At 44.4% G+C, this 288,358-nt stretch overlaps 2 protein-coding genes and 1 pseudogene across 2 annotated transcripts; 1 reads left to right on the top strand and 2 right to left on the bottom strand.

Moving 5' to 3' along the window:
• Window positions 1-5,842: 5,842 nt before the first annotated feature.
• Window positions 5,843-22,359, bottom strand: EIF3D (eukaryotic translation initiation factor 3 subunit D). Its single transcript, XM_044301881.1, has 16 exons — window positions 22,204-22,359; window positions 20,736-20,868; window positions 19,822-19,867; window positions 18,945-19,081; window positions 18,761-18,846; window positions 18,570-18,642; window positions 15,828-15,943; window positions 13,740-13,872; window positions 13,440-13,587; window positions 13,130-13,260; window positions 8,499-8,584; window positions 8,291-8,420; window positions 8,049-8,191; window positions 7,728-7,920; window positions 6,387-6,477; window positions 5,843-5,960 (listed from the first exon to the last, which is right to left on the bottom strand). Exons 2-16 carry the CDS (start codon window positions 20,856-20,858, stop codon window positions 5,947-5,949), a joined length of 1,650 nt encoding a protein of 549 aa, XP_044157816.1. The 5' UTR covers window positions 20,859-20,868; window positions 22,204-22,359; the 3' UTR covers window positions 5,843-5,946.
• A 57,902-nt stretch (window positions 22,360-80,261) lies between these two features.
• On the bottom strand, window positions 80,262-196,599 carry CACNG2 (calcium voltage-gated channel auxiliary subunit gamma 2). Its single transcript, XM_044301928.1, has 4 exons — window positions 196,389-196,599; window positions 100,406-100,489; window positions 86,291-86,431; window positions 80,262-80,791 (listed from the first exon to the last, which is right to left on the bottom strand). The coding sequence occupies exons 1-4, from the start codon at window positions 196,597-196,599 to the stop codon at window positions 80,262-80,264; spliced, it is 966 nt and encodes a 321-aa protein (XP_044157863.1).
• Window positions 124,821-125,286, top strand: LOC122943084 (annotated as a pseudogene).
• Window positions 196,600-288,358: the final 91,759 nt, after the last annotated feature.

Raw genomic sequence — 288,358 nt, 5'->3', positions numbered from 1 at the left:
CTGCTAGAATTATTCAAGTCCTTGATTTTTAAGGACTTTGGAAAATAACATTTCTCACCTTTGTTCCTAATAGAGAGGGCCCATCGAATTCCAAATCCCGGAATGCCACCTCGGGTTCGTCTGGCTAAGGTTCTTGTTTCCCGGGACAGAGACATGATCCTTAAGGCTGGGTTCAGACCTGAACGTTTTACAGTGCGTTCCTACGCGCTGTAAAACGTTCAACAGGCAAGAACCAATGATTCCCTATGGGAATGGTTCTCACCTGAGCGTTTTACAGCGCGTACGATCGCGCTGTAAAACGCCCGACGCCCCAAGAAGTACAGGAGTTTCTTTGGGGGGTCTTGGCGCGCGTTCCCGTACATAGACTTCTGGGAACGTGCGACAATGGGCGTTCGCTTGTTCCGGAGCCGCGATTGTAAACGCGCATACAATCGCGCATAAAGAGCGCTCCATCCCGAACGCTCACGTATGAACGCAGCCTAAGAGGGCCAGACAGTGCCCCCCCCCCCTATTGTTCATAATGGCAGCAAACTGTCCTTTTTTCCAGATTTCTCGAAAGAGATCCAAGAAAGGAGACAGTTTTTTTGCAGTAAAAAAGCATCTACGGGTCAAAGACATTAAGTTCCATACTCTTTTCTTTATCCAGCTAATTTATTTATTTTTTTATACTCCGGCCCTTGCCATGGACTGGCTGGATCAGAATAATGTCTAACTTGCATTTTTTTTTTTTCGGGATAGGGGGAGTAATGGTCTATGGAGAGAGATCTGGGGACGGGGTTTAGGGGGGGGGGGGGGGGGGGGTCCATTGCTTTTTTTGTCTTTGAATTCCAGTAGCTGATTATATGTCCGTTAGAATTATCACATGGAATGTACGGGGACTTGGCTAAAACAGACAGGCTGTGTTTGATCTAGTTCAGAGACATCTACCAGCGGTTGTTTGCTTATTGGAAACCCATTTCACTGAAGATGCTGCAGTGAGGATTAATAGAGGATGGGTCTCGCAGGTATTTCATTCAACTTTCACCAGTCACTCCAGAGGAGTGACGGTGTTTATACATAAAAAGATTTTTCCTGTGAGGTCTCCTCTATTGATAAGCAAGGGGACATTTGTTTTTGTTTTTTATATGGAAAACTTTCTGGAGTACCCTGTATTTTAGCCTTTATTTATATTCCTCCCTCTTTTTCTTTTTATGTACTTAACAGCCTATTATCATTTATGGAACAACGTCCAGATTGTCTTACATTAGTAAATGGGGACTTCAAATGTGTGATCAACCCTAAGATAGACCGGACTTCTATGGATGGAGATACTAGTCGTTTTGCAGCTAATCAGGGGTCATCCCTGGCACGATTCTGCCAAGAGTCTGGCTTTCTAGATGTCTGGAGTTTTTTAGGACGGGGGAGAAGAATGTACTCCTGTGTGTCTAAATCTGGGAATTGCATGTCCAGGATCGATCTGGCTTTAATAAATGAAAAATATCTTAAACGTATGAAATATGAAGCCAGGTTGCTCTCGGATCATGTTACAGTATCCCTTCAGCTCTGTCTGAATGATGATCTTGGTAATTGACAACCATGATCTGTTGAAACAAGAGATGGTATATTTTTGGGATGTTAATTATAAATCAGCTAAAAATGTATTGGTTTGGGATGCGTTTAAGGCATTTATTAGGGGGCTATTTGTAAGTAACATCGTAAATTTAAGAAGGGGCTATGGGATGAAAGAGAGGGTCTTAAAAGCTGTTGCGATATCTGTGATGATTACGTTTTCCGGGAATAGAACGGAGGAGAATAGAAGGGTGATGCAAAATACAACTCAGGAGTACAACCAAGGCCCAGCAGAGACTCTTCTTCAAGGGACAAAAACTGTTTTGTGAATCTGATCGTCCAGGGAAGCTTTTAGCCAAGGTGATATCTAATCAGAAAAAGTAATACTTAATATCCGCTTAACTGAGGGTATAGTTACTAATAATCAAGAGAAAATAAAGGGAGCCTTTTTAAAATATTTTAAGGAAATATATAAAACCAGGAATAATATTCTGGATGAAAGGATGGATGAATATTTGGACTCCATCACTTTCCTTGTTCTTACTGATGTACAGAGAGAATCCCTTGAAGTAGATTTCTCACTTCAGGAGCTTGAGGCCACCATAAAAGCCTGTTTGGGAGATTCTTCCCCTGGATCAGATGGTTTTCCATACGAGCTTTATTGTAAGTATGGTGATGTTATCTTAAAAAAAACGAGGTAAGGTAATTGAAGAGTCACTGGAGGAGGGTATTCTTCCCGAGTCCATGACAGAAGCAGTGATCGTATTAATATTAAAAAAAAGGGGACAAATTCTTTAGACATTGGGTCCTACAGACCGATATCGCTCCTGAATAAGCGCCGTTTGAACCTGAATGTTGGATATCGAGTGACTTAACCAGGGTAAATTGCCGTAAGGATAAAAAGATTGTTTTGATTAGAATTATGTTTTTAGCCAGACTCTTGATCATTCGAGTATGGATCTCACAAAATATTCCTAAGTTTAATAAATAGTTGCATCTGGTCAATTAAGCTAAGAGATATGAGAAGGTCTTATATAAACAAAGAAATTGGTATTATTATTTTTTTTTTTCCCATATCGCAAGAGAGGGAGGGCAAAGAAAAATGAGGAATAAGAATTATGGTGTTATTGATTAAATATGTATTTGTCTTGGTGTTCCCGAAATAAGAAAAAAAAATAATCCACCCCAATAAGCTGCAGTACCAGACAACCCATTACGATTTTTATTTTTTAACAGGGTTAAACTTGTCCCTGTAACACAGCAAAGAGGTTAAGCAGTCCAGTCCTACTTGACAGAACAGAGTGACATGTTGAGCATGGACGCTGCCATTCCATTCATTCTCTATGGAATTGCCGGAGAGACAGCCAGGTCCTTTCCCAGTTGTCTCCTGCTAAACCCCCATGCATCTATTTTTATCATATGAACATCTTTGTGATTGTAACATTGATGTTTATCACACTGGTTATGCCTGTTCCTTTCTGTAATCAGACATTCCCAGTTTATATTGATTCCTTAGGGATCGCACAAGCTAGACACAAATAATTATCACAAACGTAAAAAATAGAAGGCTGGGAAAAGTTTCATCTTTAGAATTGCCCCATTTGGACAGCTTCCTCTTAGAAGGTTGCCACAGCAATAGGCACAATTCTCCTTCAGTACCATCTGCGTAATGCCCAAATGTGGTGTAAATATATTCCAAGTCTTTTTTTTTTTTTTTTTTAAAGAGCCACACTTTTTCCAGACATGCACCTTTAAAGGGGGTTATCTAACCCCTATTATGCCCTGAGCTCTCATACTGGTCATACTTACCTCGCCACGTGTGTCGCTCCTGATTTCCGCATGGCTGCCAATGCATGTCCCAGTCGTGCGGCTCAAAACATCCTGCAACAGGCAGCCAATGATGAGAACAAGCCTCCCTAGCATCATGGGTAACGTTCCCGTCGCAGTCTGTCCCTTATACAATTCCTTTAGAACCCAGGTCCAGGTGAGCAATGGACTGAAACCGTAAGGCCCCTTGCAGACGAGCATGTGTCACGCTGCGAGTCTGCAGTGCAGCTCCCGGTCTGACGGGGTCACATAGCATTACACTCACCTAAAGAATTATTAGGGACACCATACTAATACAGTGTTGGGCCCCCTTTTGCCTTCAGAACTGCCTTAATTCTACGTGGCATTGATTCAACAAGGTGCTGATAGCATTCTTTCGAAATGTTGGCCCATATTGATAGGATAGCATCTTGCAGTTGATGGAGATTTGAGGGATGCACATCCAGGGCACGAAGCTCCCGTTCCACCACATCCCAAAGATGCTCTATTGGGTTGAGATCTGGTGACTGTGGGGACCATTTTAGTACAGTGAACTCATTGTCATGTTCAAGAAACCAATTTGAAATGATTCAAGCTTTGTGACATGGTGCATTATCCTGCTGGAAGTAGCCATCAGAGGATGGGTACATGGTGGTCATGAAGGGGTGGACATGGTCACAAACAATGCTCAGGTAGCCCGTGGCATTTAAACGATGGCCAATTGGCACTAGGGGGCCTAAAGTGTGCCCAGAAAACATCCCCCACACCATTACACCACCACCACCAGCCTGCACAGTGGTAACAAGGCATGATGGATACATGTTCTCATTCTGTTTACGCCAAATTCAGATTCTACCATTTGAACGTCTCAACAGAAATCGAGACTCATCAGACGAGGGAACATTTTTCCAGTCTTCAACAGTCCAATTTTGGTGAGCTCGTGCAAATTGTAGCATCTTTTTCCTATTTGTAGTGGAGATGAGTGGTACCCAGTGGGGTCTTCTGCTGTTGTAGCCCATCCGCCTCAAGGTGGTGCGTGTTGTGGCTTCACAAATGCTTTGCTGCATACCTTGGTTGTAACGAGTGGTTATTTCAGTCAACGTTGCTCTTCTATCAGCTTGAATCAGTCGGCCCATTCTCCTCTGACCTCTAGCATCAACAAGGCATTTTCGCCCACAGGACTGCCGCATACTGGATGTTTTTCACTTTTCACACCATTCTTTGTAAACCCTAGAAATGGTTGTGCGTGAAAATCCCAGTAACCGAGCAGATTGTGAAATACTTAGACCGGCCCGTCTGGCACCAACAACCACGCCACGCTCAAAATTGCCTAAATCACCTTTCTTTCCCATTCTGACATTCAGTTTGGAGTTCAGGAGATTGTCTTGACCAGGACCACAACCCTACATGCATTGATGCAACTGCCATGTGATTGGTTGACTAGATAATCGCATTAATGAGAAATAGAACAGGTGTTCCTAATAATTCTTTAGGCGAGTGTATATTGATTTATGATGCTATGTAAACCTTATAGCTCTGGAATGTATTAGATGACACTGACATAAGGCTGCCAGTGTTATCCAATACATTCCAAAACTGTAAGGGTTACATAGCATCATAATTCAATATAATGCTATCAGTGCTGGGCGGTCAGGCCGGGAGCTGCGCTACGGACTCACAGCGTGACACATGCTCGTCTGCAAGGGGCCTAATAGGTCATTCACCTTAATTTGCACTCATTCATTATTTCATGGTTACAGCAATGACTGTCTGCGACTCTATGGCCATCATGACTAAGTGGGGGTTCTCTTTAGCTAGGTTTGGTTCTTCTGATCTTGTGGACATTCCTATGGCTTGTCCCAAATTTGTATCTTCTCTTCTGGATTTTATGCTTCTGGGTTTGATTATACATAAGTTTATACATAATGAGTTCATCAACCAGTTTTCTATCAAGTCTCTACCTAGAGTTGCTTACCCCTTTCCCTGGCATCTTGTATCTATTCCTTATAAATTGTAAGCCAGTATAGTCACGGCTCTTACAAAGTGTAAGTAATTATATATATATATATATATATATATATATATATATATATATATATATATATATCTTATAATAAAAAAAAAAAGAAAAGTATGGAGTAAATTAAGGCAACAAATAAGTGTAAAATTAGACTATACAAACTCTAAAGTTGTGCAAGATTCCTCATCCAGCACCAGCCTTTGTGATAAATCCGATGCAGTTTACCTGTATTTAGTCAAAGTATACACGGTCTTACAATTAGACAGTGGCAAATCTAAAATGTGGTGATCTTGTCACTGCCTGGTCTGAGCTTTACATTGTCCATTGGACAGCATTAGTAAATGTGGGCCATTTTTTTTTTTAAAGAAAATGTTCAATGCTCTATTCGTTTGGTAAACGTAGTCTAAGCTGGACCATTAAAGGAAAAAACTGTCAGGTCTTCAGTTTAGAAATCATAAAACTCATGAGTGTTGGTCTGTGCATAATCTTTATTTTGTTTCTGATAATGGGTCTTATCAAGCATCTGTGATGAATGACGTATTCTGAAGAGGAACTCTGACACATCCGGACATTTAGCTTTCTTCTTCTGTGAAGAGAAAAGGATGAGTTACAGCCATTTCCTACATGCAAAAATATAAAATTGAAAAAAAAAAAAAAATACAGAAGGCAAAATATTTTTTTTGTACAGTAAACAAAAAAAAAAAAACATTGCACACTTTTTAACCCACCACAAGCCCTTCGTGCAGCAAGAATAATTGTGCATTTTCATCCTCTGTTACAGAGGTTTTTACCCCCCCCTCAAAAAAAAAAAAAAAACTTGGCCGTGGCCTTGTCATGCTACTGCTAGACCCCTCACCATCTCATACAACCTGTGTAGTGCTGAACAAGGTTGTAGTATGCTGCACCCACAAATAACTGTTCTGTTTCACTGGCTATCTTGCAAATACAGGTGATCCTCCAATATTAGAATGTATGTACACCACTCTTTAATAGTTTTATCCTGGGACTGTACCTTCAGCTTCCTCCTCCTCTTCCTCGTCATCATCTTCATCCTCATCAGAGCTGAACGTGCCATCAGGCAGGCTGTATATCCGAATTACTTGCTGTAAAAGAAAAATAAATTGTACATTAACACACACAACTATCTTTTATAGACAGTCTAAACAAATTCCTGCACTAGGGCCACGCAGCAATTTTTGCAGCGCACGGAATCTCTACAGAAGCACATGGGAGCCCCGGCAGCTCAGCACTATGGAGCTGTAGGCACGGTGTGCTACTGTATGGTGCCTCTGTACACCACCATATTATGGGTCTATATATTCATAACTGTATGCTCCACATAAAATTGGAGACAAAGAAGGCCCCAGAGATTACAGGTACCAGGTTACAGACACGGAGGATGTGTGTACAGGAGGCTTAACTGCGACAGCAACTGTTGATTTTTGAGGCAAACAAAAAGGATGTAGCGTGGAGTTTCAAGGCTCCTGATACCCTAATCTCAGGATAGGTCATTAATATCCAACTGGGGTCCGACATCCCGTATCACCCACTGATCAGCTGTACCCTGCAACCTCCTTTGCCAGAAATAACTCTGGGATGGAGCCGGAAGCACAGCTCTGTTCAAAGTGTTAGTGGCCATGCTGGGTTATGGCAGCCCACAGAAGTAAGTGGAAATTGAGCTGCAGTATCCCAATATGGCCATTACACTTTTTGAATGGGCTTGTGCTTCCTGTTCTATTCACAATGCAAGTTACAGCATTGGAGACTGCAGGGAACAGCTGATTGGTGGGGGTGCAGGGTGTCTGGCCCTCACCGATAGCATATTGATGACACAAATATCAGAGCCTGGAAAACTCCTTTAACATGTACTTAGTGTTTTCCCCAGTAATCCGCTGGCCATGCTCAATAAGTCCTTTAGAAGATACAGTGCAAAAGGCAGCAGGTTACTGAGCAGCATTCGCTGAGCAGATTGATGTACAGTTCTGTGTAAAAAAAGATTCAGCAAAACTTGTATTTCAGTCACTTAAATGCCTGTTCTTTCTTGTTTTTGGAGTCAAGGAGGTGGTGCCATCAGTGACCAACAACTATTTCTGTATGCAGTCAATCACTTATAGGACCGTCTCCTTGATTCCAAAGTCCAGAAAGAGCAGGAATGTAAAATGTGAACTACAAGTTACAGTGAATCTTTTCTCACAAAACTATTACTACTGCTATTACTTATACGCTACTACTATTACTACAACTATTTTGCTCAGCTCCTCCTGCTCTACAAATACTGCCTGTAGTTGAGACACAATATTCAACCTTACAGGTTTCTTTTAAATACCCACCGGCGTATCTAGCCTGTTCATACCTTGTTGGGGTCCTTCAGAATCAAGTATTTGCCTTCATCCAGCTTCATACAAATGTCTATCACACAGCGCAAGATGCCCCAGGCATTCTCCATGCTCAAGTTAATTTGGTTGGCAAATTCGCAGGGTTTGAACTGTTGAGTGCCAAGGACAACATGACGGGCCGAATCCTTTGCATGGTACCGGGACACATACCTTCAAGGGAGAAGAAAATGTGCATCAGACTATTAAAAAGCCAATGTTCCTGACTTAAAGTGCCAGCAAACGTGTCACACAATAATGTTACTAGAGATCTTGTTTTAATTCCAAAACCCCGAACTTACCCCAGTTTAAGGTACTCTGAACCGGCCAGCAAAGCGCAACAAGTCCATCTAGCCAGCTTATAGCTGTTATTCTTCAGCTCAGTGGCAATCACAGCTCCTCTCTGAGAATCCAACTTTTGTCTCCAGTCGACACCATTACAGTGCTGAATAATGATCGAAAATGCAAAATGTCAGGAAAAACAGAATATCACAGTAGCTTACATAGTACAATCCAGCTATTTATAAGAGTTGGCTTCACTCACCCTGGAATCCCACTCGTTCAGGGTTTTGACATTTATAAATGACACCTCAGCATTTGCACCAGTCATCACTCCATCATGTTCACATCGCACCACCAGGTCAATGTCATCTCCCAACTTCCACCGTCGGTATCTGCCAGCAGTAAAGAGAGAATAAAGTTTCTCGCCGAACAAACCACTCACCTGGAATATAAAAGAACAGACCACTCACCTGTACGCTACAGAGGCCACTTCATTTTTGTCCACATCATCTTCTATGAATGGGTTTGGATTTGGAAATTTGTATTTTTCTTTGCCCTGTGGGATACACAGTAATGAGTAGCATATTTCATAACAGTGCCTTTTGATAAGAAACAAAATTAGGGCACAACATATTTTGATAAGATACTTAGATCCTAAGAATTTAGTTAACACATTTGCATTCAGCAAAACCAGAACAGTGGATGAGATTAAGAAATCTCCACCATGTTTCCGAAAGAAAACCACAAAAACTGCAGTGCACGATAACCTACCGGTGCGGCTTTTACATCTGCAACATGTCAATTTAGGGTACATTCACACGACCGTGTGTAATCCTTTTCCGTTTTGCGGTCAACAAATAACGGAACCACGTATCCATAATTTGTTTCCATTGTGGTTATGCATCCGTTCAGCGCGTCCGCATTTTGCAATAGTAATATCAGAATATTTTGCACCAAGGTCAGGGACTTCAATTACACGGAAACTGATCCGCAAAAAAACAAAACCATTCTGTATGTCTTCCGCAATTTGCGGATCCATTGACGTGACTGGGGCTGCAGACCGATCTGTGCGCATAATAGTAGTAAAAGCTTCATATTTCTGCGGAAGAGAAATGCAGAAACACGGATGCGGACAACATACTGAATATTTTCCGCACATTTTATTCACCCATAGGAATGAATGGTTCCGCATCTATTATGCAGAACGGATGTGGATCGGACTCGGAAAAAAATGATACGGTCGTGTGAATGTACCTTTATGCTTAGGACATCGACTGCGGACTTCACCCCTTGCAATGCACAGGGTGGATTACATGGAAAATCGGCTATGTGCGATTGTACCCTCATAATAATATAGAACTGCAGCCTGTAGTACAACTGCATTAATGCTGTGCTGGCTGGCATTAGAAAATGTGTGTCGACAGACACATCCCAAGCAGAAGAGGTCATAAAAAGTCACATGATAATTTCACATGCATGATATTTAATGTACAATGCCTGGTATAAAAGGTGTATATACGCAAACACCGAGCAAGCAAAGAATCCTGGGAGATTTTAGCTCTAAAAGGTTGCAGGCTTGTGAATGTATCCCAGGACAATAATACAGGATATAAAATGGTGTTTCAAGAGGAAACCTGACAACCCAGGGGATCAACATGTACTAAAGAATAGATGATTGTTTATTTTATGGATCCAACGCCGTTGCTCCGACTGTTTTTGCAGGTGGCGTCACATCGATAAGAGGTGACCGCTGCAGTCAATCACTGGCCTCTTCGGTGCACTGCCGAGATCAGCAATTGTCTGCAGCGGCCATGTGTGGTCTGAACAGCAAGCCATGTTGCTTCAGATCCGTAACTTTAGTATTCAAACATCACGTTGCTTATTATAGACAGTCAACACAAATGTTTTACGGCTCACTGCTCTTCATTGTATTAACACAGACAGCTGCAAAACAACCCATAGTAATAGAAAATATACTTTAATGAACACAAACTATATGGTAACATATTTTTTCTTTGCCAAATTATCAGTGCAGTAGAAGCCTAAAACCTGTAAGGCCTCGTTCACATCAGCGTTCAGCCTTTCCGTTCTCCTGCTCCGTTATAGGAGCAGGAGAACGGAAAGGACGGATTGGGCACATAACGGAGGCGAGCGGAGCCTACGGACTCCATAGATTATAATGGGGTCCGTTAGGTTTACGCTCAGAAAATGATTTTGGAGCGGAGACAAAAGTCCTGCATGACTCTTGTGTTGAAATCGCCAATAAAAGGACAGCCAAAGGCCTCCAACTTCAAATATAGGGTACTGTACAAGAAAGCTTATGCTTGCATGTAAACTACATTAACATTTATTGGCTTTCTAAAAGTTTTATATACGGCTGGCCATCCCCTTTAAATGGTACACTCGTGAAGCATTGTGCTTAATAATTAAGCTAAATTGTCCAAACAGAAAGGCTTACACGGTATTAACCACCTCCCGACCGCTGTACGCACATATGCGTCCGGGAGGTGGTTGCTTTACTCCTCCTGGACGCATATACGCGTCCTCTCGCGAGACGCGAGATTTCCTGTGAACGCGCGCGCTCACAGGAACGGAAGGTAAGCGAGTGGATCTCCAGCCTGCCAGCGGCGATCCCTTGCTGGCAGGCTGGAGATGTGATTTTTTTTAACCCCTAACAGGTATATTAGACGCTGTTTTGATAACAGCGTCTAATATACCTGCTACCTGGTCCTTGGTGGTCCCTTTTGTTTGGATCGACCACCAGAGGACACAGGTAGCTGTGCAAAGTACCAGAAAACACTACACTACACCCCCCCCCCCCCGTCACTTATTAACCCCTTATGAACCACTGATCACCCCATAGAGACTCCCTGATCACCCCCCTGTAAGGCTCCATTCAGAGGTCTGTATGATTTTTACGGATCCACTGATACATGGATCGGATCCGCAAAACACATGCGGACCTCTCAATGGAGCCTTACAGGGAGGTGATCAATGACAAGGGGGTGATCACGCATATAGTCTTCCTGATCACCCCCGTCAGGCTCCATTCAGACGTCCGCATGCGTTTTGCGGATCCGATTCATGTATCAGTGGATCCGTAAAAATCATACGGACGTCTGAATGGAACCTTACAGGGGGGTGATCAGGGAGTCTATATGGGTGATCACCCCTCTGTCATTGATCACCCCCCTGTAAGGCTCCATTCAGAGGTCCGCATGTGTTTTGCGGATCCGATCCATGTATCAGTGGATCCGTAAAAAATCATACGGACGTCTGAATGGAGCCTTACAGGGGGGTGATCAATGACAGGGGTTTTATCACCCCATATAGACCCCCTGATCACCCCCCTGTCATTGATCACCCCCTGTAAGGCTCCATTCAGACATTTTTTTGGCCCAAGTTAGCGGAAATTTTTTGTTTGTTTTTGTTTTTTCTTACAAAGTCTCATATTCCACTAACTTGTGTCAAAAAATAAAATCTCACATGAACTCACCATACCCCTCACGGAATCCAAATGCGTAAATTTTTTTAGACATTTATATTCCAGACTTCTTCTCACGCTTTAGGGCCCTAAAATGCCAGGGCAGTATAAATACCCCACATGTGACCCCATTTCGGAAAGAAGACACCCCAAGGTATTCCGTAGGGGGCATATTGAGTCCATGAATGATTGAAATTTTTGTCCCAAGTTAGCGGAAAGGGAGACTTTGTGAGAAAATACAAAAAAAAAACAATTTCCGTTAACTTGTGCCAAAAAAATAAAAAATTCTAGGAACTCGCCATGCCCCTCACGGAATACCTTGGGGTGTCTTCTTTCCAAAATGGGGTCACATGTGGGGTATTTATACTGCCCTGGCATGTTAGGGGCCCGAAAGTGTGAGAAGAAGTCTGGGATCCAAATGTCTAAAAATGCCCTCCTAAAAGGAATTTGGCCCGCTTTGCGCATCTAGGCTGCAAAAAAGTGTCACACATGTGGTATCGCCGTACTCAGGAGAAGTTGGGGAATGTGTTTTGGGGTGTCATTTTACATATACCCATGCTGGGTGAGAGAAATATCTTGGTCAAATGCCAACTTTGTATAAAAAAAAAAAAAAGGGAAAAGTTGTCTTTTGCCAAGATATTTTTCTCACCCAGCATGGGTATATGTAAAATGACACCCCAAAACACATTCCCCAACTTCTCCTGAGTACGGCGATACCAGATGTGTGACACTTTTTTGCAGCCTAAGGTGGGCAAAGGGACCCACATTCCAAAGTGCACCTTTCGGATTTCACAGGCTATTTTTTACAGATTTTGATTGCAAACTACTTCTCACATATTTGGGCCCCTAAATTGCCAGGGCAGTATAACTACCCCACAAGTGACCCCATTTTGGAAAGAAGACACCCCAAGGTATTCCGTGAGGGGCATGGCGAATGCCTAGAATTTTTTATCGTAAGTTAGTGGAATATGAGACTTTGTAAGGAAAAAAATTAAAATTAAAATCATCATTTTCCGCTAACTTGTGACAAAAAACAAAAAGTTCTATGAACTCACTATGCCCATCAGCGAATACCTTAGGGTGTCTACTTTCCGAAATGGGGTCATTTGTGGGGTTTTTCTACTGTTTGGGCATTGTAGAACCTCAGGAAACATCATGACAGGCGCTCAGAAAGTCAGAGCTGCTTCAAAAAGCGGAAATTCACATTTTTGTACCATAGTTTGTAAACGCTATAACTTTTACCCAAACCATTTTTTTTTTTGCCCAAACATTTTTTTTTTTATCAAAGACATGTAGAACAATAAATTTGGCGAAAAATTTATATATGGATGTCGTTTTTTTTTGCAAAATTTTACAGCTGAAAGTGAAAAATGTCATTTTTTTTGCATTTTGATTAATAACAAAAAAAGTAAAAATGTCAGCAGCAATAAAATACCACCAAATGAAAGCTCTATTAGTGAGAAGAAAAGGAGGTAAAATTCATTTGGGTGGTAAGTTGCATGACCGAGCGATAAACGGTGAAAGTAGTGTAGTGCAGAAGTGTAAAAAGTGGTCTGGTCATGAAGGGGGTTTCAGCTAGCGGGGTTGAAGTGGTTAAATAAAGCAGAAGGCACTCACCATTTGCAGACACTGTTGGGAGAAGTTGTGGTTGATGTATGTTGCCTCCATGGCCAGGTTTCTAGGAGAGTTGAAGGAGTTCACTTCATCCTGAGGCGGCTCATTGGCCGTTTCACTGACAGTCAGCAGGTCTAGAATTATGGAGACCAGGGAAACAGGAATAGGTTAACATGGTAAAAATTCATAGCATCGGGTCCCCTTTATTCTAACAATCCTGGCATATGGTCTCCACCGGTCACAAAATAACGGCATTTCCTAGAAATATGCTGTCATTTATGTTGAAAACATAACTGAAACTTAGGAACCTTACCGAAGTCAGAGTTGTCTCTCTTGTCAAAGAAGATTTTGGATCCCACTCTTTGAACCACAATGTCCCAAGAGTTGACAGAACGGGTGCAGCACATAAGGGTGGCAAGGATGGCATCTGTGGCAAAAACATTTCCTTGCGTCTTTGCCAGCTGTGGACAGAGAAGTATCACAGGTGTAAAATTACAAAGGCATTTGTGTACTTTCTGACATCAAAATATTCACAATTACATGAGGTACAACACTACAAGCCAACATGACCTTTGTAGGTGGGGGGAAAAAATAGGAAAAGACAAAGTATTACCTTTCTGATCACAGGATCATCTGTAGTCGTCACGGTATGGAAGATCCTCTTGATGCTCTTCAAAGGTCGCTCGTTTCTTGTGGTGATTCGATCAAAGGCTTTGTCATAAAACTCTAGGGCACCGCAGCACTCTCTAGTGTGTAAAGAAAAGTAGAACATGTCAGTAATAGCAAACTCATTATGTGCCTTCATACAGCATAGCACAGGTGAGCAACAGAAAGCCGACCCTACATATAGGAGAGCTGTCCATCTACCCTTACAATACCAGAAAAAAAAGGAACATTGTTTCCATAGATGAACTGGGATAAATGGCTGCTGGACAGGGGACAAAGGACTGGATGGGTTAAAAGCCTGTGGGAAGAGTCACGGGACATTGGGGCTTGTCCCTATGCATGAAAGATTGAGAGCAGATCTTGGATTAGATGACACATATTTATGCCCAGTTTGATGTTTTTAACTAAAACTTTAGGGGATCTCCACCTTAGGGCTCTTTCACACTTGCGTTGTCCGGATCCAGCGTGTACTCCATTTGCCGGAATTACACGCCGGATCTGGAAAAACGCAAGTGAACTAAAAGCATTTGAAGCCTGATCCGTCTTCATAATGCGTTCAGTGTTACTGTGGCAGCCAGGACGCTATTAAAGTCCTGGTTGCCATAGTAGTAGTGGGGAGCGGGGGAGCAGTATACTAAAAGTCCGTGCGGCTCCCGAGGGGCTCCAGAATGACGTCAGAGCGCCCCATGCGCATGGATGACGTGCCATGCGATCACGTCATCCATGCGCGTGGGGCGCCCTGACATCACTCTGGAGCGCCCCGGGAGCTGCACGGATGGTAAGTATGCTGCTCCCCCGCTCCGCACTACACTTTACCATGGCTGCCAGGACTTTAGCATCTCGGCAGCCATGGTAACCATTCAGAAAAAGCTAAACGTCGGATCCGGCAATGCGCCGAAACGACGTTTAGCTTAAGGCCGGATCCTTTCAATGGGCATTAATTCCAGATCCGGCCTTGCGGCAAGTGTTCAGGATTTTTGTCCGGAGCAAAAAGCGCAGAATGCTGCGGTATTTTCTCCGGCCAAAAAACGTTCCGGTCCGGAATTGAACATCCTGATGCATCCTGAACGGATTTCTCTCCATTCAGAATGCATTAGGATAAAACTGATCAGGATTCTTCCGGCATAGAGCCCCGACGATGGAACTCTATGCCGGAAGAAAAGAACGCAAGTGTGAAAGAGCCATTAAATGGAAATTCCAAGATTTTTTTGCATTTTTTTTTTAATGTTCTCCCGCTTGTTGAGACTAACATCTTTTGCACTGATACTTAAAAGTTGCCTACCGGGCCAGCGCTATTCTCCCAGTCAAATGATGCTCCTGCTGATCACGTGCCCTACACTGCGCATGTGATTCTAGCCTGGTTACAACACACAATGCATGTGCGAGTCACCACTGATAAGGTGTTTATGGTCTGCCCCCTGCACTTCATCACCACAGCGTATGCGTGAGAATTAAACTTCTGATTGCGCTGTAGAGCATACAATAATATCCCGCTTTCTGCAGTCACCCACCCCTAGGTGCTGACCTACACGACTTGATCCCAGAAGCATATTATTTGAACAGGAGAGCAGCGCTGGCCCGGTATCAATGCAGAAGATGTTAGTCTCAACAAGAGGTGAACATGAAATAAAGAAAATCTCAGAATGCCCCATTACATATTACTCACAGATGTTGCATAAACGGCAAATACCGAATATACAGTTATAAGAATCAGTCACAATGTGAGTAACTGGTAGATGACAATAATCCGCAGGACTGCAATTAAGAGGAGATTTTTTTTAAATTTCCACAGAGCCTGAATAAAGCATAGAATAAAGAAATAAAAGATAAAAAAACAAAACAAAAAAAAAACACCCTATAAAATGTCCCACTGCGCTAATGCCACATCCAAGGTCCCTGCTGGTTCTGCAGCAATCATGTACCAGTCGCCGGACGCAGCAGCAGCGTATGCATGAACAGCACATGACCACTGGAACAGCAGGACGTGTACAATTCAAAATGGTTTCTAAGAAAGCCAAGAACCATAATTACTCACATGTCTACTGGGTCACACACTTCCAGGTATCGCATTTTCATCAGCCGGGGGAAATCCATTTCTTCCTTGACTTCCCAGTCACTGCGGACTTCAACAGAGGAATCCCTTGGTTTGAGCTAGGGATCGACCGATATTGATTTTTTAGGGCCGATACCGATAATTTGTGAACTTTCAGGCCGATAGCCGATAATTTATACCGATATTATGGGAATTTTTATTTTTGAAAAAAAAAAAAAATTCCCACAAATCTGCTGAAAATTTATGTTTATTGTTAATGTGTATTTTTTTTTGTAAATCTTTCCTTTTTCATTTATACTTAATATTTTGGTGTTTTATTTTTGTACTTTTTTTTTTTTTTAACTAACTTTTAGCCCCCTTAGGGACTAGAACCCTTGTCCTATTCACCCTGATAGAGATCTATCAGGGTGAATAGGAGCTCACACTGTCCCTGCTGCTGTGTGCTTTGTGCACACAGCAGCATGGAGCTTATCATGGCAGCCAGGGCTTCAATAGCGTCCTGGCTGCCATGGTAACCGATCGGAGCCCCAGCATTACACTGCTGGAGCTCCGATCGGAGGAGGAGGGGAGAGGGGATCCTGTGGAGGGGCGCACTGCGCCACCAATGTTTTTAATACTGGGGTGGGGGGGGGGGGGGGCGCACTGCACCACTAATGCTTAATACTGGGGGGCTTGGGGGGGAGGCGCACTGCGCCGCCAATGCTTAATACTGGGGTGGGGGAGGGGGGGTGGGGGGGCGCACTGCGCCACCAATGTCTAATACTGGGGTTGGGGGGGGGCGCACTGCGCCACCAATGAAGATTAAAGGGGTTGTCCAAGTTATATTTATTGATGACCTATCCCCAGGATAGGTCATCAATATCAGATCACCCGGCACCCCCTCCGATCAGCTGTTTGAAGAGGAGACTCGCACGGTGTCAGCACTCCTCTTCACTGTTTACCTTCTAGCCGTTGCATCTGCAGTGGTGAGCAGGTGTAATTACACCCAAGCTGTCCCATTCATTTCAATAGGAAAGCTTGGGTGTAATTACACCTGCTCACCACTGCAGATGCAACGGCTAGAAGGTAAACAGTGAAGAGGAGGCAGCGCTGACACTGTGCGAGTCTCCTCTTCAAACAGCTGATCGGAGGGGGTGCCGGGTGTCGGACCCCAGCCGATCTGATATTGATGACCTATCCTGAGGATAGGTCATCAATAAATATAACTTGGACAACCCCTCTCTCATTTATTCATATACAGGAGGCGGGAGCTGCAGAATCACATAGCCGGCTCCCGACCTCTATGAGCAGTAGCTGCGATCCGCGGCACCTGAGGGGTTAACGTAGATCGCAGCTACAGCTCATAGAGGTCGGGAGCCGGCTATGTGATACTGCACCTCCCGCCTCCTGTATATGAATAAATGAGAGATTAAGCTTCATTGGTGGCGCAGTGGCCATAGCTCCTCCCCTCCTCTTGTCCCCTGTCCTTACACTGGCGGCAGCAGCAGCACAGGGGGAGGAGACACTGCTTCCTTCTCCCCTGTGCTGCTGCTGAGGGAACACGGAGATCGCTGACAGCAGCGCGATCTGTGTTCCCCATACGCTATCGGAATATCGGCAAAATAAATGCTGATACCGATAGCGTTCAAAATCCTCAATATTGGCCGATATCGGTAAATCCGATAATCGGTCGATCCCTAGTTTGAGCTGAGCCTAAAAGGTCACAGTAGAGTCACTATTTACTGCCTGAGAAGAATGCTTAAAATATTAATTTATTCTGATAAAGGTTAAAATGTTGTGGCTACCCGCCAACAATACAATTCAGGCTAGGTGCAATGAAGCGGTGGACTGTTTGTATAATATACAGCCACTAGTACCAATAATACTTCTGTGTGCAGTACTGGAATGGATCTCCACCAGGATCACTGCTCTCAGAATAGATACACTTGATGTTTGAAGTGTGTATCAAGGGTTAAATAGGTCAGTCAGAGCTAATGACACCACTCACAAAAGGAGGGGGTGATTGCTTAAATGTGCCACAACATTTTAACCTTTATCAGAATAAGGGTCCATTCAACAGTCCGTGGTGTGTTGCGGATCCGCAACACACCCGGCCGGCCCCCTCTATAGAAATGCCTATTCTTGTCCGCAGCTGCGGACAAGAATAGGACATGTTCTATCTTTTGCGGAGAAGCGGACCGGAAGTTCGGGGAGGCTCTCCGCTTCACGTCCGGGCGCATAGAGAATAAATGGGTTCCGCACCCGTTCCGCAAAATTGCTCAACGGGTGCGGACGTGTGAATGGACCCTGCATTAATATTTTAAGCGTTCTTCTCAGGCAGTAAATAGTAATTGTAATCAAGTTTGCAAAACATAGTTACTTCACAGTAGAGTCACACCGTAAAACTTGCACTTCAACTGCAACCACAAAGGCACTAAGGGCGGCTCTGCTGCTACAGAAAATTACATTACAGAACCACCACGACTTTGCATACTGTATTGAACAGGTAAACGCCACAGAAAATCTGAAACAGACGCAACGATTTAAAAACACAGCACCACCTGTAAGAAAACGGGTCAACTCTCTTATTAATCTGTGGACATAATGTAAGAACGCCTCAAACATGCTCCGAGGACCGAGCTTTACATACGTATTACAGTACATGGTTATAGCCTGCTAGTGTATATAGGTACCCCACTACCGTGCTCAGTCCTTAAAAACCCACAAAAAAACCCACATAGGTACCTGAGATTTTTGGTCCCACTTCTGGCGAACACCAAACTGCTTTTGGAATTTCTTCTGGAGTCTCAAACGATCCCTGGAAAGACATCAGATAGATGTTGACTATAGAAGTAGCGCCATTAGCCTGTACTGCCCATTCACTGGCACCACAGAGCATTAACCAAACAGCTCAGTGCCGCAGTATTCCCACTTACCTCTCCTTCTGCTTAGCGCTCTTAGGTAACGTCTGCATGTTGAACTGGAGCATATTCCTCCTGTCTTTATCACGGCGCAGATTCCTCTGTAAGCGCAACACAGCGAAAAACCATTAGAACTGCAGGTACCGCCAACAGCAGGAGTGTCTATATGTCCCAATCTATGACGGAAAGCTGCCTTTACCTGAGCAAAGCGCAGCCGATTCCTCTGGTAGGCAGTTTTCTGCATCTTAGTGGTGTCCACAAGCTGGAAGCTGGTCTCATCCTCCTCATGGAAATAGGCATACTGACTGCCACCGCCAAACTGTGAAGAATATTTATCTAGAAGGCAAAAAAAACATTAAAAACATGAGCAATTCTTGTCCCGCACATGACCGCATTTGTTTTGCAGTTCGCAAACCACGGACCTGCAAAATACAGAAAATTGCTCAGTTCCATTTAAAGAAACAGCTATTCTTTGCTGTAAAACAGACATGAATAGTGCATGTTCTGTAATTTGCGGGACGGACATACGGATGAAGACAGCTAATTGATGACACACTTTTTTTGTGATCCCATAAAAATGAATAGATCCGTGTCTGATCTGCAAAAAAAATGTGGACATGGACCAAAAATATGGTAGTGTGCATGAGGCCTTAAACTGATAAAACCTTTCTTACACAAGGCCAACTCAAATTTTAGGACACGTCCCAGACAAACATGATGGGATGGGGATTGGGGGAATCGTATTGGTCAGACTATTTCCAACCTCCAGAATAAGAGGCTCTATGGACACCTCTCGCACTGTGTAAATACCAAATAAATACAATTACCCATCACTTTTCCAATCTGGACTCTGACACATTGCATTTTTTTTTTTAAAAGGGGTATTCTCATCTTGTAAAGTGATGTCATATCGGTAGGACAAGTCATCACTTTATGATCTGTGGGAATCTGACTATTTGGGAGCACTACCGATCTGGAGAATGAAAAGGTCACAGTGCAGATTCATCTCCCCCTCACAATTTCGCCTAGTTCCATGCACAGCACCGCTACAGATAGGAACGAGCTCTAATACTTACTGGTGTACCTCTTGTCTTGATAGGTGGCCCCTGTCCAGTCTGCAACCTTATCAGTGGAAACAGAAAGAACACACCCTGTTAGTATATGGCGATATGTCAGTGGGATCCCTTACTATAGATACAATGTAAACCTACAAGTACTCAGTACACTGGGTTATTAAAATAAATAAAAAAACTAAAACTAATTCCAATTTTTTTTTTATTATTATTTTGTTTTAAAGGGGTTTTCCATCTTTAACTGACACCCAGGACCCCACCCATCGGCTGTTTAAGGAAACTGCGGCACTGCGGCAACGCTGCTTGCAGCATTTTGTTGTTCGTCTTATGAAACTTAGCCAAACGGATCCATCCTGACACACAATGTAAGTCAATGGGGACGGATCCGTTTTCTATGACACAATAGAAAACTGATCCGTCCTCTATTGACTTTCAATGGTGTTCAGGACGGATCCGTCTTGGCTATGTTAAAGATGATACAAATGGATCCGTTCTGAACAGATGCAGACGGTTGTATTATCTGAACGGATCCGTCTGTGCAGATCCATGACTGATCCAACCAAACGCAAGTGTGAAAGTAGCCTTAAATAGAGGATAGGTCATCAGTGTAAATATATATATATATATATATATAAACAAAACAGAAAAACCCTTTAAAAGGGTTGTTCAGAATTTTGCTATTCATGGCGTATCCTCAGGATAGGCCATTAATATCTGATCGTGACAATCCACACACCCAGCTGTTCTGCAGCAGCTCCAGAGCTATTCTGAAACAACTAATCAGTAGGATTTGGGGTGTCGGACCCCTCCGATCACATATTAATGACCTACCCTAAGGATCAGCCATCAATAGAAAAAATCCTGAAATAGCCCTTTTATTCTATGAAGACATAAAACAAACACATCACATATAGCACCTTTCCCAGGCGGTCTCCTTTGCTGAAGGGTTGGTAGGGCATGTCTTTGAACTGATCAGGTATGGCACAGGGTCCCCAGCCCAGAGGATTGTCATTTATCACTGGCGCCTGAAATTTCGCCATTTTGAGAGACCTGGAACAAAAAAAAAAAAACACCCCACATATTAGCTACTATAAATCTCTTCGTGACATTTGCAAGTTTTGGTGCAAGATTCAGCGTCACATTAAAAATGATGCGACTAAAGGGCGGCTCTGCTGTTTCTATGAATCCCTCAGGCGTCGTTTACATCTCCGTCAAATGCCGGCTGGCCCCAAAAAATAAAAAATAAACTGTTGCATGCAATGTTTTTTGTCCAGCCAAAACCAGCCATTTATACTGAAAAGTGGCCGGATCTCAATACAGTCAACGGGGATCCGGCAATGAAGTAGAGAACCCGGCAACACCAGATCTGGTGAAATCCAGCAGGGTGTTCTCTACCGGATCTGCTTGATGCAGATGTGAACGATGCTTTTCACGCACGAGCATGGCAGTGGTTAGACGCTGGCGCGGATTTCAGGGATAATTAAAGGGCTCATTTAGTTGACCCTCTCTCCGTTTTTGCAGTCCGCGGACAGTACACAGTGTTCCGTCTGCATCTTTTGTGGCCCCATTGAAATGAAACGAGACAAACATACGGTTGTCTGAATGAGCCCCTACTCGGATGCTGGCAGAAATTACAATCATTGTGCCAGGCAAACTCATAGAACCCATCCACTTTATAAAGAAGCGGTTAGCAGGGTGCACAACTTCCAATAAAGTCACCATTTTTGGGGCACTTTTTACGATTTTCTGGTGTACAAAGGTACCAAAAAAAAGAGTCTACCAATCTATCCTCCATAAGTACCTAAACTTTGTGGTCACGTCTACAAAATCTGCACCCAGTTTATTACCATTTCCCTACAGCATCTGGGGTAAAACAAGTGTGATTCATTTGTTATACAGTCGCCCCCCCCCCCCCCAATGATACACATAACGGGGTCTATTCTACCACCCCCTGCTCACAATGCTATATCATTCCACTGCAGTATACCGTATATGTGACATCATGTGACACCAGCGGGCACATTCCCCTCCACACTGGATGCCATCACGTACCCATGGGCACACAGAGCTCCACTCTAAAGGGTGTATTCTATTAGAGCATAGGGGGAAAAGTGACCCCTCCCCAAGTTACAGAGTGCCAACCTGCCTGTACCAGCTGTGCCAGTCATAGGCAATAGCTACTAATCTCCACTGGTGTGGCTGTGCTAGGCACTAGTTCACACTGAGGCTCCAGCGCAAAGCTAAGCAATAACTACTACTATTACATAGGGATAAATACCGCATCTCCTAGGCCTCCGTCCTAACGTCATCGCTCTAAAATTCTAAGATACAATCAAGTCAAAATCTCCCCAATTAAGCCCCCATCCTCCCGACCCTCCACCGTACCTGTTTACGCGGTTCTCTCCCCCGGATGGCAGCGGATTTCTTCTAGGCCGCACACCAACCCGCTCTCAGCAACCGGCTCTTGTCAATGGAGAGCCGAAAGAGAACGGTTTACGTCATTCAGCCAGCACTGTCGCAAAACTTCCTGAACGAGCGTAAACACGACGTGCCAGGAGTGTCGTGAAACGTACGTGACGACCTTACGTAACCACCAGCGAGAAGGTAAACCTCTACCAGAGTGCCACTAGTGACCATAGAGCCGGAAATACGAGTCTGTGTGTGTATAGGAGGACTGCAAGGCTGTGCTGCTGTGGAGACGTGCTGTGCGCGGCTCCATGTCCTCAGCTTGCCGCAGAGATGTTATTACTCGGGTTATGTAGTCTGTACAGCACCTTTATATGATATATTGGTTTCTTACGAGAAAATTGTATTTTCTTTTCTATACGAATTAAAATTTTTAAAGCATGGTCACTGCTAGAGATTATTATGGTGGGTGAGGTGAAGGGAGGACCCAGCAGTGTAATACAGATTATACAGTACATGTCAGCACTAGTGATGAGCGAACTTCTGTTTTAAGTTCGGCGTCTAAAGTTCGGCTTCCGGTTAGCGGAGAATCCCGATATGGATCACTAGTGCTGACATGACTTCCGTTGTGGTCCGTGGTAGCGGAATCAATAATCGGCCATTATTGATTCCGCTACCACGGACCACAACGGAAGTCGGAAGCCATATCGGGAACCATATCGGGATTCTCCGCTAACCGGAAGCCGAACTTTAGACGCCGAACTTAAAACAGAAGTTCGCTCATCACTAGTCAGCACGTAGTGACACTAAGGGTCCATTCACATAATACGACCGTGGTGTAGCTGTGCCCGTGTTGCGGACTGCAAGATGCAGGTCTGGAAAACATGGGCACCGGCTGCGTGAAATCCGTACTGTGGTTTGTACTTATTGACGTGAATGGGTTAGCGATCCGCGACATACAAGACATGTCCTATCTTTTGTGGTGAGAAGGTACGGATTGGAAAATAAATGTAAAAAAGTAAAAAAAAAAAACCATCAAAATATTAAGTATGTATCACCCCCTTTCCCAATTTCACATATAAAATGTATAAACAATAAATAAACATATTACATATCGCCACGTCAGAAAAGTCCAAACTATTAAAATCTAAAAAAAATCTATGCGGTGAACGCCGGAACAGAAAAAATAAATAAAAACTGTGATTCACCATATTTAAAAATGCGGAATGCATGTGGCTTTTTTGGTTTATTTTTTCGCGTGGTATCGAGTATCGCAATACTTTTTTATGGTATCGAAACCGAATCAAAAATTTGGTATCGCAACAACTCAAGTAATGACAACGCCCCCGTTGCTCCTAGAGGCTCATTTGCATATATTAAAAGAACATTCAACTTCAGAAAGACAGATGCATCCTTTTTATTTTTTTATTTTTATTTTTTACAAACACTGACCAAAAGTCTCTGCTATTTACTAAATGTGTATGAATTGACAGACGGTTGGCAGATCCGGCGCTACCGTTTGGGTATCGTGTTATGCATTTAATCCGCTTAATAAAAAAAATGTAAATTCATCAGAAATCGGGTGCCTTGCGCTTTGCATTCTGTATTGTCTGTGAGCGATTGTCGCATGCATACTGGGGAACTGGGTGGGCCAAAGGGGGCTCACACTAAGTTTTGCTATGGGGCCCGATGAGCTCTGTGTATGCCCCTGACTGGAACCCGCCGATCACCTGTAGGCCATCACTTTAAACAGGCTGGACCACCCCTTTAATACATCAGTCTTACAGATTGTGACTGTAGTCCTGGTAAAGGGGTTGTCCACTTTATTTATATTGATGACCTATCGTCAGGATAGGTCATCAATATCAGATCCGTGGGGGTCCGACACCCGGCAGCCCCGCCGGTCAGCTGTTTGAAGAGAAGGGCATGCTCTGTGTGATCGCTGCCTTCTCTTCATTGTTTTCCTGCTCGACGTCGCATCCGCAGCAGTGAGACGTCCCATTCACTTCTATGGGACGGCTCCTTCCATTCAAGTGAATACTACAGAGCCGTCCCATAGAAGTGAATGGGGACACCATACTTGTAATTACACTGCTCATCACTGCAATTGCTGCGGAGCGCAGGTAAACACACCAGAGAAAGCAGCTCTCGTATCAAACAGCTGACCGGCGGGGGCGGATAGGTCAGCAATATAAATAAAGCATACAACCCCTTTAATAACTATCGTATCTTTAAATGGGGGGAAGGGGTTCTGTATAATGCACACAGTTTGTACCAGAAGCCCGTTTCTCAGTGGTGTTATGATGTAAAATCGTGCTGATGTATTGGTGCTCGTAACGTGCACTGTTAACGGCTCATTCAGACGGCAATTTTGCGGATAAGATGTGGACCTATTCACTTCTATGGGGTCTTTTCTTCTGTTCAACGGTCCCGCAAAACAAATAAAACATGTCCTATACTTGTCAGTGAAAATGAGGACTTGGCCCCATTGAAGTCTACGGGTCTGCAAAAATGCGGAATGCAATTGTTTTCTTTTTGCGTACAAGCTGAACTGTCCGCAAAAAAAAACGAATACGCATTTTTGCTGACAACAAAAAACATACGGCCGTCTGAATGAGCCCTTATGCAATGAGCGGGCTCTTAGGAAGGCTCAGGTAGATACTAATACGGTGCAGATCTAACCTCCCCATCTCTTTACCGTGCGGAAAGTAGTGTTTTTATTTTTTCAATCAACTTGGAATCCACGTCGCCTGTTCCCCACTCCATCAGGAATATTGCACAATGGCATTGATCAGGCTGCTGATTTTACTGTTGATATGTTAATGTTCTGCTGCTTTCTGCCTTCACTGCCTTGCTAGGCAACAGTCCCACTGCTCTGTAAATGAACACATCCTTCCCACCGTATAGATCAGATAAATATGCAGTTAGTGTCAGGACTCATTTTATGCCCATGTGATGTCATCATATTGCATGTTCATGGGCAGCACGGTGGCTCAGTGGTTAGCATTGGTGCCTTGCAGCGCTGGGGTCCTGGGTTCAACTCCGACCATGGACAGTATCTGCATGGAGTTTGTATGCTCTCCCTGGGTTTGACTGGGTTTCCTCCCACACTCCAAAGTATACTGATAGGGAACCTAGATTGTGATCTCCATTGGATGTTAATATCTGAAAAGTGCTGCAGAATATGGGCTGTTTCACACGAGCGGATGCCGTGCGTGACATCCGCTGCGTGAATGACAGCCAAGACCCGCTGCGGACAGCAGAAGCACGGAGCGTAACATGATTGATAATGCTCCGTGCCTCAATGTGACCTCTTTACTACAAAATCACGGTGACAACTTTATCTCCCTGTGATTTTGTAGTAAAAATCTGCTCGTGTGAAACAGCCCTATGTGAGCGCTATATAAGTGCGTTAAAAAAAAATCCAGAAGTCTACATTTATCAGATCTTGTACTAGGGAGTGTAAGGACTTGTTCATACAGTGTTTTTTCCCCTTCCTGGGGTCTGACCCCAGGCGTTTCTGATTTGCAGCTTGTCAGAATTATCCTCATTCAATGTGGCTAATCCACCTCTACCTACCCATAGTTTCCTCAATGAACTTTTGCCAAGGAGTGACGTCCCTTTTTTTTTTTAACAACATGGACTACAGATCCACACCCAATCAACTACGATGCTAATTTCCATTGAAAACAGTCACAGGAAGGTACAATACGGGCATATTGTTCTCTGTGGGCACCATATTACTGATCTAGTATATGGCCATGTGTATGAACTAGAATGCTACATATAGATGGTAGGAACAAGAGCTCTGTATCTAGTACCTGCTGTGGTATTGGAGCCTAAGAATGGAGCCTAAGGCTGGGTTCACACTTGAGCGTTGCGCAAACGCGCGTTTTACGTTTTTGTAATAGTAAAACGCGCGTTTGACGCGCGTTTGTGTGATTCACTACAGTGTCCTATGGCCACAAACGCCCCAAAAGTCGCTCATGTACTTTTTGGAGCGTCGGGCGTTTTACAGCGCGATCGTACGCGCTGTAAAACGCCCAAGTGTGAACCATTCCCATAGGGAATCATTGGTTTCTCCTTGTTGAGCGTTTTACAGCGCGTAGGAACGCGCTGTAAAACGCTGAGGTGTGAACCCAGCCTTAGAGTAGGTTCAAACCTCCGTTTAGCTGATCCGGCAGGCTGTTTTTAGCTGGACCCTGCTGTTTACCACTGGACCCTATTGACTCTAATGGATCTGGTGGGGATCCGGATGGTTTTCCGGCACAACTACCGGATTTCAGACAAAAACAAAACCCCGCCAGATCCCATTATAGTCAATAGGGTGTGGTGGTGAATGGCAGTATCAGGCTAGGCTGGATTCGGTGAACTCCATTAAACTCAAGTGTGAAACTACCTTAATATTCGTAGTGTGGATACAAGAAAACAGGATTAGTTACTCATGGCTTTGGAGAGTCTGTATACCCCCTCTTGACTTTATACAATAGGCAGATCAGCCTTGGCAGAATGCCCATGATGTCTGTTTCCTGGTACATATGTTACATATGTTCTTGGAGATTACGGTCCCTCAGAACCACTGACATAATGTTCTTGAATTTATAGAGTCTCACCTGGGTACCACGAGAATTAGGCATCCTATGGTTTGCATTTTTGGACCTCTGAACAAATTCTTTGTTGGCATACATAGGAGAATATTTATCACCACCTTTGCACAACAAAACTGGCACCAAAAAGTCTTGGTTTGGTGCCGGCTGTACTTACACAAAAGTTTGCCACTTTTTTTTGTCAATTTTAAGCTCTTCTTACCACTTCTAGGCCAGTAACGTGTGTCCATTGGTCACACGTTACTGGCAGGATGCCTATATGCAGCACATTCAAGTGAATGGGTCTGGGCTGCAATACCAAACATGACCACCGGATGGCATCCTGCGCACAATGCATATTTGTATGCAGAAAGTCTGCACCAAATCTGCACCATTTTTGCAGTTTTGATGCTTTTTTTGTGCAATTTCTTTGCATTTGCAGGTTTTGGTGCGGCTTTTCTGCTTATGTTAACCCCACTGAAGTGTATGGGGAAAGCCACTATATACAGAAGGTGCGGAATTGCTCAAGCAATTGACATGCTGCAAATTTTGAAATCTGCATGGCAGGTATATTTCCACATGGAAGAAAGAAGCCAAGTGTACATGAGATTTGTCAAATCTCATTCCCTATGTTGGTACTGTATACTTTACGGTTTTTCTGCAATAAAAATAAGACAGAAGAATTGCTTGTAATCCTCAACGTGTGCAGGTAGCCCATAATGTACCGCACTGTGCTTTGTGGGCAGTGATAAGGCCACAGCCTCTTCAAACAGCCCTGGCAGGGGTGCCAGGCGTCAAAGCCCCACCAATCAGATGTTAATGACCTCTCCTGAGAAGAAAGTCTCCAATATCAACCTCCTGGGAACCCCATTAAATCTCCGATAGATAGTCCTACTACCTCGGACTATTTTATCAAGAGGGTTTACCTACTACACCTTCTTAACCCTTTGTCAGTTGCGTTATATAGCTTTTTCCCCCCTAGTTTTATACACACGTTGTGGAGCCTCAAAAAGGCAACGATATTACAGTTAGGCCTCGTTCACATTTCCACGTCTATGAAAAAATCTGTACGTTTCATCCATGAAGATGTCCATGTGCGGCCCGTGTGTCTGTTTTTTGTCCTCCGTATTCCGCAGACGTTGCTCAGCTGAAAATTAATTTCCAGAGTATCTCCTACCAATGGGCAGTGAAAAACGGACCAAACATGGGCACAACATGGATGTCATAGGCTTTAATGGATGTGGTTGGTCCATGTCACAGACAAGGTCTGTCACCTGGTCTGTGTAAACCAGGCGTTATGCTTCATTCAGGCCTCATGCACACGACCGTTTTTTTTTAAGGTCCGCAAAAACGGGGTCCGTAGGTCCGTGATCTGTGACCGTTTTTTCGTCCGTGGGTCTTCCTTGATTTTTGGAGGATCCACGGACATGAAAAATGAGAAAAGAATCTAAGTCAAGTTTGCCATTGAAATGATAGGAAAAAACGGACACGGATCACGGACACGGATCACGGACACGGATGACAATCTTGTGTGCATCCGTGATTTTTCACGGACCCATTGACTTGAATGGGTCCGTGAACCGTTGGCCGTGAAAAAAATAGGACAGGTCATATTTTTTTCACGGCCAGGAAACGCGGATCACGGATGCGGCTGCCAAACGGTGCATTTTCCGATTTTTCCACGGACCCATTGAAAGTCAATGGATCCGCGAAAAAAAAAGGAAAACGGCACAACGGCCACGGATGCACACAACGGTCGTGTGCATGAGGCCTCAAACGTCAGTGTTTGATCAGTGATTTCCATCAGTGATTGTGAGCCAAAACCAGGAGTGGAGTCTCCACAGACATAAGGTATAAGGCCTCTTTCACACGGGCGTCATATTTTTGGCCCGGATAAGAGGCGGGTGCGTTGTGGGAAAATGCACGATTTTTCTGCGCGAGTGCAAAACATTGTAATGCGTTTTGCACTCGCGTGAGAAAAATCGCGCATGTTTGGTACCCAAACCTGAACTTCACAGAAGTTCGGGCTTGGGATTGATGTTCTGAAGATTGTATTATTTTCCCTTATAACATGGTGGACGTGCTTGGTCGCATCACAGACACATTAAAGGGAGTCTGTCACCTACCTGACCGGTTTCAAACAGGTGACATTGTTTAGTGGGGCACAAAGACATGACACAGATGTTACCCGTGTTTAGTTCTTCAGATGCTTCAAATTGCCCAAAAAGTTGTTTTTATCATATGCTAATGAGCCGTGGCAGGTGCCCAGGGGCGGAGAGTTTTCTGAAAGTGCCCAAGTTCCCCCCCCCCCTCACTCGCGCCTAACTCCGCCCCTCAGTAAGCTCAGGCCAGCCCTGTGGCTCTGTGACATCATATTTCCCTATAGGCTGTTCGCGCATCACTGCCGGGCCCGGGCATGCGCCAATTTCGCTCCAGTAACTGGTGCATGCGCACTCCATATCCCTGTCCCTCTGCCCACAATGGGCATGCCCAGGCCCGGCAGTGATGCGCGAACAGCCTATAGATAAATATGATGTCACAGAGCCACAGGGCTGGCCTGAGCTTACTGAGGGGCGGAGTTAGGCGCAAATGAGGGGGGGGGGGAACTTGGGCACTTTCAGAAAACTCTCCGCCCCTAGGCACCTGCCACGGCTCATTAGCATATGATAAAAACGACTTTTTGGGCGATTTGAAGCCTCTGAAGAACTAAACACGTGTAACATCTGTGTCATGTCTTTGTGCCCCACTGAACCATGTCACCTGTTTGAAACCGGTCAGGTAGGTGACAGACTCCCTTTAATGTGTCTGTGATGCGACCAAGCACGTCCACTATAATCTATGAGTCTGTGAAGACCACTGATACAACGCGGATGGCATCCGTATTTGGTCTGTTTCTCACTGACCACTGATAGGAGATGATTTGGAAATAAATTTTCAGCTGAGCATTGTCCATTGATTGATGACCCAAGGATAGGTCCTCAATATGAAGAGCCCGGACAACCCCTTTAATAGATGAGATGTTGCTGGACTGACGCACACCATGAAAGTGCCCACTCCGCTACATCTTCTCTTCAGCCCCAGCCATCAGCAGACATGTTTGCTGTTAGTCATTAATCTAACATTTAGTTGTTTTGCCATCAATTTTCCCGAGCTGTCTTATTTAAAGTGAGTATCAGCTGTTCTCGCTGCAGCCCACCCCCTGCCATCCTGTCTCATTCCTCCTCTGTGAAATATGTCTTTCTGGAGAAATGACTTTTCAGGTCTTTTCAACTTCCAGTTCATTCATCACTGTTGTGCGGCCACGTCACATTATTTCTTGTTGGAAATGTCAGCATTCTTCCACAAGTTCTATTTCCGGAAACTTCATGGGTTAATAGGATTAACTTTGATTGTACAAGTCTGTTGTGATCCTAACAGCATCCATACGCACTCCTTGTTATCGTGACCCGATGCTGGATGATACATTTAGTGCATTTTTAGATTATCTAGTGTGCGTTTATACCACCAATTAGTTGCTTTAATTTGCGCCAGAATTCTTTTGCATTGTTAGTTTACAGTGTTGCAACTTAAAGGGGTTTTCCAAGTTCTATAATGCCCCCACATATGCCCGGGCGCCTCACAGAGATTGTACCCTCCTCGCTCCCCTGCACCCGCGTCGCTGCTCATGCCGGCACCGCATCTCCATGTTGTGCGGATAAAAACATCCGGCGTCAAGAAGGGGGGGGGGGGGGGTGGATACAGTCAATAGCAGGCGGTGATGCTATGGAGGCTCATCCCCGTCACCGCCTGCTATTGGCTACCCCCCCCCCCCCCCGACAACGGATGTTTTCATCCGCGCAATGGGGAGAAGCGACGCGGGTGCCGGGGAGCGAGGTAAGTACAGTCTCTGTGGGGGGGCTTATATAACTTGGATAACCCCTTTAAGCCATACCCCTTTCCCTATTAGCCACAGCCACTTGCAGCAAGAGGCGGAAGAGTGTCCAAAGGCTCTTTCAGACAAGCGATGTGAAAGTTGTACTTTAGAGAAAGTCCTCTCTGCTGGAGACGGACTTACACAGCCCATCTCATGGCAAGCAGAGAGTGCTCTTTGTGAGCGCTTCTTTCTCCTCATTCTAGTGATCGATAGAGGTCTCGGCGCTTGGACCCCCCTACCGATCAAAACCTTTGGTTAGTCTCTATTACATATCAACATTTTTTCCCCATATGATGTTCTTGATACTATAGAAATCCTGGAACTTCCTCCATGGTTTCCAGATAGGAACAAATATGTGGTGTGTACGAGATTCCCAGTGGTCTATCTGTCGCAGACGGTATAACTGAGCACCCCTTTAATACAATGGGAGAGGGAGGAAAGCTCCTTTTGTTTCCAGTTCGTTGCAATTAGAAGTCTGGCTGCAGCTAACAGTCACCGCCGGCCATTGGCTGCTCCCCTCGTGCATGGGGAGAAGCAGCGGCGGTGCGGGGACCAGGAGTGGTGCAGGGAGCCAGGTAAGTAGAATCAGTGTGAGGTGCCCAAGCGTATGGGGGGCATTTAATAGCTTTGGATAACCCCCTTAAATGGAGTTCACAGAATTCATCTTTGGACTCTGTTTGACCTGTTCTCTGTTCCCCTGCAGCATTTTGGGGGTGTAGCAGGCGCAGCACTATGAAGTGCCTTTTGCGCTGTGGCATTAGAAGAATTTTTATATTTGACTTTTAGTCTAACCAGACTGTCTATTAGGCCTCATGCACATGACTGTTTTTCCGGTCCGCATCCGAGCCGCAGTTTTTGCGGCTCAGGTGCGGACCCATTCACTTCAATGGGCCCGCAAAAGATGCGGACAGCACTCCATGTGCTGTCCGCATCCGTTGCTCCGTTCCGAGGCCCCGCAAAAAAAATATAGCATGTCCTATTCTTGTCCGTTTTGCGGACCGCAAAAAACGGCACTGTTGTGTGCATGTAGCCTTACTCTGTAATTCCTCTAGCGCCGTTCTATGGAAACAGTAGGTTTAAAGAGAACACCAAATGCTTGAAATAACTTCTTTATTAACTTAAACTTTTCTTCATATATAACACTGCCGCCTCCGCAGCAGATAGTCCATGTACAAAACACGTGTTGAAAAGATATCACAAAATGGCGGTATGATTAAGATGGTGGTTCAACTGTTCAATCTTGTCATTCAACATAAAATGGTGGATATATTTCTCTCTTGAGTATCTGTACTTTCACTTTAAGTTATTTAAAGGGGTTGTCCAAGTTATATTTATTGATGACCCCAGATCGGTGGGGGTCCAACACCAGCTGTTTGAAGAGAAGGCGTGCGCGGTGCCAGCCCTGCCTCCTCTTCACTGTTTACCTTCTAGCCGTTGTATCTGCAGTGGTGAGCAGGTGTAATTACACCCAAGCCGTCCCATTCATTTCAATGGTATGGATCGCTCCTATACAGCTGTCCGCATCCGTTGCTCCGTTCTGTGGTCCGCAAAAAAAATATATACCTGTCCTATTCTTGTCCGTTTTGCGGATAAGAATAGGCAGTTATATCAATGGCTGTCTGTGCCGTTCCGCAAATTGTGGAACGCACATGAACACCATCCGTGTTTTGCGGATCCGCAATTTGCGGACCGCAAAACACACAACGGTCGTGTGCACTATAGAGGCCTAAAATACTACAGTATGTGAATGCAGCCTTAGGCTTTATGTACAAGACTGCCTGTATTTTGGTCTGTAATCCATATTCCACATTTTTATCACTGTCATCAATTGAAAGGACTTTTCTCTTCCACAGTACTAACCAGGAAAGGACATGTTCCATAGTATGCAGTCCACGTCCACGCGGATCCGAAAAATATACAGATATGTGCACGGTCCTATAGAAATGAATGTGTCAGTGTGCTATCTGCAAAAAATGTAGATAACACATGGATGAAAAATACAGTCAGTTGCATGAGGCCTAAGGCTGGGTTCAGACGGGTGTTGAGGGAAAAGAAGCGGGTGCGTTGTGGGAAAATGCACAATTTTTCCGCGCGAGTGCAATGTGTTTTAATGCGTTTTGCACGTGCTTGAGAAACATCGGCATGTTTGGTACCCAGACCTGAACCCGGACTTCTTCACAGAAGTTTGGGTTTGGGATCGGTGTTTTGTAGATTTTATTATTTTCCCTTATAACATGGTTATAAGGGAAAATAATAGCATTCTTAATACAGAATGCTAGGTAAATTAGGGATGGAGGGGTTAAAAATAACAATTCAACTCACCTCATCCACTTGTTCGCGCTGCCCGGCTCATCTTCTTTCTTCTTCTTTGAGCACCTGGGAGGAAAAGGACCTTTGGTGAAGTCACTGCACTCATCACATGGTCCATCACCATTTTTTAACCCCTCCAGCCCTATTGTACTATTCATTCTGTATTAAGAATGCTATTATTTTCCCTTATAACCATGTTGTAAGGGAAAATAATAAAGATCGGGTGCCCATCCCGATCGTCACCTAGCAACCGTGCGTGAAAATCGCACCGCATCTGCATTTGTCTGCGGATGCTTGCGATTTTCACACACCCCTATTGACTTCTATGGGGCCTGCGTTGTGTGAAAAACGCACAATATAGAGCGTGCTGCGGTTTTTTATTTTATTTTTATTTTTTTTACGCAACAAACACGTGTGATGCGTATAAATCACCGCTCATGTGCAAAGCCCCATTGAAGTGAATGGGTCCGGATTTAGTGCGGGTGCAATGTGTTCACCTCACGCATTGCACCCTTGCGGAATTCTCGCCCGTGGGAAGGGGGCCTTAGGGACACATGATTAGAATTCAGGGCATGTCTTAAAGAAGTATATTAAGAGTCATTTCAGAAGAGCAGAGTTACATAGGGACATGTTAGTTATTAGTTTTCACCTTCGGTGAAAGGGATTTTCCTATGACACCTGGATCTGAATACTTTTGTAATTGCATGTAATTAAACATGTATTCTAGCTACTGAGTTATTCACTGAAATCTATCCACCTGCTGTTTGCTCTTTTTCTAATTTCTCTGTCCTGCTCACTGACATGGATGCACGTGCTCAGTTCCATCCTTCAACTGCCACTAGCTGCAGCAGAAAGGACACGCCACTGAGAAAAGACCCCCCCCTCTAAACTGACAGTTTGAACAAATCTGGCAGAACAATTGGGGTGATCTCTGGGTTCATATGAGGTACAGAGCTGGTTCTAGCTGTGTTAGAATGAGGTTGTCACGTACTGCATTATTTATGATTTTCATTTTTTACATTATTCATGGTATAACCCCTTTAAGTACGACTGTTGTAAAGTATTAAAGAGGTCGTCTCACTTCATCAAGTGGCATTTATCATGTAAAGGTAGTTAATAAAAGGCACTTACTAATGTATTTTTATTATCCATATTGCTTCCTTTGCTGGCTTGATTATTTTTCCATCACATTATACACTACACGTTTCCATGGTTATGACTAGGGATGAGCAAATCGACTTCTGATGAAATATACCAAGTCGATTTGCGTAAAACTTTATTCTAATATTGTACGGAGCAGTAGCTCTGTACAGTATTAGAATGTATTGGCTCCGATGAGCCAAAGTTATTGGTTCCCGAAGTCTCGCGAGACTTCACGCGATAACTTAATAAATTTATTTGTACTGTAAAAAAACATTTCTCGAACTCTGGTTCGGTTCCAAGTGGTACCTTGGAACCGAACCTGAGTTCAGGAAATGTTTTTTTTACAGTACAAATTAATTTGTGAAGTTGTTGCGTGATTTCTCGTGAGACTTCGCGAACCAATAACTTCGGCTCATCAGAGCCAATACATTCTAATACTGTACAGAGCTCCTGCAGGGAGATAAGTATGAGATAAGTAAGCTCTTTCTCAAGCACTTGCACCCTAACCCTAAGTTCACACCTGAGCGTTTTACGCGCTGTAAAACGCTCAACACATGAAAACCAATGCTTCCCTATGAGAATGGTTCTCACCTGGGCGTTTTACAGCGCGTACGATCGCGCTGTAAAACGCCCGACGCATAATCAAGTTCTCGAGCTTCTTTGGGGCGTTTTGACGCGCGTTTGTGGCCATAGGACACTGCAGTCAATCACACAAACGCGCGTCAAACGCGCGTTTACTATTACAAAAAACGCACATAAAAACGCGCGACAAAAACGCGTGTAAAACGCGCGTTGGAGAAACGCTCAGGTGTGAAAGCAGGGTCACAGTGTGTCATCTCAGTAAACATTTACTCCGTGTAAGGCTACATGCACACGACCGTATTTTGTTTCAGTGTCTGATCCGTTTTTTTCGCGGATAGGATGCGGACCCATTCATTTCAATGGGTCCGCAAAAAACAAGGACAGGACACAGTGTGCTGTCCACATAAGTATGTCCGTTCCGTTGCTCTGCTAAAAAAAATAGTGCATGTCCTATTTTTTTCTAGTTTGCGGACAAGGATAGGCATTATTACAATGGATCCGCAAAAAAAACGGATCCGCAAAAAAAGGATGCCATACGGAATGTCATCAGTTTTTTTTGCGGAACCGCAATTTGCGGACCGCAAAACACACACGGTCGTGTGCATGTAGCCTTAGGCTACATGCACACAACCGTATTTTGTTTCAGTGTCCGATCCGTTTTTTTTGCGGATAGGATGCGGACCCATTCATTTCAATGGGTCCGCAAAAAACGGATCCGCAAAACGGATCCGCAAAAAAAAACGGATGCCATACGTAACATCATCTGTTTTTTTTGCGGATCCGCAATTTGCGGACCGCAAAACACATACGATCTTGTGCATGTAGCCTTAACCTCAGTGTTATCCCTTTAACAGTAAATAACAATATTAACCCTTTAGCGGTGATCCTCCGGGTCACTGCAGTAAGCACTTTGCAAACTTTTTGGTGCTTTTTAAAAATAGCTTTTAATAAATGTGGCACGCACCCACTGTCCAACAAAACCATGCCCGCTTTTACAGACATAATCCCAAACTGACAAGCACAGCGCAAATGAGGGTAAATTAAAACTGACTTGAAAACTTCACAAATATGGCAAAACTAAATTCAGTTTAAAAAGTGGCAAATGTTGCCAAAAAGCAGCAGAAATTCAAGGATAATTTCTCCTCATTATGCATCGAAGTCATGTACAGTACATAGTCATGTGTGTAGTGATCTTGTAGATCACTGAGCAGCATTTAGGTTAGTACTTTGCTATATATTTATACAGTTTGCGTAGCTTTTGTGTGTATCTAATTTCCTTTGTGATGTATGAATTAAAATGACACAAGAGTTGCCGAAGTATATGAATATGGTCTCTGGTTCAGTTTCCAATGTGCTTTAAGCCACATCCTAATCAAAGGGCTTTAGAGTCAGTGCACTGTGGTGTTGTGCGTCTTATTGGCAGTAAGGGATTGAAGCTAATTGTAACAGGCTAATAGGATAAGGGATCTGGCTGCTAGGCAGAATTGTGGCTGCCTAGCTCGCAGTTCTCTTCTTCCTCCACCAGAAGGCAGCCTTATTGTTAAATCTTCAGATCAAATGTATCAGCCTTGTAAACTGATGTGTGTGCATTGCCGGTACTTTTTGGCTTTTAGAGCTGTGTACAGACACACATACAGATGTATTACATATTCTAATTATGGATACATAGAATATCTATGTATTAGATCTATCTATCTATCTATCTATCTAATCTGTACCTCTAATTAAATGCAGATATGCACCAGCAGGTCAGTGCACCAGTCCTTTTCTCTTCTGCATTAGTAAAGTAATTTGCTGGTGGTACGTAATAAGTATCTGCATCATAGGAAAAGAAAATTAAGTCATCTGTCTAAGTGGTTGTGGCCAACAAATGACTCTCATCTGACTTGGCAACCATATTGTCACGGCCTTTGGTTTGCGCTGTGACACTGTTGCCACATTTGCGGTTGCCCGTGGCAACGTGTTGCTGTGAGAGCATGCGGTGGCAGTGTCTCGGCCTTCTGGGTGATTGCCGTGACTTGGTTGCCACGCATGCTGTTGCCGGTGGTACATGTGGTTTGGCATGCTTGTGTGTGCACTTCCCCTTTAACCACTTCAACCCCCCTAGCTTAAACACCCTTAATGACCAGGCCACTTTTTACACTTCTGCACTACACTACTTTCACCGTTTATTGCTCGGTCATGCAGCTTACCACCCAAATGAATTTTACCTCCTTTTCTTCTCACTAATAGAGCTTTCATTTGGTGGTATTTCATTGCTGCTGACATTTTTACTTTTTTTGTTATTAATCGAAATTTAACGTAATTCTTGCAATTTTACACTTTCAGTTGTAAAATAAAAAAAAAAAACGACATCGATATATACATTTTTCGCTAAATTTATTGTTCTACATGTCTTTGATTAAAAAAATAATGTTTGGGTAAAAAAAAATAATTGGTTTGGGTAAAAGTTATAGCGTTTACAAACTATGGTGCAAAAATGTGAATTTCCACTTTTTGAAGCAGCTCTGACTTTCTGAGCGCCTGTCATGTTTCCTGAGGTTCTACAATGCCCAGACAGTAGAAAACCCCACAAATGACCCCATTTCGGAAAGTAGACACCCTAAGGTATTCGCTGATGGGCATAGTGAGTTCATAGAAGTTTTTATTTTTTGTCACAAGTTAGCGGAAAATTATGATTTTTTTATTTTTTATTTTCCTTACAAAGTCTCATATTCCACTAACTTGTGACAGCAAATAAAAACTTCCATGAACTCACTATGCCCATCACGAAATACCTTGGGGTGTCTTCTTTCCAAAATGGGGTCACTTGTGGGGTTGTTATACTGCCCTGCCATTTTAGGGGCCCTAATGCGTGAGAAGTAGTTTGAAATCAAAATCTGTAAAAAATGGCCTGTGAAATCCTAAAGGTGCTCTTTGGAATGTGGGCCCATTTGCCCACCTTGGCTGCAAAAAAGTGTCACACATGTGGTATCGCCGTACTCAGAAGAAGTTGGGCAATGTGTTTTGGGGTGTCATTTTACATATACCGATGCTGGGTGAGATAAATATCTCGGTCAAATGCCAACTTTGTATAAAAAAATGGGAAAAGTTGTTTTTTGCCGAGATATTTCTCTCACCCAGCATGGGGATATGTAAAATGACACCCCAAAACACATTGCCCAACTTCTCCTGAGTACGGCATTACCACATGTGTGCCACTTTTTTGCAGCCTACATGCGCAAAGGGGCCCAAATTCCTTTTAGGAGGGCATTTTTAGACATTTGGATTCCAGACTTCTTCTCACGCTTTAGGGCCCCTCTAAAATGCCAGGGGACTATAAATACCCCCCATGTGACCCCATTTTGGAAAGAAGACGCCCCAAGGTATTTAATGAGGGGCGTGGCGAGTTCATAGAAGATTTTTTTTTGGGCACAAGTTAGCGGAAATTGATTTTTTTTAGTTTTTTCTCACAAAGTCTCCCTTTCCGCTAACTTGGGACAAAAAGTTAAATCTTTCATGGACTCAATATGCCCCTCAGCGAATACCTTGGGGTGTCTTCTTTCCGAAATGGGGTCACATGTGGGGTATTTATACTGCCCTGGCATTTTAGGGGCCCTAAAGCGTGAGAAGAAGTCAGGAATATAAATGTCTAAAAAAATTTACGCATTTAGATTCCGTGAGGGGTATGGTGAGTTCATGTGAGATTTTATTTTTTGACACAAGTTAGTGGAATATGAGACTTTGTAAGAAAAAAAAACAAAAAACAATTTCCGCTAACTTGTGCCAAAAATATGTCTAAATGGAGCCTGACGGGGGTGATCAATGACAGGGGGGTGATCAGTGACAGGGGGGTGATCAGGGAGTGTATATGGGGTGATCACCCCCCTGTCATTGATCACCCCCCTGTAAGGCTCCATTCAGACGTCCGTATGTGTTTTGTGGATCCAATCCATGGATGCGTGGATCCGTAAAACACATACGGACGTCTGAATGGAGCCTTACAGGGGGGTGATCAATGACAGGGGGGTGATCAATGACAGGTGGGTGATCAGGGAGTGTATATGGGGTGATCACCCCCCTGTCATTGATCACCCCCCTGTAAGGCTCCATTCAGACGTCCGTATGTGTTTTGCGGATCCGATCCATGGATGCGTGGATCCGTAAAACACATACGGACGTCTGAATGGAGCCTTACAGGGGGGAGATCAATGACAGGGGGGTGATCACCCCATATAGACTCCCTGATCACCCCCTGTCATTGATCACCCCCCTGTCATTGATCACCCCCCTGTAAGGCTCCATTCAGACGTCCGTATGTGTTTTGCGGATCCGATCCATGGATCCGTGGATCTGTAAAACACATATGGACATCTGAATGGAGCCTAACAGGGGGGTGATCAATGACAGGGGGGTGATCATGGAGTCTATATGGGATGATCAGGGGTTAATAAGTGACAGGGGAGGGGGGTGTAGTGTAATGTGGTGCTTGGTGCTACTTTACTGAGCTGCCTGTGTCCTCTGGTGGTCGATCCAAGCAAAAGGGACCACCAGAGGACCAGGTAGCAGGTATATTAGACGCTGTTATCAAAACAGCGTCTAATATACAGTACAGACCAAAGGTTTGGACACACCTTCTCATTCAAATAGTTTTCTTTATTTTCATGACTATGGAAATTGTAGATTCACACTGAAGACATCAAAACTATGAATTAACACATGTGGAATTATATACATAACAAAAAAGTGTGAAACAACTGAAAATATGTCATATTCTAGGTTCTTCAAAGTAGCCACCTTTTGCTTTGATTACTGCTTTGCACACTCTTGGCATTCTCTTGATGAGCTTCAAGAGGTAGTCACCTGAAATGGTTTTCACTTCACAGGTGTGCCCTGTCAGGTTTAATAAGTGGGATTTCTTGCCTTATAAATGGGGTTGGGACCATCAGTTGCTGTGTGGAGAAGTCAGGTGGATACACAGCTGATAGTCCTACTGAAAAGCAGCTAAGTAAAGAAAAACGAGTGGCCATCATTACTTTAAGAAATGAAGGTCAGTCAGTCCGAAGAATTGGGAAAACTTTGAAAGTGTCCCCAAGTGCAGTCACAAAAACTATCAAGCGCTACAAAGAAACTGGCTCACATGCGGACCGCCCCAGGAAAGGAAGACCAAGAGTCACCTCTGCTGCGGAGGATAAGTTCATCCGAGTCACCAGCCTCAGAAATCGCAGGTTAACAGCAGCTCAGATTAGAGACCAGGTCAATGCCACACAGAGTTCTAGCAGCAGACACATCTCTAGAACAACTTTTAAGAGGAGACTGTGTGAATCAGGTCTTCATGGTAGAATATCTGCTAGGAAACCACTGCTAAGGACAGGCAACAAGCAGAAGAGACTTGTTTGGGCTAAAGAACACAAGGAATGGACATTAGACCAGTGGAAATCTGTGCTTTGGTCTGATGAGTCCAAATTTGAGATCTTTGGTTCCAACCACCGTGTCTTTTTGCGACGCAGAAAAGGTGAATGGATGGACTCTACATGCCTGGTTCCCACCGTGAAACATGGAGGAGGAGGTGTGATGGTGTTGGGGATTTATTCAAAATTGAAGGCATACTGAACCAGCATGGCTACCACAGCATCTTGCAGCGGCATGCTATTCCATCCGGTTTGCGTTTAGTTGGACCATCATTTATTTTTCAACAGGACAATGACCCCAAACACACCTCCAGGCTGTGTAAGGGCTATTTGACCATGAAGGAGAGTGATGGGGTGCTGCGCCAGATGATCTGGCCTCCACAGTCACCGGACCTGAACCCAATCGAGATGGTTTGGGGTGAGCTGGACCGCAGAGTGAAGGCAAAAGGGCCAACAGGTGCTAAGCATCTCTGGGAACTCCTTCAAGACTGTTGGAAGACCATTTCAGGTGACTACCTCTTGAAGCTCATCAAGAGAATGCCAAGAGTGTGCAAAGCAGTAATCAAAGCAAAAGGGGGCTACTTTGAAGAACCTAGAATATGACATATTTTCAGTTGTTTCACACTTTTTTGTTATGTATATAATTCCACATGTGTTAATTCAGCCTTCAGTGTGAATCTACAATTTTCATAGTCATGAAAGTAAAGAAAACTCTTTGAATGAGAAGGTGTGTCCAAACTTTTGGTCTGTACTGTACCTGTTAGGGGTTAAAAAAATCGCATTTACAGCCTGCCAGCGAACGATCGCTGCTGGCAGGCTGTAGATCCACTCTCTTACCTTCCGATCCTGTGAACACGCGCGCCTGTGTGCGCGCGTTCACAGGAAGTATTGCGTCTCGCGAGATGACGCATAGATGCGTCACTGTGCCTGAGTGAGCCGCCTCCGGACCGCGATCCTGCGTTAGGCGGTCCGGAGGCGGTTAAGTTGTAGCTTCCCTCTGTCTGGTGCTGTAAGGGTTAACTTCCTGACTGGGTGTGGTCATTTGGCTTTTATCTTCTGTGGTTTCCTGGCTGGAGTCATTGGTACTTCAGCTGTCGTTGGTGCTGGAGCTCTGCTCCAGTCCAGGGTGTTCCATCTGTCCAGTGAGGGCCACCCTTGTGGTCATACTGTTACGATGGGGAGTGGGGGAAACCCCTCACCGTGTGGTGTCAAAGGGTACAAAGGGGATCAGCCTGGCCAAAAGGAGAAATACAGGAGCAGGTCACCTCCTACAGCGTCCCTAATCCTCTCCCTGACTCCTCACCGTATGAGCCGTCCTACCATCGGGGTCCGCTTATACGGTGAGGAGTCAGGGAGAGGATTAGGGACGCTGTAGGAGGTGACCTGGTCCCTTATTACTCCTTTTGGCCAGACTGATCCCCTTTTTACCCTTTGACACCGCACGGTGGGGGTTTTTCCCCACTTCCCATCGTGACACATATCCAGACAGACCCACTGAGTTACATTGGAAATATAAGGGTTTCCAGTTGCATTTGTTTCCTACAGGCTTTAAAAATACAATGGAAACCAGAACCAAATAGACCTCAGAGGAGTGGGAATGTACCCCTCTAATTGACTGTAACTTGGTACTAATCACTCTTCCCCACAGCAAACTCTTCCATCTCCAGTCTTTTCTGAATGCAGCAGCCAGCCTTTTCTTTCTGTCCAGCCACTACACCAGTGCCTCTACCTTGTGCCAGTCACTGCACTGGTTGTCCATCCACCTTAAAATGGAATTTAAACATATCTCTGTCACCCAGAAAACTCTGCACAGCGTTGCACCCCCTACATCTCCTCATCTTTGTCTACCTTCCATCTGCTCCCTGCCAGTGGTCAGACACTAACACCCTCCCTAATGTAAACCTCTCACTCCCATCACTAAAACTTTTCTTCAGCTGCACCAATTCACTGGAATGTACTACCCTAGACAATCACTAACTCCTAATATCCACAGCACGGTGGCTCAGTGGTTAGCACTGGTGCCTTGCTGCACTGGGTTCCTACGTTCGAATCTCACCAAGAACAACATCTACATGGAGTTTGTATGTTCTCCCCGTGTTTGTGTCAGTTTCTTCCAGGATTTCTGGTTTCTTCTCACACTCCAAAGACATACTGATAGGGAACTTAGACTGTGAGCCCCACTGGGGACAACGCAATGCTAATGTCTGTAAAGCTCTGCGGAATATAGCAGCGCTATACACTCACCTAAAGAATTATTAGGAACACCTGTTCTATTTCTCATTAATGCGATTATCTAGTCAACCAATCACATGGCAGTTGCTTCAATGCATGTAGGGTTGTGGTCCTGGTCAAGACAATCTCCTGAACTCCAAACTGAATGTCAGAATGGGAAAGAAAGGAGGGCTACAACAGCAGAAGACCCCACCGGGTACCACTCATCTCCACTACAAATAGGAAAAAGAGGCTACAATTTGCACGAGCTCACCAAAATTGGACTGTTGAAGACTAGAAAAATGTTGCCTTGCTCTGATGAGTCTCGATTTCTGTTGAGGCATTCAAATGGTAGAGTCCGAATTTGGCATAAACAGAATGAGAACATGTATCTATCGTGCCTTGTTACCACTGTGCAGGCTGGTGGTGGTGGTGTAATGGTGTTGGGGATGTTTTCTGGTTACACCTTAGGCCCCTTAGTGCCAATTGGCCATCGTTTAAATGCCACAGGCTACCTGAGCATTGTTTCTGACCATGTCTATCCCTTCATGACCACCATGTACCCATCCTCTGATGTCACAAAGCTCGAATCATTTCAAATTGGTTTCTTGAACATGACAATGATTTCACTGTACTAAAATGGCCCCCACAGTCACCAGATCTCAACCCAATAGAGCATCTTTGGGATGTGGTGGAATGGGAGCTTCGTGCCCTGGATGTGCATCCCTCAAATCTCCATCAACTCCAAGATGCTATCCTATCAATATGGGCCAAAATTTCTAAAGAATGCTATCAGCACCTTGTTGAATCAATGCCACGTAGAATTAAGGCAGTTCTGAAGGCAAAAGGGGGTCCAACACCGTATTAGTATGGTGTTCCTAATAATTCTTTAGGTGAGTGTATAAGTGAGTGAAATAAATAATTTGTTTGAAAGTGTTCTAAAAACATATCTTTTTAGGGCTTTTCACATTTCCTAATCTGACTGTCCTCCATTCACCCCCTATTTGGCCTCTTTCACACAAGCGTATTTGTAATCCATACATGACGTGTAGTTTGTATAGTGGAATCCGCTGCTAATGTAAATGAATAGGGCTATTCACATGGGCGTATATTTTCCGCCAGTACTTGAAAAATCCCAGTTATGTGCGTATTTGCTTCCATTTACACCTATTGTATGTCTATGGGAGTGCAGAAAATATTCAGGTAGGAAGGAATACACATGTAAATCCGGATGAATTACTGAAGCAATACTGATGACAATCTTGGTGGCATATCATCCAGAATCTGTGCGTGTACTGGAGTCAGAATATGGACGGATTTTAATATGCTCCTGTAAAAGAGGCCTCTCAATATTCCACAGAATCCGATCCCTTCATCCGACAGTAACTCCCATTCTCCATGTACTATAATGCAGACATATTGGTTGGCGACTGTCTTATGCAGCTCCAGGTGTACAACCTGTTTTATACATGATGGCTGGACCATTATACATAACAAGCACTTTTATCTTTTGTGCCTCACCCCTATTATTTGAATTATTAATTAGGTTTGTTACTCTGTAATGTCTGATTTTGTTTGCACATGTGATTGTAAAGCAGTGCGGCATATATTTGCACTATATAAGTAATTATTATTAGTGATGCCGAATATGGAGCAGATTTACAAAAGAAAATGCGCCAGTTTTGGCTAGTCCTCCATGAGTGAAGAAAATTGAATGGGAAGAAGTTAAAGGGGAGATTTAAAACTTTTTGAAGTGTGGAGGAAGAGGCATCTTTAAATCCATTCTCCCTTTTTAAAAATTAAAGGGGTGGTTTGGCCTTGTTATGTATTTCTTTTTGTGTTCAAGTCCCTGTAGGTAAACTTCCTGCATGGACAATGTTACGTGCACTGTCCTCAAGCGGCACACCACTGCTGGGTCATATGCTGCTTGGGAACACATTACTGATGTGGCCAGTCATTGGCAGCAGCGACGCATGTGACCCCGTCCGTACAGGAAGTTTTCCTCCGGGGACTAGAAGTCTAGAGCAGACAGCCTGGGACCCACGGAGCCAGAAGGTAGTGCTTCCCTTGAAAGGTCCAGCTGGGTGGGTAATTTAAAAAGCACATTAAGTTGAAAAACCCCTTCAAGGTATTGCAAGTTATGGATAGTATATTAAGTAAATCACTTGAGCTCTTCAGATATTAATATTGTATTTAATTGTTTCTAGGATATGTGTTCAAATCTGGGTGATAACCCTGACACCAATTGCAGTATTTGCACCCACTGTTACCCAGCTTTGCAGTGAACATCAGCAGTGGATTTATCGCTTTATCACTAGTTTTTCTGGAGTCTGGGAAAGCTCACTAACTGTCCCTGTGGATGCTGTACCGTCGGCCATATTGTTGTTCACAAGTGTGAACATTTATGAATGCAACAGGTTTCTGGAATATTTAGTAGGACCATCAGTTTCTGTCTGTCTGTTCTTTATGTGCGACCAAACGACTGGACCGATCTTCACCAAATTTGGCACACAGGTACACCAGGTGTCCGGGAAGGTTTTAGACTGGTCTCGGCTCTCTAGGACGTACCGTTTCTGAGATATTCCCAAAAAATGACCTGCATTAGCCAATACAAACCTGCAGCCAATAGAAGCTTGCAGGTCCTACTCCAGGTTTCCATAACAACTGATCACAGGTTTTAGCAGTTCACAGGTCCTTAAATATTCAGTCATATGACGTGTATCAGCCAATATAAATTCACACTTAATTTACCAGGTTTTCATAACAACACAGCCATAAATAGACTGTACCTATACAGGATTGCCATACTGGATGTCAGCATTCTTATAAATTGAAACATTTTTAAACTACTCATGCCTCCAAAAAGGAGAACTGCAGTTGGACGCAAGACTCCTGCAGCAAAACGCATGGCTGCTGCTCGAACTAATGAAAACTCTCAGCAGACCCAAGCTTGTCTCCAATCTGACAAGGCATGTCACAGACAACAGCGAGCTGCTGAAACTCCTGAACAGACCCAAGCATTAAAGGGGCAGGGCACTGTGGAGGTCACTGTTAAATGGGCAGGCACTGTGGAGTTCACTCTTAAAGAGGCGGGCGTCACTGTTAAAGGGGCGGATGCTGTGGAGGTCACTGTTAAAGGGGCAGATACTGTGGAAGTTACTGTTAAAGGGTCGGGCACTGTGGAGGTCACTGTTAAAGGGGCTGGCGCTGTGGATGTCACTGTAAAGAGGCGGGCACTGTGGTGGTCACTGTTAAAGGGGCGGGCACTGTGGAGGTCACTGTTAAAAGGGCAGGCACTGTAGAGGACACTGTTAAAGAGGTGGGCACTGTGGATGTTACTGTTAAAGGGGCAGGGCACTGTGAATGTCACTGTCAAAGGGGCGGACACTGTGGAGGTCACTGTTAAGGGGGCAGGGGCCACTATTAAAGGGGCAACTGCTGTGGAATAGTGGCCCCTGCTGTGGAGGTCACTGTTAAGGCAGCAGGATACTGTGAGGTCACTGTTAAGGCAGCGGGATACTGTGGAGGTCACTGTTAAGGGGACGGACCCCTGAGGAGGTCACTGTCAAGGGAGTAGGGTGCTGTGAAACTCACTGTTAAAGGGGCAGGCTGCTGTGAAGCTCAAAGTTAGGGGGATGGGCTGCTGTGGAGGTCCCATTTTAAAGTGGTGGGGCGGGTCAGTGTTAAGGGGTAGGGTGTTGTAGAGGTCACTGTTATGGGGAATACTGTCAATATCTTTTAACGACACACAAATATTAAATGAAATAGATGAAATATACCCGTGCAAAGCCGGGTCCTTCTGCTAGTAGTTTATAAAAATTCTTCTAGTCTGAGAACGTTTATAAGGTTCCTCAGTGTAAGGGTGCATTCACACGACCGTAAGTGTTTTGCGAATCCACATACATAGATACCGGCCGTGTGCGTTCCACATTTTGTGGACTGCACATGGCCAGCGCTATATAGAGAATGCCTCTATTTGTCTGCAAGAATAGGTCATGCTCTATTTGCTGCAGGGCCACGGAACGAACTATGGATGTTAAGAGCACACGGTGTCCTGTCCGCATCTTTTGCAGCCCCATTGAAATGAATAGGTCTGCACCCGTTCCGCAAAATTCTACCCATTTTTACGGTCGTGTAAATGCACCGTAAGGAAAAACAGTATAACACCATAAAGAAAATAACACCAGAATAACACCACAAAGAAAAACAGTAAGTAAAGTGAGCATATGTAATACCCATGGAGTTGCTGCACTATATTCTGCAGCATCCTTTCCTCATTTCTTTATTCTAGTCCCAGAAAAAATAAAACTGCAACATAATAATCCTGATAGTAGAAATAATAATAATATATAGTATACAGATGGCCATTTCCCGTGCCTCAGGCTTGTATACACTAATTCACTAATTCTATGGTCAAATAGTAGTCCCTATAGTTACAATGTGCATGTTCTGTTTTCTCAGAGTATTGCAAGTTGCCAAAGGCATAGACTCCATCACCGAAATCCGAGTAGACATGCAGCTAGCAAGCTTATTCAATAAAGTCGTCTTAGTGCAAATGTGGTGCAAAACTATACATGGAGGCTTCATCCTGTCAGCACTTTGCATCCTTTATTAAATAAGGCGAACTGATCCAATGATGTATTCGCCCTTAAGACAGACAAAGGAAAATCCTTTGATGTTTCTACTGGGGCTCCTTTATGCTTCACGCTGTATATTACGATAAATTAATAGTCACTTTGTACCTACTGCTGCGATATAAAACCATTATTAAGCATGTCATCAATGGTACAGAAACAGGATGGGATTTTTTAACTATCTATATGTTGTAGCATGATGTATGCACAGTATATCTGTGATACAGTATGTGCCTTGTGTATTTAAATGCAGCTGTGATAGAAGTGACTGTTTGCATGTAGGATACTAAACGCATAGAACTGATGGCAGTGAATGCTGCAGGTGGGTGGACGCCGAGTTGCCCCCACACAGCTCCTACTGCAGCCTGACACGAGATGCTAGGTGCAGAACATTTCTCACTGTGATAGTGGACTGCAGGGGATAAACAGGCCTGCAGTGCGGGAGTGCGAGGCAGAGCACAAGGAGAGAGGGCGGAGGGAGATACAGGGAGAAGGGGGGGGGGGAGACGGAAAGGCAGAGAGAAAGCCAGAAAGGAAGGACAGAAACAGTGAAGGAAGAGAAAGGAGAAAGGACAGACAGAGGGGATCTAAGGAAGTGGAGGAGGGGAGAACAGGCAGTTATTGAGTTTCACATAGATTTAGAGTGGTTAACCTCTTGTCAGCAGCCCATGGGTTGCATAATTTAACCATAAGGCTTATAGGCTTATATTGTAATTGAATGGCTTCATATAATATTCGAGGCTGGCCATACACCGTAGGAGATAGCCCATTAATTGTTATGACTTTGTGCAGCCATATTCAGCACCTACTGCCCACAATGGTAATGAATCCCGTTAAAGGGGGTTGTCCGGGTTGTTTACTACTGATGACCTATTCTCAGCATAGGTCATCAGTATGTGATCAGTCTGGGGTCTGACGCCCAGCACCCCCGCCGATCTGGTGTTTCAAGAGTCTTCAACGATTCGGTGAGCGCCGCAGCCTCCTCTGGGCTTACCAGGCACGGCTCTGTCCATTGGATGGAAACTGTGCTTGGTATTGCAGCTCAGCCCTATTCACTGAAACTGAGCGAAGCCTAAGCCATGTGACCAATAAAAGTGACATTACAGGCCTAGGAAGGAGTCCGTGAGCGCTGCGTTCTCTTCAAACAGCTGGTCAGCAGGGGTGCCTGGAGTCAGACCCCCAACATTTAGATACTGATGACCTATGTAGAGTATAGTATAGGTCATTAATATTAAACACTCGGACAACCCCTTTAACTGATCTTATCAATCTTATCAATGTTTATTATAGTCATTCTGCATCGGATTTCCATAGATGTCTGGTATCTTTGTACCCTAAGAATAGGTCTTTTTTTGGGGGGGCGGAACGCAATATATATATATATATATGCACCCTTAGAGTGCATTCATACAACTGTATGTATTTCGCAGCCTTCAAAATGCGGATCCGCCCCAAAATACGAATGACGTCCGTGTGCATCCATTTTTATTGTGGATCCATTTTAGAAATGCCTATTCTTGTCCGCAAAACGAACAAGAATAGGCATATTTTATCCTTTTTGTGGGGCTGCGGAACAGACATACAGAATGAATGGACCTGATATTCAGGCACCCTAAGGCCTTTTTCAGACAAGCGTGTCCGGATGCGTCCCGGTGCATTGCGGCAAACCCGCGTGAGTAGGTACGCAATTGCAGTCAGTTCTGATTGCGATTGCGTTCTGATGTTCAGTTTTCATCGTGCGGGTGCAATGTGTTTTGCACACGCATTATAAAAAACCGACTGTGCTACCCGGGGGGGCGCACTGGTCACCAATGAATTTAAAACTGGGGAGGGAGGGGGTCTGCCCCCTGCTGCCTGGCAGCACCTGATCTCTTACAGGGGGCTATGATATGCACAAAGGGGTTAATTGTGAGGATCACAGCCCCCTGTAAGAGATCAGATGCTGCCAGGCAGCAGGGGGCAGTCATGTAGACAGTTCTTAGTATATTCTAACTTGAAGCGTCCCCATCACCATGGGAACGCCTCTGTGTTAGAATATACTGTCGGATCTGAGTTTTCACGATGTAACTCAAATCCGATGGTATATTCTAACATAGAGGCGTTCCGATGATGATGGGGACGCTTCAAGTTAAAATATACCATCGGATTCGAGAAAACTCTGATAGGGACTCCTGACTTTACATTGAAAGTCAATGGGGACGGATCCATTTGCAATTGCACCATATTGTGTCAACGTCAAACGGATCCGTCCCCATTGACTTACATTGTAAGTCAGGATGGATCCGTTTGGCTCTGCACGGCCAGTTTTTTTTTTTTACTTTCCTTTATGTCTGGTGATCCTCCAAAAATCACGGAAGACACACGGAAGAAAAAACGGACACGGAACAACGGAACCCCGTTTTGCGGACCGTGAAAAAATACTGTCGTGTGCATGAGGCCTTACTGTGATGATTAGCAATACTGCATTTTTGGTCCGCATCCGATCCGCATTCTTTTCATTTCAATGGGTCTGCAAAAAATGAGGACAGTACAAGGTTTGTCCATTCTGTGGCCCCGCAAAAAAAAAAAAAAAAGAAAAAGAAAATGTCCTATTCTTGTCCATTTTGCAGACAAAGATAGACATTGTTACAATAGATCTGCAGAAGAAACGGATGCAACACGGACATCATATGGACGCCATTGTTTTTTTTTGCGGATCTGCATTTTGTAGACCGCAAAATACATATGGTCGTTTGAATGCACCCTTATCCTGAATATAGGTCCTCAATATAAAAAAGCAGAGAATCCCTTTAAGGCTCTGTTGTTGTTCTTAACTTTAGAGCACTAATCCGCTGTCACCCCAAGTATCTCTGCGACCTTCTCCATCATGATTTTTAGCCTTATTTATGGAGGTGCCTTTTAAATTGCAGACTATACACATTCAGTGGTCTCTCAGGTTAAAATAATTGGTTCTGGGGTGACCATTGTAAGTTAAAACCATTGTAAGTCTATAACTCTGCGGAAAACTAGTAATTGGTTCGAAAGCCCCAAAATGTCATCCCAACATAAGAGAAAATTAAGATTTAAAGGGGTTGTCTCACTTCAGCAAATGGCATTTATCATGTAGAGAAAGTTAATATAAGGCACTTACTACTGTATTGTGATTGTCCATATTGCCTCCTTTGCTGGCTGGATTCATTTTTCCATCACATTATACACGGCTCTATTCCATGGTTATGACCACCCTGCAATCCATCAACGGTGGCCATACTTGCACACTATGTGAAAAAGTGCTGGTCTCTTTGGTGGTCGGGACAGTGAGAGTGCACATAGGCATGCTTGAGCAGCAGCTCCCATCCCTGACACCTTGTATCTGCTCTGCAGCAATAACCGCAACCCCTGAAAACTAGCAGTGTATAACGTGATGGAAAAATGAATCAAGCTAGCAAAGGAGGCAATATGGACAATCACAATACATTAGTAATTGCCATGTATTAACTTTGTCTAAATGATAAATGTCATTTGCTAAAGTGAGACAACCCCTTTAAGAAAAATAAGCAGATCATGAAGGCAGATAAATCAAGTCCTTACCTATAACAGTCTATGATGAGGACAGGAGCTTCTTCAGGGTCCTGTATAGTATGCAATGTATCAGAAAACTGAAATGGAGCCGCCCTCACCTGACCTCCAAATGCGCAGCTCCTCCTGGTACAGACAGGGGGCAGTACAGGACTTGTAGTACTGCACTGTACCATAAAGTGGAGCTACTGAACAACCGATACAGGTGTTTTACCAGAGAAATGGCCATGTTGAATCTGAGTCCAAGGCATTGTATGCGGAATCTAGTTTCAGCTTATGATGGACCTTGAAAGACCACTGTGAGCTGAAAATATTGTATTCTGAGAAGCCACTGTACATGGATTGGATACTAATGGAGGAAGCAGCAGCAGCAAAGACTTTGATAAGTGGAAAGAGTAATGGATGATTTTTTAAAGCACTAAATTCTTATGCAATAACTGAAAAAAAAAAAGCTTTTAGTCGCATAAGCAGCTGCTTTATTTCAACATCATTATAATGGAAAGGATTCCGTGTTCTTTGACATAGGAAATCCTATTGTAAAATGTGACCTTATATCAGTGAATACAGCGTAGTAGATAAGGTACGGTAATTACGTTTAAGACATTGCCACTTTCCTGTTCAGTTGCGGCATCCATCTGTGACAAGGGGAAGTACAGCAACATTGGTCGTCTCATTGAAGCCACAGATGGTACTGTAAAATTGTTACTTTGTTACTGAGAATATTCGGACCAAATATTCTATTCTCTTAAAAGTCAAAACTAATATGGCTGCAGTTCCTGCTGTCATTAAAAAAGTAGAAACAAAACAGAAAATGTGGCAATATCTCTATAAAACGATCATAATTACTGAACTTTGACTGATGTCTGATTTACTGGTATATGGCCATTTTTTCAGTTTTAGATGGAAATTGTCTTTAAAGCAACGACAAAAAGCAGCATCCATAACTCACTGACTGTAACCCGTAGTGATGCTGAAATTCCACCTCTTTTACCACAGGTACATGCATGTCCATGTCCGTTTGTGGTCCACAAACCGCAGATCTGCAAAATACGGGTGCTGCTTGTCAGCATTTTATTTTGCAGACCCGTTGACTTCTACAAGTGATACTCGAAAAATTAGAATATCGTGCAAACGTTCATTTATTTCAGTAATGCAACTTAAAAGGAGTTGCATTAATACAACTTAAAATTAGAATATTGTGAAAAGGTTCAATATTCTAGGCTCAGTGTCAGACTCTAGTCAGCTAATTATTCCATATCCCCTGAGCAAAGGGGACCTGAGATTGTGACTTTGGGGTCTCATAAGCTGTAAGCCATAATCATCCAAATTATAACAAATAAAGGCTTGAAATATCTCGCTTTGCATGTAATGAGTCTATCTCATATACAGTTGCAAGAAAAAGTATGTGAACCCTCTAGAATGATATGGATTTCTGCACAAATTGGTCATAAAATGCGATCTGATCTTCATCTAAGTCACAACAATAGACAATCACAGTCTGCTTAAACTAATAACATACAAAGAATTAAATGTGTCCATGTGTTTATTGAACACACCATGTAAATATTCAGAGTGTAGGTGGAAAAAGTATGTGAACCCTTGGATTTATTAATTGGTTGAACCTCCTTTGGCAGTAATAACGTCAACTAAATGTTTCCTGTAGTTGCAGATCAGACGTGCACAACGGTCAGGAGTAGTTCTTGACCATTCCTCTTTACAGAACTGTTTGAGTTCAGCAATATTTTTAGGATGTCTGGTGTGAATCGCTTTCTTGAGGTCATGCCACAGCATCTCAATCGGGTTGAGGTCAGGACTCTGACTGGGCCACTCCAGAAGGCGTATTTTCTTCTGTGCTTTAGGTTGTTGTCCTGTTGCAACACCCATCTTCTGTTGAGCTTCAGCTAGTGGACAGATGGCCTTAAGTTCTCCTGCAAAATGTCTTGATAAACTTGGGAATTTATTTTTTATCCGATGATAGCCCCAAACCATGATGCCCACACTACCATACTTCACAGTTGGGATGAGGTTTTGATGTTGGTGTGCTGTGCCTCTTTTTCTCCACACATAGTGTTGTGGGTTTCTTACAAACAACTCAACTTTGGTTATATCTGTCCACAGAATATTTTGCCAGTACTTCTGTGGAACATCCAGGTGCTCTTGTGCAAACTGTAAATGTGCAGCAATGTTTTTTTTGGACAGCAGTGACATCCTCTGTGGTATCCTCCCATGAAATCCATTCTTGTTTAGTGTTTTACGTATCGTAGATTCACCAACAGGGATATTAGTATATGCCAGAGACTTTTGTAAGTCTTTAGCTGACACTCTAGGATTCTTCTTCACCTCATTGAGCAGTCTGCGCTGTGCTCTTGCAGTCATCTTTACAGGACGGCCACTCCTAGGGAGAGTAGCAGCAGTGCTGAACTTTCTCCATTTATAGACAATTTGTCTTACCGTGGACTGATGAACAGCAAGGCTTTTGGAGATACTTTTATAACCCTTTCCAGCTTTATGCAAGTCAACAATTCTTAATCGTAGGTCTTCTGAGAACTCGTTTGTGCGAGGCATCATTCACATCAGGCAATGCTTCTTGTGAAAAGAAAACCCAGAACTGATGTGTGTTTTTTATAGGGCAGGGCAGCTGTAACAAACACCTCCAATCTCATCTCATTGACTGGACTCCAGTTGGCTCACCTCACTCGAATTAGCGCTTGGAGATGTCATTAGTCTAGGGGTTCACATACTTTTTCCACCTGCACTGTGAATGTTTACATGGTGTGTTCAATAAAAACATGGTAACATTTAATTCTTTGTGTGTTATTAGTTTAAGTAGACTGTGATTGTCTATTATTGTGACTTAGATGAAGATCAGATCACATTTTATGACCAATTTGTGCAGAAATCCATATAATTCCAAAGGGTTCACATACTTTTTCTTGCAACTGTATTAGTTTCACTTTTTAAGTTGCATTACTGAAATAAATGAACTTTGCACGATATTCAAATTTTTCGAGTTTCACCTGTATGCTACGTGTGCTGCGGGCATATTCTGTGTTTTTGCAGAACAGACATATGGATGCAGAAAGCACATGGATGATTCGTGTGCTTTCCTCAACCGTATGCCTATTCCAAAAGCAGATAGAACATGTCCTATTCTTGGCCGCAAAATGCTGACCACAGATCATTTGAAGTCAATTGGTCCACAAGCAATATGGATGCAACACAGACGGTATCTATATTTTGCGGATCCGCAATTTGCGGACTGCAAAATACATATGGTCACGTTCATGAAGCCTAATTCTTTGACCACCTAGACCTTCTTCCTAGACCGATACAGAGCTGTACACTAGCAATCGTGGCAAACAGACACACAACATGGCAGGAATAATAGTGTAGAGCTTGTGTACCACCACAGAGTGGTGTTACCACTCCGGCACCCTGCTACTGTCTTTAAAAGGGTTGTCGGGGTTCAGAGCTGAACCCGGACATACCAATAATTTAACCTAGACAGCCCCCCTGATGTTAGCGTTGGAGATGACGCAGGGCAAAGGGCTCTTTTGTTTACAATAACACACTGCTGGGCAGAGGCTTCTATCCAGCAGTGTGTTCGGTGACGTCACTGGGCTCACTGCTGGGCGGAAGCCTCCGCCTGGCAGCCCCATGGAGAGCCCGGTACATCACCGGAACTCCAGAAAATGCCTTTGCCCTGCGTGATTTAGCGCAGGGCAAAGGAGAGCATCGGAGCATGAACTGCTCCAATGCTCAAGTCCGGGGGGCTGCCTGGGTGAAAATGGGGATATGTCTGGGTTCAGCTCTGAACCCGGACAACCGCTTTAATGGTCTAATATCATGTCATCTTGCTTATTTATTTCCAGGTCTCTAATAATGTTGTGTAACTGTTCAAGTAATTTGCCTTGTTCACCAGCAGGTGGCAGCAAACACGGCAGAGCTATAGTTAGATAGAATGGAACTCACCATTCCATTTTCCCCCCTTGGTCAGAAGTGGGCCAGTCCTGCTTGCTACCAGAAGGACTTGTGGCAGTTCTGGTTGAGACTCCACGTTGGAGCTGCCAGGATTCTAACCTACTTTTTGGCTGAACATAAGTCTAACTACAAGAGTGAAGTGCAGCATAAAGAGGAAACAAAGACACCAAGTTAGCTTGTCAGTACAGCAGAGTGAGAGAAGGATAGAGCAGAGTTGAGTATGCCTGCCAGTTTAATGCTAAAGTTGCTGAAACCAAGACAAAGCCTGAAACTGTTTGGAGAAATGTTTATTCAAGTAAAGCTGCCATTGAACTTCATCTCAAGGTCTGGACTCAAGTTATTTCTTCAAATCCCTCAATTATTCCCCCTATTTATTGCTTCAGAGCCAAAGCCTGGGGCCCAGCCGTATCCAGATAGGAGCACCGTGACACACATAAAGAGACATTATAGGCCCCACTATACCACTCAGCATTTCCTACACCTGGGAAGCAATAGAGTGCCCTGGGGGGAAGGCCGCCTGTTGCAATTTTGGTGTCACGAAACAGGATCTACTTTTGCTCCTGGAAGGCCCCCCTCTATCTGTAAATCCCCTAAAAGAGACTTTATAACATCTACTTTCTGCTGGAGAGTGTGAATCTGCATCAGTTGCAGCACTGTGGCAAAACAGGGGTAATCGGCCATCTTGGATTTGGGTATCCTGTGTTGAGAGGAAGACATCCAACCAGCAGAGGGGAGGGAACCAAACAGCCTGCCTCCAAAGAGCAGCAGAAGGAACAAAAGTGCTCAGTACAAGTTCCCAGGAGGACAGAGAAACCAATTGTACCCCCTACAGGAAGTGGAAGCGGTGGCCATCTTGGAAAAGGGAAAATACAGTCCCAGCTTCCCTGGATCCTGAGAAGCAATGTCCAGAGGTCTGAGTGAGTACTGCTGGGGAAAATAACCTTGCTAAGGAGTGTTTAGGGCCATTATCTGCCTGCCAGAGCATCATATTCCCCAAAATTGAGCAGTTGCAGCGATTCTTAAAGGAGCCACGCACCAATTCTGCTGCCGTTGCCCATAGCAACGTGTACTTAAATTGCATTGTACAGGGTATCAAAAGCCATGTCTGACAGGGAGGATGACACTCACTGGAACCGCAGCGATCCACCAGCACCATCAGCAGCTGCAGCCATATGCATCATGCCTCTAATGGGGGTCAGAGAAGGACTGTCCTCCGGTAGGGAGCAGCAGGCCATTTGCCGGGCAAATTTTACCACAGTTGCCCCTGACTACTGGAGTAGCAGGACCAGAAAATAGCCAGTCTGTGGCCATTATCACTGCCATTACAGAAATCTCAGGGCCTATTACTACTGCTGCTGTACAGCCTGAGCCCACCAAACAGGAGCACTGTCCTAAGGTGTGCCAGGATAAGGAGGCATCCACTGATCCAGCTCCATGCACTCTGGAGCCACCAAAAAATCCGGAGCTCCTTGCTATGAAAGACCAAGGGTCTATCCTTTCTTGCTGTCCGCAAAATCTGTCACCTACCAGGAAAAGGCCAAGGCTTACAGAGGATCCTCCAGAGGAAGGTGACCCTGCAGTTCTAAGTTCTGCCACAGAAAGCCACCATGAGATTGCAGATGAAATTTCTGCTGGAGTTGCAGCTGTAGAGAGCACCAGAGCTAGCAGTGACAGCGATGAGGGTGTCACACAGCTGAAAGAAGGACTTTTGCAGCCTCAAATATGGGACCCAGGAGAAAGACTTCAACTCCTCCCGGAGGAGACGTCATACTGTGAGGAAAACTACCCACTGTGGGAATCAGTGATGGCCAGTTCGCAGTGTTCGCCAGCGAACACATGCGGGCTGCCATCTTTTGTAAGGTAGACTTACCCGTCCGGCGATGCACAGGTAAGCCCTTACCTGTTCCGGGAGCCGGTCTGAAATCAAACGCAGTCACAGGGAGCAGGCAGTTCCGAGAACAGCCGCCGGGGGCCTTCATCGGGCTGTTCTCGAACTGCCTGCTTCCGGTGACTGCGTTTGATTTCAGACCGGCTCCCTGCACAGGCACAGGTAAGGGCTTACCTGTGCATCGCCGGACGGGTGAGTCTACCTTCCTAAAGATGGCAGCCCGCATGTGTTCGCTGGCAAACACTGCGAACTGGCCATCACTGGTGGGAATTACCTACTACCTTATGTGGATTATAAATTACTTTTTTCACTATACTGTTCCGGTTTTGCAACGTTACAAGCCAGCATCTAAATAATGGACTCAAACGTGCACCTGAGCTCTTTGTGATTTCTATTGTGACATTTTTTGCACTCTATTTTTGCACTAAAGTTCTAAGGTTCTGCGACGTTCAAGCACTTTAGCCCATTGTATGGACTCTGTTACGGGTACAACAATGTGACCTCTTATGCACTTTTTTTTTAAGGACTTTGGACTTTATATTGTTAGCCAGATAGTTAGCGACCCTTGCGTCTTTGCTTATACAGACTGCCTCTGAGGACACTGAATACTAATGGTCGTATTTCACTTTGTGTTAGTTTAGAAAGCCTAGGCGTTATATTGTATGATTTGCATATGCCCTTAACCTTGTTCTCTCCACAGACTTGGGAGGGAAAGGAGCCAGTATGTCATGTGTCTTTGGGATCATGTGCTATTGCTACACAGGGAGGACCAAGTGGTAAATTCACAAGCAGGTCTAACATCGTAAAGGGTAACCCCGCTGCTAAAAAAAATATGTTCCTATGTGCCCTAAGGCACTGTGCACCATCTTAGAAAAAAATGTGTAAAAGCTACCAGTTCAGACATCAAGGTGACGAAGCGTAAAACATGATTAGACCTTGGTGCCGGAAGGGATTACAGGATGAATCCACCCTTCTATTTGCAGGCTTTCATTGCATAGTGGTGGGATTACAGAGTGAAGACACTCCATGCTTTCTTTGGTATTACTCAAAAGAAAGCCAGGAATGATCGCTTTTTGCAGACCTTATGGTTCTCTGGTTATTACCGAGAGGGAAAACAGTGAATAGACACCCTACTCATATGGGCAGAGACCTAGTGGTAGCTGTTGCTATATCAGTCAGTAATAGTAAATAGTCTTATGCAGCACTCTAACTTTCCTTGGGTACCCTTAGAGCACATCCTAAGCACAAGCCGAGGGTGGCTTGGTTTTAAGTAAGGGGGTATGTAACACCCCAGAGTGGTATTACCACTCTGGCACCCTGCTACTGTCTTTAATGGTCTAATATATGATCTTGCATATTTATTTCCAAGTCTCTCAAAACTATGCATTCCTAGTAATGTTGTGTAACTGTTCATGTAATTTGCCTGGTTTACTACCAGGTGGCAACAGACACGGCAGAGCTATAGTTAGATAGAATGGAACTCACCATTCCATTCTACCCCCTCCCCTTTGGTCAGAAGTGGGCCAGTCCTGCTTGCTACCAGAAGGACATGTGACAGTTCTGGTTTGTTCTGGTTGAGACTCTATGTTGGAGCTAACAGGATTCTAACCTACTTTTTGGCTGAACATAAGTCTAACTACAAGAGTGAAGTGCAGCATAAAGAGGAAACAAAGACACCAAGTTAGCTTGTCAGTACAGCAGAGTGAGAGAAGGATAGAGCAGAGTTTAGTTTGCCTGACAGTTTAATGCTAAAGCCTGCTGGAACCAAGACAAAGCCTGAAAATGTTTGGAGAAATGTTTATTCAAGTAAAGCTGCCATTGAACTTCATCTCAAGGTCTGAACTCAAGTTATTTCTTCAAATCCCTCAATTATTCCCCCTATTTATTGCATCGGAGCCAAAGCCTGGGGTCCAGCCATATCCAGGTAGGAGCACCGTGACACACCTAAAGAGACATTATAGGTCGCACTATACCACTCTGCATTTCCTACACCTGGGACGCGATAGAGAGGGCCATGGGGGGAGGCCGCCTGGTGCACTTGCAGCAGCCAATTTCAAATTTCACTGATTTAGCACAGTCTACTGGACCATTTGTGTTCCAATCAGGACGCATAGGGGCAAAAGATATCTTGCACTGTATGCTAATGTGAGTATGTGACCTTCTATCTGGTTGCACCTGCTCCTCATACAGGAAGAAGCTTTCTCCTGAGGGCTCAAATTCCAACCTTATCATACAGAGCTGGTAACTTCTTAGTTGTTACAGATGCACCCACTATTTTTCCTTTAGCAGGGCTTCATCCATGTGCCCTGAAATATTCATCTGGCTGATAATGCTCTTGGAAACCTGATGTTTATTCAGTTGCACCAGTGTCTATCTCTATCACACCCACAGGGGTTTAGCAAACTGAGATATGAGGTTTTACCTGACAGGTTCCTCTGGATATGTATGACATATCGACAGGATATGTCATAAATGTCCAATAGGTGTGGTCCCACAGAAAATAGCCTAATAAGCTTACTCAACTATTTTCGAAAGTCCCATTTAAGTAAATGGTGAGGGCAGCGCATGTGTGGCTACCTCTCCCTTCATGACAACGTGAAACAGGGCCATGTTCTCGAGATAGAAGTGGGTTCTAGATGTGGAAATGCCATAAATATTCAGATGGGAATACCCTTTTAACTTCAAATGGGAAAATAGTCGCTTTACTAAAACAATGGTTCTTGGGAAAGAAAAAATAGAAATAAAAGTAGAGCCACTGTTCTGTCTGAAAAAGAAGCTAACCAGTGATCTGATGAATAGAACTCCTCATATTTCTGCTTCCTAGAACCATGTCAATGATAAGGGACAAGGAGTTTGATATTGGTCCTAAAGGGAGTTTTAGGCCATGCTAAACTGCTGACAACACTAGGTAAAGGCCTGGAAAAACAGTACAAACACTACTTTAATGGAGCTTTTATTATTAGGAGTATATGAAAAACATGGAGTTTTATTCTGACAGGTTCTGCTCCTGCATGTGCACTGGATGCGGGGCTTCACTGTGAGGTGCACTCTGCTCTCTGCATGGAGCAGCTTCACAGCCCCTCCCCTCTGCGTGTTAGCATCCAACCAGGAAACCACAACAATTGTCACTCAGCAGAGAGGAGGGGCTGAAAAGCAGCTCAGTGCAGGGTACTTCAGTGATGTTTTGCCTCCAGGGCACTTGCAGGAGCAGAATATGGCAGAATGAAACTTCTTAGGCCCCTTTCACACGGGCGAGTTTTCCGTGCGGGTGCGATGCGTGCGGTGAACGCATTGCACCCGCACTGAATCCTGACCCATTCATTTCTATGGGGCTGTGCACACGAGCGGTGATTTTCACGCATCACTTATGCGTTGCGTGAAAATCGCAGCATGCTCCTCTTTGTGCGTTTTTCACGTAACGCAGGCCCTATAGAAATGAATGGGGTTGCGTGAAAATCGCATGCATCCGCAAGCAAGTGCGGATGCGGTGCGATTTTCACGCATGGGTTCTAGGTGACAGTCTATTCACTGTATTATTTTCCCTTATAACATGGTTATAAGGGAAAATAATAGCATTCTGAATACAGAATGCTTAGTATAATAGTGCTGGAAGGGTTAAAAATAATAAAAAAGTTAACTCACCTTCTCCTCTTGTTCGCGTAGAGGCCGGTCTGTTCTTTAGCTGTGGCTGAAGGACCTTTGATGACGTCAGATCACATGCTCTATCACCATGGTGATGGACCATGTGATTGGAGCATGTGATCTGACATCACCTCAGGTCATTCAGTCCACAGCTAAAGAACAGACCGGTATCTACGCTAACAAGAGGAGAAGGTGAGTTAACTTTTTTATTATTTTTAACCCTTCCAGCACTATTATACTAAGCATTCTGTATTCTATACCATGTTATAAGGGAAAATAATACAATCTTCAGAACATCAATCCCAGACCCGAACTTCTGTGAAGAAGTTCGGGTCTGGGTACCAAACATGCGTGATTTTTCTCACGCGAGTGCAAAACGCATGACAATGTTTTGCACTCGCGCGGAAAAATCGCGCATTTTCCCGCAACGCACCCGCCTCTTATCCGGGCAAAAAACATGACGCCCGTGTGAAAGAGGCCTTATTCACGCTACTCCTGATAAAATCTCTACATATTTAGCAGTGCTCTCCACAGCCCCTACTTTGTTCTGCCAGCAGTTTAGCATGGTCAAACCTGTTGACAGACTCAATTTTTACAATGTTAATTTTATAGCCGTGAAATCTCCTATGAAATCCCCTATGAACTGCATAACCGTCCCTTTAGTGAAATATGTCATCATACACATACCTTTTAGTTTAAATTACTCCTACTTTATGGAGATTACAGTCTTGATGTATGACTTTATTAGGTGCAATATATTGTACATATACAGTCCTGATCAAAAGTTTAAGACCACTTGAAAACTGGCCAAAAATCATATTTAGCATGGCTGGATCTTAACAAGGTTCCAAGAAGAGCTTCAACATGCAACAAGAAGAGATGGGAGAGAGACAAAACATTTTTTGAGCATTCAATTTAATGAAAACAACGAATAAACTGAAACAGGCTGTTTTTCAGCTGATCAAAAGTTTAGGACCACATGCCTTTAAAAGGCCAAATCTGTGCAAAGATGTGGATTCATTGTCATTTTCTGTCAGGTAGTCACACGTTGTGATGGCAAGGGCAAAAAAACTCTCCCTTTTTGAACGTGGTCGGGTTATTGAACTGCATAAGCAGGGTCTCTCACAGCGCGCCATCGCTGCTGAGGTGGGACGCAGTAAGACAGTCATTTGGAATTTCTTAAATGATCCTGAGGGTTATGGAACAAAAAAGTCATGTGGAAGACCCCAAAAAATTTCATCAGCACTGAGCCAGAGGATCCAATTGGCTGTCTGTCAAGACACTGGACAATCCTCGACCCAAATTAAGGCCCTTACTGGTGCTGACTGCAGCCCCATAACCAGCAGACGGCATCTGAGACTGAAGGGCTTCAAAAACAAAAAACGTCTTCAAAGACCTCGTCTCCTTGAACGCCACAGAACTGCTTGTTTGGACTTTGCAAGAGAGCACCAAACATGGAACATTCAAAGGTGGAAGAAAGTTTTATTCTCTGATGAGAAAAAATATAACCTTGATGGTCCTGTTGGTTTCCAACGTTACTGGCATGACAAGCAGATCCCACCTAAGATGTTTTCTATGCGCCACAGTGGAGGGGGTGCCATAATGGTCTGGGGTGCTTTTTCCTTCAGTGGAACAATGGAGCTTCAGGAAGTGCAGGGGCGTCAAATGGCTGCTGGCTATGTCCAGATGTTGCAGAGAGCATTCCTCATGACTGAGGGTCCTCGTCTGTGTGGTAACGACTGGGTTTTTCAACAGGACAACGCTACAGTACACAATGCCCGCAGGACAAGAAACTTCTTCCAGGAGAATAACATCACTCTTTTGGCCCATCCTGCGTGTTCTCCTGATCTAAATCAATTGAGAACCTTTGGGGATGGATGGCAAGGGAAGTTTACAAAAATGGACAACAGTTCCAGACAGTAGATGGCCTTCGTGCGGCTGTCTTCACCACTTGGAGAAATGTTCCCACTCACCTCATGGAAATGCTTGCATCAAGCATGCCGAAATGAATTTTTGAAGTGATAAACAATAACGGCGGAGCTACTCATTACTGAGTTCATGTTTAGAAGTTGGATTTCTGTTTTGGAGGGGGGGGGGTTCGTTTTTTTTGGAGATGTGGTCCTAAACTTTTGATCAGCTGAAAAACAGCCTGTTTCAGTTTGTTCGTTGTTTTTATTAAATTGAATGCTCAAAAAATGTTTTGTCTCACTCCCATTTCTTCTTGTTGCATGTTGAAGCTCTACTTGGAACCCTGTTAAGATCCAGCAATGCTAAATAAGATTTTTTGCCTTTTTTTAAGTGGTCTTAAACTTTTGATCAGGACTGTATTTATTAGTGATGAGCGCGAATATTCAAATAGCGAATTTTAATCGCGAATATCGGCAATTTGCGAATATTTAGAATATAGTGCTATATATTTGTAAAACCGAATATTCATTGTTTTTTTTTTTTTTAACACAGTACACATCAGGTGATCATCCCTCCCTTCTTCTATCTTATGGGCCAATGAGAAGGCTTTGTCACAGCTTGGCAACATCCCTAGCAACCAATAGAAAAGTTGTCTACCCCTTACTATATAAGAACCTCCCCAGCAGCTATTTTCTAAAGTTTATTGCAGTTATGAAAGAGGCAGCAGTGTCATTATTGCTGTGTTCTGTGCTTTGTTGTATTACATTAGACAGTAAACTTATATATATATAATTCAGATAGTTAGGGGGGATAGTCAGTGTAGGTTAGGTTGATCTATAGTGTAGCTGATAGGTTCCAGTGCAGGGTGTTAGGCAGTGTGATAGGTTCTGCTGTCCATACATACATGCTACAGACATAGTGCTGCGATTTCACAAGTTGCACATATTGCAAAAAAATATGCGCATCATTAATTGCCAAAAATTCTCAATTTATTTATTCGCATTATTACATTGCCGATTTTTGCAATTCGCAAATATATGACGAATATTCTACAAAATATTAGCGAAATATCGCGAATTTGAATATTGCTCCTGCTGCTCATCACTAATATTTATGTTACTTGTGTACTGATAGCATCAGTCAGCTACAGTGAATCAGCTGCTTGGCTACTTACTTGTGTGGCTATGTTGGACATTGGTCTTCATGTATGCAGGAGACTTGGTACATATGTAGCGGGTAACATTAGGTATGGTATATGTTGACTACTTCTAGGCATATTGTACAAATTCTGGTGTTGTCAGTGTCACTTACAAAGTTTTGTAGACAGTGAACACAGCATCCACATAACTTTATTTTTGGCTGCAACCTTTAGGCCCCTTTCACACGGGCGAGTATTCGATGCGTGAGTTGAACGCATTGCACCCGCACTGAATCTGGACCCATTCATTTCTATGGGGCTGTTCACATGAGCGGTGATTTTCACGCATCACTTATGCGTTGCGTGAAAATCGCAGCATGCTCCTCTTTGTGCGTTGCGGTGTGATAATCCACGCAACGCAGGCCCCATAGAAGTGAATGGGGTTGCGTGAAAATCGCAAGCATCCGCAAGCAAGTGCGGATGCGGTGCGATTTTCACGCACGGTTGCTAGGAGACGATCGGGATGGAGACCCGATCATTATTATTTTCCCTTATAACATGGTTGTAAGGGGAAATAATAGCATTCTGAATACAGAATGCATAGTAAAATTGCGCTGGAAGGGTTAAAAAAATAATAATAATAATTTAACTGACCTTAATCCACTTGCTCGCGTAGCCGGCATCTCCTTCTGTCATTATCTGAGCTTTGTGCAGTAACAAGGACCTTTGGTGACGTCACAGTCATCACATGATCCATCACCATGGTAAAAGATCATGTGATGACCGGAGTGACGTCATCACAGGTCCTGTTCATGTATTTAATGCTCACCCCAGGTCCTGTTCAGCAAAGGAGCCAGAAGGAGATGCCGGCTACGCGAGCAAGTGGATTAAGGTGAGTTAAATTATTTTAAAAATTTTAACCCCTCCAGCGCAATTTTACTATGCATTCTGTATTCAGAATGCTATTATTTTCCCTTATAACCATGTTATAAGGGAAAATAATACAATCTACAGAACATCGATCCAAGAAGTTCAGGTTTGGGTACCAAACACGCGCAATTTTTCTCACGCGAGTGCAAAACGCATGACAATGTTTTGCACTAGGATAGGTCATCAATATTTGATTGGCGGGGACCTGGCACCCTCGTCATCTCCTGTGGATCTGCGGCATTGTGTAATTACAAGTACTCGCTCCATTCAAGTGAATAGAGTGAGTAGTCATCATTACACCGCACTTCGGAGACGAAGTGCAGCAAAATTAACATGGAGGGCCGCCTCCTCTTCAAACAGATGATTGCCCGAGGTGCTGGGCAGTGATGGCCAATTCGCAGTGTTCGCCGTCACTGGTGCTGGGTGTCGGACCCCCGCGGATCAGATATTGATAACCTATCCTGACGGTAGGTCATCAATATATATGGCTGGACAATCCCTTTAAGATGAATCACTCTGTGAAGCATTTTGCATATTAACCAGAGATCTTTATGAAGATGACGCCAGTTAAACAGCACAAATAGGGTCCATTCAGACGTCCATAGAATGGGTCCGCATCCGTTCCGCAATTCTGCATACGCATCCGCATTTCCGGAGCGCACCCCCGATCTTCTGTCCGCGGCTCCAGAAAAAAATAGAACATTTCCTATTCTTGTCCGCAATTGCAGACAAGAATAGGCAGTTCTATTGGGGTGTCGGCCGGGTGTATTGCAGATCCGCAATACACTACGGACGTGTGAATAGACCCTTAGTGGTGTATCTCATAGTAACAAGATTCTGGCTTAGTAATTTAACCTGTTCTAGACTGCGTCATTTACTGTGCTTCCTGATCTGGTGTATTTTCAGTTTTTTAGTACTTGCGGATGCGTCTTTGAAAGCCAGAGCTTTTCTTCTCTTCAGCTATAGAAATCATTTTTGTGCCTTTTTTATTTATTTATGGGGCTTTATTTTTTATTTCATTTGTATTTTAGGGTACTTTCACACTTGCGTTTTTCTTTTCTAGTACTGAGTTCCGTTATAGGGGCTCAATACCGGAAAAGAACTGATCAGTTTTATCCCCATCCATTCTGAATGGAGAGAAATCCATTCAGAATGCATCAGGATGTCTTCAGTTCAGTCACTGAACAGCGTTTTAGACGGAGGAAATACCGCAGCACGGATCAGTTGCCGGAATGCCGGATTCGGCATTAATTTACAAATTTACATTGTATTAAAAATACCGCAATGCCAGATCCGTCCTTCCGGTCTGCGCATGCACAGACCTGTAAAAAAATGTGAAAAAAATATATAATAGATCCGTTTCTCTGGTTGACATCCGGAAAGACAGATCCGCATCCAAATCCGTGTACAAATGCTGTCCGTTTGCATGCAGATTCCGGCGATGGAACTGCTTTGGGGGACATTTAACATTACATTTCTCCTGGGACTAGGACTGACATAATGGCTCCAGTTATAGGGGGAATACAGCCCCCAGAGAGGTTGTACATGGCTGTATACCCTCACTGCACAGCTGATCTGGGTCTGCTAAGACCCAGCAGCTTGCACAGACTCCAAGATCCCAGCATCACATAAACGCTGGGACCAGAGCTGAAAGTGGCATTGCTTTTTTCTGATCCCTATACACAGTGTTCGTTGAGCGCTGTGTATAGAGCAATGGCGAATGGAGAGAATCCCTGTCTTTACTATGGGGAGGCCTGCTGTCACCAACTGATCTCTGCAAGGACGTTTAGAAATATCTGTGCAAAGATATGTCCCAACCGCCCGAAAGTATATAGTCAACGGGCAGCCGGCAAGCGGTTAAGGCCTCTTGCACACATAAATATGGAAGACGTCCGTGTGCATTCCGTTTTTTTGCGGAACGGAACAGCTGGCCCCTGATAGAACAGTACTATCCTTGTCTGTTATGCGGACAATAATAGGACATATTCTATCTTTGAACGGAACGGAAAAATGGAAATATGTAAACGGAAGGCAGAGTACCTTCCGTTTTTTTGTGGAGCCGTTGAAATGAATGGTTCCATATACGGTCCGTATATGGAAAGCAAAAAACGGAATGTAAACGGAAAAAAAAAAACACGAATGTTTTTTGCGTTCCGAATACGGGCCGTTTTTTGAGTTCCATATACGGAACCATTCATTTCAATGGATCCGCAAAAAAAAAGGAATGTACTCCGTATGCATTCCATTTCCGTAATTATTTTTTTTTCCGTTCAAAGATAAAACATGTCCTATTATTGCCCGCAAATCACGTTCCTTGGCTCCATTCAAGTCAAAGGGTCCGCAAAAAAAACTACGGAACACATAAGGAATGTACTCCATATGTCTTCCGTATCCGTTCCGTTTTTGCGGAACCGTATATTGAAAATTTTATGCCCAGCCCAATTTTTTCTATGTAATTACTTTATACTGTATATGCCATACGGAAAAACGGAACCAGAAACACTACTGAAACAAAAACTGCCTGCAAAACACTGAAAAAGCCATACGGTCGTGTGAACAAGCCCTCAGGTTACTTTTAATTTGACTATATACGTGAAAAATATCTGGAGTCTGGAGGTCTGGAGTAAGAATAATTGTTTGGGGAGAGAGAAGGAAGAGCTGTCTGTGTATGCTTATAAATTCTGCTCCTAAGGTCCATTTATGTAAGGCCTCTTTCACACTTGCGTTGTCCGGATCCGGCGTGTACTCCACTTGCCGGAATTACACGCCGGATCCGGAAAAACGCAAGTGAAATGAAAGCATTTGAAGACGGATCCGTCTTCAAAATGCGTTCAGTGTTACTATGGCAGCCAGGACGCTATTAAAGTCCTGGTTGCCATAGTAGGAGCGGGGAGCGGGAGAGCGGTATACTTACAGTCCGTGCGGCTCCCGGGGCGCTCCAGAATGACGTCAGAGCGCCCCATGCGCATGGATGACGTGCCATGCAATCACGTGATCCATGCGCGTGGGGCGCCCTGGCGTCACTCTGGAGCGCCCCGGGAGCCGCACAGACTTTAGCGTCCCAGCAGCCATGGTAACCATTCAGAAAAAGCTAAACGTCGGATCCGGCAATGCGCCAAAACGACGTTTAGCTTAAGGCCGGATCCGGATTAATGCCTTTCAATGGGCATTAATTCCGGATCCGGCCTTGCGGCAAGTCTTCAGGATTTTTGGCCGGAGCAAAAAGCGCAGCATGCTGCGGTATTTTCTCCGGCCAAAAAACGTTCCGGTCCTGAACTGAAGACATCCTGATGCATCCTGAACGGATTTCACTCCATTCAGAATGCATGGGGATAAAACTGATCAGGATTCTTCTGGCATAGAGCCCCGACGACGGAACTCTATGCCAGAAGAAAACAACGCAAGTGTGAAAGAGCCTTAGATCAGTAAAGTGCCTGTTGGGGGGGGGGGGGGGGTTAGGGTGCATTCACATCACTGTATAGCTTTCCGTTCTTCTGATCCGTCAGAAGAAGAGAGAAAAAAATACCAGGATCCTGTAAAAAAACGGATCCTGTGGCATCAGTTGTCATCCGTTTGAGCCATTTCTGTCTGAGATCTGTTTTTTAAGACTGGAAAAAAGTCCTGCATGCAGTACTTTTGTTTCCATCTAAGAAAACGGATCTCAGACGGAAATGGCTCAAACGGATGACAACTGATGCCACAGGATCGTTTTTTTTTTTACAGGATCCTGGTTTTTTCCCTCTCTCTCTCTTCTTCCAACTGATCAGAAGAACGGAAAGCTAAATGGTGATGTGAACTCAGCCTTAGGCCTAATGCACACGGCCGTGTTCCGCGGCCGAACACGAGTGTATTACTGTACAGCAGCGGCGGCATGAAGCGCACGGCGTCATAGCAACCAATGACGCCGTGCGCTCCTGCTCTGAACAGGAATCCAGCCCGGTATACCACGGACCACTCTCGGCCGCGGAACACGGCCATGTGCATTCGGCCTTAGGCCTCTTGCATACAACCGTATGGCTTTTTCCATTTTAAATGGATCAGTTTTTCCGTTTTTTGTTTCAGTAGTGTTTCTGTTCCATTTTTCCGTTCTGTTTTTCCGTTTGGTTTCCGTCTTTTGCAGATCGCAAACGGAAACGAAAGCATGGCATATACAGTAATTACATAGAAAAATTGGGCTGGGTATAAAATTTTCAACGGACGGTTCCGCAAAAACGAAACAGATATGGAAGACATACGGATGCATTCCGTATCCATTCCATTTTTTTTACAGCCCCATTGACTTGAATGGCGCTACGGAATGTGATTTGCGGGCAATAATAGGACATGTTCTATCTTTGAACGGAACAAAATAAAAGGGAAATATGGAAAATGAATGCATACAGAGTACATTCAGTTTTTTTTGCGGACCCTTTGAAATGAATGGTTCCATATACGGACCGTAAAAAACGGAACGTAAAAAAAACCGTTTGTGTGCAAGAGGCCTTAGGCTACTTTCACACTATCGTTTTCAATTCCGCTATTGAGATTCGTCATAGGATCTCAATAGCGGATGAAAACGCTTCAGTTTTGTCCCCATTCATTGTCAATGGGGACAAAACTGAACTGAACGAAACAGAATGCACCAAAATGCATTCCGTTCTGTTTGGTTGCGCTCCCATCGTGGACAGAATAACACGGCAAGCAGCGTTTTTCTGTCCACGATGTAGTGCGGAGAAAGTCGGATCCGTCCTGACACACAATGTAAGGGTCCATTCACATGTCCGCAAGTATTTTACGGTCCCCAAATTGCAGATCCACAAAACACGGACACCGGCCATGTGCGTTGCGCATTTTGCGGGCCGCCGTGGCCGGCACTATAATAGAAATGCCTTTTCTTGTCCGTGGCTGCGGACAAGAACAGGACATGTTCTATTTTTTTGCAAGTTGCGCAAACTTCGGAACGGATGCGGACCAATTTTGCGGACATGTGAAAGGACCTTAAGTCAATGGGGACGGATCCGTTTTCTGTGACACAATAGAAAACAGATCTGTCCCCCATTGAATTTCAATGGTGTTTATGACGGATCCGTCATGGCTATAGAAGACATAATACTAGATCCGTTCATGTCAGATGCATGCGGTTGTATTATTGTAACGGAAGCGTTTTTGCAGATCCATGACAGATCCGCAAAAACACTAGTGTGAAAGTAGCCTTAGGGCTCTTTCACACGAGCGGACGCCATGCGTGGAATCTGCTGCGTGAAAGACAGCCAAGCCCCGTTCTGGACAGCAGAGACACGGAGCAGTAACATGACTGATAATGCTCCGTGCCTCTCTGTGATCTCTTTACTACGAAATCACAGAGAGATACAGCTGTCACTGTGATTTTGTAGTCAAAAGATCACAGAGAGACACGGAGCATTATCAGTCATGTTAATGCTCCATTTCTCTGCTGTCCGGAACGAGCTTGGCACTCTTTCACGCAGCAGATTCCACACATGGCGTCCGCTCGTGTGAAAGAGCCCTTAGGTGGATCAATTACTGGATTACCTTCATTAGTAAATGTCAGTAATCCTATAAGAACTGCCATTCTCTGCTTACTAATGAGCCTTTAAAGAGTTATTACAGTTTCAGCAAATACTTACTCATTGTATATTGAAAAGTTGTAGAAATTTCTAAAAGATTTTCTATATCAAAATCTTGTGGTTTTCAAAATCTCTGCTTGCAGTCATTCTATAGAGTCATTCAATGTTACTTCCAGTGGCTTTAAATCTGTTCTGGGCATGTGATCAACACACAGGTTCAGCCTGTTAGGCCTCTTGCACACGAGCGCGTGTGCCTCGTGGTCGTGCTGCGGCCCGCAAAATGCGGGCCGCAATGCACAAGCACAGTCCGTGGCGCAGCCGCAGTGGATCGCGGACCCATTCACTTTAATGGGTCCACGATCTGGCCGTTCCACAAAAATATAAGACATGTTCTATCTTTTTGCGGAACGGAAGTACGGGACGAGACCCCACGAAAACACTCCGCAGTGCTTCCGTAGGGTTCCGTTCCGTGCTTCCGTTCCGCACCATTCCGCATCTCCGGATTTGCGGACCCATTGAAGTGAATGGGTCCGCATCCGTGATGCGGAATGCCCACGGAACAGCACCCGTGTATTGCGGATCCGGCACAGAGGCCTTACCAGACAGAGCTCTAATATCTGTTTTGTAACAAGCCTTGAAACTATGGGTCCGTCCTGTGTCCATCTGTTGATTGACTGCTAGCAGAGATCAAGCCATAAGGAGCTAATACACAAAATATGTTGTAACGTTATACGACATTTTATGGTGCAAATAATAACATTTTTATAAATGTATAAAACCCCTTGCCGAGGAGCGTTCCTAAGAGTTCAGACATAGTTTTTTTGCTCCATGTTTGAGGTGCGGATTCCCACAGCAAATCTGCAGCGAAATACAGTAGTGGGGCATGTGATCCTGTCCGTACCCCAGCTGATACAAGCCAGGACTCAAAAGATGGCTGAAATGAGCCATGGCGCTGGAGTGGCAGTGAGCCTGATTTAAAGTCTATTGGACTATTATCTGCTGTGAGACATTAGTAGTGCTACAGGTAATGAGTCCACATTGATATTTTTTAGTTTGCTACTGTCCCTTGTTCCCCTGCTGTCAGTGTTCAGAGCTGTGCTGAAATACAATGTCAGGACTGCTGTGCATGTGCACCGGAGTCCCCTCCATTATGTAAGCACTGCAGTTCAGCGCAACTTTGAGTGATAACAGTGGAGAAATGAAGGGCAGCAGATAATAGCCCAGAATCAAGGTGACAAATTCCCTTTAAAGAGAACCAGATCCTGGAAAAACCCTTTAAAGGGGTTTTCCCATCACAGAAAATGGGGGCATATCGCTAGGACCCGCACCCACGCAAGCTCAGTGCGCTCCTCGTTCACTTGTATGGGGAGAGCGCTTTGCGGTGGCCGGACCCTGGTAAACCCAAGGTCCTCCAGCAACCACTATCCTCGCTCAGCTCTTGGCGTAGGTTTGGGTTCCAGAGATGAGACCCACAAATGTCAGAAAATGGGAGCATTTCCTAGCAATAGGCCCCCATTGTCTGTGATGGGAATAACCCTTTAAGTATTTGGCTAGCTAAAAGGGGAGAATTTTTTTTTTTTCAAGAATATGCGTCAGGAGGAGATTAAACATAAAAAAAAGAGTCATTACTCACCTGCACGGTCCTGACACTGCTGTGATCTTATGTTTGGCATTGCAGTTGTGCTTTATTGAAATGAATGGGGCTGAGCTGCTATCTGACACATAACCTGTGGATAGGTGTAGCGCTGTTCTTAGAATAAAGCAGCCATGTTTTTGTAATCCTAGATACCCGCTTTAACCATTTTAAACCAATGCATTAAAGGAATCTGTCACCCCGGTTTTGGACCATTATCTACAGTAATACATGAGTAGTGCTACACATATTGAGTCAAGATCACCATTATTTATTTTCCTACTGCCTCCCGTTTCTCCATTGTCGGCACTCAGAGCTGCACTGAAATACATTGTCAGGACTGCCGCGCATGCGCACATGAGTCCTCTCCATTATTTAATCACAGCAGTCTGACAGCAGAGGAATGGAGGGCTGTAGGAAAATACAAAATAGTGATCTGGACTCCTTATCTGCTATACTACTCATCTATTACTGTAGATAGTAGTGCAAAATCATTGTGATAGATTCCTTTTAAAGGGGTTGTCTCACTTCAGCAAATGGCATTTATCATGTAGACAAAGTTAATACAAGGCACTTACTAATGTATTGTGATTATCCATATTGCTTCTTTTGCTGACTTGATTCATTTTTCCATCACATTATACACTGCTCATTTCCATGGTTACGACCACCCTGTAATCCAGCAGCGGTGGTCGTGCTTGAATACTATAGGAAAAAGCTTCGGCCTCTCTTGTGGCCGGGACCATGTGAGTGCACATAGGCTAGTAGTATATAATGCGATTGAAAAATTATTCAAGCCAATACAATACATTAGTAAGTGCCTTGTAATAACTTTCTCTACATGATAAGTGCCATTTACTGAAGGGAGACAACCCCTTTAAATAGTGACTCTTCTCTGTTTTATCCTACACTTACCCATCAACACTTAGGATACACAATAACATAGTGAAGACATAGACCTTATAGACACACCAAAAAAAAAGTCCAAGGTACAAAATCAATTCTCATTTCACATTGTTACAAGGGATTTACACTTTTCGGATATCACTCGCTCCCATTTCAGATATCAGTCTCTCCCTTAGCACCAGTCTCTCGCTCACTCTCCATCTTTCTTGCAGTCTCTCTCGCAAGTTTTCTCTCTAGGACATTGCTACGCCATGACAGATATACACATCACAGGCAACTTTTAAACTCATCTCTTGTTTGGATGTCACAGTGTTTAGCGGAGACAAAAAATAAATCAATAACAATCATGTTATATCCCAAGTTCCCGTAATGAAATAATTCACCATATCCGTCTTCTCCTCAGGACGTCAGTTACATATTTACATTTATTTATATCTGAGTTTTTTGTTGTTGTTTTTTTTTTTTTTTTATTAAAAAAAAGAACAAAAAGAAAATAAAAAATGACCTTTTTCTTTAATTAGATGTCGTTGAAAAATCCCTATTTTCTTCCCCAGGTTTTTTTGAGGTGGAACTGTTGCCTTTTGTTTCAACACTCCTTCATCTGAGGTTTGCAGCCACATCTTTAGATTTAGAACGCTACCTATGAACAGACGCTGCCAGGCCAGGCTTTTAGGACCACGTCATTTTTAGCATAGTTAATAAATAATAAAAGCAAATAAATACACAAATCTTTTGTCATCTCAGAAAATAAGACATATTTTGACCCATTTTCATTGAGTCTAAAAATGTTGAAACGGCTCCCTGAGGCCCCATTAGATAAAATAAATATTTGAGGCACAAGTATTAGTGAGGGAGGTTCTAGTAGAAACAAAAGTACAAAATATAAATACATTAACAAAATTGCACGAAAACACAAAAATTGGTTTCTACCATTTCTAATCCATGCATGATGTTATATAATTCATCCTATTGTTTCATATTCTGCTCCTTATAATTTATTACTCAATTTAAACGTCTCTCTATAATCCTCTTATTATGCTACATAATCCTCCTATATAATTCCTCTTATTACTGCGCATAAATGCTCCTTATAACTTCTCCGTAAACGTAATAATCCTACATCTATTTGCAAACAATATTTGTATCTCTATATTTAACCCCTCGTATTGGTCGTCATAAGACCTGTGGAAAGACACTGCCCAACAAAGCTCAGACTAAGGCCTCATGCACACGACCGTTGTGTGCATCTGTGGCCGTTGTGCCGTTTTCCGTTTTTTTTCACGGACCCATTGACTTTCAATGGGTCCGTGGAAAAATCGGAAAATGCACCGTTTGGCAGCCGCATCCGTGATCCGTGTTTCCTGGCCGTGAAAAAAATATGACCTGTCCTATTTTTTTCACGGCCAACGGTTCACGGACCCATTCAAGTCAATGGGTCCGTGAAAAATCACGGATGCACACAAGATTGTCATCCGTGTCCGTGATCCGTGTCCGTGATCCGTGTCTGTTTTTTCCTATCATTTCAATGGCAAACTTGACTTAGATTTTTTTTTCATTTTTCATGTCCGTGGATCCTCCAAAAAACAAGGAAGACCCACGGACGAAAAAACGGTCACGGATCACCGACCTACGGACCCTGTTTTTGCGGACCTTAAAAAAAAACGGTCGTGTGCATGAGGCCTAAGGCCTCTTTCACACTACCGTTTATTGTTTCCGTTTTGCGGGCCGTTTTTTGCGTTCCGTATACAGTCCGTATACAGAACCATTCATTTCAATGGTTCCGCAAAAAAAACAGAATGTACTCCGTATGCATTCCGTTTCCGTATTTCCGTTCCGTTGAAAGATAGAACATGTCCTATTATTGCCCGCAAATCACGTTCCGTGGCTCCATTCAAGTCAATGGGTCCGCAAAAAAAACGGAACACACACGGAAATGCATCTGTTTGTCTTCTGTATCCGTTCCGTTTTTTCTGAACCATCTATTGAAAATGTTATGCCCAGCCCAATTTTTTCTATGTAATTACTGTATACTGTATATGCCATACGGAAAAACACAACGGAACAACGGAACGGAAACGGAAACACAACGGAAACAAAAAAAACGGAACAACGGATCCGTGAAAAACGGACTGCAAAACACTGAAATAGCCATACGGTAGTGTGAAAGAGTCCTAAGGTTTGGACTCCTGATCCTCCATTCGGTCCATGCTCTGACACCACAATGAACCCATAGATGCAGGAGAAAAAAAACTGTTGGGTGCCAGCCAGTCACTTGCCGCTAGGGTCTATTTCTGTGATTCAAAACCTGTTAAACTTTATTGATGATCTAGAGGCCTTGAAAATAGTTTTCTCTGGTGGGCCCCGGGAACTCCATTTCAACACTGCACACAGTTTATCAGTTTTTCTTGGAATTTTTTCTTTAAAGGCACCGCACGCTACTGCCCATGCTACATATTACAGCAAAGGCTTGAATGCTACATTGATGTTATCTGGGCTGTAACTAAAATGATAGACTAATGTCATAAGATACAGTAAGGCCCAATGCAGACCACATATCACACTTCTACTGTAGCATTTCCCCCTTAATCTGTACCCCGCCGGCATTAGATGCATCACAGTTATTAACAGGTGCGCATCTCTGCAGGTCGGTGCGCCAAAATGGAAACCTAGACCGTTTTTGCGCACGGCTATGATCTACACCAGTTTCCTGGTTTAAAATATAATAAATGTGCTGATTCGACCCCTGCACCATCCTTTCCTTGCCCCTCTTTGCTAACCTTTTGGAGAAGTGGCGAGCGGAGCTCTAAACTACCAACATGTTGCTAAATATTGCGCACCCATGGCATGTGCCAAAGTTTGCAACTTTTGACTCAAGTTTTCTGATGTACTAGGGGTGACAAATATTACCCTATTTTACAATCATAACCGTTGCTTCGCCTCATCAAAAATGACATGTCTCCTCCTGCAGCGTAGGCCCTATCAAGAGTCTCCTCCTGCAGCGTAGGCCCTATCAAGAGTCTCCTCCTGCAGAGTAGGCCCTATCAAGAGTCTCCTCCTGCAGAGTAGGCCCTATCAAGAGTCTCCTCCTGCAGAGTAGGCCTATCAAGATTGGCATAGCACACACTGGTCTTGATAAATAAGGGCCAAAGTTTTTACTAAGATGGCTTTTCCTTCTGCATTTAGCGAGCATTTATTCCATATGATCATATGGGTGAAAATACATTAATTCTTTTTATTTGTGAAATTTTTTATAAAGCAGTTCACACCACGTGGAACGCTGCAACATTTTGGCCTCCTTGCCCACCACACAACGTTTCGAGAGACTGTTCCCTCTTAGGGCTGATTCAAATGACCGTGATCAGTCTGGAACACACGGCCATCAGTCGATCGCGGCTCCTTTGACCCAAACTGATCATGGGTCTAATGGATTGCAGTCACATCTACATGTCGGTATAGTATAATTTGTAGAAATAATCAGTCGGCAGTCTGGAAGAAGGTGGTGGTTCTCGTATCCTGGGTTGCAGGCCCATACATCCAAGTAGAAGAAGTGGATCAGCACTCGCCCTTTGATGCTAATACATTTTCACTTTATTGCCATAAACAGAATACAGGCAAACTTGAAAAAGGCTGTTTAGCCGAAACACGTCACATTTGACTGTATTCCGTTTATGGCAATAAAGTGAAGATTTATTAGCATCAAAGGGCGAGTGCTGAAGGAACCGATTGTATCAGAAATGACTGTGATGCATTCAGTTTGGGTCAGGCGAGTCACGGACGGTCTGGGAGATGCAGCTGTCCCATGGCCTGTGTTGTGTTTCCCGGGCCGAGCGTGGTCATGTCTATCGGCCATGTGTAGAATCAAGGCTTGTTTAAATGCAAAAGGAACTTTATGTTACAAATCGGCGTTCTTTAAATGACAGTCACTGTATGGAGTGGTGAAGCTCCTGGTAGACATGATGGATGGAATTATATTGCTGTGTGGTTAGATGTTGTTTTCAAGAGGACCTGTCACCGGTTTTTGTTTTTCTAAAATCTGTAGTCCACCCTGGAGCAGATGCCATCGTGCTATTTATTATTTTTCAATTGGTCCCTCTGTTGTGCCTTGAGGCCCCTGCTCTGTTATCATGCCTAATATGCTAAGGCTACTAAATGTAGCCATGCACATCCCAATGTTCATTCATTACATCGTGCAGGATGCTTTTTTAAGCTTTTTCAGTTATTTTTAATATGCTAAGTACTAGCATCGGTACAGAGAGAAGGAGACCTCTTCTCAGTGGGTGCTTCCTTCCCCCTGGCTGTGACACTGGCCAATTGCTGTGGACTGATTCACAGCCAGGGAGAAGATGAGCTGTTCAAAATCTTACGAGATTTACCAGGCTGTGTAAAGAAGTACAGCAAATAATATGCTCACTTACACAGCCTGTTCTCATGAGATTTAACAAATCTCACGAGAACAGCTCGTCTCCTCACTGGCTGTCAAGCTGTCCGCAGCGATTGGACAGGGAGAAAGAGATGTCCTCTGAGAAGAGCAGAGGTTTACTCCTCCCTGTACCGATGCTAGTGATTAGCATTTAAGGCGCAAGAACAGAGCAGGAGGCAAGACGGCACAATGAAGGGACCAATTATTTTTTTTTTAATTGCACAATGCCATCTGCTCAAGATATTGATTTTAGGAAAAATCCAGTGACAGGTCCTCTTTAAAGGGGTTCTCCTAGAATTAAGAAAATTAAAATACTTAAAGAGGACCTTTCATGGTTTTGTATTAATTGCGATAAATACCTTTACTTGGGAGGTACCCTCCGCTGATGTTGCCACCCTGCCCGATTTTTTTAAAAATATCTCTCCTGCGCCCCGCTGTGCCCCACGTAGTTTTCGCGCTCAGTATGCTAATACTGAGCATTAGTACAGGGAGGAGGAAACGCCAGGGTTTCTCAATGGGCGTCTTCTTCTCCCTGGCTGTGCTGTGATCCAAGGGAGAAAAAAAAACTCACCTTCTCCTGGCTGTGATGCTCTCCGCTGTGATTGGACAGTGGGCGCAGGAGCGATCTTTTAAAAAAATCAGGCAGGGTGGCAGGATCAGCGGGGGGTACCCCCCAAGTAAAGGTATTTATCGTAATTAATGGAAAACGATCAAAGGTCCTCTTTGAATATAACTTTATTATAAATATATTCCCAAATACCTTTCATTAGTTATCATGACTTGTTTTGTCTAGGGAGTAATCAGGGGAAATAAAATGGCCGCTGTCGTATTAGTACACTCAAAACCTGTCGTTGTCACACAGGAAAACAAGTTGCTTCACAACACTGAGCTAAAGAGCTGCCTCATCCTCCTCTCTACTTGTCAGGGATTATGATCCTGAATACAGCTGATAAGATCTTCAGCTGAATCTCTGTAGAATTGGAGTTCATGAGGAGACATGAAGTACAAAGAGGAGGGTGAGGAGTGGCTAAAAAGCAGCAGCACTTGTATGCAGTCTCCATTGCCACAGCCCCACATTACCACAGCCTGTCCTGTCCGACCTTAATTCCCGGAGAACCCCTTTAAGACCATACTCGATGCAAACCATACTGGAGATCTGGCTCCATCTGGTCACTTACAACAATTACTGAATCATGAAATCTGTCTACAGATAATCTCTGCAGACTTTCCACAGCCTTATTTCACCTGTTCTCATCTGCTGTTCCTTATTACATCTAATGTAGTCATCTGCTGTCAACAACTGAACTGCCAAGTATTTTTATACCATCTTTAATATTGTAGATTTTTTCCATCTGCAGAGCACTGCTACTGAAGAACATCATCAGGTCCAAGAGAAATTATAACTACGTAGTGCACTGGGAGAAAAAATAAATCCGGTTCTAGCACACCCCTGTTTCACCATTATTTGGCTTCTTCTATGGGCTGATGACAGGTGCTCCTTACACTCCTCCCCTTTATGGACAGCCAAAAAAGAATATATATATATATCTATGTGTGTTTAAAAAAATGCTCCTTAAATTCAAAACGAGCAAAAGTCTAAAAAGATACAGTCCCTTTAAATGAAATATATTAACACTATATGACTGACATAGAAAAATAAATATATATATATTTAACTCTGTATACACATACATATATTTATATAGAGCGCTCTAAATATATACATTGATATATAGATATAGTCATACCTATATATTTCTATGTATAAACATCTATATGTATGTGTTCAAATCTACGGTACTTGTCCGGCAGATTGTTGGAGTCACTGACACAACATTTCGGAACAAAAAAAATATTTTCTGCGTTTTTTTTTTTTTATATATTTTTCTTCAAGTCTGTAATGTGGCACTGTTTTTATTTTTTATTTATCTTACCACAGTGCCAATATTAAGAGACGTGGACTAAAAACCTGGCTTGGCACTTTCTGCACTTTTTCAATCCTGTTTTGGCCCTACTGCGTATAAGAAAAAAAATAATGTAAAATAAAAAAAAAAAGAAACATAGTAAGCAAATCATAGTCCCCACCCATTTCTTCCCACCCCGCAGTCCCAACATTTGTGTTCTTGAAAATCTCTTCCCGTTTTTGTTTTGTTCCTCAAGCCCACCCACATTTTTTTTTTTTATCCCCAATATTCTCGTCCTTTTTGCTTCTTTTTAGTTATTTAAATGAATCAGTAAAATGAACGGGTACATAGAGGGATTCATGCATTTTTTTTCTTTTTTCGTTTGGTTCATTCTATCCTTTTCGGGAATTTTTTTTTTTAAATGTGTTTAGATTTTTTTTGTCTTTTTTTTTAAGAAATCAGTTTGTTTTTCTTCACTTATTTCAGTACTTTGTTCTTGGTAGCTTGCTTGCTCTTCTGTTTGGGTCTCTAGCCCTTTCAGTCTTTGCATACCACCATCACTTATTTAACCCCTTCACTGTTACAGGGCGAGCTCAATGTAGGAGTTAAATGCAATAGGTTGCTTGTACAGGGAAAAACAAATGTCACATCAGTTATACAGAAGTGAATCTCCTAGTCATGTATAAAAAAAAAGTTATTTTATAATTTTAGTAATAATGAGTATCCCATGAAATACATATATATATATATATATATATATATATATATATAATTATTATTTTTGGATATTATGATGATGTACATATTGTATGGTACAATGAGATTGCTATACACTGGGAAATACACTGTACATTTATGCAAAGTAGTTATATGTACAATTAATACAGTATGTTATTTAATGTGCCATGTATTACTACACTTTATCATTTCCCCAATAATTCATATGCCCTATTACCTAATGTATTTTCACTGGTAATTGTTGGACAAGGATACTCACCATTATTCATGGGTGTACTAAATTCTTATTTTTTTTATCATTTAGAGTAATTTAATCCTAGTTTTATTCTTCTCCTATACAAGCAACACTATCTTCAACACAGTCTGCATCCTCAATAAAATATCACCTCAAAAGGATATCTACTTCCTGGAGGAGCCCCGAAACCATGATGCCATTTCACAGTGTTTATAGGGTAAGGTAATTGCAATGTGGTTCTAGACCATGAATGTCAGATTTAGCAGCCAGTTTAAGATATCAGACACACCATGTAGGCCAGATAGAACAGATCTGCATACTACTCCAGAAACAAGGAAACGCCAGTAACCAATCTGAGGATATTTTCTCAAGGATGAAGACTTTCTGTTACACATACAGATCTGTGTATCAGGCGTCTGGTGATGTACAATTCATATTATTTTGTCTTTTTTTGTCTTTTTTTTTTTTTGGAGAATTAAAAAAAAAGTATTTTTGTCTTGTAGTTCTCATCCTATATAGAGTTCATCCTATATCTATGGATGGACAATATCAATGCAGCATTTGGGGTCTGTACACGTGGACAAGGCTGTCCTGAGCTCATGTTTTATGATTACTTGGATAACTAGAAATTTCTGCATTTGAGATTTGTTGCCTTGATCATGACGAGAAACTTTTGAAAGATATTTTAGAACCAAAATGGTCCATGTTAATTTACAGCCCAAAGCTTGATACACAGATCTCTTTCGCTAGACCATATTACTTTAGCTTTCTGACCCTCCTTGATCTATATGTCTGTGTCTTTCTTCTCTTCCTCCATCTTGTTTCATACTGGGGTGGTCCTGCGATTGGCTGTGTTGGTGTGCGCAGAGTCCTTATTATCTTTGGGTATACAGTTATGAACTTGGAGGAAGCTGTTATCCGAGTTATAAGTGGCTGTGGGGGTCCCGGCCGATTTGAGTGGGTCGCGGCTCAGCGTGTACATAGAGATCTCAGTGGAGGGAAGCGTGTTGAAGCCCTTGAGACCTACAGGAGAGGCATCGCGGGAGTGGGATGGCTCCGTGGACCGGGAACTGGAGCGGCTGCGCCTCTGATAACGGTAGCGATAACTTGGAATGCGAGTGATTGCAGAGGACTGGAGGTAGTCCGTTGCTCGTGCAGTGGCCCTCAGCTGTTTGTGGCGGTCAATGAACATGTGAACAGCAAGCACCCCCACCATTTCAGCAATAATAAAGGAAAGGGCACCAAAGTAAAAGGACCAGCCATATGAGTAGCTGTTTTTCTTTGAGTCGCTTTTTGAAGGGTCTCCAGCATTGGCAGATATGTACACAATAATTCCAATGATGTTGCTCAGGCCTGTGGAACATAGAAAGAAATGAAAAAGTAAAAACAGGAAAATGGCAGTAAACATTGTGGATCATATCTGCATAGAAAACTGATAACATTAAAGGAGTTGTACAGAATTATTAAAACATGGTTGCTTTATTTTTCGAAAACTGCAACCTATGGTACCTGTTCATGGGTTGTGTCTGGTAATGCAGCTTAGCTCCATTGAAGTGAATGGGGCTGAACTGCAATACTGGTAGGACTGGCAGAGTAGTGGTCATACATTATATGTACATTTTAGAAATGAAGAGTGGTGACGACTGGTAAAGTGTCTTCCATTACTTTTCTGACATCAACAATGTCCATTCTAGACAAGGCAATTTGGCATCCAGAGTAGATACTTTAAGAGGTTGCCCTAGAACATTATATGGTTGTCCTTTGATAGAGATCTCTAGAGTTTAACCTGATCACCAGGGAGGCTTTCATTTGAGGAGGGGCTGTCCAGACCCTTTAAGTGCATCCTTGTGTAAGCCCAATATATATGCCACAAAGCGTTAATTTATTTCAGAATTCAATTCAAAAAGTGAAGCTCATATATTATATAGATTCATTACATACAGAGTGCTCTATTTCAAGCGTTTATTTCTTTTAATTTTGATGATTATGACTAGCTAATGAAAACCCAAAAGTTAGTATCTCAAAAAATTTGAATATTATATAAGACCAATTAAAAATGATTTTAATACAGAAATGTTGGCCTGATGGTAACCAGTATATGCACTTAAAACTTTGTTAGGGCTCCTTTTGCATGAATTCGGCGTGGCACTGCTGAGGTGTTATGGAAGCCAAGGTTGCTTTGATAGCGGCCTTCAGCTTGTCTGCATTGTTGGGTCTCGTGCCTTTCATCTTCTTGACAACACCCCATAGATTCTCTATGGTGTTTAGGTCAGGCCTAAACCCCATTCATTACATATAGTGTAATAAATCTATATAATATGAGTTCCACTTTTTGAATGGAATTACTGAAATAAATAAACTTTTCCATGATATTCTAATTTGTTGAGATGCCCCTGTATACTGTACCCAAACCGGATAGTTTGCATCTGTGATGGAATCTATGCAGTAACTTACATTGTGATAGGTAGATTGCTTCTGCATAATAAAGCTTAACCCAAAATAATAAATACAGCTGCTGAATGAGAAGAATTTTCCAATCAGAAGAGAAAGCATAATGTGGGTTAAGCTATAGAGATGGGCCACACGGGGATGCCAACCTACTATTTGCTTTTTCTAGACAATTGGGCCAACAATCATAGATAGACAACCATTTTTTTGTACTATAAGTAATACAATCATTGCTGTAAGTCATATTTTCAGAAAATGAAGTATTTCTCCCAGTCAATTATTGCATTTACACATGTTTAGTTATACACATGTTTATTTCCTTTGCGTGTATTGGAACAACACAAAAAAACTGAGGAAAAAAAGGCAAATTGCACATAATTTCACACAAAACTCCAAATGTCGGCCGGCAAAATTGTTGGCACCTTTTCAAAATCGTGGGTAGACAACTTTGTTTCAAGCATGTAATGCTCGTTCAAACTCGCTTGTGGCAAGTAACAGGTGTGGCCAACATAAAAATCACACCTGAAACCACATAAAAAGGAGAGCCACACTAAGCATGGAGAACAGAAAGAGGAGAAGAGAAGTCTGATGACTTGAGAACCAAAATTATGAAAAATATCAACAATCTCAGGGTTACAAGTCCATCTCCAGAGATCTTGATGTTCTTTTGTCCATGGTGTGCAACATAATCGAGAAGTTTACAACCTATGGCACTGTAGCTAATCTCCCTGGATGTGGACAGAAGAAACAAATTGATATAAGCAGCCCCAATCAAGTTCCAAAGAAATTAAAGCTGTCCTGCCAGCTCAGGATGCCTCAGTGTCATTGCGAACTGTCCATCGACATAGGAATGAAATGAAACTCTACGGAGGAGACCCAGGAGGACCCCACTGCTGACACAGACACAGGACCCCACTGCTGACACAGAGAAAACGCTAGACTGCAGCTTGCCAAAATGTAAGTGAGTAAGCCAAAATCCTTTTTGGAAAACGTCTTGTGGACAGATGAGACCAAGATAGAGCTTTTTGGTAAAGCTCATCATTCTACCGTTTAACAAAAAAAAGAATGAGGCCTACAAAGAAAAGAACATAGTACCTACAGTCAAATATGGTGGAGGTTAAAATATGTTTTGGGGTTGTTTTGCTGCCTCTGGCAGTGGGTGCCTTGATTGTCTGCAGGGCATCATGAAACCTGAAGATTACCAAAGGATTTTGGGTCGAAAGGTAGGGCTCAGTGTTAGAAAGCTATGTTTGCATCCTAGGTCATGGGTCTTCCAGCAGGACAATGACCCCAAACATACTTCAAGAAGCACCCAGAAATGGATGGGAACAAAGCGCTGGAGAATCTGGAAGTGGCCAGCAATAAGTCCGGATCAAAATTTTATTGAACACCTGTGAAGAGATCTTAAAATTGCTGTTGGGACAAGGCACCCTTCAAGTATGAGAGATCTGGAGCAGTTTGCAAAAGAAGAGTGGTCCAAAATTCCAGTTGAGAGGTGTAAGAAGCTTATTGATGGTTATAGGAAGCAATTGATTTCAGTTATTTCTTCCAAAGGGTGTGCAAACAAATATTTGTCTAGCCCAGTTTTGGAGTTTGGCGTGAAATTATATAATTTTGGGCTTTTTTTTTGTGTTGTTCCAATACGCACAAAGGAAATAAACATGTGTATAACAAAACATGTGTAATTGCAATACATTTCTGGAATATATACTTCATTTTCTGGAAAAACTTCAGGAGTGTTAACACTTACGGCCATGACGGTATATGGCTATTGCTCAAAATAATTATTATTATATCATATTATTATCATTTAGACAGCTTTCAGGGTAAGTACAGTCACAATGACCCGCACAAGCTCTTCAAACTTCAAAAAGATCACACAGATGCATCAATTTCTTTATTACGGACACTGACCAAAAGTCTCTGATATTTACTGAATGTCTATGAATTGACAGACCTGGTGCTAACGTTTGGGTATCGTGTTATACATCCTTATACCTCCATTGCTATAATTATAATAATTCTCAAATTTAGAGCCTCTTTGAGCATTGGCATGGGGTGACCGCATCCTGGAAGCATCTGAATAATGGTATGCATATGGTTTGTATTAATCCAGCCTCCTTAACTTTGCATAGGACCCTAGGTGTCCCGTTTGCTTACCCTATGCCCTTGGCTCTGGTTCATGGTTTCAAAGTTCTGTCCCTGGATTTTTTGCCCCAGGAAATATTACGGTTTGTCAGGATTAAACCGCTTTCTGCTTCACAGTAATGTTCCTCATTTCCTGTATGTTAGATGATCATGACTCATCCACTCCTGCGGTCAGAGCATTGGATCAATGGTCATTGCCTGAATGGAGTTGTGGCAGAAGAGGAAAATGTATTCACACTTTCCTTCTACAACCTCACTAATATTGCCGATCATAACGGTCTGAATACATTTACTGCAGTACGAGAAGAAAATATGAAATAGAGATTGCGGAACTCCATTTCAGAACATAGATGGTTCTCCTCGTATTTTGCATCTTTCAATATCAATGATGCCTTAGGTGATACGAAGTAGCAGAAAATTCTCTTTACTACAATAGTTTCAGTGAAGAGTTACTGACAAAAATATGGGTCTGCTTCGACTGGGGAAGTGGGGTTATCCGTTCTGAAGATTGCTGGGGGCCCTAGTTATCAGACCTCTACTAAGCTAGCATTCATAGGTGATAAATGCTTCAGACCGGAATATTCCTTTATCTATAATCCAATATTGAATGCATAACATAGTTTCAAATAATGCTAGAAATGAAATCATTTGTAAAAGTGCATACTATCCAAGATCAATATGTTCAAAGTTTTTTTAATTCAAAAGGGTTGTCAGGATTTCAACTTTTGGGAGGAGGCAAACTGCAGAGGGGTAGTTAAATAAAAAAAAAAACCTTAAAGGGGCTATCCCATGAAAATCAGACATCATATAGTACATGACAACTTCTTGCTAACAAAGCTAGAAGCAGCCCTGCACCTCACATGGATTCCCATTAATTGCTCTAATTTTTCTGCTACATTTATTTCAAGCTGGCAGCTTAGGGGGTGTGCACTTTCTCAGGGGGCGTGACCTTTCTACTGCAGCTGGTGACAGCTGAAGGATAAACTGAGCATGTGCTTTCATCTCAATGAGCAGGACAGAGAAATTAGAAAAATACTAAACAGCAGGTGGCGCTATGCAGATAGCATTGGATAACTGGGTGGCTATGCAAATTTTTTTTATTACATGCAATTACAAAAGTATTTAGGTGCTGATTTGAAAACTGTCGAATATTATTTGTGGGACGGCCCCTTTTACTTCCAGAGCCGATACTCCATCCTCTCCGCAAGGCTGCATACAGTATATGGCGTAATGTTTGACCTGCAGCAATGGCGTCCTGTGATTGCTGCAGCAAATCACTGGCCTCAGTGGTTTCATGCTATTACACCACTGAGGCCAACGATTGGCTGCAGTGGTATACAAGATGTCACCATTGCAGCCACAATATTATATCACATCTGTATCCTAATTGAGAGCAGTGCAGTAGTGCTGGATCGGAGGGAGCTCAGGAAGGTGAGTTTAAGTTTTGTTTTATTACTTTTTGACTGCCTCTTTGCAATTTGTCCCCCAAAAACATGGAACTCAGACAACGTCTTTAAGTGTCAGTTCTCCAGCTCAATCTGACATCAGGCGTGGAAAGACGTAGTTAAACTGGTCAGCCGTAGAGATAACAGGTCTCCATCAGGGTACGTACACACTTTTTGCAAATCTTGCACATCGACCCCATTCATTCCTATGGTAGCCCTGCTACACTGCGATCTTTGGTCACGCGACAGCTGTTGCGGCCAAAATTGCAGTGTAGACGTACCCTCATAGTCCTATTCTTTTAGCAACTGTACCACCCAGCATGCTACCTGCATCTCAACAAGTTTGATGTCAGATCTGGCAGTGGCAGGAGAACTATAGTGATACTCTAAATTATTATTCACATGTGAGATTGCTAAATACATATCAGGATTTCATGTATTTTATATGTTTCTGCGGATTGGAAGGATATGTTATGATAGTATCTGACCATTTTTATTACAATTTATGCAACAATTATGGTTATGAAATCTAATTTGATTTATATATAGAAAAACATGTTGATATTATGCCCAACTGAAATTGAAACTGAATGTCCACCTTTCTTTACAAGGTCATCTTTAGACATCATTTTATCATTTATCTCTATGCAGAGGATTTGGAACCCTGTATTAGGAAAAAGAGATTTGATCCTTACATTAAATTATGGTATCAGCTTATCAGCGTATTAGATATATATATTTTTTTATCATTGTAGGATCAATAGTAGTCTTTTATAAGGCATTTTTCACCTTGAGGACTAACTTAAGTTACCTGCAGACACAAAGAAGATGCCAGCACTTAATATGATATTGTGTCGAGTTTTGTAGAACTCGCTGGCAGCAATGCACAGTCCTCCCATGAAGAGTAGGATCACACTGAGGATAGGGAATATACTGGAAGCCCTCACAGCTCCTGTAGAAAGAAAGTGATAGGATCACATAGAGAATAAATCTGCTTAAAGGGGTTGTCCAGGATTTTTTTAAGTCATTGCCTATCTTCAGGACACTCCGAACCCCAACCGGTCAGCTTGTCTATGTAGCTCTGTTGATGAAAGTGGGCGCTGAAGCCACTCATTGAAGTCAGTGGGAGCAGTGCTGTAGTAGCGAACTCCTACAATGTTGAGTTGATGGTGCTGTGTAGTTCCAACACTGACTTCTGTCGACAGCGATACACAGAGCACCTGATTGGCGGAGGTGCGGGGTGTTGGGCCCCTCCGCTGATCAGCATGTAATGGCCTATGCTAAGGATAGGCCATCATTAGGGATGAGCGAACTTCTGTTTTAGAAGTTCGGGTTGGGGTTACCGCAGAATTGTGTTATGGATCCCGTGACCACGGACCATAAGTTATGGTCCGTGGTCACAGGATCCATAACGCTATTCTACAGTAACCCTAACCTGAACGCGAACTTCTAAAACAGAAGTTTGATCTTCATTAGCCATCACTTAAAAAGCCTGGAAACCCCTTTAAGCATTGAACATCAGCAACACATTGTGGCAAACTATTATCATTTACATGTCTGATAGAAAACTAAAGTGTATGGTCTGTATACTTGAGCAAACTGCTTTATAAAGAGAATTTCTCATTATTTAAAGATTTACCAAGAGTTGGGCTGGCCTACCAGAGTACCAGAGCATCCTCCAGTGGGCCCAGTCATAGTGGTCTTCACAGATCCAGGAGAAAAATCCCATTTGAAGCTAATCACTTACCACTAGGGTCTATTTCTTTGATTCAAAACATATAAGACTTTATGGATGATATGGATATGGAAGTTGGGCACCGAGAATAACTTCCTCTGGCGGGCTCAAGGAACCCTAGTCCAACACTAGAGTCACTCCTTGCATAAATATTTCCTAGGTTCTCCTTCCCTGGACACGCTCCATCCTTGGATCTTGAAATGGATCCTGGTAACATTCAAAGCCCGAGGGATCCAGTGCATTTATCTGACTCCAAGAACTTGAATGGAACTATGTAGTAGCACTATAGGGATTACCAGGATATGCATCTATCTTGACAGTAGTCCTCTCCAATCTACAATTTATTTTTAGTACATATAAAAATGCATTAATAATGGTAATGTAGACTTATGTGGGGCACTAAGGCCAGTGATTGACTGCAATAGTTATGTGAACAATGAACGCCACTTGACTCCTACAGGCCCACAGGTATCAGAGTGCCAGGAGCCAGATCGGTGGTGCAGGACATTTAAAAGTTGAGTAATGTTTACTTTTTATTTTATGTCTCACAGCCCCCTGCTATTTCACGGTGCTTACCAAACCAAATACCAGTCCAACAACGGGAGTACATAATAGTACTTTTCTCAAATGCCACACTCAGTAATAAAGTACAAACCTACAAAAACTGTCAAAACTGCCACCTGTAAAATATCAATTTTATTCACTACACTTAAAAGTAAGTAATGGGTCAGCTAAATCAACACGCCTACATGTATCCCAGCTACAATGAACCAAGTATGTCAGATATTATAGGAAAGATGTATCACATACACAGTGATACATCTGCTGCACAGAGGTACATATATTATACAGAGCTCACTAAAATACAAATTAAAGGGAATGTGTCACCTGTCATTTTTTTTCTGACAATTAAAAACATATAGTGACACATTCATTTTTGTATCTGCTATCTATCTATTTAGTACTGTCTTTCATTGTAATTCTGCCTTTGATGATAATGAGATGACTGCTGAAAATGTTTAACACAAAAACGTCATTTTGTGATGGCACTTTTTCTTTAAAGGGGTTTTCCAGGCTTTAAATATTGACGGATAGGTCATCAATATCAGATCAGTGGGGGTCCGACACCCGGGCCAATCAGCTGTAAAAAGAGAAGGCACTGTCCTGTCTCTCACCCTGCTTCCCATAGACATAGCAGCAGCAAGCAGGAAGAGAGACATGAGACGGCACACGAGCAGCGGCACGTGTCTTTTCTTCATACAGCGGGGGTACAGGGTGCCGGATCTCCTCCATTCTTGAGGATAGGTCATCAATATTAAAAGCCTGGAAAACCCCTTTAAATCACAAAAAACGCTATCTATTTTGCTGCCTCCTGACAAAGCCACAGCGAGATGCTTGTTGGAAGCAGCAAATGTAAGGCTACTTTCACACCTGCGTTAGGTGCGGATCCGTCTGGTATCTGCACAGACGGATCCGCACCTATAATGCAAATGCTTGTATCCGTTCAGAACGGATCCGTTTGCATTACCATGAACAAAAAAATATAAATGCAAACTGATCAATTTTGACTTACATTGAAAGTCAATGGGAGGCGGATCCGTTTTCAATTGCACCATATTGTGTCAGTGAAAACGGATCCGTCCCCATTGACTTACATTGTAAGTCAGGATGGATCTGTTTGGCTCAGTTTCGTCAGACGGACATCAAAACGCTGCAAGCAGTGTTTTGGTGTCTGCCTCCAGAGCGGAATGGAGGCTGAACGGAGGCAAACTAATGCATTCTGAGCGGATCCTTATCCATTCAGAATGCATTGGGGCTAAACTGATCTGTTTTGGGCCGCTTGTGAGAGCCGTTAAACGGATTTCACAAGCGGACCCAGAAACGCCAGTGTGAAAGTAGCCTTAGCAGTATTTAGGTAAGCTGTTACTTTACATCAGTTTTGATGTATCTGTTTTAGGCCTGTTTCACACTGCCTGCTGCAGATCTCTGGAGCCGACATTACCGGATGTTACCAAAATGACTATAATAGGGTCCGGAAGAGATCCAGCTGCAAAGATGGCGGGATTCGGCTGGACAAAAAAACTGCACGCAGCATTTTTGTCCGGCCAAATCTCTAATTCAGCTGAGTTCTCTTTTTGTTTTAAGCTGTATTCCAAGTCTATTACTTTCTATCAGTGGAGTCTGTTATGATGGAAGAAGGATCCATCTCAATTAGAGGTATTGAGACCAGTGGTGGGGTCCTTGTACTAATAGTCCTATGTTGGTCTGACTAAGTGCTGGTTATGGACAGAATATTCAACATGCTGGATTTTAAAAAATACATTGAAGATTAATTGCTTTTTGCCATACATGTGTAGTGTGATCCATATATCCACTTTTAGTTATATTTTCATCTTAAATGATCAGCAGGTGAAAAAGTCAAATGTTTGATATTAAAATGTATCTCTGTTTTACTGGAGGAAAAAAAAATGCTAGTAATGATCAGATCACAGTTTGCATCCATCTGATTCTTGAAATTCAATATCAATTTGATATCCGTGTTTCAACTTAATTCTGTCTATTTAAAAATAATTGTGAAGTAACGAAATGGATTGCATTGTGTATGAAATCAATTCTTGGTGGCTTTACCTAAAACACAGAATAATTGGTTTTGACTAAAATCAATTGTTTTTCCTCCAGTCGTAGTGTTGAAGTGGTAACACAAAAAATCTCAGCACCTTTATATCTTGTAGATTCTGTAAAAACCTATTTACCAGCATAGAGGCGACTGTTGGTCATGCTAAAGGTGGTGAAGAGATATGAGTCTCAACAATGCCTCTACTCCTGAAGGCTCTCTCTCTCAAAAAACAAAAACAAAAAAAAAGCAGTTGTACTATATGCAGACGATGGGGCAACATAACACGTAGTCGAGAGGTGCTCTTGACGATGAGGGGAAGATTTGCTACTAGGAATGTTCGGGACAGGTTCCTCAGCCTTCCTGGGCTTCACTGAGACTTTTTTTTTTACTGATGACCTATCGTGTGATACAGATGTAGCCAAGCTAAAATTGACTCTGATAACACATGTCACAGTGTTATCTTGATTATCTCATGACAAAAGCCATTGAAATCTATTAAAAATCAGTTAATATTTTCTTGGCATTCTTTACTTAATGCGTTAACCACCAAGTTTAGCTCGGCTGCACCTGTAGGTCATCAATATCTGATCGGTGGGTGTCCGATACCCAGGACCCCCGCTGATCAGCTGTTTGCGAAGGCAATAACGCTCACAGTAGCTCCACGGGCTTCTCGCAGCTTAGCCTAGGCCATGTGATGTCATGTTCATCAGTCACATGACCTAGGTGCAGCTCAGTCCCATTGAAGTGAATGGGGATGAGCTGCAATACCAAGCATAGCCACTCTACAATGTACGAAAGAAGGTCGCAGCACTACTGCGAGTGTCAGTGCCTTCTCAAACGGCTAATTGGCAGGGGTCCCGACTGTTGGATCCCCCCCAATCAGATACTCATCAGTAAAAAAGTTTTGGAAAACTCTTTTAATGCCTAATTGGTTCTCTCTGGACAGCTGGTGTAAATAAAAGGAGGAGCTTCTGTTTTCCCATCTTTCTCCACCACCTGTTCAGATGCAATGTGCCCACCCTCCTTCTCATTTTTATTAGACTTAGAAGAATATTATCTTTTAGATGTTATAGGTGGCAAGAGACTTGTTCAGTGAGTAAAACCATCTGATTGAACGTTGAATAAATGCCCAGTGTAGCTGCAGTAGTCTGGCATAAGACGGGGCCTTATTTGTTCTTGATGTCATAGCAAGGCTTTCTTTACCCATTAAAGAGGGAGACCAGAACTTCAATATTGATGATTTACTCTTAGAATATGTCATCAATATCAGATTGGTGGAGGTCCAACTTCCATCACCCACACTGATCAGCTGTTCAGAGGACAATCTACACAGTGTTCAGAGCTGTGCTAGTTCTGGTGCACAGAGGCTCATGCACACAACTGATCTGTGGAGGAGCTGGGACTCAGAACTCTGGCAATGGGATTTGGAGGATCTATCCTAAGGATAGGTAATCAATATTAAAGTCCTGAAATACCTATTTAATTTTATTAAAGCTGTGACCAAGCACCACTTCCAAAAACACACCGTGTCTTCCTCCTAAAAGGTTTTTGACCCTACCAGGGTCCACTTTGTTTTTCTCCTCACAGCCTTGATCATGCTAATTCCATATAGTGATATTATACTACAGTATTTCACTATAATAGTGAGTATTTGATCTTAAGCTGTTGATTGGGCATTGGACCTAGGCCAAGGTCAGGGTGTTGAGCCTTACAAGGCTTATCGGCAGAGTAGATTTATTAGATAACTTCTTTAGGGCCCCACAGAAAGGATAAAATTAAACAACACACGGGCCCAGAAATGCCAAAGTGTCTGTGCCAAAAATCTGTCTAAAAAGTGGCACAATTTGGTGCTTCTAGGATTTCTACACTTTTTTCCGACATGCATGGCAAGGTGGTGGGGCTTATGATGAAAATCTGTCTGAAGTAAGCCAACCAATAGCTGGTATAGTGTCAGAGAAAAGTGTCCATCGCTGCACCACATTCATCATCCAGCCTGCGACCCTGTGATAAATCTGGTTCAGACCTAGGCAGCCGGTCTAAGCTTAGACCATCTACAGGATTATTTAATCTGGGCCACAGTGCCTATAGCTACAGTATAGGAACCATAGGCACACTTCCAGTAGACCTGAGAGGGCTCAGTTGGCATCATTTAACGACCAGTCTAATACTATAAAGTTCTCATTTATTTTTTTCACATTTATTATAATATCCACATTACATTTTAGGGTATTTTTTATAAAACCTATAAGTTAACTATTGCTCTTTTGTAAATTGTTTCGAAAATGTTTAAAATCTCTACTGTCCGTGGGCCAGGATCAGTCTATGAACTGCAAATGGTGCTGGAAATGGCCCTGGAAAAAAACTAAAAGTGGCCCCATTTTGTAGGCAGATCCAACTTAACAGAGGGTGCGGCTGCATAAGTAGGCAGAGTCAAGAATACCATAGTGCAAAATACCATCCCAGCAGAACCAAATACCAAAGTGAAGCACAATATACTGCCACAAAAGCTGTCCCTCTGTGGTGGCCATGAATAGATGCCATTTTCTTTCCTTCTTCAGTTGTCTTTGATTAAGATATGGAGCAGGGGGCTTAGGAGGTGAGGTACGGGCCACAGCAGTTGAATTCAGGAGGACATGTGCGGTCACTGGCCAGATCCATGAGTATCTGATTCTCATAGTGTTAATTACTGTTAAAAGCTCATTATGTACCCAGCAAGTGGCACGGAGGAGGGCTGGGTGGCCCCCGGGGTCATCGGCCCACTGGGGAATTTCCCTGTAGGGTCTATGGCCAATCCACCCCTGGTCATAAATCCCATACAGTTGGAGAAAACTGAATGGCATAATATACCAGACTATATGATATGCAGTATATACATATAGTCATCGAGATGCATTTGTTAACTTTTAACAAATAGATTTACACAGGTTACATCACCTTGGAAAAACTTGCAATATTTCAATGTGTTGGTGAGATTATAACTCGTCGTAGCTTGTCTCAAGTAAACATCTCTCCTGAAAAAAACCTACAGGTGTGACTTTAACGTGACACCATTAAACTCAGTTGTCAGATTGATGCCCTGTTTAAAAATGCAGAAATCAAACTATATCCAATGGCCCATGTGAAAATATCTTACTGTAAAACCTTCTAAGACAGGACCTTACCAACATCATCAATAGGGCTTATTTCACATTTGTGTTTACTATCTCCAGCAGGCTGTTCTGGCAGGGGAGTAGACGGCTGAAGATGTCCGGATCCGGCATTGCCAGAAACTACCAGACACCCGCCGGCTCTATTCACTATAATAGGGAACAGCAGAGATCCATCCGCAACCCAGCAAATATGCTGAGAAGTGGCAAGACTAAAACCTAACATGTCCATCACTACAGAAAGAACTTTTTTTTAAGCTTCCCTTCACATATCATTCTTTTGAGAACTATTTAAGGTCTCTGGATTACCGTTCTTGATGTATGATGACGACACGGATCTGAACATAAGGTACCCCGGTACTGCTACACTTTGGTTCTATGGACGCGACCCACATGAAAGGACTACCTGTAACTTTGTATTTTTTGGGAGTTTGAATTTTACAGTGGAGGAGGGTATTCTCCTCCAATAAGCTATTGTGGTCACAAGGGAAGGAGTGGATGATTCACTAAATGTGGACCACCCACACCTCCCAACTAGTGATATTTGGGCCAATAGATTGGAGCGTTATGGACTCCTTGGCTGCACTCGGGCATGTGTAAGTCATTTGAGTCAACCACATGGTGGTTCTTCCCCCCAAAAAAGGGGGGGTGTACCACCCTGGATAAAATGTTGACTTGTGAGTGTGCGGTGACTTAGCCCCCATGCCCAGGATTTAATTCACTGGACATTTGGAGCACTCCAGACCAATCACATTGTATGACTGTCTTTCCTTTCATTCCCCCTGGGCTGATTCACTTCCTAGGCTATACCTTTGTAAATTAGCATAAGTTGCTTTCATATGGGCCGGCCCATAGACAAATGCTATACAAGTTATAACCCCTTTATAGTACTATTAACAGATACCGTACTCCATAGATCAGTGTGTATGTCATACATCACCCCCAGAGACCTCGCTTTAATCCCTTTGAGCATTGCTGGCATTAGAATAATTTGACCTCCCGTTTGCCAATATACTCTATGACCTACAAGGAGGGGAGCGTCTTTTTGTGCTCAGTGACGCTCTGCTCCACGCATTCACGGTACACTCAACAAGCATTCTTCACCTCCCGTCGAATAGTATATTTTACCGAAAGTATGGGATGGCATTAGAAAGGAGCGCCAATACAATTTTATACATATTGGTGCCCCCCTAAAAAAAATACTATTATCAGCATAATCTGAGACTTTAGTTGTAATCAGCACTAGGTATCCAAGCGGAAAATTACCCGCTCCTCCTCCCTGACATGAGTACGCATGCTCTGTGGACATCTGTAGACGCCAAGCTACGTTCCTCCTGCTTCCCCCCAAAAAACATGAGTGTGGTATGTAATATTTTTTGCTCTATTTCACATGGGTATTTTAGTGATCTACTTATGCACGAATTGTTCTGTATAAGGATTTATGTTTTGTTGATAGATATGTGTACACAGATGATATCACGAATAGGGGGGGCTGACCCACTTAGGGCGGTCCTTTACCTTAATTAGCTATCGGGTTTAGGGTATATATATATATATATATATATGCCTTGCACTGTTATTGTATTATATTGTAATACACTTGCTTGAGAAAGACTCTGTGAAGTCGAAACGTCGCATAGTTGGTGAATAAATCATCACACTATTTAAGACAGTGAGTGCTGCGGTCCTCAATTTACTCTACAAATCATCAGGGGCACGCTGGGCTTGGGCTCAACACCACTGGCACCGCCACCATTGGAACTTATTTTAGTGAAAATCAGTAAGTAGTGCTGTCTCTTATTTGCATTAAAGGACTAAAACCGCTGCGCGCAGTGGTATTTGTCTGGCCGCTTCATGGCATATTTTCCAGGTTGCTGCTGCATCGCAGCTGGTCCCCATTATAGATGATGGGGCCGGATGGCAATGCATTTGCTTCTGGCAATCCCAGAATGCAGAGAGATCAGGCAGGCTGTTCCCTACAAGGCTGAAAAATCAACTCATCACAGTCCATTTCATACATTGCTTCAAACTACAAATATTTTAGTTCTAATATGGTTTGTTAAAGAAGATCTGTCAAAGTGATCATTAAGTCAGGCATGCCACCTGGTAGGGTTGATCATGCTGACTAAAACAATACCTTTGTTATGTCTGTAGGTAGAACTGTTATCATGATATCAGCTGGTTTGTGCACTAAGGGGCCAGCCAGAGCCCTTGGAGCACTGCTCTGATCTGGGCACTCCTGTCTTCCCAAGGGGAGGGAGGAGTACCCAGGTAAGAGGTATGTTACAAAAGCAGTGCTCCAAGGGCTCTGGCTGGCCCAGCTAATTTGCATATTACAAAAAACGCATCTCGACAATGGTTCAACCCACAGACATAACAAAGGTATCATTTTAATCAGCATGATCAACCCTACCAGGCAGCATGCCTGGTTTAACAGCTTTGATCATGCTGATAGATGCTCTTTAAAGGGGTTTTGAGAGGAAGAACATTTGTTTTATAAAGGGCCAGAAGGGGATAGAATGAGAAGCATTACTCACCCCTCCCACTGCCATTCTGAGGCTGCTTCATTCCCTTCTGCTCTCCACTTTCTGGCTTGACACACAATGAAAATGCCTGCTGAGCCGATCTCTGGCTAGGGATGGGTCAGCACTGCGGGTAATGACCAGCATTGAGTGGCCATTTACAACCATCTCCTGTATGTTGAGCTGGAGCAGCATCGGAATGGCAATGGCGGGGATTCAGTAAGGGTGAGCAATACTTCTTTTTTATTTTTAATCCCCTCTGGCCCTTTTTTAAAACATATTTTCTCCCCCAGAAACCCCCTTTAAATGGCATTAAAGGGATCTGATTCCTTGTATTATTCCTATTGCAGGACCTGAGGGGCCTAATACTGATCATGGTCTTTTTGTCGGCTGAATCCACCAAGAACCACAGGTTTGGCCGACACACTAATTTGTGTGGGGAGCTCCCAACCCTTCACCGACAGATGATGAGATGGGAGACAAGGAATGGGCAAAATGAATATTTTTGCCCAATCCCTTTGTTCTCCTGGGAGATAACCCGCTGCCATAGAATGCACATACATGTTTGGCCGTGTATGTATATGAGGAAGATGGGAGGGATTCGGGAAAGATAGCTGTTGGCCAAAAGATGGTTTGGTTGACAGCTATCAAATGTGTATGGGCAGCTTTAGGGATTCATCACTGCTCCTCAGGCTTGCACAAGGATGAGTACCAACTGAGGGGGTTCTTCTGGAGGGGGGGGGGGCAGTCCAGCAAATGAGACTGGAACAACCAGTGCTTCTACTCTCTCCATGGTCTCCATAGCAACCACATGGTCTGCCTCTGTTTATGCTCTTGCATAATACAGGGTATCCATGAGCCAAAGTGAAGCACTGCCTTTGATTAACATTGGCTCTATAATACATCTTCATTAACGTTTGTGCTGTTTTGTCTTATTTTCCAGTTTGTTTTTTCTCTATGCAGGGAAAAAACTGCTTCTATGTGGAAAACATCAACAAGCAAGCTTGCAGCTGCTGATGGATCTCATCGTGGTTGTAATATTCTAATTGTGACTTATGTGAATACTTAGGACAGCTCAGCTCATTAAATACAAGCTGCTCATACAGGCCCTGTTCAGATAACATAACATTAGACGTGGGTGCTAAAAATGTAAAGAAAAGTGTGCCATGTGGGCTTTTGTTTATTTTTTATTTTTAGTAAGTTAACCCTTGCTTAAAGGGGTTGGCCCATATCGCACTTTTTGGTGGAATGTCGCCAGAGATAGGACCCGCACCTATCTCTAGAACATGGCCCCCAAAGTGAATGAGGGTGCACCACACAAGCTCTACTCTCCATACACTTCTATGGGATTTCTGGCGGCTATTTCAGGAGCTCCCATAGAGGTGAATGGAAAGGTGGCCTCACTTGCGCAGTGCACCCTCGTTCACTTTAGGGGCCCTGTTCTAGAGATAGATGTGAGTCCCAGAGGTGGGACCCGCACCTTTCAGACATTGGTGGCATATACTAGCAATATGTCACCAAAGTGCAAGATGCGCCAACCCTTTTAGTAGAGTTCATTGAAAAAAAGGAAGCAGTGGGAAGGTTAAGGCCTCTTGCACACGACCGTATGGCTTTTTCAGTGTTTTGCGGTCCGTTTTTTACGGATCGGTTGTCCCGTTTTTTGTTTCCGTTTCTGTTCCGTTTTTCCGTATGGCATATACAGTATACAGTAATTACATAGATAAAATTGCCCTGGGCATAACATTTTCAATAGATGGTTCCGCAAAAAACGGAACGGAAACGGAAGACATACGAATGCATTTCCGTATGTGTTCTGTTTTTTTTTGCGGACCCATTGACTTGAATAGAGCCACGGAACGTGATTTGCGGGCAATAATAGGACATGTTCTATCTTTAAACGGAACAGAAAAACAGAAATACGGAAACGGAATGCATATGGAGTACATTCCATTTTTTGTGTGAAACCATTGAAATTAATACGGACCGTATACGGAACGCAAAAAACGGCCAGTGAATGGGAAAAAAAACGGTTGTGTGCAGGAGGCCTAAAGCATATTTTTTAAAAAATATTCCTGTCCAAAAAAATAATTGTGTATATTTTTCAAAATAATAAATTAAGGCAAAATGTTTGCTAATTTCACACTTCAAAACTCTTTAACACATAAATTCCTATTAGTACTTGGTTTGAGTATTAATGTGTTTAGGGATATTCCAGCCACAATTATTAATTATTCACTAAATAGGTCCAATCGCCTGTGCCTACCAACTGCAGAACCACAGCAAGGAGGAGTTTGAATGGAGTGGTAGGTGAATATGTGCGCTGCTGCTCTATTACAAGTAGGTTTTCCAGGCTCCTAACTGATGTCTTAAGGCCCTATTACACAGTCTGATTATTGTTAAGATGATCGCTAACAAGTGTTCATATGAACTCTCATTAGCGATCATTTGGCAGTGTAAGGCCTCATGCACTTCACGTTGCACCGTTCTGTGGCCCCGCAAAAAAAATAAATAGCATGTCCTATTCTTGTCCGTTTTGCAGACAAGAATAGGCATTTCTACAATGGGCCGCCCATTCCGTTCCGCAAATTGCGGAAGGCACACGGGCGGCTTCCGTTTTCTGCAGATCCACGGTTTGCAGACCGCAAAAAATGGCACGGTCATGTGCATGTAGCCTAATACTGCTGCCGATTACCCGAAAACATCACAAAAGAAGCAGGAAAAAATGCTGGTAAAATATCCAAAAAGTGAAACTGGGTCATCACATCAAAACGGTAGGGGGGATGCCCATAAACAATGAATGAACCAATAGGTTACATCGAGTAGCACAGATTACAGTTCCCCACTATCTGCCGGCTGTCTATGCAACCTAACTTTTAGTGGAATTGTGAAATTTACAATAATAGCAATATTATATTGCAAACAATTAGTGTGCAAACCATTGTGAATTAAAACAAACGCAGTGTGACTTTTACTTTTTCTTCAGTCAAAGCCCAAAAATGGATTTAAAAGGAATCAGAAAGATAAAGGAAGGACTTGTACATCTCCCTGCTGGATCCACTTCTGGCTTTGGTTGAAAAACCTAAACCTACCCTTATGCTAATTTCAGTTAAACGCTGCTACCATGGAAATAGCTTTTTGCATAAAATAAAGCGCTGCCAAGTATATTGGCTAGTGCTTATGATTAAATTGGCTGTTGTAGCTGACATAAGAAATCTATAGCCCACAGCTCTGGCTCCCCACTCTAGGGTAAAAACACACTTTTTATTCTTTAGTCATTACAATTAGTGATGAGTTACAGTGATGATATTTTGCGAATATTCGTCATATATTCGTGAATTTGAAAATTTGTGTTTATTTTCTTGATTGCGGAAATCAGCAATGTAATATGCGCGTATTGCTCGCGCAATACAGGTGGGGGTCACTGTTGCTACATTTTTCAAGCTGCTAGAAGTTACCTGAGACTGGAGAAAATGGTTGGCACGGCAGAACATTACAATAGCTTTATATGCAGATAGAGTGCTCCGATATATTTGCGATTGCGCAAATCGGCAATTAATGATGCGCATATTTTTGCGCAATAAGTGCAACTTCACATTTTAGCAGGTCTGACTACATATTACTGATTGGTGCACTAAGTATTGTTGTGAACTTGTGACATCACAGCACTATCTCTGTAGCATGTATGTATGGACAGCTACACTATATCAGGATATAACCTACACTAACTATCTCTATTATATATATATATATATATATATATATATATATATAAGCTATCTAACTAACTATCTAATGTAATTAACCAGTAAAGCACAGAGCACAGCAATGACACTGATGTCTCTCTCAGAACTCGATAAAACTACAGAAAATGGCTGCTGGGGAGGTTCTTATATAGTAAGGGGTAGGCAGCTTTCCTATTGGTTGCTAGGGACGTTGCTAAGCTCAGACAAAGACATTGCAGCCTTCTTATTGGCCCACAAGAAAGATGGGAGGTTACTGATGAAAAAAAAATCTAGAATATTGGAGAATACGAAACTGTATATTATTCTGAGGGGGCTTCTACACTTGATTTTAGCCAAAAGGACAAGACACACTACCCACTATTATAACTCTACTGACCTGTCAAATACCTTTTCAACTGCATGTTTTATGGCTCCACTATATCTATACTAAAAAAAAAAAAAAAAAAAAAAAAAGAAGCAACTTTGCACATGGTCTTCATTAAACATTTCTTACCATTTTGTGGCTTCAGCTGCCCTGCAGACCTATGCATCTCCATGGTAACAGACAACAAAAAAAATCCTGTGTAGTCTGATTCTTCAGTCATAATTCCATCCATCTGTCCTCTACGTCCTGCTAATATACTATAAATGTATGTTTGAAACTAATAGGAGACAAAAGGAAAGGAATGTGACTGCAGGATCAGTATACACAGGGTTTGTCTGCATCGTAGCTATAGACAGAAAACAGAAGGAAATCTTTAATGAAGACTTCTTTTTTCGTTGTGTATGTATTAGAGCAGTAAAAAGAGTGCAAAGGCAAACACAAGGTTTCATTTCTTAGTTAGAGAAGAAGACATACTGTAGCTGTATTTGGCCGCATTGACAGTGCCTTATTTGTGGTCAGCGGAGATCCTTCTTTTCCGCACCATTATACTATTAGAGGGATGGAAATACTCTCTTGCTCCCCTCTAATGTGATCCGATGCCTTTTTGGTGCAGAATACATGTAAGCAGTCATGCCAATGTTGTCGTAGCGTGAAAAAAAAAAAATATGCCTAAAATTGGGGAACAGTATGAAACTGGGACGTGAAGACTAAAACTTTACTTTTCACACTACAGTTATACAAATAGCATTTCTAATTAACAAGATAAGGCAGCCAGACAAACACTGATGTAAAGACTTACGTAGGAAATATTCGGCAGTGTCTGCTTCATAGTCTGCATCTTCTGGAAAGTGGTCAATCTGTTTGCAGACACCCTTATAATTACCTGAGGAAAAACAAAAGACTGTCTCAGAATTTTCTTGGCAAATCAATTACTCAACAAATATACCTGCAACTTCTTGAACAGTGATGTTCACATGCACAAGTAACTCAGCTGTATGAAATATATTTACTACATGGAGATACTGCAGCTTATTTTCTACTTCTATATATCCGGGATTTTACTCGTCCACCACAGTACTGGATGGGTCCAGGCTATATCCAGCATTAGGCAACTACTTGCTACTAACTTCCAGTCCTTATAAGTTAGATATTATTGATTATTACAACAAAAATTATAATTCAGTTGGAGGGTGGACCTAAGGAACCCTTGTCCACCTCTATATACTGTATGCACTTTTGGGTAATTGACTACTCAGTACATTGTCTACTACTAAAGTTTCTACAGTAGAGGTAGCAATATAACAACGTAGTCAAAACCTACAACGTTCATTTGATAAACATACTTCCTAGAAGTATACTGTATGTAATATGTCAATTAAGGAAAAAGATAATTAAGGCTCTTTTCTGAATGTCTATCGCCAATTCCATTACATTTGATTGCAATGACAGTGGACACGTTGTAATTAGGTTGGGTCTGTTAGGTACAGTTGGAAGCCGTGGTATAATGGATCCGGCGCAGGATCTGGCATTAACAGAAGCCATGACACAAATGTTCTTCCTGCTCTCGCACCTTCCACTGACTGCACTCCTTCCCCTACACAGAACACAGCCGTTAGGAATTCATGGAGTTCCCTGACTTCAAACCTGTCACCTTGATATTCACCCCAATATATTCTTGGCAGTGAAAGAGAATATGTCATATATATAATTTTTTTGAAAGAACCTGTCATTTAGTGTAGCAGTGTAAAGCAGTGACAGTCAGGCTGATTTCAGCAGACTGTCAGTTGCAAAGTTGTGTCTGAGAACTTAAGCCTGTATTACACTGGAATAGTAACGCTTGGTAGAGATCATCATCTAATACTGCCTTCGATTACCTGATGAATGAGCTCGTTCATGGGGCAGTTGTGATCTTTCAGCATGCTGAAAGATCACGATTTGCTGGCAGCAGATCGCGCAGTGTAATCACAATCTGCTGCCGGCAAATAACTAGACAGTATGGGGACGAGCGATGGTATAACAATCACTCCTCCCTATGCTGTGGAGGAGATCGCTGCATGTAATAGCAGCGGTCTTCTCCACTAGCGAGCAGGCGATTGCCAGGAAGGAACACTTCCCTCTCGACAATCGCCTGCAGAATCGGGCAGTGTACTACAGCCTTTACTGTATAAGGCCTCATGCACACGGCCGTTGTTTGGGTCCGCATCCGAGCCGCTGTTTTGGCGGCTCGGATGCGGACCCATTAATTTTAATGGAGCCGCAAAAGATGCGATTTGCGGACAAGAATAGGCATTTATATTGCCAGCGCCTGTTCCGCAAATTGCGGAAGGCAACACTGGTGCCTTCCGTTTTTTGCGGATCCGCCGTTTGCGGACCACAAAAAACGGCACAGTCGTGTGCATGAGGCCTAATGCTGGCACCGCTTAGGAGAAGAGTCTGGTTCCACTCCCTGCTGATTGACTATTTTCTTGTATGGAAAAGCTGGGGTGAGTGGCAGCTCATGTATAAGTCAGACTCTTCTCTGGAAGCACCTGACTCTTCTCCAGAACATGCGGCCAGAAGTGTGCAGTAGGTTTCCGGAAACCACCTTATAATAATATATATAAAAACGTTATTCTGTCCTAAGTGAGGGCAGCATAAAGTGGATAACAGGTTCCCTTTAAAAGTATCAAATTTCCTGGGGCAGCCCTATTGAAGTCACACATTTCCTTCCATCACTGGCTGCATAGAAAGCACAGCAGAGTGTTCATGTTTTATGGCAGCTGCAATAAATAGAGTTAATACTCAGACACGTTTCAATACTCTTTAGGAAGAAATATACAGCCCTTCTCCTAGAGACAAATAAGTAGCTGAGGAGATGCACACAGAACCTTTTCTGTGTGTATACTGTTGCAAAGCAGCTGTCATCAAATCTCACTGCCTCTTAGAATAATAATGAGATGACTTTGCAGGTGTGTCCTGATCTGTTCAGCAAAACAGAAAAGAGACCTGCTTAGGGCTCTTTCACACCTGCGTTATGGTCTTCCGGCATAGAGTTCCGTCGTCGGGGCTCTATGCCGGAAGAATCCTGATCAGTTTTATCCTAATGCATTCTGAATGGAGAGAAATCCGTTCAGGATGCATCAGGATGTCTTCAGTTCCAGACCGGAACGTTTTTTAGGCTGGAGAAAATACCACAGCATGCTGCGCTTTTTGCTCCGGCCAAAAATTCTGAACACTTGCCGCAAGGCCGGATCCGGAATTAATGCCCATTGAAAGGCATTAATCCGGATCCGGCCTTAAGCTAAACGTCGTTTCGGCGCATTGTCGGATCCGACGTTTAGCTTTTTCTGAATGGTTACCATGGCTGCCGGGACGCTAAAGTCCTGGCAGCCATGGTAAAGTGTAGTGGGGAGCGGGGGAGCAGTATACTTACCATCCGTGCGGCTCCCGGGGCGCTCCAGAGTGACGTCAGGGCGCCCCACACGCATGGATGACGTGATCGCATATCATGGGGCGCTCTGACGTCATTCTGGAGCGCCCCGGGGGCCGCACGGACTGTAAGTATGCCGCTCCCCACTACTACTATGGCAACCAGGACTTTAATAGCGTCCTGGCTGCCATAGTAACACTGAAAGCATTTTGAAGACGGATCCGTCTTCAAATGCTTTCAGTTCACTTGTGTTTTTCCGGATCCGGCGTGTAATTCCGGCACATGAAGTACGCGACGGATCCGGACAACGCAAGTGTGAAAGAGCCCTAAAACAGAAAGTGTCAGCCGAAAGCGTATGCTCCAGTGTCGATTGTGTGCACACTGGAATATTTCAGCATTTCTTATATGGATGTAAAATTAAACAGGATCAAAATAAAGAAATATGTTTAGAAAAACTTGATTTAGGGTACTTTCACACTAGCGTTAAAGTTTTCCGGTATTGAGTTCTCCACAGGGGCTCAATACCAGAAAAAACGCTTCAGTTTTATCCTAATGCATTCTGAATGGAAAACATTTCATTTAGGCCTCATGCACACAACAGTTTTTTTTCACGGCCCACAAAAACGGGGTCCGTGGGTCCGTGATACGTGACCGTTTTTTCGTCCGTGGGTCTTCCTTGATTTTTGGAGGATCCACGGACATGAAAAAAAAGTCGTTTTGGCGTCCGCCTGGCCGTGCGGAGCCAAACGGATCCGTCCTGAATTACAATGCAAGTCAATGGGGACGGATCCGTTTGACGTTGACACAATATGGTGCAATTGCAAACGGATCCGTCCTCATTGACTTTCAATGTAAAGTCAGGAGTCCCTTTACTTTCACACTTGTGTTCATAATGCAGACGGTGGCTCCGTTCAGAGCGGATCCGTCTGCATTATATTGTTAAAACATTTCTAAAGTGTGAAAATAGCCTCAGACGGATCCGTCCAGACTTTACATTGAAAGTCAATGGGGGACGGATCCGTTTGAAAATTGAGCCACAGTGTGTCATCTTCAAACGGATCCGTCCCCATTGACTTACATTATAAGTCTGGACGGATCCGCTTGCCTCCGCACGGCCAGGCGGACACCCGAACATAACTTGAAGCGTCCCCATCACCATGGGAACTCCTCTATGTTAGAATATACTGTCGGATATGAGCTACATCGTGAAACTCATTTCCGACAGTATATTCTAACACAGAGGCGTTCCCATGGTGATGGGGACGCTTCAGGTTAGAATACACTGAAAAACTGTGTACATGACTGCCCCCTGCTGCCTGGCAGCACCCGATCTCTTAGGGCCGCTTCACACGAGCGGATGCCTTGCGTGGCATCCGCTCCGTGACAGAGTGCCAAGACCCGCTGCAGACTGCAGAGGCACGGGGCAGTAACATGACTGTTAATGCTCCGTGCCTCTCTGTGATCTCTTTACTACGAAATCACAGTGACAACTGTGATTTCGTAGTAAAGAGATCACAGAGAGGCACGGAGCATTAACAGTCATGTTACTGCCCCGTGCCTCTGCAGTCTGCAGCGGGTCTTGGCACTCTGTCACGGAGCGGATGCCACGCAAGGCATCCGCTCGTGTGAAGCGGCCCTTACAGGGGGCCGTGATCAGCACAATTAACTCCTCAGGTGCCGCACTGTAAGAGATCAGGGCTGCCAGGCAGCAGGGGGCAGCCCCCCCCCCTCCCCAGTTTGAATATCGTTGGTGGCACAGTGTGCGCCCACCATCGGGCCCCCCCCTTCCTCCCTCTATAGTTAAAAATCGTTGGTGGCACAGTGTGCGCCCACCATCGCCCCCCCCTTCCTCCCTGTATAGTTAAAAATCGTTGGTGGCACAGCACAATCGGCCCCCCCTCTCCCTATAGTAGTAACAACCATTGGTGGCAGTGTGCGGCCTCCCATCCCCCCCCCCATCATTGGTGGCAGCGGAGTTCCGATCGGAGTCCCAGTTTAATCGCTGGGGCTCCGATCGGTAACCATGGCAACCAGGAAGCTACTGCATCCCTGGTTGCCATGGTTACTTAGCAATAGTACAATTGTAGAAGATTCATACTTACCTGCTTGCTGCTGCGATGTCTGTGACCGGCCGGGAGCTCCACCTACTGGTAAGTGAAAGGTCTGTGCGGCGCATTGCTAAAGAACTGTCACTTACCAGTAGGAGGAGCTCCCGGCCGGTCACAGACATCGCAGCAGCAAGCAGGTAAGTATGAATCTTCTACTGTGGTGGGGCGGGGGGGGGGGGAATGGGAGGCCGCACACTGCCACCAATGGTTGTTACTACTATAGGGAGAGGGGGGGCCGATGGTGGGCGCACACTGTGCCACCAACGATTTTTAACTATAGAGGGAGGAAGGGGGGGGGGGGCGATGGTGGGCGCACACTGTGCCACCAACGATTTTTAACTATAGAGGGAGGAAGGGGGGGGGGATGGTGGGCGCACACTGTGCCACCAACGATTTTTAACTATAGAGGGAGGAAGGGGGGGGGGGATGGTGGGCGCACACTGTGCCACCAACGATATTCAAACTGGGGAGGGGGGGGGAGTGGGGGGTCTGCCCCCTGCTGCCGGGCAGCCCTGATCTCCTACAGGGGAATATGATAGTACAATTAACCCCTTTAGGTGCCGCACCTGAAGGGGTTAATTGTGCTATCATATCCCTCTGTAAGAGATCGGGTGCTGCCAGGCAGCAGGGGGCAGTCTTGTACAAAGTTTGCAGTGTATTCTAACTAGAAGCGTCCCCATCACCATGGGAACGCTTCTGTGTTAGAATATACTGTCGGAAATGAGTTTTCACGAAGTGAAAACTTAGATCAGAAAAAGCTTTTATGCAGACGGATCTTCGGATCCGTCTGTATGAAAGCAACCTACGGCCACGGATCACGGACACGGATGCCAATCTTGTGTGCATCCGTGTTCTTTCACGGACCCATTGACTTGAATGGGTCCGTGAACCGTTGTCCGTCAAAATAATAGGACAGGTCATATTTTTTTGACGGACAGGATACACGGATCACGGCCTCGGCTGCAAAACGGTGCATTTTCCGATTTTTCCACGGACCCATTGAAAGTCAATGGGTCCGCGAAAAAAAACGGAAAACGGCACAACGGCCACGGATGCACACAACGGTCGTGTGCATGAGGCCTTAGGCTCATGCACACGACCGTTGTTGTGTCCGTTGTTCCATTTTCGGTGATTTTCTGCGGACCCATTGACTTTTAATAGGTCCGTGAAAAACTCGGCTAATGCACCGTTTGTCATCCGCGTCTGTGATCTGTGTTCCGTGAAAAAAATAAGACCTGTCCTATTTTTTTCACGGACAACGGTTCCCACCATTCAAGTCAATGGGTCCGTGAAAAAACACGGATGCACACAAGATTGTCGTCTGCGTCCGTTTTTTTTCCTATCATTTGCATGGCAAACTAAACTTAGATTTTTTTTTACTTTCCTTCATGTTTGGAGATCCTCCAAAAAAAAAGGAAGACACACAGAAACAAAAACGGACACGGATCATGGAACAACGGAACCCCTTTTTGCGGACCGCAAAAAAATACCGTCGTGTGCATGAGGCCGAAAGGGGTTGGCCACTTTCTGGCAAATGCTAACCAAAGTGTTTGTAAGATGACAATATAGCACTAACTAATATACAGGGTGGGCCATTTATATGGATGCACCTTAATAAAATGGAAATGGTTGGTGATATTAACTTCCTGTTTGTGGCACATTAGTATATGTGAGGGGGGAAACTTTTCAAGATGGGTGGTGACCATGGCGGCCATTTTGAAGTCGGACATTTTGAATCCAACTTTTGTTTTGAAATTTCCAATAAGTTTGATGTGTCACATGACCCTCTTCCTATTGAAAAAACTAAAGTTGGATTCCAAATGTCTGACTTCAAAATGGCCGCCATGGTCACTACCCATCTTGAAAAGTTTCCCCCCTCACATATACTAATGTGCCACAAACAGGAAGTTAATATCACCAACCATTTCCATTTTATTAAGGTGTATCCATATAAATGGCCCACCTTGTAGTTTCTGTTGCTATTCTGCACCATTTTCTATATTTCATAAAGTATTTTCTCTGGTTGGACAAGTCTTTTGTGCTGTCCACATAGAGGTCCTGTCCATAAAATGGCTGCTTCAGTCTCCTCCACTCAAATACACTATACCTGTACTAAACTCCCAACAGGGCAAGCGCAGATGGCAGATGTGGTGTATTTGAGTTGAGAAGGCTGACTGATGTGTCTCAAGTTATTTTTGCCTGGTCACATGACCCTCCATCAGCCGCCATCTTATGGACAGATCTCCTGTGTGGACTTCACAGAAGATTTGCCTAACGAGGGGACATGGCTTATGAAATATACGAAACAGCACAGAAAATCAGTATTGGCTATATTAGTAAGTCACATATGGTCATCTTATATACACATTAGTCAAAAGTAGCCTCAAATTGGCCAGCCCCTTCAAGTATGCATCAGGATGTCTTCAGTTCAGTCCCTCTTACGGTATTTGGCCGGAGAAAATTCCACAGCATGCTGCAGTATTTTCTCCGGCCAAAATTCCGGAACACTTGCCGGAATGACAGATCTGGCATTAGTTTCCATTGAATGGTATTAATGCCGGATCCGGTGCCAAGTGTTCTGGAAAATCAGATCCGGTTTCCGGCGCTGCGCATGCGCAGACCTTTAAAAATGTGAAAAAAATAAATACCGGATCCTTTTTTCGGATGACACCGGAGAGACGGATCCGGTATTTTAATGCATTTCTCAGACGGATCCGGAAAGAAATGCTAACCGTTTGCATACGGATTCCGAATCCTCTAACGCAAGTGTGAAAGTACCCTTACAGATGTTTTCTTAGATTCAAAACTTGTCCAGAAAATGCAGTTAGAAGATAACTTGGTAGTGGACATGGCTTCTCTACAGTCAGTAAATCGCAGTGACTCTTGCTACAGACACCAGCTCAAAGAATATGACCAAAAATTACTTTGCAAACTGCGCACTGACACACTACGCACTGACACACTACACACTGACACACTACACACTGACACACTACACACTACGCACTGACACACTACGCACTGACACACTACGCACTGACACACTACACACTGACACACTACGCACTGACACACTACACACTGACACACTACGCACTGACACACTACACACTGACACACTACACACTACGCACTGACACACTACGCACTGACACACTACGCACTGACACACTACACACTGACACACTACGCACTGACACACTACACACTGACACACTACGCACTGACACACTACACACTGACACACGACGCACTGACACACTACACACTGACACACTACACACTGACACACTACACACTGACACACTACACACTACGCACTGACACACTACGCACTGACACACTACACACTGACACACTACGCACTGACACACTACGCACTGACACACTACGCACTGACACACTACACACTGACACACTACACACTACGCACTGACACACTACGCACTGACACACTACGCACTGACACACTACACACTGACACACTACGCACTGACACACTACGCACTGACACACTACACACTGACACACTACGCACTGACACACTACGCACTGACACACTACGCACTGACACACTACACACTGACACACTACACACTGACACACTACGCACTGACACACTACACACTGACACACTACGCACTGACACACTACACACTGACACACTACACACTACGCACTGACACACTACGCACTGACACACTACGCACTGACACACTACACACTGACACACTACGCACTGACACACTACGCACTGACACACGACGCACTGACACACTACGCACTGACACACTACACACTGACACACTACACACTGACACACTACGCACTGACACACTACGCACTGACACACTACGCACTGACACACTACACACTGACACACTACACACTACGCACTGACACACTACGCACTGACACACTACACACTGACACACTACGCACTGACACACTACGCACTGACACACTACGCACTGACACACGACGCACTGACACACTACGCACTGACACACTACGCACTGACACACGACGCACTGACACACGACGCACTGACACACTACGCACTGACACACGACGCACTGACACACTACGCACTGACACACTACGCACTGACACACTACGCACTGACACACTACGCACTGACACACTACACACTGACACACTACACACTACGCACTGACACACTACGCACTGACACACTACGCACTGACACACTACACACTGACACACTACGCACTGACACACTACGCACTGACACACTACACACTGACACACTACACACTACACACTGACACACTACACACTGACACACTACGCACTGACACACTACGCACTGACACACTACACACTGACACACTACACACTACACACTGACACACTACGCACTGACACACTACGCACTGACACACTACGCACTGACACACTACACACTACGCACTGACACACTACGCACTGCCACACTACACACTGACACACTACACACTGACACACTACGCACTGACACACTACGCACCGACACGCTACGCACCGACACGCTACGCACCGACACACTACGCACTGACACACTACGCACTGACACACTAACACACAACACACTACACACTGACACACTACGCACTGACACACTACGCACTGACACACTACGCACTGACACACTAACACACAACACACTACACACTGACACACTACGCACTGACACACTAACACACTGACACACTACGCACTGACACACTACGCACTGACACACTACACACTGACACACTACGCACTGACACACTAACACACATCACACTACACACTGACACACTACGCACTGACACACTGACACACTACGCACTGACACACTAACACACTGACACACTGACACACTGACACACGACGCACTGACACACTACACACTACACACTGACACACTACACACTGACACACTAACACACTGACACACTAACACACTGACACACTACGCACTGACACACTACACACTGACACACTACACACTGACACACTAACACACAACACACTACACACTGACACACTACGCACTGACACACTGACACACTACGCACTGACACACTACGCACTGACACACTACGCACTGACACACTACACACTGACACACTACGCACTGACACACTACGCACTGACACACTAACACACAACACACTACACACTGACACACTAACACACAACACACTACACACTGACACACTACGCACTGACACACTGACACACTACGCACTGACACACTACGCACTGACACACTACGCACTGACACACTACACACTGACACACTACGCACTGACACACTACACACTGACACACTACGCACTGACACACTACACACTACACACTGACACACTACGCACTGACACACTATGCACTGACACACTACGCACTGACACACTACGCACTACACACTGACACACTGACACACGACGCACTGACACACGACGCACTGACACACGACGCACTGACACACGACGCACTGACACACTACGCACTGACGCACTGACACACGACGCACTGACACACGACGCACTGACACACTACGCATTGACACACGACACACTGACACACAACGCACTGACACACGACGCACTGACACACGACGCACTGACACACTACGCACTGACGCACTGACACACGACGCACTGACACACTACACACTACACACTACGCACTGACACACGACACACTGACACACGACGCACTGACACACTACGCACTGACACACTACGCACTGACACACTAAGCACTGACACACGACGCACTGACACACGACGCACTGACACACTACACACTACGCACTGACACACTACACACTACGCACTGACACACTAAGCACTGACACACTACGCACTGACACACTACGCACTGACACACTACGCACTGACACACTACACACTGACACACGACGCACTGACACACTACGCACTGACGCACTGACACACGATGCACTGACACACTACACACTACGCAATGACACACGACACACTGACACACGACGCACTGACACACTACGCACTGACGCACTGACACACGACACACGACGCACTGACACACGACGCACGACGCACTGACACACGACGCACTGACACACTACGCACTGACGCACTGACACACGACGCACTGACACACTACACACTACACACTACGCACTGACACACGACACACTGACACACGACGCACTGACACACTACGCACTGACACACTAAGCACTGACACACTACGCACTGACACACTACGCACTGACACACTACGCACTGACACACAACGCACTGACACACTACGCACTGACACACGACGCACTGACACACGACGCACTGACACACGACGCACTGACACACTACGCACTGACACACGACGCACTGACACACTACACACTGACACACGACGCACTGACACACTACGCACTGACACACTACGCACTGACACACTACACACTGACACTACGCACTGACACACTACGCACTACACACTACGCACTGACACACGACACACTGACACACGACGCACTGACACACTACGCACTGACACACAAAGCACTGACACACTACGCACTGACACACTACGCACTGACACACTACGCACTGACACACAACGCACTGACACACTACGCACTGACACACGACGCACTGACACACGACGCACTGACACACGACGCACTGACACACGACGCACTGACACACTACGCACTGACACACGACGCACTGACACACTACACACTGACACACGACGCACTGACACACTACGCACTGACACACTACGCACTGACACACTACACACTGACACTACGCACTGACACACTACACACTGTGACTGATAAAATGTTTCATTATGCACAAATATATTTAACTGGCTGCTTTGTGCTGAAATATGTCATCGAGTGTGCACGTGTAACACTTTATCAAAGTGCTAAATGCATGCGTTAATGGCAGCGTCATGGTATCAGGTACAGTGGGAAGGAAGCAGCTGAAGACTGGGGGGTGGGGATTTTTAAATCCCTTTGTTCTGCAGACTTCAGCACATGCCATTGATACTCAAAATTTTTGAGACCTTTGCGCTAAAGCCTCCTGGCAGCATACCAAGCACAGCGCTGTATATTTTATAGTGGCCGTGCAGCTCATGCCCATTCACTAGAATTGAACTGAGCTGCACATAGGCCTCTTGACCAATGAACATGATGTCACTGGCCTAGGGAGAGGCCATGGCCTCTTTAAACAGCTGATCAGTAGTGGTAGAAGTTAGACCCCGATGGATCTAATATCAATGACTAATTTGAGGATAGGTCATCAATATTTTATTTTATGTTTAAAACGTGCATTTCATGAAAAATCTCCCCCTAAGGCCCCTTTCACACGGGCGTTGCGGATTGGGGCCGGATGCGTTCAAGATGCGTCCAGGGAAAATGGTGCGATTTTGACACTAAAACAAGTCAGTTTTCACTGCGATTGCGTTCCATGTTCGCGTTTTTTCCGCGAGGGGGCAAAACATTGTAAGGCCTAAGGCCTCTTTCACACGAGCGAGTTTTCCGCGCGGGGACAATGTGTGACGTGAACACATAGCACCCGCACTGAATCCTGACCCATTCATTTCAATGATTCTATGTACATGAGTGTGTTTTTTCACGCATCAGTTCTGCGTTGCATGAAAAACGCAGCATGTTCGATATTCTGCGTTTTTCACGCAGCCTTGGCCCCATATAAGTGAATGGGGCTTCAGTGGAAAAAAAAAATTGCTTGCAAAATGGTGCGGGTTTCCCTGAACGCACTCTGATACAATCCTTATCGTTCGTGTGAAAAAGGCCTAAGACTAAGTTTAAGGCCTCTTTCACACGAGCGTGACGGATTAAGTCCGGATTCGTTCAGGGTACGTTCAGTGAAACTTGCACCATTTTGCCAGCAAGTTCAGTCAGTTTTGTCTGCGATAACGTTCAGTTGTTCAGTTTTTTTTCCACGCAAGTGAAATGCGTTTTTGATGGGGGTTTTTTACACGCGTGGTAAAAAAAATGAAGGTTTACAACATCTCCTAGAAACCATCAGTGAAAAACGCATTGCATCCACACTTGCTTCTGGATGCAATGCGTTTTTCACTGAAGCCTATTCACTACTATGGGGCCAGGGCTGCATGAAAAACGCTGAATATAGAAAATGCAGCGTTTTTCACGCAAAGCAGAACTGATGCGTGAAAAAAACCCACTCAAGTACACAGACCCATTAAAAAGAATGGGTCAGGATACAGTGTGGCTGCTATGGGTTCACGTCACACATTGCACCCGCACGGAAAACTCGCTCATGTGAAAGGGGCCTAAAGTTCATTTTTAATCTAGTATGTAAAAAATTCACAAGTGTTTTCCTAGTTTTTTTTACCCGCCAGAAAATATAATGCATTTTATATTATTGACTTTCATACATTATTCAAATATATGCAGACTGCAACATTTCAATGTGTTTAATATACTCCTCAACATTGAAATTGCAACACCAAGAAGCATAAGGCCTCTTTCACACGGGCGTTGCGGGAAAATGTGCTGGTGCGTTGCGGGAACACGCACGATTTTTCCGTGCAAATGCAAAACATTGTAATGCGTTTTGCACTCGCGTGAGAAAAATCGCGCATGTTTGGTACCCAAACCCGAACTTCTTCACAGAAGTTCAGGCTTGGGATCGGTGTTCTGTAGATTGTATTATTTTCCCTTATAACATGGTTATAAGGGAAAATAATAGCATTCTGAATACAGAATGCATAGTAAAATAGCGCTAGAGTGGTTAAAAAAAAAAAAAAAAAATTAACTCACCTTAATCCACTTGATCACGCAGCCGGCATCTCCTTCTGTCTTCATCTTAGCTCTGTGTAGCAACAGGACCTGTGGTGACGTCACTCCGGTCATCACATGGTCCGTCACATGATCTTTTACCATGGTGATGGATCATGTGATGACCGGAGTGACGTCACCATAGGTCCTGTTGCTGCACAGAGCTAAGATGAAGACAGAAGGAGATGTCGGGCTTCGCGATCAAGTGGATTAAGGTGAGTTAGATATATATATATATATTTTTAACCCCTCCAGCGCTATTTTACTATGCATTCTGTATTCAGAATGCTATTATTTTCCCTTATAACCATGTTATAAGGGAAAATAATAATGATTGGGTCTCCATCCCGATCATCTCCTAGCAACCGTGTGTGAAAATCGCACCGCATCCGCACTTGCTTGCGGATGCTTGCGATTTTCACGCAACCCTATTCTTTCTATGGGGCCTGCGTTACGTGAAAAACGCAGAATATAGAGCATGCTGCGATTTTCACGCAACGCACAAGTGATGCGTGAAAATCACCGCTCATGTGAACAGCCCCATAGAAATGAATGGGTCGGTATTCAGGTGCGGGTGCAACTCACGCATCGCATCCGCGCGGAATACTCGCCCGTGTGAAAGGGGCCTAAGCCTTAAGGTTATGCAAATTGAGGCAGTAGCAGGTATCACTAAGATCTGCAAATGATCACATTTTCAAGCACCTAGCTCCAATCTGTGGTATGTGAGAGGGGCATAAAAACTGATTGAAGGCAGAGTTTTTTTAGCCACATGAAACCTCAAAAATAAATGTGGGATGATTGTGTGATGTCTCCTGTTTGTCGCCACTTTTCGCAAAACTAAGAGGGACAGAATTCTTGAACTGAGGGACTTTGGTTTTTAACTATGGTAGAACGCTATGTGTCTACGCTGAGATGTCAGCCCTGTTCACTGTTGTGTGTCCCGATGGTTGGGAGAACAAAGATGAACTAGAATGACAGCAAGAGGTGCACAGAAGTGAACCTCTGCAGGCTTATTGTCTGATTAGAAGAATGGTGTGTAGAAATTGGACTTCACATGCCAAGCTTCGGGTGGCAAACGGGGTCTTTACAAACCATCAGATGATATTTGTACAAGCTACAAGTGTTACATAGACCTCTTCCCATCGCTCTCAAAGACTATCATGGGGCACAGCAAGAGGGCAATGGAGGATGGAATGGAGGTCCATCATCTTCAACGATGAGTCCTGCTTTTGTCTCTGACTTGAAGGGGCTGTCCAGGATCAGAAAAGCCAGGTGGACATGTGTGGTGCTGTTTCCCAAAGAAAGCAGCCATGCTTTTCTGATCCTGGATAACTCCTTGAATGATAGCCGGAGGTTGGTGTGAAGACCATGTGGGCAAATCCATGAAGAGGTCTTCACAAGGGAATATCACACTGGTTCTACTCCTGTGACACTGATTACAGTGTGAGATGGCATAATGTATGGTAGCCAGAACCCTCTAGTCTTCATTTCAGGTTTACAAACTGCTCAGCATTAATTGGGTCATGGAACCAGTTGTACAACCATTTCTCCAGAGTGTCCCAGGATCTGTTTTTCAAAAGGACAATTCTAGAAAGCACGTTTATCGTGCTACTGTGAGCAGCCTGAGAGGCCTAATCGTGCTTCCATGGCCTGCAGCATCTCCCGACTTGTCTCCCATCGAGCACATCTGGGATGTCATTAGTCAGCAATTGCAAAGGGAGCTGCCAGCAGCTGATCTTGATGATTTGCATGCCGAAGTGCATTCAGCGTGGCAGAACATTCCTCAGAAAACCATTAATAACCTGACAGATAGCTTGCTAAGGCATGTAAGAGCATACATTTTTGCTCATGGTGCTTATATTCAATACTGAATAAATCAAGAAGATTTGATTTTTTTTTTTTTTTTTTATTGGTATATCATTAACATGTCTACCGATCCTGTGATTTCCATATTCCCATTACTTTTCCTTATGGTTGCAGTTTCACTGTTGACAAGTGTATTAGAGCCAAGCAATTTCTTACCACAAACAAAACATAATACTGTGTCTTAGGCCAGGTACTAGTGTGGGCCCTAAATTAGCATCCATGCAATTGATAACTGGTCCTAACCATTTTTGTCAACTACCGACTGTTGGTGCAGTAGTGCAAACCAAATAGATCAGCATAGTCATATCAGTGACGCAGTAATAACAGTAATTTAATTGTGCCATACACATAACATCATTTATCCAGTAGTTCTGACCAATTTAATGAATGTATTCTTTACCAGCAGCCATCCCAATCCTTTTACCTGGACAATACCACAGTGCCAGTCATTTTGGCAGACCATGTCCTACTGAGCAAAACATGTATCAGTGATGAACCAACTGCACATAACTGCTAATGTATAATTGGCAGTCCTAGTTTTGCCAATTCATTTGAGCCAACTTACTACTAATCGTACAGTATCCATATAATATCGGCCTAAATAATGTTCATTTAATAGTACCACTTATATCAATGACCACATAATCAGAAAATACTTCCTGCCATGGTAGCAGCTATTGTACCCCCATAACACTTGAAATTATACCACCGACATAATGTTACCATTGATAGTTCCTCTACATTAGTAGTACTTTCATCGAAAAAAGTGTCCAGCATAAGAAAAATAAAACCTTGATTCTTTATTGTAGAAATAATAAAAATTTCATCTCCACAGTTCCAGGAAAAGTTACAGCTAACGTGTTTTGATCAGAACGATCTTACTCATGGCATGATTAAGATACACGCAGGGGCGTAGCTACCATGGAAACAGGGGAAGTGGCTGCTACAGCGCCCAAAATCAGTAAGGGGCCCAAGAGGAGGACAAATTGATTTATTTTCAGGGCCCAGGGAGAGTGGAGTATGGTGCCCCTAGTCCTAGCACTGGTATTACTCGCCACTCCCTAGTCTTCTTCTCCAAGCGCCTGCACTGCATTACGTCCTGGCAGCGCACAGCTTCAGGATGGGATGTAGTGTACATAGGAGAGCACTATGACCTGATGCTGTGCGTCATCAGGGCACAGTGTAGTTCGTGTCTAGATGCAGTGCTGCACGAAGAGCGGAGGTGCCCGCAGGAGGAGAAGAGAGGTGAGTATTTTTTTTGTCCGGTCTGGATTAATGGGACCAGGGGATTAGCCCATTCAAAAATTTGCTGTGGGGCCTAGTAAGTACGAGCTACGCCACTAAATACACAATACATATTTCCCATCTAATAATGCAGAATAGATCATCTATTATTGTCATCTTCGTGTAACTATATGATAGTGCCGATTATATAATCTCTGAATCAGATGCAGGCAAGGACTATACAAAACTGAGCATTTTATTAAATGCCATCTGTGAGTCTGACAAAATAGCCTTAGATGTGTTCTGATATTTCACTGTTGCCAATGTTCAATGTCTGAATTCTTTTTTGGAACAGACATTGACTACCGGTATAACAACCATATTCTGCTGGAGAAGCAGTATGCTGGTTACTGTTTAGTGATCTGTGTCTGCATATTGTATCTGATGTTCATTCAGCTGCTGAGTTTTAAATTAATTCAGAATATAGAAAGAAAATAAGATGGAGCTCCTATGTCTTCCAAGTATAACGTTGCCTTTCATGCTTTTATTTAAATAAAAGACATATTATCCTGAAAATAGTAGCATGATTTAGTTCCCCTTGAGCGCTAGGTGCAATTTTGGAACTGGCTCTTTGTGTAACTTATTTGCACTGTAAGAGTAAGCAAAAAAAAAAAAAAAAGTGCAAATATCCTCATTTGTACGTACTTCCAATGCATTTTATATTAAAGAAATATTAAGATTATTTTGTATAATATATTGCGTTAAGGGTACGTAACGTAATGTGAATTCAACAGATTTGAGAATGAATGAGCTTACGCAGGCTTAGTGAATAAATATAAAAAGTAAATAATCATCACTAGCCTAAATATGGGGTGGGAATCCGGATGGCCATGCTATAACACATGGCTGTCTACCACTTTATAACACATGACCGAAACGCCAGGGTGTACAAGAGATAGGTCAAACAATGCCTACATCCTACCTAGGATGAAGTGCATGGTCGAATCCCAATTAACTTGTTAGTGCAGACCACACTTACTTTCATCAGCCCCTCCTCCAGTGTGCATCACGCATGTCTCTGAGATCACTCAGGAATGTGTTCTTATCAGCACAATGGAGGATGGGTACTATCTCTAACCCACTTCATTGCAAGTATAAAGGGGACAGAACCAATCAGCACTTAAAAAGCCAAATCAGCCAATCAGCACTATATTTGATACTTCCTGGCGCAACGACACAACCTCAATTGGAGAAAACGAACCATCTGAAACAGGATGCACACATATCGTCATACAGACTTGAGAAAGGAGCTCCGAAATGCGTTGTCACTTTTATGTAAACAAAAAAGAATCATCTTCAACCAATTGAAGTCATATCATAGCAGCAGGAAGTATCAAATACAGACCGCTACCACTCCACACCCCTCTATTGTCTCTCATCACTCCTCGGGGTATTGGCAACTCCACAAGTGAGGAGCGAACGATACCGGCAGCACCGACCACTATCCAAATACACGCCTACACTAGTGTTGTGCCTATGCTTGCACAACACGAAAAGGTGAGCACAACTACTACTCTCTTTTAACCAACTGACTAAGTAACTATTACCCTATGAGCGCCTCTCCCTTTCTTGCCACATATGCTCCTTACAATACAGGGTATTTTCATATATGTGTGTGCTGATGCAGAGTCACCCTAGATGGGAATGCTGGTTGATACATAGCAACTGGCGTCCCCTCTGGCACTTCATAGGCTCAAAGGGGCTACGGCATCGGTCCTATTGGCATGGAAGACATGTCAACTAGCTGGACTGAAAAGCATAAAAGTCAACACTTTTTGATCTGGCGCAACCACACTGGAGGGGAATGATGCTGCATCACTGGACAAATGTAAATGAACCATAAGTTATCCAAGTTAGTTACTACTATACTATTTTCAAATTAATTAGGGAAGACATGAACTTATAAGAGTAGCTTAACTTAATAAAAAAAAGTGTGATGTCTTATAAATCCATCACACAGTGATTGGTAGAGTCATATTAAGGGTACCTATGGTTCAGTTCTGTTTTGTGATCTTTTCCCTTTAACCTCCCCTGTCCGCCGCCCAACCCAAACCCCAGCAGGCCATGTGAGGCTATTGCAAATTATAGTCATAATTGTAAATCTTTTCACAGATAAAGGGGGGCGTTATAGTCAACGCTTGGGTGGGTTTAGATGAGTATTGTTTCACCCTCCGTCCACTTTAGAACACTAAAGTTGATATAGTGAGAAGTAATACTCGGGTGCATCTTGGGTTAAAGGAATAGTTACATGTGCCTCCTGGGATCTTTATGATTGCTATTGGCGGTTATACAAACCTTTTTTCAATCTAAATGCAATATGGTTATTTATTCATGAACATGCAATTCATTTTGGCCATGATTGATGTAACCATTCAAAATAAAAGCTGTGGCCACCTTTCACAAAACATCGATGCATCTTGTCTTTATTTTCTAATGGGTCAGAGGAGATTACTTAAAACTCTTGGGCTGTAATGTTAAAGAACCAGGAGCAATGGGCACATGATATGGGAATATATGATGGTATTCTCTCAGAGCTTCAGAATCCCAATAAAAATCATGATGTGGTATGGTGGTATTCTAAGGTCCTGTACTGAAGGTGACATCCACACTGGGTAAGCTTACAGAGCAGAAATATCAGCCGCAGACATTTCTGAAACAAATCGGCTGCATGTGAACATACCCTTAAAGGGAACCTGTCACATTGTGCATGCTGTCCCAGGCAGCATGGTATTGAGCAGAAGGAGCTTAACACACTGATATATAATGTTCAAGAAAAAGATTCAATAGCACTTATAATTTCTATGCTCTTTCTATGCTTAGGACTGGCAGTCCTACCTGACCTACCTAATTGACAACTATTTCTGTATGCACAGTCATAGTGGCAATCACTGAATAAAACCGCCCTGTAGACTCCTAGGCACATAAAGGGCAGGAAAGTAACACAATCTTTCCCCTGCCCAGCTCCTCCTGTTTTTCCTGCTCAGCTCCTCCTGTTTTTCCTGCTCAGCTCCTCCTGTTTTTCCTGCTCAGCTCCTCCTGTTTTCCCTGCTCAGCTCCTCCTGTTCCATGACATGATGCCCACAGATCAGACACTTGTTAAAGGGAACCTGTCATGTGGATATTTGATTATAATCGAACTAATTATATACAATCATTAACTACTAAAAAGTACCTTAGATGTATTCACTTACTGGTGTGACAGATGGTTACCTCATAATATACACACAAAGATGGCGCATGCTAATGAGCTGATTTGAGTCCAGCGTGATGTCATTGAGTCCAGCGTATATTTAATTCAGAGCTATAGCCACTCCCCTGCCCACCTGCTGCTGATTCATATGGAAAATAACTGTCAATCAGCAGCACGTGGGCGGGGAGAGTCAGGAGCTCATGAATATTCATGACTCATCATTATCAGCTGGAGCTTTTCAATACAAGATGTGGGCAGATTGACTGGGTCAATTAAAGAAAGTGACCCAGCATTTTGCTAAGACAATCAGTCACTTATTTATGTTGCCCTTAGTTAGGACACCAAAAAACTGGTGACAGGTTCCCTTTAAGTGTGACATTCTCCCTTTTATAAGGTAACTATCATTTAAAAAATCTTTCAGCATGCCATAGTGACGGGGGACTGGATGCTTTGACCCCTACTGATGTCTGAAATGATTTCTGATTTGGCTCTGCTCGGTTCTCCTCATACAAACTCACTCTCTATGAGCCCATTCGCCAAAAAAAGCCAAGCAGAGCCAGTCAGAAAAAAGGGCTTAGCAGTTTTATTTTAAATGATAGGTACTCTTTAAAGCGACCTCCATTTCAAGAAAGGAAAGTCACATTAACTAGGGAGCAAGCAGAGCACTTACCTGTTGACCTCTTTTTCCTATTTTTTGCTGCATATCCGCCAGTTCCCGGGCTCCTCTTCTGTCATCAAAGCTGACCACACTGCTTCTCAGGCTGCCTGAGGCACATGGTGGCAGTCTAAGACACTTCCTGCTTGTCCAACCCTGCTCTTGGATTGGTCAACACTGTTTACGAGATCATTGCCGGCCAATCCAAGGGCAGCAAAAAGTGAATGAGCTAATCTGAGAAGAGGTGCAGCTATCTTAGGTGACAGAAGAGGAGCCCGAGAACTGATGGATGTGCAGATGAAAAGTAGGCCATCAGGTAAGTGTCCAGTGTTCCCCAGTTGTGAATTCTCTTTTTGTTTGAACTCGCCGGTCGCTTTAAGAGGGAAACTGAGATCTTACTGAAGGAGCTATTCAGACTAGGAACTGTTTACATTCAATTCGATCCATATCAGCATTCAGCCTGTTATGTATGTGTTTTTTTTTTTTTTTTGTACACATGAAAGCTGCTTGCAATTTGTGGGTGCTTGTTTTGACTATTTCTTACACCCTGTCTTTAAATGGGTGCTTTAATTACGTTATACCGATTTAATTTGTTAATTAATTTAGCTCATCACAACATATCATAAATGCCACAAATGAAATAATTTAATCATAGGTTAAATATTCTAATGCACTAATAAGGTTGTGATTGGTTAACTCATCCTCAGCACGAGTTGTGGTTCACCAACCACCTTTAACATTGATGCCCTGATCATGATGCATCTGAAGGCGTTCAAGCCTGCTGGGAAAAGCTTCTTATTCTGGTGACATCAGGGAATGTCTAGTACATTGTACTAAGAGATGAGAGATAGTGGCACATGAAAACTGGTCACATATTCAGCACAGAAATGCCATGTATTCTAATTTAGTATGCAGCCTTTAGAAACTGATGACCTCTCAAGTGAACTCTCCTTGAGATCTTCATATTTTAAAGTGTTTTAAGGCATTGTGCACTCATCTGCATTACAGCTCTATGCTGGACTGATCTATTATACAATAATTATAGTAGAAAAATACTTATAGCCTGCTACAGACCTATATCTATAGGCTCACTTTCTCGATGTGTCTTTAATTTATACTTAGAGCTTTAGAAAAAATAATTTCATGCATTCTCCCTTAGACAAATTAGTCACCTCATGAAGTGCTACTGTGTTTTGTCATTTAGACAGGGCCAGAAAACAGTAGCACTTCAGCTGGGCTGGTTTTGGGTGAGACCCCTACTTGTAGACTCAAGGCTGTCACCACCAATGAATGGCTTCCCCGATCTCAGTGCGGGGAAGCCGTTCAGGCCCTGTGAGTCCAGTACTCTAGGGGAAAGCCACCTCAGCTCATGTGGTTACGATTGATAAGGGCATCTGAAGGGTTACATGTCTGCGATTGAAGTTATCACCATTCGCAGGCATCAGCCCTGGGTGTTTGCTGTTTAAAACAAAATAAATCTGGCAGCTATGGTGCCTGCTGCACTACATGTACAGCGGCAGTCAGTAGGGTGTTAAAAAAACTCTGAAAAGTTGTAAGTGTATATGTAGTCACCCCCTTTGCTATGCTCCTAAATAAGGTCTCGTCCAAAATAATTAGTTCATTACAGTTCCTCTGTGTACAAAGTGTCACATGATAACACTGACAAATGTAAAGTTATGCACATGGGAAGGAAAAATGCAAGTCACCCGTACATACTAAATGGTAAAACACTCGGTAACACTGACATGAAAAAGGATCTAGGAATTTTAATAAACAGCAAACTAAGCTGCAAAAACCAGTGTCAGGCAGCTGCTGCCAAGGCCAATAAGATAATAGATTGCATCAAAAGGGGCATAGAGTCCCGTGATAAGAACATAGTCCTACCACTTTACAAATCGCTAGTCAGACCACGCATGGAGTACTGTGTACAGTTCTGGGCTCCTGTAAACAAGGCAGACATAGCAGAGCTGGAGAGGGTCCAGAGGAGGGCAACTAAAGTAATAACTGGAATGGGGCAACTACAGTACCCTGAAAGATTATCAAAATTAGGGTTATTCACTTTAGAAGAAAGACGACTGAGGGGAGATCTAATAACTATGTATAAATATATCAGGGGTCAGTACAGAGATCTCTCCCATCATCTGTTTATCCCCAGGACGGTGACTGTGACGAGGGGACATCCTCTGCGTCTGGAGGAAAGAGGTTTGTACACAAACATAGAAGAGGATTCTTTACGGTAAAAGCAGTGAGACTATGGAACTCTCTGCCTGAGGAGGTGGTGATGGTGAGTACAATAAGGGAATTCAAGAGGGGCCTGGATGTATTTCTGGAGCGTAATAATATTACAGGCTATAGCTACTAGAGAGGGGTCGTTGATCCAGGGAGTTATTCTGATTGCCTGATTGGAGTCGGGAAGGAATTTTAATTCCCCTAAAGTGGGAAAAATTGGCTTCTACCTTAGTTTTTTTTTTGCCTTCCTCTGGATCAACTTGCAGGATGACAGGCCGAACTGGATGGACAGATGTCTTTTTTCGGCCTTATGTACTGTTACTTTGATATGTCACATGATGTGTAAATACACTTGTTCTGAAAGGCCCCTGAGTCTGCAACACTGCTAAGCCGCCCAAGGAGGTCTCTGAACTAGGTAGGGAAGCTGTCTTACATTTAAAACTGGTGCTGGATGCACCGAAGTTATGGAGAGGTGGGCGCCTCTTTATAACTTCAGCGGAACCACCGCCGGCTTAGGGCTTTATTAAGACCGGCATCTAAAACGCCATTCTTAATAAATGTGCCCCAAAGGTCTAAATGGGGTGGAATTGAAAAAAACCCCGCATTTCTGCCATTGTTTTAAGGGTTTCAGGTTTTTTATGTTATCTATGTGGTAAAAATGTTGCGGTATTTTGATTCTGGGGGGGTCAGTATGATTACAGCGATACCACATTTGTATAGTTTATATAAGATCCTCACCTGTCTCGCACTCCGGTGTGACCAAAAAGGGTCCTTGTGGAGCTGCGGAACAAGTTACGCATGTCTCAATTGATACACCAGCTCCGACCCCTTTGTGAACCGACGCGGGGATGCGTTTGCATGTGCGCCGGAGGGGAAGACCGCATGGCTTTCGGGGACAGCTTGGCCAGGCTAGTGGCGGTACGCTGCGGCCGAGCTTGTCTCCGGGGCCTATTGCGGATTTCATTCCAGTGTCCATTTCGATGCACTCACGCACTCTTGCAGAGCCTGCCGTGCATCCGCATTTACGTTCGAAAATGGGTTTGTGACTCCCAACGCGTTTCAAAATTACCGAATTTCTTCATCATCCCTGATGAAGAAATTCGGTAATTTCGAAACGAGTTGGAAGTGTTTTGGTCCGAGAAAGCATCCATCCTCGGTGTGACGTCACACGGAAGCAGCGTCCTCATGGATTACCAGCCTGGGTTTCCCTCGTGTGCACGAGTCACCGGCCGGGACCGCGCGCGCTTGTAAGAGGAAACCTGAAGATACAACCGTCACAACTACCCTCCAGTACAAGCACCAGGAAGATTAGGAAGGATTCCGAAAGCCAGCGCAATACAGGCAAGTGACTACATATACATATACTTTTTTTCATCTATACAAGTTGATCATATATTGGGATAACCAACTGGGACCAACTCCGGACACTACTTTAATAAGTTAAGGTGGACACAGTAGCGGATATCATCTAATGGGCTATTAACCATTTTTACAGCATAGTAAAGAGCGTAAAAATGAAACCCAAACAACAATGGCAGAACTGCGTTTTATTTCCCTTCACTCCACAAATAATTTTATTCACAGTTTTTCAATACATTATATGGAACATTAAATTGTGCCATCAGAAAAACAACTCTGCTTTTTCGCTCACTGCCACCATCATGTTGACCAAGCTATCGAAGACCATGAAGCTTTGCGGACACGTCAGCCATGGCCACGGCTGTACTGGTGAACACAAGAAGCATCCAGGAGGTCATGGTAATGTAGGCAGTTTGCATTATCACAGAATCAATTTTGATAAATACCACCCTGATGGCTTCAGTAAGGAACGTATGAGACATTGACACCTGCAGAGGAACCGACACTTCGGCCTCATCATCAAACTGGACAAACTGTGGGCCTTGGGTCAGTGAGCAGACAAGGCCGAACCACACCAAGAAACTTGATGGCCCAGCACATATCATCAATGGCGTGCATGGAAGTTACTACAAGGTTACTGGAAAATACTTATTCCCCAAACAGTCTGTCATCGTAAAGACACCGTTCTTCAGCCACCAAGCAGAAGAGCAAATAAAAGGAGTCCGTGTGTTGGTTAACAATGTGCAGAAAATGATTAAACTACTTTAAAAACAACTGGTTCTTCAAAAACACGCCTTCATATGACTATATCCAAAGAAAAGTAAAGAAAGTTTCACTGTTGGAAAGTGAGAAGGACAGTAAAAAAATATGAACATGGTCCCATGTCCATATGTACCCGCATTGCCAAAAGATGTTTCAATATATTTAAATGAGCCTCTAGGAGCAACAGGGATGTTGCCGTTACACCAAGAGGCTCTGCTCTCTCTCTCTCTGCAGCTGCTGTGCCCTCTGCACTTTGTCAGGGAGTGAACACTTGATCATGCCTGCCTGGCCCTGTCAATCACAGTTCAGAGGTCACAGCAGTTGCAGAGAGAACAGAGCCTCTAGGGGTAATGGCAACGCCCCCGTTGCTCCTAGAGGCTCATTTGCATATATTAAAACTTCCTTTTTCTCAGCAATGCGGGCACATATGAACATGGGACCAACACAGATGCCTTCAGCTGCCAAGTGCACATGTAACAGGTCAGCAGTGTCATAGGTACAAATCTGATGACAGATGCCCTTTAAAATCAATGAATTGTGCCTTTCCCTACAGCTACCAACATACTCTGCATACCTCTTCTTCAAACATTTGGTGAGGCTTCCCTTAGACCTTTATAGGCATGTGTGTATTATACACCCCACATACCCTTATCAGTATTTTGATATATGACAGTACAATGGCTCATGCACACGACCATAGCCTGTTTTGCGGTCCACAATTTGTGGATCCGAAAACCACGGATACCGACCGTGGGCTTTTCGCATTTTGCGGAACTGAACTTCCGGGCCATAATAGAACAGTCCTAACCCTTTCCATAATGAGGACAAGAATAGGGCATGTTATATATTCTTGCAGATGGCACGGAACGGACATACGGGTGCGGACAGCACGCCATGCTCTGTCTGCATCTTTTGCAAGCCCATTGAAGTGAATGGGTCTGGACTGGTTGTGGACAAAAATACGTTTGTGTGCATGAGCCCTAAGGGTTGATTTTATAGTGTAATCGCGGATTTACACCACACAATTGTGGGGCAGGTTATCGGGAAGGAGTGTTATTACAAATGCTTGTTTCCGATAATCTGTCTGTGTGCTGCTGATGACTAAAAATGCTTGTTCATTGGGTGAAATGATCTTTCATGAAGCACATTAAATCATTGTTTCTGGGCACCTGATAGTGCTGTGTGAGCAGCAATCTTCTGCCCAGAAACCATGAATCTGTATGGGGACGATCCATGGCAGTAGCCATTGCTCGTCCACATACAGTGGAGGTAATCGTTCCACAAAATTATGAACAAATCTGCGTTGGTATTACTCTGCTGGCATTGCTCTTTGGCCTACACTTCTGCAGCGGTGGGCATAATCTATAGGGTGGCATCACTGTTTATGTACTGTGTGGCCCTGTCTATGTACTATGTGGCCATAATGTGTGGACAGTCTCCTGTGCGCACTAATCTTAGGAATAATTTAGGAATGCTGAGAACATATTACTTTAAGTTTGTCAGCAAGTAATAGGTGGGACATAACCAATACTACAATAATTCTGTAAATTTAAAGCATTTAAGGCCCTCTCTGGGCATCTCAACCCACCTGGTAAGGCCCATTTCTGTGCAGGACTTACATAAGCCCCACCCATTTTTGCTTCAGGACAATCCTGGCAAATCCTTGATTACTATGCATAACTGGGGTAATATCTGCCAAGGTACATGCTTCTGTGCTTCCATAACTGGGGCTCCTGAGTTGCAACTAGCAATTATCAACTTGATTACTAAATCAAGCCTTTTGTAAATTTGAGATAAATAGGCCCCGCCTCTAGGAACATCTACAAACTGTGCAAGGCTGCTAATTTATGGGCGGGGCTTACATACATCTCAGACTGTCTCTAAAAATTAGGGATGGTCCTGGCAAACTAGGAACTGTTGGCAACTATATTATTGTGGCTCCTTAAAGGTTGTGTGCTATTGATTTTTGAATATCGATATTTAAAGCATTTAGAATACACTGACACGTCATATGTATATAGTAAAGTCTTCTGTCCTTGGAATCTCCTGCTCTATGCTTAAATGCTATGTACACCTTTGGGGGCATTTTCTTTTATTATTGCATTGTACTCATTTTGAGATAAAAATATGTTTTTAAATAGTTTTTTTAAATAAAGATTTTGAACCACTGTCTTTGTGCAGCCTTGTGTTTATCTAGTAGCAGGATCTGAATTTCCACGCTGTTCTGTCAGGCAGCTCAACTGAGGACTTCTTATCTCTGCTCTCTGACATTCTAAACACACATTATAGCTCAGTTCTTATCTTACTGGTAAGAAGGTGGCTTAAATAGGTGTTTATGACCCTTTAGTAATTTAGAGATAAGATTTATTAGGTGACCAGCACAAAGTGAAAGTACCATTCACAAAACTAGACAAAAAGTTAACACTTTGTGACAAAATGGCTCTAAATTTTTAATAAAGTCCAAAAAAAAGATTTTTAGCCCAAAATGAGTAAAATGCAATCATAAAAATCAATTGCCCCTGAAGGCGTACATAGCATTTAAATCAGGGTATACTGGGCCCTGTAGTTCCACAGGAAAAGTGAGGCCTGTTATAGAAAGCAACATCTAATACAGTGAAGTTGTGTGCACGTCTCTGCTCCTTTCACCACATATAGATATGTATTTCTCACCTTTGAAAATACACTGGTATCAGGAGAGAAACATTTCTCACACTTCTCTATAAACCGTCATAAGTGAAACAAACAGATTACCGCCTAGTACACAAACCAAGCTAAGTGTCACCGTGAGCGGAGCTGTGAGGAGAGTTTACAGGTTATAGTCAGTAATCAGGGAAGTAGTGTCTGAAAAGTCAAGGGGGTAGATTTATCAAAACTGACAAAAACTGGAGTGTTGTCTATAGCAACTAGGAATGAGCGAATCGACTTCGGGTGAAACATCCGAAGTCGATTCGCATAACACTTTGTTCCAATACTGTACAGAGCAGGAGCTCCGTACAGTATTAGAATGTATTGGCTCTGATGAGCCGAAGTTATTGCTTCGTGAACTTCATAAATTAATTTGTACTGTAAAAAAACATCTCCTGAACTCGGGTTCGGTTCCAAAATCGAATCTGAGTTCAGGAAATGTTTTCTTACAGTACAAATGTTTCATCCAAAGTCGATTTTCTCATCCCAAATAGCAACCAATCACAGTGTAGCTTTCGTTTTACCAGAACAGTTTAAGGAATGAGCTCTGATTGGTTGCTATCAGCTTTATGAAACTGTCTGAAAGAGAAGAGAGAAACTGTCTTTGTTGCCAGTAGCAACCAATCAAAGCACAGCTTTCATTTCATATTCTGCTTCTTTTAGACAGTTTTAAATGTGTCCCCTTTTCTGGTGATTTTTTTTTGTATCTACTTCAGTGTACAGGGGTTGACTGAAATCAGGAAACTCAGCCTAAAAGGCTTCTATTGCATCTCACAATGATGTCAGGGCCCAGAAGAAGACCTCTCCTTGAAGCTGTCAATTGAATGGGCAACTTGATGCTCCACTGACAGTATTTAAAGGGTTATTCCTATCTTATAAATGATGGCCTAGAATATGCTAACTCTTTATGAACGGTGGAGGTTCAACCGATAGGATACCCACCAATCCTGAGATCTAAAGGGGCTGTCTCACTTCAGCAAATGGCATTTATCATGTAGAGAAAGTTAATACAAGGCACTTACTAATGTATTGTGATTGTGCATATTGCCTCTTTTGCTGGCTTCATTCATTTTTCCATCTCATTATACGCTGCTCGTTTCCATGGGTACGACCACCCTGCAATCCAGCAGCGGTGGTCGTGCTTGCACACTATAGGAAAAAGCTCAGCCTCTCTGGTGGCTGGGACATGGTAGTGTGCATAGGCTGGCATTTTTTCCTATATTGTGCAAGCATAATCACTGTTACTGGATTGCAGGGTGGTCGTAACCCTTAGAAACGAGCAGTGTATAATGTGATGGAAAAATTAATCCAGCCAGCAAAGGAGGCAATATGGACAGTCACAATACATTAGTAAGTGCCTTGTAGTAACTTTCTCTACATGATAAATGCCATTCGCTGGTGAGACAACCCCTTTGAGGAACCGCAGCGCTGGTTAACAGATGGCATGGGTGCTAATGTGGACAACGAAGGGGACGCAGCTCCAAATCAATACTGTGGCCCCTTTATTCTCAGAATCCGTGGAGGTTTCAGAGGTCGGATCCTCACTGATCAAAAATTTATGGCATATCCTAGCAATATGCCATCATTATATAAGATGGGAATAACCCTTTAGAAATCATCCAATAAATTTACAAACGGCATTCTTAGCTGACCCTTATCTTATGGTTTAAATGCCTTCAGGTGGCACTATCACTGGCACAGTATTTGAGAACAGAAAATGGAAAATTATTGTCGCCTTCATTTTAATAATAACATTAAATTATTGAAAAAAACAGGCCACCCGCCAAATCAGTTTAGCATGTCTATGGGCATGATTGTTAATACCTTAGCACTATCTAGACCTGGTATTAAGTCTCAGTAGACGCTAAGAACCTTTGATAAGGGAAGAGACCACGAAAATGCCCATAGGCCATATGTTATTAAGACATATACTAGTCGAAGATGGTATGGTCCAACGCTTTATTTACTAAGGAGGCAGTAAAAGTAAGATCTTATCTACATTTGATTGTTCTCTATAAAAAGCCATTTCAGGATGGGAAGAGACTATATTGTCAATGTGCCACAAAAATCAACTTATCCCCTATCCACGGGATAGAGTATAAGCATCTGATCAGTGGAGGCCTGACTGCTGACTGCTGGGATAAGTGGATTTCGTGGCACAACCTACATTTTTTAAAGGGGTTGCCCATGCCAGGAAAAGTTCTTAAAGGGAGTCACCTGTAAAATCTGTATCAAACAAGGCGCATCTATCTCTCTCCATGATCTGTTGCCACGATTCAGAAAAAAACTCAATTTAGTCAATATGTAAATGATGTCTTAAGTGCACAAAGGGTGGGCCTGAGCCACTCGGTGCACCCTAAATTCTCTGCTCTCCCTTGCTAGCCACTCCCCTTCTACTTGATTGACAGGGCCAGGCGAGATGATGATTCAAATGCCTGGCCTATCATTCAAGAGTTTGCTAGGGAGAGCGGAGGAGCTATGGTTCATCAAGTGCCTAGGCCCACCCTCTGTGCACTAAAGACATAATTTGCATACTGATCAGAATCATAGAGTCAGATCAAGGGGAGAGAGGTATGTATGTAATTAGCTGAGGCAGCCCTACCAGGATATTTGCCTTGTTTGATACGGATTTTACGGGTGACAAATTCCCTTTAATTGTTTTTTAAATGTAAATTAATGAAACTGACTAATATACTTTAATTGTCATAACCGCACTGATGGCTCAATTTCACTGCCTGTCGTGGTCTTGAAAGTGGAACGTCTGCTGTGTAATCAATGATGTTCCGATACAGGCTGTGTGTTCTCCCCCTTCTCTGAGTTAGTGACATGATGAAGGGGCTCGTTGTCTGAGTCACTAGCTAAGCTAACCTGCTTCTCCGAGTGATGCGGAAACAGAAAAGGCGACTGGCTTAGTTAATAAGCCCCTTTATTACATCACTGAAACAGAGTTAGAAGGAAAAGCTCTCAGCCTGTGTTGGAGTATCATCACTTATAGTGTTGAGCGAATCGAATCCGACAAAGTGGAACTCTATCTGATTTTCAGGATAAATTTGATTTGCCTCAAAGCTGAATTCCCTTGTGCTTCGTGGTAGAAAATAGATTTAACCTGAAATAGTGTAAAAAACAAAAAAATAAATCATACTTACTTTCTCAATTTTCTCGCAATGGGCCGGCCGCCGCTGCCATCTTGATTGAAGATCTTGACTGAAATCCCGTGAGTGGGGATGTGTGATGTCACCACGATGGCCGGCGTGATGACATCATCTCGAGCCATGAGAGATCTCACGTCAGATCTTCAAGCTTGATGGCGCCGGCCAGCCCATCGCAAGCAAATGCAGGTGGTAAGTATGATTCAATTTTAAATTTTCTGTAAATTGTACACTGCATTTTTACTATCAGATGCAAGTACTATGAGGGGTACAATGACGGGGAGCGGCACAATCGCAGCTCCCTGTGTTTTGCACCCACTACTTACAAATTAGTAAGTTTCATCATTTTACATTTGAAAAGCTTTGAGTAGTTCTAGAGGTTTTAAAAAAAAAAAATTGTCACTCCTATCACTTTTCGAAATATGCATGCTAAGATGGTGTTGTGCATCCACTAATGGTGCATCGACTAAATTCATTTTGAAACACAAACCTACAAAGAACTCAACCATCACGCTAGGTAGATTATTGAATATAAGCAGCGTTTATTACTAACATAAAATGGCATGGACAAGGATTAAAGGGGTTTTCCAGGACTTAGATACTAATGACCTATGTTCAGGACAGGTCATCAATATCATATCGATGGGGATCTGACATCCTATCAGTTGTTTTCGGCAGCCACTCCCACTGGAAACTGTACAGTGAATGGAAGGCTCAGTCCTTTGTGTAGTTTCCGAGGTTGGCGTACTGTAGTTCAGCAGCCATTCACCCGAATAGGAGCTAAGCTGCAGTACCCTGGTGAAGCCACTACATGGTGGACGAAACCTTCTGCTTCTGGCTCAGTCCACTATATAGTTTCCAGTGCCAGGGACTGCCCGTAACAGCTGATTGGTGGGATATCTGATCCTCACTGATCTGATATTGATGGCCTATTCTGATAGGCCATCAATATGTAAGTACCAGGTGTGGTACCACACTCCAGCTATGGTGAAACTATTACTCCCAACATGCACACTTGCTTGGCTGGTCTCAGAACTCCCATACAAGTGAATGGAGTTTCACAACAGTTGGAGTGCCGGAGGTTGATGACCCCTGTCCTATATATAGATATAAAGTGGTAAGTATAAACAGTAATACATGTATTTTGTAGAGAAAGTAGCAGGCACACTTTTATTTGGAATTGGATAAAAATGTTTATTCTAAATATTTGTATATAAACTTGTATATAGAGTTACAAGAATGTAGATAGAGTTGTGGGGTAGAGTGATGATAAAATTAGAATTAGGATAAAATTAGAAGTATGTTTCGGAGACCACCGGACACTAGATGTGTGTTCCAGATTGGGTAAATAAAGAATGTGGTGTGTAATATGTAATACATTACACATCACATTCTATATTTACCCAATCTGGAACACACATCTAGTGTCTGGTGGTCTCCGAAACATACTTCTAATTTTATCCTAATTCTAATTTTATCATCACTCTACCCCACAACTCTATCTACATTCTTGTAACTCTATATACAAGTTTACAGTATATACAAATATTTAGAATAAAGTTTAGAATAAACATTTTTATCCAATCCCAAATACAAGTGTGCCTGCTACTTTCTCTATAAAATACTACATTTTCTTTGACTGGGTGAGTAAAACCAGCAGATAAGCACCTCTGCCATTCAATTGAACAGTTGAGCTGCCTTTTATACTCACTATCTCTATAAACAGTAATACATATCCATCTTGAATACGTTCAAATGGGATGATACCAACCACAACGCATGTTTTGATGATGCCTTCATCTGCGTTTGCCCTCAGACTTAATATTGCTACACAAACCTACAAAGAAGTCAACATGCATGCATGTCGTTGTCTGGGGGTGCTCGGTAGAGTTGGCCCGAACTATTCGCCGGCGAACAGTTCCCGGCGAATATCGCATGTTCGCGTTCGCTGCGGCGGGCGAACATATGCGATGTTCGGTTTGCCTCCTATACATCATTATTGAGAAAACTTTGACCCTGTAGCAAGGACAGCATCCATCTTAGATTAATTCTGAAGCTGCAGTGTTATATTAATCGCATTGCAATTACAACTTAGAGCTGCTGGGTTCCTAATGGTTGTATTGCTAGAATATAACGAAGATTGAGAATATAGTGCTATATTCGTTGTCAATTCTAGCAATACAACCATTAGGAACTCAGATCTAAGTTGTAACCGCGAGTTGTAATGCGAATAATGCAGGTTATATTAATCGCATTGCGAATTCAAGCTAGCGGATGCAAGCTAAGTTCCTAATGGTTGTATTGCTAGAATTGACGAATATAACGAATATAGCACTATATTCTCAATCTTCGTTATATTCTAGCAATACAACCATTAGGAACCCAGCAGCTCTAAGTTGAAATCGCAATGCGATTTATAGAACTTGAATTGATCGCATTGCAATTTCAACTTTCTTAAATCCGACAGTACATTCTAGCATGGAGCCGTTCCCATGGTGATGGGGACGCTCCATGAGCACGGAAGTCAGCAGAAGCTCTAAGTTGAAATCGCAATGCGATTAATTCAAGTTCTATAAATCGCATTGCGATTTCAACTTAGAGCTTCTGCCAACTTCCGTGCTCATGGAGCGTCCCCATCACCATGGGAACGGCTCTATGCTAGAATGTACTGTCGGATTTGAGAAAGTTGAAATCGCAATGCAATTAATGCAGGTTATATTAATCACATTGCGATTTCAACTTGCCACACTCTGCGTCAACTATGTAATTTTCCATGGGAGTTTTGCCATGGGTCCCCCTCCGGCATGCCACAGTCCAGGTGTTAGTCCACTTGAAACAACTTTTCCATCACTATTGTGGCCAGAAAGAGTCCCTGTGGGTTCTAAAATTTGCCTTCCTATTGAAGTCTATTGTGGTTCGCCCGGTTCGCAAGTTCGCGAACATTTGAGGAAATTCACGTTCGCTATTCGCGAACGGAAAATTTTATGTTCGCGACATCACTAGTGCTTGGTGAAGAAGTCATCACTGAAATGCAGTTTGGAGTTCATATCCTCCAGTTTGAAGGTGTACAACATTATAGATAGCTGAAATTTGTATAGAATTTACCCCAAACTTTGGACTCAAGGGAATCCAAAGTTTATGTCCTGCCACACACAAATCGCTCAAAATGATGCCTGCAATTTTACAAATCTAAATGCAAGGACTTGCCCATAATGCCTTGCAGTCAGGCTCAGCCAATCAGGAGGGCAAGAGCTGTGATGTCAGTGAATGTGTCATAGGCACTATATAAGAATCCAGGAAGGATCTGCCAGAGAGCAAATGGTAATAACAAAAGGATGCTGGAAATAATTAAAATCTACGGAGTGCTAATCTCAGTTAGAATGAGGTGTTATTACCGCAGAATTATTGTAGGTGCACACCAGAAATTAAGTAATAGATGCATGAATGAATTGTATATTACTAACACACTATTGTGCTCCAATTAAAATCCACATGAGTTTTTACTCGCTTTACATGGGGGGGGGGGCGCAAGATAAAACTCAAGACACTTGACGCCATGAAACCCCTCCCCCCCCCCCCCCCCGCCAAGATCGCCTGTAGAGTGTTAGCTCTCCTTGTGGTCCCGTATATAAATGACCCGGTGGACTTTAATTGTTGAACAAGGTATCCTTTAATGGATGAACTAGCTCGATGCGTTTCGGGGGTACAAAGACCCCTTCCTCAGGAGCATATAAAATCAAATAGACAGTGACCTTTTTTTTATAGGGAAATAAAACAGTTGAGGGCATTCTACTGGTTCAGAACGCTTCCTCCCAACCACATAACCCGGAACCGGAAGTCCGTTCCACTCTTGGAACACATAACTTACCGGTTTGGATTGGCTTAAATAAAAAAAATAAAATGGCTACAATGAAGAACAAATAAAAGAAAAAGAAAAAATAAATACATGGACTGATGTGGATATAAATAGGTGGTACATATCGGGTATAAAAGGAACCAGTAGGTACACAACTCACAAGCTCGGTGCCGGGAATGTACTTCTGGTCATGTGATTATGCGAATTCCAGCGGTGGAACGCAAGCTACTAGCGGCGCTGCTCGGGTGAACTGGAGGTGTTGCCCATTCATTTATCATGTGACACTAAGTGTCGGAATTTAGTAATGTGGCATTGAGTATCGGAGGTGCATTCCAATAGTGGAACGCATCCCCTCCACATTATTGATCCCATCACCCTCCCATATTAGATAAAACTACAGGGCAGAGGGGGAGTGGAAACAAGAGGGAAGGGTTAAAAGTAATGGTAATGGTGACAACATTAGTTATATGGAAATAAAATTGACAATAATAAGACAAGATCATTATGCAAGAATATATCATAGCTCCCTGTATAACTACAAGGTGTAGACACCATATAACGTGTTAAATAAAATAGTATAAGAAATTCATCATTATAAAATAGTACAAGGAATTCATCATTTTAAAATAGTATAAGAAATGTATCATTATAATTATAGTACATACTGGTTCTGGTTCTGTTTTGTTTTCCTATTTTTTACACATAAAAAAGGAGGGTAAAAAGATCCTCATTCTTAAAAAAAAAAATATTGACACATGGGGTTTTAAATAAGCCGGAGGCTGGTTCCCAAGAAAAATGTGTGTATATATATGTCTGTTTATACACACATATACACTCACCTAAAGAATTATTAGGAACACCTGTTCTTTTTCTCATTAATGCGATTATCTAGTCAACCAATCACATGGCAGTTGCTTCAATGCATGTAGGGTTGTGGTCCTGGTCAAGACAATCTCCTGAACTCCAAACTGAATGTCAGAATGGGAAAGAAAGGTGGGCTACAACAGTAGAAGACCCCACCGGGTACCACTCATCTCCACTACAAATAGGAAAAAGAGGCTACAATTTGCACGGGCTCACCAAAATTGGACTGTTGAAGACTGGAAAAATGTTGCCTGGTCTGATGAGTCTCGATTTCTGTTGAGACATTCAAATGGTAGAGTCCGAATTTGGCGTACACAGAATGAGAACATGTATCCATCATTCCTTGTTACCACTGTGCAGGCTGGTGGTGTAATGGTGTGGGGGATGTTTTCTGGGCACACTTTAGGCCCCTTAGTGCCAATTGGCCATCGTTTAAATGCCACAGGCTACCTGAGCATTGTTTCTGACCATGTCCATCCCTTCATGACCACCATGTACCCATCCTCTGATGGATACTTCCAGCAGGATAATGCACCATGTCACAAAGCTTGAATCATTTCAAATTGGTTTCTTGAACATGACAATGAGTTCACTGTACTAAAATGTCCCCCACAGTCACCAGATCTCAACCCAATAGAGCATCTTTGGGATGTGGTGGAACGGGAGCTTCGTACCCTGGATGTGCATCCCTCAAATCTCCATCAACTGCAAGATGCTATTCTATCAATATGGGCCAACATTTCTAAAGAATGCTATCAGCACCTTGTTGAATCAATGCCATGTAGAATTAAGGCAGTTCTGAAGGCAAAAGGGGGTCCAACACCGTATTAGTATGGTGTTCCTAATAATTCTTTAGGTGAGTGTATATATACACATATATACACAGTCCCCTGGTTTCCACCCTTTAACTCCTATACATAGATATGGTCTGCTCTGCAGGGAAGCCACCAGGCTGCTACCTCTTGAGATAATCCCGGTGTAGTTGGTGCTCACCCACAGGCAGGGGCGGACTGGCCATAGACCCTACAGAGAAATTACCCAGTGGGCTGATGCTCAGAGGGCGGCCTGAGCCGTCTTCACAGACACCGGCTGGGTATATATTCGTCTGATGCTCTCAGTATTAATGTAGTGGCATCGGGTGCTTATACACCTGGCCAACGCCCATGAATTCTACTGTATCTTTATCCTCATAAAGTTGAATACTGTGGCATGGGCAACGGTATTTTGTGGTGCACTGTGGTGTTTGTATCTGCCTAGGCATTAGTCTGTGGCGCACTATGATATTTGGTTTTGCTGGGGTGGTATACTTGACTGCCCTATATACTCATGTTGACCCACCTTCTGTCACTTTAGACCTGTCTACAACATGGGGCCACTTTAGTTTTCAGTCCATCCCTGCCCATGGGGGTCAGAGAGAACGGTGCACCAAGGGGTCAGACAATATTCATAGTCCAGTAACAAGCCAAGGTCAGGGCAGGCAGGGTACAAACAAATCCTAGAAACAATTCTGTGGTCAGGGTAGGTTGCATTGAGGCAATACAAGAAACAGTCGGCTGTTATGCTGGAGTCCAGTATGTGATGTTAACTACAGACTTGGAAACCTATAGCTCAGACACCCTCCCTTAAATACAGGGATGACCAGTCATTAACTGGAGAAGGATTTGGACATGCATGCTGGCCCTTTAAAAGGTGAGAGTGAGTGCCAGGGTTGCCGACCAGAATTTTTCATTTTTCTGTACAAATCCCAAAATCACTGACAGACAATATTTTTTCAGATAAATTGGAAAACTATAATGAATAATAAAGATTATGGGGGTTATTTATGCCACTTTTAGGCATACTTTTGTCGCTGATTCGGTCGCAAAGGGGATTTGCGGCTTAATCTGCGACTTTTCCTCGCTCACGTCACATTTCCAAGGTGGCGGAAAAAGCGGGCGTGTGTAGGGGGAGGCCCGGCTGGCCCGTCTTATTTATCATTTTCTACACCTGTTTTTGTCATACAGAATGACTTAAACCTATGTCAGCAAGGAAGCTGGCATAGAGTTAACAGGGCAGCGCCTAAGTTATGTAGAGGCCGGCGCCTCTACATAACTTAGGCGCATCAAGCGCCAGCGCAGGGTTATTAAGACCAGCGTCTAAAACGCCGGTCTTACTAAATGACCCCATATAAGTATTACATGTCTATAGCTCAATATACTGATAGAAACTCATGGGCACCATATACTGTGAGTTGTAAAATGATGATAATTACCACCAGAATACCAGCACCAGAACACCATAATTACCACCACTCAAGAACCATTAGCCTAAAAAAAAACACAGACACATCTATTTATATTTTTTTTTTCATGGACACAGGAAATAAGTCACCTATTTTTACGCACTGTCCAGAAAATTCTGGATGGTTGGCAACCATGTGGCGAGTGCACATGATAATGCACCACGATTAATAAGAGGTGTACACTGATTAATAATTGTGGCGCATCTATGCAGGTCCGTGTTCCATATCAGAAATCTGTGCCTGCAAGGGATATGGGGTACACTTCAGGTATAATTTATGGCAGTTTCCCTGCATAGATTATTAATTAATGTGCTTGGCTGGCTGTGCTAGGCCTTGCGCCACCCACACCCATATGCCTTGCACTCCCAGGGAGGTGAGAAAAATCTAAAAAATTTGTGCCCCAAACTTTGTGACTTTCTGATGCCAGTTTTTTGGCATACAGGGGTTGATAAATGTCCACCTTTATTCCTGTCTCTGGAGCCCATGCCTCTTTAATACCCAGCAGTACTGTGCTGGCCTTAGATGCAGCTGATCGGCATTGCACTGTGCTATTTAGTCTATAATCTACAAGTAAACCCAGATCCTTCTGCTCTAGTGACTTTCCCAATTTGACACTGCAGTAGGACATAGTGGTTACAGATTTTTATTAATTATCCAGAGGGATAACTTTACATTTACCTGTATTAAATCTCTTTTACCAATGCCCAAACACTTAGGCCCTGATTTATATACGCTGGTTTTGATAGGTCCTGTGCTGTGCTAATTTATGATGAGAAATAATGAGAAATGTACTGGAGCCGATGGCCCTGTCACACCCTAATGTCTTCACACCCTCTTTTTGGAAACCTGGTGAGGCGTAAAAATCCCAGTTGTGACTAAAAAAGTCACAATGGCATTTTGCAAAGTTGAAAAAATGGTTTTGTGACTTTCTAATGCCAGAAAACTGGTGTCCCCTACGATGGAGTCCCTCTTTAGTTTTCCTAGGTCAGTCTGCAGGTTATGAACATGTTGCATAGACTGTGCCATTTTGGCACAGGATACTAATGAACCAATAGGCTGTACTCGAGCCACAGTACCCTACACTACACAATGCGTTCAAACATTTCTGATCATGTCAGGGTACAGACAATGCAGACACTGAACAAAATTAGGATTCAAATGCCATATAAAATCATCCCCTTCTGATGCACAGAAGAACATGACCCTCTCTAATTTGAAATAAACCATCATGCCTTTCACCGCGTCCTCATGCACAGTCATCCAAATATAGGTCACTAGGATGGCTTGTACACTGTCTATCATATTTGTAATCACAAAGAACACGAATACTTGTCTGCGTCATTTCCCATAATCATACGGACGGTTGTGTGCAGAACCGGCAGGTATGTGGAATAATGCATATACTCCAGAATTAAACTTTTCTGCCGAAATTATATGGCCTTTTATCCCGTATGGGTCTATGGACTGACTATGAGAATGATATTTGTCTTGAATGTTTATTAACGGAAAACAGAACTGCAGGCACTGAATAACCTTAATTCTTACCGATCTCCTGGCATCCTAGAAGGCCGGTTAGTATGTTTGATCTCGAGACCCACATATGAATAGATAGCAGCCTGAGCTTTCAAATCAATAATTACAATAAATGTAGCTGCTATTATAATAATTCCAGAGGGTGGTGATTAATTGCTCAACGGTTCAGAGTCTCAGTCACAGTTCCCTTGTATCCCACTGGGGTCATCAGCAGGAAAAGCTGGTAATACATAGAATTTAGCAGCAGGCTGATTGGTGGTTCTTCCAATGTCAAGGCGGAGGGAGAAAGAGTATGATGAAAGAACAATGAGAAGATAGAAATATATTTATATACATTTCTATGAGTATTTAACAATGGAGAAAAAGAACAGATAGAAGGGTACATTTATAAGTAGGTTAATCCTTTTCATGACCGGGCTTAAAAAAGGCCTGAATGTCCAGACAATTTTTGGTGATTTTGTGCACATGGTGGTTTAGTGACCCTAACTTTTTTACTACCAAAGTGTTTGACTACCAAAATAATTGTTGCGATATTTTTTACTTGACACTTAGGACTTTTTATTAGCATGTTGTTGTTTTTTTTTTAGATTTTGTTTTCTTTTTTTAGGTTTAATTGGAAGAAAACCAGTAATTTAATTATTTTTTTAATTATAGATTTTTATTTGTTAAATATTAAAACTGACACAAAAATTAATTATTGCAATGGGTTCTCTATTTTGTGACTATGGTTTTGATATATAGCATATATAGGTTTGAGTGAAGTGGGCGACTATGGTGACAGTTTCCGTTACTGGTGGCCTTTTTAATATTCTTTTTTTTTTTACATTATTTTATTTGTATTTTTTATTATTACTTATCTAATAGTTAAATTTATTTTTGGCATATAATATGTCCCCCAAGAGGTCATTAAAAGACACTGACTCCTGTCCTGTTTTCTCCTCAGGGTCCCCGCTGTGTCTGACAGCCAGGACCCGACCCGCTCCTGCTAGATTGCAGGAACAGGAGCTTTAGGCTGAGTTCACACGGGCGAGATTTCCGCGCGGGTGCAATGCGGTAGGTGAACGTATTGCACCCGCACTGAATCCTGACCCATTCATTTCTATGGGGCTGTGCACATGAGCGATTTTTTTCACGCATCACTTCTGCAATGCTTTAAAATCGCAGCATGCTCTATATTCTGCGTTTGTAACGCAGGACAGGCCCCATAGAAATGAATGGGGCTGAGTGAAAATCGCAAGCATCCACAAGCAAGTGCGGATGCGGTGCGATTTTCACTCATGGTTGCTAGGTGACAGTCTATTCACTGTATTATTTTCCCTTATAACATGGTTATAAGGGAAAATAATAGCATTCTGAATACAGAATGCTTAGTACAAGGTCAATTGAGGGTTAAAAAAAAATAAAAGAAATTAACTCACCTTGTCCTCTTCATCGCGCAGTTCCCGGTCTCTTCTGATGAGCTGTCGGCTAAAGGACCTTTGGTGACGTCAGATCACATGCTCCAATCACATGGTACATCACCACGGTGATGTACCATGTGATTGGAGCATGTGATCTGACGTCACCAAAGGTCCTTTAGCCGACAGCTCATCAGAAGAGACCGGGAACTGCGCGATGAAGAGGACAAGGTGAGTTAATTTCTTTTATTTTTTTTTTAACCCTCAATTGACCTTGTACTAAGCATTCTGTATTCAGAATGCTATTATTTTCCCTTATAACCATGTTATAAGGGAAAATAATACAATCTACACTACAACTAACCCAAACCTGAACTTCTGTGAAGAAGTTCGGGTCTGGGTACCACAGTCGGTTTTTATCACGCGAGTGCAAAACACATTGCACCCGCGTGATAAAAACTGAACATCGGAACGCAATCGCAGTCAAAACTGACTGCAATTGCGTACCTAATCGCGCGGGTTTGCCGCAATACACCGGGACGCATCCGGACCTAATCCGGACACGCCCGTGTGAACCCAGCCTTAGGCCCCTTTCACACGAGCGTGACGGATTAGGTCCGGATGCGTTCAGGGTGCGTTCAGTGAAACTCGCACTATTTTGCAAGTAAGTTAAGTCAGTTTTGTCTGCAATTGCGTTCAGTTGTTCAGTTTTTTACGCGCGGGTGCAATGCGTTTTGATGCGTTTTTCACGTGCTTGATAAAAAACTGAAGGTTTACAAACAACATCTCTTAGCAACCATCAGTGAAAAACGCATCGCACCCTCACTTGCTTGCGGATGTAATGCGTTTTTCATGCAGCCCCATTCACTTCTATGGGACGAGGGCTGTGTGAAAAACGCAAAATATAGAACGTGCTGCAATTTTCACGCAACGCAGAACTGATGCGTGAAAAACAACGCTCATGTACACAGACCCATTGAAATGAATGGGTCAGGATTTAGTGCGGGTGCTATGCGTTCACATCACGCATTGCACCCGCGCGGAAAACTCGCTCGTGTGAAAGGGGCCTTAATCCCAGGGCTGCCTGATCATTTATATACATGCTGTGCAGATAGAACACATATAGTTAGTGGGCAGGCAGTTGGAAAGGGGTTAAAATGCAATGTTGTAAACCCTTTTTCTATATAACACAGCAATGATGAGCTACAAGGATTGGCTTCTGTAAAAATCCCTACTTCTCTCTTTATTCTAATCAACACAACCCCCTTTTACAAATGGAAGCCGGCTACTCTAACCATAGCAGTGTGCCTAGAAACGTACATTTACATGGCAGTAATTCAAATGAATGGCATAGACAGACTCCACCAGAGCGGGAGCTGCTTTTATCCAGCTGCTGTTTATTCGGGCTCATGAAGAGGGGATCCCGAGAGGGGGACACTGGGACAACCTCTGTGTGATGTCCATATGTCCTAATAGGGCTTTTAAAAAGGAGTGGCCTCCATAAGACAACCCATGTAATAATTACATGCAATGAGTTTTAGTAGGCTTGGATTTTTAAACTTGAGGTCAGATACCCATACTTTTGAAATAAAAATGACCCCATAGACCAGTGGTGGCAAACCTATGACACAGGTGCCAGATGTTGCACTCAGAGCCCTCTCCGTGGGCACACGCTCCCTGGAATGAGTTTAAGGCGTACCAATATGCCTCAGACTTTTCCTGCCATTGATCAGCGCAGGGCGCGCTATGAACGGCACAGGCAGGGCACTGAATGTAGGCAGGCTATTATAGCTGAATGATAAAGTATATAGAAGATATACTATAATGGACTGTAGTATTCAGGTTACATTGCCGTTGGCACTTTGTGATAAATTAGTGGGTTTTGGGTTGGGCACTTGGTCTCTTAAAGGTTCGCCACCACTGCCAAAGACTATTACTAAGATTAATTTCAAGCACCAGGTCATCCTGTTCAAGCTAGACCTAGTGAAATTATACTAAACTTAAACTTTGATTTCCCAACTATAGTACTAATTATACTTTGATTGTTACTGTAGTTCATTAAAACGCATCAACAAATATTAGCTGTGATATTCTTCTAATTGCTTATTTGAAGTTTATTTTCCTTCACCTCTCCAAGTTTCTTGGCATGAGGCCTCACAAGATATCTTCTTCAATGGCTGTTTTCATTTTATCGTTAACAGAACATTACATGGAGAAAAAAAATAAAAAATTCAATACCCCCTTTACCTGGGGTATGCCAAGCATATCATGTTCTAGTGTATCACTACAATAAGCCCTAACATTATGATCCAGAGAATGAAGGAACAGAGGTTCTTTTGGCATTTCTCCTGCACAGCGGCACTCAGTCCCATGAAAGTATGCAATGAATACTGCTTTTCAAACAAAGTAGTATTTCAATATACATGCAATAAACATGTTGTTAGGTTTCTGGTGGTGCCCCCTGCTGGGTGGGGGTTTGTGGTGGCTAAAACTCTGGTTTATCTTCTCTTGCATTTAGTGGTAGATTACCGTACTCAGTTGCTACCCTCATAAAAGGTTAGCATATAAAATGAGAATGCTTGGACTGGGAGAAAATGTCTGTATGTGGGTAAGGGCTCATTCAGATGCGGACCCATTTAATTCAACAGGGCAGCAAAAGGTGCGGACAGCATGTGCTGTCTGCATCCGTGATTCCGTTACGCGGCTCCGTGGGAAAGATAGAACATGTCCTATTCTTGTTCGCGTTCTCCGACAAGAATAGGCATTTACTATTATGGTTGTGCCCACGTGTGGTCCGCAAATTGTGGATCACACATGGCTGGTATCCGTGTTTTGAGGATCCGCAAAGTACTACGGACATCTGAATAGACCCTAAGTAACTGGCTCAGTGATAGAAAACAGAAGGTGGTTTTTAAAGGGTTTCTACGACCAGAAATACTGTTATGTAGCTGACTGATATAGCGATGCGCCCATGTCAGCACTACATAACAGTATGTTTTTAACATTTCTCCCTGCAGCCGTTCTGATAAAATAAGCACCTTTATAATATGCTAATGAGCCTCTAGGTGCTATGTGGGCGTAGAATCAGCACCTAGAGGCTCCGTCTACTTACCCTTTATCTGCCCGCCCCGCTCCTCCATTAGCATATTATAAAAGTGCTTATTTTATCAGAACGGCTGCAGGGAGAAATTTAAAAAACATACTGTTATGTAGTGCTGACATTAGCGCATCGCTAATGTCAGTCAGCTACATAACAGTATTTCTGGTGGTAGAAACCCTTTAACAGTACACATTCAGATTGGGTCACTGTCACTAGTGGGGTACCACAGGGGTCAGTATTGGGCCCTATTCTCTTCAATATATTTATTAATGATCTTGTAGAAGGCTTGCACGGTAAAATATAAATTTTTGTAGATGACACTAAACTGTGTAAAGTAATTAACACGGGAGAGGACAGTATACTGCTACAGATGGATCTGGATAGATTGGAGGCTTGGGCAGAGAAGTGGCAGATGAGGTTTAACACTGACAAATGTAAGGTTATGCACATGGGAAGGAATAATGCAAGTCACCCATACATACTAAATGGTAAAACACTGGGTAAACACAGCAAACTAAGCTGTAGAAACCAGTGTCAGGCAGCTGCTGCCAAGGCCGATAAGATAATGTGTTTCATCAAAAGGGGCATAGATGCCTGTGATGAGAATATAGTCCTGCCACTTTACAAATCACTAGTCAGACCACACATAGAGTACTGTGTCCAGTTCTGGGCTCCTGTGAACAAGGCAGATATAGCAGAGCTGAGGAGGGTTCAGAGGAGGCCAACTAAAGTAATAACTGGAATGGGTGGACTACAGTACCCAGAAAGATTGTTAAAATTAAGGTTATTGAATTTAGAAAAAAGACAACTGAGGGGAGATCTCATAACCATGTGTAAATATATCAGGGGGCAGTACAGAGATCTCTCCCATCATCTATTTATCCCCAGGACTGTGACGAGGGGACATCCTCTGCTTCTGGAGGAAAGAAGGTTTGTACACAAACATAGACAAGGATTCTTTACGGTAAGAGCAGTGAGACTATGGAACCCTCTTCCTTGAGGAGGTGGTGATGGTGAACTCATTACAAGAGTTCAAGAGCAGACTGGATTTATTTCTGGAGTGTAATAATATTACAGGTTATAGTTAATAAGATTTCTGGAGATGTCGTTGATCCAGGGAATTATTCTGATTGGCTAATTGCCTTCCTCTGGATCAACTTGCAGGATAATAGGCTGAAATGGATAGACAAATGTCTTTTTTCAGCCTTATAAACTATTTTACTATGTCACCCTATCCCAACCTCTCATTGCTGGTGTAGTAATCTAATGGAGAAACAGATAAAGCAGCCCAGACAGCCTTTATTTATTCATCTCTACTTCTAAATTCATAGGCATATATAACTACTGTAAAAATCTCTCTAGACAGTGGAGGAGGAAATTTGGGGGCATTGCATTTCATAGTGCTATTTATTAATGGAATTGCTGGGGCTGTGTAGGGCTAGGGTTAGCAAAAGCTGACTGGAGTGCACTCCTGGGAGATGTGTAGTGACCCAGAGGTACACAGCTTAAATAGTTAATTTAATGCTAAAGCGTTAACTGTGTACTAAGAGTCAAATATTGTATTTTGTTGTTAAAGCACTTATTTCTTTATACACTGTGTATATTTAGTGGCAATTTATGGGCAACAAATAGTTAAGTGGTAGACTTTGTTAGGTTACCAGGATGATGGACAAAACCTGCCCCCTGTTTAGAGAGTCTTAGCTAAGTAGAACAAGAGACAAGACCTACATGTTTGAGCTCCTGCAAAGTAGACCCAGAGAGAAGCCTCATCCAGGAGACACCACTCCTGAGACTGAAAATCTGCCAGAGAGCTACTTAACTGAGAGACTACCCCTGATGGAAAGAGAACAGACAACCACAGAATGTCTAGAATCACAAAGCCTTGCCATTCAGACAGTAAGGTACCGCGCATTTATAGCATTGAGACTTTACTGTTTGTGGAAAGGGTTAATTGCCACCCACCACATTTTGAGATGGCCACCTGGATCTACGATCTGCATCTTGCAGCCTGGGTATTACAAGAGTTAAGAGAATGGAATGCTAGAAAGGGTCCAAAGTCACTGGAGAGCAGCATTTTTTGCATTGCTATACTTAAAATAATAATTAAGTTGTGGGATAAACCCTTTAAGTTTACTATAGAGACAGCTAAGTATAATTCGCTATGCGATTATATTTATTCTATTTATTTAAAAAAAGCAGTAATATAATCGCATAGCGAATTATACTTAGCTGTCTCTATAGTAAACTTTCCTATATGATTGCTAGAATTAGCGAAGTTGATGAATAGGTAGCTAAAACGAAGATGGAGAATACATTCGTTCTCTTCGTTTTGTGGAATATGACGAATACATTCGTCATATTCGCTAATTCTACCAAGCCAACCATAGTAAACCAGGTCCAAGTTGAAATCGCAATTCGATTATTATAACTTGAATTAATCGAATTTCGATTTCAGCTTAGCGCTGCTATATTCCATATTTGGCTAGAATTAACGAATATGGAATATAGCAGTACTAAGTTGAAATCGAAATTCGATTATTATAACTTGAATTAATCGCATTGCTATTTCAATAGGAGAGTAGCCTTTAAGTTAAAATCGCAATACGCGATTATTTAAATCGCATATTAATCGCGATAACGAGAATAATGACGAATATTCGATTTCGACGAATATAAAATGAATATTCTATCGAATATTCGCGAATTTCGTCGAAATCTAATATGGCACCTGCCGCTCATCACTACTTAGGGTGTGGGCTGGCTCCTTCCCCCAGTTCCAGAAGATTCTAGTTGTTCTAGTACAGGGATCAGCAACCTTCAGCACTCCAGCTGCTGTGAAACTACAACTCCCAGCATGCAAACATGCTCGGCTGTACTCACGACTCCCCATAGAAGTGAATGGAGCATTCTGGGAGTTGTAGTATCAGAACATCTGGTGTGCCGGAGGTTGCTGATCCCTGTTCTAGTAGTAGGCAGTTTGAGAACAGGCCTAAAGGAGGCAGCGAGCAGACAGTATGTGCTCCTCTTCCCAGGCATATGTTGGGAGTTATAGTTTGACCACAGCTGAGGAGACAGAGGTTGGAGACCATTACTATAAGGCATGTTGTTTTCTGCTCCTATTTTACCAGTCTAGCATACTATAGCTTGGCATAACGTACTAAAAATTCAAGACAAACTAGAACGGAATGAATTCAATAAAGCTGTATAACAGATTAATTGCTGCTTTCTCCATGATTTTATATTTCACGTATTTGCTTCACTGTCATAAAGGAATTTTACTGGCCAAATAATCATTATGCAGTCAATAAATATGGACGGACAATAAAATCAGGTCTTTGAAGTAATGAGAGAATAGGCTGCTTAGTCTAGTCTGCAATGCAACAACACCCATGTTTCTTACATAATGCAGTTTTTTTTTTTCCTCACACCCTCATTATTTTGCATTTCAGTGCAAGATACACAGTCAAGTCACATTATTATGACCACCAGCTAATATCCAGAGTAACCACCATATGCAGCACGGATAACATCTAGACTGGTTGGAGGTGACCTAATAAGGTCCTGGTATGTTGGTACAGGTATCTGGAGCCATGCCAACTGCAGTGCACTCCACAGCTGCTGGAGGGTGTATTGGGGAGGATCCATAGAATGAACACAACTATTGAGGTGGTCCCACAGATGCTCAATTGTGTTCTAGTCGGAGGAATCAGGGGGCCAGAGTAGTACATTAGGACATTTTTAACCATGTGAAATGTTGCATTGTCTTGCTGAACGATCCCATCCACCCCAGGGAAGACAATCAACATGTATGGGTGTACAATACATGATCTGCAAGGATGGAGTCATACGTAAATCAGCTGAGAGTGCCTTCCACATGGATGAGTGGGCCCAGAGAATGCCATGGAAAACATTCTCCAGACCACAACGCTGCCACCTCCAGCTTGTGTTCTTTCAACAAGGGTTACAGGGTGTTTCTTCTCTGATGTTTCTCGCCCCACATGCCAACATCCCTAAGTTCGATAAAGCAGAAAACACGACACAACCCATAACCAATCAGGAGAGGTCCAATTCCGATACTGCTGCGAAAATGTAAACCTTTTCTGCCTATGCAACTTTGGTAACAGAGGTAAAGTGACCATCCGTCTGCTTCGGGGCTCCATACGCAGTAGGGTTTGCTGAACTGTTGTCGTAGACACGTCTGGTTGCCCTTGGTTCATTTTGGTGGTGAGCTGCTCCATTGTAGCGTGTCGGTCCGCCCTCACGCATCTTTGTGACAATCAACTCTCTCATCAATGGCACTTGGTGCTCTGCAGTTACCACGTCGCTTAGTCGCAGTGGTGCCATTTGTCCACTCACAATACACTTTCACCACAGCAGCACGTGAGCATTTCACTGCGCAGTTTCAGAAATACCTCCCCCCATGGCCTGAAAGCCAATAATGATCCCTTTTTGCAACTCTACTAAATCGTCCCTGTTCTCGTGACAGCAACGAGGAATATGTGTGCAGACAGCCTATAGCACACCTTATATACCCACCAAGCCAGCTCACGATACGTGATGTCCTTCTTGAGCTACGTGCTGCCAGCATCAAAAGTAGGAAGTGGTCATAATAATGGGACTCAACCGTGTATGTCTGGAAATATATTTTTAAAGGGAATCTGTTATAGAGCAAGAGGAGCTGAGCAGATTGATATGTAGCTTTATGGGAAAAGATTCAGTATAACTTGTGTTTTATTCATTTAAGTTCACATTTATTCTGAGCTTTGAAGTCCAGGAGGTGGTTCTATGAGTGATTGACGGCCTTTCCTCTATGACTGTGTATACAGAGATACCTGTCAATCACTGATAGGACCGCCTCCTGGACTTCAAAGCCCAGAATGAGCTGGGGTTTAAATGAATAAATTACAAGTTTTACTGAATCTTTTCCCACAAAACTATACATCAATCTGCTAAACTACTCCTGCTCTATAACATGCTGTCTGCAGCTCAGATACCATGTTCAATATGACAGGTTCCCTTTAAAGAATCATACTTTACGTGCAGGCATTGTGATGAATGAAGTGTGAACAGGGAGTTTTGTTTTTTGTTGTGGTCCTTTTACAGAGGACGATATAGAAGGCAATTATCAGGAAGGAACCAAGTGTTACCTTACTGCGATCACTCATCCCTATACAGATTCATTGTTTCTGGGAAGCAGATCCCATGTAAAAGGATGGTTATTCACTGGCCCATATTAAGTATGTGATTGAGCGTAGACCTTGTCATGCCGGCGGCCGATGGATAGAGGGAGTTTCACACCGCTACAAGTTTTGTGAGTTATAACCCCCAGAATTGTTGCCAAAATTAACAGTTCTCACAAAAATAGTTACCTTACGAGGCACAGTATACTTGATATTGGGACAATTTATGAATATCCTGCATCAAAGCGAGATTTCAATAACACTATAAGTCCCAATATAAGCGCAGGAGCGCTAGCAAACTGAATGCTATCAAGACTCTATAAAGACCTGATAAAGGAGTCATTGTATCGTATATAGTGCATCAAATAACGGGATAATTCAATAACACCCTACAACAAAATAGGACTTTAATCACACTACAAGTCCCAGCATAAACGTAGGAGTGCTGATAAACGCTATGAACAGCATGTATACTTAATTAATGAATTATAATCTCAACAAAGCCGTACCTTTGTATTATTATTATATATAAATTTTGTATGTGTGAGCTCTGCCTTTAAAAAATATATACAGTGGCCGAGAGTATGTTTTAATATTTATATTGTTGTATTGCTTTTGCTATAAATCACCAATTGGTAGTTGTTGGGCTGAGCTCCAGCATATACTGGTTGAGCTTCTCTGATATATATATATTTTCAAGTAGATGATAAATTTGGTGCAGGGTTTTTACCAAAAATGTGGTGGCTTACTGACAGGATTTTGGAGCAAAATGTTGCATCTTAGGTCATGCCCTCCTGGCCTGCTAAGCCACATATACATTTCCCTCTGCTTGACAAGCTAGGTGCTCTTGAATTTCTAAAGCTAGAAGCACCAAATTGCACATAATTGTGCAAAACTTTGGTGCATCTTATGACAGTCTAAGTGCAATAACATTATGTGGGCCACAGTCACCAAGTGATGCATTTTGTGTATCCATATACTGCTTAAAGTGTACATTTTTATTGCTGCTGCAGCATTAGGCATTAGACAATCCTTAGTTTCTTCACATACCACTGTTTTCCTTGAGCTTTTCCCTTAGTTACGGCTGTTTTGAACCCTACAACATGAAGATCTTCTCAAGATGGCTCCTCTGCCAGTTCTCTGAAGCCAAAACTGCCTTCCCTCACTTCACGTACACACTTGCATTAGACAGCATCTTCCTGTCAGATTGGAGTACTGAGAGACACGCCTCCTCACTCTGAAGCCTAAGGCAGGCATGCAATGCCCCTCTGTCTTCGTTTTAGGCTACTTTCACACTCGCGTTTTGGCTTTACGTTTGTGAGATCCGTTCAGGGAACTCACAAGCGGTCCAAAACGGATAAGTTTTGCCCTAATGCATTCTGAATGGAAAAGGATCCGCTCAGAATGCATCAGTTTGCCTCCGTTCTGTCTCCATTCCGCTTTGGAGGCGGACACCAAAACGCTGCTTGCAGCATTTTGGTGTCCGTCTGACGAAACTGAGCCAAACGGAACCGTTCTGACACGCATTGTAAGTCAATGGGGATGTATCCGTTTTCTATGACACAATCTGGCACAATAGAAAACGGATCTGTCCTCCCTTGATTTTCAATGGTGCTCAAGACGGATCCGTCTTGGCTATGTTAAAGATAATACAAACGGATGCATGCAGGACTTTCGTCTCCGCTTATAGTCTATGGGGTCTTTAGGCTCCGTTACGCTCAGTTAGGTCTCTATTATCTGCAGAATCCGTCCTTTCTGTTCTCCTGCTCCTCAACGGAAAGGAGAAACGGTGATGTGAAAGGAGCCTAAGCATATTTTCTTGGAATGTGGGAGTAAACCAAAGCACAGAGAAAAAACCCATAGAAACACGGTATAACAGTAGACAACCCTGACCCCTATGACAACAGTACTAACCTGTAGGCCACTATGTGGTACTTTCTAATGATTGTAGTATATCATCAAATTTACTAGTCAGATACCCCTATATAGACTGTCTGGGGGTAGCTTGGGAAAGTCATGGCCTACTGTATTTCAGTCTATTGAGAACAACTTTGCATAGTGACTGGCACCCCATGTATTATACCGTAACCTAGCATGACTATCTTTAGCCAGCTGTCTTCCCTTCAGCGGAGGCACCCTGGTATGGCTGGTGGGTTTCATCTGAATACCACATTGGTAGATGAGTGCCTCCCTTTACAGCTGTGACTTACACATTGGGAGAAAATCCGAACTGTCAGCATGAATCACCATTTGTAGAGGCACTTTGGATTCTACAAATGACGAGGCAGAGAGGGTCGGCTTAAGAACTCAGCAGGAACAGGACTCACGCTGGCAGCACGAATCCCTTGATGTTAGGGATGATGTGTCGGGGAGGCTGTGCCACTGGGTACCTATCTCCGCATGTAATTTAATAAGACAAAAAGGTAGGAGGTGGGAATCTATTAAAAGAAGAAGCTCAGGAAGTATCAGGATATTACGAATATTGTAAATTATTCAAGGAATTGTTTTATCATTTATTAATCTGGTTCTTTTTTTTATATACATTCTTATTTTCAAGTTTTTTTTCCACATGCATGTGAACGTATTTTAATAGATATTATGGAGAATACAATGAGGCAGTCAGAGATAAAGGAGAACAGGGGTCCAAAAATGATGAATGTTTTACAGGACAATCACTAACTTGCTCCTGTATGGAATTTGCTGACTATGGGAATCCTACACCCTGGAGAGCTGAGAGAGCCAATAGCCTACACATAGCTAAATATGTTATTGGAGGACAGGTGCTATACAGAAAGCTATACCGAGCTCTGGGGAAAGCCTTGGTCTCACTTATTAACCATTTTCTGAGAAGAATACAACCTAAGGCACAAAAACAACATAAAACCAGTATTTTTACCCTAATCTAATACTGTGTGGTATATGAATACAATGGATTTTTAAAGCAAACCTGTCAGCAGGATCAGCCCCATTAAACCAGACCTGGTGATTAAATTGATACCTGTCTCGTGAAAGTCGGTGGCTGCATTCCTGATGCAAAATTACGACTTCAGTACACTGATGGGCAAAACATTTTTTTTCTTGGGAATGGTGCAACCAATTTTTACAAGACAGGTATCAATTTACGCAGCAGGATAAAGCCTAGCAGTTTAGTCATGCATTAATCCTGCTATCAGGTGCATTTAATGAACATTGCGGCAATTTATTTTGACATATGATGCTAACTCACCAGCGCTATTCTAGCAGTGTAATTTATTTTATTCCAGCTCAGTTTCATCTATATATGTTGAATCCTTTCATTATGGACACCTGGATCATGTAATCTCAGTCTGGTCACCATTCTAGTGCTTGCTTTCTTCTGTAGACTGGAGGTTAGTCTTTCTTCTGTAGCTAACTTCCTGGAAACTACAAATTCATATCATCACCTATTAAATCCCTCCTCTCAAACACCACCCTACCCACCGAGCTCCGCTCTTTGTTCCTCTGCAGTGGTTGATTGGCCATAGACCCTACAGTGAAATTTCCTGGTGGGCTGATGCCTAGGAGGGCCTCCCAAGCCCTCCTCATGGCCGCCAGCCTGGTTCATAATAAACTGGTTCTCTCTTATGCATATGGCCAGCAGCTGCAGGTGCCCTCCTGAATTCAACTGAATTGACGTCCTCAGGACAGTGATACAGTTGATTACTGTGAAGCAGATGGCAGTATATAATACTTCACTGTGGTATTTGGTTCAGCTGGGGTGGTATATTACCCTTTGCTATGGTATTGCTGGCCTTGCCTAATTATGTTGGTCCTGCCTAATTATGTTGCCCCTCCTTCTGTCAATTTATACCCACCAGCAACATGGGGCCACTTAAATCTTTTTTTCAAGGGACGCTTTTAGTTCCAGTCTGCTCCTGTTCCTCTGTATGCCCCCCAAACATAAGGTGCTGGTGAAGATATTTCTACTTTCTCTAAGCGATCAGGAGTGCTTGCCCTTACAATGATTATCTGCAGAAATATAAAACTCCCATGGCACAGACTAATTGTGTATACGATTTGTGTGTGCTGTGTGCAGAGTCTCCAGTGTATTTCTATGAGATGGAGCCACACACTGCCCCTCACCCCTCCTGCTTATAAGAACTGGCATAATGAAGCTGCATTACATGGATATATTGAGGCAATGCAGTGTGAGTTATGAGACTACTGATATATTACTCGCTGCCCACATGCATTAAATAGCTGTTAGCCGAATAATTATTTGGCCTACATCTATATCCCCTGACTCCCTCTCGGCTTTGCTGAACATGTATTCTATGGTAAGAGCGGAGAAAGCCGCTGCCATTCTATGGGAAGATTGGAGAAAGCCGCTGCCAGACACTTCTCGGATCGGTTGAAAATATTCATTTCGCCCGACCCTTGTCTCCCCCAACTCTATCTGTCAAGGGAGAGTCGGAAGAGGAAGGAGGGATCAAGATGGCAGACAGCTATAAATGGCACGTCAACTAAAACAGGTATACACAATGTATACACAAGGGGGTCTGCATCATTCAATAATCCTTGGAGTGCTCCTTTAACACCTCCAACTTTATTATTAGTTGTGGCCCGGCAGATGATGAGTTTTCCAGACAATGGTATTCCTGACAACCAAATGTGCCAAAGTCTACACGATACAGAAGAGAGGAGGACAGCAAATGTGAAATCGAATGCACCCTAAACTAGTCACATAGTCCCCTATGCAATGGTGGATCTGAGCATAAATATGCAGTAGAAATATTGTATATTATATACAGACCAAAATGATTCCTTTATGTTTTATCCATGTCAAGCTGCAGACAAAAGAGTATTGGGGGTGGAATAATAATATGAAAAGCCAGTCCTCCCCCTCTGCGCTGCTCGAGGCAATGCTGCCCCAGCACTTTAGTCACAGACTCTTTTTGGCATGAAAAATTAATGTGATTGGAAATATTGGTGAAGGTCTCCTCTCCTCATCCTGCTGTTACTCCCCTCATATAATCACTATATTGATTATAGGAAAACGACCGCCGAATTCCTTCCACCAGGGTAAGAACATTGTTATATGCTTATATTTAGGGTAATATATACAGTGTATATAAAAAGTCTACACATCTCTGTTAAAATGTCAGGTTTCTGTGATGTAAACAAATGAGACAAAGATAAATCATTTCAGAACTTTTTCCACCTTTAATGTGACCCATAAACTGTACCACTCAATTGAAAAACAAACTGAAATCTTTTAGGTGGAGGGAAGAAAACAAAAAACACTAAAATAATGTGGTTGCATAAGTGTGCACACCCTCTTATAACTGGGGGTGTAGCTGTGTTCAGAATTAAGCAATTAGATTTAAAATCATGTTAAATAGGAGTCAGCATAAACCTGCCATCATTTAAAGTGCCTCTGATTAACCCCAAATAAAGTTCAGCTGCTCTAGTTGGTCTTTCCTGAAATTTTCTTAGTCACATCCCACAACAAAAGCCATGGTCCACATGAGCTTCCAAAGCATCAGAGGGATCTCATTGTTTGAAAGTATCAGTCAGGAGAAGGGGGAGAACAAAAGAATTTCCAAGGCATTAGCTATACCATGGAACACAGTGAAGACAGTCATCATCAAGTGAAGAAAATCTGGCACAACAGTGACATTACCAAGAACTGGACGTCCCTCCAAAATTGATGAAAAGACGAGAAGAAAACTGGCCTGGGAGGCTACCAAGAGGCCTACAGCAACAGTAAAGGAGCTGCAGGAATATCTGGCAAGTACTGGCTGTGTGGTACATGTGACAACAATCTCCTGTATTCTTCATATGTCTAGGCTATGGGGTAGAGTGGCAAGACGAAAGCCTTTTCTTACGAAGAAAAACATCTAAGCCAGGCTACATTTTGCAAAAACACATCTGAAGTCTCCCAAAAGCATGTAGGAAAAGGGGTTATGGTCTGATGAAACCAAGGTTGAACTTTTTGGCCATAATTCCAAAAGATATGTTTGGCGCAAAAACAACACTCCACATCACCAAAAGAACACCATACCCACAGTGAAGCATGGTGGTGGCAGCATCCTGCCAAGGGGCTGTTTTTCTTCAGCTGGAACTGGTTCCTTAGTTAAGCTAGAGGGAATTATGAACAGTTCCAAATACCAGTCAATATTGGCACAAAACCTTCAGGCTTCTGCTAGAAAGCTGAACATGAAGAGGAACTTCATCTATCAGCATGACAACCACCCAAAGCATACATCCAAATCAACAAAGAAATGGCTTCACCAGAAAAAGATTAAAGTTTTGGAATGGCCCAGCCAGAGCCCAGACCTGAATCCGATTAAAAATCTGTGGAGTGATCTAAAGAGGGCTGTGCACAGGAGATGCCCTTGCAATCTGACAGATTTGGAGTGGGCAAATCTTGCCAAGTCAAAATGTGCCATGCTGATAGACTCATATAGAAACCTGACATTTTAACAGGGGTGTGTAGACTTTTTATATCCAATATATATATATATATATATATATATATATATATATACCTCCCAACTTTCTGGACGGTCAAAAAGGGACACATGGTTTATTATGTGAAAAGTGTGCTTTTCATGCATATTTATATACTTTAACAGCTTTTTTTTTTTTACACAATAGCGCAAAAATCTGAATATAAAGATTTCTAAAATCAAAATGACATCAAATAAGAAAATAATATGCAAGGGGGCTTTAATATATAGATAGGAACCAGGGAAACACATTCTGGATCAATATTGTAAATGTAATAATGCTACACTATACCTCAGATCAAAAAGAGGGACATTTATGGTGCAAAGAGGGACAGAGGGACTTGGGTCGAAAAGAGGGACTGTCCCTCCAAAAGAGGGGACACTTGGGAGGTATGTGTGTATATATATATATATATATATATATAATAAGAAAAATGAGCGGCACTCCAAGTAATAAAGTAGTGAATCCTTTATTCACACCAGTGGTACAACGTTTCGGCTCTGATCGCGAGCCTTCCTCAAGCTTGAGGAAGGCTCGCGATCAGAGCCGAAACGTTGTACCACTGGTGTGAATAAAGGATTCACTACTTTATTACTTGGAGTGCCGCTCATTTTTCTTATTATTTTCAATAGGGAAATCATTCCATTCCCTCTGAGGCGTGCACCCGCTTTTTCTTCGTTGAGCCAGTGCCGCCTTTTTTCTTCATATATATATATATATATATATACAGGGAGTGCAGAATTATTAGGCAAATGAGTATTTTGACCACATCATCCTCTTTATGCATGTTGTCTTACTCCAAGCTGTATAGGCTCGAAAGCCTACTACCAATTAAGCATATTAGGTGATGTGCATCTCTGTAATGAGAAGGGGTGTGGTCTAATGACATCAACACCCTATATCAGGTGTGCATAATTATTAGGCAACTTCCTTTCCTTTGGCAAAATGGGTCAAAAGAAGGACTTGACAGGCTCAGAAAAGTCGAAAATAGTGAGATATCTTGCAGAGGGATGCAGCACTCTTAAATTGCAAAGCTTCTGAAGCGTGATCATCGAACAATCAAGCGTTTCATTCAAAATAGTCAACAGGGTCGCAAGAAGCGTGTGGAAAAACCAAGGCGCAAAATAACTGCCCATGAACTGAGAAAAGTCAAGCGTGCAGCTGCCAAGATGCCACTTGCCACCAGTTTGGCCATATTTCAGAGCTGCAACATCACTGGAGTGCCTAAAAGCACAAGGTGTGCAATACTCAGAGACATGGCCAAGGTAAGAAAGGCTGAAAGACGACCACCACTGAACAAGACACACAAGCTGAAACGTCAAGACTGGGCCAAGAAATATCTCAAGACTGATTTTTCTAAGGTTTTATGGACTGATGAAATGAGAGTGAGTCTTGATGGGCCAGATGGATGGGCCCGTGGCTGGATTGGTAAAGGGCAGAGAGCTCCAGTCCGACTCAGACGCCAGCAAGGTGGAGGTGGAGTACTGGTTTGGGCTGGTATCATCAAAGATGAGCTTGTGGGGCCTTTTCGGGTTGAGGATGGAGTCAAGCTCAACTCCCAGTCCTACTGCCAGTTTCTGAAAGACACCTTCTTCAAGCAGTGGTACAGGAAGAAGTCTGCATCCTTCAAGAAAAACATGATTTTCATGCAGGACAATGCTCCATCACACGCGTCCAAGTACTCCACAGCGTGGCTGGCAAGAAAGGGTATAAAAGAAGAAAATCTAATGACATGGCCTCCTTGTTCACCTGATCTGAACCCCATTGAGAACCTGTGGTCCATCATCAAATGTGAGATTTACAAGGAGGGAAAACAGTATACCTCTCTGAACAGTGTCTGGGAGGCTGTGGTTGCTGCTGCACACAATGTTGATGGTGAACAGATCAAAACACTGACAGAATCCATGGATGGCAGGCTTTTGAGTGTCCTTGCAAAGAAAGGTGGCTATATTGGTCACTGATTTGTTTTTGTTTTGTTTTTGAATGTCAGAAATGTATATTTGTGAATGTTGAGATGTTATATTGGTTTCACTGGTAAAAATAAATAATTGAAATGGGTATATATTTGTTTTTTGTTAAGTTGCCTAATAATTATGCACAGTAATAGTCACCTGCACACACAGATATCCCCCTAAAATAGCTAAAACTAAAAACAAACTAAAAACTACTTCCAAAAATATTCAGCTTTGATATTAATGAGTTTTTTGGGTTCATTGAGAACATGGTTGTTGTTCAATAATAAAATTAATCCTCAAAAATACAACTTACCTAATAATTCTGCACTCCCTGTATATATATATATATATATATATATATAATCCAGAAGAATGGGCGGCACTCCAAGGAAAAGGATAAGTGAACTTTATTCACCCAGGTGGTGCAACGTTTCGGTTCTGCACTAGAACCTTTTTCTAGTGCAGAACCGAAATGTTGCACCACCTGGGTGAATAAAGTTCACTTATCCTTTTCCTTGGAGTGCCGCCCATTCTTCTGGATTATACATTGGGGTAAGAAGCCTGTTCCCCTGGAGACGTGCACCCTACCTTTATTTGATTGTGTTCCAGTGCCGCCATTTTTCCTTTGTATATATATATATATGTATATATATATATATATATATATATATATATACACATATCTAATATATTTGCCTTGTAAATCTAGCACCATACCTGTGGGGTGTGTCACTGGGGTTCCTGCCACCTCCTGCCAGTTCCCACTGGACATTAATGCTGTGTTGGCAGATGCAGTCACCTGGGACCTGACAACTTGTCATCATTGTGCAGTAAAAAAACGTAAGTGGTGCGTCCCCCAGTAACAGCACCATATCTAAAGGGTAAGTACTGTATAATGGAATTAGTGGAACACCATATTTTTTTAGGGGCTTGATTCTTAATGTGTGTTATCAAAAATTACATAATATCCTAAAATTGGAAATGATGGACTTGGAAAGCGATTTAACAAGATGTGACTGTAGAATAGATAAGCATTTAAACAGGTTGTCCAAGATTTTGATACTGATGGCCTATCCTTAGGAGAGGTCATCAATATCAGATTGGTGGGGGTCCAACTCCTGGTACCTCTGCCGATCAGCTGTTCGAAGAGACCACAGAACTCTGGTGAGAGCTGTGGGCTCTTCCTAGGACCGTTACGTCATGTTCACTGGTCAAGTGGTCTAGGCACAGCTCTGTCCCATTCAAGTGAATGGGGCTGAGCTGTAATACCAAGCACAGTCACTGTCCAATGGCTGGCACTGTGCCTGGTAAGCAGCGAGGAGGCCTTGTTCCGGTGAGCCTCTGCAAACAGCTGATTGCCAGGGGTGCTGGATGTCGGATCCCCACCGATCTGAAATTGATGACCTATCCTGAGGATTGATCATCATTATTAAGCACCTGGAAAAGCCCTAGTCAGCCATAGTTTGGGTATGGAAAAACCGCTGTAGATTTAAAGGGATGTTCTTCTTTATTAATATCTTTGTAAGGACAGTATTACACCAACAGATTATCTGTCTAATTTCTGTCCAATCAGACCAATAGTTGGTGTTTATAACAAAAGATCTGGTGTGTAAACGGCCATCTGACCAATGACTCGTCAGAAAATCTGTCAGATAATCTGTTGGTGTAATACAGCCCTAAGGCTGATCACAGTGAGACAATGCCCCCCTTAATTAACTATGACAGGGGACAACCCTTCACCTCTGGTACATATGAACATTTTTTACTATAAGGAACAACCTGCCATTGTCAGCACCAGAGCAGATGATCCTCCTCCCTTCTCAGGGATTAAATCTCAAGGGACGGAGCAGTGAATAACCTTTCCAGGTTGCAGCGAGGTCACAGAGCTGGTCTGAGCCAGCGTCACAGCTGCTGTATAGTCACTGTGAGAAAGCAATTGTCATTCAGCTTCATACCCTTGCACTAAACTAGAGGTCAGTGACAGAGAAAGAGGCCACGATGGAGGTGCAGCAGGTAGGTGTCTCCTGCACCGCTGCTTCATACTAGGAGCTCATGCACACAACTGTATTTTTGGTCAGCATCCAATCCACATTTTTTGTGGATTGGATGCTGACCCATTCATTTCAATGGGGCTGCAAAAAATGCGGACAGCACACCATGTTCTGTCCGCATCTGTATATCCATTCTGTAGTCCCGCAAAAAATAGAACATGTCCTATTGCTGTCCATTTAGCGGAAGATAAAAAGAAAATGGGAGCATGCACGTGGCTGGAATCCGTGTTTTGTGGATCTGCGGTTTGCAGATGGCAAAGGACATACGGTCGTGAGCATGAGGCCTTAGAGTGCATTTACACGAATGTATGTATTTTGCAGTCTGCAAAACACGAATCCGCAAAATACGGATAATGTCCCTGTGACATCCATGTTTTTTTTGGGTAGAACCACTGACTTCAATGGGTCTGTGGTCCATCTTTGCAGACATCTGTGTGCTTTTCGCTTCTGCATGTCTATTCCACAAAAGATAGAACATGTCCTATTCTTGGCCGCAAATGTAGACCATGGACCCACTAAAGTCAATGGGTCCCAAAAAACAAAACAAAACAAAACGATGCCACCCAGACATCATCCGTATTTTGTGGATTTGTGTTTTGCACACCGCAAAATACATATGGTCTTGATCACTGGCCACATGTAGCTGCCATTTCTTGGGTTTGAGGAACAAGTCTGAGATCAAATACCCTGTGATTCTAGTTTTAGGGAAGGGAGAAGAATGAAAATTAATTTTACCCACGGTTGCAATCCTTAAAATTATCATCAGAAATTGGATATTTACTATAAAGAGTCATATGCATTACTGGCAACATAAAAATACTGAGCAAAATACTGCTGTGTGTGGCCTTAAGGTGCCCGTACACCCTCAATAGCTGTCAGCTGAATTTGCCCGCAAGCTATCTCTCCTGACTCCCTCAATCACATACGTGAGAAGGCTACTGCCAGACATATCTGCTGGTGGCTTATCTCCTGGCAGATGAAAAGCATTAAAGGGGTTGTCTCATCTCAGACAATATTAGAACCGGCTCTTATCTCCAGAATGGGCCCTAAAATTGAAGGAGAGTGCAACAAAAAAGTGCTGCCACCCTCTATTCGCCGCTATGGGAGTGCTGAGAAAAAAAGAGAGCTGGCTAAGCTATTTGATTGAAGAGATGGCTGTGAACGGGTGGTGCGATCTCCATTCACTTGAACAAGACTTTCGAAAATAACTTTCGGGGGCCCATTTTTTGAGATAGGGTCGCACCTCCGGAACCATATCCTATTGGACATTGGTGAAGTTAAAGTAATAGAGCTCCTGGCCGTCCGTCGGTTCATAACCGGACTTAGCATCACTTACCCTATGTACTCCTTACCCTTTCCATTTAAAGGGACCATCTGTTTTGTTTTCCCCAGAAACTGCATCACTCTTTGTTTATGGGTTGTGTCCGCAGTTGCAGTTTTAGGCCCATTCCCTTGCAATACCAAGTACGGCCTAAGGAGAAGAGTGGTGCTTTTTCTGGAAATAAGCAAAACCTTTTTTTTTTTTTTTACTATCTGAGACAACCCCCTTTATTAAGTATTCCTTACCGTCTAATGAGGCTCATTAGGAAATTTTCATTATTTACATACAGAAACTTCCAGTATGTCGCAACTGTGGTAATATTTAAACACGGTCTAATGATCCTAATTTCAGCTGCTCGTTACCAAGTTTCATATTTACTTTTATAATAGTTATCATTTTAATTAAACTAAAATGTTTTGTTCTCATTGACAATATTTTTTCTTGTCTTGTTAACAAGTATTTGTCCTGTCAGTATCATCAATGTAAGGGTTAATGCACACGAATGTATTTTCCATGTCCGTTCCATTTTTTTTTTTGCGGACCGTATGCGGAACCATTCACTTCAATGGGTCCGCCAAAAAATGGAAGTGACTCCGTTTCCGTATGTCCGCATTTCTGTTCTGCAAAAAAATAGAATATGTCCTATTATTGTCCGCATTACGGACAAGGATAGTACAGTTCTATGAAGGGCCAGCTGTTCCGTTCCGCAAAATATGGAATGCACACGGATTTCATCCGTATTTTTTGCTGATCAGTTTTTTGCGGACCGCAAAATACATATGGTCTTGTGCATGAGCCCTCAAACTTATAACAAGAATGGACTCTCAACCCAATCTGTTATATACTCAACAACATTCAGGCTGATCTGTTAAACCCTCCTGGCACGGTACAGGAGGTATGGATCAGACAAAGGAAAGATGACCCTTATGTATTATCAGTGTCGGATTGGGGTTCCTTGAGCTCACAAGAGGAATCTGTTGTTGAGGCCAAAACCCCATATCATCAATAAAGTCTAATAGGTTTTGAATCAAAGAAATAGACCCTAGTGGCAAGCGATTGGCTCCAAAGTCAGCTCCAAATTGTATTTTTCTTCTGGACCTTTGGGGCTTACTATAGTATGAAAGCCTGGGCCCACTGGAGGAGCCTCTGGTACTCCACTGGGCTAGTACAACACTGCGTATTGTTGAAGAACCTGCTAAACGTGAACAAGAAATAGAAGTATCCCCAGTATCCCCTTTCTGCATGATTCTGACACAAAAGGTCATGTAGAAAGCCTACAGAGAACCCAGGGGTAAATCTCCAGGGGTTGGGACTTATCAATATTTCTTATGTATTTCTCAATTTTAACTGTAATATGAGCCAAAACAGGACCAAGGGAAATATGGAGATGAAGGGAGGAAGGGCTTGGACATCTTGTTCCTTTAACAGGCAGCTGTTCTAGACATTACTTAGACAAAAGACAAATGCAATCACTGCTGACAGAAATCTATTACAAGAAATCCATTGTCGATTTCCATCTGCCGATTAAAACAAGGGGCTGGACATTCCTAGAAGATACTGGATTCTAAAGTTATTATATTACTTGTCTTTTTCCACCTGCAAAGCTGTTTGATGTGGTATCATGGTGGAATATCACATCACTGTACATTTCATTCACCCATGACACAATTATGGAGTTGTCTCATTAGTACAAACCATTTCCATTGAACATATTAGGTCATATAGAGAAGGGCGAAGGTCAGGAATATCATGTAGTCTTATCTGCAGGGTTACCAGCAGAGGAGCCCCTGGCAGTCTGCTCATGACCAGGGAACTTCAGGGGTTTTACCACCATAAAAAGGTGACTGTACATCACTAGGATATGGCATCACTTGGGTAAAGGGTCTGACTGCCAGAACCTACAGGGAACTGCAGCACACCCCATGGCTGTTGAAAAGCCAAAGGAATCCTGCTCCATTTGTTCAAGAGGAAACTTGGTGTTTGAATCCTCATCTATCAATGTCATACCATTAGAAGATATGAGTACTCCTTTAAGAAAAGAAGACACATGAGCTGTCCTGATAGGCTTCCTTAAAAGAATATTATTCAATCAGATATCCAGAAACAAAGGAACTAATCCCCTTCTAAGGGTACGGCCATGTGGTCAGGTTTGTCCATGCAGTTTTTGGAAGCCAAAACCAGGAGTGGATAAAAAAAAACCCAGAGAAGTGATATCTATCCTTTATACCTTCTCTCCTTTTATGACCCACTCCTGATTTTGGCTTTGAAAACTGCATCAGGAAACCTGACCGTGTGGCCATAACCTAAAGCTGACCACACAAATTAGATATCAGCAGTCTGTGCCAATTTCATGCACATGGTCATGTAATGGCTTTATATTTAGTACCTGAGAATGGGACTTTTTGGGACAAGCTGACCTGAGCTCCCAGATTCGTAAGATATGAATATTCTCATTTATTAGTAAAACAAATATATTACTATGGATAAAAGAAAATACAATTTCCACGAATGTCGCATGGTAAAGTAATACTAAAACACACATTACTTTATGTAAAATTATAGTGTTGCAAATCCAAGTGGGTTGTAGAGCAAATGCAGAGAAAGAGCAGGATTTGGGTGGAGGATGATGGCATGTTGACTAATTTATTTTGACTCCTATTGGAAAATTCATTATTTTTGGGGGATATTCTCCTCCATGTTCACCTTAAGTTTAGCTTCAGAAAAGTGTGACATCTTTATGATGGGGGATGCCAAGCTGCATTTCTTCTTTGTTGAAGTCAGTAGTCCTGTCTGACACTCTGGTTGCAAGAGATGGCTTTTAAGGGCACCTTCACACTGTGTTTTTTCCCCCCAGCATTTTAAAAGCTTGTAAAAAAAAACACATGAATTTCATGTTTCAGTGAATTTTGTAATTTCGTTACTTTCTGCCATTTTCCAGTAATGTAGATCAGAAAATACCAGAAAAATGCTGTACCCACAGCATTCTCCGGTTTGACAAAAATACAGCTGACCCCAAAAAGGCAAAATCGACAATACAGTATTTTGACATAGACTTTTAAGTAACACCTGGTTGCAGACACGGTAAAAAAACGCCAAAATGCTGTGTGTAAATCCATCCTAACAAACACAGAGTTTTATATGGACTCATAAGCACATCCTGAGCATTCAGTCAGTTTTTAGATTACATAGGTTTCAAGCTCAAAGTAGATTTGCCACAGAACTGAAGTCAGAGAAGGGTTAGCAAGACTCAGAAGAGCTTTTTCCTTGCCTCTCCACAAATCTGCAGCAATAGTACTTAGGGTTAGTGGAAGAAAGGACTTTCAAATAAATGTATGATATTGTTTATACATAGGGTGCCACACTGAGAGGGGGGCTGAAATAGGCACAACTCAGAAAATGTCCGGAAGATAAATATGGTCCCACTGCAACCACGTCCCCAGACCCCACTACTAGGAGCCCACCTAGTTCGGCAAGAAATTCAAGAATGCAGGGGTTGGTATTATCAAAACCCCATCAAGAAGAACTTCATCAGGCTCATGGACCATCTGATGCTTTGGAATCTCAGTAAGTAGTGTTGAGCACGAATATTCTAATAGCGAATTTTTATCATGAATATCGGCACGAAGATCTGGAATATAGTGCTACATCTTTGCAATCGCAAATATTCTAGATTTTTTTTTTTATTACTAGATAAACCTATCATCTTTTTTCACTTATTGAATATAGCGTCTCTTATTATGCTATCTATCATCCATACCTTTTTTTTATCATAGTTATTTTAGGTATCATTAATAAACTTTTATTAAAAGTATTTTCCTACCTATCAATAATAATTTCTTTTTACAGATGCTATATTATTTTATTTTCAAAATAAATCATTACCTACCATATAACAGATATTAGACAACATATAACAGACAATCACACAAAAGCTGTATGCCAAAGCTAGGTATGTGCAAGCCAACAACCTATCCAGGTACAGGTACAGTCAGCATGCCTTACAAGTGCACAAGGCTGCCATATGAGACAACTAGCAATAATCACACCTCGGATAAACCTCATGGGCTATGATACTGCGAATGGGGCAACTACAGTACCCTGAAAGATTATTAAAATTAGGGCTATTCACTTTAGAAAAAAGACAACTGAGGGGAGATCTAATTAATATGTATAAATATATCAGGGGTCAGTACAGAGATCTATCCCATCAGCTGTTTATCCCCAGGACTGTGACTGTGACGAGGGGACATCCTCTGCGTCTGGAGGAAAGAAGGTTTGTACACAAACATAGAAAAGGATTCTTTACGGTAAGAGCAGTGAGACTATGGAGCTCTCTGCCCGAGGAGGTGGTGATGGTGAGTACAATAAAGGAATTCAAGAGGGGCCTGGATGTATTTCTGGAGCGTAATAATATTACAGGCTATAGCTACTAGAGAGGGGTCGTTGATCCAGGGAGTTATTCTGATTGCCTGATTGGAGTCGGGAAGGAATTTTTTATTCCCCTAAAGTGGGGAAAATTGGCTTCTACCTCACAGGGTTTTTTTTTTTTGCCTTCTTCTGGATCAACTTGCAGGATAACAGGCCGAACTGGATGGACAAATGTCTTTTTTCGGCCTTATGTACTATGTTACTATGTTACTATGTTACCAGCTCTCTATCCAGAAGAAGAGAGGCAGTGTGGCAAAAACAACCTCACCACTGGGTTTTGGAGGGGCCTGTTTGCCAGCCTCTTGCCTCAGGATTATGGCCCATATACTAACTTTGAAGGAGAAGATAGACTGGCCGCACAGCATAAATCTGTGAAACTGTTTTGAGCAGGAAAGCCATGCTTGCGGTCAGTCAAATATGACTTCCATGGAATTCGGGAACCACTGCTTGGATCTGGGTGATTTTTGGATATGTTGTTTGCTCAGATCAGAGCTATCAATGGATGTATAATAATGGGGATATGTGGAGTTTTGAGGTGTTTTCTGTGTTTTGGGAAAAATTTGTGTTTTCTGCCTGTGAGTGATTAAGTTAATTGTGTTTGGTAATTGTGTCACAGGCAATGCCCATTGTATTTGTTGATTGCATCACAGACAATGCCCATTGTATTTTGTTGATTGCGTCACAGACAATGCCCATTATATTTTGTTAATTGTATCACAGGCAGAGGGGGGTTTGTGTACATTAGCTGGAACTGTCTAACTGTACAGTACTGTGTTGATTGGCTGCTGTGACTTTTTGTCCTGTGCTCCACAAGGTCCACGTGGATGGTAACCTTGTGGGGAAAACTGTATATAAGAAATGCCTTTGTGCTCATTAAAGAGACCTGCTTTACCCCTTCATGAAGTCTTGGCTCATGGTTGGGTGATGGGATAATTACACTCTTGGGGATTGCTTTATCACAATACTCCCCTGAGTATAAGCCCTTGTAAGAGCTTGTTCCTGGTCCTGGTCTTGAGTCCAGCGTGGGTGGAGGATGGCTGAATCCCAACCAAGCTGCAGCTGTTAGAGGAGTCTGTGGTGGTTACGGTGTTGAGCGGAGGGCTCCGGAGTGCTTGGAGCCCTCGGAAAGCACTAGGATCATCCATCAACCCAGTCAGGGTGTTAGGAGATCCGTTACAGACAGTAAGCCTCAAAGTTGCTTGATTTGAGTTGGATGGCTTGGGGGACCTGTGCACCTAGATCATTATCATTAGGGTGATAAAAATAGTAAATAAAATTTTTGGATGCCAGCTAAATGTTCTCCCACTGCTTAGGAGGGCTGCATAAATTTTTTTAGTTTTCTAATAGTCCTAACATTATATTCAATAACCTTTCTATACTGGTTTGTCATGTAAACTAATTTGCATGAGCTTGGGCATATGGGAAAGACATGCAAATAGTGTTTCAGCTGAAAAACAAGGCAGATTCTGATTCTCCACATATTCTCCACAATTTGATTTCATTCATGACATGCTATAGACACAAGGTGTTTTTTTTTTAGACAACTCTTGTGCCAACGTTTTGTCTTGCACCTTGTTTTGTCATAGTTTTAGATAGATTAGGGGGGAATCTTGTGGATAAAAGCTATACAAGCCCCTAGGTGGTTTAAAAAGTAAAACTAATATTTCTTGGCACAAGTGTTTACTAAAAGAGACATGATAGTTCCTCTTCAAACCTCACCATTTAACCATATTTTGTAAAATAAAGTTGGGTGCAAATCTCCATAAAGGCTATGAACATCTTGAATGCTTGCATTTTACTCATTTTGAGATAAAAATTACTTCTTCAATAGGTCTTTTTTTTATTTACTTTCAGCAGTTTTTATCCTACAGGGTTAACTTTCAGTCTATCTGCAGACACTTTCTGTTTTACACTGAGTGCTTCTGAAGGCTCAAGTGTAGCTTTTATCTCTGAATTCCTGACAACTCCTAAACACTCATTTAAGCCATATTCTTCTTTGATAAGAATTTAGCATAGATTACATCCTGCTTTCAGCAACATGACACGTGATTCAGTGTAAAACAGAAAGTGGCAATCTGGAGATAGACTAAAACTTGACCCTGTAGGACAAAAACTTCTTAAAATTTGTAATAAAGACCAATTGAGAAAAAAATAAAAAAAATTAGCTCAAAATGAGTAGAATGCATTAATTCAAAAAATGCCCGAAGGTGTTCATAGCCTTTAAAGTCAACACTGGTCTTGCGGAATAAAACGTGATGAGATAGTTGCAGCATGCTTCGTCCTCCTACACAGTGTAAATGGGAGAGAAATGTAGATAGACTGTAACAAGCTGAGGGTAGCTGTGCAGAGATAGTGACTTGGCACTATGAAAGTGGCAATGAGGAAAAAAATGAAAAGTGAGAGGCGGAATACTAACAGCCTTATGCATTTATAATAAGCCTTGACATAATCAGTGTAAAATCTCTCTATGCTGAAATGCCACATATACAAGAATAAAGCCACCACTGCTAACAAATAGCCCTGTTTCATCTTATACGGCTGCTGCAGATGGAGCTCATTATTTATGACGATCTTCTAGCCAGTGAGAATTTTGCTCATTTGCAATGATTTACAAACTACATAATTTAGAAGAAAATAATCTAATTTCTTTTTTTTTTTTTAAGACAATTTTATATGTGAAATATAGAGGTTTGTTGACATAGCACAATATGGAAAAAAACATAAAGGGGTATTGTATTCAATGTTGGATTGGTGTAGGAACCCCCACCAGTTGCTTGGTAGGTACAGCTGTATGTCAGGTACAGACACAGCTGAGGGTGCTCACTTGGCTGTTTCCTTGTGTGTATACATGTTAAAGGGGTTGTCCTATGAGAAAAATTCTACAGTTTTCAAACCAGCACCTGGATCTGAATACTTTTGTAATTGCATGTAATTACAATTTAGTATAGCCACTGAGTTATTCAATAATATGTATCTGTATAGCGCCACATGCTGGTTTTTTTTTCTTTTCAGGCTCACTGAGATGGCCACACATGCTCAGTTTCCTCCTTCAACTGCCTCCTGAGCTTTGATAGGGAGAGGGCTGCAGAAGAGAGGATACCCCCCCCCCCCCCCCCCAGCTGCAACAGAAATTACAATCTCCTTAAGCTGCCAGCTTGATTCAAATCTCGCAGAACAATTAGAGAAATGAATGGTGAGATCTCTGGATTCACATAAGATACAGTGGTTGTAGGTTTAACATAGAAACATAGTAACATGGTACATAAGGCCAAAAAAAGACATTTGTCCATCCAGTTTGGCCTGTTATCCTGCAAGTTAATCCAGAAGAAGGAAAAAAAAAACTGTGAGGTAGAAGCCAATTTTCCCCACTTTAGGGGAAACAATTTCCTTCCCGACTCCAATCAGACAATCAGAATAACTCCCTGGATCAATGACCCCTCTTTAGTAGTTATAACCTGTAATATTATTACACTCCAGAAATACGTCCAGGCCCCTCTTGAATTCCTTTATTGTACTCACCATCACCACCTCCTCAGGCAGAGAGTTCCATAGTCTCACTGCTCTTACCGTAAAGAATCCTCTTCTATGTTTGTGTACAAACCTTCTTTCCTCCAGACGCAGAGAATGTCCCCTCGTCACAGTCACCGTCCTGGGAATAAATAGATGATGGGATAGATCTCTGTACTGACCTCTGAAATATTTATACATAGTTTTTAGATCTCCCCTCAGTCGTCTTTTTTCTAAAGTGAATAACCCTAATGTTGATAATCTTTCAGGGTACTGTAGTCCCCCCATTCCAGATATTACTTTAGTTGCCCTCCTCTGAACCCTCTCCAGCTCTGCTATGTCTGCCTTGTTCACAGGAGCCCAGAACTGTACACAGTACTCCATGTGTGGTCTGACTAGCGATTTGTAAAGTGGTAGGACTATGTTCTCATCATGGGCACCTATGCCCTTTTTGATGCAACCCAATATCTTATTGGCCTTGGCAGCAGCTGCCTGACACTGGTTTTTACAGCTTAGTTTGCTGTTTACTAAAATTCCTAGGTCCTTTTCCATGTCAGTGTTACCGAGTGTTTTACCATTTAGTATGTACGGGTGACTTGCATTATTCCTTCATATGTGCATAACCTTACATTTGTCAGTGTTAAACCTTATCTGGCACTTATCTGCCCAAGCCTCCAATCTATCCAGATCCCTCTGTAGTAGTATACTGTCCTCTTCCGTGTTAATTACTGTACACAGTTTAGTGTCATTTGAAAAAAATTATATTTTACTGTGCAAGCCTTCTACAAGATCATTAATAAATATATTAAAGAGAATAGGGCCCAATACTGACCCCTGAGGTACTCCACTAGTGACAGTGACCCAATCTGAGTGTGTACCATTAATAACCACCCTCTGTTTTCTATCACTGAGCCAGTTACTTACCCACATACAGACGTTTTCTCCCAGTCCAAGCATTCTCATTTTATATACTAACGTTTTATGCGGTACAGTGTCAAATGCTTGGGAGAAGTCCAGATATACAACATCCATTGATTCGCCGCTGTCAAGTCTAGAACTTGCCTCCTAAATTAGTTAGACATGACAGATCCCTCATGAAGCTATGCTGATATGGCGTTATTTGCTTACTTTCATTGACGTACTCCAAGATAGCATCTCTTAGAAAACCTTCGAACAGTTTACCCATGACAGATGTTAAACTTACTGGCCTATAGTTTCCGGGCTCTGTTTTTGGACCCTTTTTGAATATTGGCACCACATTTGCTATGTGCTAATCCTGTGGAACACTCCCTGTCAGTATAAAGTCCTTAAATGTCAGAAATAAGGGTCTGGCTATGACATTACTTAATTCTCATATGGGTGATAAGGATACAGGGGTATATGCCGTCCAGTCCTGGCGATTTGTCTATTTTAATCTTTTTAAGACGCCGCTGTACTTCGTCCTGGGTCAGACAGGACACTTTTAATGAGGAATTAGCTTTTACTTTCTGCATTTCATCTGACAATTTATTTTTCTCATTGAAGACAGCGGAGAAAAAAATATTTACTAGCTTTGTTTTCTCCTCATCGCTCTCTTCAACGCCCCCCTCATCCATCTGTAGAGGGCCGACACCTTCAGATTTATACTTTTTACCATTTATATAATTGAAGAACATTTTAGGGTTAGTTTTGCTCCCTTTGGCAATTAATCTCTCGGTCTCTAGTTTGGCCACTTTTATTTGTTTTTTACATATTTTTTTTTTCCTTATAGTTTTTCAGTGCTTCCTCGCTACCCTCCTGTTTTAGGGATTTAAATGCTTTCCTTTTGTCATTTATTGCTTTCTTCTATTTATCCACATTTGTTTCTTCTTGTTCCTTAACCTTTTATTCCCATACGGTATGTACCTCTCACAATTAGATTTTAGGATGCTTTAAAAATATCCCATTTTGTGGCTATATTTTTATTTTTGTCCCAATTAGTTAGGCCTATGGCCTCTCTTAGTTGGCTAAATTTAGCTTTTTTGAAGTTTGGTATTTATGTTCCTCCCTGAAGAAACACTCTTTTGAATGATAATTGGAAGGTTATTACTTTACGGTCACTATTTCCCAGGTATCCCCCAACCTGCACATCTGTTGTTCTCTCAGGTCTATTGGTTAATACTAAGTCCAGTATGGCCGTCCCTCTAGTCGGGTCCTGAACCAGTTGTGAAAGGTAATTGTCTTTGGTTATTGCCAAGAACCAGTTTCCTTTATGAGATGTACAGTTTTCAGTTTCACAGTCTATATCTGGGTAGTTGAAGTCCCCTATAATAACCACCTCATTATGATTTGCCAACTAGTCTATCTTGTTTAGTATTAGATTTTCTGTGGTATATTAGGTGGTTTATAATAAACTCCTATTACTAATTTATTATGGTTTTTGACTCTATGTATTTCTACCCACAGTGACTCCACATGTTCATGTCCCTCATTTATATCTTCTCGGACTGTGGGCTTTAGACAGGACTTTGCATAAAGGCAGACCCCTCCCCCTCTTTGGTTTTGATGATCCTTTCTAAACAGACTGTAACTCTGTACATTAATTGCCCAGTCACTATCGTCCAGCCATGTCTCAGTTTTTCCCACTATGTCATAGTCCTCCTCGCACATCACTAATTCCAGTTCCCCAGTTTCATTAGTCAGGCTTTTGACATTAGTATACATACATTTCAGAGGTTTATGTATATTTTTTACCCTACACATTTTCATTCTGAACTGTTCTAGTCCCTCCATCCATTCCTCCCCCAGTTCCATTACCTTGCCCCCGGTCTCTATCTGCACTTCCCATCCTAATATGTAATTACCCTCCCCCCAGTACCTAGTTTAAACACTCCTCCAACCTTCTAGCCATCTTCTCCCCCAACACAGCTGCCCTTTCCCCATTGAGGTGCAGCCCATCCCTACGATAGAGCCTGTAGCCAAGAGAGAAGTCGGCCCAGTTCTCCAGAAACCCAAACCCCTTCCTCCTACACCAGTTCTTGAGCCACTTGTTAACCTCCCTAATCTCCCGCTGCCTTTCTTGTGTGGCTCGTGGTACCGGTAGTATTTTGAAAAATACTACCTTTGAGGTCCTTACCCTAAGCTTTTGACCTAAATCCCTAAAATCATTTTGAAGGACGCGCCACCTGCCTCTAACTTTGTCATTGGTTCCGATATAGACCATGACCGCTGGATCTTCTCCAGCCCCTCCCAGTAATCTTTCAACCCGATCCGCGATGTGTCGAACTCGAGGGCCAGGAAGACAACACACCGTTCGACTATCCCAGTCTTTGTGACAGATTGCCCTATCTGTACCCCTAATAATTGAGTCTCCCACTACCTGTCTGGCCTGTCCTGCTCTCCTGGTCCCCTGCTAACTGGAGCTGATATTCCCCTGACTGGCAGAGAAAGTGTCCAGCTGCAGCAGTGCTCTCCCTGAACCGACATCCCCTCATCTGCCAACCGTGCAAACTTGGGGTGTGTCAGACACTCTTCCCTGCTTTCTAACTGTTACCCAGCTAGCTACCTCACTTTCCTGGGCCTCCTCGCTACCACCCTCCCCCACATCTACCCCATAGAGTACTTGCTCAGTGAGCAGCAAACTCTTTTGCAAATTGTCAACGCTTCTCAGTGTTGAAATTCGCCAGGTTTGATACTCGATATGTGCTTCCAAACGGGCAATTTGCTCACATTTTGAAGAAAGACATGCACCCTCAAACAGCTGTTCCAGGACTGCATACATTAGAGAAGATGTGCACTGGACTGGGCTGTCAATAATGGAACACATACTAAATAGGGATTACGCAAGAAAAGAGAAAAATACAATATAGTGCAGTGATAAGAATCTAACTTACTGTAGTCCCCTCCTAAAGTCCCTGAATCTGAAGTCACGTAATCTAAAGTCACATACTTAATACAAACACATACTTAAAAATCAAACACGCGAACGCTCACAAACTCGCATTATTTGCCTGCTTGTATAAATGCAGATCTCAAACCAGCCTGCTCTTTTTCCCTCTGGTTTGTTAGAAAGAGGTTATTATGTGCTATATGATGTCTGTTTTTAGTTTTCAACATTAATCATGGTATAACTCTTTTAATGGCTAGAATGCTATTATATTTTTAATAATCAGTTCTTATGAACACACAAGAATAGACCGCTCAGTCAACGCTGAGGCTGGTGGGCCTCCAGGAAGTGTATGAATAGGTTTGGCAAGACTATGACTTATGGTATTTTATTAATTTACAACCACTCTGTGTCTTTAAAAAAATTAAAAATAAATTATAATTGTCCGGTTTGAAGCTATTTAGGAAGACCATCTTTACTGTAAAAATAATTATTACTGGAGTTAGAGCTTAACATAGAGGAAGTAGACGACCACTAACAATATATAAGTATAGTTACTTAGTTGGTAAGGTTTAAAAATGACACAGGCTCATCAAGTCCAACCATTAATCCTACTGTATTGATCCAAACAGGCAAAAACAGCTATCAGATATTGGCCCTTTACCCCATAAAAGGGGTAAAAATTCCTTCCTGGTAGTCTGAATAAATCCCCGGATTAATGTCCCATCTCCGAAAATCTGATACCCATAACCTGTGATATTATTACTTTCAAGATAGGAATTCAGGCCCCTCTTGAACTTTTTTTTAAATAAATTATCCATCACCACCTCCTCTGGCAGAGAGTTCCATAGTCTCACTTCTCTTACAGTAAAGAAGCCCTGTCTATGACAAGGGTGAAACCTTCTTACCTCCAGACGTCTGTAGAGGACGGTGTCTTGTTATGGTTACAGGCTCAGGTGTAAAGATCAATGTACTGTCCATTAGGGATCGACCGATTATCAAATTTAGCGATATTATCGGCCGATATTCATGATTTTCTAAGATATTGGTATCGGCATCTAACTTTGACGATATGCCGATAATACGTCCAGCGCTGCTTGCTTATGAGAAAACATGGCGCTTGGCGTGCGCCACCATGTTAATTGGCCAGAGAATCCCTCCCTCCTATGACGTGGCTGCTGCAGAGCCCAGTAAAATGAGCGGGCTCTTAAGCTGCCCGCACCACTGCCACCAATGAATGTCTGGCTAATATTAAAGCAGGAGGAGAGACAGGGGAGGGTTTACTGCTGCTCAGCGAACAGCAGCAGCGGCAGCAGCCTCCTCCTGAGTGTCCTCCCCAGAGTCAAGCAGCCAGCATAGCAGGTGCCTGGTTACTGTGCCACCAATGATAATTTTAATACAAATACAGGACGTGGATGCCAGCTGTAGCCACCTTCTGGTTAATTATCATTGGTGGCGCAGTGCGCCTCCCCCAGTATGAAAGTCATTGGTGGCAGTGGCTACAGGGCCCCCCCCCCCCCAACCTAAGTAATTTCATTGGTGGCAGTTCTGATCGGAGCCCCAGCATTGTAATCGCGGGGCTCTGATCGGCTACCATGGCAGCCAGGACGCTACTGAAGCCCTGGTTGCCATGGTGAGCTCCCTGCTGCTTTGTACTATGCACAGGGCAGCAGGGACAGTGTAATATCCTATTCACCCTAATAGAGCTCTGAAAGTTCACAGGTTATCGGTATCTGCTCTAAAAAATCTATATCGGTCGATCCCTACTGTCCATTCATATATTTCAACATTGTAATTAGACTACCCGATGTCCTTCTAGACTGGTGCCCAAAATTGTACACAATACGCTATGTACTGTGGTGATGTAAAAAGTGCTGGAAGGCGTGTATGTCTCACTCAGGTACCTCAGATGGGTGAGACAACTAAAATGCAAAGAGTGGCAGTGGTCTCAGCAAAGCATAGTTTTGTTTATTAATTCTGAGCTGGATTTAGGGAACCTGTCATTAACTTTATGCTGACCTCACTGAGGGCAGCGTAAAATAGTGACAGAAATGCTGATTTAGAGCTGTGTCGCTCATGAGCTAAAAGTAAGTGGTTGCTGAGAACCAGCATCATATTCATTGCAGCACAGGCCTCGAAAAGAGTCAAATCTACTTGAGAAGAGTCATGGTTATTCATCATCTACTGCACTATCTGCTGTTGATGGGCAGTTCTCTTCTAGAAAGAAAGGGAGAAAACTAGGTAGAAGACGGTCAGTCATCAGCAGGTGGGCAGGGAGAGCAGGAGTTCATGAATAACCATGACTCTTCTCAGGTGGCCATTACTTTTTTCCAGGCCCAGTCTGCAATGATTGTGATGTTGGTTCACAGCAACCACTTACTTTTAACTTTTAAATGACAGACCGTTGAAATCAACTCACCTGCCTCTACTTCATGCTGCCGTTAGTATGGGCAGCATAAAGTTGATGACAGGTTCCCTTTGGATTGGCGGGTAGGCTTGGCAGTGGTATCTGCCAATCCACACCCTTCCGGCATGGGTATTCCCTTCTACCTGAGGTGATTGCAGGTGAGGCCTGCTGTAATCAGGCCGGCATAAAGCGCCTCCAGTCTGGGGGAAGTGTGTGTAATCCTGGTGCAGAGGCCCTGTGTGAGTGGTCTCAGTTAGGTTGGCTGAGGGGCCACGAGGCTAGGCGATAGCAGTGGCGCCTGTGAAGCAAGGATCACGAGGCCAGAGTCGGGAGGACTACTGGGCCACAATCCCCCAAAAGGTATTGAAGTGTCACAGCCTGGAGGTTGCTGGACTGTATGACTGAGGAAAGCCGCATTTGTGTTCCATGTGTGAACAGGGCTCTCTAGGTGCGTCAGCCTAGCCGGGCAAGGGTTTGTTATTTTGTGTGTATGTCACACGTGATAAGTTGAAGCTGGGAATTTGTAACTTGTACTTTGCTGAAGTGTCGGAAATAAAGCAAGAGTTTGGACATTATAACCATGTCTGCGAAGATGAGTATGACCCCTCCGATATGAGATGATCCCTTACATTTGGTGGAGGAGGCATGCATATTGTCCATGAGAAAAGGGCAACAACAGCCGGTTGCTCGGGGCAATGACAAGACAAAGAGCAGGTGCTACTAAATGCTGCTTTGTTGCTGAACTTGTGCAGTGATTTAAAGGGCCAGACGCCCAGTGAAAGAGAGACTGACCTGTTTGAAAAACAAAAAAAAAGAACTTTTGTGGTGGTCACTATGAGGCCTGTGCAGACCCATCTGCAGCAGGACTGTGCAATGAATGATTGTGTGATCAGAATATCTGATACAGAAATATCCTGTTGATTGGGGGAATCCCGCTGTTGGTCACTTTAAGTGTCCCGGGTTATGCCCGAAGTACTGGACTTTCTAAAGAGGGGGCCAGAGACAGATGCCACCTTGTCTCTGACCTTTATAATGGACTATGGCCTTGTGTGCAATGGGAGCTCTTAAAATGTGAGACCCTGGAAGTGAAGTTTGTGCTTGGCAAAGACTTTCCGTTATTTTGGCAGCTGTGGAGTGGAGAAAATGCTAAAAATTGTGTACCTGGAGAATCCGAGGAACAGCAGATGTGTGCCATTGCCAAGGGCAACCGTCGTGAAGAAAAGGAGGTGGAGAGCGGTGCAGCTCTCAGGAGATCCTATGTTTCCTGCACGTATGCGCAAAGTCCCAAAGGGTGCGGATGGAGTGACCATCTGGAAATAGACTGGAAAAGGATGGTGTCCACTGTGGAGATGGACGTATCGCATTTGAGAGGTACGAACCCGAGACGATGGGTAAGATCGTTCCTGCAATTGCTGGTGTAGCAGGCCACTTGACAGTGAGCACAGCGCTGGAGGTTGGGCTTGTTACTGACCAGGGACCTGGTATCTCAGAGACTGTGAACTGTGGTGTGAGCTTGCGGCAGTTGCTATATGCCGAGCCGTGAGGTGTTGAGACACCGGGACTGGAGACTGCTAAGAAAATGTGTGACATTTAATGATAAATGGTAGTCCAGTTCGAGCATTGTTGGACGCAGAAAGACAGGTGAGCCTGGTACATGCCAGCTTAGTAGCTGGGGACTATGCCTGGATGTTCACGTGGGTAGTAAGGACTATCCGGTTGTTCTCACTAAGGCTCCATTCACACGTCCGCAATTTCGTTCCCCATTTTGCGGAACGGAATTGCAGACCCATTCATTTCCGGACACGGAAATGCGGATCCGAACTTCCGGGTCCGCACTTCCGTTCCGCAAAAAAATAGAACATGTCCTATTCTTGTCCGCAATTGTGGACAAGAACAGGCATATTCTATTAGTGGCGACAATGTGCGGTCCGCAAAATGCGGAACGCACATTGGCGCTTTCCGTGTTTTGCGGATCAGCAGCTCCGTGGATCCGCAAAACACATTTGCGGACGTGTGAATGGAGCCTATGTGTGAGACTCCTGTAGGAACTGAGACTTATAAGTTTGGGGTTGCAAATGCGCTCATGCATGATGTCATTTTGGGTCATGATTTCCCCTTGTTTTGGAAGTTGTGGGGAAAGGGAAACACTTCTGCAGTCAGCGTCAAAACTCCTGCAGAACTGGTACCTAGCCCTTTAAATGAAGTGACCATTAGAAACAATGGTGCTGATAAGGTGCAAGGTGATTGTACCAAGTTTGCGGAATTGCATAATGAAAATGTGATGTCATGTGAAATAGGTGCTGATGATGATGACTTGCCTTTTCTCTTGCAGGCTGTGTTTGGGGAAGAAGCTCCCCCTGCTGGTAACAATGTAATTCATGTAGAAATGCTGATAAATGTTGAGGGCACACAGCTGAGGGAACCTACTCTGATAAATGTGTGGGAAATTGGGGCAGGGCTAGCGTATGTACCACACGTACCAGAGGAGAGTGTGCAGTTTCTCCAGTGTTCTATGTTTAATAGGGAAATGTCCATTGCGGGGATTGGCTCTTCTGTGCCCCTAGAGTTCAGGATTGATAATGACCCGAGTGGTATACATGACGTATGTGCTGTGACCGATAGCAACTCAGAGAGGGAAGCTACCATGTCAAGGTCTTGCAAAATTAAGGTAGTTACTAGTAGTGACCAGACGACAGTTATACCTGACGTGACTAGAGTTAAGTGGGGAGATGTCAGCATAGGGTCTGAGAATTATACCCAGGCAGTGGAAGAGTTCCTGGCAGGTCTGACCAACCAAAAATAGCATGGAGAAGAGCATGACCAACTGCTGGCAGAGCTCACTACCAGCTGGGCCTGGCAGGTCAGTACAGCTGCAATCTTAAAGATATTTTCGCCCGCTTCACTCAGTCCCTAGATACACTAGAGAAGGGACTAGCTGTTCTCGCAGAGCAACTGGAGAAAGCTCCAGAAGAGTCAAAAGAGGAGACATAGACAGAGATGAATGAACTAAAGGATCTAGAGTCACAAATAGAAGCGGAAATTTTCCAACTTTAAGAGGAACTTGCAGCTTTTGAGCGAGGAAAGAGATGAGCTGGCTGATGAGGTCGCAAACAGCATCTCAGGAAGATCTGCTCTCTTGGAGGAGAAAAGACATTTGGAAGCCAGGATTGCTCAACTTGATCAAGAGTTGCATGATGGAATGGTGGACCGGGACCACCAGAGACAAATTGTGTCTAAGTTGGAGAAGAAACAGAAGAAGTTTGACCAGCTCTTGGATGAAGAGAAAAACACCTCGGCCCGGTATACCGAAGAATGTGACCGAGCGGAGACTGATGCTTGGGAGAAGGAGACCAAGGTTCTCTCCTTGGCTAGAGCCCTTCAAGAAGCACTTGAGAAGCAAGAGGAATTTGAGAGGCTGAGCAGGAAACTCAGAGCAGAGATGGAAGATCTCATGAGCTCAAAGGATGATGTCGGGAAGAATGTCTATGAGCTGGAGAAGTCTAAACCAGAGCCTGTTAAGAATGGGTCTGGAGATGGTGGCACCGTGGTGTCGGCTGAGGCAGAGAAGATGGAAGATGGTTCTGTGGGACCAGGCAATGTGGCTGATATAGAGGCTGAATCCAAGAGACTCATGGTAGTGAGTAGCCAGGACCTGGTCATGAAAGACATTCCCTCTGCCGTCAATGTCTTCCAGAAAGCTAGGGGTCTGCTGGGGAAAAAATACGAGGAGACAGATGACCAGCATGTAGATGTTGTCTACTACTGTGAGATGGCTCTCTACACGAATGGGGAACAATATCCTGGGTGACTCTTTGGAGGGAATGCCAGAAGACGAAGAGTCTAAAAAAGACCCCAGTATCCTCAGTGCCTCCAACCATGATGACAAAGAAAAGGAAGAATTGGTAGTGCCGATATGTGATACCATATCTGAGAGGGGTGAGGAAAATATTAAAGAGAATGGAGACTCCAAGAAGACAAAGGCTGAAGAAGCAAAGGCTGATGTGTTGGAGTGGGAGAAATCTTCAGCTGCTGCAGAGCCCAAAGAAGAGGCTGAAGGAGAGTCTGCCGAAGTGGGAAACTGAAGAAGCAGAGGTCTCTGAAACTGCCGCCAAACCTGAGAAAACCACTGCTGAAGAGAAGGAAGAGCATGGAAATGGAACTTATCGTCATTCCAGAGCTAGCAAATCGAGAAGCAGAAATGCTGGAAAAACTAGAAAAAAAGAAGTGAGCCAGAGGAGTTTAAAAAGAGCAAGCGGCGACAAGCATGCTCTAGTGCAAGAGCTGCAGCAGTCCAGGAAATGACCTGGGCATGTGCGAGAGCCAAAGAGACTAAGAGAGCGAGATCAGAGAGTGCGAGAGCGTATCATCGTAGCTCATGGAAGAGTAAAACGAGAGTGTCTGGCCATTAGATGGACACTGCAGTCTCTTAGACAATGTCCATTATTCAGAACGCTCATTTTGATGATAAACCAAGCTCTGCTGACATGGGTGTGAAAAAATAAAGGTAAAGGTGTGTGGCGGATGCCCTCTGATGAGCATCCAGGTATTATAAGTATTCACCCTCACAGGTGTGAATGGGTGGGGGGGTATGAGGTAATGTGAACAGTGCTGGAAGGCGTGTACATAGACATACACGCCTTCCAGCACTGTTCACATTACCACATACCTCCCCCTGTTCACACCTGTGGGGGTGAATACTTGTAATACTTATACTCAGGTATCTCAGATGGGTAAGACAACTAAAATCCAGATAGTGGCAGTGGTCTCAGCAAAGCATAGTTTGCTGAGACAGTTTAGTTTATTAATTCTGGGCTGGATTTTAGTTGGATTGGCAGGTAGGCTTGGAAGTGGGATCTGCCAATCCACAACCTTCCGGCACAGGTATTCTTTTCTACCTGAGGTGATCGCAGGTGAAGTCTGCTGTATTCAGGCCGGCATAAAGCGCCTCCCAGTATGTCAGTCTGGAGGAAGTGTGTGTGATCCTGGAGCAGAGGCTCTGTGTGAGTGGTCTCACCCGGGTTGGCTGAGGGGCCACGAGGCTAGGCAATAGCCTAAACTTTGGGGGATGCAGTGACGCCTGTGAAACAAGGATTAAGAGGCCAGAGTTGGGAAGACTACTGGGCCACAATCCCCCAAAAGGTATTGAAGTGTCACAGCCTGGAGGTTGCTAGACTGTATGGCGGAGGAAAGCAGCATTTGTGTTCCATGTGTGAACAGGGCTCTCTAGGTGAGTCAGGGATACATTTATGTGTTTAGTTAGAGCCTAGCCAGGCAAGGGTCTGTTATTTTGTGTGTATGTCACACGTGATAAGTTGAAGCTGTGACTTCGTGACCTGTGCTTTGCTGAAGTGTCTGAAATAAAGCAATAGTTTGGATATTATAACCGTGTCTGCGAAGATATCTGTAAGAGTGACCCACTGAAAAGAGATGATCCCTTACAGTACATTCTGATTAGTGATTTGTATAGAAGTAAAACAATTTTCTTGTCATGAGACTCTATGCCTATTTTGATGAACCCATGATCTTATTTGTCTTGTAGCAGCTGTCCAGTGCTGGTTGCAATCACAGAAATGGACATACCACCCCCTGAGTTTACAATACAGGTAAGATCCAGTGGGAGGTAGAATATTCTGGACTTGGGTTTATGAGATTGGTAAGAAAGGTATGCTGTTTTAAAGAAATATTGCCACGTTCTTGTCAATTGCCTTGTCCATGGACTGTGCCTGGGTATTGCAGCTTAATCCATTTAAATGAAAGGTGCAGCCTATGACACTTTATACAATTTGTCATGTACTGTAGTTATCAAGTGAGAAGTGTATACTATCTAACAACATTTTATGATCAAAAATACTGTATGTGGATACACATTTTAATAAAAAGGTTCAGCCATGTCATTTACACCCACAGGGAGCTGGCATAGATTTAGACAAGTGTAAGGTCAACTTATGTTATGTAGAGGCCAGCGCCTCTACATAACTTAGGCGGATGAACCGCCAGCGTGGGAGGTACGTAGACCAACGTTTAAATGGTCGGTCTTCATAAATGTCCCCCCAAGTTCATATAACTGCCAACAATTTTAGAATGAAATGATCAGCGAGCACACATGAATATGAGGTTTGGGTGTTCATATCTAGACTATAAGAACTTGGTCGGAAAACCTACATTTGCAGTCTTGTATGTGAAATTCTGTATCAACGTGAAGTTGTGGCTTTGTATTAGCAATGTTGCCGCACCCTTCTTTACAGGAAGCCTTCAGCCGTCCTTCTTGTTAGGGCATAAACCAGAAGTTGCCTCATCATAAACACTCTCGAGGGACTCAGAAGTGAAGGAGTGAGGTTTATCTGAGATCACCAGGAATGATACCCGCAGGAATTAAACCCACACATTTGAGTAATAAACATCAACACCTTAACCACTACATCGCAACACCTCCTCTCTCCTACACTCCCGAGATCCTTGACTTGTTAAATGGAGCTATGTCTCTCTGGATCAAAACTCCCGTGTGATAGTGTTGTAGAAATAATGGCTGCTCCTCGTTCTTTGTAGCCGTGCAAGGCAACGGGTTAACAACTAGAGGATTTATACCAACCCACTGAGTTAAGACTGTTGATAGGAACATGTTAAGAATCAGTTGTAGATACCTCATATCTAAAGGCCATTGACCAGAAATGCAGTCAATGAATGTTCGTTCCTGATCACTGCCTGCTTGCTAGATGCATTTGCATGGAGGAAAAAGCTCTATGGGGATGAATGATCATTATTACAATTGCTAATCCCCAGTTTTCTTGATTGTTGGCACCACATTCCTGTTTACACATGGCAATGTGCTGCTGATGAACGAGGATATTGTGTCCCACAAAGGCTGGTTCGTTGGGTGATCAGTGGCACATTTACAAGAGCCATTTATCGGGAACAAGTGTTCGTATGAATGCTCATCTCTAATAATTGTTGCAATCCTTGGTATGTGTAAAAATGCCTTAAAGGGATTATCCAAAATAATGAAAAATCTCAGACAATAGGCATGTGACCACTATAATGAATGACTGTTCTCAGTGATTGACTGCAGCGGTAACATTCCATACACCTACACATCAGTGACACAGTGACGTGCAGGTGTACGTACATAAGATCACTGCTGCAGACAATAATTGTACTCAACATTAGACCTCTAAGGACAGTGATTGGCTGCAGTGGTCATGCACCATATACCGCTTTGTCCCCACTTCTCTTTGTAAACAAGCAACAGCAGGTTGACTGGACCAGCACCACAGAGAACAGCACAGGGGAAAGAGGTGAGCATAAGATGATTTTTTAAGCAGCAAAGTGGATGTGATTTTAACAAAATTCTTCTACACACTATGGAAAACTAGTGTAAATTGCATCAATTTGTGTGAATTTCAATCTTTGCAATGAATTGTGTTAAATCTGCAGCAAACCCTTAACAAAATCCACATGTAAAATGTGCAAAATTGCCATGGAATTTGTGACGAAATCTACAATTGATATTTTTCTGTCCTGTGTGAATTTACCGTAATACAGAAAGAACAAGTCAACCATTTACATGGTACAAAGCAACCGTAACAAACAGAACATTTCAATCATGTATGATCTATGCATGTATACATATATCTTCATCTTCGCTTGTGCCTAGGAATCACTTATCTTCACTTGTGCCATAGGGGGTGCAGAGGTAGCAGTCGCTACCGGGCCCAGGAACCTGAGGGGGCCCAAATATCCTTGTGCCACATAAGAAGACACCAGTATTATAGAAAATGCATGCTGGTCAAGTTACACCTCTGGCTAAAGGAAAGGGTTTAGGTCAAGCATCTGATCGGCAGGGGTACCGTGTGTTGGACCCCGCCAATCAGATATTAATCACCTATCCTGAGAATAGGTCATCAATATAGTTTGCCTCCACAACCCCTTCAATTCAAGGTACTTACTAATGTATTGTGATCATCCATATTGCTTCCTTCGCTGGCTTGATTCATTTTTTCATCGTATTATACACTGCTCATTTCCAGGGGTTACTACCACTCTACAATCCAGATACGGTGGTCGTACCTCCACGCTATAGAATAAAGCATGTCTCTCTGATGGCCGGGATCACGGGAGTGTGCATAGATCGGTGCTTTTTACTATAGTGTGCAAGCACGACCACCACTGCTGGATTGCAGGGTGGTCGTAACCCCCGTATACGAGCCATTTATAATGTGATGGAAAAATGAATCAAACCAGCAAAGGAGGCAATATGGACAATCACATTATTTTGCATTAACGTTGTGTAAATCGGGATGTTCAACCTGCGGCTCGCAGCTGTTGCACAATTACAACTTCCAGCATGCCTAGACAGGCTATAACTATTAGGGCATGCTGGGAGTTGTAGTTTTGCAACAGCTTGAGGGCCGCAGGTCTACAGGATAAATGCTATTTGCTGGAGTGAGACAACCCTTTTAGGCTACTTTCACACTTGCGGCAGTGTGATCCGGCGGGCAGTTCCGTCGTCGGAACTGGCCGCCGGATCCGCCGATCTGCTGCTGCCTGAAAGCATTTGTGAGACGGATCCGGATGCGGATCCGTCTCACAAATGCATTGCAAGGACGGATCCGTCTCTCCGCTTGTCATGCGGACCGACGGATCCGTCTTGTACATTTTTCTCATTTTTACCGATCTGCGCATGCCGGAACGACGGATCCGGCATTCCGGTATTCTGAATGCCGGATCCGGCGCTAATACATTCCTATGGGAAAAAATGCCGGATCCGGCGTTCAGGCATGTCTTCAGTTTTTTGGGCCGGAGAGAAAACCGTAGCATGCTGAAGACATCCTGATGCAAACTGAACGGATTACTATCCATTCAGAATGCATAGGGATATGCCTGATCAGTTCTTTTCCGGTATAGAGCCCCTGTGACGGAACTCTATGCCGGAAAAGAAAAACGCTAGTGTGAAAGTACCCTTAAATATTTTTTTATGTGCAGAGAAGCATAATATGAGTAAGAGCCTGATAAATCTTGCTTTAGTCAGGCCGGACAGGAAGCGCAGCGGTAAGGGGATGCCGCTCATGAAGAGGGTTTGGGAGTGAGGGGACAGGTGAGGTAGGGGTTAAGTGGTGGAGTCAGAGAGGAGAGAAGGGCGCGAGTTGCTAGGTGAACAGGGGGGGTGGCCATCGAATCAGAGGAAGGAGGAGGCGGGAGCAGGAGCATTGCGGCCAGGGCAAGCGAACGCCCACCCTCCCGTCCCTGGTGAATGCGGTATTTGGTAAGTTCATAAAAAAAAGTGGGGGATGGGGGATGGGGGAGGAGGTACATGGGAGGGGGTTGGTGGAGTAGGGTTTCAGGCAGGGTTCAGGGTCATATGTTTTTGTTGCGGCAGTCCTGGAGGCGGAGGGGTCCTTGAAGTGGAAAAATATGGTGGTACCTGAGGATGGGAGGGCCCCGCGGGAGGGGCTGGACTCTCATTGAGGAGCTGGTATTAACGAACTAGGCGTCCATCAGTTCCTGCCTCCGAGCTGGGTTCAATGGCTGGGGGCAAGATGGAGACGCAGGTTTTCCAGGTGTTTATGAGGTTATTGGGGCTTCTAGGACCTCCCTCGTCATTGGTTAATTTATGGTTATTAAGTTAATTATGTTATGTATTTATTCAATTAACGGCTGCTGTGGCCGATTAAATCCGAGCAGTAGTGTCGTGTATTTATTTCTATGGGGTGGGGGAAGGGGGGGTTAAGTAAAGAATATGGTTTTAGGGGACCAAACAGATAGCCAATGCCCTCGTCAAGTTTTTTCATATGCATTTATATCCTACGGCTTTGAATTCACATTTACATGTATCCAGTCTATAGACGGCACAGTGACTGGTGATCATCTTAATTATGTCAGTATGGATGTGACAGGTGGTTATGAAAAGGAAGGCATCCAGAGCCTGTGAAGGACACAGGGGGTGAGTTTAGTAAAAGACTCTGTTAATATTTTACAGCAGGGAGCATTTGTTTTTTTAATAAAGTATCCATCCCTTAGTCCCCAGCTCAATTCATCTCCGGTCTGAAACCAAGGGCAGGGAGAGAAGTGGAAGCTAATCTAAGACGAGGGGGCGAATGTGTTACGAAATGATAGCAAAAATGGGTAAGACACAGCGAAAGGGTGCAAGGTCTGAAGAGAGCGTGTATCTACATATACAATGGCCAGAGGAAGAGACTAAACCGACGTCGGAGCAAGACACCCCTGTAGGTTTTAGATTCCTATAACTCAGCGGCGTACAGTGCCTGTCTCTTTTTACAGCCTTTCCTTCCAGCTTTGTGCTCTGTATAACCGCTTCATGTGTGTCATGTTTCTTGTCTAATCATGTCCTATAACTTCCAGTCACCGCTTATAAATTTCACTGCTTTTCCATAAAGATCATTCTATATGACATTTTCTATATGTCAATAACCATAATTGTTGCTTATAAATCCTCCAATACCTAGTTGCCAACTGTGCATTATTTCCAAAGCTACGTTTTACTGTTGGTTAGTATAATAAAAAGTGCAATAAAATATTAAGATGGTGTCTGGTAGTAGGTGCAGGGTTGTGCATGTTTGGTCTGAGAAGACGACATAGGGATATTAGATTAGTAATACGGATTACTAAAGGAAGCAGATTTATGTATGTTTTTTACAAGTTTTGGTGTGATTTCATCTACATTTTCTGCATGCAAATCTGCATCATGTGCAGTTACCCTAAAGGGCCAGCCATTGACTTATAGGTTAGCCATGTAATAGGCAGCACTAGCGAGACCGCTTGTCTGGCCTGTAAGGCTCTATACACCATCTTGGCAGTCTCCGCAAGGAGAAACCTTATTCCTCCAGACCCATGTCAAAGGCCTCTCGCCCAACCAACCAGTACCCTGCTCCAGGTAACCCCAAAAAAGCTGTCTGTAGATGTGTATCTTTTACAGAAAATATTCTGGTTTTGGCTTATATTTCACAGTCATGTTCTACAAAGGGCCATCCATTGACTTATAGGGTAGCCATTGCTCTAGACCAGGCATCCTCAAACTGCGGCCCTCCAGCTGTTGTAAAACTACAACGCCCACAATGCCCTGCTGTAGGCTGATACCTGTAGGCTGTTCAGGCATGCTGGGAGTTGTAGTTTTGCAACAGCTGGAGGGCTGCAGTTTGAGGATGCTTGCTCTAGACAGTCAGCATTTGTTCTCCTCGAAAATAGCTTTTTTACATACCCAAAGGAGTACCTAGTGATTATAGATTAGGTTGTGTATACACCATGTTTGCCCCATACACAAGATGTATACGACATATACATTATGCAGTAATGTCGTATACTGCATTACGACAGTAACATGTTAGTGTAAATCTACTTGTGTCTGACATGGTTTCATTATGTTTGCACTAAAGTGAAGACACCAGAAGGCAGCAGTGACATTTCTAGACTGCAGCTGGCCTTAAAGGAACACATTGGCACAGGCTTATTTTCTTCAGCAAATACAGAGTTTAGTGGCAAAATGAGTTACGTATTTCTTATATGAAGCCATATAGTGATGCTTTATATCTGGATTCCCATGGCAGTATAAAAGGTTCTAGTAGATAGACGGGAGACAAATGTATGTCTAGAAGTTTGGGTCGTTACACATTGCACAGACCAATTTTTGAATCGTACTAAATTTGGTTTTGTTGAAGAAACATTCATTATGGCATTCACCCCAACACCCTAGACTTCAGTTACAGAAGTAGCACACAACTTATAGCTGCATAACCAATGTTTTTAAAATCAAGGAATCCTGCAACGTGCCCTTAAAATCGTCAACTAGTTTATTTGGTCACATTTAAAAACAGAAAATAGTCCATAACTATGCATGGCAGGAGACTGTCCAAAATGAGTTGACGTTAATCGTTTATTGCACTTCACCTTGGATTATTTTCAGTTTTTAACTGTGACAGAATAAACTAATTGAAGATGTAAAATGAGTTACTGGATTCCTTGGTTTCAAGTAACAAGTTCCGCAGCCGAAGCGTCATCTATCTACGAGCACAAGTTAGGCATTTGGGGTACTTAGTTGAAATTTCTTTGACTAGGGATACTTGGTTTAAGACAACTGAAAAAATAACATTACTGTAAATAAAAAGTTTTGCTATGACATGGTGCACACCATAAAAATGTTTTTATTTTATTTTTTGCTTCAATCGGTAGTGCATGTCAATATATGAAGCTTCTACATGTGTCCTATTTCCTGCTTGAAGGATGTCTGTAAGAAAACTCAGTCTCCAAAGAGTCAGTTTAGTGCAAAACAATACACAAAAGACCACGAGGAGGGAGATGCAGCTGCAGATTCTTACTCCGTGTTTCAGTGAAATATTATGAGTGGACGGCAGAAGGTTAGCACTAGAGTAAATCATGTCGGCATGCGGCATCTGAAAATCACATGAGAAAAATCCTTTCTACTCAGGAAACACTCACTACCTCTAATACATATCTATAGCTTGCTAAGGAATGATTTTGTTGTTACAGTATATAATCTTTAGAGGAACTGTCCAACCCTTTACAAGTTATGCACTATCCTATCTGTCTGACATCCCACACCTGCACCTATCAGCTTTCCAGAACTGAAGTCAATGGGAGCAGTGTAGTTGCGCCACAGAGTACTGCTGCTGCAGCTACCTACCGCAAGACAGACAATTGGAAGGGGTGTTGGGGCATCAGAATCCCGCCGATCAGATAGTGATGGTCTATCCTGAGAATAGGCCATCACTAGTAAGAGGTCGGACAACCACTTTGAAGATTACAGACAGGTCCTGCATGGTGAAGTATGAGTCTACTTTGACATGATAACAGGTGTAATAACCCTACTATTTGTTTTGATGAAGTCATTTCTAAAAAAATATTTTAATAAAGTTATTAGAGTATTAATCTTCTCTCAATCGTTAGAATGAGAGAAGATCATGTAATGAGGCAATTTGCTGACATGGATCTCAAAGCTCATTGCATGGAAAATAAAGGGGCTCTCTGGCTTGGACCATACCTTACTCTACACAAGTTCCTCAATGGTGATGCCCTGAAATGTCACTTGTTTGCTGCTACTCTAACAGGTGAAGGTGTTACTCAGCTATATGCTGGGATTTTCAGCAACTTATTAAAACAAAAATTTCCCTTCTTTAGATACACTTGGACATAAACTAAAGAAGCAGATTTTTCCCTCAAAATGTGTTATTGTTGGATTAATAAAGGATTTTTTGGAATATCCTTTACTGGTGCCTTTGCCTTCCTTTTTGCAATGGAGGTTTCCCCAGCCTCTCACTAATCCACCAAACGTTGATGTTCGGATCCTGTTCAAGGTAGGGTTTGGGCCTGGCAGCCAACCTCCTCCAATGATATTCTCTTCATGCCCATATGGTTGTGGTGACCCATTACAACAACACAAGGCGAGACTGCAACCTTACACCCTGTTTCTACATATTTTGCTGAGTTCCAGCAGTACTATTCTATGTTTTATCTTTATCCTTTTACTATTCATGTTTATGGATATTATGCTCATTAGCAATTTTATATGTTTCTACTAATAAATGGAAGGTGAATAATAATTATTATGTCTACGGCTTAAGTGATTGCCTGTTTGGGATTCAAGGGACGGGATATGTGATTGCTGAAATGCTAATACCACTTGATTGGGTTTTGTTTCAAATACTGAGGAAAAAAGGCAAAAACAAAATCCTTAAAGAGAGTCTGCCAGTTGTTTTGATTCCTCAAAACTGCTGACAGAAGTAGATAGGAGAAGGTTAAAGCTTGGTGGATGTCTTGCTTTTTCAAAATAAGTTATAAGGCCTCCAGCACCAAGATCAGAGGTGCCATGGAGGTGGTCTCTTCATGTGTAGTGTCCTGGGCCATCTGCACTGAAGGCTCCCCAATCTCTTTTCCCCTTTGCCCTGAGTGATGGCTCTAATGTCCAAACAGAAGACAGTTAGAGCTGTCACTTGGAGGAAAGTGGTTAGGGAGCCTTTTGTGCAGAAAATGATTACACATGAAGGGACTGCAAAAAAACATGAGAACCCACAATGGTACATTTAAACAACTTTACCCCTCACCAATACAACACTATCAGCAGTTTGAAGGGTCAAAACTGCCGACAGACTCCCTTTTAAGATGTGGTGTGTTATCACGAAAATGAGGCATTAGTGTAAGCACTGTAGTTGTCCTTGTGGACCATTGGTTTGTGCTACGTGTGAGTGAATGCTCTTCAGATTTACACTTATGAACAGTGACATTTCTAATGCTACCACCAAGACAAAAGTAATGACAAATCACAGACTTAATATCATGGTATGAAATTCCCAACACAAGTATTGGACTTGAAATTCATCTGATCATTGGTGCTGTTAGAAGTTCACATCCTCAATGGACCCATGCATGATGGTTTTTACAAAGATAATAACTGGTAAGAAAAAACAGATATCAAGCTCATCTCCTTGAGAGAAAAATGGACTGATGTCATACAATGTAAGCTCGGCTGTCAAAGACGACTATATTAGCAATGCAAAGATGTGTTCGTTTTTTTTACATTCTCAAACTTTTTTTTTAAATTCAGATGTTTCATGTTGGATACTAAGCAGCATTCATCATAATCACAATTTCAATTATGCTTCGGCCATAGGTCAATGGGCACAGTGATGTGGCAAAAGAAAATTCTTATTGAGGACTTGTCACCTCTCTTGACTTGTCTGGTTTAGTAATTACTGTATATATTCTTTTATATAATAATAATTCTGGAGCATCTATTCTTATGATTCTATGCTGTGCCACTTCTTTATCATTCCTGCTAGAAATTAGTGAATGAATTGTCAGCAACCTGCAATAAAGGTCCACCTGGGTGTTACCAGTTGAGGGCATATTCCGGCCACACTATTGGCACTGATTGAATAGTGTCAGACTGTGCAGGGACACCCCCCAACTAGTCACACCCATCTGGACCTCTGTTGCAAACTGTTAGCAATTAATTTGTAAATTAGTAGTAGGAATAATACAAGAATGGCACAACCTAGAGTTATATGAAAAGAGGCTACAGAATTGTTTTTACAGTGTCCGCAGTTACTAGAACAGACATGTCATGAGAGGTGACAGGTCCTCTTAAAGGTCTTTTCTATTTTTCTATGTAGTGCTCTAACCTTTTAATATAACATTCATTACAATCCAGTAAGTGCTATCTTTAGGAAAGGACCATAGTGTGTTGATATGCACCCATCCAATAGACAGCACCAACCTTACTCTCCTTCTGTGAAGTCACCACTTGGGAACTGCATTTTAATATAGACTATATTACGCCAGAGAACTACACATACCCTAGTTCAGATAATCTATAAAAGTTTTATTAAGTAAGGCCAAGCTTTACCAAATGTATTTCATTCATCACAAAAATTGGTTTGTTACTAAAAAGATCATGTAATGAGGCAATTTGCTGACATGGATCTCAAAGCTCATTGCGTGGAAAATAAAGGGGCTCTCTGGCTTGGACCATACCTTACTCTACACAAGTTCCTCAATGGTGACCTTATCAGGGGGAGAGTTCCACTGCCGGGACCTCATTGGTTGTTATCACTGAACGAATTGTCTGGCAAGCATGACATGATAGCCAACTAAATCAATGGTCCATCTGTGTAGAACACACCAAGGCTGGTTCCTCCTGCAGGAGAGACGCCTTTTAGAAGTTTTAAGTTCTTGCAAGTAGATAGGAACTCCTTTATTATGTCCATATTCTCTAATAGGGACATATGGATTTGGGTTTTCAGATATGAAAAGTGAGAAAGGAGCAGACATTTAACGATTCTGTGGGATGTAGGTACAGTATGGAAAACGGGAAGGTCACCAGGCCTTACCATACTTCTCAATTAAAACCAAATGAAAACATCATCCTTAATTAGTTCTTTAGTTCTTTCTGCAAGTTTCAGCATTCACAAAAAATAAGAAACCTTTTGAACCACATAGTACTTGGTCTTTCTCAAGAGCTTGAAAGAGACCCCAATACTACACGGGCCAAAATTCTGCGCATGCTGAAATGTGCCATTGGACATTGACCTTTGGCCAATGTACCATTGGATATATTTCTCAAGGCCTTGAGAAATATGGGTTGGGGTTATATGAGATGGACAACCTCTTGTTGAGGGATCAGAATCTCGAATAAGATTAATAATATTTCACATCAATTCTACCACAAATCCAGAAACAAGCAATTGACTTTCAAGTTTTCACCAAGCAGTAGGAATGTTTCTAACCAATTTTTCTTCTAATTTAACAGATATGATTTATATTGTTTCCAAACCTGGCAATTGTACACACACACAAACACATAGTATACATCCGGCAACATTACAAAGATTTCAAGGCTGAGACCCACTAAAACAATTACCTCAGTTGACTACCATCGATCATGTTTTAAGAAGAAAAATAGTTAATGTTGCTCAGCTAAACGGTAACCACAAAACTGCCCCAGGCTCTGCTTTAAAGGGGTTATCCGGGAATTCGATATTGATGACCTAATCTGAGGATAGGTCTTCAATATCAAATTCTTGGATAACCGCTTTAAGGCTCTGGATACCTCAGATGAAAGGAACCAGCAATAGTCACACTTGGATGTGTGTAAAGGCCATGTAGTGCCTGGGCTAAAGCTCATTTATATCTCCACACGATAAATATTTAGACATTTAGATATTTAGATATGATCCAGTTATTTCTGATGCCTATGTATTTAATCTTATAGATATGGGAGACGATGGGATTTACATCTGAAAAAGTTATGATGATAGAAGGTGGCCCGAAAAATAGGTTAAGAAGGATAACATGCAAATCTGCTTATGGCAGTTCCATTGCTGGTCCCTCTGGTTCATAGAAGATAAGATCAATGAAGCGTCTCTCCGTACAGTGTCTTATCCTTATGGCCGTTAACCACAATGAACAACCTGAGGATATCACCTCTTTATTCTGTCCACGTTTCAGCAATGATGCCTAGGGGTGACCTTTACATATTTAATGATCACCTTTACTCTTCAGATCTACACTGCCAGAATCTAAGGCAATTTGTCTGTTGTGCGTATAAAAACGAAATCAACATTTTAATCCACTCATCGTGTCCTTCCTTGATTGCTCCTACCATTGATTATCCCCATTGCAATTAATCTGAAGCACTGGCAGTCGGCTCATTTAAACAACGGCTACTGAAACGACGCAAATACCCATGCTGGCATCAAGAATGAGATCCAAAGCTCTGTCTTTGACCTTCAAAGCCCTCAGTGAAACTTCACTGCCTTACGTCTCAGCATCTGTAAATAATTGCTAATGTGTTCCACTTTGTCAGCGATCTAAATCTCTCATAATCACCTCGTATTCTTATCCTGTTACTGCGGGACTGTACTTATGGCGCGACCAATATCATGTTATTAAACTTGTGCCATACGCTGGGTTTACGAGCCTCCTCACTGAGAAAAATCATAGATGTGTATCATATAACCTACTCATTGCTTACATATAAAAATCCATGGCGATTCGGTTTCGTAATGGTTCTCTCAATATTCACTATATAGGTCCAATGTTTTAACGGGGCTTTTCGTTTAAGGATAATATTTTTCAACCATTGTGTATGGTTCTTGTTTTTCCATTTTTTTGATCGCCAGCTAAGTTTAATAGCTTTTATGAGGCAAGGGCTTAGTAAATCAGGATTTCTGCAGTCTGTATGGCTAGTTACAATCCTATGGAAAATGTAGGGGCGCTAACTAACTCATAGCTCGTGATCCTGAGTGCAATGACCTTACTATAATACGAAGGTCTAAGAGTTAAGATCATACAAGGGTCAGGAAACATAGACTTGACAAAATTGGGGACCCTGCTCAGACTCTCTTCTTTCTTCCTCCCTGTTTCTCCTGCATTGGTCCTCCCACTCTCCAAAGGTCTTCTTCTCTGTTTTCCCTCTTCTTTTCCTCCCCCTGTCTCATACCCACCCTTTCGCCTTCTCCCTCCCCCTCTTTCCTTCCCCCTCCTCTTTCCTCGCTCTCTCTCTCTCACACACACACCCTGTGCAGTCTTTGAAAATTAGACAATCCCCTATTAACCAGCCAGTTAAACTGAATTTTGCGCATGGCTCCTCTCCCCTCCACTACTCATCTCCTCCTAAAATGTAGGCACCTGCACTCGATTAACCATGTACTGCCTTAAATCCATCTTTGCATCCCATTACCGAATGCAATTGAAAACCCTCACCTGGGCAGCCTATCCCACCATTTCATCTGTCTCCCCTCCTCTACCAACACCCTAGCCTCCCCCCCCCCCACAAAAAAAAAAAATAATAATAAAAAATAAAAAAAAGTAACCCCTTCCTGGCCATAAATCTGGCAGGCCCTGGCAGATCAAAGGTTAATGGAAGGGACAGCCAGCCACCTTAAACAAAATTCCTTCAAGCATCTTATAAATGTTTAATTGCAACCACTAGCCACTTTGGGGACACATAATAAATAGGAGCATGAATTGAAAAGGTTTCCTGGAAGGAGGGGAGGTAGGAATGAGGTGTTGTGGATGGTGGCGGCGGCCGTGGAGTGAGGGAAAGGGAGGGGGGGGGGCTGAGATCTATCAGGGTGAATTCATAGCTATTGATTTTCTCCTGGCTGGGGAGGGACGGCATATTCTATTCAGTGCAATGTTCCTCTGCAGATTATGTTAAGAGGCAGGCTTGGCTGAGGAGAGGCTCAGCGGATGCGCTATGCGTGTTTAATGCGTCAAACTGTTCTCATCGCTCAATGGAGACACTTAGCAATTCAGAGCATGTCCCATCACAGCCCAGCTCCAGAGGAGGAAGGGCCAAAATGTCCCACAGGCTAACAGCCTGGGCTGGAGCTTGTGCGTGTGTGTGCGCCTGCCTGGTGTAGGTGAAATGACATTATAAAGCAAGTGTGCTGCCAGATTGTCATAGGACGAACCCATTGTTAGGCCTCAGAAATGAATGACATATATATATATATACATATATAATGGGATATATTGTTTCTGTTTTGCACATTATTTATTCTACACCTTTTATGTGTGGTCGTTTATAGAATGATATATTTTTGGGCATTATAAAGGCTCAAGATGAATAATCTAGCAATGAATTAGAACATCCAAAATGTTCTGGGTAATTCGCCGCTATATACCTGCACAGGTTTGCTGAGGGCGAAAGAACTATGCACCCCCTAATCCTCAGATTGTGCCCCTGAATATGTGACTACTACACAACTTATCTCCTGTGGAGAATATGGGCATGGTTTCCTCTTTCTGATGGCCTGTTATGTAATGGATGGGTGCAATGCAAGTTTTACTTGGTTATTACAGATCATTGATGTCGGTCCTCTACGGAAAGCCGTTATATGTTATAATCAGGTGCCACCATGATTACATGGTCTATGATGGCTGAAGCTCGGAGCTGGGCCGATGACTATGTAGGTGACCTCATTAAGCCCTCATGCCTGATGCAAGATAATAAAGATATTAGATGTCATGATGTGTCACCTCTTAGGTTTCTACCGATCGGTGGGCCTGGCTTAATGATCGAGTTTGGTGGAGATCATAATTCGCTCTGTGGTTTGTGAAATGACTCTATGTGTGGGAGGTGTAAGTGATATGTTGTTTTCAAAGCCTGTGTGAACATATGCGCCTAAATTTTGTGTACGCAACTATACAAGGTCTGGACCCTGCATATGGTGTGTATGCGCTTGGCATACTCTTTGTAGTGTGTGTATCTCGGTATACGTCCGTGGACATGTGTGGTGGCAATCTGTTCAGAAAGCAGCCGGGGATAGCAGTAAAGACGCAGAACCTTGTGCACATACAAATGGCCCCAGCAGTATGTTGAAAAGGTCTAATTATCTCATTATGCAATTGTTCGTACCCAGTTCAGAGACCCAGTATGTTTAATAGGTTGCATTGCAAGGCTGCATGTACCATATATATTGAATTATCTGATTAACACACACGCACGCACGCCTGCCATGCCTCAGGCAGAGTGCGGGTATGAATGTGCCTGTGTGTTTGTACATATGTGAGTAATGTGTGGGGGTAAGGCTGGATTGATGACCTGTGGTGATTGAAGAGGGGACTGTGGGGGAGGGGGAGGGTGGTCTGTGTACCACTGTACTGATCATACAGTTACCTCGCTGCTCCGCCTGACACACAGTCCTCTTCCCCCTTTTTCAAGTGGGCTGTGTTTAACCCTTCCATGCCCATCCACAGTGTACTGCAGGGCTTTCTGGCATGGCACATGGCAGAAGGAGGGGCAGCTAAGGGGCAGCTGTAGTTTGCAGTCTACCGGTGATGACCCAGCCATCAGCAACACAGATAGTCATGGGGGGGGGGGGGGGGGTGCAAAATAAGAATGGGGAATAGTCACAGGCCTCTCGAAAAAAAAACTTACTAGGAAATGATAGATGGCATCAGCGTGACGATATATGCAATATAGCAACGTGTAAATGAATTAACCATCTATGGGATAGAACAGCGGGCTATAGAAAACAGGTTAACCCTATATATATATATACACAGCGGTTCTGCAGGAAGGCCCTGTAACTCTTCAGCTATATATCATGGCAATGGCTCTGCAATGTGCAGCATTGCATTTACCTGCAGATATGTTTAGGCCTCTCAAGCACTTAATCTAGTCTCATTGATTTTTTTTCATCATGCATGCCATCCATTTTACATATGTGGCTCTCACCAGGCCAGGTACACGGCTACCCATTTGTAGCCATGCTCAGTAGCCAAGCATGCACTGTAGACCAGAGACAATGCCTTCTACACACCTTTTACTACACTCTGTGCCCATCTTAACAAAATCTATCATTCACATCATCACCATAAATGCTTGGAAGTGGATCAGTCTCTCTCCCCAATCACCCTCCTCCCCCCCCCCCCCCTCCGGTTTATTAGCTCAGTCTAGCCGCCCCTTGTTAAAAAAAAAATGAAATGATAAGATGGAGGAATGTGTAGTTTTCTGATTCAGGAGAGAGGGAGGGGAACAGGAGAGCAGAAGAGGAAGGTGAAAATGTAAGATAGGAAAAGGGTCTCATCCAGTCACCAAAAATACCTTCAAGGCAACATGTTCTCCACAATCCAGAATGGGTCATGACTTCTTCATTCTTTTTGCTGGTTTCATTTTCACTTATGGATTTGCTCTTGCAGACCCCTCTAGAGTATAACCAGTAGTCTGTGCCCACAGCAATTGTCATTAAACTGAATGCAGCAAATGCTCCCACTGTGGTCAAGAGCATCTGAACACCTCTGTCAAACAGACCCATAATTCTTCATTCTATAGACATCCAACAGTCTTCTGGTTTTGAGGGGGTTTGGTGGGGGTTGATAGGAGCTAAATATGGGAGAGATGAAAAGATTTTTTTTTGTTTGTTTGTTTTAGCTAGCAATAATGCTGGACCTTGCCCAAAAAGATGAGGTATCCTAATAGAAAAATAGCAAAAGTCAAGCTGCTGGAAGGCTTGTGGATGGAGAGCTTGTTGTCCATCAGATCATGTCCAAATGCAGGTTAAGAGAAAAGAAATAGTGCAGGCAGACACAAACCAGCAGCAGAGCTGACACACAGAGATGGTCTGATCTCTCTAATCCCTTTTCCTAAAATTCTGATCTTCAGTTTCCATAAGTGATGGCTAATTGTGAAGCTCTGTTCAGCAGGAATAAAGATGCAGTATCTTCATCACCAACCTTCAGCATCAGGACCAGGGCAGGGGGGGATTCTAGGGTTAGGAATGCAGGGTCTGCTTTCCTTATTTTGCTCTGCAGCCTGCGCCATGTAAAAAGGGAAGAAATCAAGGATTTTTTTTTGTCTTCTTCTCGTTCCTTGTTTTCCTCCTGCTCTTCCCAGCTATTTCTTCTGCTGTCCCCTCTTCTGGTGTCTGCTGAGTGTGTGTCTGCTGGAGTGTGGGATCTCTCTCTGTCCCCTGCTGTTGATTACACCACAAGTCTCCTCTGGATGCTGTAAGGTTTGGCTTGAGACGGACTGCGGCTTTTGCAATCCATGGTTGTAGAGCTGGAGATCAGTGTAAGGCCCCCACTTAGATGTCCTGGGAGGGAGGCAGGCTTGCTGCTGTGTAGGGTGGGCTGGTAGATGGGCTTCCTCTGCTGCTGCATGGAAGTGATGCTACAGCTCTTCTCTGTGGATCTCCTTTGCCTTTTTGCCTCTGCTGAGGACGTGGTGCTGAAATGGACAGCTCCTAGACACCAGCGCTGCTGCTGCTGCTGGAGAGGACTTTCATGTAGGACCTCCTGTACTGGAACAGCCAGCTGGTGGAAACCTTCATGTCCCTCCTCTCTTTGCTGTCCTCAGTCACCACCCCTGTTCAGCTTGCAGGAGGGGGTGTCAGTTCCTGCAGCCCCCCCACTCTCTCCTTCTTTCCCCTATAAGTTCCTCAGCACAGATCTCAGAATCCCAGGAGCTCATTTATCCCCAGTGCACCCCAAGATCTGCACCCCCATGTCTCATTTCAGCCATATGGACTTAGCTATGACAACAGCAATGTATATAAATATATATATATATATATATATATATCCTTGCCATTCTTTAGCATTGAAGGATCTTGGGGGGGGGGGGGGGGGGGTGAAGGGGCGATACCCATTTAAAATATTCCCTTTAATCTGTCTATAACCAGGGAAGAGGTTGTTATCCTCCCCCTTTCACCTTTTTCTCCCTATAAGTTCCTCAGCACAGATCTAGCCCACCCCATACACCCCAATTTCTGTACCCCCTATTTCATTTTAGCCATAAGGACTTAGCTATGACAACAGCAATGGAGGTAGATATTAGAATATTAGATATACTTTAGTATTCAGTGATCTTAGTCGGTGGGGGTGGGGTGATACCCATTTAAAATATTCCCTTCCATCTGTCTATAACCTACCCCCCCCCCCCTTTTCTTTTTTCTCACTTTTAGTTAATGAAAATGAGGACTGAAACAAAAGCTCTCTCTCTCTGTGTCTCCATGAGTTATATTTAGGTTGCCTCTTTTCAAGGGGAATCATTTAACCCCTAAATCCCCCAGAGAGAAAGTCATATTTATACAGTTACTTTAATACTTTTAACCACTTAACATCCGGCGAGTTCTGAATAACCCTCTGTCATATCTAAAGGGGTTATGAAAGGGAGTTTTTGTCGGTGGCAGTCTCAGAAGAGCACTTTCTTATTGTCCTACATTGGTAGTTAAGATATTACAGGATCTCATAAGCCAGCCGCTTAATTATTTCCAAGTTAATTGGGATAATCACGCTACGCTGCTGACAACCCAGTTCTAGCATGGTAAATGCTTCAAGGATGGAAGGAGTAAAGGAGACATGACAGTATTAACCCTTCAATGGAGGCGAAAAGACGCAGTGTAGTTATAGTGGTGGATATAACATACTGTTCTGAGGATAGAAAGCTGCTGTCTGACAGCCTCGTCTTATTACTAATTATTGTTTAATACATAATGAATTATTCATTGTTCACATACGGATAAATATCCCACAGAGCTGCACAAAGAATGTCCTCACGTCTATCCTGATTGAGGTCCAGAGTCTGTTTCCCTATCTGAATCAGGACCAGTTTCTTTGGAAGCCACTATCATTGAGAATATCTTTATAGTGTGTGGGGTTTCACTCTGGTAGACAGGATTAGCGGACGCAGTATAGAGGCAACAACAAGTTCTTTAGGTCAAACAGTTCAGTGTTTTATTCACACTTTAGGCAAGTGACAAAACAAGCAGTCATATTCAAACAAAAAGTCATCTTGCGGTGTTGGTGGTAATTCACACCATGCAGCAATTCTGCCTCAAGGAGTCCTTGCTCATAGCAGCACCAACCTGTTTTCACGACAAACAGGTAGCAAGCCTTCATTCAGACACAAGGCTCCCAGATCCCAACACAGAGACCTGGCTTCTGAGCCCAGCTGCCTATTTCAGAACAGCCAGGTGCGGCCAAAACCCGGACCGGCACTTAAAACCCGGTCTGGTACTTGATCTCACCTGGCTGTAAATAAGCCCAGCAGCACATGCTGGGAGGAAAATACCTGTTTTCCCAGACAAAACCTGTCACTGTGTCACATACCCCCACCCCCTCCTTGCTCAACCCTGAGGGGGTGAACACACGCCAGACAATGTACCTGGGACAGGACATCCATGTTTCCCTGTAACCGGTCTGCCCTGTGTTCCACCAAAAACATAAAGTTTTGTAGGGAGAGAAACCATCGGGTGACGCGGGCATTTCTGTCCTTGGCCTGGCTCATCCACTTGAGAGGGGATTGGTCAGTCACCAGGTGGAATTTTCTCCCCAATAAATAATAGCGGAGAGATTCTAGTGCCCACTTAATAGCCAGGCACTCTCTCTCCACTATACTTTACCGGGTGTCGGCTGGGGTGTGTTTATGGCTGAGGAAGACAACAGGATGCTTCTCCCCGTTGCCTTCCTGAGACAGTACAGTACCAAGGCCTACTTCAGGGGCATCGGTCTGTACTATAAACTCCCTTTTGAAGTCGGGCATCACCAAAACCGGGGACCCGCACAGGGCCGACCTCTAAGTGGAGAAAGCCTCTTCCGCCCGATCATCCTAGTGAACCATCATTAACTTGTGTCTCTTCAAGAATCCTGTCAAGGGCGCGGCTAGAGTAGCAAAGTGGGGAACAAACCTCATGTAATAGCCCACCATTCCCAGGAATGAGTTTATTTGCCTAGTGGTGACAGGTCGGAGCCAATTTCGTATCGCCTCTATTTTGTTCACTTGGGGTTTGAAGACTCCGCGCCCAATGACATACCCCAGGTACATAGTCTCTTCTAACCCTATCGCACATTTTTGGGGGTTATCGGTTAGGCCAGCTTTCCGAAGGGAGTCCACTACAGCCTGCACTTTGGGTAGGTGACTTTTCCAGTCGGTATTGTGGATAACAATATCGTCCAGGTAAGCCGAAGTGTACTGATGATGTGGACGAAGCACGATGTCCATTAGTCGCTGAAAAGTGGCGGGGGTGCCATGCAGAACAAAGGGTAAGACCTTATATTGATACAGCCCCTCAGGCATGATGAAGGCAGATTTCTCTTTGGCAGCCTCCTGTCACAACCAGACAGCTGAGAGGCTCTGACAGAGGCCTTTCAGAACCTCCTCCTTGAGTTCTCTTTGTTGTGCTGTTCAGTTCCTCATCTCGTTAGCCTCTCTCAGCTGTCATGGAGTTGGACTGATTGCTTCCCTTTAAATTCCTCCCCATGGTGCATTACTGGGCGGCTTATACTTCTTCCTGGAGTGTGTGTGCATGCTGATCTTGTTTTCCAGTCGGCTACAAAGTTAAGTGCTGAACATTTATCTGTTATTTTCTGTTTGCTGGATCCCAGGTGACCCTGACTCCCTCCGTGTCTGGTGTAGGGAGCCGGTGGTCGTGTCCCCTCACTATTGTAGGGTGTTCAGGGGTTATATAGTCGAGGTACGTGGATATGCAACCTTCCACCTTTCGGATCTTTGCATAGGCTGAGCAGCCAGGGAAAGTCTCAGGTCTTGTGCAGGGGTCTCCCTTTTGGTTCCTTAGCTTTGGATCCACTCAGTCATATATGCATGTTGCTTTGTCTTGTTTCTGTACACCGTCCGTGACATTATAAGCCGCCAAAACCGTCTCAAGCATGGATCCGGTTTCACTTTTGGCTGAACGCCTCCAGGGTCTTTCATTGGAGGTAGCTGATCTCCGTAAGACTTTTTCTCAGCTTCAAGTGACCGGTTCAGCTTGCGTTCATGGAGTTTGTTCTGAGCCTAAGATCTCGCTCCTGGATACGTTCTCCGGGGGTAGTGAGAATTTTGTGCGTTTTAGAGAGGCTTGCAAACTCCATTTTCGCCTTCTTCCCCATTCCTCTGGTGATGAGGAACGGAGGGTGGGGATCATTATATCGCTGCTCAGGGGTAACGCTCAGTCCTGGGCCTTTTCGATGCCGGAGGGGGCACGGCCTCTCCGTTCAGTGGATGAATTCTTTTTAGCCCTGGGTCAGATATTGTCACGGACGGTGTACAGGAAACAAGGCAAAGCAACATGTATAAATGACTCGCTGGATCCAAAAGCTAAGGAACCAAGGGAGACCCCTGCAGGAGACCTGGCACTTTCCCTGGCTGCCCAGCCTATGCAAAGATCCTAATGGTGGAGGTTTGCATATCCACGAACCTTGACTATAAAGCCCTGAGCACCCTACAATAGTGAGGGGACACGACCACCGGCTCCCTACACAAGATACAGAGGGAGTCAGGGTCACCTGGAATCCAGCAAACAGAAAATAAACGATAAAGGTACAACACTTAGCTTTGTAGCAGACAGGAGAACAAGGTCAGCATGCACACACACTCCAGTAAGAAGTATAAGCCGCCCAGAAAAGCCTTCTGGGGAGGAATTTAAAGGGAAGCAATTAGTCCAACACATGACAGCTGAGAGAGGCTAACGAGAGGAGGAACTGAATACCACAACACAGAAACTCAAGGAGGAGGTTCTGAAAGGCCTCTGTCAGAGCTTCTCAGCTGTCTGGTTGTGACAGTACCCCTCTCTCTACGAGTGGACTCCGGACACTCAGAACCCACCTTCTCAGGATGGGACCTATGGAAAGCCCTGATGAGACGAGAGGCCTTAATGTCCGTCACTGGGACCCACATCCTCTCCTCAGGACCATACCCCTCCCAATGAACAAGATACTGAAGAGAACCGCGAACAAGACGAGAATCCACAATCCTAGAGACCTGAAATTCAAGATTCCCATCAACCATAATCGGAGGAGGAGGCAAAGGCGAGGGTACAATGGGTTGAACATAAGGTTTCAATAAGGACTTATGAAAAACATTATGGATCTTCCAAGTCTGAGGAAGATCAAGACGGTATGCAACAGGATTGATGACAGACAGGATTTTGTAAGGCCCAATAAACCTAGGACCCTACTTCCAGGAGGGAACCTTCAATTTGATATTCTTGGTAGACAACCACACCAGATCACCAACATTCAGGTCCGGACCAAGCACACGTCTCTTATCTGCCACACGCTTATATCTCTCACTCATGCTCTTTAGATTATCCTGAATCTTTTGCCAAATAGATGACAAAGACGAGGAGAATCTGTCCTCATCAGGTAAACCAGAAGACCCCTCTCCCGAGAAAGTCCCAAACTGTGGATGAAACCCATATGCACCAAAAAATGGTGACTTATCAGAGGACTCCTGACGACGGTTATTTAAAGCAAACTCAGCAAGGGACAAAAAAGAACACCAATCCTCTTGATTCTCCGCCACAAAACAGCGCAGATATGTCTCCAGATTCTGATTGACGCGCTCTGTCTGGCCATTCGACTGCGGGTGGAAAGCAGAAGAGAATGACAACCGAACCCCCAAGCGAGAACAGAAAGCCTTCCAGAATCTGGAAACAAACTGTGTGCCCCTATCAGAGACTATGTCTGAAGGAATACCGTGCAATTTGACAATGTGATCAACAAATGCCTGCGCCAGCGTCTTAGCGTTGGGCAAACCAGGAAAAGGGATGAAATGCACCATTTTGCTAAAACGGTCCACCACCACCAGAATCACAGTCTTCCCCGAGGAACGAGGCAGGTCCGTTATGAAGTCCATGGACAGATGTGTCCAAGGACGGGAAGGAATGGGTAAGGGAAGGAGAGGACCTGATGGCCGTGAATGAGGGACTTTGGCACGAGCGCAAGTCTCGCAGGCTGCCACAAAACCCTCAACCGACTTACGAAGCGCAGGCCACCAGAATCTCCGAGCGATGAAATCCAGTGTGGCTCTTACCCCCAGGTGCCCAGCAAGGACCGTATCGTGGTGTTCTTTAAAAATCTTGTGTCTTAAAGCGAGAGGCACAAACAACCTTCCAGGAGGACAAAGATCAGGAGCCTCTGACTGGGCTGCCTGCACCTCTGCCTCCAATTCAGGAAAAAGAGCAGAGACCACCACACCTTCAGCCAAAATGGGACCCGGGTCTTCAAAATTCCCGCCTCCCGGAAAACAACGTGACAGGGCATCTGCCTTCACATTCTTAACTCCAGGGCGGAACGTGACCACAAAATTAAACCTAGAAAAGAACAAAGACCATCTGGCCTGTCTCGGGTTCAGACGCTTGGCTGACTCCAAGTAGGCCAGATTTTTATGGTCAGTAAATACGGTAATAGGGTGTCTGGCTCCCTCTAGCCAATGGCGCCATTCCTCAAAAGCCAACTTGATGGCCAACAATTCCCTATCTCCCACATCGTAATTTCTCTCTGCGGAGGAGAGTTTTCTTGAGAAAAAAGCACACGGTCGCCAATTGGCAGGAGAGGAACCCTGAGACAAGACCGCCCCCACACCCACCTCAGAAGCATCAACCTCAACTATGAAGGGTAAAGAAACATCAGGTTGCACCAAGATGGGAGCGGAAGCAAAACTCTCCTTGATGTCAGAAAAAGCCTTACGCGCCTCTACTGACCAAGAAGAAAAATCTACCCCCTTTCTGGTCATATCAGTGAGTGGTTTAACAATAGAAGAATAATTCAAAATGAACTTCCTGTAATAATTGGCAAAGCCCAAAAAACGCATCAGCGCCTTCTGATTCTCAGGAAGCTCCCACTCAAGCACAGCGCGGACCTTCTCGGGGTCCATGCGAAAACCAGAAGCGGAGAGAAGAAACCCCAGAAATTGAATTTCTGGAACCGCAAACACACATTTTTCCAGTTTCGCATATAATTTATTCTCCCGCAGGATGAGCAAGACCTGACGTAAATGTTCCTTATGAGTTTTGAAATCGGGAGAAAAAATCAAAATGTCATCCAAATACACCAATACAAATTTTCCCATCAAATGATAAAAAATGCTGTTCACGAAATGCTGAAAAACGGCTGGGGCATTCATCAAACCAAAAGGCATAACCAAATTTTCAAAATGGCCCTCAGGGGTATTGAAGGCCGTCTTCCATTCGTCCCCTTCTCTGACCCTGACCAGGTTGTATGCCCCTATTAAATCTAATTTGGAAAAGACTTTAGCCCCAACAACCTGGTTAAATAGGTCCGGGATCAGAGGAAGCGGATAAGGGTCACGAATTGTGATATTGTTCAGCTCCCTGAAATCCAGACAAGGTCTTAAAGAACCATCTTTTTTCTTAACAAAGAAAAAACCAGCGGCAACAGGTGACTTTGAGGGTCGTATGTGTCCTTTTCTCAGACTCTCAGAGATATAAGCACGCATAGCGATCCTCTCAGGTTGGGAAAGATTGTATAAACGAGATTTAGGCAGCTTGGCGTCTGGGATGAGATTAATAGGGCAATCGTACTCCCTGTGCGGGGGCAAATCCTGAACTCCACTCTCAGAGAAGACATCCGAAAATTCAGAGAGAAAAGATGGTACAGTCTTAGTAGCAACCTCAGAAACAGATGTCATGAGGCAATTCTCTCTGCAAAAGTCACTCCAACCATTTATTTGCCTCGCTTGCCATTCAATGGTGGGGTTATGCTTTGTGAGCCAGGGCAGCCCCAACACCAGAGGGGTAGGTAAACCGCTAAGGACGAAACATGACACATCCTCAACATGAGCATCACTCACAATTAAACGGATATTGTGAACTATGCCCTTTAATGATTTTTGAGAAAGTGGAGCGGAATCGATAGCAAAAACAGGAATATCCTTTCCCAAAGTGCGCACCTGGAAACCATGAGTTATCGCAAATTGATTATCAATGAGATTGACCGCTGCTCCACTATCCACAAAAATCTCACAAAAAAATTTATTGCTCTCTAGCGCCACCCTAGCCGGCAGGACAAAACGGGAACTACAAGCAAATGGAAAACCTTCAATTTCCGCCTCAACCCTGCCAATAGTAACAGACGGAACATTTTTAGAAGATTTTTTCCTGTTTGTTTCTTTATTACTCCCAGAAAACTGCCTGAATCTCCTAGAGGGACAAATATTTGCCAAATGATTTATACCTCCACAACAAAAACAAACCCTCCCATGCGAGCTGAATCTTCTATTGTCAGAAGCAATCAACCCCAGCTGCATGGGCTCCTGTTCAGAAGGGGCTGACGGCGACTGAGACCCCTGCGCACAGAACGGGACCGCTGCACTGTCCTGGGACTGAGTATGACAGGAAGGGGACATCTCTCCTCTCTCTCTCTAAGACGCCTGTCAATACGAACGGCCTGAGACATAGCAGAGTCCAAAGAAATAGGCCTCTCATGAAAGGCAAATGCATCTTTCAATCCCTCTGAAAGACCATGGCAAAATTGACTTCGGAGTGCAGCATCATTCCAACCAGTATCAACTGCCCATCTCCAAAATTCTGAGCAGTATATTTCTGCGGATTGTTTACCCTGGCATAATAGACGTAGTTTAGACTCAGCCAGAGCAATACGATCCGGATCATCATATATCTGACCCAGGGCTAAAAATAATTCATCCACTGAACGGAGAGGCCGTGCCCCCTCCGGCAGCGAAAAGGACCAGGACTGAGCGTTACCTCTGAGCAGCGATATAATGATCCCCACCCTCCGTTCCTCATCACCAGAGGAGTGGGGAAGAAGGCGAAAATGGAGTTTGCAAGCCTCTCTAAAACGCACAAAATTCTCACTACCCCCGGAGAACGTATCCGGGAGCGAGATCTTAGGCTCAGAACAAACTCCATGAACGCAAGCTGAACCGGTCACTTGAAGCTGAGAAAAAGTCTTACGGAGATCAGCTACCTCCAATGAAAGACCCTGGAAGCGTTCAGCCAAAAGTGAAACCGGATCCATGCTTGAGACGGTTACGGCGGCTTATAATGTCACGGACGGTGTACAGGAAACAAGGCAAAGCAACATGTATAAATGACTCGCTGGATCCAAAAGCTAAGGAACCAAGGGAGACCCCTGCAGGAGACCTGGCACTTTCCCTGGCTGCTCAGCCTATGCAAAGATCCTAATGGTGGAGGTTTGCATATCCACGAACCTTGACTATAAAGCCCTGAGCACCCTTACAATAGTGAGAGGACACGACCACCGGCTCCCTACACAAGATACGGAGGGAGTCAGGGTCACCTGGAATCCAGCAAACAGAAAATAAACGATAAAGGTACAACACTTAGCTTTGTAGCAGACAGGAGTCTGCATGCACACACACTCCAGGAAGAAGTATAAGCCGCCCAGAAAAGCCTTCTGGGGAGGAATTTAAAGGGAAGCAATTAGTCCAACACATGACAGCTGAGAGAGGCTAACGAGAGGAGGAACTGAATACCACAACACAGAAACTCAAGGAGGAGGTTCTGAAAGGCCTCTGTCAGAGCTTCTCAGCTGTCTGGTTGTGACAGATATATGATGATCCGGATCGTATTGCTCTGGCTGAGTCTAGACTACGTCTATTATGCCAGGGTAAACAATCCGCAGAAATATACTGCTCAGAATTTCGGAGTTGATAGCAGTTGATACTGGTTGGAATGATGCTGCACTCCAAAGTCAATTTTGCCATGGTCTTTCAGAGGGATTGAAAGATGTATTTGCCTTTCATGAGAGGCCTATTTCTTTGGACTCTGCTATGTCTCAGGCCGTTCGTATTGACAGGCGTCTTAGAGAGAGAGGAGAGATGTCCCCTTCCTGTCATACTCAGTCCCAGGACAGTGCAGCGGTCCCATTCTGTGCGCAGGGGTCTCAGTCGCTGTCAGCCCCTTCTGAGCAGGAGCCCATGCAGCTGGGGTTGATTGCTTCTGACAATAGAAGATTCAGCTCGCATGGGAGGGTTTGTTTTTGTTGTGGAGGTATAAATCATTTGGCAAATATTTGTCCCTCTAGGAGATTCAGGCAGTTTTCTGGGAGTAATAAAGAAACAAACAGGAAAAAATCTTTTAAAAATGTTCCGTCTGTTACTATTGGCAGGGTTGAGGCGGAAATTGAAGGTTTTCCGTTTGCTTGTAGTTCCCGTTTTGTCCTGCCGGCTAGGGTGGCGCTAGAGAGCAAGAACATTTTTTGTGAGATTTTTGTGGATAGTGGAGCAGCGGTCAATCTCATTGATAATCAATTTGCGATAACTCATGGTTTCCAGGTGCGCACTTTGGGAAAGGATATTCCTGTTTTTGCTATTGATTCCGCTCCACTTTCTCAGAAATCATTAAAGGGCATAGTTCACAATATCCGTTTAATTGTGAGTGATGCTCATGTTGAGGATGTGTCATGTTTCGTCCTTAGCGGTTTGCCTACTCCTCTAGTGTTGGGGCTACCCTGGCTCACTAAACATAACCCCACCATTCATTGGCAAGCGAGGCAAATAAATGGTTGGAGTGACTTTTGCAGAGAGAATTGCCTCACGACATCTGTTTCTGAGGTTGCTACTAAGACTGTACCATCTTTTCTCTCTGAATTTTCGGATGTCTTCTCTGAGAGTGGAGTTCAGGATTTGCCCCCGCACAGGGAGTACGATTGCCCTATTAATCTCATCCCAGGCGCCAAACTGCCTAAATCTCGTTTATACAATCTTTCCCAACCTGAGAGGATTGCTATGCGTGCTTATATCTCTGAGAGTCTGAGAAAAGGACACATACGACCCTCGAAGTCACCTGTTGCCGCTGGTTTTTTCTTTGTTAAGAAAAAAGATGGTTCTTTAAGACCTTGTCTGGATTTCAGGGAGCTGAACAGTATCACTATTCGTGACCCTTATCCGCTTCCTCTGATCCCGGACCTGTTTAACCAGGTTGTTGGGGCTAAAGTCTTTTCCAAATTAGATCTAAGAGGGGCATACAACCTGGTCAGGGTCAGAGAAGGAGACGAATGGAAGACGGCCTTCAATACTCCTGAGGGCCATTTTGAGAATTTGGTTATGCCTTTTGGTTTGATGAATGCCCCAGCCGTTTTTCAGCATTTCGTGAACAGCATTTTTTATCATTTGATGGGAAAATTTGTATTAGTGTATTTGGATGACATTTTGATTTTTTCTCCTGATTTCAAAACTCATAAGGAACATTTACGTCAGGTCTTGCTCATCCTGCGGGAGAATAAATTATATGTGAAACTGGAAAAATGTGTGTTTGCGGTTCCAGAAATTCAATTTCTGGGGTTTCTTCTCTCCGCTTCTGGTTTTCGCATGGACCCCGAGAAGGTCCGCAATGTGCTTGAGTGGGAGCTTCCTGAGAATCAGAAGGCGCTGATGCGGTTTTTGGGCTTTGCCAATTATTACAGGAAGTTTATTTTGAATTATTCCTCTATTGTTAAACCACTCACTGATATGACCAGAAAGGGGGTAGATTTTTCTTCTTGGTCAGTAGCGGCGCGTAAGGCTTTTTCTAATATCAAGGAGAGTTTTGCTTCCGCTCCCATCTTGGTGCAACCTGATATTTCTTTACCCTTCATAGTTGAGGTTGATGCTTCTGAGGTGGGTGTGGGGGCGGTCTTGTCTCAGGGTTCCTCTCCTGCCAAATGGCGACCGTGTGCCTTTTTCTCGAAAAAACTCTCCTCCGCAGAGAGAAATTACGATGTGGGAGATAGGGAATTGTTGGCCATCAAGTTGGCTTTTGAGGAATGGCGCCATTGGCTAGAGGGAGCCAGACACCCTATTACCGTATTTACTGACCATAAAAATCTGGCCTACTTGGAGTCAGCCAAGCGTCTGAACCCGAGACAGGCCAGATGGTCTTTGTTCTTTTCTAGGTTTAATTTTGTGGTCACGTTCCGCCCTGGAGTTAAGAATGTGAAGGCAGATGCCCTGTCACGTTGTTTTCCGGGAGGCGGGAATTTTGAAGACCCGGGTCCCATTTTGGCTGAAGGTGTGGTGGTCTCTGCTCTTTTTTCTGAATTGGAGGCAGAGGTGCAGGCAGCCCAGTCAGAGGCTCCTGATCTTTGTCCTCCTGGGAGGTTGTTTGTGCCTCTCGCTTTAAGACACAAGATTTTTAAGGAACACCACGATACGGTCCTTGCTGGGCACCCGGGGGCAAGAGCCACACTGGATCTCATCGCTCGGAGATTCTGGTGGCCTGCGCTTCGTAAGTCGGTTGAGGGTTTTGTGGCAGCCTGCGAGACTTGCGCTCGTGCTAAAGTCCCTCATTCACGGCCATCAGGTCCTCTCCCTTCCTTACCCATTCCTTCCCGTCCTTGGACACATCTGTCCATGGACTTCATAACGAACCTGCCTCGTTCCTCGGGGAAGACTGTGATTCTGGTGGTGGTGGACCGTTTTAGCAAAAGAGAGGGGTCTTCTGGTTTACCTGATGAGGACAGATTCTCCTCGTCTTTGTCATCTATTTGGCAAAAGATTCAGGATAATCTAAAGAGCATGAGTGAGAGATATAAGCGTGTGGCAGATAAGAGACATGTGCTTGGTCCGGACCTGAATGTTGGTGATCTGGTGTGGTTGTCTACTAAGAATATCAAATTGAAGGTTCCCTCCTGGAAGTTGGGTCCTAGGTTTATTGGGCCTTACAAATCCTGTCTGTCATCAATCCTGTTGCCTACCGTCTTGATCTTCCTCAGACTTGGAAGATCCATAATGTTTTTCATAAGTCCTTATTGAAACTTTATGTTCAACCCATTGTACCCTCGCCTTTGCCTCCTCCTCCGATTATGGTTGATGGGAATCTTGAATTTTAGGTCTCTAGGATTGTGGATTCTTGTCTTGTCCGCGGTTCTCTTCAGTACCTTGTTCATTGGGAGGGTTATGGTCCTGAGGAGAGGATGTGGGTCCCAGTGACGGACATTAAGGCCTCTCGTCTCATCAGGGCTTTCCATAGGTCCCATCCTGAGAAGGTGGGCTCTGAGTGTCCGGAGTCCACTCGTAGAGGGAGGGGTACTGTCACAACCAGACAGCTGAGAAGCTCTGACAGAGGCCTTTAAGAACCTCCTCCTTGAGTTCTCTTTGTTGTGCTGTTCAGTTCCTCATCTCGTTAGCCTCTCTCAGCTGTCATGGAGTTGGACTGATTGCTTCCCTTTAAATTCCTCCCCATGGTGCATTACTGGGCTGCTTATACTTCTTCCTGGAGTGTGTGTGCATGCTGATCTTTTTTTCCAGTCTGCTACAAAGTTAAGTGCTGAACATTTATCTGTTATTTTCTGTTTGCTGGATCCCAGGTGACCCTGACTCCCTCCGTGTCTGGTGTAGGGAGCCGGTGGTCGTGTCCCCTCACTATTGTAGGGTGTTCAGGGGTTATATAGTCGAGGTACGTGGATATGCAACCTTTCGGATCTTTGCATAGGCTGAGCAGCCAGGGAAAGTCTCAGGTCTTGTGCAGGGGTCTCCCTTTTGGTTCCTTAGCTTTGGATCCACTCAGTCATATATGCATGTTGCTTTGTCTTGTTACCTGTACACCGTCCGTGACACCTCCGTTAAGGGCACCTGCCAGTACGCTTTCACGAGGTCCAAAACAGAAAAATACCGGGCTTGTCCTAACCTCTCGATGAGCTCATCCACCTGGGGCATGGGATACGCATCAAATTTGGAAACCTCGTTAAGTTTTCGAAAGTCGTTACAAAACCGCAACATCTCGTTCGGCTTGGGTATCAATACTATAGGACTGGCCCACTCAATTTTTGGCTCCTCAATGACGTTTAGCTGCAACATTAGCTGCAACTCCTCAGATATGGCTTGTCACAGAGCCTTGGGCACCCAGTATGATTTTGTTCGGACTTTTGCCCGAGGCTCAGTGACAATGTCATGCTGGATTATGGAAGTGTGTTCAGGGAGGTCCAAGAACACATCCGTGTTCCGACTAACAAACTCCCTGGCCTCCTGAGTCTGTTTAGAGAAGAGGCTGTCAGTAATTTTTACCGGCTGCAGGCTGTCCTCTGTACAGGTTTCCCTATCTTTCCACGGTTTGAGTAAATTCACATGGTAAACCTGCTCCGGCTTTCGCCGCCCTGGCTGGTGTACCTTGTAGTTTACATCACCAATTTTTTCGAGTACTTCGTAGAGCCCCTGCCAGCTAGCCAGGAACTTACTGTCCACGGTCGGCACCAGAACCAAAATCCGATCACCCGGGTTAAAGATCCAAACCCGAGCCTGCCGATTATATACCTGACTCTGGGCTCTCTGAGCTGCCTCCATATGCTCCCTAACAAGAGACAACACTGTCTCTATCCGATCTTGCATCTGGGTAACGTACTCAATGACACTTTTATGTGGAGTGGGTTGTTGTTCGCACGCCTCTTTAGTCACATCCAAGAGACCGCGGGGGTGTCTGCCATATAGCAGTTCGAAGGGCAAGAACCCAGTAGAGGCCTGGAGTACCCCTCGCATTGGGAACATGAGATAGAGCAGAAGGAGATCCCAGTCCTTCCCATCTTTAACCACCACCCTTTTCAATATATTTTTTAATGTTTAGTTAGACCTTTATACCAGACCGTCCGGTTGCGGATGGTAAACAGACGTCCGTAGCTGTTTTATGTGCAGCAACTTACAGAGTTCCCTCATCACCTTGAACATAAAAGGGGTTCCTTGGTTGGTCAGAACCTCTTTAGGCAGTTCTACTCAGGAAAACATCTCCATTAATTCCTTAGCTATGAGTTTGGCCAAGGAATGTTGCAGTGGCACCACCTCCGGATACGGAGTAGAGTAGTCTAGAATGACTAAGATGTGTTGATGCCCCCTGGAGGACTTCGGTACTGGGCCTATGAGGTCCATAGATATTCGGTCAAATGGTACTTCGATAATCAGGAGCGGTACTAGGGGACTATGGAAATGTGGCTGAGGGCTAGTTATCTGGCAGGTCGGGCAAGACTTACAAAACTCTTGTTTGAATATGCTGGGCCAGCAAAACCGCTGTAGAATACGATCCTGTAGAATACGAGTTTTCTGCAGCCCCAGGTGACCCCTGAGAATGTGTTGGTGGACTAGATCTAACACAGGCTTGCGATAAGCCTTGGGGACTACCAACTGTTCAATAGGCTCTGCCCATAGTTGGTTTACCCAATACAACATATCCTGATGAACCACAAAACAGGGAAACACTGACTCTGCCCCAGGTTGTTGTAGTTCACCATCTACTATTAACACATTTTCCCAGGCGCGGGATAGGGTTGGGTCCCGACGTTGGGCGGTACCAAAATTATGCATGGAGACATTGAGGTCTGCCAATTCAGGACCCAGTGGCAAGTCCTCCACGTCTCCCACCATCACACTTAGTGGGGTTGTCTCCCCCTCTTCCACCGAAGTGGCGGTTACCCCTAGCGCTGGCCCTTTGGTCTCAGGTTCCCAGGGTTTCCCCCCTGAGCCGGGCCACTCTGCTAGGGTTAACCCTGTCTCATGGGTATCAGTCACTCTAATAGCAGGCCACAGTGCCGGGAAGTCTCTCCCTATTATGAGTTCATAATGTAAATTTGTGGCGACAGCCACCTCATGGGTCCAGCTACCGGCCACTGTAGTTAGAGACACCAGCACGGTGGGGTAGTCTTTTAAGTCTCCGTCCGTGGATGCACATCACCCAGACTTTCCGGCCAGTATACTCAGGGGACCGCACCAGACTCCCTGAGTCCAGCAGAGCTTCCACCGGAGTGTCTCCCACTTCCACCTGCCTCAAATGATCTAGAGACTCTGGGGTACCTGTTGCACACAGCCTCCTGGCATATAGCGACTGACGGTAGCAAGAGTTAATGTGCTTGGGCTCAACCCAATGGGGACAGTCAGCACTTACATGGCCAGGCTCCTGACACTGCCAGCAGACTATCTGAGCCAGGTCTGAGATGTGTACATCCCGGGCGGGTTTTATCGGCTCAAATCTCCGGGCCTGGGGTGGAGATTTCCAGGGTTTGCCGTCCCCCCTCTCGACAGAACTCTCCTTTAGATTCCTGGTAGCTTTGCAGCGTTCCACCAGGTCCACCATCTCAAGGGCATTGCCAGGAGACACCTGACCGATCCAGTGCCCTCCAGAACATATTGGCTAACATACGATCCAGCATAGCAGTGGAACTCAGCACGTCAGGCTGTAGCCATTTTTGCAAGAGGTGAGGTAAGTTATAATACTGGGGTCTTGCAGGCTCAGCTGGGTTGAACCCCCACTGATGCCCCCGCTGGGCCCGGACCAACACATTCACCCCCAGTCTTGCCAGAATCTCACCCTTGACTTTCTGGTAGTCGGACGCTTGATCGTCCGGCAAATCGAAATACACCCGCTGGTAATCGAATGCCAGGAACGGAGCGAAGACCTCAGCCCACTGGTCACAGGGTGGCTTTTCCCTGATGGCCACCTTCTTGTACATCGCCAGGTAGGTTTCAATGTCGTCTGCGGGGGTCATCTTAGGAATCATGGCACTGCTTTCCGGGCATCGTGGACACTCAGAGTTGCTCCTGCTGTCTGAAAAGCCATCACATGTAGTAGCAACTAGTTAGTCTCCTGCTGCTTATTAGTCTTGCGTTGCTGCAGGTTTGTCTCTCGCTGCTGCAGATTAGCCTCAATGAGGGCCTCCACAACAGCCTCCATTGTGTCTTAGGGCACTGATTGTAATACAGCTGGTTTAATGTACTACATACAACCGTGCCTGAAAAATGCAGAAACCAAAAAAATCTGCATTCACGCCAGCCTCACTGCTCATGCCTGCATCCTCCACTAATTGTGGGGTTTCGCTCTGGTAGACCGGATTAGCGGACGCAGTATAGAGGAAACAACAAGTTCTTTGGATCAAACAGTTCAGTGTATTATTCACACTTTAGGCAAGTTACAAAACAAGCAATCATAATCAAACAAAAAGTCACCTTGCGGTGTTGGTGGTAATTCACGCCATGCAGCAATTCTGCCTCAAAGAGTCCTTGACCATAGCAGCACCAATCTGTTTTCACGCCAAACAGCTAGCATGCCTTCATCTAGACACAAGGCTACCAGATCCCAACACAGAGACCTGGCTTATGAGCCCAGCTGCCTATTTAAGGACAGCCAGGTGCTGCCAAAACCTGGACTGGCACTTAAAATCCGGTCCAGTATTTGACGTCACCTGGCTGTAAATCAGCCCAGCAGCACATGCTGGGAGGAAAATACCTGTTTTCCCAGACAAAACCTCTCACTGTGTCACAAGTGTGACAATAAACCAAGGTGCCAGGAGGAAACCTATAGAAATCTGGCCACAGGGTCAATAACTACAGGGACTACTACTCCTACAGAGCCACTATGCCAAGACCTACAGCACTACAGCCCTCCTACTACTCAGCCTCCAGGCTGCTACCTAACATCGAATAATTGTATGAACTCTGATATAGGATGTGATGTCACATGGCAATAGCTCCTCCTGTGGTGTGCAAAGAATTGCATCGCATCCCTCTAAAATCAGATTAAATGGTACGTGGCTATAAAATGAGTGGCCCACCATATGCCATACAAATGTAAACAACATGTAGTAGTGCCAGAATCTATTGCTGTGCCTAAATAAGGCCCCCTTCACTACACCTTTGTGGGGTGCACTACATAGTGCGTTTTGCATATTGCACCAATTATTTAAGTGCCCCTTTCCCTATGCCCTTGTGGGGTGCACTAGGTAGTGCATTTTTTATATTGCACCAGTCACATAAGACCCCCATCTCTACACCTTTGTGGGGTGCACCACGTAGTGCATTTTGCCTGTTGCACTAACCGTATTAGATGCCCTGTCTCTACACCTTTGTGGGGTGCACTACGTAGTGCATTTGCACCAACCATATAAGACCCCTGTCTCTACAGCTTTGTGGGGTGCACCACGTAGTGCATTTTGCATATTACACCAACCATACAAGATCCCCTGTCTCTTCATTTTTGTGCGGTGCACTACATAGTGCATTTTGCACCAACCATATAAGAACCCCTGTCTCTACAGCTTTGTGGGGTGCACCACGTAGTGCATTTTGCATATTACACCAACCATATAAGACCCCCTGTCTCTACACATTTGTGGGGTGCACCACATAGTGCATTTTGCCTGTTGCACCAACCATAAAAAACCCTGTCTCTACACTTTTGTGGAGTGCACTGCGTAGTGCATTTTGCATATTGCACCAACCATATAAGACTCCCTTTCTCTACACGCAGTTGAAGGGACTCTTTTAGCGTAGCTGATAATAAATGGGTCAGTTTGTGGTATAAGTATGATTATAGGCATAGATACTTAGTATAGATACAGTTATTAAAGGAGTACCCTGGCACAAAAATGTAAGTAAAAGTGGGTTTGCGGAGGGCAAAAATAACAAATGAATGGTTCTCGCAATACCATTTCCCGGCGGCTGCTCTAGTCCCTGCTTCTCTTCACCTCCCTTTCTCGGGCTTGACATATCGGAATCGGCTTGGCACGGCCTCTCAGTCATTCACTGGATGCAGCAGTGACCTACTTAGGCCAGTGATTGGCAGAGAGGTCAGGCCAAGACATCTCCAGATTGTAGAGCCCAAGAACAGGGAGTGGTGAATATGGACCAGAGCAGCCGTCAAACAGAAGCGAATCAGTAAAGGGAGTCATCACTATTAGTTGATTTTGTCCTCTCTGACCCCCATTTTTATTTAAAGTTATCATACTGGAATACCCCTTTAATTCTTTAAAGGGCTTAATAGGTCCTCAGTATTTAAAGAGGTTGTATACATGGTGTAAAATACATTAATACTTACCTGCCTGTCCCCGCTGCACTCTGCTTCCAAGTGTTTCTCAATATACAGAAAATAAATGCTCAGCCAACCACTAGCTGAGGCGGGTCATCAGTGCCAGGATGGAAGTGTTGGGGGACCAGGAAATAAGGAAATAATAGGTTTTTTTTGTACATCATTTGTGAGTTGGTTTTAAAGTCATTTATATTTTCTGCACAAGCCCTATAAAGGAGATCTGTCAGCAGATTTGTACCTATGACACTGTTACATGTGCACTTGGCAGAATACATCTGTGTTGGTCAATTGTTCATATGTGACCGCATTTCTGAGAAAAATTATGTTTTAATATATGCAAATGAGCCTCTAGGAGCAAGAGGCCCTGCTCTCTCTGCAACTGCCGCGTCCTCTCCACTTTCACACGGTCAAGCGGTGTAAAAGTGATCACACCTGGTCCTGCCAATGAAACTGAGGAGGGCACGGCAGCTGCATTGAGAACAGAGCCTCTAGGTGTAATGGCAATGTCCCCATTGCTCCTAGAGGCTCATTTGCATATATTAAAGCATCATTATTTTCAGTAATGCGGGCACATATCAACATGGGACCAACACAGATGTCTTCAGCTGCCAAGTGCACATGTAATGGGTCAGCCAGTGTCATAGGTACAAATCTACTGACAGGTGCCCTTTAAAGGGGTTTTCTGAGATTTTGATATTGATGACCTATCCTCATCAATATCTGATCGGTGAGGGTCCGACACCTGCGACCCCTGCCGATCAGCGCCGGAGCTCCTGTGAGTGCCGTGGCCTTCTCGCAGCATACCAAGCATAGCGCCGTACATTGTATAGCAGCTGTGCTTGGTATCTCAGCTCAGCCCCATGAAAGTGAATGTACAGCCGCTATACTTTGTGCGGCGCTGTACCTGGTATGCTGTGAGAAAGCCATGGCACTCACAGGAGCACCGGTGCCTTCTCAAACAGCTGATCGGCAGGGGTCGTGGGTTTCGGACCCCCACCGATCACAAACTGATGACCTATCCTGAGATACTGATGACCTATCTATAAGATTCTATCTAAACCTCATCAGAAAATTTGCAAATTAAAGGATCCTCTAACCAGATATCGCAAGCCCTGAGGTGTACCTTAGCATGGTAAAGCCACTGACTTGATCCTGTCAAATCAACATTTACATAATTTATGATGGAATGTCCAAGTTACCTTATTTTACAGATTAAGCCCCTTCTTGTACTTGGTGATATGAGGACTAAGGAGGAGATTTACCAAAACTGGTGTAATGTAGAACTGGCAGAGTTGCCCATAGCAACAAATTGCATGATTTTCCTATTTTATGACATAAAGTTATGATTTTATTAAAGACACGGAGGCGAGTATTGCATAACTCCTTTACTGAAATTCCACAGCAGCAAAGAATTTACATAAAAAACCAAGGACAACCCAATAACCCCTCCCATTAGTAAGTCCATAAATAGGTCTTCCCTTGTCATCTCTTCCTCTTTCTTTGAAGCGACTAGCAGATCCACAATTGAACACTGGATCGAACACTCTCCAAAGGAAACTCCAACTGGACCACAAACCGAGAACCTGGAATCAGAACTCAACTGGAGCAGCGGACAACTGGAACTAAGAACTCTCTGGAACCCATCACTAGGTGGAAATCAGGAATCAACCTATGGAAAGAAAACAGGATAATGCGAGGTAATACACAGGATCTGAAATCATCCATCACGTGGAAACATAAAGTTTCAAACATAATATCATAAGATACAATCATCTGGTCAGTCTATACAATCATCTGGTCAGTCAATAAACAATAAGGGAGGGAACAGTAGGGTGGGCAATACTCGCCTCCGTGTCTTTAATAAAATCATGACTTTACGTCATAAAATAGAAAAATCATGCAATTTTATAACAAGACACGGAGGCTCGTATTGCAAGTTTAAAGCGACGAAATCACAGTAGAAAAAGCATGTGGAGGCGGTCTGAAATAGAACTCCCTAAACGTCGAAGCTCTAGACCAATCTGCCAACCGTAGAACATCCTCCAGGCGGGCTCCTGCAACAGCCATGGACGTAGCCGAAGCTCCCCTAACCGAATGAGCTGTAAAAACCGATGTATCCACACCAGCTAAAGATAGAATCCACTTCACCTAACGGGATGAAGTGACACTAGTTACCGGAAGGAACGGCCTGCGGAAAGAAACTAATAATTGTAGAATAGAAGGGTCACGTAAGGGGATGTGCTGTCCAAGTACTCCTTCAAACATTGCACAGGGCAGAGTGCTAGGTTATCCGGAAAAGCCGGGTAGGATACTGACCGAATATTCGTTTTCGTGCGGCGAGAAATGTTAAAGGAGACACCATTTGGGGTGAAGGATAAAGCATCGAAATCCAAGGCTCGCACATCAGAAACCCTTTTGCAGGAGATCAGACATAGCAGGGTGACCAATTTCGCCGAAAGTTGGCGTAGAGATAAACTAGAATTGAGAGGCCATCCAGAGAAAAATTGAAGGACCAACATAACGTCCCAGGAGCTAGTGAAACGGGGTCTAGGGGGCCGAGATAACCGAGACCCCTTGAGAAGCCGGCACACCAAAGGATGCTGACCCGCTGGGCAGCCCGCAAAACCCTGGTGGCGAGAAGATATGGCAGATCGGAAGTGGGTTAAAGGATCTATAGGCTTTGCCCTCGTCATATAGGGATGATAAAAACTCGAGCATGTCCCTCACAGGGGCCGAAAAGGGATCCAAACCCCGCCCCACGCACCAGTCAGACCAACGTCTCCAGGCTGACTGATAAGCACGTCGGGTACCGGGTGCCCACGCATTCTCCAAGAGGATACGAGCCGTTCCCGATAAGCCTGTGAAGTCCCAACGCTCCCCGAAACTCTGCATGCGAGGAGACGGAGAGAGCCGTCTGTCACCAGTGGATGAGGTTGGCCCAGAGGTCCGCAAAGGAGATCCGGAAATGATGGAAGAAGACGGGATTCCTCCACTATGAGCTGCAGGAGCTGAGGAAACCATGATTGTGCTTGCCAGAAGGGAACTATCAGAACCAAGTCCGCCAGTTGATGACGAACCTGTGACAGCACCCACGGAATAAGTGTAAAGGGAGGAAAGGCATAAGCCAGTTGACCCGACCAATTCTGTAGTAGGGCGTCCACGGCTTCTGACATAGGGTCCGGTCTCCAACTGTAGAAACGTGGAAGCTGGGCGTTCCGACGTGAGGCAAAGAGGTCCATAGAGAGGGGTCCCCAAACTGATCTGATGGAGGAGAACACCGCTGGATCTAATCTCCAATCGCTGAAGTCCGAGGAGTGACGAGAACTCCAATCCGCAAAGGTATTGCGTAGACCTGGTATATATTCCGCGATCACCGTGAAACCTTTGTCCAGACAAAAGGACCAAAACTCCTTCGCCAGATGGGTTAGAATCGATAAATGGGTGCCCCCCATGGCATTGACATACCGCACGGCTGACACGTTGTCCATCCTGAGCCTGATGCAGGCCGAGATCCTGTCATTGGTGAAGCTGCGGATGGCGAAAGATCGCCAACAACTCCAGCGCGTTTATGTGGAGATGAGATTCGTCGCCTGAACAGGGCCCTCCGGTGGAAATCCCATTGCAGTATGCGCCCCAGCCGAAGAGGCTGGCATCCGACTCCACAATCAGGTCCGGTTGAGGCCCCACGATGGCCCTGCCGTTCCACGCATCGAGATTGGAGATCCACCACACAAGTTCGTCCCTCGTCTCGCAATCCAGGGTCACCATGTCCGCGTAGGATGCTCCCGCTTGCAGGTGGGCGACCTTGAGCCGTTGTAACGCTCGATAATGAAGAGGTGCCGGAAATAACGCCTGGATGGAGGAGGAAAGAAGACCGATAATGCGTGCCAGATGCCGCAGTGACATTTGAGGAAGTTTCAGAGCGTGACGTAGTTCCTTGCGTATGGACCTGACCTTGGGTCCCGGAAGGCATAGAGTCTGTTCGCTGGAGTCTACCACAAAACCCAGGAATTCCATCGACCTGGAAGGTTGTAGACAGGATTTCTCGGTGTTGATGACAAAACCGAGACTGGTAATAAGGGACATAGCCGATTGCAGGTGAGTTCGAAGCTCCGATGGGGATTGAGCCATGAAGAGAATATCGTCCAGATAGATCACTAGACGAATACCCTGACTGCGAAGCCAAGCCACCACCGGTCTCATCAACTTGGTAAAAGACCAGGGAGCTGACGAGAGGCCAAACGGCAGGCACGTGAACTGCCAGAGGAGGTCGTCCCAGCGAAACTGGAGGAGCAGCCTGGATTGTGGGGATACAGGGACTGTCAGGTAAGCATCCCTCAGGTCCAACTTCACCATCCAGTCCCCTGGAAGTAAAAGGTCCCTGAGTAAATGAATCCCTTCCATTTTGAAATGGCAGTAACATACAAACCTGTTCAGATTCCGTAAATTTATCACTGGTCGGAATTGGCCTCCTTTCTTCTCCACCAAAAACACATTGCTGACAACCCCGACAGCATGGGGTGGAGCCCTCTCTATTGCTCCTTTGTCCAAAAGGGAACGGAGCTCTTGGTCCATACAAGACCGGGCCGGTTCTGCTAGAACTAGCGGATGAGGTTCCGGGAGTGACAGCTGGGAAACTACCAGATCTATCCGAAAGCCTTGGACCGTGGTTAGCACCCACGGGTCGGAGATGACACGGTTCCAAGCTGGTAAAAAATGTCGGAGTCTGCCCCCGATGCGAGGATTGGAAGAAAACCATAGATATTGAGGACTTACCGAGCGGACGCCTTGAACCAGGATTGCCTCTGAACCCTCTGGAACGATACGCCTGACCCCTGGATGGGAAGAAGGAGTGTTGCCTCTGATCCTGGAACGAGGGGCGCTGATTATAGGAGCCTCGACCGTTACCACGCGTCTGGAACTGGACACGGCCGGACAGTCGGCCCCTGAAGCTGCCGGCCCTATTAGAGACACGCCCATGGAACACCTTGCGCATGGAGCTCTGAACTTTATCAAGCCCAGTAAAGGCTCCTACAAATTTGCCTAAATCTTTAATAAAACTGTCTCCAAAAAGGAGCCCCTGAGCCTCCTTACCCGTTTCAGTTAGTGCCATGTTAGACAGTTTGGGCTCAATTTTCATGAGCAGCGCTTTCCTCCGTTCAATGGAGAGCGAGGAATTGACATTTCCAATCAAACAAATGGCGCGTTGCGCCCAGCCACTAAGTTCTTCTGGGTCTATGGCTGTACCCTCAGTTCTGGCAGTCTTCGCCAATTCAAATATTTTCGTCAGGGGTCCTAGACTGTCCAAGAGCTTGTCTTGACAAGCTCGAAGAGCGGAGTCTAGGCCTTTGCGGGGATTAAAACCTGACTTGGAAAGGAACTGGATCATCTTAGGGTCCACATTAGGTGTATCACACACCTTATTTGGCACTAAGGGACGGGGCATTCAGCCTTTAGTTTATTGCGGGTCTCTTTAGAAAGTGGCTTCCTCACCCTATTTTCTAAATATTGGGCCACATGCGGAATGGGCAACCACTCAGCTGACCTTGGATGGTGGAGGCTGTCCGGGTCAAACAGGGGTGCACCCTGTGGATCAATAAGGGAATTAAGTCCCGGGGAATTGGCACTTAGACGGGGGTTAGTAGGGGCGTGAAGCGGTAATTCATCAGCCATCCGGACCCCATCAAGGTCTACATCGGAGGTATAATGATCCTCACTCAGAACCTCCTCCTCAGACTCAATTTCAGAGTCAGAACTGGGTTCGGGTCGAGCCCGAGCGGACTTACAGGGGCGCGCTTTTTCCGCCTGGCGCGGACAGGCTCTCTTACGTGACCTAGGCACGTCGTCTTTTGATGGAACTAAGCCATCATTACAATTATTTCTGGAGGTACCAGCGACCGGGGTAATAGCTGGGGTAGCGACAGGGTTCTGCGCTCTGAGTGCCTGTGAAATGGATTGTGATATCATGGAGGAAACATTGCCCATAGCATTTGCAATAGCCGCAGAGATAGACTGCTGAAAATCCACCACCTGGGGCTCAGTATGGTCATAATCTGGCTCTACAGGGAGTGGGGTAGAGCTAGTGGTGGGGCCCTCAGGGTAGTGGGGACATCGCTAGGTAGAGACATGGTAGAAAGGAGTTAGTCACTCCTGAGTACACTAATATAGACAATATAAAGGTAGAAAAAAACTAAAATGAAATACAGTACAGGCAGAACAGGTACCGATCGTCCGAGCGTGTGGGAAAATGGCGCCGTCGGAACAAGGAAGGGGTGGAACGATGGGAAAGGAGGAACGCCCCTCTATACCCAAACAGGTGGAATCAGGGGAGTACCAACATGGCGGCCGAGATGTCCTGTCTCAGCGCCGGGAATGTAGATATGTGATCGCCGCACACAAAATGGTGCCCGAGAATCTCGAGTTCGGCGCCTCCCACGTGCGCGACTGCCGTCGAAATCCCACAAATCGCAAGATTTCGGGCGGCAAGAAGCGCGAGGAGTAGCCGAAAGGGGGAGAAATGGCGCTGACCGAACAAGAGGTAAGGAAAAAAAGGACAGAGGGAACGACCGAACGAGATAAAGAAGAACGGTCAGAACAAACGTCCCTCACACGAAAAATCAGGAAGGGAAAAATCCCTAAGCATAGCGAAAAGAATAATGGGACAGAATATAAAACAATACGAATAAAGAATAATCCTAGCGTGGCCAATGAGCTGTGCGCTGCGATTGGCCAGTGCTGCAGCAAGGGACACGCCTCCTACAAAAAAATCAGTCCAATACAACAGACGGAGCTGAGACACCGGAGCCTATACCGGGCGAACGGAGCGGCGCCCAGGCATACTAGTAAGTGCAGGGGGACCCCTGGGCGCCGCTCTGCCCACAGGTATAGTTAGTTTTTAGTTTGTATACGAGTGAAAGGTCCTCTTTAAAAGTATTTGGGGGGGGGGGGGGGAGCCAGAGAAAGACACCAGGATGTAGATGACACCAGGACATATATGAAACCAGGTCCTTAATGTTCTTGAAATAGACTATTCATTGATTAATTTCTGTGAGTACTATCCCACTATCAGTTCATTGATCGATTGATTCTTTATATGCAGTTGCAGCTTTGATTATTATATCAGTATTGTATTATACTATGCATATAGATATACGTAAGACTTGCCCCTAGATGTATATATATATTTTCTCTTTAGTCAAAATTTTCTAATATTATTTTTTTTAAAATTATTTCCATATTGTACTGATTGTATGCTATTATAATTAATAGGCCGTGACCAAGGTCCGGGAGGACCGAAACGTTGGCCCATATAACTGACGTCTATTGGTGGCAAAATTCTATATAATAAATATTATTATTTCATTCTTTTCAATTCGAGTGCCGTGAATTATTCTATGATATTATCGGAGGTAATCTCCATCACTGAGCACCGAAGATACCATTTAGTGGAGTGCCAGCCATCACTTCTATATATGAAACCAGGACATAGAACCTGATTGGTAGACAAAAGACATAGTCAGACTGGCAAAGGTCAGGGCAGACAGCAGATAGGTAAAGGTCAGAGGAGTCCTCTCCTCCGATAATGGCTCTTGAGATCTACAAGATAGACGTCCAATCACCCCCAACCTCTAGGAAAACACAATGCACATGTACGTGTGCAGAAAACATCCTACAAAGTGTCCAGGAACCTGTGTTTCTATGGAGGTTGCTTGAGATTACTGATGGACAGTTTGCATCAGGAGAGGCCGCACTGGGGCTTTAGCCTAGGGGGAGGCCAACATGATTAATTTTGGTGCGAGGGGATGGGGAATCATATATTGTGAGAGGGGTGTGTCAATAGGGGAGGGGTTAGGCCTTTATATGGGAGGCAGTAAGAGGTCCAGACGCCATTTTGTGGATCTGTTGAACAAGCTACAAGTTGTGTCAGCAGAGGCTTACCCGATGGAATCAGTGGAGGAGATGATTGGAGGTTGTGGCCAGCAGTGAAGGCCCGTGGACCGGAGCGGCTGAGGGAGCAGATGGCAGGCCTACTGCAGGAGGAGGCAGCGAGTACGGCAGGCCCACAGCCATGTGCGAGACTGCCGCGGCGGGTATGTCCGCTGGCACGTCTTAGCCCAATCCAGGGACCCTCCACAAAGGAGGAACGGCAGGCAGTTCATATCCTCGTCCTCCCAGCGTGGGAGGAATCCTATTGTGTGGTGTAACCCAGAGCAGAGTGGGGGGGGGGGGTCAGTCCTCTGTCCTCGCCAGCAGGCAGCATGGGAGCAGTAACAGGAACTGCGGGTTCTCTTCCCCCTAGGGTGGCTGGGGGCCCACTCAGCAAGGGAGAGGAAGCAGCAGTATGAGGACCAAGGCTATGCATGATGGGGCCAGCAGTGTGCACAGGCCTCATAGCCTTGAAAGACAGCAAGAAGTTGGCCCTGCACACCTGAATGAAGAAGAGGTGTTGGAGTCAATACAGAGCGCACCCAGTATGGAGGAGGCTGGGGTACAGTCTTTCAGTGGCATGTCATCAGCAGGAAGGCATGAAGATACGCCCCTATGGGACGGATGTCAGGAGCCAGGACCATCGGCTGCGGGGTTCACAGCACCCGGACAGTGGGGCAGTGTGGGTTCCGCCGTCTCGAGCTGGGGGATCAGTGTCGGTAAAGACTCAGGTCGGGGGTGAGGATGACAGGCGTAGGGTGGACGATGAGGCTAAAGGGGAAGTGTATGTATGCTTAGAAGGCCCGTTAGGGACACATTTGAAGCAGGACATGCGTGAGCGCATATGGAAGGGGGAGTACGTTGATATATTTTCATTACTCCCACTAGAGCGTTTTAATTTAGACAGATCAAAAAAAGGATGAAGGGAAAAAAAAAGGAAGAGGATGAAAAGCACAGGTATAGACTGATCCCATGCACTTTTTAAAATTGGTTACAGGCATTCGCCACTTTAGCAAGTGTTATTGGAGAAAAGACACCTCAGTGTTGCTCGGCCCTTTTCTGTTACCTAGATGCGATAGGGGAGGCTTACAGGGTTTATGGGGGTTTGGGTTGGCTCCGTTACGATGAGCAATTTAGGCAAAGGAAAGCGTTTCACCCTAATATACGGTGGGACCATAAAGATATTGGTTCATGGTTAAGAGTGACTGCGCCGGGGAGGCAAGGGCAGTCCTTTCAGGGGGAATCATGAGGGTCCGGTCAGTCTAGTTTCGCAGCGGCGTCTGCCAAGGGGTTGTGCTTCCTTTTTAATGAAGGAAGCTGCAAGTTCGGCGCAAAATGCAAATTTAAACATGAGTGCTCATCTTGCGGGGTGAATCATGGAGCCAATCGATGCTTCAAAGGCAATAGACAAAAAAGGGCCAACGCGGCTGCAAAAGGGACTGACTCCAGTGTGGGTGGAAAAGATGGAGCAGTATCTAAATAGATACCTTAATCGTGAAGCGGCTGAGTTATTAAAAAGGGGTTTCACGTGGGGTTTTAGTATTCCGTCGAATCCCCTTTGTTTGCGTAAAAATTTGCGTTCAGCTTTAGAGCATCCGGAAGTAGTGTTCGAGAAATTGACTAAGGAAGTTTTGTTGGGTAGGATGGATGGTCCGTTTGCGGAACCACCGTTAGTTAATTTGAAGGTTTCACCATTGGGTGTAGTGCCCAAGAAAGAGCTGAACAAGTTTCAGCTGATTCACCATTTGTCGTTTCCAAAAGGGGTGTCAGTCAATGATGGTATTGATCCTGAACTTTGTTCGGTGGTTTATACATTATTTGATGCGACTGTGGCATGGGTGCGAAAATTGGGCCCAGGTACTTTATTGACAAAGACGAACATTAAGGTGGCTTTTCGCCTCCTTTCGGTTAACCCTGATAGTTTACATTTGTTAGGTTGTTTTTGGGATGGGGGTTATTTTGTAGAAAGGTGTTTGCAGATGGGTTGCTCTTTGTCGTGTGCTTATTTTGAAGCGTTTAGTTCTTTCCTGGAATGGGTAGTGGCGGACCTGGCTGGTTGTTCATCCATCATCCATTACTTGGATGATTTTCTTTGTTTAGGTCCGGCGGATTTGCGGGTTTGTTCTTTGTTGAATACGTTGCAGTTGATTTTTGCATCTTTCGGGGTGCCGTTAGCGGAAAAAAAGACAATTGGTCCTTCGATGGAATTGAGTATTTTGGGTATAATTATAAATACTGATAAAATGGAGTGTTGACTCCCTGACGAGAAAGTGTGTGACTTACGGGTAAAAGTTGAAAAGGCAGGGAGGTCGCCCAAAATTTGTTTGCGAGAGCTACAGTATCTATTGGGGAAGTTGAACTTCGCGTGTCAAATTATTCCAATGGGCAGGATATTTTGTCGGTGGTTGGCGGCAGCTGCTGCAGTGGTATTGGCTCCACATAATTTTATTAGGTTGGGTCGGGAATTGAGGAGAGATCTGGAAGTTTGGGCTGGTTTTTTAAAAAATTTCAATGGAAGAGAGTTGGTTATGGGCAATGCGGTGGACTGTTTCGACTTTGAGTTATTTTCAGACGCAGCTGGGGGGGGAGGTTGGTTTCGAGGTTTATTGATATGGGGTTGGGTGCGAAATTTGGCTCTCCTAGAGCTTTTTCTGATATTTCTCGCAGTGGTTTTACGGAGCGAAAAATTCCAGAACAGGAAGATTAGTTATCATTGCGATAATCTGGGGGTTGTGCAGGCGATCAATAGTCCAGTGGGTTCACACCTAGGTCCCAGTTCCCTCGAATTCCAACCCCCCTCAGAGGTGGCACCTGGTTCACCCCTCAAGAAAGTTTATCCTTAAAATCAGAGGAATTGTGAAGAACAAGTGGTGTGCTCAGACACCATCTAAAGGAGTTGGTCTCATGGAACAGCAGGTTTGGACCCCGATGAACATAACAAGTAAAACCCCCCACCCCCCAAAAAATGTAAAAATATAAACCTGATTTAAAATACCATGTCACATTGTGATGATACATTATTGCTCAGGTACACCACACGTATATAGAGTCAAAACCACTCACTAGGACTGCCAATCCCCTGTCACTTACGTACAGTGGGGGCAGACCACGGGACTGAACTCCTTCTCTTGTCATAAATCAACTGCATTTTCCTGAAGCCACCATTAGGGGGAGCACTGGTAAGAGACACAGTCTCCACACTAGTGATAGGCGAACATTGGCTGGGACTATTCGCGAATGTACGTTCGCGATCAAATATTTGCGAACCGAGCGTTCGCGGCGGACCCCATTGACTTTAATGGCAGGTGAACTTGAAAAACCTTCAGGTCATATTTGCAGCCACCAAATACTTACTAGAAGTGCACAAATAGTCCCACAACATGGACAGTGATATACCAGAGGGGGATCAATGGCAAAAATTCCCACAAAAAATATGTATTTTGATCAGGGGCCAGTTTTATGCGTCTTAAAGGGAAACTTTCAAAAATTTGCCCTGCTGGAGCCTAGAAATTTTTTATCTTAGGCCACGGGAATACAGGCCCCAAAAATTAGGCATTCACCTGACAGAAAAGAACAAGTGATTATGTGGCTGGAGGTACATTAGGCGGTCACTGGATAACAATTTTACTGTAGGCCACTGGAGTAGAGGCCCCAGAAATTTGGCATTCAACTGACAGAAAAAAAGCCTTTTATGCCGCTGTATATACATAAGACAAATACCCTTCTTTGTTCTGAGTTGTGGCGGATATGTGTGGGCTGGCATGAGGAAATTCAATTACACGTGGTTGTCACAGGTGTTGGATTCCTCCGAGATCCATGCCTCATTCATTTTTAGAAATGTGAGGTAGTCCACACTGTCGTGAGCTAGGCGAATGCGCTTATCGGTCACGAGGCCCCCTGCTGCACCGAACGTCCTTTCGGACAGAACACTCGACGAGGGGCAAGCCAAGAATTCCATGGCAAATTGCGCCAGCTCTAGCCACAGGTAAAGCCTGCACATCCAGTAGTCCAGGGGTTTATTGCTTCTCAGAGCGTCCACATCGGCCGTTAACCCAATGTAGTCGAACACCTGTCGGTCTAGGCATTCCCTGAGGCTGGATCTGGAGGGCAGCTGTCGATGGGTTGGCTGCAAGAATGATCTCATATCCGAAGTGACCAACACATCTTCAAACCGCAGAATGCAGCATTTCTCTCGCAGCAAGGCCTGAAAATGCTGTATTCTGACAGCCCTCTGTGATGCTGGTAACATGTCTGCCATTTTGTGTTTGTACCGAGGGTCTAAGTATGTTGCCACCCAGTACTGGTCCTTGTACTTTATGCTTTTTATATGGGGGGCCTTCTTCAAACACTGGAGCATGAAGGCCCCCATTTTCAATAAATTGGAAACGGTGGAGCGCCCTGGCTCTTGCTCATCGCCCAGGAGAATGTCGTCCTCGGTCTCCTCCCCCCAGCCACGGACAACACCAGGGATTCCAGAAAAGTCCCCCTCAAAGCCTGCTCCTCCTCCTTCACCCCCCCAGCCACCATCCTCCTCTGACTCCTCTTCAGGCTCCTGCTGACTTGTCTCAGATGGAATAGCCCCCCCCCCCGGTAATTCATTCAGCATTGCAACTTCCTCATCTTCCAGCTCCTGCTCCTCAACGGCTTGCTCGATGACACAACACAATGCACGCTTGAGAAAGAAGGCATAAGGTACGATGTCACTGATGGTGCCCTGGCTGCGACTGACCAGTTTGGTGATCTGATCAAATGGCCACAGAAGTCTGCATGCGTCGCGCATGAGCAGTCACTGGCATAGTGAAAAGAAACCAAGCTCTCCAGAACCTGTCCTGCTGCAGAGTTCGTACAGGTAGTCATTAACGGCATGTTGCTGCTGGATCAGCCTATCAAGCATATACAAGGTGGAGTTCCAGCGTGTCGGGCAGTCACAAATCAGACGTCTGACGGGCAGGTGGTGGCGTCGCTGAATGTCAGCAAGGTGAACCTAACCGTGCAAGATCTTCTAAAATGGACCCCGTAATATTTGGCAACGAATCGCTGCACGACTAAGTTCAGGACGTATGCCATGCACGGCACGTGTGTCATTTTGCCCTGTTTCAGCGCTCTCAGCAGATTGGCACCGTTGTCTCACACCACTGTCAAATTGAGCGGGGTTAGCCACTGATCGGCCTGTGACCACAGAGCTGAAAGCAGTGCAGAACCGGTGTGGCTCTTAGCTTCCAGGCACAAAAGCCGCAGCACAGTATGGCAACGTCTCACCTGGCACGTTGGATAAGTTCTGGGGAGATTGGGGGGCGCAGCGGAAGAGGCGGTAGTAGTGGAAAAGGAGGAGTCAGCCGAGGAGGAGACAGAGGATGGAGGAGGAGGAGGAGAAGAAGAGGCAGGCCTGCATGCAATCCGTGGCGGTAGCGCAAAATCCACACTGGTTACATGCTTGACAGCAGTCAGAAGGTTCACCCAGTGGGCAGTAAAAGTTATGCTCTTTCCCTGCCCGTGTTTGCTAGACTACGTGTCTGTGGTCAGCTGTATCTTGACACCAACACTGTGTGCCAGAGATACAGTATATTCACTTGCCGCTGAACATGGCCATATAGCTCTCGGATGCCTATGTGGAAGAAGTATTTCCTTCCGGGGACTTTTCATTGCAGTGTGCCAATGGCCACAAATTTTCTAAAGGCCTCCGAGTCCACCAGTTTATATGGCAGTAGTTGGCGGGCTAGCAGTTCTGACAAGCCAGCGGTCAGCCGTTGGGCAAGAGGGTTATCCGGCATCATCAACTTTTTACGCTCGAACATTTGGGCCACAGAAGCCTGCCTTCTGCCAGATGACTGCAACGACGGCATGGTGGAAGGTGGAGTGGAGGACAAATGGGAGGAGAGAGGAGAAGGAGAAGAGGTAGGATGTGGAGAGCCGGGAGTGTGGCTTTGTGGGTTCTGATGGCGTTGCTTGATGGGAGGCCAGGTGCATTATTAAGTCGGTCGTCCCTAGGTGAGTATTGTGCTTACCGCGACTTAAGCGTTGACAACACAGGCTGCAGATGGCAACACTATTGTCAGCAGCTGACACGTTAAAAAAAGCCCACAATGCGGAGCCATGTGCCGGTGTCCTGGGAGGCAAGATGTAACTGTGCATGGTGGATGGCTTGCTCCAGATACATTGCCTCCTGTGCAATGCGAGTTCTGCCTGCTTCTCCATCTTCTCCTCCCTAGCTGCTTCTCCATCTCTCCCTCTGAACTCCCCTCCTCTTCCTCTCTTGTGGGCACCCACATGACATTCATTGACACGTCATCATCGTCACCTTCACCACCACTGTCATTAGAGATCTTGGAGTAGGCAGCAACAGCGGGGACCACCCTCCTTGGGCTAATCTGGGTACTGTCGTCAGACCGCTGGGTGGTGGACGTTGATACCTCCTCTTCTTCATCCGATGCCAAGAATGGCTGCGCATCGGTAAGGTCTGGGAATTGATGGGAAAATAATTCCTCTGACTCAAGTGGAGGGGCTATGGTGGTGGTGGTGGTGTCTTTGGGGGTGCACACAGCAGAGAGTGAGGAGGGGGCAGATACAGAGGATGAGGAGGGTGTAGAAGTGGAAGGCTGAATGAGCCACTCAACCAACTCTGGTGCGTCCTTTGACGTAATCGCACGCACTTTCTCCAATTCCCACTCAGGCTCCGGCCTGGTACACCTGCCCATCCTCTACCACCCTTGCGGAACGGCCTGCCTCTTCCTCTGCCTGTCATTTTCAAAATAACCCGGTGCCAAAGTCCCTAGAACAGTATTTGTAGAAGCAGGTATATCGCAGGCCTCAATCAGTCTTTGGTGGAAACAATTATATCGCACCCCTCAATCAGTATTTTGTGGAAGCAGGTACAGAAAAACCCCTTAATCAGTATTTTGTGGAAGCAGGTATATCGCACCCCTCAATCTGTATTTTGTGAAAGCAGGTATATAGAACCCCTTAATCAATATTTGGTGGAAGCATGTATCTCGCACCCCTCAATCAGTATTGTGGAAGAAGGTATATCACACCCCTCAATCAGTATTTTGTGGAAGCAGGTATATCGCACCCCTCAATTAGTATTTTGTGGAAGCAGGTATATCGCACCTCTCAATATGTATTTTGTGGAAGCAGGTATATAGAACCCCTTAATCAATATTTGGTGGAAGCATGTATATTGCACCCCTCAATCAGTATTATGTGGAAGCAGGTATATCACACCCCTCAATCAGTATTTTGTGGAAGCAGGTATATTGCACCCCTCAATTAGTATTTTGTGGAAGCAGGTATATCACACCCCTCAATCTATATTTTGTGGAAGCAGGTATATCGCACCCCTAAATCAGTATTTTGTGGAAGCAGGTATATCAGACCCCTTAATTAATATTGTGTGGAAGCAGGTGTATCGCAGACCTCAAACAATATTAGGTGGAAGCAGGTATATCAATCCCCTTAATCAGTATTTGGTGGTAGCAGGTATATCAATCCCCTTAATCAGTATTTTGTGGAAGCAAGTATAAAGAACCCATCAATCAGTATTTTGATGAAGCAGGTATATAAAAAAACCTTAATCAGTATTTTGTGGAAGCAGGTATATCGCACCCCTCAATCTTCATTTTGTGGAGCCAGGTATATAGAACCCCTTAATCAATATTTTTGTGGAAGCAGGTATATCACAGCCCCCAATCAGTATTTTGTGGAAGCAGGTATATCGCACCCCTCAATTAGTATTTTGTGGAAGCAGGTATATCACACCCCTCAATCTGTATTTTGTGGAAGTAGGTATATAGAACCTCTTAATCAATATTTGGTGGAAGCAGGTATATCGCACCCCTCAATCAGTATTTGGTGGTAGCAGGTATATCCAACCCCTTAATCAGTATTGTGTGGAAGCAAGTGTATCGCAGGCCTCAATCAATATTTGGTGGAAGCAGGTATATCAATCCCCTTAATCAGTATTTTGTGGAAGCAGGTATATAAAAAACCCTTAATCAGTATTTTGTGAAAGCAGGTATATTGCACCCCTCAATCTGTATTTTGTGGAAGCAGGTATATAGAACCCCTTAATCAATATTTGGTGGAAGCAAGTATATCACACCCCTCAATCAGTATTTTGTGGAAGCAGGTATATCGCACCTCTCAATATGTATTTTGTGGAAGCAGGTATATAGAAGCCCTTTGTAACGGACCGTTTCAGCAGACAAGGGGTTAAAATCCGTTCAGGCGATATGCCCCTTTCTGAGAGACAGGCACAGCTACTGCAGAACACCAAACTCCCGAACTGGATACAAAATAGCACTCCAAACTGGAACCTCGCGAATAGCTGCCAGCAGACGAACAGGAAAAGCGTACAGTCAGCTTACACTCCTGGCAATCAGTCTCTAACAGCATACAGGGAATCCCCCCAATAACGAGACAAGGCTCCGTATTGAGGGTCTAGCAGTGGTCTGACTGTACTTCAAGTACAGCCTCTTTTATTCATAAGAAACATACATAGTACTGCCCACAGGGTTTTGAAATCCAACCAATCAATACCTTACAACACACACAATGCAAGTACAGCAACCAATCGTTCCCGCCCCCTAGAGGACCAGAAGGGAGACTGCGACACAGAACAGATACAACACATCCCCACAATGCATCATGGTTTCCTCCTCTCTGTCCCAGAGACAACCGAAGGCAATCCAATTATCTCTCAGGACAAAGGGAGATCACCAATACACATGTGGAGACAACAGGACAGACATCACCATTTAAACACACAATGGCACACCCCCACAGCAAACACAGACATTTAACATATCCCCAGATAGCTCAAGTCTGAGTGCATATCATTAGGTGAATGGCACTCAGAATACACGAATATAATAATATTAGCTATCTGGGTACCCTCACATAACATACAATTTAACCGAACGCATAATAACATAAAATACAATTCCACAGACAGATTTAAGCTGTGAGGCCGGTCTGTCTTCTCCTTTAAAGTTACTATTGGCCATAATCCTGAGGCAAGAGGCTTTTAAACAGGCCACTCCAAAACACCGCAGCGAGGTTGGTTTCGCCACACATCTCCCCCCCCCAGGGAAGACTAACCAGATACCTGACCTCACGCCGGTCGGTACCTGAGTTAGTCTGGCAGCCCACCCACAACCCAATACTGGACCTGTTGAATTTAGTAGGCTGTCTCTGTCCAGTGAATCCACCAAGGTTATATTGGTAGCTGGTACTCCCGGTCTCTGAGTTGCTCCCTGGCTTGGAGTGGAGGTTGCTTTGTGGGCAGGGATCAGCGGGACTCTGCCCTGGTGCCAGCACTACCACGGAAGAAGCCTGGTTGGAGTCTGGTTGTTGGAGGGAGAAACCGACTGTTTCCCCTTTGGCTAAACAGCCCTGTTGCTGGGGGGCAGGACCGACTGTCCCTACCCCCTGTGCTGTAAGTGCAGAGACCACGGTCCCATCTGCACTGTTGTGGGGCTTACTGTCTCCCCCTGGTGCGTTAAGCTGCCGCTGGGGAGAGGGGGTAACGAGCTCCTCTCCCATACATACTTCCAGCCGCTGGGGAGGGCGACCGACCGCCTCCGCTCCCAATACAGTGTCCTGCTGCTGGGGAAAGGAGACTGGGCTCTCTATTCCCTGTAGGACACTCTGCCGCTGGGGGACAGGACCGACTGTCTCTGCCCCCTGTAACTCCGCCTGCCGCTGGGGAATGGAGACTGGGCTCCCAATTCCCTGTACATCACACGGCCGCTGGGGAATGGAGACTAGGCTCCCAATTCCCAAAAAATCATGCTGCTGCTGGGGGGCAGGAACAACTACCTCTGCCCCCTGTAACTCAGCCTGCCGCTGGGGAGGGAGGACATTGCTCTCCTCTCCCTGCATTTCACACTGCCTTCCCGGCATATCACTCTGCTGCTGGGGGTCAGGAACAACTACCTCTGCCCCCTGTAACTCAGCCTGCCGCTGGGGAGGGAGGCCGCTGCTCTCCCCTCCCTGCACTTCACACTGCCGCTGGGGAATGGAGACTGGGCTCCCTCTGTCCCGCAACTGTAACTTCCGATGGAGGTCCACCCAACGTGGCAGCTGACCGTCACCTTCTGCCCGGTATAGTAGGGTCTTGAACACTAGACTCCTCACGAACTTCACGTATTTCTCAGCTGGATTGGGTCCAAAGAAGTTCAGCCGCAACCACATCATACGGTCAAATTCCTCAACAGAGTATCTGTACTCCACTGCTGGTTCCATCCTGGTGCTTTTAGGGTCGCTGTACTGAGACATGCGTTGCCCTTAAATTTTAGAATCCACAGAAATGGTGTCTCCTGTAGCTGTCCTTCTGGCTGTAGGAATGATCCCGCTGCTTGCCACCAATGTAACGGACCGTTTCAGCAGACAAGGGGTTAAAATCCGTTCAGGCGATATGCCCCTTTCTGAGAGACAGGCACAGCTACTGCAGAACACCAAACTCCCGAACTGGATACAAAATAGCACTCCAAACTGGAACCTCGCAAATAGCTGCCAGCAGACGAACAGGAAAAGCGTACAGTCAGCTTACACTCCTGGCAATCAGTCTCTAACAGCATACAGGGAATCCCCCCAATAACGAGACAAGGCTCCGTCTTGAGGGTCTAGCAGTGGTCTGACTGTACTTCAAGTACAGCCTCTTTTATTCATAAGAAACATACATAGTACTGCCCACAGGGTTTTGAAATCCAACCAATCAATACCTTACAACACACACAATGCAAGTACAGCAACCAATCGTTCCCGCCCCCTAGAGGACCAGAAGGGAGACTGCGACACAGAACAGATACAACACATCCCCACAATGCATCATGGTTTCCTCCTCTCTGTCCCAGAGACAACCGAAGGCAATCCAATTATCTCTCAGGACAAAGGGAGATCACCAATACACATGTGGAGACAACAGGACAGACATCACCATTTAAACACACAATGGCACACCCCCACAGCAAACACAGACATTTAACATATCCCCAGATAGCTCAAGTCTGAGTGCATATCATTAGGTGAATGGCACTCAGAATACACGAATATAATAATATTAGCTATCTGGGTACCCTTACATAACATACAATTTAACCGAACGCATAATAACATAAAATACAATTCCACAGACAGATTTAAGCTGTGTGGCCGGTCTGTCTTCTCCTTTAAAGTTACTATGGGCCATAATCCTGAGGCAAGAGGCTTTTAAACAGGCCCCTCCAAAACACCGTGGCGAGGTTGGTTTCGCCACACCCTTAATCAATATTTGGTGGAAGCAGGTATATCGCACCCCTCAATCAGTATTTTGTGGAAGCAGGTATATCGCAGGCCTCAATCAATATTTGGTGGAAGCAGATATATCACACCCCTCAATCAGTATTTTGTGGAAGCAGGTATATCAAAACCCTTAATCAGTATTTTGTGGCAGCAGGTATATTGCACCCCTCAATCAGTTTTTTTGTGGGCAACAGGTATATCACACTCATTGCAAATAGTTGTTCCAATAGTGCTTGTCCCTCTATATACCTGATGTATCACAGCAGAACTGCACACAACTGCTGCACAATACAAATGCACTATATACTTTCTATGTTAACCGCCTCCGGACCGCCTAACGCAGATGTGCGGTCCGGAGGCGGCAGCCCTGCGCACGACGACGCATATACGCGTCATTTCGCGAGGGCCAGGATTTCCTGTGAACGGCGATCGCTCGCTGGCAGGCTGGAGATCTGATTTTTTTAACCCCTAACAGGTATATTAGACGCTGTTTTGATAACAGCGTCTAATATACCTGCTACCTGGTCCTCTGGTGGTCCCTTTTGTTAGGATCGACCACCAGAGGACACAGGCAGCTCAGTACAGTCGCACCAAACACTACACTACACTACACCCCCCCCCGGTCACTTATTAACCCCTTATAAACCCCTGATCACCCATGATCACCCCATATAAACTCCCTGATCACCCCCCTGTCATTGATCACCCCCCTGTCATTGATCACCCCCCTGTCATTGATCACCCCCCTGTCAGGCTCCGTTCAGACGTCAGTATGATTTTTACGGATCCACGGATACGTGGATCGGATCCGCAAAACACATGCGGACGTCTGAATGGAGCCTTACAGGGGGGTGATCAATGACAGGCGGGTGATCACCCATATACACTCCCTGATCACCCCCTGTCATTGATCACCCCCCTGTAAGGCTCCATTCAGACGTCCGTATGATTTTTACGGATCCATGGATACATGGATCGGATCCGCAAAACACATGCGGACGTCTGAATGGAGCCTTACAGGGGGGTGATCAATGACAGGCGGGTGATCACCCATATACACTCCCTGATCACCCCCTGTCATTGATCACCCCCCTGTAAGGCTCCATTCAGACGTCCGCATGATTTTTACGGATCCATGGATACATGGATCGGATCCGCAAAACACATGCGGACGTCTGAATGGAGCCTTACAGGGGGGTGATCAATGACAGGCGGGTGATCACCCATATACACTCCCTGATCACCCCCCTGTCATTGATCACCCGCCTGTCATTGATCACCCCCCTGTAAGGCTCCATTCAGACGTCCGCATGTGTTTTGCGGATCCGATCCATGTATCCGTGGATCCGTAAAAATCATACGGACGTCTGAATGGAGCCTTACAGGGGGGGTGATCAGTGACAGGGGGTGATCACCCTGATCACCCCCTGTCATTGATAACCCCCCTGTAAGGCTCCATTCAGACGTCCGCATGTGTTTTGCGGATCCGATCCATGTATCCATGGATCCGTAAAAATCATACGGACGTCTGAATGGAGCCTTACAGGGGGGGTGATCAGTGACAGGGGGGTGATCACCCTGATCACCCCCTGTCATTGATCACCCCCCTGTAAGGCTCCATTCAGACGTCCGCATGTGTTTTGCGGATCCGATCCATGGATCCGTAAAAATCATACGGACGTCTGAATAGAGCCTTACCAGGGGGGTGATCAATGACAGGGGGGTGATCCGGGAGTCTATATGGGTGATCACCCCCCTGTCATTGATCACCCCCCTGTCATTGATCACCCCCCTGTCATTGATCACCCCCCCCCTGTAAGGCTCCATTCAGACATTCTTTTGGCCCAAGTTAGCGAAATTTTTTGTTTGTTTTTGTTTTTTCTTACTAAGTCTCATATTCCACTAACTTGTGTCAAAAAATAAAATCTCACATGAACTCGCCATACCCGTCACGGAATCCAAATGCGTAAACATTTTTAGACATTTATATTCCAGACTTCTTCTCACGCTTTAGGGCCCCTAAAAAGCCAGGGCAGTATAAATACCCCACATGTGACCCCATTTCGGAAAGAAGACACCCCAAGGTATTCGCTGAGGGGCATATTGAGTCCATGAAAGATTGAAATTTTTGTCCTAAGTTAGCGGAAAGTGAGACTTTGTGAGAAAAAAACAAAAAAAATCAATATCCGCTAACTTATGCAAAAAAAAAAAAAATTTCTATGAACTCGCCAGGCCCCTCATTGAATACCTCGGGGTGTCTTCTTTCCAAAGTGGGGTCACATGTGGGGTATTTATACTGCCCTGGCTTTTTAGGGGCCCGAAAGTGTGAGAAGAAGTCTGGGATCCAAATGTCTAAAAATGCCCTCCTAAAAGGAATTTGGGCACCTAGGCTGCAAAAAAGTGTCACACATCTGGTATCGCCGTACTCAGGAGAAGTTGGGCAATGTGTTTTGGGGTGTCATTTTACATATACCCATGCTGGGTGAGAAAAATATCTTGGTCAAATGCCAACTTTGTATAAAAAATGGGAAAAGTTATCTTTTGCCAAGATATTTCTCTCACCCAGCATGGTTATATGTAAAATGAAACCCCAAAACACATTCCCCAACTTCTCCTGAGTACGGCGATACCAGATGTGTGACACTTTTTTGCAGCCAAGGTGGGCAAAGGGGCACATATTCCAAAGTGTATCTTTCGGATTTCGCAGGCCATTTTTTACACATTTTGATTGCAAGGTATTTCTCACACATTTGGGCCCCTAAATTGCCAGGGCAGTATAACTACGCCACAAGTGACCCCATTTTGGAAAGAAGACACCCCAAGGTATTCCGTGAGGGGCACGGCGAGTTCCTAGAATTTTTTATTTTTTGTTGCAAGTTAGTGGAATATGAGACTTTGTAAGAAAAAAAGAAAAATCATCATTTTCCGCTAACTTGTGACAAAAAATAAAAAATTCTAGGAACTCGCCATGCCCCTCACGGAATACCTTGGGGTGTCTTCTTTCCAAAATGGGGTCACTTGTGGCGTAGTTATACTGCCCTGGCAATTTAGGGGCCCAAATGTGTGAGAAATACCTTGCAATCAAAATGTGTAAAAAATGGCCTGCGAAATCCGAAAGATACACTTTGGAATATGTGCCCCTTTGCCCACCTTGGCTGCAAAAAAGTGTCACACATCTGGTATCGCCGTACTCAGGAGAAGTTGGGGAATGTGTTTTGGGGTGTCATTTTACATATACCCATGCTGGGTGAGAAAAATATCTTGGTCAAATTGTATAAAAAAATTGGAAAAGTTGTCTTTTGCCAAGATATTTCTCTCACTCAGCATGGGTATATGTAAAATGACACCCCATAACACATTCCCCAACTTCTCCTGAGTACGGCGATACCAGATGTGTCACACTTTTTTGCAGCCAAGGTGGGCAAAGGGGCACATATTCCAAAGTGTATCTTTCGGATTTCGCAGGCCATTTTTTACACATTTTGATTGCAAGGTACTCAAGGTATTTCGTGAGGGGCATGGCGAGTTCCTAGAATTTTTTATTTTTTGTCGCAAGTTAGTGGAATATGAGACTTTGTAAGAAAAAAATAAAAATAAAAAATCATCATCATTTTCCGCTAACTTGTGACAAAAAATAAAAAGTTCTATGAACTCACTATGCCCATCAGCGAATACCTTAGGGTGTCTACTTTCCGAAATGGGGTCATTTGTGGGGGTTTTCTACTGTTTGGGCATTGTAGAACCTCAGGAAACATGACAGGTGCTCAGAAAGTCAGAGCTGCTTCAAAAAGCGGAAATTCACATTTTTGTACCATAGTTTGTAAACGCTATAACTTTTACCCAAACCATTTTTTTTTGCCCAAACATTTTTTTTTATCAAAGACATGTAGAACTATAAATTTAGCGAAAAATTTATATATGGATGTCATTTTTTTTGCAAAATTTTACAGCTGAAAGTGAAAAATTTCATTTTTTTGCAAAAAAATCGTTACATTTCGATTAATAACAAAAAAAGTAAAAATGTCAGCAGCAATAAAATACCACCAAATGAAAGCTCTATTAGTGAGAAGAAAAGGAGGTAAAATTCATTTGGGTGGTTGCATGACCGAGCGATAAACGGTGAAAGTAGTGTTGTGCAGAAGTGTAAAAAGTGCTCTGGTCATGAAGGGGGTTTCAGCTAGCGGGGCTGAAGTGGTTAAAAAGCATATTATAGGTATATTACATCCCTCAATCAGTTTTTTGGGGGCAACAGGTATATCACACCAGATGCAATTAGTTAATCCAATAGGATTTGTCCCTCTATATAACTGGTATCGCAGCAGAACCGCACACAACTGCTGCACAATACAAATGCACTAGGGCGGGGGGGGGGGGGGTGTCCATGTGCTGAAACGTCTCAATTGGCTCTCATGTCCCACCTGATGTGTGTGTCATGGGTCAAAGTTGTGCGCAATGCAAAAGAATATGACGCCGACGGACATCACCATATGTTCGCATGTTCGGCTAATCGCAAACGCGCAAATTTCGCCACGAAATGACCGCCGGGGGAACCGCAAGGCCATCTCTACTCCACAAAACGTACCAAACACAGCACTGTCCATTAGAATAGTGGATATGTGTAGTGTTGGCTAGCGATTGTGACCGTTGAATGTGACATCACATGGCCTAGGAAGAGGCCATAGCACTCAAGGAGAGCCACAGACTCTTCATAAAGCTGATAAGTGGGGATGCACTTGCAGTACACCTACTCACCAAAATGATAATTCAAAAGTAAAACTAAAGGACGTTCCAAAATGTTATGAGGTTGGCTGTTAGGATTTTAGGCTTGATTATAATATGTGACAGTCTACATTGCAGATATTGGGGATGGGGTGAAATTATTAATAAAAATTCCAGGAAAAAATTGAATCACAAGAATGCCTTATCTTGTTAGGACTCTGTAGAGATGTTTCTCCAATTTGAAACTTCATTTTAGACAACTCTAAAAGATGATGCACACTCAAAAGAAAAACTACTACTACTCCTGATATTCCAAATTTGTAAAGATAAACACATTGGTTGGAAATGGCCAAAATTATTTAGTTGCATGCCTTGTAATAATTTTGGTGCATTCTCAGAGGGTTCACGCAGTAGATAATTAAATCTATGCCAGCAATATGCGCGCACATTTCTGGTGCACATATTGTTAAATGTGTCTTCTGTGGCTCGACCATTTTTTTTTACAAAGTGGCGAGTGTATCAAAAGGAGGCAAATTTTGGCTCACAATGGGACTTGCACCAAAATGAGTCACTTTTCTACGGAAATAAAAGATGTGGAACAATCATGACCGTGACAACCACACAACATAATGGTCCTGCTTTTCCCTAGGTCATCAAGGTGTAAAAAGAAATGTAGTAAATCTAGTGCTGACAATTTGTATAGATAGAAAATATGCTGGCAATACCGCCATCCACTTTTTGAGTGCTTTCCTTCTATAGATAGGCGGCTTCTAAGGCGAGTAGGATATTTTCATAGAGTAAAAGAAGCATGGACTTGAGGGACAGGGGCATATAATTACTTTACAAAGCTTTGTTGTAACTGCATCTGGAATATGCAGTTCATTTCCTAGAGCTGAAAAAAGTACAAATAAGAGCAACTAAACTGATGCTTGTATGGTCTTAGTTATGAAGAGAATTGAAAAGAATTACATTTATTTAGTCTTGAGAAGAGGCGTCTAATGGAAGGCATGATTAACCTATACAAATAAATAAATAAATGGCCTATACAAAAAATATGGTAAAAAGTTGTACCATATAAAATCCCCTTAAAAGACAAGACTGACTCTGTCTGGAGAAGTACAGTAGCTCCCTGAAGCAGCTGATTGGCAGGGATGCCAGAACTTGGACGCTTGGGGATGTTATAATGATGACCTATCCTGAGGATAAGTCACCTTTTTTATATGAAACAAATACATTGTCCCCACCCACATGAGGCCTTATGAGGCCTTTAAAGATAGGAACAACCACAGGAGGTCTCTATGGATATAGTTGGAGAGAAGATGCAGAGTGTAGCCCTAAAGGGGTTGTCTCACCTCAGACATTGGGGGCACATGGCTAGGATATGCCCCCAACATCTGATAAGTGTGGGTCTCACCTCTGGGTCTGGGACCCGCACCTATCTTTAGAACAGAGCTTGCAAAGTGAAAGAGGGCGCACAGTGCATGCGTGGCCACCCTCCATTTATTCATATGGGAGCGCCAAAAATAGCCAAACGCTGCCTTGGCTATTTCCGGCAGCCCCATAGAAGTGAATGGAGCGGTGGCCACACCTGTGTGGTGCGCTTCCTATTAATTTCAATGGGACTGCCAAAAATACGCTCGGCTATTTTCGGCACTCCCATAAAAATGAATGGAGGGTGGTCGCACATGCACAGTGTGCCTTCCTTCACTTTATGGACTCTGTTGAAAAGATATACTAGCAATATGCCTACAATGTCTGAGGTCAGACAACTCCTTTAGGCTAAAGGAGGGAGTAACTCCAGAGATGTCCATGGCCAGTGGGGAAGCACCTTTACTGCCTTCTTTTCCATCAACTCTCATCAGCACATGTTAAAGGTAGTGTGGTTTTTCATGATGCCTGGGTAGGCAGCTGCTTCCCTTCATTGTTCTCCAGCACAGTACAGCACACATGTTGATAATATCAGGTTGGTTTCTAACTCCTCCCGCCTAGTTCTTTAACTGATCCCTCCACTTTGTTTTGTAATATCATGGCAGTTGGACACCTGATAATGGACAAGCTTGCTGAGTTAACTGATCTGTTGCCTGTGGAGTTTCAGTAAAGTGAAATGTGTTCTTGGCTGTTTTTGTTATTCCAAATAGAAATGCACTACCAGCTCTCAAGGTGCCTATTTCTTATATATAAACTTTTTATACAATCAAAATTGTCTGAAATTTTAAGTATACACATCAGTCAACCAATAAAGGCAGTAGAAACCATAAATGAAAATACTAAACTTGCTAAAATGCATTAAAGGGATTCTGTCACCTCCCCTAAGCCAAAAAACGATTTTAAAGCAGCCATGAAGCACAGCTTACCTTGATTAGGCTGTGCTCTTTTATCTCGAAATCCGTCCAGCAGTTACTGCAAAAAACGACTTTGATTGATATGTAAATGAGTCCTGAAGGTGCCCAGAGGGGCGTTTTTTTCTTCTTAGAGAGCCCAGTACCGCCCCTCTTTCAGTGCCCAGCCCGCCTTCCATGTACTGTCTAACCGCCGCCCCCAGCCTGCCACAGCCTCCCCTCCCTCCCCTCCCCCTCCCTCAGTCAGCAGGGAAGAGCGAGCATCGGACGTCACTGGGCTCGACGCATGCCCAGTGACGAGGATGAAGCTGCTGCCCTCAGTCTCCTGCTGATCGCACAGGCGCAGCCCTCAGTGGGTACTTGCGCCTGTGCGAGAGTTCGTTCGGCATGAGGGAGGGGGAGGAGAGGGAGGAGAGGCTGTGGCAGGCTGGGGGCGGTTAGACAGTGCAAGGAAGGCGGGCTGGGCACTGTAAGAGGGGCGGTACTAGGCTCTCTAAGAGGAACAAAACGCCCCTCTGGGCACCTTCAGGACACATTTACATATCAATCAAAGTCGTTTTTTGCAGTAACTGCTGGACGGATTTCAAGATAAAAGAGCACAGCTTAATCCAGGTAAGCTGTGCTGCATGGCTGCTTTTAAATCGTTTTTTGGCTGAGGGGAGGTGACAGAATCCCTTTAATACAGTCCTGTTCAAAAGTTTAAGACCACTTGAAAAATGGCAAAAAATCATATTTTACATTGTTGGATCTTAACAAGGTTCCAAGTAGAGCTTCAACATGCAACAAGAAGAAATAGGAGTGAGACAAAACATTTTTTGAGCATTCAATTAATTGAAAATAACTATTAAACTGAAACAGGCTGTTTTTCAGCTGATAAAAGTTTAGGACCACATGCCTTTAAAAGGCAAAATCTGTGCAAAGATGTGGATTCATTGTCATTTTCTGTCAGGTAGTCACACGTTGTGACGGCAAAGGCAAAAAAACTCTCCCTTTTTGAACGTGGTCGGGTTATTGAACTGCATAAGCAGGGTCTCTCACAGCGCGCCATCGCTGCTGAGGTGGGACGCAGTAAGACAGTTATTTGGAATTTCTTAAAGGGGTTGTCCCACTTTGCTGTTTCAATCTTACCAGCAGTAAATGTCCTGATAACTTCCTGGTTCTCAGGCAGTTGAGTGAAGGCCACGCCTCCTCATGACTCACCCTCAGAGCTCAGTCCGTGCTCGTTCATGTGGATGAGTCATCCACATGGAGCCTGCAGAGTATGTAAAGCCCCTCCCCCTGCTGGGGAATCACTCAGTGACCACTGACCAATGCTAGTGAACTAATGGAGTAACTTGTGGCTGTCCTGCATTCTAATGCACTTTTACACATAAAACCTGTGTTACAAACCCATTCTGTGCAGCAAAAACAATAAATCACTACAGCCCAAATGCATGTTAGCTAGTAGCCATATGATCTGTGCTAGATATAGATAGATATATTCACTGACTTATTACCCAGCTTTCCCGATGTCTGATATTATCACTGACTTATTACCCAGCTTTCCCGGTATCAGATATTATCACTGACTTATTACCCAGCTTTCCCGGTGTACAATATTATCACCGACTTATTACCCAGCTTTCCCGGTGTACAATAATATTACAGACTTATTACCCAGCTTTCCCGGTGAACAATATTATCACTGACTTATTACCCAGCTTTCCCGGTGAACATTATTATCACTGACTTATTACCCAGCTTTCCCGGTATCAGATATTATCACTGACTTATTACCCAGCTTTCCCGGTATCAGATATTATCACTGACTTATTACCCAGCTTTCCCGGTGAACAATATTATCACTGACTTATTACCCAGCTTTCCCGGTAAAGCTGGGTAATAAGTCAGTGATAATATCTGATACCGGGAAAGCTGGGTAATAAGTCAGTGATAATATTGTTCACCGGGAAAGCTGGCTAATAAGTCAGTGATAATATTGTTCAACGGGAAAGCTGGGTAATAAGTCAGTGATAATATTGTACACCGGGAAAGCTGGGTAATAAGTCTGTAATATTATTGTACACCGGGAAAGCTGGGTAATAAGTCAGTGATAATATCTGATACCGGGAAAGCTGGGTAATAAGTCAGTGATAATATTGTACACCGGGAAAGCTGGGTAATAAGTCAGTGATAATATCTGATACGGGGAAAGCTGGGTAATAAGTCAGTGTAAATATATGATACCGGGAAAGCTGGGTAATAAGTCTTATAGACTTATTACCCAGCTTTCCCGGTGTCTGATATTATCACTGACCTATTACCCAGCTTATATGGGGGGGGGGGCATCTGTGGAGGGCACTTATGGGGTGGGGGCATCTGTGGAGGACACTTATGGGGTGGGGGGGCATCTGTGGAGGACACTTATGGGGTGGGGGGGCATCTGTGGAGGGCACTTATGGGGTGGGGGGGGCATCTGTGAAGGGCACTTATGGGGTGGGGGCATCTGTGGAGTGCACTTATGGGGTGGGGGGGGGCATCTGTGGAGGGCACTTATGGGGTGGGGGGGCATCTGTGGAGGGCACTTATGGGGTGGGGGGGCATCTGTGAAGGGCACTTATGGGGTGGGGGCATCTGTGGAGTGCACTTATGGGGTGGGGGCATCTGTGGAGTGCACTTATGGGGTGGGGGCATCTGTGGATTGCTGCCTGGACTCCTTCTGGGCGCCGGAGCACACGGTGTCCTCGGTTGCTATGACGCCGTGCACTCCCTCCTGCTGCCGGAAGACAGTAATACACTGCTATGATCTATAAGATGTATCACTGTATTCCGGCGGCAGGAGGGAGCGCACGGCGTCATAGCAACCGAGGACGCCGTGTGCTCCGGCGCCCAGAAGGAGTCAGCCCGGGACTAATAGGGCCCAGGGGAGCATATCAATCACTAACCTCTGCCCTGTCATCTTCCAGGGCCCTCCTCTAGCATCTGCAGGACATCAGTGTGGCAGGCAGACCGTCTCTCTCCCCGACACTATCTCCAGCATGCAGGACACGCCTCCCCAGCTTGTAAAACAGCCATGCGTGCGCGTTCTCGAGCGGCCGGCTGGGGAGAAGGTAGGACATTGTGCGCAGGCGCGGCACATACAAGCCCCGCAAGTATCTGGCCGTATCCATGGGATACAGGTAGACAACAGAGGCGCAGATGAAGGCATTTTTCAGGAGAACCGTGCAAGTTAGGAAATGGAAGTTATTTAGAAGATTATTCAAGGACACTTGGGGAAACTGATTAACAGCAATTAATGAAATGGGACAACCCCTTTAAATGATCCTGAGCGTTATGGAACAAAAAAGTAAAGTGGAAGACCCCAAAAAATTTCATCAGCCCTGGACGATCCTCGGCCCAAATTAAGGCCCTTACTGCTGCTGACTGCAGCCTCATAACCATCAGACGGCATCTGAGACTGAAGGGCTTTAAAAACAAAAAACGTCTTCAAAGACCTCGTCTCCTTGAACGCCACAGAACTGCTCGTTTGGACTTTGCAAGAGAGCACCAAACATGGGACATTCAAAGGTGGAAGAAAGTTTTATTCTCTGATGAGAATTTTTTTTTACCTTGATGGTCCTGATGGTTTCCAACGTTACTGGCATGACAAGCAGATCCCACCTGAGATGTTTTCTACACACCACAGTGGAGGGGGCGCAATAATGGTCTGGGGTCCTTTTTTCTTCAGTGGAACAATGGAGCTTCAGGAAGTGCAGGGGCATCAAACGGTTGCTGGCTATGTCCAGATGTTGCAGAGAGCATTCCTCATGACTGAGGGCCCTCGTCTGTGTGGTAGCGACTGGGTTTTTCATCAGGACAACGCTACAGTACACAATGCCCGCAGGACAAGGGACTTCTTCCAGGAGAATAACATCACTCTTTTGGCCCATCCTGCGTGTTCCCCTGATCTAAATCCAATTGAGAACCTTTGGGGATGGATGGCAAGGGAAGTTTACAAAAATGGACAACAGTTCCAGACAGTAGATGGCCTCGTGCGGCCGTCTTCACCACTTGGAGAAATATTCCCACTCACCTCATGAAAACGCTTGCATCAAGCATGCCGAAACAAATTTTTGAAGTGATAAACAATAACGGCGGAGCTACTCATTACTGAGTTTATGTTTGGAAGTTGGATCTGTTTTGGGGGGTTTAGTTTTTTTTGGAGGTGTGGTCCTAAGTTTTTGATCAGCTGAAAAACAGCCTGTTTCAGTTTATTAGTTGTTTTCATTAAATTAAATGCTCAAAAAATGTTTTGTCTCACTCCCATTTCTTCTTGTTGTATGTTGAAGCTCTACTTTGAACTTTGTTAAGATCCAGCCATGCTAAATATGATTTTTGCCATTTTTCAAGTGGTCTTAAACTTTTGATCAGGACTGTATTGTTAGAGCACTAAATACACTATTAAAAACTATAAAAAAAATAAAGTAGACATATATCCCTATATTGTGTGTAAAATGTGTCTTCGATACCTGAGGAGTTGTCTCAGCAAAAGCCATTTATCATGTAGAGAAAATGAATATAAGGCACTTACTAATGTATTGTGATTGACCATATTGCCTCCTTCGCTAGCTTGATTAATTTTTCCATCATACACTGCTCGTATCAGTGGTTACGGCCACCCTGCAAACCAGCAGCGGTGGACGTGCTTGCACACTATATAAAAAAGGGAGCCCCATGGTTGTAAACCCTGGATATAACCATGTATAATGCGATGGAAAAATGAATCAAGCCAGCAAAGGAGGCAATATAGACAATTACAATGCAGTCTTGAGCTGCTCTCTGTATTGCGCTGCTTCACAGCCCCTCTCCTCTACCCTGACTGATAGCTGTAGCATCCAACCAGGAGGCGGCTACAGCTGTTACTCAAGACAGAGGGGTGGGGCTATGTAGGTGCTCAATGCTTAGAGCACTTCATAGTGAAACCTCAACCTTCAGCGCACTTGCAGGAGATTCTTGCAGAATAAAACTTCATATTCATACTACTCCTGACAATAGAAACTCCCCAAAAGGTATGTTTGTCTTGCTCTCCACAGCCCCTACTTAGTGCTGTCTATAGAACAGAATGTCAATGTCATGGAATGTGTACAGAGAACTAGAAGACACAAAATAAAGATCCGACTGACTGGATCCAAAACTAAGGAACCAAAGGGAGAGCCCTGCAACAGACCTGGCTCTCTCCCTAACTGCTCAGCCTATGCAAAAATCTCAATGGTAGATGATTGCATATCCTCGTTCCTCGACTGTATAACACCTGAACACCCTATAATAGTGAGGGGACAGGAACACCGGCTCACTACACTTGATACAGAGGGAGTCAGGGTCACCTGGGATCCAGCAAACAGGAAAACACAAATGAATGAACAAAACTTATCTGTAGAAGACTCAGTAGTAGCATCCAGCATGCACACACTCCAGGAAGTTGTATAAACCGCAAAGTGATGCACTATGGAAAGGGATTTAAAGGGATGCAATCAGTGCAACTACATGACAGCTGAGAGAGGCTAACGAGATGAGAAAACGAAAGCAAAACAAAAGGAACCTCAAGGAGGAGGTTCTGAAGAACGTCTGTCAGAGCTTCTCAGATGTCTGGTGGTGACAGTACCCCTCCTTCTACGAGTGGACTCCGGACACTCAGAGCCCACCTTCTCAGGATGGGACCTATGGAAAGCCCTGATGAGACGAGTGGCCTTAATGTCCGTCACTGGGACCCACATCCTCTCCTCAGGACCATAACCCTCCCAATGAACGAGGTACTGGAGAGAACCGCGGACAACACGAGAATCCACAATCCTAGAGACCTGAAATTCAAGATTACCATCAACCACAATCGGAGGAGGAGGCAAAGACGAGGGTACAATGAGTTGGACATAAGGTTTTAATAAGGACTTATGAAAAACATTATGGATCATCCAAGTCTGAGGAAGATCAAGACGGTGGGCAACAGGATTGATGACGGACAAGATTTTGTAAGGCCCAATAAACTTAGGACCCAACTTCCAGGAGGGAACCTTCAATTTGATATTCTTAGTAGACAACCACACCAGATCACCAACATTCAGGTCCGGACCAGGCACACGTCTCTTATCACAATCTTATATCTCTCACTCATGCTCTTTAGATTATCCTGAATCTTTTGCCAAATAGATGACAAAGACGAGGAGAATCTGTCCTCATCAGGTAAACCAGAAGACCCCTCTCCAGAGAATGTCCCAAACTGCGAATGAAACCCATATGCACCAAAAAATGGTGACTTATCAGAGGACTCCTGATGACGGTTATCAAACTCAGCAAGGGACAAAAAAAGAACACCAATCCTCCTGATTCTCCGCCACAAAACAGCGCAGATATGTCTTCAGATTCTGATTGACGCGCTCTGTCTGGCCATTCGACTGCGGGTGGAAAGCAGAAGAGAATGACAACCGAACCCCCAAGCGAGAACAGAAAGCCTTCCAGAATCTGGAAACAAACTGTGTGCCCCTATCAGAGACTATGTCTGAAGGAATACCATGCAATTTGACAATGTGACCAATAAATGCCTGCGCCAGCGTCTTAGCATTGGGCAAGCCAGGAAAAGGAATGAAATGCACCATTTTGCTAAAACGGTCCACCACCACCAGAATCACAGTCTTCCCCGAGGAACGAGGCAGGTCCGTAATGAAGTCCATGGACAGATGTGTCCAAGGACGGGAAGGAATGGGTAACGAAAGGAGAGGACCTGATGGCCGGGAATGAGGGACTTTGGCACGAGCGCAGGTCTCGCAGGCTGCCACAAAACCCTTAACCGACTTACGAAGTGCCGGCCACCAGAATCTCCGAGCGATGAGATACACTGTGGCTCTTGCCCCCGGGTGCCCAGCAAGGACAGTATCGTGGTGCTCCTTAAAAATCTTGTGTCTTAAAGCGAGAGGCACAAGCAACCTCCCAGGAGGACAAAGATCAGGAGCCTCTGACTGGGCTACCTGAACCTCTGCCTCCAATTCAGGATAAAGAGCAGAGACTACCGCACCTTCAGCCAAAATTCCCACCTCCCGGAAAACAACGTGACAGGGCATCCGCCTTCACATTCTTAACCCCAGGGCGGAACGTGACAACAAAATTAAACCTTGAAAAGAACAAAGACCATCTGGCCTGTCTCGGGTTCAGACACTTGGCTGACTCCAAGTAGGCCAGATTCTTATGGTCAGTAAACACGGTAATAGGGTGTCTGGCTCCCTCTAGCCAATGGCGCCATTCCTCAAAAGCTAACTTGATGGCCAACAACTCCCTATCTCCCACATCGTAATTTCTCTCTGCGGAGGAGAGTTTCTTCGAGAAAAAGGCACACGGTCGCCATTTGGCAGGAGAGGGACCCTGAGACAAGACCGCACCCACACCCACACCCACCTCAGAAGCATCAACCTCAACTATGAACGGTAGAGAAATATCAGGTTGTACCAAGATGGGAGCGGAAGCAAAACTCTCCTTGATATTAGAAAAGACCTGACGCGCCTCTACCGACCAGGAGGAAAAATCGACCTCCTTTCTAGTCATATCAGTGAGTGGTTTAACAACAGAGGAATAATTCTAAATAAACTTCCTGTAATAATTGTCAAAACCCAAAAAACGCATCAGCGCCTTCTGATTCTCAGGAAGCTCCCACTCAAGCACAGCGCAGACCTTCTGGGGGTCCATGCGAAAACCAGAAGCGGAGAGAAGAAACCCCAGAAATAGAATTTCTGGAACCGCAAACACACATTTTTCCAGTTTGAAATCAGGAGAAAAAATCAAAATGTCATCTAGATACACTAATACAAATTTCCCCATTAAATGATAAAATGAATGAACAAAACTTATCTGTAGAAGACTCAGTAGTAGCATCCAGCATGCACACACTCCAGGAAGTTGTATAAACCGCAAAGTGATGCAGTATGGGAAGGGATTTAAAGGGATGTAATCAGTGCAACTACATGATAGCTGAGAGAGGCTAACGAGATGAGAAAACGAAAGCAAAACAAAAGGAACCTCAAGGAGGAGGTTTTAAAGAACGTCTGTCAGAGCTTCTCAGATGTCTGGTGGTGACAGTCAAGTGCCATGCATATGTATGCTGACACATCTATGATCTTTCTCCACCTTGAAGCAGCAGCCAGTGCCCACCTCATCAGGCAGGACATTGCTCAGAGGACCCTGACAAAATGATTCAGACACTGGCTGGGGTAGAGGATTTTTTTTATTTTTATTTAATGATAGATTTTGGAGCTGCACCAAGGCCTGCCCATGTGAACAACAGGAGGGCCTGTTTATACCTGGCACATCCCATGTTCATATAGTACTTATGGATTAGTTTTCCAGCTGTGTGAATTGTAGTTTTTACTTTCATCTAATAAACCTTATCTCTAAAATACTAAAAGGTCATAAATAGAGATGAGCAAATCAAAGTTTTACACCAAATTCAAATTTCCTCATGCTTTATTGTAACAAATCAAATTTTTTCCTAAAATGGCTGCTGCACTTGTTCGGACATGGAGCAAAGAACTCTGGGAACGAGGGATCACCCACAATGCCATGGATGCAGCCAATCAGCAGCCAGCCAGCCCTATGATGTCACAGCCCTATAAAAAGCCTCAACCATTTTGGATTCTGCCATTTTTCAGTGTGCTTAGTGCAGGAAGAGATGTCAGCAGGCGCTAGGGACAGTGCTAGGAAAGACTTTATTGTGCTGAAAAAAATATTTAGAAGTTCAGGGAAAGATTATTCAAAGTGTAGGGAAAGGATAGGGAGGCATCATCTATACTATAAAAGGAGAACAGGGTGCAATAGGGGAGTGTACAGCCTGGGTAATAGGAGCGATTCTATTACACCTTGCTGCACTAATTGGGGATCCAAATTGGTGTTATACTGCTGCTTTTAGGTTGTTTGCACTATATGATACATCACTAATTCCAGAAAACCTTGCTTTTAATTGGGGTGCAAGTGATGTGTGATACAGCCATTTACGGTGTGTTTTAATAGGAAATATACGTACGTCCTATTAGCCATTCTGCATTGATTTTACATTGTTTTACTTTTTTTTTGGGGGGGGGGGGTTTATTAATAGGAAAAAAAAAGGGAAAAATATATGTCATAATTGCAATTCAGTGGTGAAGTTACATTGTACTACAGCCATTTACGGGGTATATTAATAATATAGATACGTACGTCTTATTAGCTGTCCTGCGTTGATTTTACATTGTTTTACATTTTTGGGGGGGTGGGTGTATTAATAGGAAAAAATAAATAATAATATATGTCATAAGTGCCATTCGGCAGTGAAGTTGCATTGTACTAAAGCCATTTACGGGGTGTATTAATTTGAAAGATACTCATGTCCCATTAGCCGTTCTGTGTTGATTTTACATAGTTTTTTTTGGGGGGTGTATTAATAGGAAAAAAAAGGGAAAAATATATGTCATAATTGTCATTCGGCGGTGAAGTTACATTGTACTACAGCAATTTACGTGGTGTATTAAAAGGAAATATACGTATGTCCCATTCGCTGTTCTGCGATGAATTGTGATTGTTATATTTCTTATTTGGGGTGTAGAAATAGGAAAAAGAATACGTCTTAATTGCCGTTCTGTGGTGAATTGTGATTATCCTTTTTTGGGGGGGAGGGAGTTTATAAATTATTTTAAAAAAATATTCTTATTTGCCGTTTAGCAGTGTAACATTGTACTACAGCCATTTACAGGGTGTATTAATAGGAAAGATACTTATGTCCTATTAGCCGTTCTCTGTTGATTTTACATAGTTTTGTTATATTTCTTATTTGGGGGTGTAGAAATAGGAAAACGAATACGTCTTAATTGCCGTTCAGCAGTAAAGTAACATTGTACTACAGCCATTTACAGGGTGTATTATTAAGATAGATACGTACGTCTTATTACCCGTCCTGCGTTGATTTTACATTGTTTAACTTTTTTGGGGGGGCTGTGTATTAATAGGAAAAATAAAAAAATATGTCATAAGTGCCGTTCGGCGGTGAAGTTACATTGTACTACAGCCATTTACGTGGCCCATACGTACGTCCCATTAGCCGTTCTGCAGTGAATTCTGATTGTTATATTTCTTATTTGGGGGTGTAGAAATAGGAAAAAGAATACGTCTTAATTGCCCTTCTGCAGTGAATTGTGATTATTCATTTTTTTGGGGGGGGTTTATAAATCAGAAAAAAAAAATATATGTCTTATTTGCCGTTCAGCAGTGAAGTTACATTGTACTACAGCCATGTATGTGGTGTAGAAAAAGGAAATATATGTACGTCCCATTAGCAATTCTGCGGTGAATTGTGATTGTTATATTTCTTTTTTTGGAGTGTAGTTTTAAGAAAAGGAATACATCGTAATTGCCGTTCTGCGTTAAATTGTGTTTTTTTTTTTGGAAGGGAGTTTATTAATCAGAAAAAAAAATATGTCTTTATTGCCGTTCAGCGGTGAAGTAACATTGTACCACAGCCTTTTTTGGGGGGTATTATTTAAATTTAAATGTAATTCTTTTATTATACAGTATGTCAGACAGACAGGTGACAGGCCCTTCAAAGGGAACAGGCAGTGTCGAAGGCAGCAGAAGAAGGGGGAGTAGCAGCAGGAGTCCCACCGAGAGGCCTGAGCTCCGGATGTCATCTAGCGGTCGTGTCTTGACCAGCAACCCAGTGGTGCTTGAATAGTTAACTTGGTCTTCGACTTCATCGCACGTGGCATCAGACACCCCCAGCCAAGAGTCGGTAGGTTCCTCTGACACAACGTTTAGTTGGCATGGCCCGGGAGCAGGTCCTGTGCCCCCACCTGTCCTGAACCTTCCACTGTCATTTTCAGTTCCCTCAGCGCGAGAAGTATTATATGCCGTAGGCTCGGCTCCACTTTCAGCAAGAACAAACTACTAAAAGACAGTCAGCAGCTACTGCCCAGCCAAGATCTGGAGGAGACATCCGCCGCTTCCTCCGGCGGGCAAGTAGTGATGATGAGAGTCGCGTGGGAGCAGGTGTTGCGAGAGGTCAGACTCCTGGCCCTGAGGGGGACATCAGTGACGTGCAGACAGTAGCGGATGATGATGATGTAGCCGATTGCATGACCTATGTGCAGCTCAGTCCCATTCATGTGAATGGGCCTGAGCTGCAGTTCCAAGCACAGTCACTATCCAATGTACGGCGCTGTGCTTAGTATGCTGTGAGGAGGCTGCAGTGCTCATCTGAGTGCTGCAGCCCTTTTAAGCAGCTTATAAGTGGGAGTGCCTTAGGTGGAACCCCCAGTGATCTGAGGATAGGTCATCAATATTTTATTCCTGGAAAAGCCCTTTAATAGTGGGCCTTGTAGAAGAACTTTGTAGAAGAAAGAATCATATGCCTGTAATATTTGGCGGTGTTTCCGTAGATCAGCTATTTGAAACTGCTATCGCTACATTCTCTTCACTGTTTATCTGCTCGCCATCGACATTGGTGATCTATCCCATCAGAGAGAATGGCAGAGGAAGGTGAAATTACACTGCACTGCCACTACAATGTCTACAGCCTGTACGTAATAGGTGAAGAGTACACAGCGCTCGCACAAGTGCTGCAGCTGATCACTTGGGTGGATAGGTCATCAATACAGGAAACCAAGATCCCGAAATTCCATATTAACATATATCTCCCCGTACATCTTATCTCCTAGCCTACAGACAGTGTACTCTAATTACACGCATTACATGCCTTACGCACAGCCAGCCTTACATCAATGACGGCATCCTATGTGCAATACACAATAGCATCATGTTACCTTTATATGATATTACATGATATATAATGTAATGCATCACTTCTAGGCATCTGTGTGCTAAGACAGCAGTAGTGTTAAAGATAAGACTAAATTTCATTATGAATTTTCACACAAATAGTAGGTGAGAATCCTGATGTGAAGAATTCTAATCCATGTGAACTGAAGACGTTTATGAAAATTGTGCAGAAATGTTCCTCCTGCAAAGCAAAGACTGTCATTTTTGTTTCAGCTGAAACCACCTTCCTATTACCTATAAGAGGTCTCATTATCAGAGATGTACAAAGAAATGATGGACCATTAGCAACTAACCCTGGATATAATGTTTGTAGATAAATAGATATACTGGATGTGCAATGCTGATTGTACCACTTGTGATTTCTGTACAAGAACAAAGGCTTGGGTCTTGTCTAAGGCACTAAAGGGCTTCTCTGAGGAATGGTGCTATTTCACATTCATAGTAAAGGGGCTGATTGACAGGACCTAGAAATCACAGATTTCCTAAGCTAACAAGACAGCCAGCAGAAATATCGGAAAATAAAAACATTGAGATTATTTTTCAGATTTGATCTACGAGGCAATGAAATTATCTAGAACTCTGAAGGCATAATGAGACCTGGATCCTGCTATTAATGGAGTTTTTCGAGATTCTGATATTGATGGCCTATCCTCAGGATAGGGGGTTTGCCGATCAGGCCGAGGTGGTCTGTGACGTCATGTTCATTGGTCACGAGTAGAGTTGAGCGGACACCTGGATGTTCGGGTTCGAGAAGTTCGGCCGAACTTCCCGGAAATGTTCGGGTTCGGGATCCGAACCCGATCCGAACTTCGTCCCGAACCCGAACCCCATTGAAGTCAATGGGGACCCGAAATTTTCGGCACTAAAAAGGCTGTAAAACAGCCCAGGAAAGGGCTAGAGGGCTGCAAAAGGCAGCAACATGTAGGTAAATCCCATGCAAACAAATGTGGATAGGGAAATGAATAAAAATAAAATAAATAAAAATTAACCTATATCAATTGGAGAGAGGTCCCATAGCAGAGTATCTGGCTTCACGTCACCCACCACTGGAACAGTCCATTCTCAGATATTTAGGCCCCGGCACCCAGGCAGAGGAGAGAGGTCCCGTAACAGAGAATCTGGCTTCATGTCAGCAGAGAATCAGTCTGCATGTCATAGCAGAGAATCAGGCTTCATGTCAGCCACCACTGCAACAGTCCATTGGCATATATTTAGGCCCAGCACCCAGGCAGAGAAGAGAGGTCCCGTAACAGAGAATCTGTCTTCATGTCAGCAGAGAATCAGGCTTCACGTCAGCCACCACTGGAACAGTCCATTCTCAGATATTTAGGCTCCGGCACCCAGGCAGAGGAGAGAGGTCCCGTAACAGAGAATCTGTCTTCATGTCAGCAGAGAATCAGTCTGCATGTCATAGCAGAGAATCAGGCTTCACGTCAGCCACCACTGCAACAGTCCATTGGCATATATTTAGGCCCAGCACCCAGGCAGAGGAGAGAGGTCCCGTAACAGAGAATCTGTCTTCATGTCAGCAGAGAATCAGTCTGCATGTCATAGCAGAGAATCAGGCTTCACGTCAGCCACCACTGCAACAGTCCATTGTCAGATATTTAGGCCCAGCACCCAGGCAGAGGAGAGAGGTCCCGTAACAGAGAATCTGTCTTCATGTCAGCAGAGAATCAGTCTGCATGTCATAGCAGAGAATCAGGCTTCACGTCAGCCACCACTGCAACAGTCCATTGGCATATATTTAGGCCCAGCACCCAGGCAGAGGAGAGAGGTCCCGTAACAGAGGATCTGTCTTCATGTCAGCAGAGAATCAGTCTGCATGTCATAGCAGAGAATCAGGCTTCACGTCAGCCACCACTACAACAGTCCATTGTCATATATTTAGGCCCAGCACCCAGGCAGAGGAGAGAGGTCCCGTAACAGAGAATCTGTCTTCATGTCAGCAGAGAATCAGTCTGCATGTCATAGCAGAGAATCAGGCTTCACGTCAGCCACCACTGCAACAGTCCATTGGCATATATTTAGGCCCAGCACCCAGGCAGAGGAGAGAGGTCCCGTAACAGAGGATCTGGCTTCATGTCAGCAGAGAATCAGTCTGCATGTCATAGCAGAGAATCAGGCTTCACGTCAGCCACCACTGCAACAGTCCATTGGCATATATTTAGGCCCAGCACCCAGGCAGAGGAGAGAGGTCCCGTAACAGAGAATCTGTCTTCATGTCAGCAGAGAATCAGTCAGCATGTCATAGCAGAGAATCAGGCTTCACGTCAGCCACCACTGGAACAGTCCATTCTCAGATATTTAGGCCCCGGCACCCAGGCAGAGGAGAGAGGTCCCGTAACAGAGAATCTGTCTTCATGTCAGCAGAAAATCAGTCTGCATGTCATAGCAGAGAATCAGGCTTCACGTCAGCCACCACTGCAACAGTCCATTGGCATATATTTAGGCCCAGCACCCAGGCAGAGGAGAGAGGTCCCGTAACAGAGAATCTGGCTTCATGTCAGCAGAGAATTAGTCTGCATGTCATAGCAGAGAATCAGGCTTCACGTCACCCAACATTGGAACAGTCCATTGGGATATATTTAGGCCCCGACACCCAGACAGAGGAGAGGTTCATTCAACTTTGGGTAGCCTCGCAATATAATGGTAAAATGAAAATAAAAATAGGATTGAATGAGGAAGTGCCCTGGAGTACAAAAATATATGGTTAAGGGGAGGTAGTTAATGTCTAATCTGTACAAGGGATGGACAGGTCCTGTGGGATCCATGCCTGGTTCATTTTTATGAACGTCAGCTTGTCCACATTGGCTGTAGACAGGCGGCTGCGTTTGTCTGTAATGACGCCCCCTGCCGTGCTGAATACACGTTCAGACAAAACGCTGGCCGCCAGGCAGGCCAGCACCTCCAAGGCATAAAAGGCTAGCTCTGGCCACGTGGACAATTTAGAGACCCAGAAGTTGAATGGGGCCGAACCATCAGTCAGTACGTGGAGGGGTGTGCACACGTACTGTTCCACCATGTTAGTGAAATGTTGCCTCCTGCTAACACGTTGCGTATCAGGTGGTGGTGCAGTTAGCTGTGGCGTGTTGACAAAACTTTTCCACATCTCTGCCATGCTAACCCTGCCCTCAGAGGAGCTGGCCGTGACACAGCTGCCTTGGCGACCTCTTGCTCCTCCTCTGCCTTGGCCTTGGGCTTCCACTTGTTCCCCTGTGACATTTGGGAATGCTCTCAGTAGCGCGTTTACCAATGTGCGCTTGTACTCGCGCATCTTCCTATCACGCTCCAGTGCAGGAAGTAAGGTGGGCACATTGTCTTTGTACCGTGGATCCAGCAGGGTGGCAACCCAGTAGTCCGCACACGTTAAAATGTGGGCAACTCTGCTGTTGTTGCGCAGGCACTGCAGCATGTAGTCGCTCATGTGTGCCAGGCTGCCCAGGGGTAAGGACAAGCTGTCCTCTGTGGGAGGCGTATCGTCATCGTCCTGCCTTTCCCCCCAGCCACGCACCAGTGATGGGCCCGAGCTGCATTGGGTGCCACCCCGCTGTGACCATGCTTCATCCTCATCCTCCTCCACCTCCTCCTCATCATCCTCGTCCTCCTCGTCCTCCAGTAGTGGGCCCTGGCTGGCCACATTTGTACCTGGCCTCTGCTGTTGCAAAAAACCTCCCTCCGAGTCACTTCGAAGAGACTGGCCTGAAAGTGCTAAAAATGACCCCTCTTCCTCCTCCTCCTGGGCCACCTCCTCTTCCATCATCACCCTAAGTGTTTTCTCAAGGAGACATAGAAGTGGTATTGTAACGCTGATAACGGCGTCATCGCCACTGGCCATGTTGGTGGAGTACTCGAAACAGCGCAACAGGGCACACAGGTCTCGCATGAAGGCCCAGTCATTGGTGGTGAAGTGGTGCTGTTCCGCAGTGCGACTGACCCGTGCGTGCTGCAGCTGAAACTCCACTATGGCCTGCTGCTGCTCGCACAGTCTGTCCAGAATGTGCAAGGAGGAGTTCCACCTGGTGGGCATGTCGCATATGAGGCGGTGAGTGGGAAGGCCGAAGTTACGCTGTAGCGCAGACAGGCGAGCAGCGGCAGGATGTGAACGCCGGAAGCGCGAACAGACGGCCCGCACTTTATGCAGCAGCTCTGACATGTCGGGGTAGTTGTGAATGAACTTCTGCACCACCAAATTCAGCACATGCGCCAGGCAAGGGATGTGCGTCAAACCAGCTAGTCCCAGAGCTGCAACGAGATTTCGCCCATTATCGCACACCACCAGGCCGGGCTTGAGGCTCACCGGCAGCAACCACTCGACGGTCTGTTGTTCTATACCACGCCACAACTCCTGTGCGGTGTGGGGCCTGTCCCCCAAACATATGAGTTTCAGAATGGCCTGCTGACGTTTACCCCGGTGGTGAAGGTGTGTGGCTGACTGGATGAGCAGGTGGAAGAAGAGGAGGAGGAAGCCGAGAAGGAGGAGGTGGCAACAGGAGGCAAAGAATGTTGCCCTGCGATCCTTGGCGGCGGAAGGGCGTGCGCCAAACAGCTCTCCGCCTGGGGCCCAGCTGCCACTACATTTACCCAGTGTGCAGTATAGCGTCCCTGGCCGTGCTTACTGGTCCACGTATCTGTGGTTAGGTGGACCTTGCTACAGATGGCGTTGCGCAGTGCACACTTGAATTTATCGGATACTTGGTTGTGCAGGGAAGGCACGGCTCTCTTGGAGAAGTAGTGGCGGCTGGGAACAACATACTGTGGGACAGCAAGCGACATGAGCTGTTTGAAGCTATCTGTGTCAACCAGCCTAAATGACAGCATTTCATAGGCCAGTAGTTTAGAAATGCTGGCATTCAGGGCCAGGGATCGAGGGTGGCTAGGTGGGAATTTACGCTTTCTCTCAAATGTTTGTGAGATGGAGAGCTGAACGCTGGCGTGTGACATGGTTGAGATGCTTGGTGACGGAGGTGGTGGTGGTACATCCCCTGTTTGCTGGGCGGCAGGTGCCAACGTTCCTCCAGAGGCGGAGGAAGAGGCCGAGGCGGCAGCAGCAGAAGAGGTAGCAGGGAGAGCCTGAGTGACTTCCTTGTTTTTAAGGTGTTTACTCCACTGCAGTTCATGCTTTGCATGCAGGTGCCTGGTCATGTAGGTTGTGCTAAGGTTCAGAACGTTAATGCCTCGCTTCAGGCTCTGATGGCACAGCGTGCAAACCACTCGGGTCTTGTCGTCAGCACATTGTTTGAAGAAGTGCCATGCCAGGGAACTCCTTGAAGCTGCCTTTGGGGTGCTCGGTCCCAGATGGCGGCGGTCAGTAGCAGGCAGAGTCTCTTGGCGGCGGGTGTTCTGCTTTTGCCCACTGCTCCCTCTTTTGCTACGCTGTTGGCTCGGTCTCACCACTGCCTCTTCCTCCGAACTGTGAAAGTCAGTGGCACGACCTTCATTCCATGTGGGGTCTAGGACCTCATCGTCCCCTGCATCGTCTTCCACCCAGTCTTGATCCCTGACCTCCTGTTCAGTCTGCACACTGCAGAAAGACGCAGCAGTTGGTACCTGTGTTTCGTCATCATCAGAGACTTGCTGAGGTGGTATTCCCATGTCCTCATCATCAGGAAACATAAGTGGTTGTGCGTCAGTGCATTCTATGTCTTCCACCGCTGGGGAAGGGCTAGGTGGATGCCCTTGGGAAACCCTGCCAGCAGAGTCTTCAAACAGCATAAGAGACTGATGCATAACTTGATATGCATGGGGGTGATGTGACAGACTGATGGGGTTGGTTTTCAGGCGCCATCTGTGCACTTTCTGCAGAAGACTGGGTGGGAGATAATGTGAACGTGCTGGATCCACTGTCGGCCACCCAATTGACTAATGCCTGTACCTGCTCAGGCCTTACCATCCTTAGAACGGCATTGGGCCCCACCATATATCGCTGTAAATTCTGGCGGCTACTGGGACCTGAGGTAGTTGGTACACTAGGACGTGTGGATGTGGCAGAACGGCCACGTCCTCTCCCAGCACCAGAGGGTCCACTAACACCACCACGACCATGTCCACGTCCGCGTCCCTTACTAGATGTTTTCCTCATCGTTATCGTTCACCACAACAACAAAAATATTATTTGGCCCAATGTATTGAATTCAAATTCAGGCCTTTTTTTACAGACACCTAACACTATCTGGCTATCTATTTAGGTACCGTATTACACTAATACAGGCACAGCAGTAACCACAGATTTAGCTGACTATGAATTTGAGGCCTGGTATTTAGGCGCTGGGTGACAGGTATACGTTTTACGGACAGAATTAGACTGGGATATGCACAGTAGCGTGTGTGTGAAGTTATTGAGAATGACCCTATCAGCACCTTGATTCTGATATACCCTTTTAGGGATGTATTTAAAGTAGGCCTGATACAGCAGAAACCACTAAATTAGGAAATTGCTAAATTGGGAATTGTATTTCAACCCAGAACAAAAAATGTGCTTTGACGGACACTAAATAACTTGCCCAGCCACAACAGTACAGCAGTAACGACAGATTTAGCTGAATATAAATTTGAGGCCTAGTATTTAGGCGCTGGGTGACAGGTATAGATTTACTGACAGAATTAGACTTGGAAATGCACAGTAGCGTGTGTGTGAAGTTATTCAGAATGACCCTATGTGCACCTTGAATATTATATACCCTTTTAGGTATAGATTTCAAATAGTTCTGATACAGCAGAAACCACTAAATTAGGAAATTGCTAAATTGGGAATTGTATTTCAACCCAGAACAAAAAATGTGCTTTGACGGACACTAAATAACTTGACCAGCCACAACAGTACAGCAGTAACGACAGATTTAGCTGGATATAAATTTGAGGCCTAGTATTTAGGCGCTGGGTGACAGGTATAGGTTTACTGACAGAATTAGACTTGGAAATGCACAGTAGCGTGTGTGTGAAGTTATTCAGAATGACCCTATGTGCACCTTGAATATTATATATGGTATGACAGCTTGACCAACCACACTACTGAGGGTTAAATGCACTTGGTGACGGGCGCAGCTTGCCCCTGATGTAGTATATGGCCAAAAAATAAACAGACTATTGCTGGTTAAATGCACTTGGTGTGACAGCTTGACCAACCACACTACTGAGGGTTAAATGCACTTGGTGACAGGCGCAGCTTGCCCCTGATGTAGTATATGGCCAAAAAATAAACAGACTATTGCTGGTTAAATGCACTTGGTGTGACAGCTTCACCCTGATGTAGGATTTAGCCAAAAAACAACCACACCATTGAGGGTTAAATGCACTTGGTGACAGCTTGCCCCTGATGTAGTATATGGCCAAAAAATAAACAGACTATTGCTGGTTAAATGCACTTGGTGTGACAGCTTGACCCTGATGTAGGCTTTAGCCAAAAAACAACCACACCATTGAGGGTTAAATGCACTTGGTGACGGGCGCAGCTTGCCCCTGATGTAGTATATGGCCAAAAAATAAACAGACTATTGCTGGTTAAATGCACCTGGTGTGACAGCTTGACCCCGATGTAGGCTTTAGCCAAAAAACAACCACACCATTGAGGGTTAAATGCACTTGGTGGCAGCTTGTGCTGGCGCACCACAAGACACAAAATGGCCGCCGATCACCCCAGAAAAAAGTGACTGAAAAACGCTCTGGGCAGCCTAAAAACAGTGAGCAATTCAATAGCAGCAGTTCAATCATCCACAGCTGCAGATCGATCAATGGATGGAGTCTTTTGGAGGAGTTAATCAGCCTAATCTCGCCCTACTGTCGCAGCTGCAACCTCTCCCTACGCTAATCAGAGCAGAGTGACGGGCGGCGCTATGTGACTCCAGCTTAAATAGAGGCTGGGTCACATGATGCTCTGGCCAATCACAGCCATGCCAATAGTAGGCATGGCTGTGACGGCCTCTTGGGGCAAGTAGTATGACGCTTGTTGATTGGCTGCTTTGCAGCCTTTCAAAAAGCGCCAAGAAAGCGACGAACACCAAACCCGAACCCTGGACTCTTGCGAAAATGTCTGGGTTCGGGTCCGTGTCACGGACACCCCAAAATTCGGTACGAACCCGAACTATACAGTTCGGGTTCGCTCATCCCTAGTCACGAGGCCTAGGAGCAGCTCAATCCCTTTCAAGTGAGCTGCAATACCAGGCACGGCTACAGTCCCAGGTGTTGACCCTCACCGATCTGATATTGATGACCTATTCTGAGGATTGTTCATCAATATCAGAATCTCCCCTTTAACTGTGCCCACTTGGTGCAATAACAACAGTAGTGATCCAGGTATTACTACTAGGGTATTATTACATGCATTAAGAACTATGACTGCCTAATGGTAACTATGGACCCCAGAGAGGCTTATTTTAAGACACATTGATTTATGTGGTGGGAGACTTGAATAAAGATAACTCTACAGTAGGTCAGTGATGAAAACTACAACTCCCAGCATGCTCCATTAATTTCTATTGAGTTCTGAGAACAGTCAAGCAAGTGTGGATGCTGGGAGTCGTAGTTTCACCAGCTCGTCATTAGCTATATACTATTGTTAAAGGGGTTTTCTAAGAATAGAAAAAATGGCTGCCTTCTTCCAAATTGCAAAAAACAAAATGGCTGCACACCATTATATATACAAACAATAGAGCTAAGAAATGGGGGTCATTCTAGATAAAAGTGGTAAAATACCGACTATAAATGAGTATACATGAATAATGGAAGCTCTTAGCGCACATACGTGTCGGGCCCATCTACCAGGCGTCAAGGTGGCTTCCGCAGATGGGTCCCTATCACTAAAGAAACTGCCTCACTTTGGACTTACTTAAGCCTACAATATTCAGGGCAAGATCCTAAATTTGCAGAGAATGAGGAGAGCGTCGAATAAGGGATGTGGCCCCGGTCGTGGTGCTGCTGGTGGAGCTCCTGTTGCAGGGAGAGGACGTGGTCGATCTGTGCCAGCTACACGCACAAGTGAAACACCTTCCTCAGGTGCAAGTAGGCGACAGAACCTTCAAAGTCATTTGGTCAGGCCTAATGCAGCTCTACGAATGGTGAGGCCAGAACAAGTACAGGCGATAGTAGATTGGGTTGCTGACAGTGCCTCCAGTTCCTTCACATTGTCTTCCACCCAGTTTCCTGCTGAAAGATCAGAGTTGGCACCTGCAGCCGATGTCCATCAGTCTTTCACCTCAACCCCTTGCAAATCAGCCAAGCAGTCTGAGCCCCAAGTCATGCAGCAGTCTCTTCTACTTTTCAAGTTGAGCCATCCCTTCCCTGCACAACCAAATGGGGGACAAATTCAGGTGTGCACTGCACAACGCCATCTGTGGCAAGGTCCACCTAACTACGGATATGTGGATCAGTAAGCATGGTCAGGGACGTTATATCTCCCTAACAGCACACTGGGTAAATGCAGTGGCGGCTGGGCCTGAGGCGGATAGCAGTTTGGCGCATGTCCTTCCACCACCGAGGATTGCAGGGCGCTTCAGTTTGCCTCCTGTTGCTTCCTCCTCCCACACCTTCACCACCAACCAGGGGTAAAGGACAGCAGGCAGTTTTAAAACTTATCTGTTTGGGGGAAAAAAACCACACTGCGCAGGAGCTGTGGACGGGCCTTGAACAACAGACCGATGAGTGGTTGGTGCCACTGAGCCTCAAGCCCAGCCTGGTGGTGTGCAATAATGGGCGAAATCTCGTAGCAGCTCTGGGACTAGCTGGTTTGACGCACATCCCTTGCCTGGCGCTTGTGCTAAATTTGGTGGTGCAGAGGATCCTTAAAAATTACCCGATATGTCAGAGCTGTGGCAGAAAGTGCAGGCCATCTGTGCGCGCTTTTGGCGTTCTCACCCTGCTGCTGCTCGCCTGTAAACGCTGCAGCGTAACTTCGGCCTTCCTGCTCACCGCCTCATATGCGACGTGCCTACAAGGTGGAACTCTACCTTGCACATGCTAGCGAGACTAGTGGAGTTTCAGCTGCAGCACGCACGGGTGAGTCGCTCTGCTGAACAGCACCGCTTCACCACCAATGTCTGGGCCTCCATGCGAGACCTGTGTTACTTGTTGCGCTGTTTTGAGTACTCCACCAACATGGCCAGTGCCGATAAAGCCGTTCTTAGCGTTACTATCCCACTTCTATGCCTCCTTGAAAAACGCTTCTGGCGATGATGGAAGAGGATGTGGCACAGGAGGAGGAGGAGGAGGAGGAAGAGGAATCATTTCATAGGGTTTCCAGACAGTCATTCACAAGTGGCTCTGAGGGTGAGTTCCTGCACCGACAAACGCCAGGTTCACAATTGTCCAGCCAGGGCACAGTTGATGAGGTGAAGGATGAGGAGGAGGAACCGTGTTCACAGCAGGGTAGCACCCAGACCAGCTCATGGCCATCACTGGTGCATGGCTGGGGGGATACAGAGGACACAGACGATACACCTCCCACAGAGGACAGCTTTTTGTTGCCTCTGGGCAGCCTGGCACACATGAGCGATTACATGCTGCAGTGTCTCTGCAACGACCCCCGAGTTGCCCACATTCTAACTTGTGCTAATTACTGGGTGGCCACGCTGCTGGATCCCCGTTACAAGGACAACGTACGTCTTTAATTCCCTCACTGAAGCGTGATCGTAAGATGCACGAGTGCAAGCGCACGCTGGTAAACGCGCTGCTGGTGGCATTCCCACCTGACAGTGGGGGCACAGTGGAAGCACAAGGCGAAGGCAGAGGAGGAGGAAGAGGTCGCCAACGCAGCAGGGGCACTGCCAGCACCTCAGAAGGCAGGGTTAGCATGGCCGAAATGTGGAAAAGCTTTGTCAGCACGCCACAACCACCAGCACCACCAGCTGATATGAAACATCTTAGCAGGAGGCAGCATTTCAGCAACATGGTGGAGCAGTATGTGTGCACACGCCTACACGTACTGAATGATGGGTCTGCCCCCTTCAACTTCTGGGTCTCCAAATTGGGCACATGGCCTGAGCTTGCCCTTTACGCCTTGGAGGTGTTGGCCTACCCTGCAGCTAGTGTATTATCTGAACGTGTGTTTAGCACGGCAGGGGGCGTTATCACAGACAAGCGCAGGCGCCTGTCCACAGCCAGTGTGGACAAGCTCACGTTCATTCAAATGAACCAGGCATGGATGCCACAGGACTTGTCCGTACCTTGTGCAGAATAGACATGAATACCGGCCTTAACCAGCCATTGTTATACTACAGCGCAATTGCTCATTCTTGTATTTTGGATATTTCCCACTCTTTTGGAGTGTACCCTAATAAAATAAAAAATTCAAACCAAAAACCAGTGTTGGCTACCTCGTCCTCCTCCACCACTGCTTCCACCTACATTGATACATCCACCGCCTCCTCAAACTCCTACTCCATATGGACCTCCACCTCATAAATCTATATATTTTTTTTGTACGTATTTTATTTCATTTTATGTAATTTCACGAATTTGTCAGTTAAATTTTTGGGTGAAAATCACCAATTTTTGGGTGTAATATACCACTGCTATACCTAGTAGACAGGTTAAAAAAATTCACTAATTTGTCTAGTTATTTTGGGGTGTGATATACCCATGCTCTACCTAGTAGACAGGTCAAAGAAATTCACTAATTTGTCTGTTACATTTTCGGGTGAAATTCACCAATATTTGGGTGTGATATACCACTGCTATACCTAGTAGACAGGTAAAAAAAATCACTAATTTGTCTGTTACAGTTTCAGGTGAAATTCACCAATATTTGGGTGTGATATACCACTGCTACACCTAGTAGACAGGTAAAAAAAAACATCACTAATTTGTCTGTTACATTTTCGGGTGAAATTCACAAATTTTTGGCTTTGGTTAATAAATTTCACAAACTTTCCGGTAACATTTCTTGGGTTGACATTTTACAATTTTTGCTGTGAATAAATCCCTGCTCTGCATAGGTGAGATGAACCGAAATTCTTAAAAATAATCTGTTCCATTGGTGGGTGACATTAACCCATTTCTGGCGATGAAAACCCCCCTATAGGTGACAGGGACTTACATTTCAAAAATTCGTCCTTAATTAGCCCTTTCATTCGATCCTTCTGCTTTAATAACTTGTCCCACATTTCCGCTTCATCCCATTGCAGCCATTGACTTCCCTTGGATGAGGTCTCCCTTTCTCACGCTCCCTCTCCGGCGTGGAACCCTGATTCGCCAATAACCGTGATCAACATGGTAGGCACAGAAAAGAACATAGAAAGTTGATAGAGAAGATATCTAAATGGACCGTGGACATCACAGGGACGTGCGATCAGGCAGAAGTTATCTAGAGTCAACAAAGCGGCAGCAGGGTCCTCTCCTGGCTAACGTTTCCAAATCCAAAATACCCCAGTGACATTCCCTATAATTTTTTATTAAACATTCCAATAACAGGGGCATCTTAAGAGTCCTGTATTGTTATTTATCGTCACTACCTCCCCGAGTCGGGAGTGCGTAATTGCCGCATGCCCCCTCCTTAACTTGGAAGCTTATGCTTCAATACTTTGTCCCACATTTCCGCTCGATTACATTTCATTTCATCCATTGACCTCCCTTGGATGTGGTATCCCTTTCTCAGGCTCCCTCTCCGGCCTGGAACCCTGATTTTCCGCCACCCTTGATCACCATGGTAGGCGCATAAAAGAACATCGAAAGTTGATAGAGAAGATATCCAATTGGATAGTGGACATCACGGGGACGTGCGATATGGTGGAGCAGCATGTGTGCACACGCCTACACATACTGACTGATGGGTCTGCCCCCTTCAACTTCTGGGTCTCCAAATTGGGCACATGGTCTGAGCTTGCCCTTTATGCCTTGGAGGTGTTGGCCTGTCCTGCAGCCAGTGTATTGTCTGAATGTGTGTTTAGCACGGCAGGAGGGGGTTATCACAGGCAGGGCCGGCGCCACCACCCGGCAAACCCGGGCAAGTGCCGGGGCCCCCTGCTCCTGGGGGGGCCCACTGTGCCCGCTCACTCCTGCAGCTGTGTCCTGCCTGTTCTGAATTCTAGGGCAGCTTACCCCAGCAATGCAGACAATTTTCACCATGTGCACTGCTGGGGTAAGCGGCCCCAGAACTCAGAACAGGATAGATGGAGTTGTTTCGGTAGATGATCGATCCTATGCTAGAATGTAGTTGTTAGAAAGAGGTCTGTGACATCAATGGTCACATGACAAACCCTGACGGCAGCAGCAGCTTGTGAAAGGAGGAGGGGCTGTGTATGCCTGCAAGATGCAGAGTGAGGTAGGATGTGCTGCTGGAGTACCAGAACTTAGTGAGGGGAAGCATATGGAGCTCATATATGAGTGGGCAGGTGGAGCACTCAGGGGCAGTGGGGTTCAAGTTCAAGTGGAGTGGAATTTGGTGCAATTAAGGGGGTTTATCATACAGATCCGGGTGTATTCTGAGGGCCATGATGTGTGTGTCTGTCTGTCCCTGTGTGTGTGTGTGTGTGTGTGTGTGTGTGCGTGTGTGTGCGCGTGTGTCTCTGTCAGTCTGTCTGTCCCTGTGTGTGTGCCCCTTTCTGTGTTGATGGTCTCATGCACACCGGCCGTGGGCATCACGGATGCGGACCTATTCACTTGAATGGGTCCGCAATCGCTCAATGGGAAGCACTACGGAGTGCTTCCGTGGTGTTTCCGTCCGTGCCTCCGCACCGCAAAAAAATAGAACATGTTCTATTTTTTGTGCGGTGCGGACGGGTCATGGACCCATTCAGGTTGAATGGGTGTCAATCTGTCCTGGCCGCCGCCTGGACGTTGCCAGTGCATTGGGTACCACAAATTGTGGTCCCCAATGCACGGAACGGACGCATAACGGCAGTGTGCATGAGGCCTGAGGAATTGCTTAGACTCCATACCACAGTCTAGCCAGTGCCTAATGGGTTACGGTTTAGACCACCTTCTGGTACATGATAATTTCAGTGGGAGTCATATTAGAAGGTAACAAAAGGTTGGAGCATAACTAAAGGTGGAATTCCCTTTTAAATAGAAGTTGGTTGATGATCGCACAGGTGTGTGTGTGTCTGTCCCTGTGTGCGTGTGTCTGTCCCTGTGTGTGTGTGTGTGTGTGTGTCTGTCCCTGTCTGTCTGTCCTTGTGTGTGTGTGTCTGTCCCTGTGCGTGTGTGTGTCTGTCCCTGTGTGTGTGTGTGTGTGTGTGTGTCTGTCCCTGTCTGTCTGTCTGTCTGTCCTTGTGTGTGTGTGTCTGTCCCTGTGCGTGTGTGTCTGTCCCTGTGCGTGTGTGTCTGTCCCTGTGCGTGTGTGTCTGTCCCTGTGTGTGTGTGTGTCACCATCACCATGCCCACACTTTTCCTTTGTCTTGATGCAGCTGCATCAGGATGTTCTGTGCGGGGCAAGAAAAAGAAGATGGAAGAGGAGGCAGTACCGCCAGCATGGAGTCCGTGGTAGAGGCACAGGGAGGCACACTAAGGACGCAGGTAACACTACTACATGATCTACACTAGTGTTATCTGTGGTTTACATAGGACTACAGGTAACAGTATCACATTATCAGCACTAGTGTTATCTGTAGTTTTACATAGGACAGGTAACACTACTACATTTTCTGTACTCAGATAGCCATGACTGTGTTATCTATGCTGTTACATAGGACTGCAGGTGATATCTACTGTATTATTTGTTCTCAGAATGTTACCACTGTGTAAGGGGGCCCACTGAGACTTTATCGCCCAAGGGCCCACATGATCCTGGAGCCGGCCCTGATCACAGGTTATATTTCCCAATGTTTTGGGGTGTACCCTAATTTAAAAAAAATAATAATAATTTAAAACCAAAAAGCAGTGTAGGCTACCTCCTCCTCCTCCACCGCCGCCGATTCCACCTACACCACCACAGCCACCGCCTCCTCAACCTCCTACTCCATATGGACCTCGTCCTCCTAGATTAAGATTATTATTTTATATTTTTACGTATTTTATTGGACCCTAATTAGCATAACATAAAAATCGCTTTTATATAAAAACTACAAAACTAAATAAAGTAAAAAGAAGACTGCTGGAAATAAGGTACTTTAGTCAACATAGCGATGGTGCCAGCTTAAAATGGTAAAAGCAGGTGACAGATTCCCTTTAAAGTCATTTCCCTTTCCACATTTGTTTGCAGAGCACTTGTCATGCTCTTAACCACATTTTGCTGCCATTTGCAGCCCTCTAGCCCTTTCCATGAATTTTTTACAGCCATTTTAGTGCTCAAAAGTTCGGGTCCCTATTGACTTTAGTGGGGTTCAGGGTCAAGTTCAGGTCCCGAACTTTTTTTGTGAAGTTCGGCCGAACCCGAAAATCCAGTGTCCGCTCAACTCTAATATATATACATAGTAATTAGATCTCCCCTTAGTCGACTTTTTCTAAAGTGAATAACCCTAATGTTGATAATCTTTCAGGGTACTGTAGTCCCCCCATTCCAGTTATTATTTTAGTTGCCATCCTCTGTACCCTTTCCAGCTCTGCTATTTCTGCCTTGTTCACAGGAGAATCACTGAAAATAATATCTCACAGACAGTTGCTATAACAATACAAATATCACTGAAGGCAACTTCCTAAAAATTTACGTTTAATCAGTATATCATAAAATACATCAGGTAAGACGGGTCCCACCAGGACCAATATAGCCGTAGTACAGCGAAAAAATCTGAAAGCTGTCAAAACAAGGACGGTTAGCAGCTAAGTAGGCCAGGTAGCACAGATGGAACAAAATGTCAGAGAGACTAATGCCTGTCCCTATTCTTACCCTAAAAAGAATCTGCTCAGCCCAGAGATACACCTTGATGGTAGGAGTACTTTGTCCATGTGCCTTGGCCATCCTGTCCTTATGCAGCCCTATCACCTATCTGATACAATATACAAAATCCCTTATCTGATAAAATATACAAAGACCCAACGCGTTTCCCCTTATAGTAAACAAGGTTCATCAGGGGACAAATGGTATCAGTCTGGTAATGGGATACCAAAGTAACCGATAAAGATACAAAAGATAAGTAACACAAAGCTGTAGCGCCCCAAACCTGCATTGGTCTGTGATCAGATGAAGAGACTATGATCGGCCTCTGATACAGACACACAATGTGATACTAAACCAAATGACCAGAAATGACCAAAAAGACCACTAATTAAGAACAGTTATCTTATAAAAGTGGGAGTACACGTCATCCTCACACAGACCAGCCATGCACGGTTGCAGGGCTCCAGGGGACCAAAGATGCAGCTTACCTGATGTATTTTATGATATACTGATTAAGGGTAGTTTCACACTTGCGGCAGGACGGATCCGACTGGCTGTTCACCATGTCGGATCCGTCCTGCGGCTATTTCGCCGTGCTGCCGGACCGCCGCTCCATCCCCATTGACTTTAATGGGGACGGGGGCGGAGCTCCGGCGCAGCACGGCGGTGCACGGTGAAAGCCGCCGGACTAAAAAGTACTGCATGGCCGACTTTTTAGTCTGGCGGCTTTCGCCGTGCACCGCCGTGCTGCGCCGGAACTCTGCCCCCGCCCCCATTATAGTCAATAGGGACGGAGCGGCAGTCCGGCGGCACGGCGAAATAGCCGCAGGACGGATCCGACATGGTGAACAGCCTTTCGGATCCGTCCTGCCGCAAGTGTGAAAGCACCCTAAAAGTTAATTTTTAGGAACAAGTGATATTTGTTCACAGGAGCCCAGAACTGTACACAGTACTTCATGTGTGGTCTGACTAGTGATTTGTAAAGTGGTAGGACTATGTTCTCATCACGGGCATCTATGCCCCTTTTGATGCAACCAATTAACTTATTGGCCTTGGCAGCAGCTGCCTGACACTGGTTTTTTACAACTTAGTTTGTGTTCACTAAAATTCTTAGGTCCTTTTCCATGTCAGTGTTACCCAGTGTTTTACCATTTAGTATGTATGGGTGACTTGCATTATTCCTTCCCATGTGCATAACCTTACATTTGTCAGTGTTAGACCTCATCTGCCACTTATCTGCCCAAGCCTCCAATCTATCCAGATCCACCTGTAGCTGTATAGTGTCCTCTTCCGTGTCAATTACTTTACACAGTTTAATGTCATCTGCAAAGATTTATATTTTACTGTGCAAGCCTTCTACAAGATCATTAATAAATATATTGAAAAGAATAGGGCCCAATACTGACACCTGAGGTACTCCACTAGTGACAGTGACCCAATCTGAGTGTGTACCGTTAATAACCACCCTCTGTTATCTATCACTGAGCCAGTTACTTACCCACGTACAGACATTTTCTCCCAGTCCAAGCATTCTCATTTTATATACTAACCTTGTATGTGGTACAGTGTCAAATGCTTTGGAGAAGTCCAGATATACGACATCCATCGCCGCTGTCAAGTCTAGAACTTACCTCCTCATAGAAACTGATTAAATTAGTTTAACATGACCGATCCTCATAAAGCCATGCTGATATGGGGTTATTTGCTTATTTTCCTTGAGGTACTCCAAGTTAACATCTCTTCAAACAGTTCACCCATGACAGATGTTAAACTTACCGGCATATAGTTTCCGGGCTCTGTATTTGGACCCTTTTTAAATATTGGCACAACATTTGTTATGTGCCAATCCTGTGGAACACTCCCTGTCAGTATAGAGTCCTTAAATATCAGAAATAAGGGTCTGGCTATGACATTACTTAATTCTCTTAGGATACAGGGTGTATGCCATCTGGTCCTGGTGATTTTTTATTTTAATCTTTTTTAAGATGCCGCTGTACTTCTTACTGGGTCAGACAGGGCACTTTTAATGGGGAATTAACTTTTACATTCTGAATTTCATCTGACAGTTTATTTTCTTCAGTGAATATAGCGGAGAAAGAAATATTTAATAGCTTTGCTTTCTCCTCATCGCTCTCTGCAACTCCCCCCTCATTACTCTGTAGAGGGCCGACACCTTCAGTCCTTCATTTATACTTTTTACCATTTATATAATTGAAAAACATTTTAGGGTTAGTTTTGCTCTCTTTGGCAATTTATCTCTCGGTCTCTAGTTTGGCTGCTTTTATTTGTTTTTTACATATTTAATTTTTTTCCTTATAGTTTTTTGTACTTCCTCGCTACCCTCCTGTTTTAGTGATTTAAATGCTTTATTTTTATCATTTATTGCTTTCTTTACCGTTCTATTTATCCACATAGTTTTTTTTTCTTGTTCCTTAACCTTTTATTCCCATAAGGTATGTACCTCTCACAATTAGATTTTAGGATTCAGTATGGCCATCCCTCTTGTCGGGTCCTGAACCAGTTGGGAAAGGTAATTGTCTTTAGTTATTGCCAAGAACCTGTTTCCTTTATGAGATATACAAGTTTCAGTTTCCCAGTCTATATCTGGGTAGTTGAAGTCCCCCATAATAACCACCTCATTATGATTTGCCGCCTTGTCTATTTCGTTTAGTAGCAGATTTTCTGTGGACTCTGGTATATTAGGTGGTTTATAATAAACTCCTATTAGTAATTTAATATTGTTTTTGCCTCCATGTATCTCTACCCACAGTGACTCCACATGTTCATGTCCCTCACTTATATCTTCCCGGAGTGTGGACTTTAGACAGGACTTTACATAAAGGCAAACCCCTCCCCCTCTCCGATTTTGGCGATCCTTTCTAAACAGACTGTAACCCTGTGCATTAACTGCCCAGTCATAGCTATCATCCAGCCATGTCTCAGTTATTCCCACTATGTCATAGTCCTCCTCACACATCACTAATTCCTGTTCCCCAGTTTTATTAGTCAGGCTTCTGGCATTAGTATACATACATTTAAGAGGTTTATGTATGCTTTGTACCCTACACTTTTCCTTCTGCGCTATTCTAGTCCCTCCAATTTCTCCCCCCCCCCCAATCCCATTACCTTGCCCCCGGTCTTTATCTGCACTATCTTCCCATCCTAATATGTAATTACCCTCCCCCCAGTCCCTAGTTTAAACACTCCTCCAACCTTCTAGCCATCTTCTCCCCCACTGTATAAGTGTCTTGTGTGCCTCATGTGTCCAATGAGTCATTGGTGTGTGCTGCATGTGTCTTTTTTCTGACTAACTTAAAGAGGACCTTTCACTACAATTAAAAATCTAAACTAAGCATACAGACATGGAGAGCGGCGTCTAGGGATCTCCCTGCACTAACTATTATCCCTGGGCGCCGCTCCGTTCTCCCGGTATAGGCTCGCCGCGCTGGGAGAAAAAAGGCTATGAGCTGAGCGCTCCGATTGGCCAGCACTCCAGCCTGGGAGAAGAAGACGCCGGCAGGCTCCTCCCAGTTGAGCCGAAAATCTGAAGATACCGGAGCCTATACCGGGAGAACGGAGCGGCGCACAGGGATAATAGTAAGTGCAGGGAGATCCCTAGGCACCGCTCTCCATGTCTGTATGCTTAGTTTAGATTTTTTATTGTAGTGAAAGGTCCTCTTTAAGTGCAGGATATCCATATATGTGTAAATACTGCAACATGTATGTTTGTGCATTTTGCTGTGGATGTCAGCCATCATACTTCATCTTTAATATTTCTATTATAACTGTAAGTGCTCATGAACATGACCGTTGGATGTTTTGCAGTCTGCAAATTGCAGATCCGCAAAACATGGATACCGGGAGTGTGCATTCTACATTATGCGGAACAGAACAGCCAGCCTCTAATAGAACAGTCCTATCCTTGTCTGTAATGCCGACAATATGAGGACATGTTCTCTCATTTTGCAGAACGGCCATGCGGACATACAGACACGGAATGCGGCCCCATTGAAGTGAATAGTACAGACATAGAAAAAAAATAAGTTAGTTTGCAGGAGCCCTAAGGTGGGCCCCCAGAATCAGTTACACTGGTGGGCCCTAAGTACCCCAGTCCGACACTGGTGCCTTGTACTTCTCTACATGATAAATGCCATTTGCTGAAGTGATACAACTACTTTAAGGTAGATGGTACTTGTCAAAGTAAAATCTACATGAATGCCAGGAGTCAAAGTTTCTAGCTGAATATTGTCCGGAATATCACAATGTCTCTGCTGGATTGTCTTCTTCCCATAGTGCATTCTTGTACCATCACATTCAATCACACAAACAGACCTGACTTTCCACATAAAAAAAAAAAATATGATTCCTTAAACCAGGACACCTTCTTTTATTGTTCTAAGGTCTATTTCTGATGCTCACATGCCCATCGCAGAAATTTTCAGGGGTGGACAGGAATGGAAGGCCATGTCCACTGTGTAGCCTCTGATGCTGGTGTACTGCAGCTCAGCTCCCATTCACTTGAGTAGGAGCTGAGTTGCAGTGCCCTTGCAGTGGATGAAACCTTGTACTTCTGACTGTCCACTGCATTGTTTCTGGTGCTGGAGGCTGCCAGAAACAGCATGGGGTCTTGCCAAATAGGACAGAAGTGTGATAAAAGCCTTATACACTCTGTAGGAACGACCACACAGTGGATGGAAGCTGGTAGTTCTGGCTCTGTCCACTGCATCGTTTATAGTGCTAGACCTGATCAGTGGGGTTCATGGCACCCAGCAACCCCACCGCTCAGCTGTATTGGGTAGATCATCAATGTCTGTTCCAGAAAATCCCTTTTATATTGTACTGCTTAAAACAGGGCTCAGCAACCTCTGACACTCCAGGTGTTGTGAAACTACAACTCCCAGCATGCTCCATAGGAGTCTCAAGACCAGCCAAACAATTTTGAAAGCTGGGAGTTGTAGTTCCACATCAGTTGGAGTGCTGGAGGTCGCTGAGCTCCGGCCTAGAGCAGTGCAACACACCAGGCGGATCAATTTTGCTGTAATGCGTTAGCCTTTGTTCAGATCTGTCATATGATGGGCACCAACGACACCTGCCAGACCCATTAACTTATAATGGACTCCATCGGGTTCCAGCACTACATGCTGTGCAGTTCTTCCTGCAAATATGACACAATCTCTGACAGAAGTGTGAACAGAACCTGATACACTCAGCATTTAACACATTTGTCCTTCCTGATCTGATATAAGGTTGTTGCCATTAATTAGCCAGAACACAACAAAGGAGTCCTACTGTAGAAAAACTATTTACTGCTGGCAGGTCGAGAAATCTCCCAGACAGACGCAGACACAATAACCATGTTGTGCACGTGTTGGAGGATAGTGAATACGAGAATCATGGGGGTTGCTAAGAAAAATTATTAATGGTTTCGCTGAGCGCATTTGCTAACATTTGAACAGAACTGTATTGTGCACTGTACAGTATCAAAGTGCTTCCCATTATTGAAAAAAAAAAGTCACATGTGCCTCTTTTTACTCTGCACTCACCATTTTTCCAAAAGAGAGCATGAGAAGGGTGGAAAAGGGGGCGTAGTCATCAGCAGACACAAATCTATCGTCATTTACATCAGGTGCAAATAAAGACAGAAATCCAGAGGCAGACTGGATAAAAACCCTACAGGGAATTTTTCTAGTGGGCTGATGCCCATTGGTGCCACCCAATCCCTCCTCACTGGCTCTGTCCGGGTACATACTACTGGGGGAACTATAGGGGTCCTTATCATAGAAAGTCCAGGCAGCATGCTGAAGGTAGGGTTGGCTTGGTGTTGTGGCCCACATCTCACTTCCTAAGCCCCCTGCTACATACTAAAGACAATTGGAGGAGGAGAACAGAACATGGCATATTGAAGACCACCACAGAGAGACAGCTTGTGGGGAGGTATTTGGTTCTGTGGGATAGTATTCTGCGCGGCACTATGGTATTTCTGACCTTGCCAACTTTTTTGGCCCATTTACTTGTGTTGCCCCACCGTCTGTCAATTTGGACACATCTACAACATTGGAGCCACTTTTAAGTTTTTTCCAGGGCCACTTTAAGTTCCCAGTCCGCCCTTGCAGAAATGTACAGGCAGCTCTGAGCTGTGGTAGATTTCTGTTTAGGTGCACAGACTGCAGGTGGATGCACCTAATTTATGACGAGGCCCGCGCCTCGTTATAAAATCAGGCACATCCTACAGCAGTGCAGAAGATATCAAGCATAGAAAGCACCAATCTTGATAAATCTCCCCATAGGCTGCTATTTACAGTTGTGAGATGGGGAAACAGCTCTCATTGTCTGAACATTGTGTTTGTTTAAATAAGGTTAAATTATCTGAACTGACGTTTTGCTGTTTGGCCACAAGATGCTGCTGTTTCCTAGGCACAGCTGACTGACTGCATATATATTTCCATATTTATTAGAGGTGTGGTTCTAGAGAGCATAAAGAAGGATCTGCAGCCATCTTAGGAGAGGAGAAGCGGTGTGTGAGCAGAGAAGCTAATGGATCCAGGAATGAGAGGACATCTGTGACTACAGCTGCAGCTGAGTGAAGCTGATCATTGTACAAGACCCAGATCCTGTCCAGGGAAAGGCCTCATGCACACAACAGTATTTTTTCACGGTCCGCCAAACGGGGTTCCGCTGTTCCGTGATCCCTTTCCGTTTTTGTTTCCGTGTGTCTTCCTTGAATTTTGGAGGATAACCAGACATAAAGGAAAGTGAAAAAAAAGTCAAGTTTGCCTTGCAAATGATAGGAAAAAAACTGACACGGATCATGGACGCGGATGACAAAGTGACACATTCCCTTTAGGAGTTCTGAGGGCAGGGGGCCACTACGGAACCTCCCTCATTCCACCTCGTTGGGTAAATGAAACATTACATGGCACCCTGACATGTCTGTTTTAATTAGAGATCAACTAATCAAATTCTACAAAGTGGAATTTGATCCAAATTTCATAATAAATTTGATTCGCCGCGAAGCCAAATTCCCTCGTGTTTCGTGGTAGCGAATCGATTTAACCTCAAATAGTAAAAAGAAAAATAATCATACTTACCTCTTCCTTTTGCTCGCGACTGGTCGGCCGCCACCATCTTGATTGAAGATCTCGGCCGAAATCCAGTGCGTGGAGACGTATGACATCACTACGCCAGCTAGCTTGATGTCATCATCTCGGGCCGCGTAATATTTTCCGCAAGATCTTCAAGCAAGATGGCAACGGCGGCCCGTCGCGAGCGAATGGAGGTGGTAAGTATGATTTAAATTTTGTTCTGTTAATTTTAAGCTGTATTTTTACTCTCAATCATGTATGAACACAGCATCTGAGGGGTACAATGATTGGGAGCAGGAGGTATCACAGCGGTATGAAGTAATTTGTCACAAAGTACATTTTTGTGGAAATTCAGAGAAGCAGCCGAATCAAATTTTCCAAAAGTTTGCACATCTCTATTTTTAATACCTGAATTCCTCATTTTTTTCCTCATGGAAACATATAATAATATAATAAACTGTCAGCTTGGTGTTACCATTGGGGCATGCCCCTACACTCTGAAAATGTCCAATTAGTACTGATACTTTTGGGCTGTGACAAGGGGAATGGTAATGGGAAGAGGAGTAGCGGGGCACAACATAGTGTGAGGACCATCAGTAACGCTGGGTTCACACCTAGGCGTTTCTCAAACGCGCCTTTTTGTTGCGCGTTTTATGCGCGTTTTTTTAATAGTGAACGCGCGTTTGACGCGCGTTTGGGTGATTGACAGCAGTGTTGTCCAAAGAGTCTATGGCCCAAACGCGCGTCAAACGCGCCAAAAAAAGCTCCTGTACTTGTTTGAGCGTCGGGCGTTTTACAGCGCGATCGTACGCGCTGTAAAACGCCCAGGTGTGAACCCTTCCCATAGGGAATCATTGGTTCTTGCCTGTTGTGCGTTTTACAGCGCGTAGGAACGCGCTGTAAAACGCTCAGGTGTGAACCCAGCGTAAGACAAACGCCCAGAAGAAAGTAAGGCTTACCAGATGAAGTAGTGCATTAACCAGCACAACACTGCTGAGCGCATACTGGTCTGAATGGGAACATGCGTCAACCAGGTGCAGCACCACTCCACAGAAACAAGGAGTCCGATACAATTGGGATGAAAGGAAGGCAAAAGGGATATTACAGGAGTGTGAGGTGCGCTCTGGAATCTTTCTTTTGCCTTCCTTTTATACCAAGGGGAATGGTAATGTCAGTTCATACATATGTTTTCAGGAAAGGCACAATGTTATCGTGTTTTAACACGTTTTTTTTTTTTTTAAAGTTCAGTTTAAGGCCTCATGCACACGAGTTGTTTTTATCGGTTCGCAATATGTGGTTCCGTTTCCATTTTTGTTTCTGTGTGTCTTCCTTTATTTTTGGAGGATCACCAGACATGAAGGAAAGTAAAAAAAGTCTAAGTCAAGTTTGCCATGCAAATGATAGGAAAAAAGCGGACGCGGATGACAATCTTGTGTGCCTCCGCGTTTTTCACGGACCCATTGACTTAAATGGGTCCGCGAACCGTTGTCCGTGAAAAAAATAGGACAGGTCATATTTTTTTGACGGACTGAAAACACGGATCACGGACGCGGATGACAAACGGTGCATTATCTGAGTTTTCAACTGACCCATTGAAAGTCAATGGGTCCGCAGAAAATCACGGAAAATAGAACAACGGTCACGGAACACAACAACGGTCGTGTGCATGAGGCCAAAGGAGGATTGTTTCCAGGAAGGCTGAGAAGAGCTAAGGAACAAACTGCATACCCTGTGGGACCTCATGTTTGCTGGAGAGACTGGTTGTTCGGTTCAGGCTGCTTTCACACTAGCAGTTCGGCTGTCCGCTCGTGAGCTCCATTTGAAGGGGCTCACGAGCGGACCCGAACGCCTCCGTCCAGCCCTGATGCAGTCTGAATAGGATGCGGATCCGCTCAGACTGCATCAGTCTGGCGGCGTTCAGCCTCCGCTCCGCTCGCCTCCGCACGGACAGGCGGACAGCTGAACGCTGCTTGCAGCGTTTGGGTGTCCGCCTGGCCGTGCGGAGGCGTGCGGATCCGTCCAGACTTACAATGTAAGTCAATGGGGACGGATCCGTTTGAAGATGCCACAATATGGCTCAATCTTCAAGCGGATCCGTCCCCCATTGACTTTACATTGAAAGTCTGGACGGATCCGTCCGAGGCTATTTTCACACTTAGCTTTTTTTTGCCATTTTAATGCAGACGGATCCGTTCTGAACGGAGCCTCCGTCTGCATTAATATGATCGGATCCGTTCAGAACGGATCCGATCGAACGCTAGTGTGAAAGTAGCCTTAGAGACATCAATGGATAAAGAGCAGACCCGGGTCGGTAAGATCGTGCACGCATCTCACTGCAGTTTGGAGCCTAGAGATTTAGACCAAGCCTGTAGTTAGCTAGTTAGGGTCTCTGCTTTGTGTCAGGTCTGAAGAGTTGCTACTGGCACTACAAGGACTCCATTACTAAAAGGGACATTGCACATTTGAGAGCTGATAAACACAGCCATAAACTCTATTCAGTTCAGCATTTTGTTCAGGAGTAATAATCAGGCACATAATACTGGACTAGTTATGGGTAGTGATGGACGAACATCGGCCGGGACGGTTTGCTAACGCGATCAAATGTTCGCGAACCGAAAGTTTGCGGCGGGCTCCATTCACCTTAACCTCTTCAGGACACAGGGCATACCGGTACGCCCTGATGTCCTAGTACTTAAGGACACAGGGCGTACCGGTACGTCCTGAGAATTTCCGATCACCGCAGCAACGCCTGCGGTGATCGGAACCAAATGCCTGCCGAAATCATTTGGCAGGCACTCTGTACCAATGCCCAGGGGGCTCTTGTGACCCCCCCGATGTCGGCAATCGCAGAAAACCGCAGGTCAATTCAGACCTGCGGTTTTCTGCGTTTCCGGGTTATTCGGGTCTTTGATGACCCGATAACCTGGAAAGGACGGTGATCAGTGGTGTGATTATACACCACTAATCACCGTCCTGCTATCCTGTGAGGTGGCGATCACCCCACCACTCAGGATCGCCTGCGATTGGTCCCCATGCGGCATGTGGGCAGAGCGCGGCAAGTTTGAATCTCCGCCGCTGCTCTCCTCCCTCATTCCGGTCCGTGGAGTGGGGAGAGCAGCAGGAGATCGCGCTGCCCACCGACTTGTGAGTTTTTGGTGCTATCAGGCACCTTAGGAGGCAGGGGCAGGCAGGTAGTGGGGGGTGTAGGCAGGGGTAGTTAGGACAAGTTTAGGGTTAGATTAGGTAAGAAAAAAAAACTTTTTCGGTCTGTGAGCCCCCTGATCGGGTGTCTGGGGTCCACAGCAGTTAGCTGTGTGACCCTAGACCCCCCCCCCCCCCTCCCCAGGGGTTCCGCAGCTTGCTACCCCCCCCCCCCCCCCACACACACACTTTTATGGGGGTCCAAGTTTTTGTTTGTTTTTTCCTTTTTTCTTTGCATGCGCTATCTGTGGCCGGCACTCTTTGCGTCCGGCCACTGTTAGCGAATCGCCCACCCCGCCCCACAGCGCATTTGTATAATTTTTTTTCTTTTTTACACTTTGTTTTTTACTTTTTTTTGTTAGGGTTTTTTATTTTATTTATTTTTTATAGCTATAGGGCAGGGGTGGCCAACCTTACAGACACAAAGAGCCAGAAAAAAAAACGTATGACTGCCAGGAGCCACAAGCTATACATTTACACAAATATGCGTGCACACGACAGTATTTTAAACATTTTATGGAACATTTGGCCCATAATAGAACAGTCCTATCCTATTTTTTGGGGGGACAAGGTGACAATTTTTTTCTGTTACGGTATTCACCACATAGGAGATTTTTTTTATATTTGAATAGTTTGGACTTTTTCGGGCATGGCGATTTTATGTGTAAAATTGGGAAAGGGGGTGATTTAAACTTTTAATATTTTGGTGTTTTGTTTTAATTTTTTATTTAATTTTTTCACTTTTTATTTAATAACTACAGGGCAGCAGGGAGCTCACCATGGCAACCAAGGCTTCAGTAGCATCCTGGCTGCCATGGAAGCCGTCCTGGATGCAATCGCTCAGATCGGAAGCTGCCAAAGTGATACATGATGGAGTTAATGTGAGGCACAGGTCCAACCGTTACTAGTGATAACCCCCATGTGCTTCATAATAACCCTATCAAGTATCCATATCCTTGCATAATGGGCAACATGGGGTTAATGCATGAGCTACAAACATGAACAGTCACTTGCTATTGGCACAGTCAATCCATGTGCCTCATATTAATAAGTGGCTTGTATTCTGTAACTCACATTAACCCCATGTTGCCCATTATGTGAGATGGTACTTTGGGGGTCACTTACTATTAATGTGAGGCACATGGGGTCCAGTCCAAAAGCATGTAGCCAGCCTGACATTAAAAATCAATGACCCCCATCATGTTTAAAACATGGCAGTGGCAAGATTGGGGTTAATGAGTCACATTAACCCCAATCTTGCTGGCTGCCTGATACATGTTTTTTGCCTGCCTTTATTTTGAGGCAGGCTAATCACTCTTGCACTGTGTGAGTGTGGGGTACCTTTTATGCTGGCTGCTCAGTGCACACCGACTCTGGGGTTGACGCTGAGTGAGGACAGGACACTCAGGAGGAGGCTGCTGCTGCCGCCGCTGCTGTTCGCCGAGTTCACTAGCTCAGACGGTGCAGCAGTTTCTTACCTCCCCCATCCCTCCTCCTCCTTTAATTAGCCGCACATTCATTGGTGGCAGTGGTGTGGGCAGCTTTAGAGCCCGCTCTTTTCACTGCTTTCAGTGGCGGTCGCGTCATATGAGGGAGGGACTCGCTACCTCTCTCCTTACCTCCCTCCTCCGTGTAGAAGGCCAAGCGCGGCACACGCCATGTTCTCTTGAGATACTAGGCTACGCAGCCTAGTATCGCAATAACACAAATCCCGACCGGACCGCGGTCCCCTGCGAGCAGCAAATAAAGTTGCAAGGAGCAGCATGCGGCTCGCGAGCCGCGGGTTGGCCACCCCTGCTATAGGGTAAGTGCGTGAACACCCATGCCCCACACACGCACACATAATAAAGATTTACACGCACACGCAGACACACACTCCCCTATGGCCCACCGGACGTTCTTAGCCGAGGAGGCATATGCCCTCCTTGCCTCCGAGTCCGAGAGCCTTAGTGAGGATGAGGATGACCCTGCGTTCCTGTTGTCATCCGCATCCTTCTCATCATCAAGCGATGATGAGCCCCCAAGGCGGCGGAGACACCGCCAGGCAGATCGAGGGGACCCCCATGCTAGGGACCCTGTGGCCCAGCCTAGTACGAGCAGCTCTGTGGCTCGTACTAGTTTTCGGGCCCACCAGGTCAGTCCACCTGAGCCCCCTGCAGATGGACTTGTCTGGTGTATCCCAGAAAACTTTGAGCCCGCAATTCCTGATTTTGTTGGTGAATCAGGAATCCAGATTTACACAGTGGGCTTCACTGAATACGACTTTTTCAGTCTTTTTTTCAGTGAGAAACTGGTAAATCTGATGGTGGAGCAGACGAACCTGTACACCCAACAGTTCGTTGCTCAACAACCCGGCTCGTTTTTGGCTTGGCCCGGTGTCTGAACCCCGGTCAGTGCAGCCGAGATGAGGACGTTTTGGGGCCTCGTGCTGCATATGGGCCTAGTCAAAAAGCCCAGTGTCAGGCTGTAGTGGAGTGGGGACGTCCTCTACCAGACCCCACTCTACAGTATGGCCATGACACGTCCCCGATTTGAGGCCATCCGGAAATGTCTGTATTATGCAGATAATGCAGCATGTCCCCCCTATGGTGATCCTGCCTATGACCGCCTGTACAAAATCAGTCCGGTCATCGATCACTTCGGGGCCAAATTCATGGAGGCTTATGTACCTGGAAGGGAGGTCGCGGTTGACGAGTCTCTCATTGCGTTCAAGGGGAGACTCATTTTCCACCAGTATGTTCCCTCAAAGCGGACGAGGTATGGCGTGAAGCTGCACAAATTTTTGAGAGTACCTCAGGGTACACTTACAAGTTTTGTGTGTACGAGGGGCGAGATTCCCGTATTCAACCCCCAGAATGTCCCCCCACTCTGGGTGTTAGCGGGAAACTTGTGTGGGACCTTATGCACCCACTGCTAGATAAGCGTTACCACCTATACATGGATAACTTTTATACTAGTATCTACTTGTTCCAGTCCCTCGCCGCCAGATCCACGTTCGCTTGTGGGACCGTGCAGAAAAATCAGCGCGGCCTCCCTGCCTACCCCCTCCAGGTACCTATCCCCAGGGGTAAGACCCGTGCCCTTACCAGTGGAAACCTGCTGCTGGTCAGATATAAGGACAAGAGGGATGTCCTTGTACTATCCACAATTCACGGTAACGGCTTCACCCCTGTCCCTGAGCGAGGTACCGCAGCAACGATCCTCAAGCCCGATTGTATCATCGACTACAATCGGTATATGGGAGGAGTTGATCTCTCTGATCAAGTCTTTAAGCCATATAACGCCATGCGCAAAACCAAAGCATGGCACAAAAAAAAGTTGCGGTCTACTTGGTGCAGGTTGCCATGTACTGTACAACTCTTTTGTACTGTTCCAGAGCGCTGGCAACACAGGGACATTCCTCCAGTTCTATGAGGCAGTGCTCAAGATCCTGATCTTTTCTGTCCAGGAAAGAGCAGGTGGGAGTACCTCGGAAATTGGAGATGCCCGGATCGTCCCTGGCCAACACTTTCCAGGTGTGGTCCCCCATACTGGAAAGAAGGGATGAACCCCCAAAAAATGCAGAGTGTGTCACAGGAGGGGGATACGGAAGGACACCACTACTCAGTGTGACATGTGCCCCGATCATTTGGGCCTCTGCGTTATTGGTTGCTTCAGGGAGTACCACACTTCCATGGAGTTCTAAACTTATAATCTCCATCACCAAAAATATGGTTCTCAGACTTGAGAAACCCCCCAAAAATTTTTGGTAGAACAAAAAAAAAAAGTAGACTTACTAGGTAGCGCAGGTAGACTTACTAGGTAATCTCCTAAAAATATAATCTGTCCTATTTTTTTCACGGAAAACGGTTCGCGGACCCATTCAAGTCAATGTGTCCGTGAAAAAACGCGGAGGCACACAAGATTGTCATCCGCGTCCGCTTTTTTCCTATCATTTGCATGGCAAACTTGACTTAGACTTTTTTTTACTTTCCTTCATGTCTGGTGATCCTCCAAAAATAAAGGAAGACACACGGAAACAAAAATGGAAACGGAACCACATATTGCGAACCGATAAAAACAACTGTCGTGTGCATGAGGCCTTAAACTGAACTTAAATGTTCACAATGACATTGTGCCTTTCCTGAAAACATATGTATGAACTGACATTACCATTCCCCTTGGTATAAAAGGAAGGCAAAAGAAAGATTCCAGAGCGCACCTCACGCTCCTGTAATATCCCTTTTGCCTTCCTTTTATCCCAATTGTATCGGACTCCTTGTTTCTGTGGAGTGGTGCTGCACCTGGTTGGCGCATGTTCCCATTCAGACCAGTATGCGCTCAGCAGTGTTGTGCTGGTTAATGCACAACTTCATCTGGTAAGCCTTACTTTCTTCTGGGCGTTTGTTTTACTGATGGTCCTCACACTATGTTGTGCCCCGCTACTCCTCTTCCCATTACCATTCCCCTTGTCACAGCCCCAAAGTATCAGTACTAATTGGACATTTTCAGAGTGTAGGGGCATGCCCCAATGGTAACACCAAGCTGACAGTTTATTATATTATTATATGTTTCCATGAGGAAAAAAATTAGGAATTCAGGTATTAAAAATAGAGATGTGCAAACTTTTGGAAAATTTGATTCGGCTGCTTCTCTGAATTTCCACAAAAATGTACTTTGTGACAAATTACTTCATACCGCTGTGATACCTCCGCTCCCAATCATTGTACCCCTCAGATGCTGTGTTCATACATGATTGAGAGTAAAAATACAGCTTAAAATTAACAGAAAAAAAGAATTAAATCATACTTACCACCTCCATTCGCTCGCGACGGGCCGCCGTTGCCATCTTGCTTGAAGATCTTGCGGAAAATATTACGCGGCCCGAGATGATGACATCAAGCTAGCTGGCGTAGTGATGTCATACGTCTCCACGCACTGGATTTCGGCCGAGATCTTCAATCAAGATGGTGGCGGCCGACCAGTCGCGAGCCAAAGGAAGAGGTAAGTATGATTTTTTTTTCTTTTTACTATTTGAGGTTAAATCGATTCGCTACCACGAAACACGAGGGAATTTGGCTTTGCAGCGAATCAAATTTATTATGAAATTTGGATCAAATTCCACTTTGTAGAATTTGATTAGTTGATCTCTAATTAAAACAGACATGTCAGGGTGCCATGTAATGTTTCATTTACCCAACGAGGTGGAATGAGGGAGGTTCCGTAGTGGCCCCCTGCCCTCAGAACTCCTAAAGGGAATGTGTCACAATAAAATGATAAACATATTTATACCTATAGTATATTTAAAAAAATAATCATAAAATCATTTTCAGTTTTCAAATTGGTCACTAGGCCTAAACAATATGTAGACTTTCTGTTCTGTGAAAGCAGCAACATGGGCTATAAACACAATAGACAGGAGGGGCCCTCATTGACTTTTGTGGTTGAGTTTTCTAGGCATGCTCTATGACCTGCACAGAGGTCAGGAGGGAGAAGACAAGCCATAACCCAACCGTCCCAGCATTAAGGTTGCAGCACTAATGTCAGGGGGCACTAAAGTGGCAGCACTAATATAAGGGCACACACATAAGGGCATTATAAGGAGGCAGCACTAATGTAAGGGGACACTAAGGGGGCAGCACCGTTGTAGGCTGGGCAGTAAGAAGCAGCACTAAGCAGCAGGGGGCACAAAGGGGGCAGCACTGCTGTAAGTGGGCACTAAGAGGGCAGAACAGTTGTAGGCTGAGCACTAAGCGGCCGTCCTACTGTAAGGGTACACTAAGGGGGCTGCACTACTGTAATGCAGCACTAAAGGGGTAGAACAGTTGCAGACTGGACACTAAGGGCCAGGACTATTCTAAAGGGGCATAACTACTGTGTGCGGGCACTAAGGGGGCATTCTATTGTGTGGAGGCACTAAGGGAGCACGGACCTCCCCTTGGGCACCTTAAGTAAGTGATTGACAGGTTATAAAAACCTGTTTTTTGGGCAACTAGAGCCACAGTGAGGTTTAAAAGGCCAGCTTAGGATTCTTATTATTACTCCGGACATGAGCATATGTTTAGGTTATAGGGGTAAAATCTCATGACAGAATCCCTTTAAAAGAATGTAGGAAACAAAGAAAAGGTGCTTTACTTCTAGCTGTGCCCATTGAACTGGCATGATGGATACAGTGTGGTAATTTATTTGATTCCAGAGGAGACAGTGAGTATGTTCATGTGCCCAAAATGTCACTGGATGGCACTTTTATTGGGATGCCTCTAGAGATGAGCGAACCTGTTGAGATATAGGTTTGGTTCCAATTCACCAAATCTTTAAAGAAGTTTGGCTCCAATTGCCCATGAAATTGGTATATGACACCCTATAGTCTCCTAGGACTAGCAATTTTTAGGAAAACATGTTAACTCTTTTCGTAAATTTTTTTATGAATTTTTGCTTTCTCTCTAGTAGTAGTAATGGTAGTGGTATTAGTGGCGGATGTATAGTTAATAGTGGTGGCAGTAGGGGATTAGCAGTGAGGAGTAGCAGCTGAGGCAGTGCCGGCAGCAGCTGCCATATGGTACATGTTGAGAGGCAGGCAGCAACATGATGGCGGCAGAGACATAGTGGAGGCAGCAGCAGCCATATGGAACATGAAGGTAGGCAGGCAGCAGCAGTGGCACGATGGAGGCAGCAGCAGCCATATGGAACATGAAGGTAGGCAGGCAGCAGCAGTGGCATGATGGAGGCAGCAGCAGCAGCCGGATGGAACATGAAACTAGGCAGGCAACATGATAGTAGGCAGGAAGGCAGGCAGAAAGCAACATTGGCAAGATGAGGCACTGTCAGCAAGGCCAGATCTATTTATCTGTCTCAGGCGGAAGAGTATGAAAATCCTCCCCAATCCAGGCTTGGTTGATTTTGCTAAAAGTGATGTTTTGGACACTGGTAGAGGACAACTTGGTGCGTTTGGGTTTTCACCACACCCTCTGCAGTGCTGAAAACCCTCTCCCATATGACACTGGAGACTGGGCAAGAAAGAAGACAGAAAGCATACTGTGCCAGTTAGGGCCACTGTTCTAGTCTGCCTGCCCTAAAGTCCTTGGGGGTCAGGGAACAGGGTATGCACTAGAGACAGGCTACAGTGTAGGTAGCCCTGAACTTGGGCATTGAGGCAGGAGGTCTCTGCTTGAAGATTGGTGTCAGCCTGGCAAGGCACATGAAAAAACTACTCCATGTTGAGAAGACTGAACTGACTGCTGCTTATGTGGGCTGTGGGCGAGTCTGCTGGGGCATCTGCTTGCCGAAAGCTGCGTACACAGTTTTTCCTGCTAATAATGTAATTTGGCCTAGCTTTTGGAGGGAGGAAAGCATTCTCCCATTTTTCTTTGATAGAGAGGGTCTAAAAGCATGGCTATCCGGTAATTATCAGACTGCTTAATGTCAGTTATACACTTGTCAGTGCATAAGCAAGTGAGTATTCTGGCCAGTGTGCCTAAGGAGCCAGTTATTTCTGGCTCCACCCCCTCTGAGACAATTGGGTGTTATGGCTAGTGCCATCATCCTCCCGATTCTCCACCTCCAGTGGCAGCTCCTCATCCTCCTCCATAGGAGTTACTCCTTGTGGGTTCCCAATAGCTACAGGGCAGACAGCAAGATGCGTTAGCTGAAATAAGTTGGTGGTTGGCTCACACCTGGGTGGCTATGGTCGGGTGCTACTAGCTCACAACTTGGGTGCCCGAACCCAAAGAAATGAAGATAATGGAAAAAAAGTAAGGAGTGAGCACTCACACCATCTGGACCATAGGATACAGGGATATATTTATTAAATAGGACCTTTTATGTCCAATAGATCATTTGCATATACACTCAAATACAATAAAACTCAGATACAATAAAACTGATAGTTGGTACCAACAAATAAAATTACTAAGGGGTGCAGTCGTGTTCAAAAATTGGCACCCTGCAACGCCTAGGAACTTGCAGTGGATGAGCCGCTAGTGGTATTGGTGAATGAACCACTAATGGTATTGATAGTACCGCAGACCGCAATTAGAGTCACTGTGTCCCGGAAAAAAATGCCTATAACTCCAAATAGTAGTTAGTCTCCTCGTGCATATAATTTTATATTCCAGCAGAAAGTCTCTCCAAAGTTTGTTTGGTATGACCGCCCAAGGCAGTTAATTTTGGGCTACTTGTGTGCTAGATTTGGCAATTTCCTACCTGGTTCCAAATGTTACCTCCCGCTCAGGCGTCTTTCCACGAGGAGCAAGTGATGCCGGCTGCTACGGCGTCTCACGTCTCAAAGCTCGGGTTGCTGACGTCACTGTATCGCGGGATCAGGCAGGCAGGAATAGTACCTTGTAAGTGTCACCCGTGATTGTATCCTAGGGTGGTATCTGTGATAGCAAAGTTCCTTATCGCATGGCCATGCAATACTTTTAATCAGAGTCCAGTGGATTAGGTAGGCGCTTTCCTTT

The sequence above is a fragment of the Bufo gargarizans genome, chromosome 7 (assembly GCF_014858855.1).
Source record: "Bufo gargarizans isolate SCDJY-AF-19 chromosome 7, ASM1485885v1, whole genome shotgun sequence".
In the NCBI taxonomy this organism is placed as follows: domain Eukaryota; kingdom Metazoa; phylum Chordata; class Amphibia; order Anura; family Bufonidae; genus Bufo; species Bufo gargarizans.
Note: the sequence above shows the minus strand (reverse complement) of the source record. Positions and strands in the feature narration are given on the sequence as shown.

What these genes read in the sequence shown, in the direction of transcription:
- CACNG2 (XM_044301928.1), bottom strand. Translation starts at nt 196,599, where the DNA reads ATGGGTCTGTTTGACAGAGGTGTTCAGATGCTCTTGACCACAGTGGGA. An exon ending in GAGAACATGTTGCCTTGAAG is followed by an intron (nt 100,490 to 196,388) that starts GTATTTTTGGTG and finishes GTTTTTCCTCAG; the next exon opens with GTAATTATAAGGGTGTCTGC. An exon ending in CATCTTCTTTGTGTCTGCAG is followed by an intron (nt 80,792 to 86,290) that starts GTAACTTAAGTT and finishes TATGTTCCACAG; the next exon opens with GCCTGAGCAACATCATTGGA.
- EIF3D (XM_044301881.1), bottom strand. Translation starts at nt 20,858, where the DNA reads ATGGCGAAATTTCAGGCGCCAGTGATAAATGACAATCCTCTGGGCTGG. An exon ending in GTGGCCTCTGTAGCGTACAG is followed by an intron (nt 8,421 to 8,498) that starts GTGAGTGGTCTG and finishes TACTGCTGGCAG; the next exon opens with ATACCGACGGTGGAAGTTGG. An exon ending in TGAACGAGTGGGATTCCAGG is followed by an intron (nt 8,192 to 8,290) that starts GTGAGTGAAGCC and finishes ATCATTATTCAG; the next exon opens with CACTGTAATGGTGTCGACTG.